We start from the raw sequence: 240,457 nt of genomic DNA, 5'->3' as shown, positions 1-240,457 counted from the left end.
CCCTTGATAGCAGAAGAACTGTTAGATTTGGCAGTTACTCCCTCTATCAAAAAAAGTTGGTGGTTCAGTTAAATCAGACAGACTTTTCAACAAATCAGTTTCTATATTGGACAATGAGCTTCGATCTTATGACAAATCGGAAAGCTTACCTCATGACACTAAAAGTGATGAGAGTGCCAAACTCAAGATAGTATACATAATCTGGAAATCGATTAAAGGAAACGCTATACTCTTGGCAAATGAGACTCACACTGGGCTTCGAAACTAGAGCAGTTTGTAGAATTGACAATATGTGGGTCTGTGGATGGTTTACAAAGTTTGAATGATGCCTCAGAACAGTACCCTCTTTTGACGTATATCAGGCTGAAATAACTCGACTCAAATACACATTGGGAGCATTATCAAACGAAAAAGTCAAAGCCTGGTGTCAAGAAAAGGCGAATTTTACACATGTTATCCACCATTTGCAATAATTGAAATCAATGAAGCTCTCAAAGCTTTCAACCACAGAGGAGCATCACCCAAAGGCAATCTGGAGCGTGCTCTGTATGCTGCTATGAGCGGCCGAATTCGAAGGATCACATCGATAATGCCAGCGAATACCAAAATGAAAGAAATAGCCTTGTTTTTCAATGATCGAATTGAAGACTACAAATTCTTCTTGAACACTATCGAAGACAAACAAGAGTTAATGATGGACATGTTGACTTACAATTCTTGCGTGTAAATAACGATGAATAAAATTGCCATGTTCATAGACAGGAATATATAATCTGTAATCAACTTTCTATATAAGCGCCAAAATAGAGCATCAGGGGATTCATTTCAAACGCAATAATGGCATAGTCTAGTGGCGAAGATACGCTGTTTATGCGTTTTGCCTCAGTGACTTTGAGCTGTATCTCTACGCCACCAGCTCATTTGCATGATCATTTTGCTCGTGTAAACTTTCTCAAGCATCACCCTTGTTTCATTCTACCAGCCTCACAATAACACTCCAAACATGAATAACATAACATCATTGAATGAAGAGCTTTTGAGTTTGATTTTCCACAATTTCAAATCCATAAAGCAGTTGTCTACATGTGGACTGGTATGCGAATCATGGAACGAGCCTGCAGCAAAAGAGATGCTTGGTCGAACAATTGTCATCAAGACGGAACTAAAAGCTATCGAGGTATACAATCATCTGATAATGGAATCCTCTAAAGCAAAGTATACCAAACACATGCACTTTGTATTTAATGGCGTGGAATTACCTGTCGTTGTTGAAAAGCTTTTACGCGTTGCCCTAACACCCAATATTGAAAGAATCTCTGGTTTTACAGAACCAGACGTGTTTTTCAAGACCATTCATGACATGATAAACTCAAGAAACTTCAATAGAAACAAGCTAAAGGAATTGCCAGCATATGCTGGTTCAAACACCAGCACAAGAATCAGGAGACTGTGGCTTCTAAGACAATCCATCGAATCAATGGCAATTACCTTGGGCGATAGCCGACATGATGACGCTTGGAAGTTTATTGAACAATTAGAGCAATGCAAAAGCTTGAATTATCTTCATATGAAAGGCTTTTTAAAAGGAATGAACGAGCTGGAAGTCATCTTGAATCATTGTCCGTATTTGCATGCATTGAAAATCCTAGATTTCGACTTGGAAGGCGATATTTACCATCACACAGTATCCAAAGAGAATGTGGATGCTCGGGCCATTGCTTATGTGAAACAACAAGATCAGCTCAAATCAATGTCGATAGATGCAACATGTCGACCTGAATTGTTGGAGTATCTGATCTACAAATACGTGAATATCAAGAGTTTAGCCATCCAAGGAAGCTTGTGGTTGGCAAGTGCCAAACAAAATTTGCAAAATGGAAACCTTGGCCGCATCTTGGATGCCATTTCAGAAATTGAATCTGTAAAACTAGCGTTGATATTGCCAGCAGAAACAAGATTGAAGGATGCAGCATTATTCACGAGAGGACGAGTTGAAGACATCCGGTTTGAGCTGGAAGAAATCAAGGGCGTTCAGGATATTGTTCTGAAGGCTGAATGGTAGCTGTTGTTGATAGATCCTATTGAAAACTTGCATAATATGAATAAAGTCCTAAACACTAATTTGTTCTTCTTGAGTTGACAATTCTCTAAGATCACATTGGAATTTTTTCCAGGATTTTCCGTCGACGAAAGTTTGTATGGGTTACAATCAGGCGGTCATCTAGCAATCTTATGCTTATACGGTATAGAAATACAGGGGCCCTTGTTGACTAATATTTCGTTATGCAGACTCTTTGCAAAGACAGAAAACAGGGTTATCCCTGAGCGCTCGTTTCGGTTTTAAACAAACCAGCCTCATTTCGTAGAGCAAACAAAGGGAAACAAAATTTAACTAATAATGGAGACGCCAGGCTCAATTGACAGTTGATAAAGAAATAGTGTCCAAACACTGTACTTTTTTATCATATTGGTTTCGGTCATCAGATAACCTATTAATACGCCTTATTTTCAGATCGATTTTTGTCCAAATCTACCATTTTCAAGCACGAATACCTCATGCCACAGAGTGTTTTGGGCGCTTGGAATAGCGCCAAACGATTCTTCTTGGCTACGCTTTACTGAATGATGCTTTATCTCAAATTTTTTTGGATCATCGCAAGTCCATCAAAATCCTCATTTTTTCATGAGTATTAGCAAGGGAAAATTTACGAAAATCAAACGATCGCGTTTTTCACCCCAAAAATGAAGACTTTTCCTATGGTACATATCAGATCAAACTGATCGTAAAGATGAGACGCAACAGTAGAGACTCTTTTTTTATAAGACTTGCATATGCTAAATTTTGACATATTCATAGAGAACCGGTTTTCGAATTTTCTCAAGCTGCTCATTATTTTCGGTCTGAAAGCTGAATGTAGCCAGCATCATTCGATGCGCCTTCATTGACTCTTTATAAATCCATTAGAAAGTAATATATAACAAGGACAATTTTCATAGTCAAATTTAGGAAAAACGTCTAAAGGATGTGAGATCAAGTCAAATTTGAACACGAAAACACCCACTGCACAATGTCAAATTAAAGTGCAGCAGTTGTGGCTGCCACGGCAGAAGACTGAGGCCAAATCTACTGAACGTGACGTCGATTAGGGCGCCCTCTCATTTTTCCACGCCTCCGTTTTTTACCCATTTTGCAAAACGCGTTTTAGTATCAAACCATGGTGGTTTTGGACACCGTTTGATTGATAATAACACTCTAGCTTCTGATAACACGGTTTTGTACTGTTAAAAGTGCTTGATACTGCACCTTTGAAGTGGAATATAGTAGGTACGATTCGATAACGAGCATTGGAAGACGAAGAAACAGCACTAATTGAGTTTGCTTATTATTAGGTTTCAATTTTTTTTTTGCCTGTTCGACGTGGGTGTTGCTGCCATTACTTCTCTGTCATCTCTGTTGTCTGCTTCTTTGGTTTATTATGCACGGTAACTGCCTCTTTGGTCTCTATCCTTGGCGACTGCTTTGTTAATCTTTGTCCGGTCTCTGGTGTCGCTCGTTCTTCGGTTTCTCTATGATGCTGTTGTTGCTGTTGTTGTTGCTGCTGCTGCTGTTGCTTCTGATGCTGCTTCTGGTATTACTTCTGGTGTTGCTGCTGCTAGTTTGGTCTTTTCTGGTCTACTATCTTTGGTGTATGCTCGTTCTCTGTTGTATCTCCGGTAATTGTGTATTCTCAGGTCTATTGGTAGCTGTGGTAAGTGGTAAGTATTTTTTTTCTTCTGGTCGCAATGACATAAATCTTCTCTGGACGTTTGTATCATTGCTTCCTTTCTCGTGATAATGCATTCATAATGTTTGCTTTGTTGCGTTTTCTTTCTCTTTCTTTCTCTTTCTTTCTCTTTCTTTTGTTGGCTGTGATATGATCGGCTCAACAGATGCTTGCAATGTTGTTGCTTTGTATGTACGAACAACAAGCATGATGTACTGCTATATATCTGTATTGCTGTTATAATACTACTTTGTTATATGGCCGTGGATTGTTGTTTGTGTTGCCTCTGTCGCTTCACATGAAACAACATTAGTCATTATGTTGTATTGCACACTTATAGTACTGTTATTGCTCCTGCAATTGTGCCTGTTTGTGTTGCTTTACATCCGACTATTACCATGCACGTTGCTAATGTATGCATTTTTGTTGTTGCAACAACAGCGAGCTATTCTGAACATCTTTGATGTTGTATTATTTGTTGTTATGCTTTTCTTTTGACTCACTTTTTTGTGTGAGTGTTCCTTTTTTTTTTTACCTACATACTACTATACTCCTAGAGTACTGTAGCATGTTCTTTCCTTCTTTCTTTTCTTCTTATTATGTTTCTTTGAAGCATACCTTTTTTTACGTTGTGGTGGATGTGCCTATCGCTGAAGCTCAACAAGACTCTATCCGAGGCTAGGAGGTAGATAGGCTGTCTCCACTTGGTTGTCGCTACTTACTTTAGTGATGATTGAGGGTCTCAATGCCTGAACTTAAAGCTAGGTGGTGTAAGTAAGGCATGCTCTAGCACCTGAGGGAAATTTGATGATAGCAGCGGCTATATTGCTATTATAGCGGCGCTTAAAATTTTGCCTCACATCAAAACAGGGGGAAACCCTCGCAAATTTTTTTTTTAGGTTAGCGGAGTTTTTAAGCGATTTGATTGGCTAGGGGGTTTAAAGAGAAAAGGTCTTCAACTAATTGATTTTTTTTTGATCTGTCATTTAATATAATTTTGTGTTTGTAATAAAAGAGTGATCAAACAATGAATACAATTTAAGTTTTTCTTTATTCAAAAGTAACGAAAGATGCAATTATTTGCTCTAGCATACATTCAACAGTTTCATGGGAGGTGTGGAACTCAGGGCATATTATGTTTGAAATCCACGACGGAAAAAATCATATGAATAAACAATAAATTCAACCAGATAAAAGCGTACTTTTTTATCAAACTGACAGGCGTAATGTAAACTGAAGAATCTCAACTGGCTAGTTACATCATGATTTTTATACACTTTAGCAATGGTGTGGAATACATCTGTGGAATACATCCACTATGATCTGCATTCCGACAGTTCATCCAGTTACCAGATTTAGATATAAACTGTATGTACGCTGGATTAGATGTACGATATCGATTTATACTATGAGAAGATATGGACTTCAGATACGCTAGTGCTATAAGATTCATACTATATAAGATATAGGCTATAGATGGCACCACGGACATGGATGGCACTATAGACTTATACTTGTATTCCGACATTGACTACGGATGTTTACCATATCTGGATAGGCACCAAGATTAACGCAATATGAGCTTGTTGCTTCAGATGTGCACTTCATGATCCACGCTATAAGACACATGCTTATATCCGTGATACTAGCTACAGATACTTTATGTACTACAGACTTGTACTATATATGAGACATGCTATAGACATGCATATGATATGCTATAGACATGCCATCATATATCCAGATACATGCTAAAGATGTATGCTTAGCGATATACACTCAGATATGTACTATTAATATAGACTAAGTAGACTGTACCTATCAGATATATGCTACTAGATCGATATTAATTATCCTTATAGAAAGGATAGATCAGGGTACTTCGGATGAGAGTCTAATTATTCATCCAGACAGAGCTAAATCATGACTAGCTTGCTGGAGTTGTCTTTTAGCATGATTAGACATTAGTTGATCTGAGTTGACTTATTTGTCAATCTAATTAATAGAACTTTTATCCATTGTTATAGTATATAAGAAGGATCATCTACCTGGCCAGTAGAGAGACTTCAGTTTACTTTACACCTGTCAGTTTGATAATAAAATATACCTTTATCAAGTTGACATTACTGTTTTTTTATTCTTTTTTTTCCGTGAATTTTAGTCTATCAAGCCTCAAATTCCACAAATGGATAAAGGTTCTGTTGTAAATCTGAAAAGTACGTGAGAATGGATGTAGGTTTATTTTCAATAAGAATCAGATGAAGAGGAAAGGGAAGAGTGAATGTTTACTGCTATATATATGTATGATTTATGGATTGCTTACGCACCCATCCAGAATGGTGTTCTAATGCTAATGTTGTGCCAGAAGGGCTACAACTGTTTAGGATATAGATCATCTCTGAGAGGCAAATGTATTAGGCGTTGTATATTACATAAGAGGATCTGAGAATGAGCTGAGATGCATAGTAGAAGTGAGAGGTCTTTATTCAAGCAGCACGAAGGAACATGAGTGGTGCCATCAAATGGCTAATCTATATCCTGGTTCCTAGAGAGTGGTAGCCTATGGCCTTTCGTCCCTGGAAGTGGGTTTCAATTCCGACAAATGTTCTTCCGTCAAAGCCATTAGGAAGAACATTCTATCCTGGATCATCTTTGTTGTTTATCCTTGACTGGTGGTTCATGAGTTCTGATGCAGCACATCCTCGTTACTGGTTCAAGGCTTATACAATTATCCCGCATTCAAGATCAAGGTCCTATTGCTGCGGCACTGTCAAATAACTATAAATACCTTTGGTATCTACACTAGTTTTGATCCCTATTCAATCTTGGAATAACATAATAAATATATTCAGTTCTAATTGTATTTACTCTGTCTATATTTCGTTATTCTAAACAACAACCGTCTATAAAGATTAAGGTATTCTTGATAGGTAGATATGTCTGTGTTGTGCAACAACATGGACATGCTATGATAATTGAAGTGCATCTCAGCTATCTAAATGCTGAGATTCACCAGATGTGATAAGTGTTGTACAAGATAAATTGCCACTTTGACATTCAGAACTTAGTATAAATAGAATAACTCTTGTCTTCATCAATAAATCTTTAGTTTTTGTGTCTGATCTTATTCAAATAAGTCTTTTCTTGTTTTTATAATATTGAACATTCGTTATAAGCTACAAATAATAATCCTTTTATTCTTTGTGCTTAACATATAGACTAGTAGATATACTGTACCTATTCAATACATTTTAATAGATCGACGTTAATAATCCTCATACAAAAGATAATAAATCAGAGTACTTGAGATAGGAATCTAAATATTTATCCAGAGGAAGCTAAGCCATGCTTAGGTTGCTAGATTTTTTTTAGCATGAATAGACAGTAGTTGATCTGAGTTGGCTTATATTTCCATTCTCATTAGTAGAACCTGTTGTATTCACACATATAACTGTTCCTGAATCACAATATCGTAGATTAAATTCAGTAATAAACTATGCACATATGGAGCATATGTAAATAAACTGTATCAACATATAAACGATAACCATGATATTCACATAAGCTAAATTTCAGTAAGCTATGTTTTATATGTCAAAAGATGGCAGATAAGGAATGTAAGTAATTAACGTTGTTGCCAAGAGCAACTAAAGATATTTAGACTGATCATCTATATCCGAAATGATTACTATTTAGCATAAGTGAGGATTGATACTAAAACTTAGCATTAGAACACCATTCTGGAGGGTGCGTAAGCAATCCATAAATCATACGTATATATAGCAATAAACATTCACTCTTCCCTTTCCTCTTCATCTAATTCTTATTGAAAATAAACCTACATCCATTCTCACGTACTTTTCAGATTTACAACAGAACCTTTATCCATTGCTAAAGTGTATAAAAATCATGATGTAACTAGCCAGTTGAGATTCTTCAGTTTACATTACGCCTGTCAGTTTGATAAAAAAGTACGCTTTTATCTGGTTGAATTTATTGTTTATTCATATGATTTTTTCCGTCGTGGATTTCAAACATAATATGCCCTGAGTTCCACACCTCCCATGAAACTGTTGAATGTATGCTAGAGCAAATAATTGCATCTTTCGTTACTTTTGAATAAAGAAAAACTTAAATTGTATTCATTGTTTGATCACTCTTTTATTACAAACACAAAATTATATTAAATGACAGATCAAAAAAAAATCAATTAGTTGAAGACCTTTTCTCTTTAAACCCCCTAGCCAATCAAATCGCTTAAAAACTCCGCTAACCTAAAAAAAAAATTTGCGAGGGTTTCCCCCTGTTTTGATGTGAGGCAAAATTTTAAGCGCCGCTATAATAGCAATATAGCCGCTGCTATCATCAAATTTCCCTCAGGTGCTAGAGCATGCCTTACTTACACCACCTAGCTTTAAGTTCAGGCATTGAGACCCTCAATCATCACTAAAGTAAGTAGCGACAACCAAGTGGAGACAGCCTATCTACCTCCTAGCCTCGGATAGAGTCTTGTTGAGCTTCAGCGATAGGCACATCCACCACAACGTAAAAAAAGGTATGCTTCAAAGAAACATAATAAGAAGAAAAGAAAGAAGGAAAGAACATGCTACAGTACTCTAGGAGTATAGTAGTATGTAGGTAAAAAAAAAAAGGAACACTCACACAAAAAAGTGAGTCAAAAGAAAAGCATAACAACAAATAATACAACATCAAAGATGTTCAGAATAGCTCGCTGTTGTTGCAACAACAAAAATGCATACATTAGCAACGTGCATGGTAATAGTCGGATGTAAAGCAACACAAACAGGCACAATTGCAGGAGCAATAACAGTACTATAAGTGTGCAATACAACATAATGACTAATGTTGTTTCATGTGAAGCGACAGAGGCAACACAAACAACAATCCACGGCCATATAACAAAGTAGTATTATAACAGCAATACAGATATATAGCAGTACATCATGCTTGTTGTTCGTACATACAAAGCAACAACATTGCAAGCATCTGTTGAGCCGATCATATCACAGCCAACAAAAGAAAGAGAAAGAAAGAGAAAGAAAGAGAAAGAAAACGCAACAAAGCAAACATTATGAATGCATTATCACGAGAAAGGAAGCAATGATACAAACGTCCAGAGAAGATTTATGTCATTGCGACCAGAAGAAAAAAAATACTTACCACTTACCACAGCTACCAATAGACCTGAGAATACACAATTACCGGAGATACAACAGAGAACGAGCATACACCAAAGATAGTAGACCAGAAAAGACCAAACTAGCAGCAGCAACACCAGAAGTAATACCAGAAGCAGCATCAGAAGCAACAGCAGCAGCAGCAACAACAACAGCAACAACAGCATCATAGAGAAACCGAAGAACGAGCGACACCAGAGACCGGACAAAGATTAACAAAGCAGTCGCCAAGGATAGAGACCAAAGAGGCAGTTACCGTGCATAATAAACCAAAGAAGCAGACAACAGAGATGACAGAGAAGTAATGGCAGCAACACCCACGTCGAACAGGCAAAAAAAAAATTGAAACCTAATAATAAGCAAACTCAATTAGTGCTGTTTCTTCGTCTTCCAATGCTCGTTATCGAATCGTACCTACTATATTCCACTTCAAAGGTGCAGTATCAAGCACTTTTAACAGTACAAAACCGTGTTATCAGAAGCTAGAGTGTTATTATCAATCAAACGGTGTCCAAAACCACCATGGTTTGATACTAAAACGCGTTTTGCAAAATGGGTAAAAAACGGAGGCGTGGAAAAATGAGAGGGCGCCCTAATCGACGTCACGTTCAGTAGATTTGGCCTCAGTCTTCTGCCGTGGCAGCCACAACTGCTGCACTTTAATTTGACATTGTGCAGTGGGTGTTTTCGTGTTCAAATTTGACTTGATCTCACATCCTTTAGACGTTTTTCCTAAATTTGACTATGAAAATTGTCCTTGTTATATATTACTTTCTAATGGATTTATAAAGAGTCAATGAAGGCGCATCGAATGATGCTGGCTACATTCAGCTTTCAGACCGAAAATAATGAGCAGCTTGAGAAAATTCGAAAACCGGTTCTCTATGAATATGTCAAAATTTAGCATATGCAAGTCTTATAAAAAAAGAGTCTCTACTGTTGCGTCTCATCTTTACGATCAGTTTGATCTGATATGTACCATAGGAAAAGTCTTCATTTTTGGGGTGAAAAACGCGATCGTTTGATTTTCGTAAATTTTCCCTTGCTAATACTCATGAAAAAATGAGGATTTTGATGGACTTGCGATGATCCAAAAAAATTTGAGATAAAGCATCATTCAGTAAAGCGTAGCCAAGAAGAACCGTTTGGCGCTATTCCAAGCGCCCAAAACACTCTGTGGCATGAGTTATTCGTGCTTGAAAATAGTAGATTTGGACAGAATCTGACCTATAAATTGCTGTAAAGGCGTACAATGTTAGAACACGTCTGATAACATACGTTAGAATGTATGTACGTTTCGTACAGTTACGAATCAGATGAGGAAGGATCATTGAAGTGTGAATGTTTTCTGCTATTTTATGTATAATCTAGAGATCGATTGCTTGTACACCCATCCTACTACTATACGGTATTCTCATGCTAAATTTTAGTGTCAGTCCTCATTTATGCGAAATGATAACTATTTTGGATGCAGAGGATCAACTTGAATATTTTTAGTTGCTCTTGGCAACACGAATTACTTATGATGTCCCTTATTTGCTACTTCTGACGTACGAAGAATAGCTTACTACCGGAACTTATTTTATTATGTGAATATTATGGTAATCATTTGCATTGTTGCACACAAGCATGCATCGTAGACTACATTCGCTTTCCCCTTAAGCCATTTTTACAATGTAGCACTATAATTGATGCTGGTTGTATCACATCGCATCTATGTCTACAGGTATAATCAGCTGTGTGTGCTCAGATGCCTCAGTAGCTACAATAAATTTGATCTTCCCATTGAGTAATGAGCATCAGATGCGAACCTGTAAATTTCGAGTCATTACAAATGGCAGTAGTAGATTGATGGATGAGGTGTTGTAAGGCGTTGTATTCAAAACCGTATAAATCATTCGGCAACAGCTTGCTTCTTCGTGGTGATGTTGTGGCAAAGATTTAAAGCTGTGCCACGCATTCTAGCCAACTTTGAGTACTGAGCGTTATGTAAGAACCTGTTAATTGAGAGTAATTATGCGTATTAGATTGATGGATCGGACATCGGAAAATGTTGCATTAAAAACCGGTGGACGACACCTTGCTTCGCTGTAGTGTGGCAAAGATTGAAAGCTGTGCTGCGCATTTTACAAAAATTAGAACAGCTATTACAAGCCCTGTGATGGTGCTGAAGTCTTTATTTTAGGGCCACCATTATACGCCCATTTTGAGGGGATGTTAAACATATGAGCCGACTTTCAGTCGCTACAGTGATTGTCAAATGATTAAGCGAGGAAAGTGTAACGAAACCAATATAAAAACGAACAGTATTTGAACACTATCTCCTGTTCAACTCCCAACTCAACCTGGCTTCTTTATTAATAAACTTTTGTTCCTCTGTGTCTATTTTACAAAATCAAATCTCATTTGGTCGTCTACAATGCTTCCTTTCAAAAACTGATTTTTCAATCTCCCAAAAATGGTAGTTTACAATGATAAAAATGCGTTTTTTCAACCACACCATAAACGCATCTATGTGGTGCTCAAGTATATAAGCAAGTTTCTGGAGTGTTATGGCTGATAGTATTGCACAAAAGGATTTTATATACGCCACTGTAGGAATAGTTAGCCTTGTGCGATCGTTTTTCGCCAATTTGGCAGAGCCTGACCAATTGGCCGCTTCAGATCCATGAAAACCGATGCTATACAGCTACCAGTAACAAGAACGATAGGTGCTTTTTGATCCTATACATCAATTGAACAATATTGTCGGTGAAGAGGTGCAGATTCATTATAAACTCTACTTTGAAAGCCTTAAGAAGATACGTATACTGTATAATATTATATATAAAACGGGTCGAATTAGAGACAGATTGCAAATAGACTATCAAGAGTAGTATCATTTGATGCGCATTCTGATTTTGTTCAAAAATTACTATGGATAGAAAAGAATGATTAGTATTGGGCTTTAGTGATGGAAAGATAAAGGCATGCATTCATTATATACATTACATTACAAAAGAGGTAAAATATAATAAACACAAAAGCATGCATGTAAAGATGCCAGCTTCATATTTCTTTTCTCATACTGTAGTGGTAATAGTAGTCAATGGATAAGAAATATTGATGTACGATGTACCAGCATGAAGTATGCTTCATTGTCGTTATCTTGGATATCAAAGGTATGATGATTTATCTGTCCGCACTAAATGCTATAATTTTACCTCTGACAAACCAACCACCATTCAGGGAACCCCTTTGTGTTTTGGTTTGAAATCATGGCATGCAAAGCGATAAACCTCTGCTGGCGCATCTACTTTTGGCAATGATCGATGATGACAAAAGTGCTACTATAACTTTGGTTGAAACATGTAACACTGGAGTCGTTTTATGATACAAATACCATCATGCAAAAGACGTTGATCATAATATACAACGTTGATATTACCATACATTTGGCCTGCTGCCCAGTGTACAGCAAGAACAATGTCGGGCGAATTCTGGAATCCATCAAAGACATTCCAACAAAAGACCTCACCTTTATTTTAACAAACAGCACCAACATGAAGAGCACCATTTAGTTTTTAACTTAAGAGAGTGTTTCATACGGTGTTGAAGAGAACGATGGCCAAGATAAATTGGTTATATAAACCACACAAGATGATCATCACTGCAAACCAATACTATTGCAATGTTATCAGTGAAATCGCTACCGAATAAACCGAGTCAGCATATTTAATGCTCTGCCGGCTAAATGTAGAATATTCATGAATCGCAAAGTCGATTGGATGTGATTTGAAATGTTTGGTGATAAAGGGGTATTTTCATGACTATTGTTTAGATTTGAGAAAACGCGCGCACGAAAATGCGCTCTTAAATTAAATAGACATTTACAGGTACTGCGCATTTAGATTCTTTGTTTCTTCCACTTGCAATATGATTTCTAAACCACAAGCACCATTGAGGTCATCTAATCGTCCAAAGAAACCAATTGTATCCATCCCATTTCACATAGACAGCAGTAGTGATGAAGAGGATATCTATCGACCAATTGTTAGAAAGCAAGTCCAACAAAAGCAATCCATAGTCCAAGAGAGCAGCAATGAAAGCGAGGAGGACGAAGAATTTCAGCCCATGATTAGAAGGCAGCCTTCAAAGGGTCACAGCAGTAATGAAGGAAGCCAATATGAGCAAGACAAGCGCTCGCCTGCCAAGACAATGAAGCCTGTGATTGCAAAGCAACCACACAAGGTTCGAGAAAGCAGTGATGAAAGTGATCCAGAGGAAGACCATGACGAATTCCACCCTGTCAAAAAGCCAGCAGCTAGAGCAAACGATAGAAAACGCACAATGGCATCTGTCAGTAGTGAGGAATCAGATTACAGTGATAGCGAAAGCGACGATGCTGAAGAGGAGGATCGCAAGCATGTAGTCAAGAAATCAAGGATAGCTTTGAAAAGCATCTCCAGCAACACAGTCAAATCATATATTGTTACAAAATTCTCTCCATTACCAAACAGCCGTATCAAAAAGAACCATGATGCTCGATCCATTCTGAGCAAAAAGTTCAAGGTGCCTACCATGGTGGCTCCCAACGGAAGCGCTGCGGCGACAACAACCAAAGACGGCAAGCCATTGAAAGTTAGTGGAAAAAAGGTATCCGCATTGCCTACTTTTATGCCACCTACCAGCAGCGAGTTTGGAGAGAAAAAGACATTGGGAATTCGACGCAGAACGGGGCACATGTTGAGAGCACTCTACGATCACACAGCTGAAGGTGCCATTGTGCTCTGGGATCCTGATAATCAACCTGTGCAAGAAGAGATCAAGATTACTACGGATAAACCAAAGAAGGGCAAATCGTTAGCAGAAATCTTGGGTTTGAAGCAGGAAAAGAGAAAGCTGGTGCATGTCGTCGTTGATCCAGCATTGACAAGAGTCTTGAGACCACATCAGATAGAAGGCGTCAAGTTTTTGTATCAATGTACTACGGGCAAAGTGTATCCTGAAGCGTATGGCTGCATCATGGCAGACGAAATGGGTCTTGGAAAAACATTACAGTGCATTGCTTTGGTGTGGACACTTCTCCAGCAGTCTGAAGAGGCCGGCAAGTCGACTATTCACAAAGCCATCATTACATGCCCTTCGAGTTTGGTCAAGAATTGGGCAAATGAATTTGGTAAGGATTAGATGTATATCATTGCATGGTGGAGTGATTAATGAGACATATTGCAGTAAAATGGCTGGGTGCAACTCGAGTTCAGCCTCTGACTGTGGACGTGGGCAACAGCAAGGAAAAGATCACAGCCGTCAAGCGATGGGGAGCCAACCAAGGCAAGAACTCAATCCTCATCATTTCTTACGAGAGTTTGCGAGCCTATACCAAGTACTTGAAAAAAACGTCGATTGGCGTCTTGTTGTGTGATGAAGGCCATCGTTTGAAGAACCGAGAGTCCAAATTGTTCCAAGAGTTGAATAGTCTGAATGTCACTCGACGAGTTATCCTCTCTGGCACACCCATTCAGAATGATCTGAGTGAATACTACGCATTGCTTGATTTTGCCAATCCTGGCCTTCTCGGTACACCCAATGAATTCAGAAGAAACTATGAAAATCCCATCTTGAGAGGTCGTGATGCCGATGCTACTGAAAAGGAGAGAGCCGTTAGTGATGAAAAGGTGGCTGAATTCTGGAATATTGTCTCCAAATTCACCATTCGAAGAACCAACGACATTTTGACGAAATACTGTAAGTTGTCTGATTGAGTGCTTTTTTTTTGTCCATTGACTAACACAGCCTGCAAATCCAGTGCCCGTCAAGTATGAGCATGTTGTGTTCTGTAAATTAGCGCCCTTGCAAGAATCGCTGTACAATGTATTCCTGGAATCACCTGAAATGAAATCACTGATGCGTGACGGAGGATGTCAAGCATTGAAGGTGAGTAGTGCTATTGAATCATCTTCTGGCGCCCACTCATCCCATATTCTCTGTAGAACATCACACTCTTGAAAAAGCTCTGTAATCATCCTAACCTCCTGAACCTGCCCGAAGACTTGCAAGGCTGTCAGTCTGTGTTGCCCGCCAACTACGTTACTCAAGGCAAGGTAGATGCTTCATTGTCTGGTAAATTCACCGTGTTGGCTCGCATGCTTGCAAGAATCAAGAAGGATACCAAAGACAAGATTGTGCTCATCAGCAACTACACGCAAACATTGGACCTGTTTGAAACCTTCTGCCAGCAAAATCAGTACGGCGTGCTTCGTCTGGACGGCACCATGACCATCAACAAGCGACAAAAGCTGGTAGATCAGTTCAACGATCCTGAGGGCGAAGAGTTTGTATTTTTATTGAGTAGTAAAGCAGGTGGATGTGGTTTGAACTTGATTGGTGCCAATCGCCTGGTGCTGTTTGACCCCGATTGGAACCCTGCTGCTGATCAGCAAGCGTTGGCTCGTGTGTGGAGAGATGGCCAAAAGAAGGATTGCTTCATCTATCGATTCATTGCTTCAGGCACGATTGAGGAAAAGATCTTTCAGCGTCAATCTCACAAGCAATCACTATCAAACTGTGTTGTGGATGAAGCGACAGATATGGAGCGACATTTCTCAGTGGCTGACATGCGTCGATTGTTTACACTGCACACCAAGAGCGAGAGCGAGACACATGATACCTTCAAGTGCAAGCGCTGTATTCTTGGTAAGCAGCATACGCCTGCCGAGAGCATGAATTATGGTGATTCTAGCACGTAAGTCTTGTTTGAACGAGTGCATTGATTTGAGCGCTAATTTTTTGTTTGATATAGGTGGAACCATTATGATAAAGAGCTGATCAAACTTCCAGACCCCATCTTGGTATCAGAGGCACAAAAGGGAATTGTTTCCTATGTATTCCAGTTCATTTCACATCTCAAGTAGAAAAAAAAAAAAAAGAAACACTTGATTTGCTATTTATTCACATGTAAACACACACACACACACACATATACACATACACATACACATTTCATCCAACTATTGCATTCTCAATTAATAAAACACTTTTTATTCTCTTGAAGGAATAGGCCAAGTGGCCTCAGGTTCATTCTGATAGCGATCAAAATGCTGCTTAAAGTAGGACCAACTAGATACGTTTTGAGCTTCAGGATTATACTCATCTGCAGCTGCGTATTCAGGTACAGTGTCTTTGATTTCCTTGGCCAACATGGCATCAAGATCATCCGCAGTAGCATGTTGAGGCAGCTTGTAGCCAGTACAATGATAGACCAAATAGCCTTCTTTGCCTCCCATCTTCATGAAGGGTGCAAACTTGGATACACGAGTCCAGTTGACTTCTACTTGGTCGATGGTGTCTGCTTGATCCAGCTGTTGGGCATCACACTTGAATGTAAAGAACTCGCCTGCTTGGTACATTTTGTTGCTATCAAAGGCATCAAACTTGTGATCTTCTACAGCGAGAGGGTTGGGATAAAATAAAGGAATCTCGGTGACAATCGCTGCCGATCCGCTGAATTTGTTGTGGCGAACATCCATAGGAATAAACGTGGGGAGAGCCATCTGCACAGGGTCATTGGCGATATGGACAACTGCATGAGGTAATGAGAGAGTGTGTAGCAAAGCATGATGGCCTGTATGTACCTGGCAGATTCTTTTCTTCAGTCCATGGATTGTCCCAACGATCCAATTTTGCACCAGTCGTGGGGTCAAGATAGTAAGTGAGTTCTTTTCCACTGACTTTGAGTTTGTTGTCCTCAATCTTGGCCTTGGAGACGTTCATACCGATACATTTGAATATCTTTTTAGGTGCTTGGCCTGGAATAAACGCGCTAGAGCAATTGGCATGAATACTACAGCAATTCTCATCTCATATTGGACGACCTACAAAATGGAACCTTCCCATTGAAAAAAGGTATCTTGAGATGAGTCGGTAGCGTATCTCACTTTGAGCAAGTCGCTTACGGTATATTCTATCGAACTACGTTAGTATTCATCTGGTGCCAGTACATCTTGACACACGCGTTACTCTTCAAAGACATGATGGTTATTGAAAGTGGCAAAAAGGAAGCAAGCGGCCCTTTCGTCTCAAACAGCCAGCTGCATGTAAAATTAAGAAAAAGCTTAAATAGTAACAGGGATGATGGCGCGCGCATGCGGCTAACTGCATTTATGCAAGGCGTAGTTGAATAGTCAGAAATGACACTTTTATTTACTTTTGACTGCTGGTCTTTGCAGTTTCCTTATCAACAGAATCAATGGGTTCTACAGAGAGATCCAAGCTGGAATCTAGAAAACGACAAGATGAGAGCATATTCTTGCAAGTAAACGCTCTCCATTTCTTTACCTTGCTTATCAAAAAGATCATCCAAATCATCATCGTCATTTGCTGTGTGAGTGTAACCAGGCTTAGTTGCTTTTTCAGATTCATTGCCTAACGCTGAAAAGGTAACTAGCATTTAAAAAATAAAAAATAAAAAAGGCTAAATACTCTGGTATTACGTATGCATAAATCGACTTGCTATTACATACCTTCTTCGTTATCAGAGCTAGCGCTTGATTTCGCATTTTGAGTTGATGTGGTAGTCGTGGGAGGCACATTAGCAGCAGTAGCAGCCGTGGTATTGGCATTGGCTGTTGTGGTTGCAGGAGGAGGAGGAGGAGTAGTAGTAGTAATAGCATCTAATACGATTTGGACTCATCAACGTGATCGTTCCATTCACACACATTTCCCAAAAACTTACTTGATGTAGCAACATGAGACGAAGCTTCAGCATCCTCTCTGGCCAATTGTCTAGCAAACTCTTCGTCAGAGAGCATTTGTTCTGCAGGTGTAGACGTAGCAGACTCTTTTCTTTGCGATAATAAGGGATTGCGCACAGGAGATTGTGGAGCCTTGTTACCGTCCCATTCGTATAGATCCACTGAACCAGATGTGGCTGTAGGTGGAGAGGGCCTGGCTTGCTGTTGTGGCAAAGGTGCTGTATATCGTTGTTGTTGTTGTTGTTGTTGTGGTGATGCTTGGTTATCTGACAGACTTAAATTACCTATACCAGATTCTAAGATACCTCCTTGCGACGATTGTCCTTGCTGTTGTTGAGCTTGGTCAGGAGCCATGAATTGGTTGTATAGACTCATAATCTTGTTCTTGGCAGCTTAAAGGTGGGATACTCGTTAGTCAATCAGGTCAAGCTTCAGGCATGGCATTTTGTGTACTCACCTGTACCAGCTTCAATCACCTTTTCCTTGATAATAGGCAATTCCTCTAATATACGTGACATTTGAGAAAAATTTCCTTATCTTCCTCAACCCGCCTCTCTCGCTTTAGAAAACTTACCTTGGAAATTAAACAACGGTTGCTCTGCTTGTTGTTGTTGCGTATTGTTCTGAGGGTAATGCGCATCACCTTCTCGTGCTAAACGTCTTGCATACTCCTCGTCTCGTCTCAACTGATCCATACCCTCTGATTGTCCAGGTTCAGGCTTGTAAGAAGGATCCGACATGCCAAGTAATACTTCAAACGCGGCATCCAAGTTGCCGCCTTGGCTTGCCAAGATGGTCTCAATGACATCGATATCCAAATCTGGGAATGCGTCTTTTAATGTCTTGATATCGCCACTTAATTCAGTCGTAGTGTCGTTGGTGGTGGTAGTGGTGGTGGTGGTTTGCTCTGTCTGGTTATCGTTGTTATCAGAGGAAGGTAAAGTGATGGGCACCTGCTCTTCTTGATTGACTTGCTCAGCTGTAGTAGGAGTGGCAGGCTTCATCAGCTCGTGGACAGATTTGCTTTGGGGTTCAGACATGATGTTTGGTGTTGATAAGATGAAAAGAAAAAGAAAAAAGAGAAAAAGGGAAAAAAAATGAAATATTTCCTTTTTATGGTGTGTGCTTTGATGGGGATCGCTTGGCCTTTTCTCTGGGCTCTGGGCTCCCAAAATACATCATTAATAATCCTGAGGTCTGCAATCAGCGGGGAAACTAACCCAATTAGAGAGTATGTTTTTCCATTTGATGGAATATCATGTCATCTTATTGTTGCACAAATGTGCATGAATATCATAATCAAGAAGCGTATAGAGGCTTGTCTGCCTGATACTAACACTGATACGATTCAATGTGCTCTAAGTCTTTGAGAGGAATATCAAATTTTAAATAACAGCAGACAATCAAAGGATCTTATCAAGCGGTTACGTTTGTCAGAGTAAGCAGGAACTTTTGCGGGCTCCAGATACACGCTTTAGATGGAGAGTCCTCGGGTAGTGATCAGTTTGGAGTTTTGTTTTCATCCTATTGATGTATGCTAAAATGTTACATTTTAGCTTTCCATTGTTATGTGAAAACCATTCATAAACGACCTGTAGGTGTGGATCCGATACCTCTACGATACCGCTGGCCTGTATATGCGGGAACAATCCATTTAGGGGCAGACAGTATATTTGCATTGCCTCTTATTACTCACATCTATGCAAATCATAGCAAATTTTGGGTGCATTTAAGCGGTTTCTCGCGTTAGAAGCCGTTTTGCGCTGCCAGAGTAGCACCAGACAATTGCTTTCATCCAGCACTTACGGTTTGACACATTTGCTCCACTTTTTTGGGACCTGAAAAACACATCATCAAAAATCGACTCAAAACCATGAGGGGTATCTCATGGTTTTCATCGAAAACTAAACGATCGCGTTTTTGGCCCAAAAAACGGAGAATTTTACTATGACATGTATTATATCAAAATGTTTCTCTCGACTCGAGACAACCCAAAAATCATTTTTTTGAGGTGTTCATATGTAAAATCTCGACATTTTTACCATAGTCCTTATTTCATATATTTATAAATAGCTCAGTAAGCTTGTTCAAAACAACCATTGTAATAAGCACCATTAGATGCGCCTTGAAAAGTACTGTAAGAACCCATTAGGAAGTATAGGGTGATTATCACAAATCACATAGTCGAATTGGGGAAAACAGATGAATCAAGTCGAAATTATTTATCTTTTATCCAATCTGGAGCAAAGGTCAGTCGGCAATTTAACCAATGTTAGCGGCGGCTGGCGGGCAAGAACAATGCTCTCTAATCATGAAAGCAGTCGATGTTTGTGAGGCTATTACAAGGAGAATGGTAACTTGAAAAGTGCTGTAACTTAGCCTGGCTAAGAGCACTTTGAATTTGACTATAATTTCTACTATCAAATTGGAGCACTCTTGATTTATGATCACCTTCCACTGATCCCTTTCTTTTGATCATATTGGATTCACGCAGATATCTTTTTCCAAGCTTCAATTTGCAAGCGGAAAGAGTAAGCAATTTTGATAGTTTAGATAGTCTCTTGAAAGCAACAATATACCACTTTGTCATTCAGTAAAAGAAGCGCCTGTGAAAGCTGCTTGCACGCTGAGATAAACATCCCACGTTTATTACCCAAGTGATACTCATTTTCGGTGTACTATACGAAAACGCCCTCGATAGCTGCTTTTGGAAACATATGTTTTCTGGCCGGCGCGACAATGGTTGATGGGGTCATCAATTTCTGGCTGGATATTGCTCTTCTTGCGTGGCGCTTTTTTGAAAATAGAGTGCATCACCCCCCAAATGAAAGCGGTAGGTCTTTTTGGATGGCAATGTTCTATCACAAGCTCGGCTGTAAGGGTTGGAATCATCGATATCTGGTATGAGGTCTTTTGGCTTTTGATGCTTTAGTCTATAATTCACTTTGTGAACATTAAATAGATGTCTGGTGTAAGAGTAATTCCTTGCGAAACCCTTTTTACACGCTCTGCAGTAAGGAGATCTGTGGCTTCCGATGCTGGCGATGTCTTCAGCCAGCAGAGTTGGATCAACAGGAGCAGGAGCAGTTACAGTTTGTGGTGCTTTGCGTGGAGGTGTTGATGGCAAGACCATATGGTGCACACCTTTCAAATGTCGCATGTATGCAAATTTACCCGCATGGCCTCTACCGGCATAGCTTCTTTCGCATGATTTGCAGTAGCCTCTGGGATCGTGTATATCTGGCTCCACGTCGATGTTTTTGACCCGTGCATGTGTTGTGCGCACGTCTTTGTGAATTGATGTCCGATGTTCCGGCACTGATCACAAATAGCTAGATGAATTCTGCCAGCCAGATCGAGATCAAACTAGACAGATACATGCAACACTTCCAAGCGATTCTGAGCTTCCTGATTGCTTGATGGCCTTGGTGGTACCACATGCCAAATAGAATACCCAAGTACCAGTACCACATTGCTTGTCGTTCTACTGGTATGTCAATGGAATTGATACAATAGCTACTGTGAGTATATAGACTATTTTTAGCACGACTAGAGCATATTGTGTATCTGAATGATATCGACCCACATTTCTATTCGATCCAACACCATCGACACCCAAGCCTCCCCTTGTGTCCCCTCTCTTTTGTCCTTCTCCCTCACACTACAGATTGTACATCAAGTGAAATACTCCCCCTTTTTATCCATTTACTCTTTCTCTCTCTCTCTCTCTCTCTCTCCCCTCCTTTTTTTTTCTACACTGACTTTTATCTCATTTTATTTAAAGCTTCTGTATTTCCCATTTTCGAAATCCTCTATTAAATAATCACTGGACACTTGTAGCATGAGACGAGGTAAAATGCACACACACACACACACACTGGATTGACTGCAAGCAGACAAACTCATTTGCTATTGTGTAGAGGAACAGGAGGCAGAACCAGATGAAGATTTCCGTCTGCTGGGCGAGCATCCCATGCCACCTCAGGCACCTTATATATTTTCAGACTATTCACTGTCTACCAACAATAGCCATGAGCCATTCAAATCAACCGAAATGTTGGATCGCAACGATAAAGACGAAAAGACAGACCAGACAGCAACTCAAGGCAAGAAAGCAGGACACAAGAGCAGCCTGTTCTCGTGGCTGCATCTAGCACAACGACGAAACAAGCAAAACGAAAATGAGCCTCGCATTATCCACATCAACCAACCTCAACTGAACCAGAGATTCATGCAAAACGGCGTTTCCACAGCCAAGTACAATCCCATTACATTTCTCCCCAAGTTTTTGTACGTTGAATTCAGCAAATCAGCAAACCTCTTCTTTTTGTTTATATCCGGTATTCAGGTATTTGATTTTCGTGTGTTGTATGCATGCTGTTGCACATACTCACATTAGACAAACACAGCAAATACCAAACATTTCACCCACATCTCGCTATACCACGCTGATACCGCTGATTATTGTGCTTTTGATCACTGCGATCAAAGAAATCATTGAAGACTATGTAGGGTAAAAAAAATCAACGCAAAACAAACAGGCAGCTTGTCATGGTGAGCATGTACTTACGGATTATGATACAACAGGGCGTACACAAGTCGGATCATCAGCTGAACGCTCGTCAGTGCAAGATTTACGATGGCAGCCAATTTGTCTCTAAGAAATGGAGAGATGTGAAAGTGGGCGATATCTGTCGTATTGAGAGCAAAGAGTTTTTTCCAGCAGATCTAATTCTATTGAGCTCATCCGAGCCAGAGGGTCTGTGCTACATTGAAACCAGTAATTTAGATGGGTAAATGACCTAACACTGTTGTTGGACTAGACTAACATGGTTTGTTGTACAGTGAAGTGAACCTAAAAATCAAGCAAGCCCTACCTGAAACAGCCTCCTATCTGTCTCCCTCTGATGTGAGCCGCCTGTCTGGCGTCTTGAAGTGTGAGCAGCCTAACAATCGGCTGTACAATTACGACGGAACATTGGGACTCACGATCGATGGTAAAACAAAGGATTTTCCGCTGGATCCATCAAAGCTGCTCCTGAGAGGGGCCCAGCTAAGAAACACGAGCTGGATCTATGGCTTTGTTGTGTTTACAGGCCACGAAACCAAGTTGATGCTGAATTCAAGGTATGTATAACAGTGGCGACTCTGGTATGGAGAGCTCACCTTCATACTGCTCACCAGCAAAAAACCAACAAAGGCATCCAACGTCACTCGTATCACCAACCGCAATATATTATACCTGTTTACCATGCTCGTGATTATGAGCATCCTGTGTTCCGTTGGAAATCTTGTTACGTCCACCAGAGCAGGAGATCAATGGAGCTACCTGCAGATACCAGCAACAGAGCGTGCAAGAGAATTTGGTTTCTGCATCCTGACATTTATGATTCTCTTCAACAGTTTTATTCCCATCAGTTTGATGGTCACCATGGAGATTGTCAAGTTTGTGCAGTCCATCATGATTGACAATGATCTCGACATCTACTATGCAAAAACCGATACACCCGCAGTGGCAAGAAGCAGCAGCTTGATTGAAGAGTTGGGACAAGTGGAATACGTGTTTTCAGACAAAACCGGTACCTTGACATGCAACGAGATGGAATTCAGAGAATGTTCTATTGCGGGTCTATCTTACGCTACCACAGCTGATCCAGAGAGACGACCTACATCAAATAACGATTCAAATGGGCAGTACTCGTTCACGCAGCTGGAGGAGCATTTACAAAACTCGCAGCATGCACACATTATACATGAATTCATGACCTCCTTGATGACTTGCCACACTGTGATTCCCGAAGTCGTCAAGGATTCCAATGAAATTGTCTATCAAGCATCGTCTCCTGATGAGGGTGCTCTGGTGCAAGGTGCAAGTGAGATATTCAAATATCACTTCTATGCAAGACGACCCCATTCGATTTACTGCAAGGTTCAGGATCAAGAGGTTGAGTTTACTATCTTGAATGTCTGCGAATTCAACTCGACACGAAAGAGAATGTCGCTTGTGTTGAAGGGTCCCGATGGTAGGATCAAGCTGTATTGCAAAGGCGCTGATTCCGTGATACTGGAGAGACTGACACCCAATGACCCATTTGAAGAGCAAACACTGCATCATTTGGAAGAATTTGCTTCTGAGGGCCTTCGTACACTCTGCTATGCCATGCGAGAGATTTCACAGCAGGAATACGAAAACTGGTCGACTATTTACGATGCTGCAGCAACGACACTGACCAATCGAGCCGAAGCACTGGACAAAGCAGCCGAGATGATTGAAAAGGACATGACCTTATTAGGCGCCACAGCCATCGAAGACAAGCTCCAAGACGGGGTTCCTGATACGATTCATACGCTTCAACAAGCCAATATCAAAGTGTGGGTCTTGACGGGCGATCGGCAAGAAACAGCCATCAACATTGGATACAGTTGCAAACTACTAACAGAGGAAATGGATCTCTTGATTTGCAACAAGGACAATTATGCATCGACAGAAGGCTTCTTGGCACAAAAATTGAATGAACTGGAGCATGATACCACCAAGAACTCTGATATGGCCGAAGTAAGTCCTTCAGTCTGCTTTTACTACGTGTACTCATTTCATTTGAACAGGTGCACGCACTGGTCATTGAAGGCAAAGCACTGACTTTTGCACTGGAAAAAGACATGGAACGTCTGTTTTACGATGTAGCCACGCGATGTAAAGCAGTTATTTGTTGTCGTGTGTCTCCGTTGCAGAAAGCGCTTGTGGTGAAACTGGTCAAAAAGTACTCCAACTCCATCTTGTTGGCTATCGGTGATGGCGCCAATGATGTGTCCATGATCCAAGCTGCTCATGTGGGCGTTGGTATCAGCGGTGTGGAAGGACTGCAAGCGGCCCGCAGTGCAGATTTTGCAATCTCTCAATTCAGATTTCTCAAAAAGCTGTTGCTGGTGCATGGCTCGTGGGCATATCAAAGACTGAGCAAAATGATATTCTACTATTTCTACAAGAATGTTGCCTTGTATCTAACGCAATTTTGGGTAAGCAATAGCTGTTCTGGACATGCTTCTCTGTACTAACGCTTTGGACTACATAGTATGCTATCTTCAATGGCTTCTCGGGCCAGACACTGTATGAATCATGGACCATGTCCTGCTTCAATGTCTTTTTCACCATCTTACCTCCCATGGCTATTGGAATCTATGATCAATTTGCCTCAGCTCGGCTGTTGGACAAGTACCCTCAAATTTACATTTTGGGACAAAAGAACGAATTCTTTAACCAGAAGCGGTTCTGGGGATGGATCATGAATGCCGTATATCACTCTGCTCTGCTGTTCTTTTTAGGCATGGCCGCTTTCAGACGAGACGAAGTGTTTGGGGGACTTGGTTGGTCTGGCGGGCAGTGGTGGGTGGGCACCACCATCTTTACTGCAACATTAGCAACGATCCTATGGAAGGCTGCGTTGATTACAGAGTTAGTGGCACTTTATATCATGTGAAGCGGCTTTTTGTAATAACAACTCTTTCCTTTTAGTATATGGACAAAATATACAGTGATAGCTATACCGGGATCCATGGTGATTTGGTTCATATTCATGCCTTTGGTATCGTACGTTGGACCACTCTTACCTTGGGGCATCTTTATGGAGTACATTGGCATAGTGCCTCGCTTGTTTGGCAATGTAAATTACTGGCTGTTCTTTATCTTGGTGCCATTAGCATGCAATTTGAGAGATTTCTTATGGAAATAGTAAGTCATTGACACTCGCCCATACTTTTCAAGGTACTTACACATGTACCTAGTTATAAACGCATGTATAGAACCAAAAGCTATCATTACATTCAAGAGATACAAAAGATGAATTTGCCTGACTACCGTCCTCGCATGGATCGCTTTAGGCAGGCTGTTAACAAGGTCAGAAAAATTCAACGGTTGAAGCAATCCCGAGGCTACGCCTTTTCACAGAATGATTCAGATCAAACCAAGATCATTCGCATGTACGATACTACACAACAAAAACCCTCAGGCTAATTTTATAATACTCTACATATACTATATTTTAAGCAATAAAAAAAAAAGATGTAAACGCAATATCCTGACAAAGTGGGCGCTCAAGATGTAGCCGTCTGGCTCGTGCAAACAACATGTCTTTCTTGCTGTCTTCCGTTCGACTTACCATGAAACTAAGACACTGGCAGAAGCGTGTTCGAAACATGATCAAGCAAAAAGGACAGCAAAGTTGACTTTCAGCGTAGCAACACGCTTTCTCCCATTTTCAATGACCCAGCTACTGATACCACTGTCAAGCAAGAGGACAAAGAATGGCAGCAGTCTGTTGCTGCAGCATGGTAAGGCACTTGAAAGTTGTATAATGAGCACAATCTGAATTACTGATCTACAGACGACTTCAAAAGAGTAAGGCTACTACTATGTACTACCTCTGCGATGTATGTAACCAGAGAATGGCAAATCTCAAAGCAGCACTGACGCATCGAAAATCAGTACACACTATAAAGCCTAAAACAATGACTAAAAAGATCGACATAGAGCCTGATATAAATGATCCCAATTTCTACTGCAAATCATGTACAGTAGCTTGTGAGGGCATCTCAAAACCGTTCATCACCTGACACTCAAGCGAATGCATCCTTTTAATACATATCAAAATGACATTTGACCCTAATCTTGATGACCCCACTCCATATTGCAAAGCACATAATCATACTTGCTCTTTCAAAAAAGGAGTACAGGGCGCATTATCGATTTGTACATGGAATACAATATTCCAATACTAGAAATCAAGAGGCTACGTAGCTATTGCGATGGACGTTTAGCAAGCAAGCGTTATTCTTGCAATCGTCTATCTACGCTACGCCATGATTTATGTTGTCAATGAGCCCGACAAAAGACAGCACACTCATGTTAGGCTGGCATCCTGAAATCAGGATGATGCTGTTGGAAGGACAGCATATTCGTCCAGCAGAGTCTTGTACAATCAAAATGCCACCATCTCCATGTCGTCATTGTATTCCAATTCCGCAATACAAACTGGGTAATCCTTCTTCTTCCCCCCTTTTGATATTCTTTTTCCTTCATTTCATTCTTTCTTTGATACAGATGTCAAAACCCTCGCCATTAGCTGCCAAAATAGCAGGATCTATACTTCCTGTCGTGGTGTACGGCTTGCTAGGCTATACTTGGTACATTTACATCTTCCGCATCTGTGGTAAGGAAAAGCAAAATGATCCAGGATCTCTTTATCACTCGCTGATACATTTTGTTTAGCACACCTGTTACTGAACAAACCTCCTGATAATACAGCACAAGCCAGTAAGGATGCTGTGCACATGTACATGTGGCAATGCACAACTCACCATGGATATAGTTATATTTATGATCATTGCCAGTTTCTTTTGGATCATGGCACTGATTAGTTATACCCGAGTTTTATTCACCTCGCCTGGAAAACCTCCCAATGTATGTATAGAACGAATTGCTTTGAAATGGCAATGCACATCGCTCATTCCTTTCCCTCTCGTAACTCCTGCAGGCTCGTACACCGCTTCTGAGTGAAGAATCAAATCAAGGTCAAGTAGCCCCTATCCATTTGCCTCGCTATTATTACTCGCCCAAGCTCTTCAACCAATCCACCATGACAATTCGATACATTGATGCACAGGATAAAATGGATGTCATGCCAGTGATCTCAGTGAGTCGCCAAGACGGTCAGCCTAAATTTTGCCACATGTGTGAGTGTTATAAGCCTGATAGGGCTCATCATTGCAAGGAGTGTAACGCATGTGTAATCAAAATGGATCAGTAAGTGTGTCTATTCTAGAGATAGTGTACAAAATTGACTTAGCTTTCTTGATATGCATAGTCATTGCCCTTGGGTGAACGGCTGTGTTGGATTTAGAAACTACAAGTTTTTCTTTTTGTTCGTGTTGTATACGGGCTGCTACGGACTCTGGGTGTTTGTCAGTTCGTTGCCGTTGGTGGTTACAGGTATCCGTGATATGGTATGTATAGGTTATTAGTTGCTGGGTGTGGAGAGTTGGCTGATGCATTGCAATACTGTAGAACGCTGATTTGGACCCTCAATGGATTGTCATCATCGTCATGTAAGTCTATGATTGAATCTCGAGAAAAAAAAAAGAGCTAAATGTTTAATCGCAACTCAACACAGTGCATTCATTTTTGGATTGACAGTATGTGGATTTGCAGGCGTTCATGCGTACTACATTATTCGAAATGAGACAACCATTGAGCATTTGGCGGATAGACCCAATGAGATCAGGGTTGACTTTGACATGTCAGGTCAGAATTTCGAGGTTGTCTCGGTGCCTGTGGATGATAACTTATGGGAGCGTAAAAAGATGGAAAACTGGGTGTTTGTTATGGGTAGAAATCCATGGGGGTGGTTCCGTAAGTAGAGCGTGTGTTCTGGGATCACTGACTGCAAGTCTAATCTACTTTTTTTTTTTTTTTTGAACGTAGTTCCTATTCAACGAGGGTTAGGCGATGGCACAGTATTTCAGTACAATGATTACATGTTCAACACGATTGTGAATAGAGCAGTTAAACAACGTCAGTCTATGGATGTGCCCAATTACGGAAACAACAACAACCTCCAGGAACCCCCACATGCGAATGTGGAATATGAGGCGGAGCGACTCTCCTCTATTGATAGCACAGCTCATATGACTTGAGCAAGCTGATGGCGATAATTGTAACAATACTAATACTTCATACCATTTAATTGTACATACACATAATAAAGACTCCCCCCCCCCCCCTGATTTCACTCGAGCCACACACATGTCAATCTGGTTTATGCATTTTTGAAACACAAGCCTCCACGGATGCTTAACTTGGAATGTAGGAAAAAGGGTCACTGGTTTACTTTTTTCGATATTTGGCAGATGGGCAAAAAAAAAAAGGCCAACCAAATTGCATCCTTCACTACAACACATCACTACACTATGGGATCCAAAGAGAAGAAGTCTACCATCAAGTTTCAAAAGAGCAAACTCAAGGGAGTTGTTAAGCGTAGAAAGGAAGTCAACAAATTCAAGAGACAAATTATCAAGCGTCAGCTTCGCCGTGGTGCTCCCATTGATCCCCATAAAGGTATGAAAAGGAACTCCCATAAAGCATCACTATTTGAATAGCACTATTGACACTTTCCATGACAACAGACGAGGAGGAGGGCTTAAAAACTGTAGAGACAGCAGTGGATGAGTATGTTGGATTCGATGATTGCTGTAAACAGGATCACTGATGGACATTTTTATAGCACACCTCAAGTCAACACCGAAGACTATTTCTGCAACTTTGTCATTGATGCTGAAGAAACACTCGATTTAGACGAAGACGAGGAGGAAGATTTGGATGCCTTGGATGCATTTGAAGCCATCTTGGATCCTGATCAAAACATTACAGCTCAAGGTCTAGACGAAGACGAGGACATGGACGAGGACGAGGAGGAGTCAGAGACTGAGGACGAATACGAATCTGAGCAAGACGAGGATGAGGAACAAGACATGGACGATAGCAGCGATGATTCAGAACTTGTGACACTGGCCATGACAAATGAATGGTCTGCAGCTGCTCTCAAGAAATCTCCTTTGGCATGGAAAAAGCTGCTTCTGGCTTTTAGATCCATTGTCAGATCAGATGAAGATGCACCCAAGCAATTCACCTACCGAGTGGAAAGCAGTAAAGGTGAGGGTTTTTGCTGTAATTGCTGGCGCAAATAACCAAAGCTAACATTGTCTGTATCTAGTCTATATCAAACTCGTGCGAAACACATTAAAGGCAGCTTATCCCATCTTGAGTCAACACATTTACTTTTTGAAAAAGGAGAGATATCCCGGCAAGACAAAGAACTGGCCCAAATTGGAAAAGGTCATTCAACTGTACCTCAACAACTGCGTTCGATTCCTCAAAGAGTTATCACAAGATGAAGTGATTCAATTTGTGTTGGAGCAATTGGCACCTTGCACATTATATATGGGCTGCTTCCCCAAGATCTCGAGAGAATACCTTCGTGTGCTGTTGGATCGTTGGTCAGATGTCGCACTCTCTGCTGAAACCCGTAGCGATTGTCACAAGGCCATCAAACACTTTGCAACCACAGCCATTGATGCCAACCGCAAAAACTACATGCCCAACGTATTGAAGGGTATCTACCTTGTTTTCGCTAATCGTGCCACCAAGATCAATCAAACAAGTTTACCCGTCATTCAGCAAATGCTGGAAGAAGCAGGCGATATCTATACCGTGGATTCTAAAGCGAGCTACGAGCATGCCAGTGTGTATGTGCGTCAACTTGCTGATCATTTAAAGAAGGCTAAAAAGAGTCAAACGGTGGAGAGCTTCAAACAAATCTACACATGGCAGTTTGTCAGTTGTCTTGATTTCTGGGCTAGTGTGGTTGCTGCTACCTGTGACCCTTCCGTGGGCGAGTCTTCTCCTATGCAAGCCATTGTCCATCCCTTGGTGGAAGTGTGTCTCCATACAATCCGCTTAAATCCCACAGCCCAATTCCTGCCTCTCCGTATCCACCTTGTACGCACGCTGACTGGTTTAATTGATTCTACTGGCTACTACATTCCATTAGCATCCTACTTGTTTGAAATCCTGAGCAGTGATATCTTCAAGGGCAATCCTGCACAAAGCGACTTGCCTGCGTTTGATTGGGATCTGCATCTCAAGACACCCAAAAGCTATTTGCAATCCAAAGGCTATCAAGATGCTGTGTTTAACGTGATGTATGATTGTCTAGTGGACTTTTATGCCTGTCTTGGTTTGTCTATTGCGTTCCCTGAGCTGGCTATTCCTGCTGTAGATAAGGTAAGACTGCGTGTATGTAGTGCTTTTGGGATGTGTGTTCTAACGACATGTTTGATGCAGCTCAAGGAATACCTGGTCAAAATGAAGGGCACTCGTTTTGTCAAGTCCATTCGTGTCTTGATTGAAAAGATGGAAACACATAAAAACTACATTGAGCAAAAGCGTGCACCCATCGAGTACACACCCAACAGATTAGAAGAAGCCAATGCATTCCTACGAACCACAGACTTCGAAACAACTCCTTTGGGTAACTTTTTGAAAAAGAGAAACCAACAAAAGCAACAATAAACAGATAGACACATTGCATGTAAATTACATTTTATTCTTTGATTCATCTACCCTTTGTCATGGCGACCACAGCCCTATGTCAAGCAAAAATTAGAACATGTTGGTTATTTGGCTTGGTGTGCATCTTACTTGTTTAAACGAATAATGATGTCTGTAGGGATGCTGTATTGTAATAAGCCAGTAAACATGAGAATTGCTTGGGCTGTTTTTACATGGTTGCTCGACTCCTAATCGCAACACAGTGAGTAAGGCCATCCAAAAGAGCTATGCATCATCTACTTACAGTCGGTCTGTTGAGGAGAGATACCCAGGTTTTGTACAAAATGTCCATCGTGTTGAGCAAGACTTCAGGCACGTTCTTTTTGATACTGTCATCCAGCGAATTAAAACGCTCTACCAACCGAAGAATATACTGGTGGTCGTATCGGAGAGGAATGATGTCTGTGCTTTCCAAATGCTGCATTGCCACGTTGAATTCCTTTTGGTCATAAAATGTACGGAACTGCAAGAGATGGATCAGGATGCGGATGGTATTTTGTCTCTCTGCGGTAACCGCCTTTGTGAATGGCTCAAATTTGGTATAGTAGTCCATGGCTTCCTTGGTGAATTGAATGATGGCTGTGTTGGGCTCATCAGAAAGCGTAAGATCAACGATTCTGTCGGCGTGAGATTGTTGCAGCGCGTCAGTGAGTTCCTTGACCAAGACATCCACCATTTTGTTGTAATCCTAGACACATTGTCAATAACCAAGATATCAAGGCTGTCATTGCATACGTACATGTGCCACGCTGTAGATATGAACGGCATCAGAGCAGCGTCCTCTTTGTATGCATTGCTCAGCAGTGGGATAAAGAATTGCTTCAATGAAGTGCTCTCTTGATCTGATATATAACAGGCTCTTTTGACGTTCGATCAATCCAGGCTGCAACAGCAATGTCAGCAAAATGTCATTCATTGTATACATCAACTTACATGTTGTTCATCATTCAAAGTTCCCAAGAGCGCCTTGGCGTCGTTGGAGTCGATCACGTACTTGCACACATACGATCTAGCAAGGTGAACCATGGATTGATCAGGATATCCGTTTTCTGAAGAATAGATGCTCAAAAGATACAGGTATTGCACTGCATTTTGGCGCGAGTCAGGAAAGAATACTTGGATATAATGATAGAGAAGGTGTTGAAAGTTCAAGTACAAGACTTGGTTCTCCTCATCCTCGGTAATCACTGCAAAGACAAGCTCCATTAGTTTATGATCCTCTCACAAATCCATAGTTTTACTCACACATGATCTTGGTGTCTTTTCGGCTTGCTGGCAGAATCCTGAGTAATCCATGGTAGGCTAGAGCTGCTGCAAAGTGCACTGTTTCCAGTCTGTACTTTTTATCCTTGTGTAAGAAGCCAATAGCCTTCTCAAATTGCAATGTCAAGATCAAGATACGAAAGTAGATCCATGGGTTGGTGTTGTCTGGGTCAAAATAGCTATTACCGTAAGATGCCACATGCTTCTGAACATCAGCCAGTCTATAGCGTTCTAATGCATTGGTCTCTTCATCCACAACCACCTCTCTCAACATGGTCAGCTACACACAAGTTGGTCCTTGTATCAGTACTTTTGTCAATGCTATGACATCTCCATAAGTTACCTGAAGCCAAATAAAATCTTCTACAGTGCGAATGATGTCAGGCTGGCTCTTTTTATGTAATTCGCATCGTCCCATGATTTTATACAGAATCAGCTTGTAAGGGTCCACCACATGTTCGCCATATTCAAATTTGTTGTAGTCGGCAAGAATCGCTTTTTGTGTAGATGGAGACACGGTGTGATACTCTGCATTGACATATTGCTCGAGATAGGATACAAACTTGCGTTCCGTTGCAAACATTTCACGATGCGTATCCACAAAGTCGGCAGCCATATCCAAGTGGCCACAGCGGATCAAGTAATATACATACGCCCAAATGGGTAAATTGTCCACAATCTCCAGTCTATCGTCTGACCATCCAGAACTTGTCTTGAAGGTGAGGTCCATGAAGGCACGCAAGCGATAGTTGAATAAGGGGTTGCCTCCAATTTTGATGATCTGTGCATGTCGATTCAAGGTTTCATTGATGAATTGATGAGATTGTTGCTCCAACCATGATGTTGAGGCAGATATCAGTGCACGACGGGTTTTGACAGCTGCAAAGCTTTGGTATGGCTCTGAGGCGTATGTTTTGATGAATCGGCCTTCTTTTCTGCCAGGGACGTCTGATTGATCCACTAAATGTTGCATAATGTGCCAGGTTTCCAAAGTGCAATCTTGAGCCTAGACAATGTGCTTTAGATGATTGTTCAGCATGGCCCATGTCACTGTGCTTGCTTACCTTTTTTAGTTCAGACATGTTGCGAATGTTGGATAGGCCCTTGATCAAATCGTAGTCCAAATCTTGAGAGCGATTGGTGTTCAAGTTGGTGATAACACCAGCGTATTCGTTGATTCTCTACAAACGCACATGTTTAGCTTCCACATTGCACATGGCCATCCAAGAGCTGCTTACATTGATGCCAGAAGTGCTGTCATATTTGGCGAATTCTTGAAAATCAACAACGTTTTCCGCTTCCTCTTTTCGTTCGGCTTCGATGCTGCGAAAGATATCTTCAAATTGTTGATTGTAGGATGATTGGAAGTCGTTGGTTGTCTATACAAAACGAGATCAGTGTGCATGTCATGATGAGCGGTTTATATTTGCATTTACTTCTTGTCGATTGGCTTCTATGATTCTAATCAATGTCTTCTCGTGTTCTTCATTCAGAAATTCCTGCAGCGCAAATGTTATATTGCTGCCCATGATGGTTCCTTGTCATGGCTGTTTACCTCGATATTTGTATCATCTTCAACCTCAATTCGAGTAAAGGTATTGCTTGTGTCGATAGGTGCTGTTACGTACTCAGTGTCAATACCATTGCTTGCCAGAAAATAATGTCTAAGCATGTGCGTATAGACTCATTAGCCTATACATTCATATCAAAAGCGAGTATTCATACATACGCCTTAGCATGGAGTTCTTGTGAATGTGGAATTCTTTCATCCATGGATTTCATCTCTCGTTCTAACTGGTCCCATGTTCTGTTGATGATGGGTACTTGATTTCGCTCACTTGATGCTAGCATCAAATCTGATTTAACTCGGATCTGTCGAAGTCGTTCACTGAGCGTGTTCATTGTTTTTGAGGGTACTGTATATTATCGAATTAAACAGGAGAAACAGGTAAATAAAAAAACACGAAAAAGCCTTTCAGAACTTTGACTGACATGAGCTTCCGACGAGTCACGATCGTTCATGCTGTTGTCAGTCGAACCAAAGGAACATCAAACATGATGGCCTTTCTTTTGGATGTGCCTTTTATCTTCTCAATTGAGATTGACCTGGAACTCTCCCTCTTGTAACAGTATGTCATGCGCCTTTTGCGTTGCTGTCTATCAACATTATGAAGGGAGAATTAGGCAGCTCTGAAAATGTTCATGTTACACTTCAAGAGAGAACATCTTGGTAAAATGGAATGACCAAACCTACATGACATTCAAAATGTTATATAGCGCCATATTAGGATATCAATTCTCAAGAAAAAAGCTTTATCTTGTGGTTTTGTTATCCCTGTAGCAAACGATAGTTTGCAAGGTACAAAATTTTAGATGAAGAGGCAAAATCAATTCAAACGTCTCACGTAAAACAAATATTTGCAAAAATGAAATGCCTGCTAACAGAATCGAACTGTTGACCTTCTGCTTACTAGGCAGACGCTCTGCCAACTGAGCCAAGAAGGCATCTCTTTCCGTTTTTCAACACTTTTTGCCACCGTTTTCGGAAAAAAGTTGTTCCAGACTAGAAAAAACGTATTTCCTCGATAACTACCAACTCCAACAACTCGAAATTACACAACTTTGCTTGCCTTTGGTAACAGTTTATTGTGTTATAGTTTCAAATTTGTCGAACATCTCCTTGATATTTTTTTAAAAATTTTCAAATTTATAAAAAAATATTCTCCGTCATGGCCACCAATCTACAGGGTATGGATATGAATCAGCTTCAAATGATTCTTAATCAGCTCCAAGAACAACTTACCTCGGTTACTGCTCGCGTCAACGAACATGATGGTCTTCTTGCTCGTTTAGATACTCTGGAAAAAGAGAATTCAGAGTTGAAAAAACTTTTACAGGACAAGGACCTTGCAATTCAAAAATTGCAGGGTGCAGTCTCCGGTCACGTGGTCCCCTCTGGTTCGAGTCGGCCCACGGCGGTAGAGGGGTCAACCCTCAAAACTACTACTGGCTCTATGAATACTAAGGCTACTAAATCACCTAGCTATGCAAATGTCGCAAAGGCTGCTGCTACTCTTCCTGATCCTGCTACTGAAGCTAAGCAAGCTAAGAAGCGTCTTGCTATTGGTCGCGCCTTTACAACTGCTGCTCGTAAAGGTCCTCAAGGTTACCAATATGTTTATATTGGTAGATCTAAGAAGATTGCACGCTCTGAAGTTCGCTCTCTCTTGCGCAAAGCCGGCGTTGATTTGGGTCGTGTGCTTGACATCTGTTTCCCAGCATCCGATGTTATTGGCATCCTGGTGCATGTGCAATATGTTCAGGATTTTACTGCACTTTTGGAGGCTTGTGAGGCTGAATTCTTCTTCGACTTTGACCCTTTGGACCCTGCTAACATAGCTGATCCTAAGTATGACTCTTTGACTCTGGATCAACGTACTGCTTTGATCATGGAATTTACTGCTGCTCGGTGTCTGCAAACCTTAGCTTTCCTACGTCCTCTGAATGTCAGTGGTGTTGGTAAGTACTTTGTTGAGCAAGGCTGGATTTGTGACGAAGACCTTTTTGTTTCTGTTGGTGATGCCATTCAACGCTTTGCAAAGAAGGAACCCAAGAGGGCTAACTTCTTGTTCCGTCGCAAGATTAATGCTGACTCTGCCAATGAAGATTCTGCTATGGAACAATAATGTGTTCCACCACTGAGTCCTCGATACTGTATACCCAAAATGATAACCCTGTCCACTCCTTATTTGTCTCTCTCTCTCTTTGGAATGCCAATGGTCTTCGTCAATCAGTGATTCACGATGTTCTCTCTCATGTCCTGGATACTCATGTCTTGCTGGTTACTGAAACCTGGCTAACTTCTGGCTCTTTTCCTACAGATTGGTCCCAATACCATCTTTACGGTTCGAAAGTACCTGGTGCCTTCAACCGTGGTTCTGGTGGTATTACTGCTTTTGTCTCTCCTTCCTGTCCTTACTCTGTCTATCAACTCCCATCCTATAATCCGCATACTTTGTCCCTTAAGGTTGGCTCCCTTACGGTCCATTGTGTATACTTACCTCCACCCTTATTATCTGATAAGGTGCTCTCGGCCCTTAGTTCATTACCTATGACTAGGGATACTATTCTATGTGGCGATTTCAATGCTCGGTTGGGTTCTCTCACTGGTGATGCTATCTCTAATGCTCGTGGTAATGCTCTCAAACCTTGGTTTGATGAACACTGCTTGTCTGTACTCAATGCGTCTTTGGCTTTTGGTGTTACGACGTACTCTTCTTTTCGGCAGCAACAAGAATTGAGTAGTATCATTGATTTGTTTTTGACAAATATTGGTGATGTTGCTTTGGTGAATCCTCAACTGGTGGTTGAGTCTGATCTGTCTCTTGGTTCTGACCATCGATTGATGTCACTTACTTTCGGGTATGTGCCACCTCTCGATGACACTGTGGCTCCTGGTGATTCTGTTCTGGCTCCTCGGCGTCAATGGAAGCTCTCGAAATTGACGAAAGAGAAGCCTTTGGGCTTACTCCGTGAATCCTTTCGATCTTCTGTTGCTCCTCTGGTTGGTACTCTTTCTGGTTTGGTGTCTGCTCCTCCTGGTGTTCGTCCAGATATTGATGCACTCAACGATTCTTTGAATCAATGTTTGTATGAATCTCTGGATAGTTCTATTGGTGTGAAATCTGGTCGTCCTGGCCATTGGAAGAAGTACTGGACGCAAGAAATTCAGGATGCTGCTACTGTACGTGATCACTCTTATAGTCAATGGAGGCATGCCTTTGGTATTGTCAAAGTTGAAAAATGGTCCTTATACAAAATTGCGCATCGCAAGTTTCGCTCCCTGGTGCAAGCTGCAAAGCGAAGGTCCTGGAAACAGTTCTGTGGTATTCTAGAAAAGGATTTCTCAAAAGCTACTGCTGCTATCAAGCGCATCAAGCGTAACAAAGAGTCTTCTGCTACCTACAGTCATCCCGACGGTCCTGCTGCTTCTGTCACTGCTATGGGTTCTCATCTCGCTTCGGTGTATGATGGCTCTCTGCTTGCCACTGCTACTCGTCCTGCTGCTCCCCCCACTTTTGACTCTGTTCTGCCTTTTTGTGTGCCTGTGGATTTGTCACTGTTCGATGTTGATACTCTTGTATCTCACATTCAGCGGCTCCCAACACATAAAGCTCCTGGTCCAGATCATATTAAAGCTGAGATGCTCAAGTCCTTGGTCTCTGAGATTGCTCCGGTGTTATCTCTGTTGTTCACTCTGTGTTACCAATGGTCGTATACTCCTGCTCTCTGGCGTCATGCCCAAGTCTTCCCCATCTTCAAGAAAGGTGATGCTTCTGATCCCGCCAACTATAGGCCTATTTCTCTGACTTCTGTTGTGCGCAAACTGTTTGAGTTCTCTCTCATGCCTGAGCTGGATGCCCATTCTCCTGCCCTTGACATTGCCCAAGGTGGTTTCCGCCCTCAACGTAGTCCTCTGGATCAAGCCCTCTGCTTGCATGACTTGATGCATGATTACTTTGTTGCGCACCGTCGTCGTCCTGTTGTCGCTTTCTTGGATATCAAGTCAGCATATGACACAGTCGATCGTCGTGTTATCTGGTCTGCTTTGGCTGGTTCTAGTCTTCCTCGTGCTGTTCTGGGTCTGTTGATCAACATGTTTGATGATGTGTCTGTCTCTGTCTTGATTGCTAATCACAACTCGACTGCCTTCTCTCCTGTCACTGGTGTTCTGCAAGGCTCAGTGCTCAGTCCTCACTTGTACTCGTTGTATATCAACTCTTTACCAAGTCTTTTGCGTTCTGGTGCTACTGGTGCTACTATGCTGCCTGTGCCTGGTGCTGATGCTCCTATTGCTATCAATAGTCTCCTGTTCGCTGATGATGTGGCTGTCTTTGGTTCAAAGTCTGAGGTTCAGCGTATGTTGGATCTTGCTGCTGGTCATTCTGTCTCTCTTGGATATAGGTGGAAGCCTTCCAAATGCGCTGTGCTTGGTACTGCTGCTGCTCTTGCTGGTTCTCCTCTTGTACTATACAATGAAGCCCTGCCTGTCGTTGACGAATTTACATACCTTGGTATGCCATTCCGATACAAAGGCCTGCATGCTCCTGGTATTCTGTCTCTGCGTTCTGCTGGTGCTGTCAAGACCATGGCTCTGTTAAACTCTGTTGGTGTCAACCGCAATGGTTTCTCTTTGCTGCTCTCCTCTCGCTTGTACAGGACATTTATTCGTCCTAAGCTTGAATACGGTCTAGCCATCTCGCATCTCTCTGCTCGTGATTTTACTGCTCTGGATACTCTGCAAAACCGACTTGTTGGCATGTTTGTGGGTAGTACTTGGGTCAATGTCACCAAGCACATTACCTGTCTTCCCAGTATCAAACATCGCTACAATGTCCTGGCTACCCGTTTTGCTCTGCGTGCTGATACTCTGCCTGACGATTGTCTGCTGGTTCTGCTTCGTGCCCATTTGCACTATACAAGGTTGGATCGTTTTATATGTGAAAACCCTCTGTATCAGTCGCTGCCTGACCCTGTTCCTTCTTCTGCTGGCTTGCGTACTACCTTTGCTGCTTATTGGCAAGATCAGGTTGATCTCCAACTCTCTGCTGCTACTGTCACTGGTCGTCATACTTTGCTTCGTGCTTGTCGTCCTGATACCACAAGGCCTGATCCCATACTCTATCTGCCTCTTGGTCGTATTGCCCGTAGTCGTTTGGTCCGCTGGCGTCTTGGCCGCTTTACTAACATGCGTGAGGAGTGTCCCTGTATGTCACCTGCAGGTGTCTACATCTCTCGTGATCACTTTATGTACTGTCGTGCTCTTGATCCTGCCTTGATCGATGCCTTGCCGCCTGCTCCACCTGGTGTGCACCGTATTGACCATGCTCTTAATTGCTTGCCCACTAATGCCTCTGCCGGTCCTCCTGATTTCTGGCCTGCTCTACTGAACCTCCTGTATGCTATCGATTGCCTTGTGCATCCTCTGGCTGTCATTGCTCCGGATCCAGATCCAGCGTCTCTTTGGTACTCCAGTACTGGTTGATCTGACAGGGATGAACATGTTCCATTGTTGTTTTCTACGTGCGGCTCCTCGGTGGTAAGTCATTATCAAAGTTCCCATCCGTTGGTTGTCCCTCGAGATCCTCAATGTGAGCACCACTAGTCTCCATGTCCTGTACTCTTGTCACTGCATTTTTTTCTCCTTTGAAAGTGCTCTGGAGGGGTTTTTTTAGTTACTTGCTCTATATTTGTTCTTGAAGTTAGGCTATGCTCACATCGAGTGCCCATTAAATTTCTTATAAATAAAAACAATCTTTAAACTGAGCCAAGAAGGCGTTTTTCATCACTTTTTGCCACCCTCTCCATAAAAAGTCTCCTTAGAATCACGAAAAACGCTATTTTCCCAACAATCAGCAACTCAATCAACTCCAAAACTATACCAGTATACTTGCCTTTAGTCTCTGTCTATTGTGTTATAGTTTCAAGTTTATTGAACATCTCCTTCATATTTTTTTGGATCTTCAACAATTTCTAAAAAAATAATCAGCAATATGCCCGAGTTTCAGCACCCAACTGATATGAATCAGGTTACTGTTATCATGCAACAGTTACAACAACAACTTGCCTCTCTCTCTGAACGTGTTAATCAACATGATGGTATTTTGGCCCGTCTCGATGCTTTGGAAAAGGAAAACCAAGCCTTGAAAAAAATTTTACACGACAAGGATCTGGTCATTGAAAAATTGCAAGCCACGTCACAGGATTCTGTTACAAGCACCCCCATCAAAGGGGCATCTGGATCCACCACCTCTGCTACTGCCACCACTGATTCTGGTACTATTAGCTATTCTGCTATAGCTAAGAAGGCTGCACATCGCCCTGATCCAACTAAAGCTGCTAAGAGAAAGTTGGCTGCTGGTCGTCTCTTCAAAACGTCTGCTGCTAAGGGTCCCCAAGGATATCAATATGTATATATTGGTAGATCTGGTAAGATCTTACGCTCTGAAATTCGACGCACTCTCAAGGCCATTGGGGTGGATACGTCTCGTATCCTCGACATCAACTTCCCTGCCTCTGAAGCTATTGGTATTCTCTTGCATACCCAATATGTTGCTGAATTCTTGGCTCTGCTCCGTGCAAGTGAATCGGAAATATTGGAGGATTTTGACCCGTTGAATCCTGCTAATATTGCCGACCCAAAGTACGATGCCTACTCTGAACACGATCGAATGGATCTTATTGCTGAGATGGTCAATGCTCGCAGTGTAGATGCTCTGTCCCATATCCGCCCACTTAATGTGAGTAGTGTTGGCCGTTGGTTCCTGGATCTTGGATGGATAGGTCAAGCCGAACTGGACGAGGCTGTTGCTGGTGCTATGGACCGACTAAAGGAAAAATACCCTAAAAAGGCTGCTTTCTTGTTCAAGCGTCGCCGTGATACTTCTACTGATTCTGAAATGGAGATCTAATGTCTCTTAACAATGAATCATGGTCTGGTAATTTGAATAATGTGTCTGTCCCCCCGGTTTTTGTCTCTCTCTCTCTTTGGAATGCGAATGGTCTTCGTCAAACAACAGTTCATGATGTTATTTCTCATATTGTTGATACTCATGTTCTGTTTGTCACTGAAACTTGGCTCACTTCTGGTTCCTATCCGATTGACTGGTCTCAATACCACTTGTATGGTTCAAAAGTACCTGGTGCTTTCAACCGTGGTTCTGGTGGTATCACTGCTTTTGTCTCTCCTTCTTGCCCCTTTACGGTCTTCCAACTCCCTTCATACAATCCGCACACTCTGTCTCTCAAGGTTGGCACCCTAACGGTTCATTGTGTTTACTTTCCTCCACCCTTATCCTCTGATAAGGTGCTCTCGGCCCTCAGCTCATTACCTATGACTAGGGATACTATTCTCTGCGGTGATTTCAATGCTCGGTTGGGTCCTCTGACTGGTGATGTTATCTCCAATGCTCGTGGTAATGCTCTCAAACCTTGGTTTGACGAACATTGCTTATCTGTGCTTAATGCGTCTTTGGCTTTTGGTGTTAAGACTTACTCTTCTTTTCGGCAGCAGCAAGAATTGAGTAGTATTATCGATCTGTTTCTGACAAATATTGGTGATGTTGCTTTGGTGAACCCTCAACTGGTGGTTGAGTCTGATCTGTCTCTTGGTTCTGACCATCGATTGATGTCACTTACTTTCGAGTATGTGCCACCTCTTGATGACACTGTGGCTCCTGGTGATTCTGTTCTGGCTCCTAGGCGGCAATGGAAGCTCTCGAAATTGACGAAAGAGAGGCCTTTGGGCCTACTCCGTGAATCCTTTCGATCTTCTGTTGCTCCTCTGGTTGTTACTCTCTCTGGTTTGGTGTCTGCTCCTCCTGGTACTCGTCCCGACATTGATGCACTCAACGGTTCTTTGAACCAATGTTTGTATGAATGTTTGGATAGCTCAATAGGTGTGAAGTCTGGCCGTCCTGGCCATTGGAAGAAATACTGGACGCAAGAAATCCAAGACGCGGCTACTGAACGGGATCGTCTCTACAGTCGATGGCGGTATGCCCTTGGGTATACTAAGATTGATTGTTGGGTCTTATACAAGCAAGCTCATCGCCGTTTTCGCTCTTTGGTACAGTCTGCTAAGCGCAAGTCCTGGCATAAGTTCTGTGGTGCTCTGGAAAGAGACTTCTCAAAAGCTACTGCTGCTATAAAACGCATCAAGCGCAATAAAGAGTCTTCACCTACGTACAGTCACCCAGATGGTCCTGCTGCTTCTGTTGCTACTATGGGCTCTCATTTGGCTACGGTCTACGAAGGTGCTCTGTTAAATACTGCTTCTCGTCCTGCTCATGTCACTCCTATGGTTTCTGACTTGCCTTTCTGTCTCCCTGCGGACATGTCTTTGTTTGATACTGATACCTTGGTACTGTGTATTAAACGTCTGCCGACTCACAAAGCTCCTGGTCCTGACCATATCAAGGCTGAGATGTTAAAAGCTCTGACCTCAGAAATTGCCCCAGTGCTCTCTCTGCTGTTTCACCTCTGCTATCAATGGTCTTATACTCCTGGTTTATGGCGCCAAGCTCAGGTGTTTCCGATTTTCAAGAAGGGTGATGCTTCCGATCCTGGTAATTATCGACCAATTTCGCTCACTTCGGTGGTGCGTAAGTTGTTTGAGTTCTGTCTCATGCCGGCTCTGGATGAACACTCCCCTGCTCTGGATATTGCTCAAGGTGGCTTCCGTCCTCAACGTAGTCCTCTGGATCAAGCCCTCTGCTTGCATGACTTGATGCATGACTACTTTCTGACTCACCGTCGCTATCCTGTGGTGGCTTTCTTGGATATCAAGTCAGCTTATGATACTGTCGATCGTAGGGTTATATGGCAAGCCCTGGCTGGTTCTACACTTCCTCGTCCTGTTCTGGGTCTTCTGATGAACATGTTTGACGATGTCTCAGTCTCAGTCTTGATTGCTAATCATACCTCTGCTGCTTTCTCTCCTGTTACTGGTGTACTTCAAGGCTCAGTACTCAGTCCTCATTTGTATTCGTTGTATATCAACTCCTTACCGAATCTTTTGCGTTCTGTTGATACTGGTGCTACGATGGTCAGTCCTCCTGGTGCTAGTCGTCCTATTGCCATCAATAGCTTGCTCTTTGCCGATGATGTTGCTATCTTTGGGTCTTTGTCTGGTGTCCAGTCTATGTTGGCTCTTGCTGCTGAACACTCTGTCTGTCTTGGTTATAGGTGGAAGCCATCTAAATGTGCTGTGCTCGGTTCTCCTGCTGCCCTCTCTGATGCTCGTCTTACTCTCTACAATGAGCCGCTGCCGGTGGTAGATGAGTTTGTGTACCTTGGTATGCCATTTCGATATAAAGGGCTACATGCTCCTAGTATCTTGTCTCTGCGGTCCGCTGGTGCTGTCAAGGTTATGGCTTTGCTGAACTCTGTTGGTGTCAACCGTAATGGTTTCTCTCTGCTGCTCTGTTCTCGTCTGTACAAGGCTTTCGTTAGACCCAAGATTGAGTATGGCCTCGCTATATCTCATCTTGACTATCGTACCTTTGAGGCTCTTGACAAGCTCCAAAACCGGCTGGTTGGTATGTTCGTGGGTGGTTCCTGGTTCAACGTTGCTAAGCACATTACCTGTCTCCCTTCAATGAAGCATCGGTGTAATGTCTTGGCAACTAGGTATGCTCTTCGTTCTGCTACTCTACCTGAGGATAGTCTTGTGGTGGTTCTTCGTGGTGCTCTGTCGTACACTCGACTGGATCGGTACATCTGTGAAAACAGTTTGTATAGATCTCTGCCTGACCCTGTCCCTTCATTTGCTGGTCTCAAGGCTCACTTCTCTGACTTCTGGCAAGATCAGGTTGACCAACAACTGGCTGCTGCTACTACTACTGGTAAACATGTTCTGCTTCGTGCGTGCCGTCCTTCTGTCTCTCGCCCTGATCCCATACTCTACTTACCTATTGGTCGATCTGCTCGTAGTCGTTTGGTTCGTTGGCGTCTTGGTCGTTTTGCAAACATGCGTGAGGAATGTCCCTGCATGGATGGATCTTTCATCTCTCGAAATCACTTCCCTCAATGTCGTGCTTTGGATCGTGATCTGTGGGATGCTCTGCCTGCTGCTCCTCCTGGTGTACATGCCATTGACAATGCCCTGAACATGCTGCCTATAAGTGGTTCTGCTGGTCCTCCAGTATACTGGTCTGCGTTACTATCTTTGCTTCATGCAATCGACTGTCTGGTCCACCCTTTGGCTACTATCGCCCCTGATCCTGATCCCGGATCATTGTGGTTCTATCCTCCCTCTCATGGCTAACTGAGATGAACGTTTGGCCGATTGTTTTCTTTGTGCGGTGCCTCGGTGGTAAGTCAAATCAAAGTTCCCATCCGTTGGTTCATCCCTCAAGATCAATCGTGCCACTACAAGTAGTCTTCTGCTCTTTTACTGCCATCTCAAACTTTTTTCCTCATCTTTTCCGTTGTCTCTGTTGAGGTTTTCTTTCTTTAGTCTATATAGTTACTAGTTTTATGGCATATGCTCATACCGAGTGCCCAATTATAAAACATTGTATATAAATAAAAACAATCTTTAAACTGAGCCAAGAAGGCATCTCTTTCCGTTTTTCAACACTTTTTGCCACCGTTTTCGGAAAAAAGTTGTTCCAGACTAGAAAAAACGTATTTCCTCGATAACTACCAACTCCAACAACTCGAAATTACACAACTTTGCTTGCCTTTGGTAACAGTTTATTGTGTTATAGTTTCAAATTTGTCGAACACCTCCTTGATATTTTTTTAAAAATTTTCAAATTTATAAAAAAATATTCTCCGTCATGGCCACCAATCTACAGGGTATGGATATGAATCAGCTTCAAATGATTCTTAATCAGCTCCAAGAACAACTTACCTCGGTTACTGCTCGCGTCAACGAACATGATGGTCTTCTTGCTCGTTTAGATACTCTGGAAAAAGAGAATTCAGAGTTGAAAAAACTTTTACAGGACAAGGACCTTGCAATTCAAAAATTGCAGGGTGCAGTCTCCGGTCACGTGGTCCCCTCTGGTTCGAGTCGGCCCACGGCGGTAGAGGGGTCAACCCTCAAAACTACTACTGGCTCTATGAATACTAAGGCTACTAAATCACCTAGCTATGCAAATGTCGCAAAGGCTGCTGCTACTCTTCCTGATCCTGCTACTGAAGCTAAGCAAGCTAAGAAGCGTCTTGCTATTGGTCGCGCCTTTACAACTGCTGCTCGTAAAGGTCCTCAAGGTTACCAATATGTTTATATTGGTAGATCTAAGAAGATTGCACGCTCTGAAGTTCGCTCTCTCTTGCGCAAAGCCGGCGTTGATTTGGGTCGTGTGCTTGACATCTGTTTCCCAGCATCCGATGTTATTGGCATCCTGGTGCATGTGCAATATGTTCAGGATTTTACTGCACTTTTGGAGGCTTGTGAGGCTGAATTCTTCTTCGACTTTGACCCTTTGGACCCTGCTAACATAGCTGATCCTAAGTATGACTCTTTGACTCTGGATCAACGTACTGCTTTGATCATGGAATTTACTGCTGCTCGGTGTCTGCAAACCTTAGCTTTCCTACGTCCTCTGAATGTCAGTGGTGTTGGTAAGTACTTTGTTGAGCAAGGCTGGATTTGTGACGAAGACCTTTCTGTTTCTGTTGGTGATGCCATTCAACGCTTTGCAAAGAAGGAACCCAAGAGGGCTAACTTCTTGTTCCGTCGCAAGATTAATGCTGACTCTGCCAATGAAGATTCTGCTATGGAACAATAATGTGTTCCACCACTGAGTCCTCGATACTGTATACCCAAAATGATAACCCTGTCCACTCCTTATTTGTCTCTCTCTCTCTTTGGAATGCCAATGGTCTTCGTCAATCAGTGATTCACGATGTTCTCTCTCATGTCCTGGATACTCATGTCTTGCTGGTTACTGAAACCTGGCTAACTTCTGGCTCTTTTCCTACAGATTGGTCCCAATACCATCTTTACGGTTCGAAAGTACCTGGTGCCTTCAACCGTGGTTCTGGTGGTATTACTGCTTTTGTCTCTCCTTCCTGTCCTTACTCTGTCTATCAACTCCCATCCTATAATCCGCATACTTTGTCCCTTAAGGTTGGCTCCCTTACGGTCCATTGTGTATACTTACCTCCACCCTTATCATCTGATAAGGTGCTCTCGGCCCTTAGTTCATTACCTATGACTAGGGATACTATTCTATGTGGCGATTTCAATGCTCGGTTGGGTTCTCTCACTGGTGATGCTATCTCTAATGCTCGTGGTAATGCTCTCAAACCTTGGTTTGATGAACACTGCTTGTCTGTACTCAATGCGTCTTTGGCTTTTGGTGTTACGACGTACTCTTCTTTTCGGCAGCAACAAGAATTGAGTAGTATCATTGATTTGTTTTTGACAAATATTGGTGATGTTGCTTTGGTGAATCCTCAACTGGTGGTTGAGTCTGATCTGTCTCTTGGTTCTGACCATCGATTGATGTCACTTACTTTCGGGTATGTGCCACCTCTCGATGACACTGTGGCTCCTGGTGATTCTGTTCTGGCTCCTCGGCGTCAATGGAAGCTCTCGAAATTGACGAAAGAGAAGCCTTTGGGCTTACTCCGTGAATCCTTTCGATCTTCTGTTGCTCCTCTGGTTGGTACTCTTTCTGGTTTGGTGTCTGCTCCTCCTGGTGTTCGTCCAGATATTGATGCACTCAACGATTCTTTGAATCAATGTTTGTATGAATCTCTGGATAGTTCTATTGGTGTGAAATCTGGTCGTCCTGGCCATTGGAAGAAGTACTGGACGCAAGAAATTCAGGATGCTGCTACTGTACGTGATCACTCTTATAGTCAATGGAGGCATGCCTTTGGTATTGTCAAAGTTGAAAAATGGTCCTTATACAAAATTGCGCATCGCAAGTTTCGCTCCCTGGTGCAAGCTGCAAAGCGAAGGTCCTGGAAACAGTTCTGTGGTATTCTAGAAAAGGATTTCTCAAAAGCTACTGCTGCTATCAAGCGCATCAAGCGTAACAAAGAGTCTTCTGCTACCTACAGTCATCCCGACGGTCCTGCTGCTTCTGTCACTGCTATGGGTTCTCATCTCGCTTCGGTGTATGATGGCTCTCTGCTTGCCACTGCTACTCGTCCTGCTGCTCCCCCCACTTTTGACTCTGTTCTGCCTTTTTGTGTGCCTGTGGATTTGTCACTGTTCGATGTTGATACTCTTGTATCTCACATTCAGCGGCTCCCAACACATAAAGCTCCTGGTCCAGATCATATTAAAGCTGAGATGCTCAAGTCCTTGGTCTCTGAGATTGCTCCGGTGTTGTCTCTGTTGTTCACTCTGTGTTACCAATGGTCGTATACTCCTGCTCTCTGGCGTCATGCCCAAGTCTTCCCCATCTTCAAGAAAGGTGATGCTTCTGATCCCGCCAACTATAGGCCTATTTCTCTGACTTCTGTTGTGCGCAAACTGTTTGAGTTCTCTCTCATGCCTGAGCTGGATGCCCATTCTCCTGCCCTTGACATTGCCCAAGGTGGTTTCCGCCCTCAACGTAGTCCTCTGGATCAAGCCCTCTGCTTGCATGACTTGATGCATGATTACTTTGTTGCGCACCGTCGTCGTCCTGTTGTCGCTTTCTTGGATATCAAGTCAGCATATGACACAGTCGATCGTCGTGTTATCTGGTCTGCTTTGGCTGGTTCTAGTCTTCCTCGTGCTGTTCTGGGTCTGTTGATCAACATGTTTGATGATGTGTCTGTCTCTGTCTTGATTGCTAATCACAACTCGACTGCCTTCTCTCCTGTCACTGGTGTTCTGCAAGGCTCAGTGCTCAGTCTTCACTTGTACTCGTTGTATATCAACTCTTTACCAAGTCTTTTGCGTTCTGGTGCTACTGGTGCTACTATGCTGCCTGTGCCTGGTGCTGATGCTCCTATTGCTATCAATAGTCTCCTGTTCGCTGATGATGTGGCTGTCTTTGGTTCAAAGTCTGAGGTTCAGCGTATGTTGGATCTTGCTGCTGGTCATTCTGTCTCTCTTGGATATAGGTGGAAGCCTTCCAAATGCGCTGTGCTTGGTACTGCTGCTGCTCTTGCTGGTTCTCCTCTTGTACTATACAATGAAGCCCTGCCTGTCGTTGACGAATTTACATACCTTGGTATGCCATTCCGATACAAAGGCCTGCATGCTCCTGGTATTCTGTCTCTGCGTTCTGCTGGTGCTGTCAAGACCATGGCTCTGTTAAACTCTGTTGGTGTCAACCGCAATGGTTTCTCTTTGCTGCTCTCCTCTCGCTTGTACAGGACATTTATTCGTCCTAAGCTTGAATACGGTCTAGCCATCTCGCATCTCTCTGCTCGTGATTTTACTGCTCTGGATACTCTGCAAAACCGACTTGTTGGCATGTTTGTGGGTAGTACTTGGGTCAATGTCGCCAAGCACATTACCTGTCTTCCCAGTATCAAACATCGCTACAATGTCCTGGCTACCCGTTTTGCTCTGCGTGCTGATACTCTGCCTGACGATTGTCTGCTGGTTCTGCTTCGTGCCCATTTGCACTATACAAGGTTGGATCGTTTTATATGTGAAAACCCTCTGTATCAGTCGCTGCCTGACCCTGTTCCTTCTTCTGCTGGCTTGCGTACTACCTTTGCTGCTTATTGGCAAGATCAGGTTGATCTCCAACTCTCTGCTGCTACTGTCACTAGTCGTCATACTTTGCTTCGTGCTTGTCGTCCTGATACCACAAGGCCTGATCCCATACTCTATCTGCCTCTTGGTCGTATTGCCCGTAGTCGTTTGGTCCGCTGGCGTCTTGGCCGCTTTACTAACATGCGTGAGGAGTGTCCCTGTATGTCACCTGCAGGTGTCTACATCTCTCGTGATCACTTTATGTACTGTCGTGCTCTTGATCCTGCCTTGATCGATGCCTTGCCGCCTGCTCCACCTGGTGTGCACCGTATTGACCATGCTCTTAATTGCTTGCCCACTAATGCCTCTGCCGGTCCTCCTGATTTCTGGCCTGCTCTACTGAACCTCCTGTATGCTATCGATTGCCTTGTGCATCCTCTGACTGTCATTGCTCCGGATCCAGATCCAGCGTCTCTTTGGTACTCCAGTACTGGTTGATCTGACAGGGATGAACATGTTCCATTGTTGTTTTCTACGTGCGGCTCCTCGGTGGTAAGTCATTATCAAAGTTCCCATCCGTTGGTTGTCCCTCGAGATCCTCAATGTGAGCACCACTAGTCTCCATGTCCTGTACTCTTGTCACTGCATTTTTTTCTCCTTTGAAAGTGCTCTGGAGGGGTTTTTTTAGTTACTTGCTCTATATTTGTTCTTGAAGTTAGGCTATGCTCACATCGAGTGCCCATTAAATTTCTTATAAATAAAAACAATCTTTAAACTGAGCCAAGAAGGCATGGATGCTTGAATGGCTCACTTGGTTAGAGCTTCACGCGGAAGCAGTGAGTATGCCGAGAGGTCGTGGGTTCGAATCCCACCTTCGCATCCATATTTTCCGCCTTTCTAACCTGGCATGTTACTCGGTATTTGTGCTTGCACGTTTAGGTGTGCTGCGGTGCGTCTGGCCGGTTTCTACCTTGAGTCCTGTTCGTCTCCCCCGTCTTGCGGCGTGGCCATTGCCATTCTTCCTTCTGTTTCTCCTCTTCTCTGGTGGGTTTTGATGCCGTTTTCATTACTGGTCCCCTCCCGTTAGCAGCTCCCCTCAACCTTTAATTTAAAACATGCTTTTTCCCGCCGAATCACTGTTAGTCTTGCAATTTTATGATCATACCGATTCCGCAGTTGACTACATTTGTAAATAAATAAAAACCAATATTAAACTGAGCCAAGAAGGCAATTTCTTGAAAAGTCGTGCCTAAATTTAGCTCTAAGCCAAATCTGAAGAAAGCGACTTAAAGGCGCCAGCACATACTCGAATGTTCTGAAAATTGATAGCAGACATTGATCTGATTATCAGTTGCTATATCAAGTACTATATCTACTCGAAAGTTCTATTGATTAAGTAATTATCTATCGTAGAAATAGTATAAATATAAGTTGTAAATGCATTCAATAAACAGCATCTTTGAACATAATCTCAAAACTATTAGTTACACTCTAAGTTATTTGTTAACTCCTACCATTGGATCTACCTACCAAGGCGACAGAAAATTGGACCAAATTAGCCAATATAATCCTTATTAAAAAATTTTGAAAAAAAAACACACGTCAACTTTTATATTTTTGCCTTATATTTGTTATAATATATATCAAATAGAGCAAGGTCTTAAACTAAAGGTTTTAGGCTATTCTTAGGTCCTTCGGTTAAATCATGCTAATCATGATTTACAAATCAATTGTTGGGTAGATAGTAAACCTATTTGTATTATAGTTTATCATCATGCTATAAACCCTAGCATAATGAAAAAGTATATAAATGCATCCTTCGGATGCATTCTCAATAAAAGTATAATTGTTTGGCAGATTCAATTTTACATTGTATTTTGACATAACAATATTATCCCAGGAGTAAAGTACGAGTATTCTATTTGCATGTGTTTAACAGGTTATTCAAGTACTCTGTAGATCAAGAAACAAATAATTTTGGAATTTGAAAGTTGAAGTATGTTTTAAATGATGTATAGATGCATTTACATCCATTTTCAATCAGATTGAAGCAGCAACTAGCTAAATAACTTCCTCACATATTATACCCAACAGGGTAGAACGTAAACTTTGTCCCTACTCTTATCCTACTATTACCCTACAAAAAGTTACAAAGAAACTGAACCTCTAATGCAATAATAGGCTAGTTTGCTCGTGGCCACAGTACTAAACAATGTACCTTGCAAGTCTAACTGAAATTATACATACTTTCTTAATTTCTGCAAAAAAAAAATTTCTCTTTTATTATAATTGTTATAAAGCCTACTCGAAATAAAACTTGTAAAGAATTATCATTAAAAAAAATACTGTAAGAATTTTCCGTACCTCTTCAAAACCCGTCAAAAGTTCTCAGGTTCTAGAGGAGATTCCAGATGTTGCAAACATTTTTTTTATTCTAACAAAAACTAGAACGAATCTGGTATTACATACATTCCACATTCATACAGTAATTTAAAAAGTTTTATTAGCAGCATCGATTCAAAATGAACTATTTTCTAAAATCTACCTTTTCTCAACAATCATGCTACCTACGCAAATTTCAATTGCACCATCGTTTAGAGGGGGTGTAGGATAAAAAGGGTGGATAAAAAGTAAGGGTGGATCCGGATAATAGATAGACCGTGGGGGGATACGGGGCGTAGGTAGGGGTAGGGTGGATATGGTGTAGGGGGTACAAAATACGTGAAATGAGTGTCAAATTTTAGCTTTTATTCATGCGGATCTTTTTTCTGATCTGGCAAATACGATAACATGCATACACCGTGTTAGAGATATCTTTCAGAAGACGCTCTGCCACGTCTATATCTGAGGTGAGCATCTTCATTTGCTGCTGTTTCCAATTGTCAATATCTACGAGGTATACAATTCCACCAATTGTCTTATAGCATCTTGTATAAAAATGCCTACCATCATAGCAAGTCGAGTAGACTCTACCGTGCAATTTGTATTTTGAAGTCTGTGATATGTGGATATACGTAGACAGGTAAACATTGTTTCCTGCTGTTCGTCCAGAGACAAAGTTTGCACCATCTTGTATGAATAGGAACTCGGGAAACTGATCATCTTGAGGTAGTACTTTGAGTGATGTCGAAACTCCATCACACCCTGGAAAGTTACACTTTCCTTTCTGATGTTCTTCGAGCACCTTCTCTCTGAACAAGTCATTGAATTTCACGTCCAGCGCCGCTTCATTGATAAATCCACGACAGTCTCTCAATTCCTCGACGATAGTGGTTGGAATCATGTAGATAAACTCAAAAAAGGCATCTCTAGCATACGCATGCGCTTTTTCTACAGATCAAGACACTTCTCTTTCACACTGCAACGACGAAAATGTACAAATCTTGCTTGTAAAGGCACCCGACAAACGCTGTAGTATCTTGCTCGCCAAATCGTGGGTATCACCTTCATGGCCTTTTGGGAATGTCTTGACCATTCGGGGAGCACCAGAGACAATCTTGTATTCTGTCATATTCCAAACAAACTGTCTTACTGTAAGGGTAGCTGCACGAATACCAAAACGAGGCTGCTGGGAATAAGACTCATAAGCATTGACAAGAAGACTATCATAGACATTGCTTTGATCAGCGAAAGACATATTCACAAACGGAAGAACGGCATTGAGCAGGAGCTCAAAAGATGCATCGATAAAACAAGAACTACTTTGGTTGGGGAAAATGTACGTAGGAACAGGTAAAGTCGAGTATTTGCCTGTATCGTTATTTTCGTAATCCTTTACGAGCCATTGATATTTTTGAAGTAGAGATGCCCTTTTTTGTGGTACCAAGAAGCCGGCAGTGACAGGTAAATCATTTTTAAGTGGAGCCTCACTTTTCATCCTGGTCGCATCGCTTGTATCGGGTTCGATTGTCACTAATGTCGAAGTCTCATGGGGCATTGGGGGAGAGCAAAGATCAATTACTGTATCAGATATGGATTTTTGAATGCCTTGAATCGTAAGATCAATACGTGTGCCATCACTTGCAGGAAAGGGTGAGTTCGAAGAAGGCGAAGGCAACGAAAAATCAGAATTGGATAGTGCTCACATCTTGGATGAGGTAGGCTCAGACTTGTGTTGTAAAACTGATGTGGGCTTGCATTTGGTCTTCATTAATGATGATGAAGAAGAGGAAGAAGAAGAGGAAGAAGAAGAAGAAGAGGGAGATGATACAAGATCAATAACGGACGATTTCGATTCTTCATCTGAGCCGACAACATCTTCAACAGGAATTCCAAGGTCTAAAATATCAATGATACGTTACAGCCACAGCAATTAGAAACTATTGCAAGTATCCTTACCATCAAACATATTCTTAATGCCTTCATCTAGGTCCTCAGTTCTATCAAATACATTTTCTGCTTTATCGCTTTTGTATTCGTCGTCTGAGAGTAGTTCAAGGAACAGTTTCTCATCACTGATATCATCATCTGGGAAATCATCCATCTTGGGACAGTTCCTCTCCATTTCATCAGTTTCATCCAGATGCTCAATTATGGCAGCATCCAAACTGACATCGCGGGTTTTCGCTTTCTTGGCCTTGCGTTTGCCATCCTCCTCAGCATCGCTAATGAGCACCACTTCTTGTTTTTTCTTCTTGGTGCCAAAGAGTGCAGTGTTGTTATCTGGCGCACGGCCGTCATTAATTTCATACAGAAGAGTTGCATACTTTTTTGTTGACTTCTTAGGTTTGTTTCCGTAATGTGGTCGGATATTATTGTCATAAAAATCCATCAACATCATTCCATCACGCTTGGCGACCTACAACGAAAGTCTTAAGCTTCTTGTCGAAACGGGTTGTCTTTTTTCTGGCATCAACTTGTATAAGGCACTATGGAACGCCTCAATTGCATTGGATGTGCGGCTCTTGTGTTGCCTCAAGTCGTCCTTCATCAAAGACTTGCATCTAAATACTATACTTGAGACACCAGGTTGGAGCCACCACTGTAACCACTTTTTACAGTTGGGAAAGAAGGTCAAAAGCTCCTTACCAGTTCGAAAGAATTCGATACTGTTTCTTGTGGTACGGAACCGATGGACTAGCTTCAAGAAGATATCAATCTCATCTGGCTTGACAACTTGGTGGTTGTTGGACATGCGCTTGACTGATTGCATCCAATGCATATAGCACCCTTTTAAAAAAGGTAATGCATTGTGCTGCTTGACACCAAAGTTATCCCTGAGGGCTAGTATGAAACCTTCGCGTTGGGCAGCTGAAAAGTCCATAATGACTCCCAAAAAGTTCTCCAGTTTGACATCAAATTTCCTAAACGAAGTAACAAAGTATTCTTTGAAAACATGTGTAGTGTTGCTTTTGATTATCGCTTGATAAAAGACGACATGCTTCCGGAGTTGCTCGATATAGATGACACTTGAGCATAGATAATAGCCCTTTGGGACAGCCTTGAAAGTGACATCTGTTATGATCGATTGATCTGCGAAAGGGAGATTACGCTGAAGCATTTCAGGTGAACAGAAGCTCACAAAAAACTTGCTAGGGACAATCTGTGCTGAATCCATGAAGCCTGGATACTTCTCATCAAGATCTTCAAAGGCAGCTACCACATCTTCCTTGATAGAGTATAGACCTTGTTGGATCTTCGACTTCCGGATCTCATACTTGGTGCGTCCATGATTTGCCATTACACTGTTGATTTCTCTGACGCTTTTCGTGATGGCGCCAGTAGATGGATTGATGCCAGCAATGGCAGCTGCAGCAGTGATGTTTGGTCTATCTTTCACCATATTATTTAACTCTTTTTTTTCGTATCTATCAAGATGAAGCGAGTTGTAGATAGAGTGTGTGTGTTTTTTTTTCTCGGTTATCTCTTGATACATTGTAACTGTACTGCCTCTGTCTTCTCTGCGAATATCAGCTACACGGAAGGTGAAAGTTGCACCAACACTACAGTCGATCCGCTTCAATGGCGCCTCACAGTATGGGCATTGAAACTTTTTGAGGCAGCCAAGCTCGTCTTTCCAGTCAACAGGAGGTCTTTGATCCTTGACCCATTCAGGTCTTTTGCATTGCAGACTGAGGCATCGCAAAGCACCAGCGCACTTTTTATGAATTTTTCTGTCGTAAAGGCTCTCATCTTCAGCGAGTTTTTCAACTGGTTTGTACTTGTTGTAAGCTTTGCTGTGGCTTTTTTTCAAGGCCAATCCAATATTTAATCTTCTTTTGACTCTGAATGTATTGGTGGTGCGGTCAAATACAGCGGGAAGGACTTCTTCAACGGTTTCGTCAGGAAATTGATTGAAGAAATCATATTCCATTTCATAACTTGAGTTGTCCATGTTGCTTAAAGTATTGAAGAAATATAATAAGGTAGATGAACAAAATGAAGTGCCTGATCCTACATGTCAAAAACTTTTACTGCTCTGCCCTGTCGGGGATGTACATATAATGCAATGTAATCTATCCACCCATTGCTAGCTACACCATATCCACCCTACCCCTACCTACGCCCCGTACCCCACGGTCTATCTATTATCCGGATCCACCCTTACTTTTTATCCACCCTTTTTATCCTACACCGTTTAGAGGGCAAGAGCGGAGTCTCAAAACGACAAAGGACTCCGAACTCGGAGTCCGAAAATATTTCAGCCAATCAAATTGTTATACGGATTTATATACTTTCTGGAGTCTGACAAGGAGGAACATTCAAATTTTTCGCTAGTGGCAACGATACGCATACTATGAAAAGAATATCAGTATCATGACCTGCAGGTTCTCTTCGCTGGAGCAGTTAGAATTGGATGTTAAACGTTTAAACCAGTAAGTATCTATTGCGAGTTATAAGCGTGTGTTTGAACGTAAATGATATTTTTAATAACTGATGAACAAATCAACATTTGTCGAAAAGCCACTTGTATATAATGCTTGCAGGTTGAAACCGATGTGATATGGACACTTTTCAGATACAAGTCGAAAAAAAACGTACATATGCAAACGTTATTCTTTGCAGAATGTAAACTTGAACAGAAAATACGCTTGAAATTGACTGGGTTAAGCCAACCTATTAGAGATCTTGAAAGCGCATGGAGAGCAAAAAATTGTTTCCTTTTTACCTCCTACTACAAAAAACAAAATCAGCTTACAGCGATAGCCTTAATGAGGACAATAAATAGCGATATTGCGATGTCGAGCAGTAAGTGTTGTTCGTATCTGTTTCAGAAACGTAAGCATTACAAAAGCACTGGGTTCAAGGTTACTCGAGTGACCTTGGCCCGCTTGTATAAGCTGCCACCTTAGCGTTATAACAGCCTCAGTACGTTAAAGGATGATGTTTGCTAGTTATCGGCTTGATACGTACATCCAACATATTCTGCAATTAAGACATTGTGGATAGTTTCATATTTACATCATGCACTACAAGGACACCTCTTAATAGTATCATTCAATAGATAGTCATGAATAGTTCAGGAACTACTTATGATATTCAAAACGCATGGAGTGATAAAAGCTTCAATTACATTAAGTTAGCTGAAGATATATATTCCAGTACGAACTTGCTACAAACGAAGAGAGTACCGTTAATACAGTTACCTAGTTTGGAAGTAGTTATTCTCATCCTTTAGATATATACAACCGATTTCAAATCGCTTGACATAGTTTTGTATACATAACATGCTCTGCTCCAAATCCAAAATGATAACATGTAGTTGTTGAAAAGGTGTCTAAGCTGAAGTATTGCTGCCAGCAAGCAGACTCCAATCCCAAAGTTACTTGCGTTTTTTGAGTGGAGTGAAACTTTTCATCACAAATAAATGGTTACGAAATCACACAAGTAAAGAAAGAGTCAAATGTGAGTAGGGTATAATTTCTTAATCCCCGAGTTTAGCAACATTAACAAGCAGTGTCATTAATAGTTCACAAGCATTTTATCAAACATTTTATCAAATTAAGAAACAGAATATCATCTACAACTTGATTTAGCCACATGATAGAGCTCCCATACGAAAAAAAAAGAGAAAGCATAAAATAGAGTCGAGAAATTAGGTTTATTAGGCTTTAAAAAGTAGTGTGATATTAAGAGTGAGATGTGTTTAATGCGTATGATAGGGCTTGCTTAACAAGAAGGATATGTACAGGTAAGCTCATTATCTTACAGAATGCCGTGTTGATGATGAGAAATTTAGAAGAAACCTTGTTTGTAAGCAAGACCACCGATAGCCAAACCAAGAGCGTAGAAAATAGTAGAGTAGAGAACACGCATATAACGGTTGTCAATGACGAGTTCAGCGACAAACCAAAAGACAGCAAAAGCGACAAAAAACCAAGCAAGGATCATGACAGCACGGGTGGAACCACGGGCAAAAGAGTTCATTGAAAGCAAGCACAAGAGAGAGAAGAGAGAGTCCTTTACAACTTGATAGCCCTTTTCTAAGCGAGGAGCAAAACTACCACTGACAGCAAAATTTGGAGAAGGCATATGGAGTTTCTTTGCCAAACCATTTTCAGAAGCAGAGTGTGCTTCGGGTTCAGTGACATTGGATGTATCTTGACCTACAAAGTATGAGCGGACAACCCACAAGAGACCCCAGATAACCCACAGGGTCATGAAAGCAATCCAGGTAACACGGACATGCCAATCCTCAACGAAATCAGTTTCAGAAGCGTAGATAGCACTGTGAACAGAGGTCAGGTTTTCAGTAATAGATGACATTTTTTTTTAAAAGAAAGTATGAGTATTTGTGATTTGTATAATCGAATGATGATAGCTGATTACAACGACAATTGACCTTCTTATATATAATTTCTGGCATTTGCCCTGAGTTTTTCCAAATCGAAAATGACAACGGTTTATTATTCCATTTCTACAAACATTCAGGCATGTATGGGTGATTGACATGCCGAGAATCTGCATATCTTTCATCCGAAATCTCATACACCACCAATCATTTTGATTTGTACATAAACCCTTCGTGGATTGCGCCTCGAGTGTATTGGGCTGAACACTTTATTTCTAGCTTTTTGATAGTGGACATGTGTTGAAGTATCAGGGATATAACGTTGCCGTTAATGCTACTTGTATTATGATTGGGATGATCAATCGTCAATGGCGCAGAACGACAGTTGATATTATCCCGGTCCTTGAAGAGCATTTTTGCGAGAAATGTTTGGAACCTGGATGTATCAGCAAACCCTGATCAAAATCAAGCATGATATCATCCTGTTTACTCAACGACTATAAACATGGAAATTGGTTTACAGAGCAAGTCAAGTCAGGAAAGATATCCGAAAATTGCTTTGTTTCAATCATTACCTAAACGAGAATAATTTCTCCAAAACTGTAAAACAATGACTTGCTGTCATTCTTAAGTAGCATGAATTAGTTTAACCGCCGGGCAATAATATAAGCAATTCTTTAACAAGATGATGCTTTATGCAAGATAAGTAGGCCTCATGACTACATTGTCTTGATATGATAGCTTTACATGTAGCCAGATTGCTATACTCAATCTCGAATCTGATCATTATTAGTTGTTTCATTTTGAAGCACCGAATCTCTCCTTTTGATATTGAACTCTGATGGGGGATGATAAACACCTTTTTTAAGGGCTTCCATAATGTTCCTTTACAAATAAGCATATGGATATGGAACATTCCTTGGGCTAGACTACCACACAATGCACAAGACTATATATCATACTTTGTTTTGTATTGCAACTTGTATACAAGTAATAAAGAAACTGCTATACGCTCAATACACTCCTTTTCCTTGCATATACATTCAAGAATCCAAATTGAAGTTGTGAATAGTTAGCAAATGACGCTTGAAATAACGCTTTTGAGCATACTTATGCTTGCATTGGGAACAGTAGAAATCAGGATTATCGACGTCAATAGTAGCTCCAGGATCCGGGATGCTGGTAGATCCCATTACCATGAGATGAGAGTACTTGCAATGATGACGATATTTGGGCAAAGTTTTGAAGGTTCTAACGCACACACTGCAGTGAAAGTTGGGGTCATGAGGGTCTGGCAAAGAGGTAACATATTGTTGGCCAGAAGGTGTCAGGATAATCCTATGCTTCAATTTGAGATGAGTTTGATATTTGGTTTTTGATGTAAACGTGTGTTGACAGGTGCGGCAGTGATTGGTGCTGTCATGAGCATCTGGTTCGGCATCTATGCTGTTGTGGGCAGATGTATCTATGGAGTGTGATGATAGTAGATGAAGCATGAATTTTCTCTTGGATGTCATTGTTTTATCACAAATGCGGCAGTAGAAGTTGGGGTCATTGATGTCTGGTTTGAAGGTTCGATAATCCACCTTGTGTTTCATCAATACATGGTATTTGAAACTGGATTTGACGCAAAACGTTCTTTCACATACATTGCAATAGCTGTTGGGATCAAAGGGATCAGGCACTTTATCTGAATTGGCAGATGCTGCGGGTTTCTTCTCATGGGCCACTCGATAATGTGTTTTGTATCCAGCTGCCGTTTTGTAGGTAATTTGACACAGCTTGCAGTGTTTGTTCGTATTTTTGCTTTCAGCCTCTTCCACTTTCACTGGTCCCTTGAGTGGTGGTGTCATATTGTGAACGGTTTGGCAATGAAGGCTGTAACCTTCTTTTGATTTGTAAGTGCAATTACAGGATCTACAGTACCAGTCTGGATCACTCCAGTCAGGTGTAATGTTAGGGTTCATCTTTTTCTTTCGTAACGGTGTTGACTTCAAGTTGTGGCAGACCTTCATATGCTTTACAAACGTGGCTTTTTTTTTGTACGCAAACTGACAGGCAGAACAATAGAAACTCGAATCATTAGGGTCAGGAGCAGCGCCATCACGGACTACCTTTGCACGCAGTCGATCTAGAAGCATGTAGTGGTCTCTTCTGAGATGCTCACGGTATTCCGTGCGTGAAGCATGCTTTATGCCGCAAGGTTTGCAGTAGTAGCGAGGATCATGAATGTCTGGTTCTAGATCAATGTGAATGGGAAGTTCCTTGTGTCGCGCCTTGTTGTGCTCTTTGAACTGATGATCCAACACTGACTTCAGGTTGGCCAGCTTACGTTCGCAGACTGCACACTGATAAACGTTAGGCTGTCCAGTTGCTATATCAACTATTTTAAATAGTCTGCATTTTTATCAATGGTCAATCTGGATAGGAGTTACCTTCTTGCGATATATTGTCGTGGTTTTCGGCCTCTGCTTTCTGCTTCATGTCAACGTCTGCGGTTTCCATAGGTGTAGCAGTATTGTCGGATTCGCAGCTTGTTGTTCCGGGTGAGTTGTGTTTGGAATCATGCAAGCTAGATGCTAGAGATACGTCTGTTTCTTGCTTGATTTCAGGGTCATTCGTTGTTGATGGTTCGTTTCGACAGTCTGTGCGAGATAGTGCAAGAGCAACGTCTGTTGTCGATACCTCTCGTTTGATTGCAATCATAACACTTCTGTGTCTACTTTTTGCTTTCATATCGAATGCAGCTGCTAAATGAAAAGGAAAAGAGAGTTGGCGCGTATGAACACCTGAGACGCCCATCTCTACACGCTTTAAGCCACCTTGACTCCTGATAGAACGTGTAACAAACAATATGACTCTTCGCTTGGAGGTTAATTCAATGGATTGATTGCACTGTTATTCCATTTAACCAAGGAGAGACACTTGTTTCAATAAACATCAAATGCTTAAAGAGTGTTACTTTTACAGTAGCTATTACTTGAATCGAGATGTCTTGCGTTACCAACTTACAGACGCATGAATTTGTATACAACGGCAATTGGGTTCCACTACAAAGTTTTTCTGGGTTCTATTTGCAAGCCTGGTGAGTTGCTTGATCCTAACAGTGAAATCAATGTCATTGCTAATACAGTGTCGTGTAAGAAGCAATCATGGCTATTTTCAATCATTAATAATATGCAGCTGCATCTATGTACATGTACATGGACACGTGCTGGATTTCTACCCATCAAATGCTCATATAGAGCAAATCTCGGCAGCGTCAAATCTAGGAAAGAGACCTTTTGCAACTACGCACAAAGGAGCTTTAGACAGGTTTGATGATAATTTGGACTACGTGGTATAATCGCAGTCGATCAATGGCGAAGCAGTTCAGCCCAACAACAACCTCGGCGTAAGGTTTTCTAAATTATCCGATCAAAAGAGATCCTATGTTGACATTTAGATGGGTGTAACGTCGAGGCTTGTATCTTATCTCTACAATTTGCTTGTTCAAGCATTAGCCAAATCAGAAAAAAAAAAAAAAAAAACTCGAATGATTTTTGCAAATGTCAAATGGTTCTTGCCCCATTTGAATAAGCTCTCGAAACGATACAACAACACACGTCGTTGGATCAAAAAGTCTTTTGATTCATGCAAACTTTATTTTTGAATGAAACCTGGCCCATAGATCAAGTTACAAGATCCATGAATAAATACATGAAAAAAAAAAAATGCCAAACACACGATGGTAAAAAGTGCACTGATTCTTGCTTTTTTTTTTGCATGATGACAAATTATGTCCTATGTTGTGGCTACACAACAGATTGCATCAACCTCGATCAGTCTACAGACAAAAAGGCAAAATCGGATAGATCCGAGGGCAAATTGCCACTTTTTCTTGTTGTTTGTCTTACTGACAAAAAATCTGAATCAACAAACAAGCTCGACACTAGGCGAGTAAACGATTCATTGCACCTGTTTAACAAGGGGTTGACAAACAGAAACTGCTGTATAAAAAGAAGCTTATTTGAGAATCTCAAACCTCTCTTTTTCTTTTACAACTTTTTTGTTTTTTCTCTAAAAAATCAACATGGTATCTATCAAAGTCGGTAATTATCTCATTAAGCGCCTCAAGGAAATCGGTATTGATACCATCTTTGGTGTTCCCGGTGATTACAACATGGTAAGTGTGTGGTCGACTGCTGCATATGTAGATCTCTCTTGTTGACATGTTGCATACTGCGCTTTAGCCCTTGTTGGATATGATTGAAGACGACAAGGACATTCTCTGGGGTAACAATGCCAATGAATTAAACGCATCTTATGCTGCTGATGGCTATGCCCGTATCAGAGGTACTGGTGCTCTTGTTACTACATTTGGTGTCGGTGAACTTTCTGCCGCTGCTGGTGTCGCTGGTTCTTACTCTGAAATGTTGCCAGTCATTCACATTGTGGGTACTCCCAACACCAAGTCTCAAGCTGAAGGCGCTATTCTTCATCACTCTCTTGGTAATGGTAACTTCCAGGTCTTTGTTGACATGTTTGCCAAGATTAGTGGTGCCTCTACTCACTTGACCCGTGAAACTTCCATCAAGGAAATCGATCGTGTCATTGAAGAAGCTCTCCTCAAGAAGCGTCCTGGCTACATTGGTATCCCTATTGATCTGATCAACTATGAAGTCAGCCTTCCCGAGATCAGACCTCTCAACTTAACTATCCCCAAGAACCCTGCCAAGACGCAAGAAGTAGCTCTCAGAGTTGTATTGGAAGCCATTCACAAGGCTCAACATCCTATTATCATTGTCGATGCTTGCATTCAACGTCATAACCTTCAAAAGGAAGCTGCTGCTTTCATCAAACGCTCAGGTTTCCCTACTTATGTTGCTCCTATGGGTAAAGGTATCGTCCCCGAAGAGTATGCAAACTATCGCGGTTGTTATGCTGGTAGTATTACCATTGAGGGCATTGCAAAGGAAGTCGAAAAGGCTGATTTAATCATCGAACTTGGTTCTATCAAGTCTGATTTCAACACTGGTGGTTTCACTTATGGCTTGGATCGTGGAAAGACCATCTCTCTTCACTCTTTTGTCACAAACGTCTTTTACGCTGATTACGACAAGGTCAGCATGGTTGAATTCCTTCCTCTCTTGACTGAAGCTCTCCCAACAACCCCTCGCCATTTTGAACTCGGTCCTCGTTCTCATCCTGCTCCCATTGAAGCTGGTACTGAGATCACTCACAACTACCTTTGGAACAAGGTCCCAGAATACATGGTTGATAATGCCGTCATTGTTGCTGAAACTGGTACCTCTGAATTTGCTTCCTTCAACTTGAAGGCCCCCAGGAATGCATTCTTCATTGCTCAAGTCCTTTGGGGTTCCATTGGTTTCTCTGTTGGTGCTGCTGTTGGTGCTGCAATTGCTGATCGCAGCAGACAAGTATATCTCTTCTGTGGTAAGTTGTGCATTGTTGAGTAATGCGTGTACACCTGACACTCTATCTATATTAGGTGATGGTTCTTTCCAATTGACTGCTCAAGAAGTTTCAGTTTTCCTTCATCAAGGCCTCACACCCATCATCTTCATCTTGAATAACGATGGATATCTCATTGAGAAGCTTATCCATGGTCCTCACCGTGCTTACAACAACTTCCAAATGTGGCAATATGCAAAGACTCTTGACTACTTTGGTGCTCATCTTCAACGCAACTTGGAAGACGTCTCTCCTGCTCCCGTTGGTGTTGAGGCCAAGGTTACTACCCGTTCTGAGTTTGAGGCTGCCATGAAGCTTGTCACTGAACAACCCAAGAGGATTCACTTCCTCGAAGTTGTCATGCCTCGCTTCGATGCTCCTCGTGAATTGATCCTCCAAGTTGAGACCTCTGAGAACCGTTAATTTATAGTCATTGTACATAAATGTATTTATCATCATCATTATCATCATTTTATCTTTCTTTTTGCTCTGTGTAATCAATAAAAACAACGATTTGTATATAATTTATATAGTAAAACATTCAAAAAAAAAAGTAGACAAGCTAATCTTATCCTTTCAAAAATTTGAAGAATTGAGTACCGTACAATGTGAATAAACCACCGGCGGAAGCCAGCATTGGGAGGGGGTTTGGATGAGGTGTTATTAAGTCCGTACACCAAGACCATAACGCATCTAATTCAACATTTGGTAGCATTGACGTATGAGGCGGTTTTACCGTAGCGAAGCAAAGGCGAAAAAACCATGACCACTAAGCATCTAACCCAATACTTGGTAATATTAATCTTAATGAGGGTTTTACCGTAGCGAAGCGAAGTTGCAAGACCATAGTGTTCAAACAGCAAATTCGGATTTCATCTCCATTATTAATAAGCTTACCAACAACATAATGCAACAAAATTTGCATGAATTAGCTTTACCAAAATCGGTATGTCTCATATTCGAATTAAAATTGCACAGGCCACAGAACTGCCCTTCCAGAAGATTTCAGCTACCAACACTGTGACTAAAAAAGATTCAAATTTATCTGAATATATTAGAATTTGACCAATTTTTTCTGAAATATCCTAAAAATGTCTTAATCACTCTGAATTTGTCCAAATCCCTTTGGAAATATTCAGATAAATTCATGCAGATGAAAATTAATAAATTAAGCTTAGAGAAATTTGGAGAAATTTAGAAAAATTTAGATATTATTCAGCGATTTTTTTTACCACGAAACGATCTTCATCAGAAAAGCGAGTAGTCATCGCTACGCCATTTTTATTTCTTATTTGTCAACTGCTTCAGATTCTTTCTTGTAAGGGAGTCGTGCTCCATTTTTTATTTAGAGGTCTCTGAATGTCATAATAGGATAGGAAGAAGAAAGAAAGAAGATATATTATTACAGAGCAACAATAGAAAGGAAACAATATTAACTAGTTATTATTATTAGGAATGAATTTTCAGCTTTGCATGCGACCGGGCAAAAGAATGAGCATTAAGATATAGAACAGTGGGATGGCTAGTAATTTGGAAGGATGTACAAACATCAGTTTGAGAGAAAGGTGACCATGATGTTGGCGTATATTTATTTTATGCAAAGTCAAATATAGAATCATCATTGTATACTTTCAAACCAATTCTTTTCATATCAGGCCAAACAAAGAAGAGCTTCCCAGATATGGCAGACTTCAGAATTGCAACTGAAGACAAAATATCATCGACAGCTATTATATCCAGATCCCATGCACCATTGGAAGTATCCGAGTTGGCATTGTCAAGGAAACATTCAGGGATGCCGGACGTTGATACCGTTACGTTCTGATAGACTTGGCAAACGGCTAGAGCATGTGTTGCACCAGAGAAGTTGTGCTCAAAGATGAGCAACACCTTTACCAGCAATGGTAGCGAACTGCGGCGAGCACAATTGACCAGGGCATGGTCTGACAGCTTCTTCTTTCTACTTGGTGGATCGAAAGTAGAGTCGATCGTGATGTTGTTGCCAAGTCGTAGTGAGGTAGCGCACTTGATCTGCGGATTGACACGAGCAGTGTTGTAATGTTTGCACAACATAGAAGCAATAGACGGTGACAGCTTGATGTCGCCCATATTCAATGATTTCGAGAAGGTGATGGCAGTATCCGTCGAATTGTCAAATGCAATTGTCCTTCTTTTTTCATAGCTGTTACATGCAATATCCAGCATGATATTTTCCGCTTGTTTTGCAACTTGACTACAGCCATGGATCCTCTTCTTGATCATTTGGATCCTTCTCTCCAAAACACGGCAACTGTACTGAGGCATGGGGCCTATCTTTCGAATCACCATCGTGATATGCTCCAAATAATGTTCGCTGGTTGGAAAGAATTTTGCTGAGATGTGAAGACGAAGAAATTGGTGCCACTTGGTTATTAGTTCCTCCAATTTTTGTATCTCGCTCTCAGATATATCCTGCTGCAAGCATACTGAGCAAATCAGAGATATTGTACGTAGGGCTTCCTTGGCAGCTTCAGAGACAGTAGGATCCAAATGGCATAAATCAACGTGGTCGATAAGAACTGTGGGCACAAAGTACTTCAGGAACACCAACCAATCTACTCCTCGAGCTGTCCCTCCCTTGCTGAAGACATCCATGAAATTGCCTTCGAAGATCAAAGGTGATGTGCTTGCAAGTTGGTTCAAGCAAATGCTAATCTTCTCTATTTGTCGCGGCTTCAAGCGAAGAATCGATTCCTTGTCCGTAAACATTTTCTTGATTCTTGGTCCCATGTTTTGTCCAAACAAATGAAATTCATCCAAGCCCACAAACGTTGGATCAATGAATGATGGCAGGTTTCGAAACAAAGAAGGCCTCTCGATACCAAGTTCTGGTGCACTGGATTTGTATTCTTCAATTGTTAGCAATCGTAGTGGTCGATCTTCATCATTAGCTGCTAGTTGAAAAGAAATAACACCATTTTTGCTGATGCCAATGATCGTACAAAAACGGCAGCCTTGAAGCGACGTATGGGATGCGAGGAAATTGAGTTCGCTGACGCTGGGGATATCACCAAAGGATCCCATGAGGTGGACTTTGAGCGAGATATTTGTTGAGTTGTTTCTCTGCACTTGTAGTCCATCACGAGCCAATTTTTCCAATTCGCTGACAAGGTATTGAAGGTAACTGTCTAATCTCTTGGTGTTTGGGATAATGGCGAAATCAATCAGGAACTCCATTTTGTATCTATAGGCAGAAGGAAGGTTCAAGATTTGTAGCATGACCAAGTTCAACTTTGCACCGCCTTTTTTGTGTGATTGGAATCCATCTACGTACAGGGACAGGCCAATGTCGTATCTATTGTTGAATAGATGCTTGTTGTTCACTAAATTTTGCATTATATCGCCCTTGAACCTTGCTCTGATGGATGAATTCTCGTCATCAAGCACTCTGATAAAGTTTGGATTTTCGAACAACGTGGCAAGTTGTGGACCGATTGGCAGCATCTTGATGGTTCTTCTGGGGCTACCATCAATATCGAATCTCTTTTCAAAGCACACTGGACATTCGTCCCCATCCTCTGGTTGAAAGGCATAGCAATACCTGATGCACACATCGACTGTATAAGGTGCAAAAGAAGTTGCCCTTTTCCTAGCAGAGCTGGCCTTGAATGTTGAGACTATAGGCGTTGCAACTTATCATAGTAGATGTTAGCGCTTTGAAACAACCAACTTTGTTATGGTTACTTACAAGGATACGTTTGGTTGTGCCATTGAACAAGTCTTCGGATGCTTGAGTTTGTCAAGTTTTCTTCCCTGAAGATCTTGTGGATCTCAGTATTTTTAGCATCCAGTGGTGGTAATGCCTCGCAACTGTCAGACATCTGATTGTCACTATAGTTAGCGCCGAGTCCATCAGAGTCTCCAAAGTCATATCCGCCATCGCTACCAGGTTCACCATCGCTACCAGGTTCACCATCGCTGTTTTCTTGCTGACTATTTCTTTCAGTGTAAGGTCCAGCCTGAGTATCATGTTCAGTTCTTGCTTTCTTTCTTTGATACTGATTAGTCTCCAGGTTGTGCAAGTCTACAGTTGTTGTGTCATTTGAAGAGTGCCAAAGTTTATGCTGTTTTTCATGTCTATTGCGAATTCTTCGGCAACACTGGGCACAAAAAAATGGCATCGTAAATAATATTAGAAATAAAGGTTAAACACAAATCTGTCTGGATTGTCTTTTATGCTCCTTATATTGCATGCGTTTCAATCATACAGATTGAAACGCATGCAATATTGAACATAGAATACACTTTGATTGGTATTGAATAGCCATGTGAATATCTATAGTGAAATCTAATAGTTCACATTGCATGCGTTTCAATCTGCATGATTGAAACATCAATGTCTGTGATAGCGGGTGCTATTAATTATTGGAAACATTACTAGACCAGTTTTTCTCTGTCTTTCATAGATTGTTACGCATTTATCGCAATTGATACAACCATCTCAAAGCACTGCTCTATTTTACACTTTACACTAATCACTTATTCAAAAATGGATCAAGCACAACAACTATTCTTACAAAGATTGGAGAACATTGAACAGGAGTTGTCTAATCTTAGCAAACAGGTCAAGGAATGTAATGACAACCAGACCGAAGTAAAAGATATGCTGCAGCATATTGTTCAACAATCTACCTCTTCGAGCACGGCCAATGTTGCGAGACTAGATGGAGTGATATGCCGTCCAAGCAAAGCAGATAGCAAACATCTGGAGGAGCTTTCTGTTGAGCTATGCATCAACGTCCTTGAGGAGCATCGATTAGGTGGGGAAAACCTTGATGGCAAGAAGGTCTGGGAGCTTGTCAAAGATGCAGCATACAACCAGGCAAAGAAAGCTGATAGACAGTTCCCAAATATCACTTTTAGCAAGCTGGACAACAGGTTTCAAGCCTTGTTAATCAAGACCGTCATAGACGATGTAGCCAAAAAGGGCGTTGACATCTCTGGGTTCTTCAAAGATTGGTTGCCGCAGTTTGCTGTCTCCAAATCATTGTCTGGCATAATCGATTACAAATACAATGCCAGGCCAAGCAATGACACCGCAACTTACCAAACCCAATTCGATGAAGATGATCTGGTATTTTCTGAGGGATCCCAAGCGCAATCCGAAGAAGATTCTGTCGACGATGACGAAAATTCGATTGTAGACAAGATCAATTTTCATGTTTCTCGAAATACTGGATCACAAAAGTAAATGCTGCATAGAGAAAAGTACTCTTTGATACTAATCGTAATATTATAGAAGAATCAGCACGCAACATATGCCTCTAGTAGAACAAGTAATTAAGTTTTCATAGATATAGCGCAGTAACTCACATTTCTTTTCCATTTTATAATGTGCACTATCATTATTATAGCCAATGCAGCCATCTCCAGTATCAAAAAATGTATCTGCATCAAACAAATCAAAGGCAAAGGAATATGAAAAGCACAGAAGATATTCATCACCAGAAACGCAAGATTTGCAAAGACAGTAAGTTTCTCATCATCACCTGGAGTTAGCCATTTTATGCTGATATTCTCTCTATCTCTTAAATTGTAGAAACATAAAGGTAATCGTAAGGCATTGATATCATAGATGGAGCTACTTATCTTTGTGTATTAGGGACCCAACAATAAGAGAGTGCGCAAGTCGTAAGGAATTCTGATCTCTATGCTTATTCTGATTAGGCTACGCTTTGTTGTTACTGCCCGTAATGTAATATCATCATGTTTCTCTGTAGTAGTAGCGCAATTATTATATGTCAAGAAATAAACAATAGTTTCTATTATAATAGCACTAAATGCTATTATATTTCTGATTTATTTTTTTATGAATATTTTGCAAACCACCCTAAACTACATGAATTTTTCTGAATTTTCCAGAATGAATTTCTCTGAATTTTTCTGAATTAAGTGAGCACTTTTCCGAATTTCTAAGAATGCCATTCAGAAAAATTTCGACAAATTTTTCGTAAAGTGGCAGTTTTCCGAAAAATGGATTCAGAAATATTCAGCAATATTCAGATCTTTTTTAGTCACAGTGCAAAGATGTGATTCATGCCGCGTAAATAAAAGCTATAAAAAAAGCAAAACATAACCAAATTTGACAGCTTTCAAGCCTTCATACACTGTGACTAAAAAAGATTCAAATTTATCTGAATATATTAGAATTTGACCAATTTTTTCTGAAATATCCTAAAAATGTCTTAATCACTATGAATTTGTCCAAATCCCTTTGGAAATATTCAGATAAATTCATGCAGATGAAAATTAATAAATTAAGCTTAGAGAAATTTGGAGAAATTTAGAAAAATTTAGATATTATTCAGCGATTTTTTTTACCACGAAACGATCTTCATCAGAAAAGCGAGTAGTCATCGCTACGCCATTTTTATTTCTTATTTGTCAACTGCTTCAGATTCTTTCTTGTAAGGGAGTCGTGCTCCATTTTTTATTTAGAGGTCTCTGAATGTCATAATAGGATAGGAAGAAGAAAGAAAGAAGATATATTATTACAGAGCAACAATAGAAAGGAAACAATATTAACTAGTTATTATTATTAGGAATGAATTTTCAGCTTTGCATGCGACCGGGCAAAAGAACGAGCATTAAGATATAGAACAGTGGGATGGCTAGTAATTTGGAAGGATGTACAAACATCAGTTTGAGAGAAAGGTGACCATGATGTTGGCGTATATTTATTTTATGCAAAGTCAAATATAGAATCATCATTGTATACTTTCAAACCAATTCTTTTCATATCAGGCCAAACAAAGAAGAGCTTCCCAGATATGGCAGACTTCAGAATTGCAACTGAAGACAAAATATCATCGACAGCTATTATATCCAGATCCCATGCACCATTGGAAGTATCCGAGTTGGCATTGTCAAGGAAACATTCAGGGATGCCGGACGTTGATACCGTTACGTTCTGATAGACTTGGCAAACGGCTAGAGCATGTGTTGCACCAGAGAAGTTGTGCTCAAAGATGAGCAACACCTTTACCAGCAATGGTAGCGAACTGCGGCGAGCACAATTGACCAGGGCATGGTCTGACAGCTTCTTCTTTCTACTTGGTGGATCGAAAGTAGAGTCGATCGTGATGTTGTTGCCAAGTCGTAGTGAGGTAGCGCACTTGATCTGCGGATTGACACGAGCAGTGTTGTAATGTTTGCACAACATAGAAGCAATAGACGGTGACAGCTTGATGTCGCCCATATTCAATGATTTCGAGAAGGTGATGGCAGTATCCGTCGAATTGTCAAATGCAATTGTCCTTCTTTTTTCATAGCTGTTACATGCAATATCCAGCATGATATTTTCCGCTTGTTTTGCAACTTGACTACAGCCATGGATCCTCTTCTTGATCATTTGGATCCTTCTCTCCAAAACACGGCAACTGTACTGAGGCATGGGGCCTATCTTTCGAATCACCATCGTGATATGCTCCAAATAATGTTCACTGATTGGAAAGAATTTTGCTGAGATGTGAAGACGAAGAAATTGGTGCCACTTGGTTATTAGTTCCTCCAACTTTTGTATCTCGCTCTCAGATATATCCTGCTGCAAGCATACTGAGCAAATCAGAGATATTGTACGTAGGGCTTCCTTGGCAGCTTCAGAGACAGTAGGATCCAAATGGCATAAATCAACGTGGTCGATAAGAACTGTGGGCACAAAGTACTTCAGGAACACCAACCAATCTACTCCTCGAGCTGTCCCTCCCTTGCTGAAGACATCCATGAAATTGCCTTCGAAGATCAAAGGTGATGTGCTTGCAAGTTGGTTCAAGCAAATGCTAATCTTCTCTATTTGTCGCGGCTTCAAGCGAAGAATCGATTCCTTGTCCGTAAACATTTTCTTGATTCTTGGTCCCATGTTTTGTCCAAACAAATGAAATTCATCCAAGCCCACAAACGTTGGATCAATGAATGATGGCAGGTTTCGAAACAAAGAAGGCCTCTCGATACCAAGTTCTGGTGCACTGGATTTGTATTCTTCAATTGTTAGCAATCGTAGTGGTCGATCTTCATCATTAGCTGCTAGTTGAAAAGAAATAACACCATTTTTGCTGATGCCAATGATCGTACAAAAACGGCAGCCTTGAAGCGACGTATGGGATGCGAGGAAATTGAGTTCGCTGACGCTGGGGATATCACCAAAGGATCCCATGAGGTGGACTTTGAGCGAGATATTTGTTGAGTTGTTTCTCTGCACTTGTAGTCCATCACGAGCCAATTTTTCCAATTCGCTGACAAGGTATTGAAGGTAACTGTCTAATCTCTTGGTGTTTGGGATAATGGCGAAATCAATCAGGAACTCCATTTTGTATCTATAGGCAGAAGGAAGGTTCAAGATTTGTAGCATGACCAAGTTCAACTTTGCACCGCCTTTTTTGTGTGATTGGAATCCATCTACGTACAGGGACAGGCCAATGTCGTATCTATTGTTGAATAGATGCTTGTTGTTCACTAAATTTTGCATTATATCGCCCTTGAACCTTGCTCTGATGGATGAATTCTCGTCATCAAGCACTCTGATAAAGTTTGGATTTTCGAACAACGTGGCAAGTTGTGGACCGATTGGCAGCATCTTGATGGTTCTTCTGGGGCTACCATCAATATCGAATCTCTTTTCAAAGCACACTGGACATTCGTCCCCATCCTCTGGTTGAAAGGCATAGCAATACCTGATGCACACATCGACTGTATAAGGTGCAAAAGAAGTTGCCCTTTTCCTAGCAGAGCTGGCCTTGAATGTTGAGACTATAGGCGTTGCAACTTATCATAGTAGATGTTAGCGCTTTGAAACAACCAACTTTGTTATGGTTACTTACAAGGATACGTTTGGTTGTGCCATTGAACAAGTCTTCGGATGCTTGAGTTTGTCAAGTTTTCTTCCCTGAAGATCTTGTGGATCTCAGTATTTTTAGCATCCAGTGGTGGTAATGCCTCGCAACTGTCAGACATCTGATTGTCACTATAGTTAGCGCCGAGTCCATCAGAGTCTCCAAAGTCATATCCGCCATCGCTACCAGGTTCACCATCGCTACCAGGTTCACCATCGCTGTTTTCTTGCTGACTATTTCTTTCAGTGTAAGGTCCAGCCTGAGTATCATGTTCAGTTCTTGCTTTCTTTCTTTGATACTGATTAGTCTCCAGGTTGTGCAAGTCTACAGTTGTTGTGTCATTTGAAGAGTGCCAAAGTTTATGCTGTTTTTCATGTCTATTGCGAATTCTTCGGCAACACTGGGCACAAAAAAATGGCATCGTAAATAATATTAGAAATAAAGGTTAAACACAAATCTGTCTGGATTGTCTTTTATGCTCCTTATATTGCATGCGTTTCAATCATACAGATTGAAACGCATGCAATATTGAACATAGAATACACTTTGATTGGTATTGAATAGCCATGTGAATATCTATAGTGAAATCTAATAGTTCACATTGCATGCGTTTCAATCTGCATGATTGAAACATCAATGTCTGTGATAGCGGGTGCTATTAATTATTGGAAACATTACTAGACCAGTTTTTCTCTGTCTTTCATAGATTGTTACGCATTTATCGCAATTGATACAACCATCTCAAAGCACTGCTCTATTTTACACTTTACACTAATCACTTATTCAAAAATGGATCAAGCACAACAACTATTCTTACAAAGATTGGAGAACATTGAACAGGAGTTGTCCAATCTTAGCAAACAGGTCAAGGAATGTAATGACAACCAGACCGAAGTAAAAGCTATGCTGCAGCATATTGTTCAACAATCTACCTCTTCGAGCACGGCCAATGTTGCGAGACTAGATGGAGTGATATGCCGTCCAAGCAAAGCAGATAGCAAACATCTGGAGGAGCTTTCTGTTGAGCTATGCATCAACGTCCTTGAAGAGCATCGATTAGGTGGGGAAAACCTTGATGGCAAGAAGGTCTGGGAGCTTGTCAAAGATGCAGCATACAACCAGGCAAAGAAAGCTGATAGACAGTTCCCAAATATCACTTTTAGCAAGCTGGACAACAGATTTCAAGCCTTGTTAATCAAGACCGTCATAGACGATGTAGCCAAAAAGGGCGTTGACATCTCTGGGTTCTTCAAAGATTGGTTGCCGCAGTTTGCTGTCTCCAAATCATTGTCTGGCATAATCGATTACAAATACAATGCCAGGCCAAGCAATGACACCGCAACTTACCAAACCCAATTCGATGAAGATGATCTGGTATTTTCTGAGGGATCCCAAGCGCAATCCGAAGAAGATTCTGTCGACGATGACGAAAATTCGATTGTAGACAAGATCAATTTTCATGTTTCTCGAAATACTGGATCACAAAAGTAAATGCTGCATAGAGAAAAGTACTCTTTGATACTAATCGTAATATTATAGAAGAATCAGCACGCAACATATGCCTCTAGTAGAACAAGTAATTAAGTTTTCATAGATATAGCGCAGTAACTCACATTTCTTTTCCATTTTATAATGTGCACTATCACTATAGCCAATGCAGCCATCTCCAGTATCAAAAAATGTATCTGCATCAAACAAATCAAAGGCAAAGGAATATGAAAAGCACAGAAGATATTCATCACCAGAAACGCAAGATTTGCAAAGACAGTAAGTTTCTCATCATCACCTGGAGTTAGCCATTTTATGCTGATATTCTCTCTATCTCTTAAATTGTAGAAACATAAAGGTAATCGTAAGGCATTGATATCATAGATGGAGCTACTTATCTTTGTGTATTAGGGACCCAACAATAAGAGAGTGCGCAAGTCGTAAGGAATTCTGATCTCTATGCTTATTCTGATTAGGCTACGCTTTGTTGTTACTGCCCGTAATGTAATATCATCATGTTTCTCTGTAGTAGTAGCGCAATTATTATATGTCAAGAAATAAACAATGGTTTCTATTATAATAGCACTAAATGCTATTATATTTCTGATTTATTTTTTTATGAATATTTTGCAAACCACCCTAAACTACATGAATTTTTCTGAATTTTCCAGAATGAATTTCTCTGAATTTTTCTGAATTAAGTGAGCACTTTTCCGAATTTCTAAGAATGCCATTCAGAAAAATTTCGACAAATTTTTCGTAAAGTGGCAGTTTTCCGAAAAATGGATTCAGAAATATTCAGCAATATTCAGATCTTTTTTAGTCACAGTGATATCTTGACATGTAGACCTTTTTGAGCCACTGGAATGACGCCAAACAATTGTACTTGAGTAGTAGTAACTTCTTGACACATTTACTCAACTTTTTGGGGACAAAAAAAACATTGCTAAAAATCGATCAAAAAGCATGAGGTGCCCCTCATGCTTTTCATCGAAAATCAAACGATCGCGTTTTTCACCTTGAAAATGAAGACTTTTACTATGGTATATATTAAATCAAAATGCTTCTCTCAATTCAAAGCAACTTCTGAAACCACTTTTATGAAGTCTTACTATGCAAAATTTTGACATTTTGGCCAAAACCCTTATTTCATATTTTCTAAAATTGCTCAAGAATTTCAATCAAAACATCTATCTTACTTGGCACCATTGGAAGCGCTTTGAAAAGTACTCCAAGAATGTATTAGGAAGCATCAGATGATAATCACAGTACATATAGTCGAATATAGCAAAACAGATTAAAGAAGTCGACAAAAGACGAAATTTGTCCAATCTTGAACAAAAAGGATAAGCTGAGTTTGAATGAATTTTGGCGGCGGCGGCAGACGACGCTGCTGCTGGCTGGAGCAAATGTCTTTCTGATGCTGACAATGATGATGATGATGATAATGTTAAATCCTGAAGAAACAAGCAAGCGCATTAAGATCGGGATTTTCAGTGGCGTCAAAATAGGTTAGTTGCACATCAAGAACAAGTAAACACAAAGCAAGCATATTCACATCCAATCTACTGTAGCTATGTTTGCCTTGGATGCCACTCTCGAAGCTCAAATTTGGCGTCGCATATGGCTTGAAGGACTGAGCTGGGAATATGATGTTTTTCATTCCATTACCATCACTATTTCACCTCTAAACCATACATCTACTGTTCAAATCAGTTTCTCCCATCTGAGTGACCTCTAAATGTATGAACTTTCTGGTTCTAGGCTGGTAGAAGTCAAGAGATTCGTCAATACCCACAAAAGACTCCACTTGAAAGCATCATCCCTAGATTGAATCCATTTAGATGGTATACAAAAATTGAGTAGCTTTATTTTTTTGATGTGAATCAAATACACTCTCATTCCACTAGGCAATGAAGGGGAACATGGAGGTTCTGTTGCGAGGATAGTCCTTGAACTCCTTCTTGTAGTTCTTGTGCTTCTTGACAGCCCAAATGTACATTTGGCCGGTGGCAACAATGTTGAAAAGAAAAGCTACATTGCGTATTAGTATCATTCCTTTATTAGACTCAATCCACTTACCACTCCAGCTAGTTGTGAGGAAGCATACAACAGTCCAGGCAAGGAATTCAAAAAAGTAGTTGGGACAAGAGACGAGATCAAAACCATAGCCATAAGGAATGGCACGAACACGGGTTCCAGGAGGACGCAAATTACGAAGAGTAATATGAGTAATCAAATTGGAGAGTTCAGCCCACTATATCATTTATCCATTAGCATCCATGCTCTCATAAAACACACACACACACAGCTACTTACAGCCCACACAGCGATAGAACCATAAATCCACACATCGTTACGAACAGCAGCAGCTCTACCTTGAGCAAACCAAGGACCGTAGACCCAGAAGGCCAAATTAGCACCAGACAACAACCAGTAATGAGCAGAGTTCTTGAATACGTTACGGAAAGGCATGGTACCATGAGAGAAACGGTGCACAAAGACAGTTTCCAACTCACGCTTAAAGAAATGAGCCATGACCATGTAATAGGTAACAGTTTGCATTGGTGAATGCGTGAAAGAGGAGCCATAGATGAGCTTTGACAAGTAGTAAAAGATGGGATGAATAAGGATAGGACCAGCATATTCAATCATAAACACAGTACGCCATCCAATTTGGGCACCGAGGTCCTTGAAATAAACGCTGGTTTGCTCATTGATACCTTGCTCTTCCAAAGTCTTGTCGAGGTCCAACACCTTTTTATCCTCGGTTGTTAAACGTTGACGATCAGGATAGTATTTGGGAAATTTGGCAGCCAAAGCCTTGTTGACATCGGATGTTTTGATTGTGTTGGCTGTACCTGCAAGCTCCAAAGTTACTGGAAACTTGGTAGACTTTGGGTTGCGTGAAACAACGGTGAGTTTCATGATGCTTCTGATATAAAGTAACAAGATGCGAAACGCCAAACTTTGGTTTTATAGTAAATTTTTTTGGGCGGCTTTTTGTAATATTGGGGCAAGTGTATCAGCCAATGGGCTTCCAATATGGTGGTCTTTCATGTTGAGATACAAGACAGGATCATATAAGAGCAGAGTAAATGGCAGTGCCAAACATCTCCAATGAATTCAGCAGAGATGCGCTAATCCAGCCGCTGCTTTTTGGTTGAGGTTTCATGCAAGAGCATTAGCTCATCTATCGCCCTTGTTTCAATTGATATCATCTATTTTCGTTTGCAAATCATGTGAAAGTAGTTGAGCTTCTCAACAAGTGTTCAAACCCCGTGTACCTGAATAACAAGATCTAAGTTTGCGATCCAATGTTGGTTACACTCTACCATCGCAATAGCTTTAGCGATTGATTTATACAAGTTCTTGTGCTGATTTTATACAGCCTTGGTATTTCAAGGAACTTTATTTTAATCCTCAGAGATCCTTCAAATGTTACATGAATGCAAGCCATCTCCAAAGATACATACTAGTAGCAATCATATAAATCTATGGTCCATAGACACTTTCAAAGCCTCGAAAAGGAAAGTTGATCTTACAAGTATTTTGTGGGACTGGTGTGATTAAATATAAGATTTCAAAGAAAAATAGCAAAGCTAAAGGTAGTACTATGTAATTCGCCACCTATTTTCCATTGGCTTCGAAAGTATTACCTTCATGGTTGGAAGGGCATTGGGTTTGCTAGCTGGCCCCACCCGGCAAAACTAGTCTAAACCTAGATTGTTAATCTGCTCCAGATTGGTCAAAACTCACAAACTTTCGACTTGATCGAACTATTTTGCCAGATTCGACTGTATAAAATATGATAATCATCCTCTGCTTCTTTAAGCTGTCTTGGAGTACTTTTCAAGGCGCATCCAATGGTACAATGTAAGTTATACGTTTTGAATAAACTTATTGAGCTATTTAGGAAAATATGAAAAGAGGTTTCTGGCCAAAAAATCGAGATTTTTCATATCAAGGTCACCCAAAGATGATTTCAGGGTTTACACTAGATCGATAGAAACATTTTGAATTAATATATGCCATAGTAAAAGTCTTCAATTTTGAGGTGAAAAACGCGATCATTTGATTTTCGATGAAAAGCATGAGGGGTACCTCATGCTGTTTGGTCGATTTTTGTCCATTTTTTTTTAGTCCCCAAAAAGTTGAGCAAAGGTGTTAGAAAGTAGCTGCCCGATGAGAGCAACTGTTTGATGCTATTCTGACGATCTAAAACGGCCTTGAACGCGAGAAAATACAGCCCAAAGGCAACCATGTTTTGCTGTATTAGGCACATTGTTGACTAAAAAGAGATAATATCTGTATACTATTTGCCGGTATATGAAGACTCTACGAGTATACAAATGTGGAACATCACATAAGAATCAGATTCACTGATAATATGAAGGGGTTTCATGTGTGAGTGGTGGGTCAAAACGAAAGTAGCAGTATTTTGAAAAGATACGCAAGGGCAATCGGTAGTGCGAGCAGCCGCTGTGCAGGCTGGCTCTCACCGAAGCAAAGGAAAGATAGAGAGCCATTCAAAATACAAACTTACTCGCATTACTTCCTAATGGTTTCACTGAAGAAATTCTTGATCTACCTAAACTATAGCATTCAGGTATTGAATGAGTGCTGCTACTCTAGACATTGGGTCGATTCTATTGTGGTACCGTAATGCCGTGTATCTGTTTGTACACACCAGGCGAATTCACGGTCATTACATATCCTGCGCTTTTCTAGAGCACTTTTACAGGGCTCAAAGCGAAAAGAAACCGAGTCAGCTTACTCAAACAGTGAAAGCAACTCAAATTTAAACATAGCCGCTGTCATTTGCCAAGACACTAGAGTATAATAGGGTTTAACCATTGTGGTGGAGATTACCTTAAAGTTTAAGACCATGATATGAATTTCTTAGGTCCCAAACATTATTATCAAGATTTACATCAAGGCTCGGCGTTCTCCTATCCTATCATGGTCATGCAAGAAGAAAAGTGGTGCGCTATCGAATCAAGGGAACAAGCAACATCTAAGGTTAGGACAATGGCAAAGCCTGGCAATTAAACAACATACAGATTGAAAAAGATGTAATCATTTGTCTTGTTAGGTTGTACCATGATATCAGCGATTTCATTAAAAAACCTGAGAACAGTGAAATGACAGCATTCGTCGTCGTTGTACATAGGGCTATGATGTCGTTTGTTACACAGATTCTGAATACGATCTTTTCATTTGTATAAAAGTGATTCGCAATTATGGGTCTTTTATGCTGTTTTGGTAATTAAACTGATAATCAATTTTTATGTACTCATGAGCTTATTTCCTGTCGCCTTGTGTTTGTGTATAATTATGATCATGGCCAGCATCATGATTGAATGTTGGATATAAACAGACATTGCACAATGAATCATTTCATGGGAGCTTGAATCAGCCAACAATTCCTTGTTGATTTCCAACAATTCTTGCTTTAAATACATGTGACATTGAGCACTGACAGAGTCCACAACTACTAGAATGCGGTTCCTTGTTCATCTCATCGCCTGCATGCCTTTTCCCATCACAGATTCCCATTCAATGGAATATTTCCATAATTACATCATGATGATGACGGGATTTCATTATTTTAAGGCTATTTTACTCGTTATGGGAGATCAGGAAATGTAAAAAAAAAAAAAAAAAAAGACTATAAATTCCCTGATGAGTTTGGTTAGTGCTCATCTTTTTTCTCTTTTCATATTTGAACCTTCATACTTATATCTGAAATCCCCCCCCCCCCTTTTTTTTAACACATATAAACAATTGAAATGTTTGCCAATTTGATTGGTAAATTCCGTCGATCCGATAGGCATGAGAAACAAGACGAAGAAAACAATCTCAACCAAAGCAGCAGTGCCTCACCACCAATTGCATCCGATAGAAATGCCCCGCTTACTGTGCCTGGAGACAGAGCAGCTGGCCGTCAAAATAATCAACTCACACCGCAAAATTCAACAGATGCTTCTGCTGTATCAGCACCCACCACATCAGAGCCGATCAAGGAAGAAGACCTTCGATTCTATCAGGGCGGTGTGCGTCAAAAACACAAGCGATTTGTAAAGTGGATTGGAAGAATTGGTTTCATTGCAAAAGGCATTGTTTACGGTTGTATTGGTGTATTGACCATTACCAATGTCAGCGGTGCCTGGACTCCCAACGGTAGCGAAGGCAACGAATCGCCTCAAGGTGCCTTTTTGCTGCTGGGTGGTATTCCGTCCGTTGGCCGATCCATCCTCATTGTGATGGCTGTCGGCTTGGTGTTGTACATTACCTGGCGCATGTGGGAAGCCATCACTGGTCAAGGAAGTGATGCCAGCTTTGGAAAAAAGAAGAACTTTTTCAGATATCGATTATCGCCATTTGTCAGTGGTCTTGTTTATACAGCTTATGCTTATTATGTCATTCAGATGATCTTTCAAACCTCAGAAGAGCAGCAACATGCTGCATCTAGTTCTACATTTCCTGCTTCTTGGACAAAATCAACACTGGGCAAAGCGGGTATTGGTATTCTAGGTGTCGCCTTCTTGATTGCATTTGCAACACAAATTATCAATGCTGTTACAGGCAATTTCATCAAAGATCTCAAGACAAGCGAGCCAGGCACCAACAAGTATCTGGCTTTCAGTTTGCATATGTTGGGCCGTATAGGCTTTGGTGGAAGAGCAGCTCTCTTTGGCACCATGTCTGGCTTCTTTTGGGACTCTCTGGCCCAAGCAAATGAATCTGGAGACAAGAACATGGTGGCTGCTGCTATAGGCAAGCTCGCCAACTCGGGTGGTGGCCGCTTCTTCATGGTGATTCTGGGTGTTAGTCTGGTGATCTATGCCTTGTTTGCTGTCCTAAATGCTTATTTCAAGTACTTCCCTACGCCGCCTCCCACTCGTCATGAATATTACACGCATGATGTGGTGGACCCAGACGAAAGCACTGCTTCTTCGTCCTCTGTCTCATCCAACTCGGATGCTGCGCAAGCCATTAGCTCTGAGATCGTTGCACACAAGGACGAGAATGCACTCTCCACGGCTACTGAGGTGAAGGACGCCTACGAAACAAAATCGCCCTGGTACGCTAGATTCATGAGAAGTCATTCAAAAACGACAAGAGAGGTTGATCCCGAAAAGCAATAATTCACCTGTATACTCTATCTATATAACTAATTGTAATCTAATACCTTCTACCATGTATAATATACCCTTTATGTGTAATAAACCCTTTCTGTTGGCACCTCTCCATATTGCAATCTAGACTTGGTGCTGCTGCTGCAGTGAGAGTGTATAAATAGTCTAATTGATTGGTGAAACAGTGATATTACAAGAAGTCTCGGCTGGTGAGGAGCGGGGCAATTCACTTGATATGGCCCCCGCACATTAGCTTCCTCCTTCTTTCTCTTCTTTTCAAATTCAAGTTACTATGGAACACAATGAACAGTTGGTCCATGACCATGCCGTCTTTATCAACTCGACAGTCAACTCAGTGTATGAGCTTATTGTTGCTATTCCTGGCTCTCATCTAGCCATCAACTATCTGAAAAACGCCTATCAAAATGATCCCTTCCGTATCGCTTTAGAACTCTTTCTCGTCTTTTTCGCTCTCAAGTATATGCTTTCCAAGAAATACAAGCCCAATGATAACAATGTTCAGCTCACAGTCAAGGTATGATAGAGTGAAAGTGCTATCAAACATGATATGAACATCTTTTGATAGGAAGTGGATGACCTTGTTGAAGAATGGCAACCCGAACCTTTAGCTCCCAAGCTCTCCTCTTACGATCGTTTCAATCTTGAAAAAGTACCTTTGATTGTAGGTGCTCAATCTGCCAAGACCAAGGTGGTTGGCCACACCAAGCCCTTGATGAACTTGGCTACTACCAATTACTTGAATTTAGTTGCTTCGGAACAGATCCGCCAAAAGGCAGTAGAGACATTGAGAAACTACGGTGTTGGTTCTTGTGGTCCTCCCGGTTTCTACGGCACTATTGACGTGCACATGGAGTTGGAGCGTGATATCTCTCGCTTTATTGGTACCGATGATGCCATCATCTATGCTCAAGGCTTCTCTACTATCTCTTCTGTGATTCCTGCTTTTGCCAAGCGTGGTGATTATTTGGTCGTTGATGAAGGTGTCAGTTTTGCTGTTCAAAAGGGCGTTCAAATCTCTCGATCCATTGTCAAGACCTTCAAGCACAATGATATGGAGGATTTGGAACGAGTATTGAACGATATCAACACGGAGCACACTGTGGTAAGTGTACCGCAACTTGATTGCACATAGTCTGATTCACTCACACATTGCTATAGCATAGAAAACGCTTGACTCGTCGCTTTATTGTCACTGAAGGTCTCTTTGCTAATCACGGTGACATTGCTCCCTTGGATAAATTGGTAATCCATAATGACATTGTTACACTTAATAGGGAAAAACTAAATGTCTAGTGGTTGATTAGGTTGAATTGAAGAAGAAGTTCAAGTACCGTCTTATTCTGGATGAATCTCAATCCATTGGTGTTCTAGGCCGTAAAGGTGCTGGCTTGACAGACTTGTTCAATATTGATGTAAGTGTGCTTGTGCACTGTAGAGGGAAGAGACCGCGATTGTTAAATACCACTTGAATAGGCCAAAGAAATCGACATGATCACTGGTCAATTGTCCAATGCCATCTGCGGCTCTGGAGGGTTCTGTGCTGGTAGCATTGAAGTCATTGACCATCAACGTCTATCTGGTCTTGCCTACTGTTTTTCTGCTTCTATGCCTGCCATGCTTGCTGTTTCTGCATCCGAGGCATTCCGTATTCTTGAGCAACAACCCACCTTGTTGAAAGAGTTGGCTGAGCGTATTTTGTCTTTCCGTCAAGTATTGAGCCACAAATCATTGGAACCTTTCGTCTACCTTGAATCCTCCAACTTGAACTCTCCCTCTCCCTTCTTCCATATCAGAGCTCAAAAAGCATACCTTGATGCTCACACCCAAGACAGTGAAGACAAAGTTTCTCGTGAGGCTGAGGAACGCTTATTGCAAGACGTAGTTGATGAGTGTGCTTATCAAGGCGTCTTGGTTACACGTGCCAAGTATGTGTACGATCAAGAGTTGCGTTGCCCTGCTCCAAGCATTAGAATCAGTGTCACCATTGGTCTTACCAAGAAGGAGAATGACAAGGCTGCCAATATTGTCAAGTCTGCTATTGTCAAGGTATTTAGCAAATGGAGAAAGTGATTCTCTTTGCATTTTTCTTTTTAACTATTTAATACTACTACCATTACTACCATCTAATATCTTTCTTTTAAAACAATAAACACTAATTCTAATCACAAAGCCTGGTGCTTGATCAATGATGAAAAGCACTGTTGCTGTTGTTTCAGTAAGAATACAGCATGTGAATAATCTCTTCTTGAAGCTCTATGTAAGACACATCTAATTGACATCAAACATCTACAACAAGCATATCTTGTAGGGATACATCATAAAAGCTGTGCAAACTTCGTTTATAAATGCTTTTATCAATTAGACATCCTCAAAAAGAGTATCAAAAGGTAATTATTAGACCCAATTTGGTGATTTCTTTTGAGATGGCATCCCGCAAGAATAGAACATGTCATTACAAAATCCTTCAAATATGAAATCTGCATGCTCCATCAGAAAATCTAGCTGTCGACTACTACCATCGCTTGAACAGGTTGAGCAATCTTCCAGCCTGTTGGTAATCAGCCTGTGTGTAATACAACATTTAGATCTACTGAGGTACGTCACATTGGAGGAGCACCGTGCTGCAATAGAAAATGATCAAGTCCCTTATTTTAACCTTTTTACTTTTCTTCACCACCTGAATAATTTAGCTTACGTATATAGTCACCTTTGTATAAAATGTCCATGAAAAAGTTGCAAGGTAAGCAGGAAAGAGCCTAAAAGACTACCTACCAAACAAGCTATGGTCTAACATGTCCCTGTAGTCGAGATAGACAGACTGTTGAAGAAAGTGAGCGAGGGCGTAGAAACCTTTGAGAACATCTTTGACAAGATCAATTATACCAACAACGCCAACCAAAAGGAAAAATACGAGCAAGATTTGAAGAAGGAAATCAAAAAGCTGCAGCGACTTCGAGACCAAATCAAAACATGGCTATCATCCAACGACATTAAAGACAAACGTGCTCTTCTAGACAACAGAAAACTGATCGAAGCTCAAATGGAGCGATTCAAGCAGATTGAAAAGGAGATGAAGACAAAGGCCTACTCCAAGGAAGGTTTGTTGCAGAAGGAACGTTTGGATCCCAAGGACAAGGAGAAAGCAGATGCTTGCGAGTTTGTCACTAATGCTGTGGACGAGCTGTCAAGACAGATTGAGCATGAGGAATTCGAAATCGAACAACTGGAGGGCTCGAAGCGTGGCAATAAGAAATCAGACCACCAGCGTGTGGAGCGTGTGCTTGAAATGGAGCACTTGAACGAAAGAAGAAAATTTCACATCAACAGACTGGAGCTCATTTTGAGATTATTAGAGAATGATCACCTGGAGCCTGAGCGTGTCAATGATTTCAAGGATGCGATTCAGTATTATGTCGAGTGCAACCAGGAGCCGGATTTCGAGGAAGATGAAGGGTTGTATGACGAGTTGGATCTGGAAAAGGAGGAGGAATTGTACGCAATCCGAACAGACGAATTTCATAGTGAGTAGCGCAAGTGAAAGATGGTAGCAGGACAACCGTAGCTGATGTATGATGCAGATAAATCTGACTCTGAAGCAGAGGATGAAGGGGGTGATGGAAATGATCATGTAAGTGAGCACACGAACATAGGCTGCGGAACAGTCAACTGATTCAAGCCGATTTCAGGATCATTTTTCCTCGCTATCCACGCCGGTGCATAGCCCTAAAAAGTCTTCTAAATCAAGCCCTAAATCATGTAAGCTTCTGCCCTCTGTTATTGGATCAGTGATTGATGTTTGCTCATAGTACAAGGTGAGGTGGAGTCAAGTACCGCGAAAACAACAAGCAGAGATGCATCTTCTACGACATTCTCCTCTAACAACGCTCAAAGCATGTCACCCTCCACCAAATCATCGGACAAAGGTAACGTAGCAACCCATCTTGTCTCATCAAAGGCCATTGAACGAACTCGACTGCTTAGTGTCTGCTTGGAACGAACCACCCAAGATTGCTGATCAATCGAAATCGCCGTCATCCTCCATTACGTCTGACAAACGAGCTCTTATATCCAGCCCATATTCCGCAACAACATCCAGTACGAGCGAAAAGGACCTCAAATTGCCCGCATCACTCACTGATTTAGCACCATCGTTTGAGCTGATTAGAAACAAGAGCAAAGCTGATCTCCACTACACAAATCAGATGCTGGATGCTAGTTTTCAGCATGTGCCTGATTTGATTGACTCGGAACGACCAAAAGTATACCAACCTCGCAATCCATTCAGCAACCCCAGCTATTACCCACAACAACCGCTCATTATATTCGATAACCCAGCTCTTTACGAGAAGTTTGACATGAATACACTTTTTTACATTTTTTACTATCAACAAGGCACATATCAACAGTAAGTAATGGTGGCAGAGGGAGTAGAAGCTAGAAAAAGAGATGCTAAACAATTCTCTCGCTTGTTAGATATCTGGCAGCGAAAGAATTAAAGAAACAATCTTGGAGATTCCACAAAAAATATTTGACATGGTTCCAGCGACATGAAGAGCCAAAAATCATCACCGAGGATTATGAACAAGGAACCTACATCTATTTTGATTACGAAGGTGCTTGGTGTCAGCGAAAGAAAACAGAGTTTAGGTAATTGGAGTGATTTTGATCTAAAAAGAGAGAGAGTGTGTGTGTGCTAATATAAAGCATGTTGCAGATTTGAATATCGTTACCTGGAAGAAGCTTGAGGATATTAAGGATGAATAAAGCTTTTATAACTGGTGGTCGACAAAAAGTACCGTATGCACACCTTGATGACAGATACTATGAGTTGTATTGTAAGCCATTTTGAGGGGGGGATGGGGTGGAGGAGAAACGCATGATTTTCGCAAAGTTTTCTTTGGTCCTCGAACAAAAGCGCTAGCAAGTAACTACTAGTCAAGGGCAACTGCTTGATGCTTTTTCGATAGCCCAAATAGACCTAATCACTAAGAACCACGACTCAGATGCGCTATATTTTGCCTGATTTTGAACACAGAGAGGAATTGCAACCATAATGTCTACATGTATATAACTCTCTCTCTCTCTCTCTTGGTAATGCAGACATGGAGCATTGCAGTAGAACCTTATCATCAATAGCAATAGGAGAACCTTTTATGCGGAATGCTGTAAAAGTGTTTCCAGTTTCTGAAAGGCGTGTTATTGATTACGGTCGTTGCGATTAGTTATTTGCGTTTTTGGGCATTTAAGTACTAATAATAATAACGAGTAAAAGTAGATATGCTATATAAGTACGTGACTAAAAATTGAGACGAAGCACGCTCTAGTTGCGTCTAAGAAATACTTCAAGTGCGAGTGCTTGATAAGGAGTACTTTTGCTGGATCGATTTGTAAAAACGCGTAAAGGTTGTACATCTTGGCTTCATTCAAAGGAACTCTAATGGTGTGTCCAAGTATTGCTCTCTCCACAGAGTCGCTCCAAGTTCCACATACCAGTCTACACTCTACTAAATCGGCGAGCTTGTCGAAATTGTTGAATATTATAACTTAATAAATTTATAGTCCCTAGACACTTTCAAAGCCTCACAAAGGAAAGAAGTTGATCTAACAAGTATGTTGATAGACTGCCATTATTAAATAGCAAGGCTAGCGATAGGGTTATGTAATGTGCCACCTACTTTCCATACGCTTCAAAAAAAAGCATCTATTACTGTATTGCCTTCATGGCTAGAGGGGCATTGAATTTGCCAGCTGGCCCCACTAGCCGCCAAAATTAATTTCGATTCCGACTTTAGTATACTCTGGATTGGCCAAATTTTGATACTTTTCGACTCAATTGAACTATTTTGCCAGATTCGATTATATAAAATATGATGATCATCCTCTGCTTCTTTAAGCTGCCTTGGAGTACTTTTCAAGGCGCATCCAATGGTACAAAGTAAGGCATATGTTTTGAATAATCTTTTTGAGCAATTTATAAAAATATGAAAAGAGGTTTCTGGCCAAAAAATCGAGATTTTCCATATCAAGGTCACCCAAAGATGATTTCAGGGTTTACGTTAGATCGATAGAAACATTTTGAATTAATATATGCCATAGTAAAAGTCTTCAGTTTTGAGGTGAAAAACGCGATCATTTGATTTTCGCTGAAAAGCATGAGGGGTACCTCATGCTTTTTGGTCGATTTTTGGCCACGATTTTCTGGTCCCCAAAAAGTTGAACAAAGGTGACAGAAAGTAAATGCTAGATGAGAGGAACTGTTTGGCGTTGTTCCAGCAGTCTAAAACGATTTTTAACGCGAGAAAACACAGCTTAAATGCATCCAAATTGTGCTGCGTTTAGCACGCTTTTGGAGATTAGGAAGTAATGCAAGTATGCTGCCTGCATGTATATGACATATTTCCATGTATACAGACGCGAAGCGTCGCAGAAAGCCAGACGCACAATTACAGGTCATCTATAGAGGCCATAACATGCGTGTTCGATGTTAAAAAATGGAATGTTAGTCTATAGTAATGTTTGTTATGTTTAGAAACCCAAATTGGAACAATGTAATAGATTGAAGTTTAGCTTTCATTCTTCATCCAGATAACGGGATATGTCAAAATTCCCGCAAATGGCAATAAACAGAAACTCGCAAAACATTTCGAATACTACATCATTTGGGGTATGCGGCATTTGTTCTCATACCAATGAGGTGGCATTCACAAGTATGGTATCGAAACGAATGATCGTTCATAATCCAATGAGGGAGGTTTTCTTTCATATTAGCTTTTGAAATAGAAACACATGAAGCTTCTTATATGTATATTAGCTGTGCTGTTGGTACAAGAAACGGTAGCATGGGGTTATCGAGGAGGGAAGCAGGATACCACTCCAGCCAGGCACCATAAGCACCCCAAGCACCATCGGCATCATCATCATCGTCCGCAAACATGCAGTCCAATAACAAAGCCGTCAGCAACGACACCAATCTATGAAAGCGAGCCCGAGACTTTAGAGATAGTTGCTAATGATCCACTTTTTCCAAACAACATTGGAGGAAAGCTCACTGATCCAGGCGCTACCTGCAGTAACCTTTTATCAACTCAAGTGGTAAATTCTACCGCATTTAAAAGCGGCATCACCTTGACTCATACTATTGTTCACAATTTGCTAGATTCAATGCAGTCTTTTTTGGCAACTTTATCACCTCTGAAGCGCAAGATATCTTTGGCCTACTTGCTGTCGGAGGCGATTTCAATGCACATGCTTGCACTGTCAATACGCAGCATGGCGCAGACTGCTCGGATGTAGTCAATCGTTTCGATGGCTATGGCTTAATTGTGGGTAGAGAAGACCCTAACTTCAAGTACAGCGACGTACATGTACATGGCGCTGTCTTTTTACCAGACGCCAGCGAGCGGATGGATGTGGAGGAACTGGATAATGCGTGCTCTGTATACAATGACAGAGGCACTGGCCTTATGAACTTTACTCAGGTCCAACTGAGTTCTGTTGCTATCTCTCAACAGTTCTCTTTGCTGCCGCCTACGCTGCATCTCAGCGCCGATGGTACCTTGACAAGAGTTGGCACAAACACATATGATTATGATGTTATCACGTTTGGCTCATGTGGCAGTTGCAGTTATGGCGAAACTTTCTCGTCTCCAGACGCCATTCACTACGGTATAGGAGACTGGAATGGCCCTATGGGCATGTCCTGGCCTTCTCGCCTGATAATCAATGTAAGATGGTTAAGTCGTGTGCAAAGACACTTATCTAACCATTCTTTGTGGTTCTCATAGATAGCCGTCCTTGGAGGCACGACAATAGCCGTGCAAGGAAACCAGCCAAGTTTAGGAATGAACGTCTGCAACACTGTCCTAAACTTCTACCCTTCGGATAACGTGGGATCCTATGCGTCAGGAACATTTCAACTGGACAGAGCCACGGGTGGACAACTGGGAGGTTTTATACTTTTGCCAGAAGGTAATTCGCTTTTATGAGAGCCTCAACATATTACAATGCCTGTTGTTTACATACTATATTATCAGGTGGTATTATTGATGAAAACCATGGTGAATTCGCTGGACAGATTGTAGCAAACAATTATCGCTGGATTTGCAATGGCATTGATATACATGATTACCAAGCAATTGGGGGCAACTGTCGCACGACAGATGTGTGCTTACCTGTCTTTATAGACGACACTGTTGATAATAGGCCCATCAAGATAGACCCTCCCTCCCTTGCCCACAATAGCGACTACAATCCTAATGTATTGTGTAGCAATACCAATAATGGAAATGTCCATAGCTCTGAATCCAGTTCAGAGAGTAACAGCAGTTCAGAGAGTAGCAACAATAGTTCAGAAAGCAGCAGCGAGAGTAGTAGCACCGCAAACCCCCTATTAAGCAGCAATGATCAAACCCCTACATCTACATACTGCCCAACAGAAACCAGTAAGCTATGTCACCTGCGTATATTTATACCTGTAAGACTAACGCCTATTTTCAGGTACTGAATGCCATGTGCATCAACATCATGTAACAAGAACGCAATACCAATGCGAGCAAGGGTTTTATCATGATGAAGAGGTGCTCGTATGCGAAGATGACGGTCATCATCACCACCGAAAAGATGACTACGTTGGCGATGATGATGATAACTTTGAAGATGATCCAGAATTCGGATTATATAACCTTTATGAATTCGATGAAGAATGCGATGTTGATCACGGTGTTGTTAATGATGACGATCAAGGCGACTACAGATATTACCAATACATGAGCAAAACACACTATTCTGATGATGAAGAAGACGAAGATGATGATGACGAAGAAGAAGACGAAGATGAAGATGATAATGAAGAAAACGAAGATGATGATGAAGAAGACGAAGATGATGATGAAGAAGACGAAGACGAAGATGAAGACGAATACGAATACGAATACGAAGAAGACGAGGAAGACGATAAAGACGATGATACCTACTAAATACCATTAGACAGAACAAATGGTAATATATCAAATAAAACTATTTTTTTTTCATCATGAGAACTCTCTGTATACAAATCAATTTTACTGCTGCAAACTACATAATTTATTCAAAGTCTTCATCAAAAACAGGAACTCCCCATGCAGGCTTCACGAAACGCTTGGTGGTGGTTTTGGAAATGTCATTGATGGCCTTGATCTCCTCCTCGGTCAAGTCGACAGTTTCAATATTGGCAGCAATACGCTATATTAGCAGACAGATTAGTTGATGCCTTTTTTAATTAATTTATATCATGCGTAACCTACCTCAGGGTTCACACTCTTGGGCAATACGCTAGTCCTAGTGATACCCCAAGAAATCAAAATTTGAGGAATGGATTTTCCATGAGCCTCAGCAATCTTGGCAAGTGTTTGATCTTGAAGCAGAGTGGATTGACTTGAGCCCAAAGGAGAGTAAGCAGAGCAATGGATGCCCTTGGAAGCGCAGAACTCAACCAGCTTGGTTTGAGGCAAGTAAGCTTTTGTATGGATACACAAGGATTAGCACATGCATTTAGCCCCATCATTGCAATCAACAAAAGCTGTACTTACGATGAAGTTCGACTTGATTCACAGCAGGAACGACCTTGGCTGTCTTCAAGAGACGCTCAAGGTTGGGGATAGCAAAGTTGGCGACACCAATGTTCTTGACTTTGCCAGTGTCCAATAACTTTTCCATAGCACCCCAAGTGAGCTCGAATTTACCATCCAATTCCTCATCAATATCACGGCTACCATCAGGCTTGAGTGGTACCAATTGACCGGTAGCAGGGTTCATGGCAACAGGCCAGTGCATCATGTAAAGATCAATGTACTCGATATCCAACTTGGCAAGAGAATCCTCAAAGGCCTTGGGGACGTGAGAGGGACGAGCATGAATAGTAGCCAGCTTGGTGGTAACAAAGATGTCGCTACGCTTCAATCCACTTTCCTTGAGCCCATCACGAATACCTCTACCCACTTCAGCTTCATTACCATACTAGATACATAGATGTAGGTCAGCATGATGTGTATCTAAACGCGCGCAATGCATTTCATCCTATTACCATCATGGCAGTGTCAATGTGACGGTAGCCATCAGCAATAGCAGCCTTGACAGCTCTATAAACAGTGTCGTTTTCTTCGCCTGATTGCCTAACGCAACAGGTTAGCTACGCATGTATATGGCTGCTAGTTACAAGGCTTCACTTACCATGTTCCCAAACCAACAGCGGGAATCTTGTTACCATTGTTTCTATCAAACGAGATTAATCAACTGCATTCATGCATATATCAGATGTAGCTATCAACGTACAATGTAAACGTCTTTTGGCAGACCATGTTATAGTAGATAGATAGATGTCTTAATGAATAAGTACAAGGAGGAGAAGAAAAGAAAAAAGGTATCATCTCGAGAGTTGCATTTTTATAGCCCCAAGGCAAGATTTATGCGATTAAACTCAATTCCAGTAAGACTTCAAGCACGGAAGGTTTATATTCTCCGTGTTGGTTTGTAATTCTACATTAATCCGAAAGGGTTCAGCGCTCTCCTGGTGCTAGCTTTCGCGTTGTACTATGACTTTTGTTTTAAAATGTGTGCTAAAGAATCAGGTGAATCCAGCTTTGGAGCCTCGAATCAGATTACCTAATGATGGCATTTTGGTGGCGATACACATCCCGGTGCGAAATGAGGAGTAATCTTTTTCCCCTTTGTTCCTTTATCAAATAGCAGCCATCAGCTAGTCGTGTAATGTGGGAAAACAGACACGTACGCTTGGACAAGACTACACCATGATCTCGTCAACAAGGTATACCCATGAATGCTTCCTCTCGACTGACTTCTACCGAGGCTTTCAGACCATTCATCCCATTCTCCATGCAATCTGAACCGTCACAGTGAGAAACGGAAAGACGAGTGCAATTTTTTCATGGATAGTATCCATCTTTTTCCTCTCGCTTCTATCCACTCATTTTGAAACTATGGTGCGATTCAAGAATCGCTGGGTTCTATTCCAAATTGTGCAGGATCCCGTCATTGAAAATGGACAGGTTATACACCCAAGAACAGCATTTGAAGCAACAGATTCCATGATTGCCAAAGCCATCTTTCAATCTGTCGAACTCAATTATGGACATTTCGGTAAAGGGCAGGGCAGTGTAGCAGGTATTTACAGCGCTGGATAGCTTGCACAAGGGCGTATGCTGACTGACTGATGGACAGTTAAATGGTACAATGCCACCACACGCATTGGCATCTTGCGAATTCCACGAGATTTCACCGACATGTATTTATCCTCCATGTTCTTTATCAAGCAAATTGCAACCATGCCGTGCAATTTCAGTATTCTGCATGTATCTGGCACAGTCATCTTTATACAACAAGCAGCGATTGATTGGGACCGACGATTCTATCTAAAGGAGCAGGAGGAGGCCGATAAAAAAGGTTTGTTGGGGGGGGGGGGGAGGACGTGTTGGTGGCTGCTTGACTGCAATGCTGACCTGTTGATCTGTTAGGCGAGATCTACAACTCTATGGAAAAGATTGAGAAATCCAAAAAGACACTTGCAGCATTACAATAGTAGAGAAACAGGACAGCACACTAGATACCAAATGTAAATAAAATCGAGTAAATCACTGACATGCAGTATTGTTCATTGCCGCCATGTTGCAACTCTGTACAGCCATCTGGAAGAATCTGTCTTGTCCATTTGACAGGTAGTGGGTCATGAGTACCACTGTATATTTCGTTTGGATGTTTCGTCTATGATTTGAGCCAAAAGTGAAATGGAATATTGGGAACAAACAAAGTGCCAATGTGAATGGACTTGAAAAATGTCATTTATGATGCTTTGATGAAAATACAAGATACGCACGCGGTTAGACATGTCGCTGGATCATGAAAGTAGTGTTGGATATTGGCGTTAGATTGCCTATTTTTAGGGTTTTTTTTTTTTTTTTTTTTTTTTTTTTTTTTTGGCTATATGTATGTGTGAATAACAATGTTGCTGTCCAGCATGCTCTGAAAGATCTGAATCGTCTAAACTATTTTTCATCACATCATGGTTACTATCCATCTTTTGTCAGCTGCATTGCTTAACAGTGCATTGACAAGTGATTGTACATTTTCATGTGCCAACAGCAGATGGACATGTGCCTGGTTCAACAAGGTAAATGATCTCCAGTTTCATTCATGCATCCTATCATTTACGCAACCGTCCCTCCAGTGTGACTGAATGATCCTGTGCGCTCTTGAACCACCACCACCACCACCACCATTTGTTGTCCTGTACCATGTACATTGAACAAAATGGGTGATTTTCCTGCTGGTTGGTTCTATATCGAATGCCCAAACCGCCAAGGCCAAGTCTTGACAGTGTCAGACATGTCGATGCAGGTTGTTATTTCTTGTGGATATAATGTGAGATACTGACACACGCACACGCACATACAACAGCCCTCCGTTAGAGTTGAATTACGCCCAAAAAAGATAGGAGGTCATCCTCATCAACTGTGGTGTTACCATCAAGGATTTCTAGTAAATAAACACTCAGGCTGTGGTACTAACAGAACACATTTACAAGACATGCCTCGTATTGATTGTTTCTCCATACAGTGCTAGGTGTTGAAAAGGACAAGACCAAGGATCAGTGTGTATTTCAATCCAAACGCCTTGATCAAGGCGAAAAGAAGCAAACATGGCATTATGACAATTCCAAATTAGTGTTGAGACATGGGGACGCTGGCTATGCTCTTGTAAGTGTATGTACATGATCTAATCATAGTGTGTTGCTCATTGTTGAATATGCTGTAGAATGATTTGCAAGTACCCAAAATGACTACAGAGGATGAAGGATGTGTCTATTTGCTAAACACTCCGTATTAAGTTATTCACCAGGTCTACATAAATTGGTTGTAAAAGAAAACGTTTGCATTTATCTCTCATTTTCACGTTTGTTGTTGCTGAAATATCTGGTGATTTGTGTATGTGTGTGTGTATCTTGTTTGCTAATGATATGTTTGTAAAAGCTGTGTGATTTATAAACCCCTTTCCTAAGCTTTTTTTTTTTTCTTTCTTTTCTTTTTTTTTTTTTTTTTTTTTTTTTTTTTTTTTTTTTCTTTTTCTTTTTCTTTTTTTCTCTTCTCTCTGTCTCTCTTTCTTTCTGTTGCATACCAAAGCATGAAAATAATGTACTATAAAAGCCTGTTTTCGTTTTTCCTATTCTTATTTGCAATTCATTCGTGTCAAGCAACCATCACCATTCTTGTAAGTAAATGTATCCATGGAACCCAGCGGAATCATGACTCACAGCTGCAACACTCATGCATTAGGAATCAAATGACACTCTTGTGGATCGTATAGCAGCATTTGGACCTAGAATTGATGGCGAGATAGGTATTACAGGCCATCTATTGCCACCGCTTGCTGCCAATGATTCCTATGGCTGCATAACTATCCCAAATCCAAACATTAAAAACTGGATCGCACTGGTAGAAAGAGGCCAATGCTCATTCCTACAAAAGGTCAAGAACATGCAAGACAGTGGCGCTATTGCTGTCATTGTAGGTGATAGACATTTCAATGGCTGGGTGACAATGTATGCTCCAGGTAGGTTTCTTTTAGCTGTGATTTTGAAAAATAAGGGGAGGGGGGGGGGGGGGGAGAGCGGTTTCTCTAATCTACTGTATATTGAAACCAGGTGATACTTCTGATGTACATATTCCAAGTGTTTTCGTAGCACAACATCAATATAAGACACTGCTGCAATTATTCAATAGTAAAGATACAAGCGCACCAGTTGCTGTGCGATTGTCAGGAGATGATTTATTGACATGGTAAAATTCAATGTTAAATACAACACACACGGAACCGACTAAACCGTACATTCTCTTTTTAGGCCACTTTTAGATATGCTGCTAGTGGTTGTATTATCACCTGCTGTAATGATGTTATTTATTTATCTTACATGGCAGCTAAGACAAAGACAACGCAGAAAGAATGACATTGCTCCTACCAACTTTGTTGCTAAATTACCCACCTATGTCTTTCGTCGTGAAAAAATTGTAGATATTGAACACACCGAGTGTGCCATCTGTCTGGAAGATTATGTAGATGGTGATCAATTAAGGACGCTGCCCTGCAAACATGAATTTCATGCTAAATGTGTGGATGCGTGGTTGACGTCGCACAAGAAATTTGTAAGTAATGGATGCTTGTCTCTAGATCAAAAAAGCTTAATACTCTTTCTCTCTCTCTCTCCTTTTTTTTTTACCAGTGTCCTATTTGTAAATTTGATATTTGCCAAAAGACAGAGTCATCAAAATCAAACAATTCATCAATACCCCCAAGTGAACGTACCCCGCTTTTGAACGCATAAACCACTTTTATTTCTTTTTATCAGCAAATACATTTCATTTTTTTTTCTACATGTCCTCAAATCCAATGCTTTGTTGCTTCTTTGTATGTGTGTGTGTGTGTGTGGTAGATGAATGGAAAGACCGTTTTATATGTCGAGAAAAAGGAAAGGCATGCTTGACTGTGCTTATTTACCGGGAAAGCAATTTTGTGCTATTATTATTGTTTAATGTTGTCGTTGCTGCTGTAGCTGCTACCACTGTCGCCGGAACAGATGCTGATGAGAGAAAAGACTTCTGAGCAGACATCAGAATCAAAGGTCTCGATGACATGTGCATTGTATTACCTTCATGTACAAGTATTCATTCTCCAATTCCTCCTCTTCTAATGACGATATGGTATGTATATTCGGAAGTGCACTTGGTCGTACTAAAAAAAAAAAAAAAAACATCATTTAAGCTTTTTTTTTCCTACTCCTACACACACACACATGGAGGGAGCTTACCCGATTTTCTCTTGGATGATGGCTCTGCTGTTTTTGCATTGGCTGATTCAGCAGCATTTCTCTTTCTGAGATTGCGTTTCGCTCTTGTCTGGCTACTGGAAGATTCTTCTTCGTTATTCTCTTCGCGGTCATCTCGCATTTGCTTTCGTTTGTCCTCAATCGAAGAAATTAGCGTTTCCTGTAGTTGCTTGCGTTCATTCTGCATTCTGTACGTGAGCAAACAAAGACATGTCACTAAACCCGCTACTACACAACAAACCTCATATTCGTCCTCCAATGCGTTCAAATCCTGGTCGTAGAATGCATCTATGAAAGCAATTTGGTACTTCATGAACGATTCAGCGTCATGGATGGATTTCTCTCTTTTTGTTTCATAGTCAGAAATGATTTCCCTGAATGCCGAATGAGTGCCTACATGGTGCGATAAAAATTTTACATGAGACCCTATACTCTCCTTGCAGTTCTCCGTCAAAATGACCGATACACATGTACACACCTTTTTGGATTTGTATTAACTCTTGCTTTAATTGCGATATCTTGTCTTGGTAGATTCTATCAAATTTGTGTACATGTAAGCTACAGCAATGCAGTGGACGCACGTGCCATATGATACGACTTACTCGTCTGCTTGCTCCCAAAATTCATTGTCCATCCAAGTCATCAGATCATTGTATTCCTTTCTAGCGCCTACTTTGCTGGCATTGGCTTTATCTAGAAAACGTCCATGAGCGGGCTGCTTTTAAAGAAAGGATGACCAAAATACTATACCTTGCCATGTTGTGATGGAATGGCTGACGGGTTGCACATTGCGATCGTCATCTACAGCCGGACGTTCATAAAAAGGAGAAGCAGCACGTTGAGGCGGCGAATTAGGCTTGATGTGATATAGCGAATGGCTGCCATGATGATGTTGTAGTTGCTGATGAGTGGTCAGAGAAGAAGAAGAAGAAGAAGAAGGAGGAGGAGGAGGGGGTGGTGGTAACGACTGAGGTGCCTGATGTGGATGATGGTGGTGATAATGATGCGTAGAGGCTGGAATATTGCCTGAATGAGGAACAACATTCGCAGTAGCAGCAGTAGCAGATGGTAGTGGTGCTGGTGGCAGAGGCGAATACCATGATGTCTCTTTCTTCTTCTCCAGAGTGGGTAAAGCATTGGGCTGCTGGAATCCTGCTTTAGGTATAATGTCTTTGCTTGCCATATGAACAGTAGCAGAGGCAGCATTAGAGTATAGAAACGATGGAGGAGGTAGAAGGGGAATATTGCTTGAGCTAGGCGATGGAGAGGGTTGTCGCGAATAGTAAGGAGGCGTGTTATAATTACCATTTGAAGGATTCGAACTATAATAGTTATCACTTGATGATGGTGTGGAGGTGGATGACGGTAAGGTGCCGCTGCTTCCACTGCTAAAACCAAATGGCTTGTTGTTTAACAAAGGAGCTAATGCTGGAATGCTACCATTGCCCTGCTGTTTTGGTGGTTGTTGCTGCTGCTGTTGATGTGATTGTGATGGCTGTTGCGGCTGTTGTGTCACAGCAGATCCTGAAGATGTTTGTGATACTGTTGCCGAGGATGGAGGCGGTGGGGATCTTGGCAATGAATAGTAGTCTGCGCCTGCTTGGGCAACAATGTATCCAAACTGAGGTAGCATATGTAAAAAGAGAGGTATATCTTGGACAAGAACAGCAAGCAAAAAGAAAGGGGGGGGGTGTTAAATCCAGCCAACCGGAGTTATGTGGGATCAAACAAGAAAGGTAAAAAGGGAAAGAGAGAAGGAAAAAGAAAAAAAAAGGCAGCAAGGATCAACATTTATTCAAGCATCTGGGCGGTCACATTCACTTTACTATCCACTCTTTCATCTGTTTAAATTGCTTGAATGTCGCCAACTGAGGGGCCTTGTGGTGCCCAGTGCGGCAGATGCATTGTAATCTGGCGTGGTAAGGTAGACTACACTGGCACGGCTATTGAGCTGCTGTTGCTGTTGCTCGACTAATTGAGAGGTAGACGTCGTATCCTCCTGCTGCATCATTTGATACTTTTTGAAAAACTCATCATTGTCGCCAAAGAATTTGGCCGCCTTTTCATGCTCTTTTCTGGATTGATATCGATGCAATATCCATAGAAATCCCAGTATAACAATCACAAATACGAGCACTGAAACACCCAATACGGCCCATAGCCAGCCGGCAATGCTGTGAAAGACATCAGGGCCATTGATGCATATGCCGTCATCTGTGCAATAGCCAGTGATACATTCTCGGTCTTGCCAGCAGTTGGCTCCTAAAGCATGCGATGATGTACAAATGTGATTGTCACACCAAGTGCCTTCGGTGCAGTTATCTCGAATGATTGTTTGCTGAACTGCTAGTCCTTTGGCATCATAAGATACATAGTCTGTCCTAAATATCAACATGTCACTATGTCTGTTGTTTGAACTTGCGCTTGTATTCCCTATTCGTTTACCTATCTGAGCCACAATTACCACCTAAAGGTGCTCCTTTGATGAAGCATGTAGAGTTCAAGCAGATGGATTCTTTTCCTGCACATTCATCGTCTCTTTGCTGTCTGATGGTGAACATCCGATCGAGCTATTTATATAAAGAAGCTTACCAGTTCGCAATGCCCACCCACTGGCACAAGTGGAGTGCACTGTGATCCGCTGTCAGGGCAATACATTTGATTGCTGCATCGAGCGGGAAACTTGAAGGCTATTTCATTCCATCTGGAAGCAAAAGTGAGTGGTGCAATCAAGAGCTGATAGCAATGTCTGCTTTACCCTTGAATATAATCCGTATTGGAGCAGCCTTTGTAGTTGCAAGTGTTGTTGCGAGATGCGTCGCAGAACAAGTAAACATTGGCACATGAATCGTCGTATTGCCATGTTGCCCTGTATACATGTTGATTATGATCAGTGATGGGATTGCTTCCATGACACATCCAGGCAAATGATACTTACGAATAGATGGGGCTTGAATCACAAATTTCTCCATACTGAAGACCAGATGTTGCTGAAATAGCTATAGACAAAGCAACCAGCGAAATACACTTCACCATCATCTACACTAGCGTTTTGAAAACGAAAAATGTTGAAAAAAAAAGGAAGAAAAAAAAAAAGGAAAAAGAGAGATCGATAAATAGGAGACAGGGACACAGTTTCTTTTTATACGATGGTTGATTGAAGCGAGAAGATTCACTTTGCTTGCTTTCTTGCTTGTTATCTATCTTTCCATGCACATGTACATGCCATTTAACTTTGTAGTGCACTGAGGTATGGATAGATGCTCACAGTACAAAGACTCGGGCAAGAAAAAAAAAAAAAACCAGAGCAAGACGTTCATATGTAGGTATCTTATATTCATTTGTTGAATATTCACAAGAGATACACATAACAACAATGTGTTGAAACAAAGACCTGGGCCTTATTTAGCATGTGTAATAAGGCAATCAATTTCATTGGCCTACAGTAGACATGGAAAAGGGAGAGCTCTCCAACGTTTGTTTATTTATATAATACTGTTGTTGATCCTGCATGATAAGTGGATTGAAGCAGATCTATTTCTGTATAATTTGCTGTGTACAGTGACAGCTACGTACCACCTTTTTGTTATATAATTTTGCAATATGAGTAACGCTACCCTACCTGATATGTGTGTGTGTGTGTGTCAGTGTAACCTACGAATGATGAAGGTGCTGGGTGATCCCATTGATCCAAGTACGCAAACTTATGACTATATATTGCAGGAAGAAGCTTCCCTTTTTAACCTCTTTTTGACCTGATCTTGTTCCTGAAATTTTGAATGGCCTTCATTAAAGTAGATGATGCAAAATGATTTCATATAGCGAAGCTTTCACATGCTCCAAGACATAAGACGATTCAACCTATCAGCTTATACGCATAATACAAATGTGGCTTGACATCATGCAACGGTAGTTGATATATGTTTCGGTTCTGCCACTATCTGAAGCACCATAGCAAGTCCCTCAGTATAATCCGTACATGCCCTCAACATACCACCATAGATGAACGGGGTATCCAAATTTAGCTGGTGTCAACATTGAAAGAACTGATCTTGCAGACAATGAAGCACTGCGAAGAGACCTGTCAGTTTTGTGCTGAGACGACTTTACTATAAAAGCTATGGAATAAAAGCCAGGATAATTATATGGTTTATTGAATACAAATTAGATAGGTTTATTAAAAGAGTCTTTTTTTTTATCAAAAGAGAAGAAATGAAAAAATATATAAAAAGAGAGGGGAAGGAAACTACTATGGATGATCGATAATGAAGATTTGATTTAAACCGGCTGAATAAATAACAAATTGCTGCAAACTTAACGCAGACAACCTAAGATCAGGAACGAAAGCTTCGTTTGGGCCAATGGCTATGTATCTACCATTATGGAGTCGGAAGCCTCTTGCGTTCGTACCTGTATTGACTTGAATTGTTTGGGGAGGGGGGCGTATATTGGTTATATCCAATTCAAAGCTTTGCAAGTTCCAGGCACCGGCGTTGAGACTACCGCCGCCACGCATGCCACAATTATGCAAACGCAATCGAGTAACTCTTGAAAAGATGCGGTGTACATGTTGTAAATACAGGTTGACATGTAGGTTATCTTCAAAGGTGAGGCTGGCGAGACTTGTGTTGAGAACAGTACATTCGGTGAGCAGATTCTGATCCGGATTGATTCGATGCTTGGCGAGTGCTCGTTCATGGTCGCGTACAATTCGCCCTGTTTCTCTTGCAAATTGGTGAAGTGTTGAGGAACCATGGATGGTGATGGATTGCAGCTGTCTTAGTTCCAGTTGGATAGAGTCCATTAAAGTTGCAGTCAAGTCGCGGATGTGGATTCGCAGGACTTGAAGTGGGAAGCCTCTTAGATCGGGACGAAGCAAGGCAGCGTTGAAAAAAGCTCTTCGTCGGTTGTCTCTTGTCATATTGTGCAAATCCAGCCTTTGTAGATGAGGCAAGGCGTCCATTACTCGATACAAACTGAGTCGTCTTCCCATACTGAAGTGCAGAGTAAGTTGTGTAATATGCTGAAAATCTGCTCGCAATAAACGTGGCAAATCGCCAAAAAAAAAATACACCACGCCCTTATAAATCGCATCCGTTAATCCTCGAATATCAAGCTCTTGCAAAGTGTCGTTGTAGTAGCAACAAAGCCTCATGAAATGGATTTTCGATGCAGCATCAGTGTTCCGGGTGTCCATGGTAAAACTGATAGGGTTACCGACTCTTCCAAGTACATTGTCGAAGATATCCTGAGGAAACAGTTGAAGTAGATCGACTCGTGAAAAGTGGACTCTAAGTGCTGGTAGTCGTCGCAGGAGTTGAAAGAAGATTGGGGTAATGAGTTCTGGGCGTGCAGGTCTAACAGAATGCAATTCCACGGGTCTTTGGCTAATATCGCAAAATTAATATAGCTAAAATGTTAGAAGAAGAACCCTGATTGTTGATTGATATATAATCATTAATCAAATGAGTGTTTATGTTTCAGATGGTTCTCTACTTTCGCTTCGCTTTGGTGAGAGCCAACCTGCACAACGACAGCTCGCGCTACCGATTTCCCTTGCGTATCTTATCAACATACTGCTACTTTCATTTTGATCCTCCATTTACACATGAAAACTCTTCGTATTATCTGTGGATCTGATTCTTATGCGATGCTCTACATCCATATACACGTAGTTACTTCATATACGGGCAAGCAGCGTGCTGATATTGCCCCTTTTTAGTCAAGAGTGTGCCTAATACAACAAAAACTGAGTGCATTTGAGCCGCGTTTTCTCGCGTTCCAGGCCGTTTTAGATTGTCAGAATAGCTCCAGATGGTTGCTCTCATCTGGCAGTTACTTTCTGACACTTTTGCTCGACTTTTTGGGGAGCAAAAAAACATGGTCAAAAATCGACCAAAAAGCATGAGGTACCCCTCATGGTTTTCATCGAAAATCAAACGATCGCATTTTTCACCTTGATAATGAAGACTTTTAATATGGTATATCTTGAATCAAAATGTTTCTCTCGATCCAACGTAGCCTCTGAAATCATCTTTGTAGAACTTTGATATGGAAAATCTCGACTTTTTGGCCAGAAACCTCTTTTCATATTTTTGTAAATTACTCAATAAGTTTATTCAAGACATCTATCTTACATGGTACCATTGGAAGCGCCTTGAAAAGCACTCCAAGAAAGCTTAAAGAAGCATTTTTTTTTTTTTTTTTTGTAGGGGAGTCGAGCTCCAGGTTTTATTTAAAGTCCTTTAAATGTCATGCTGAGGGATAGAAAAGACTGTTGGTGGACCCAATGTCTGCAATGAAGGGGAATAAGATATTTTTTGAACTAAGTTGGGAAAGAAATCTACTACTAATAAGGTGCGACACCTAGAGCCAATACAGTCTTGCGGAAATCGTCAAATATAGATAATGGATAGAGTACAAAAACACCAAACGAGGACATCAGTACTACGTCAAAAAAATCAAAACAACTTGCGTTCACCAGGATTTGAACCGGGATCCTCCCGTTGGCATACGGGAGTTCTACCACTTCGCCCTACCACCAGGGACTAGCTTAAAGAAGCAGAGGATGATCATCATATTTTATACAGTCGAATCTGCTAAAATAGTTCAATCGAGTCGAAAACCATCAAGATTTGGCCAATCTGGAACAGACTATGAGTCTGGGTTTGAATTAGTTTTGGCTGGTGGCACATGTAGCCCCTGTGTTGCTTGGTTGTTGATATGGTGATTCAAGAACGTCAGGCATGGTTCTATAGAGCTTGAATAATAACAAGCTGGTAAGTTGTTGAGCTATCTACCGCCTATCTAAGTATAGTGGTGGAAGAAATACCAATTCATCTTGTAAATCATCACAACTCGACGATTATAACAATATTTCGCACTTGATGAGGAGGACTATTTGGCCTCAATGGCGCCACTTCAATCAAGTTTAAATTGATGTGTAAGCACTGGATATACTCTTCCGCATAGACTACATATACATAGACACCACGATCTATCCAGTATGATATAATGCGTCGGAAGCAGATATATGGCCATGCATTTTCTCGAAATAGCTCGACTTGAAAATCAAGCTTACAGTCGACTTTCTTAATGAGGCAGTGCTATTTAGCAAGCCCAATGTTCGCAACTGTTTCAATTGTATACTTCAGTGAGCGTTTCAAATGCTAACTTTTGTTATGATGTTTTAATAGCACTGAGGTGTTTGTGTAGTTACAAGCAAGGAAGTCATTTGGCCAAAAGCTCAGGCGAAAATGCATCAAATCAAAGGCTTGATCTCATGAGGAATAGGACAAGCAAACTGCCTATCGTTGCTCACATACAACACCCCAACCATACGACTATTTGGAGCCATATCGTCAAGCCTATACGATTGCATTTGTTTGCTTTTTCTGCGCTTCAGACATTTGCGAAAGAGTGCTCTTCGCATAGTTTTCGCTACGATCATGGCAGCAGTGATTGGGCAGTAAGCTGGCCTCAGTGACCGTTGGGTGGAAGCAGGACCATCACTGAAACTCAAAATTTTTCATGAATATACTTTTGACATTTTTTTTTTTTTTTTTTTTTTTTTAGAGTCGAAAAATCTTTTCTCTTTTATAAATCACACAACATACCAAACACAAGCCATGGATACAAACACCAAGAAGAGATCAAGAGCTGATGATATGAGTGAATCTCAAGCAACAAAGAAACAAATTTTGGAGAAAGTGAGCTCATCATCCAGCGGCTCATCCTTGTTACCCACCAATGCTTTACTCGATATCGAGGAAGATTTCCGTATCGTCGTTGGTACCTATGAACGCCTTTTGTTTGGCATTAATGCACTCTGGAACGAAGAGGTAATAAACATGTGGATACATTGGCGAGAGAGAGAGAGAGAGAGAGAGAGAGAGAGTAGGTACTGATCCATACAACAGAAAACTCAAGTCAAATTGGAACCTGTATTTATTATTCCTGCTCACACTGGTTGCATCCGTACTGTAGCCATTGGTGGTCATTTCTTGGCTTCTGGAAGCACCGACGAGATTATTCGTTTATATGATGTCAAGAAACGCAAGGAATACGGTTCTTTGGGTGGCCATCATTCTGGCGATATCACTGATATTCAATTCCATGGCAAGTACATGTTGTCTGCTTCGGACGATCATTCAATCAATCTGTGGAGAACCAAGGATTGGGAATTCCTCAAGACACTCAAAGCACACAAGTAAGTTGGGAGATCAGCAAAGATAGATTTCATACTTACGGGACGCTGTAGGGGAAAGGTAAATTCAATTGCCATTCATCCTACCGGTAAAATTGCATTGTCTGTTGGTATCGACAGAGCTGCTATTGTTTGGAATCTGATGACAGGCCGCAAAGCTAGTGTAAATAAGCTGGGCAAAGGTATGAGGGATGAGAATGATAAGTGATATGCAGTGTACTAAAGTGTATCTGTAGAGGAGCCCATGTTGGTTTTATGGAATCCAGCCGGTGACCAATATGCTATCATGTTTGATAGAACTATCAACATTTATAATGTCTCGGTAAGTATAAAGGGGGGGGGGCTGATGAACTAGTAGTTGAGATGCTTACATCACGTACATAGGATGCCAAAATTGCCACCACCATCACTCAGTCATCTCGATTCCACAGCATGAAATATTTCCACTCCAAAAAGCACGACAAGGACTACATTGTCACTGGCAGCGAAGACAAAACTATTCGTATCTACGATGTCACATCCGGCGAGTGCGTGAAAGAGATCAAAGGACACAAACTGCGTGTCAAATCAGTGACCGTAGTTGAATCTGATGACAGAATCGTTCTTGTATCAGTATCATCTGATGGCATTGTCAAGTGTTGGGATTTAGAGGAAGCATTGGACGGCGATGTGGAGCCTTTGGGAGAATACAACACCAAATGCCGTGCAACTTGCATCACATCTCATGTTGGCTTCCACAAGACAGAAGCAATGGCCGCTGAAGAGGCTGCTGCTGATGCAGAGGCTGCCAAAGAAGCTAAAGCTGCAAAAGTGGAGAAGAAGAAGAAGCAGCAGCAGCAGGAGTCGGTGCCAGCAAAAAAGACAGCTCCCACCACAAAAACAGCAACACCATCCACAGCAAAGGCTCAACCAGCAGCAAAAAAGAATCACAACAAAAAGAAGGCAGCCTCTAAAAAGTAAAAATGTATCAATATAATAAAAAGAGAGATAGAGCTAATTCACATTGAATGTGTGTGCGTTGCACAAAGATATTTGTATTTGTGTGTGTGTGTGTGTGTGTGTGTGTGTGTGTGTGCGAGTGCGTGCGTGCGTGCGTGCGTGCGTGCAAGTGTGCGTGCAAGTGTTTGTGCTTTTGAGAATGGTTTATTTACTTTTTCTTTCTCTCTCTCTCTCTCTCTCTTTCGCCATTAATTCTGACTAAACAGAACACGGCATGCTCTTATGGATTCCAACTTGAAAAACAAATCAACCGCAAAGAAGAAAGCAAACGACAATAACACCATCAAGAAGAAATCATCTCGAGCATGTGCACCTTGCCGGAAAAGAAAGGTTTTTTTTTTAAAAAAAAAAAATAGCTGAAAAGAAAAAAGCAGTAAGATCTAAAACTAACACATTTCCAAGGTGAAATGCAATGGGCAATTACCATGCGATCGGTGTTCTCGAACGAATTCAACATGTGTATACGACAAACCACAGCAAAAGAAGGATACACCAAAGCCTGCAATAGAAAATCACGAACCAAGATTAAGGGCCCTGGAAAAATTTCTAAGGCAAATATCAAATCTACTTGAAGTCTCGGATCCTGATCCCCCTCTTTATTCCAATCCTAATCAAATCAGTATACCGCCATCGGGTAAGAGCGCACTGCGACTAAGGGCAACTTTGTATACAGGCACTTACTGATATGATAGAGCCACATACATTATCCATCCATACATCAGGTCGAGGGTGCTATGTGCCTGATAATCCACTTCGAACTGATTCCGCCATCAAACAATCGATCCCAGCACACTTGCCTGCCGATTCATCCTATCCTCAGCAACAGCAGCAGTCCACAACAACTACAGTCAAAGAGAATCTACTATCCATCTATTTCCAGTTTGTAGATCCACTCATACCCATCTTACACAGGCCGTCATTTCTGCAGCAGCTTCGAAACAAAACCATCAGCAATCTGTTGTTGAATGCGATTTATTGCGTGTCGTCGAGATGGGATTTAGCAATGCCTTCAGTGGGGGAGGAGCCTCGAGGATGGGTTTATTATCAGAAGGCGATATATTTGCTGGATCAACAGGGCGAGCCCAAATTATCCACCATTCAGGCTATATTTTTAATGCTGAAATACAACGAGCATGTGCGTCGACCTGGATTTGCATGGAGAACTCGGTACTACTTCCAAATGATTGTTCGGATGGCAAAGGATTTGGGGTTGTCTCGCAATATCACAGTGGCAGCAGAGGAACTCGTACCCATGGAGAGGAGAAAAAGGACGTTTTGGGCTGTCTATTGCTACGATGTCATGATGAGGTTTGTAGTTGGGTTTTACATTGTAGTGAGAGCTTCTATTGTTAAGTGTTTCTATCCATAGTGTGGAGAATGGCACTATGCCTCATTTCAGCAATACCGATTGTTCAGTTGATATTCCACACGTGTTGCAAGACGAAGCCCAAGAAGGCGACAAAATCATCCACTTCATACTACTCACCAAGATTATGCGCAACCAGTCTGATATCGTACAATTCCTACATACAAAATACCACCAAAAAATGGCATTTGACTGGGATCAGGACAAGCAATTCAACAAGGTATCAAATGATCTAGGCACGACGATCTCGCTCATCACATCCACAACCAAATTTCCTCAAAAAGAAACCATGTGCTACACCATTTGCTTTCTATATTTAGCGTCTTGCTTTGCCACTATCCTACTGTATCGACACTCAAACGGCCACAAGAAGCAGTGTTTGGAGGCAGCACTGAATATCAAGCTGATTACAGAGCTGGTGCTAGAGTGCGATGCGTTTGAGGACATGTATTGCTCCATGCGAGGTATACAGCAGATTGTACATTTCCTGTCAGCGGCAATCACCGTCTTTAGAGATCAAGAAGCGACAATACCGTACAAGAGCACTCTGCAACTAGCACAGAAGTTGGCATCCATTTCACCAGCAACCGAAGTTATTGGCCATAATAATAATAATAAATTAAAGCGTAAAAGTCTTCATCTACCCAATGAAACCATCGTGCAAGATCTTTGCATCCCACTGCAGCAGCAACAGCAACAGCAGCAACCACCGCCACACTATTCACCCAATGCTAATATATCACTACAATACCAGCCGTATCAACAGCCTTATGTCAATCAGCAATACCAGCCTATGCAACCACCCGTTATGAATATACCTAATCAACAACAACAGCAGCAGCAGCAGCAGCAATCCTTACTAGGCTTACTGTATAATGAAGATGATTTATAACTGTTTATTAAAGGCTTGCATATAGGCATGAATCAGGTCTCTTTGAATTTCAATAGGTGTGTTGATCTTGCTCATTTTGACTCTGTATTTTGCACGTTTCCGTTTATCTTGATGTTGATTTGATTCTTGATGCTGCCTCTTTCTTTTCGATCTCTGATCTTGATGGACAATGTCATCTAATTGGGATGTTTGTTTGTTTATGGGGTGGCGGTGATGATATAGTTGCCGTAGCTGATTAGATCGATGTATTATTTGATCGTATGCTTGACGTTTATCTTGTGGCTGCTGATTGATTTGAAGGATATCATCGGTAATGTGGTTAGTGTTGCTTGAATCGCTCACGGATGGCTCCACGAACGATATTACAGAAGAAGAGTCTTTATAGAAGAAGAGGGATGACAATGGTATCTAATCATGACTAGAGATGAGCCATATATCCAATCATGTAGAGTAGGATGACATACTTGTTTGCTTGAGGAGGCAGTCTTGGCAGAACTGCGTTTATTTGGTCTAGTCGAGTCTTGCTTTTTTGTTTGCCATTGCGTCAATTCTGACCTTGTCCAACCTAAAGTTGAGAGAATTTCATTTATTTTATCATTTGCTGATTCAACTTTTTTGGATATCAGGACGAGTTGATTGTGCCGAGTGTCCATTTAGTGATTAGAGGGAGCTTACGTTGAGCGAAAAGGAAAGAGGAGCAAGAAAAAGAGTGTGTCTGGAAAAGCCGTGTTTTGAATTCTTCTTACATCATTGGTGGATAACCCGCTTCGATATAGGAACAAACGTAGATTTACACCACGCACAGTAAGATGCATAGCTTTGGGACATGACTGTAGAGTTTCAAAGTACTATTGATATATTGCTTTAACCAACAATAAATGCATCTGCCTCCAGTATTCGTTGGTATCCGCAGCTGTTCGCATACATGCTGATTTTTTTTCGAAATTAAAGTTGTAGAACACAAGGCAGTTTCAAGGTGTATCCAATGCCAATGTGCTACAATCATCACAGGCATATCCTATTGGGAGACTTTGATCGCCGTATGCCATTCGCTCGATTGCTATCTGAATGGCACTCAACGATCTCTTAGAAATCTAAATGGCATTGAAAAATCTAGAGCACATTCAATATGAGATGTATCATACATTGCACATCATTTAGAGTTGCGTCCCTTTTGATGAAATACACCTTGATCAATGAGCGACTGTATATATATATATATATATATATATATCAAACTGTCGTCATCGCCATAAACAGATTGTAAATCAAAGAGTATAATGAACGTTGATGTTATCGTCATTTTTCCCTCTCTACAGACTGCAATTCCATTTTTATGCAATTGTGTTCATTCGATGTAATGGTCCCAAAAATAGCCATCGATACCCTTTTCACATTTGGAAGGAGAGTTGCCTGGAAAGGGTTTAGTTAAATTGTGCATGTTGTCATTGGCCTAACAAAAGGAAGCAAAACACACAACACAAAGCGCACAAAATAGAGTTTCAACAGCCGAAGTGCGACAAATAAGGTCAAGCTGAACTTTGCTGTCTGTTTGTCTCGTCATCTATACATCACATCATTGACCCATTGCAAAGAGATATCCGCAAGGTATATAAAGGCAATGTATTTTGTCTTGGCTCAGGTTTTTCTTCACTACTCTACCCATAATCTAAAAAATACACACAAAATGAAGTTCATTCTCACCCAAATCTCTGCTGCTGTCTTGGCCGCCTCTGCTGCTTCTGCTGCCTACCTTACCTCTCGACAAGAAGCTACCCCTGATAATGGTAACCAACAACAAAACCAAACCATTCAACAATATGGTGGCAACTTTGATGCTGGTGTTCTCAATGGCACTTGTAAGTAGTGGCAAAAGTAAAATTGCATAAAAAATGGTGATAAATGCTGACATTTTATCAATGAAATAGGGTATTTGACCGGTGTGACTCAAAACATCTGGAGCATGTATGAACTTTTGTCTCAAAAGATGAACTTGGACGTCAACTGCTTGCAATTGAATGTCACTAGCAGCTCCAACACGACCTTGGATGTGTTTGCCTCTGCTTTCTTGAGCAAGAACGGCACTGAGGCCGGTGTCAATGCCACTGCTGCTGGCGCCTTCATCTTGCAAAATCCTGACAACAAGACCAACGTCTCTAACCACGAGTTCTACTGGGATGCTTATGTTTCTCAAATCTTTGTCAACAAGGCTCAATGGGAGAACTTTACTTCTAATGGTCAAAGCAATGCCAATGCTTCTGATAGTGGTAGCGCTGTCATTCCCGGCTCTAAGCCCGCTCAAGCTAACATCTACACTCAACTCATTGATTCCAATGCTCAACCTGGCTCCAATGATTCCACCAACTACGATACCGTCTTTATCTGGGGTTCTCAAATGAAGACTTTTGATAATTATCAAAAGAGAGCCGATGACCTCTACGGTATTGTTCTCTCCAAGACCTCCAATGTCGCTGATGACACCTTCAACAAGACCATTGCTCTCTTGCCTCAAGCTGTTGCTGCTAACAATGTCTCTGTTGTCAAGTTGAACGATACTTGCACTCTCCACAACAACAGCCAACAACAACAATAAGCCGTTTAATCTCTTATTTTCTTTAATCAATCCTGTTAAATAACAATCTCATAGCTTGAGATGGATCTCATCTTTATGCTACACCTTATATATGCTTTACAATATCTAATAAATATACACTTTCATTCAGTCATCATCATTGCTACATTACCAAATCCATGTATCTTAGCCCAGATAACCTTAAATTCTATACCAATTGCATGAAAGGCTAAAAATACATGGTTCCAGAGGGCCTAGCACTTTCTCTTAAGATCATGATGAAAGGGGATATTTATTTCCAAAAAAGAACACAACGGCTGCAATCACTAGACCAACCTTGTATTAAGAGCAATTGCATCGACCAGCCGTAGAATAGATCGCCGATGATACAAACCCAGGGTTTTATCAATCAAAACAAGGACATGTATCGTTTCACACAACATTAGGCTTTACCGAAAGGGCCATTACGGATGCTGATGAAATTTCATGTCATTGTAAAAGTGTACATTTTGTATCAAAAGTAAATGTCGTTTAAGAGCTTAATACAACAAGAAATAGTCTTAGGAGAAAAAGAACATTATAGAATATCAGAAGATGATGTATTATTTACTCAACTACACAAACGCACAGAATGGTTACATCCCGAGAATTCAAGGCTTGATGTATGTCGGCAATCGACCCCTTCCCATACATGGAAATCCTTGACACCCAAACGTGCGTAGTACAAACCAGCCGTTTAGCCAAGGTCGATTGGATCAGCTACGCACCTAGAACTCTAAATCCGAGATACAACATCATCGCATGCTAGAGTCAATAAAACGTCCATGATGCAAGATATAGTAGCATGCATTCAAAACCTCGGGGCCATTTAATTTCAATGTGCGGTATGGCAGTTGCCGTACAGTTTGGGAAGCGACGAAGAAATCCCAGCTATCACCTTGTTGCTATAATACCTGACCTCTGTGTGTGCTATGGTGTAGGTAAACGCATACTATTTGAACGATATAAAATCGTTTCAACTGCTTTGAAAGCTGCTCTTCCTAGCAAAAGGGTGTTGCAATTCCATATATTTGGTGGTGAGCCAGATTGACTGGCGTTGTCAGATATATATAAAAAAAAAAAAAAGCACAAAAAAAGGCAAAAGGTATTCACACCGAGCCATGGTCCTTTCAAATTCATATTTCCCATTTAATCAATATCCCAATCATCATTGTTATTATCATCAACAGGTAGAAAAACATTTTGGTCGGCCAGCAGCACTGCTGCTGCTAAAATACGTTCAAACCCAGGTTGTTTTTTTTTCTGTTCAAGATTGGCCAACTTTTGTCTATTTTCGACTTCTTTAGACTATTCTAAAAGATTCGACTATATAAGTTGTAATGATCAGCCCGTACTTCTTAATGCATCCTTGGAGTACTTTTCAAGGCGCTTCCAATGGTACCAAGTAAAATAGATATTTTGACTGAGCTCACTGAGCAATTTGATAAAATATGAAATGAGGTTTTTTTGCGAAAATAGACATATTTTGCATATGAAAACTTCATAAAAGTGGTTTTAGAGGTTGCTTTGGATCGAGAGAAACATTTTGATTCAAGATATACCATAGTAAAAGCCTTCATTTTCAAGGTGAAAAATGCGATCGTTTGATTTTCGATGAAAACCATGAGGGGTACCTCATGCTTTTTGGTCGATCTTTGTCTATATTTTTTGGTCCCCAAAAAGTTGAGCAAAGGTGTCAGCAAGTAACTGCCAGATGAGAGCAATCGTTTGGTACTATTCTGAGCACCTAAAACAATCTTTAACGCAAGAAAACGCGGCTTAAATGCACTCAGGGTTTGCTGTATTAGGCACACTCTTGACTAAAAAGGGGCAATATCAGCACGCTGCTTGCCCGTATATGAAGTAACTACGTGTATATGGATGTAGAGCATCGCATAAGAATCAGATCCACAGATAATACGAAGAGTTTTCATGTGTAAATGGAGGATCAAAATGAAAGTAGCAGTATGTTGATAAGATACGCAAGGGAAATCGGTAGCGCGAGCTGTCGTTGTGCAGGTTGGTTCTCACCAAAGCGAAGCGAAGGTAGAGAGCCATCCGAAGCATAAACACCCTTATAAATTAATAAAAGACAATGTTTATAAATTTTGACAGTTTAAAATACCACTTATAAACCTAACTCTAAATCAGACTCCTGTTCAGTTCCTCGTATTTCACAGATTTGTCTAATAACCGCTAGGATGACCAAATGAAATTGACTTACATTGCCTTCACAATCTATGGCATTATCTCCCTGCTAGTCGGCAGCCTTTCCTTGTCTATCTTCTTTGTAAAGCAACTGATGTTCAATGACAAATCAAGCACAAATGCTATGACAGCCCCTCCCAGCCTAATTTGCTAAGACAAAAGCGACACCACCTCTTCTTTGAGTCGCAAACGTTCAGCAGGTTTAGTAGTTGCATTGGATTCGGGGAAAACATGTGTTTGGCCACCGGTAAAGCGAGGAGTGACATGCAATGTGGCTAGATCAACCATATCATCCAAAACAAACATATCGGCACACACCTAAATTTTTGTAGATTTGGCAGCAAACTTCTTGTAAGATGGAACAGATCGTGATTTTGAAAGTAATAGCATACTGTATGTTTGTATGGGATAGATTACTTGAGGCAATCATGGGGAATCAGGGCGAATGGGGGAACTCGAAATATAAATGTCAGATGCTTGTGAAACACGCGATGAAAGCTTAACTTCAGCGTTTTCAACCAAATAATGTTCTAGTTTTGGCAAACCATCAACATGGCCATCACGGTAGGCTGCTTCATTTTTGGCATGAGATGCTTCGATTTCATTAAGAGAGGATTTAGCACCGTCAAGTAACATCTATTTAAAGGCATTATCATTAGTTGCTATTGAACAAATACTTCTTACTTCTGGAGTCTTTACGAACCTTCAATTTCCAAAAAAGATTGGTTACATGCATGAACTGGTTCTGAAAATCTTCAGAGTGCGATACGGGGAGAACAGCGCTGTCTACTCGATTCAGCACATATAGCTCTTTGTCAAGGAGGCAGAATGTCCAGAGCCTGATGCGGTCTTGCGCAGCGTGTAGGAAACAGATCTTCAGCTTTTGGAACGTTTGAATGTCAGCGTGAACGAATTGATGGGCGATAGTATGCAGCATTGATAACAGACCATATGCAGCTTTGACTTGATCCGTGGTTTCTCGAGAGACATTGATTAAACCGAATGGGCCAGATGTTTCAAGCAAGCATAACTCCAATCCACTATCACTGTCCGAAATAATACCATCAGCATTATAGTAGCTCTTTGTAGACATATTTTGACGTTCAAGCTCTTTATAAATAGCCTGTAGACGAGTTTCTCCCGGAATGAATACACAAGAGGGAATAGCAGACACAACAGCGTCAAGAAATCGAAAGATTGCACGATAGTTGTAGACGGTCTCTTGCTTCGTCAGGACACCCGGTTTCTTGAGAATTTGCGTGATGCTACAAAGTACAAAAAAAAAACTAAATGACTAAGGAACAACCATAGAATTGTATAAACTTACAAGATCATAAAAAAGTCGAAGGTAAACTGCAAATTAGGATCAGCAGTAATCTTGACTTTTAAGCTATTCTTCAACAACAAAGTATGACATTCATCAAGTGATACAATCTATTTAGAAGGATTTGAGTCACTTGATCTTTGAATGAAGTTGTAAGGCAACCTACCAGAGATTCGAAAAAAGGAGGGTAGAATGAAACAAACTTTTGAAAGACATCGACAGCAGGCACTTGTAGGATCTTGTTTGTTTTTGACACAAGCTTTTTAGGATACAGTTGTCTACTTTGCTTGTTTCCGATGTGCTCTCCCATAATTATAATTCCCAGGTACTCCAAACTATCAAGACAACATTAGTCTCTTTTGAAGGATGTGAGGTTAATCTTGTCATACCTGTATCGATTTATGTCTGTGTCATTGTGGTCATCAGTTAACATTTCATATAGAATACTGCTCCAAATGCTCCAGATATTTTCCAGTGAAGATTCTGTTTCTACTGATGAAGCAGGCGAAAGTGATCTAGTTTCAGCAATAACACGCTGAACACTCTGGCAGAAATAGAGAGGTTATAATAAAGTGATTTCGTGAAATGTTCGCATGCATACTTACCAGTAGTGTCTGGTTTATCATACTAGAAGAGACTCCATGATATAGTTGCAATTGTTCATGAGAACTGGTCAAAAGAGCGGCCATACTTTTCTTTTCCTTCCAGTACAAATCAGCATCAGGATTAGATAAGCATTTCAAGCCATCGACTAACAAACACGAAACAAAGTTTTTGACTTCATCTTTTACATTCTTGATATTGAAAATAGCATTCATTTGGTTTTCTGCTTCCTTTTTGGCTGTTTCGGGTGTATCACAGTTCAACAAACGAAGCAAGTCTTTGCTGTTAAAAGTTTGGTACGTATAATGGGTTTTGAAATAGTGCAAGATTGATGAAGATGAAGCCATTTGAGTTCGCTTGCTGCTAGATGACTCTGGATCATCCGAATGCCGTTTGTTGTTCATTTTTAGCCTATGAATTAAAGGAGATCACGTACAAAGAGCATTTTATAAATGAATGTCATTTCCAAAAGGAAAAAAAAAATGCTGATGTCACGCAGTTTACTTCAATCACCCCACTTTAATAGTGAGTGATGTGAATACATTTATTGCTTTTTTTCATCGCTTTTTGTCTGTGGTTTAGGATACCTACCTTGTTCTGCTTATCAAGTAGTACTTTTCTCTGTAAAAGTGGACTGATGCAGCTCATCGAGCTAGACTAGCAAGGTGATTCTTGTTTAGCGATTCAGCGGTCGGGTTCGCTTTCATGGACCAAGGGAATATATGTTTTCTTGGCCCTAAGATTGCGCATTGGTACCCTAAAGTTAAAGACTAGCCTATTCCTATTCATTAAAGATAAAGGTCAATACGTGTAGAAATAGACAGTTCTGCGTTACTGCAAAGATATATTAATTATCACTCTCTCTCTCTTCGCGTTTTATAGAAAACTCTTTTTGTTCACCGTCTGCGGCTTGGGATACCTACCTTGTTCTGCTTATCAAGTAGTACTTTTCTCTGTAAAAGTGGACTGATGCAGCTCATCGAGCTAGACTAGCAAGGTGATTCTTGTTTAGCGATTCAGCGGTCGGGTTCGCTTTCATGGACCAAGGGAATATATGTTTTCTTGGCCCTAAGATTGCGCATTGGTGTCCTAAAGTTAAAGACTAGCCTATTCCTATTCATTAAAGATAAAGGTCAATACGTGTAGAAATAGACAGTTTTGCGTTACTGCAAATATATATTAATTATCACTCTCTCTCTCTCTCCGCGTTTTATAGAAAACTCTTTTTGTTCACCGTCTGCGGCTTGGGATACCTACCTTGTTCTGCTTATCAAGTAGTACTTTTCTCTGTAAAAGTGGACTGATGCAGCTCATCGAGCTAGACTAGCAAGGTGATTCTTGTTTAGCGATTCAGCGGTCGGGTTCGCTTTCATGGACCAAGGGAATATATGTTTTCTTGGCCCTAAGATTGCGCATTGGTATCCTGCGTTGAGTCCTTAGGACTTTATGTCAGCTGCATTCGGATCATGATGTCAAGTATGAGCAAGATGTTTGGGAACTTTCGATAAATTTGGAATAATGACTGTATGTTTGGGACAACATCAGTACTAATTCGACGTGTTCCTGAAAATGTAAGATTTGTTGATAGGTGTAGCTCATATCATGATTTAGTATAAATACGATTTCTATTTACGATTAAATATTACTCTTCGTACTATCAATTAATGCTTTCTATTACCTATCTAGCCATTTTTCAGAATCATTGTGCAACTAAGCGCTGCCTCATAACAAATTATTCCATCAGTTTGAGCTACAAAACGCCAATAAAACACTTTTACATGCCAATGATATATTTTGAATTTAGTTTGCTTAGAATAAGCCAAGTTGCCTCAAGGTTTGGTTCTCAATCTTAGATATCTATAAGCAATGCTTCTTGTAGTGATCAATGTATTGACCCACTACTCCTTCTTATTCGCAATTGGCATATGGCGCTTTGAAAGGGTCCTTCCTTGTACCTTTTACTGTAATAGTTGAGAAAGCTCGACAGCTATCAGGGAATGAATGCAATCTTGGCCCATGTTTCTAGCCAGAAAAGGCCACCTGTTGTTAATGCTAGTATTAATGGCGGTCCTTGACACCATATAGCATCCGTATAGAGCCATCCATTGGAAACATCAAACAGCGTGGCATTGTAATATACATAAAACTATCTGTCTAGCTTCGCTGATTCTCAGCAAGAACCTTACTATAGACCTTTATAACAGTGAAGAAATAGCGTTTAATGCGACTTTGAATGAGGCTTTAAATGGGACATCAGACATCAGGCGTCGCCTTTGATTGGCAATTTTACAACGATTAAATACCAACATTTGAAAATTGTATCAGAATCAAAATCAAGTAGATAGGCTAAGCTACAGTATTTCCCAACTCGCAGTTCCCTTCTTATTAGCTTCAAAAGCATTGATTGTTTTCATGAGAAAAGTATCTGGCCAGCCAAAAATACTTGAGTCGTCGACTATTTTTCTTGGACATAGATTGGCCAAATTGTAATGATTATCCTGTGCTTTTCAAGGCGCATCCAATGGTGCCAAGTAATATAGATGTTTTGATTAAACTTATTGAGTAATTTATGAAAATATAAAAAGAGGTTTCTGGCCAAAAAATCAAAATTTTGCGTATGAAAACCTCATTTAAGTGGTTCCAGAAGTTGCTTTGAATCAAGGGAAACATTTTGACTCAAAATACATCATAGTAAAAGTCTTCATTTTCAAGGTGAACAATGCGATCGTTTGATTTTCGATGAAAACCATGAGGGGTACCTCATGCTCATGGCTCTTTCCGCTAAAAAACAGAAAACAGGTTCAACGACCGAAAGTAGCACCTCCAAGGCTACAAATACCGTTGTTGACGCATCATGGGCAAAGGTAACGAAGGGCATCAAGCATACAACGATGACCTTCAATCCAACGATCGTAAAGACACCCATCACACCTTCCACCGCCACCAGTGAATCGAATCAGTCTCTGATGACCGAGGACGCCACCGTCAGCAAAAGTGTGGAAATGGTTCGACCCTTCCTCAAGGGCATTGAAGACAACTCGGTGCTCATCGACATTACTGGTTTGCCTAATCAACAGCTCTTACGAGAGGCTCTACAAGCATTCAACAAAGATGCTCATCTCAGAAAAGGCTACAACGATTATATCGGCAAAGTATCTCGCACTCGCAAGTATATGAATCGAGAGATCATGGAAACATGTTGGATCCACGACAGTCCTGGCCACATCGCAATCCTGCAGGGCTTCAATCTGACGGATGGGACCTTTGTCAAGGGTTTCCCCTCTCTTCCAGCTAATGATACTATAGTTAATGTTCGTTTAGACAGACTACCCATGGAGCCAGTTCCTGTCCTGAAATCTTTGATAAAGGATAGACTGTCACATTTTGGAGAAGTCTTGGACTATGGCATCTCCTTCACTCAGGGCGACTACGTCGGACAAGGCTATGCCACTCTGAACATCACCCCCAAGCCAGACGAACCGGCGTATGAAATCTTGGATCGAATTATCTACTTCAGATTGGATAATGGCACCAACCGTCAGGTCCTTCTCAAATGGCAAGATATGCCAGATTTTTGTCGTCTCTGTCAAAAACCGGATCATTGCAAAGCCGATTGTCCTGATGCCAAGAGGTACACGCAATGCTACAACTGCAATCAACATGGACATGTCAGTCGCAACTGCCCTAGACAGGATAACACTGACACCCCCAACAAGAAGCCCACTACGATCCCCAGGAAAGATCGCAAGGTACCTACTCCGATCATTCCCCGAGAGCCCAACCCTCCCATTGGCCCTAGAGTGGTAGTAGCCAAGACCCAGGAAACCACAGACACTGAGTCAGCCAAGAAGCAACAGCAACAGAACAAGCCTGAACCCACCAAGGAGGAGGAAGAGGGTACTGATGAGGACAACATGAATATTGATTCTCCCACTCCTCAACCCAAAAGTAACAATTATGACGTTACACCAAATGCAGATGCTGCGAGCGCACAGACATCTGCCAACAACACGCAAACATTGACATCATTCAATGCAGCTGAATCAACTCTGAATGGACAAGAGCTGATCAAGCAATTTATGCCTGATGACAGTATGAAGGAGCCTCTCATTCAGGAACGACCAGATCTGGAAGATGGCAGAGATGGCAAAAAGCTCAGAACGGAGCAGGAACAGCGCGCCAATCTCACCAGGCGCTTCACCAGAGGCAGTGCAGCCAGCAAATTCAACACTGACACCGACAAGGGTGGCAAAGGAGCTTCAGACGACTCCCAAGGGCAGGAAACATCAGAAACTGCTCAGTCCAACCCTCAACACTTAGAATAATATGATGATTAGAGCACCTAACCATCGATTGCGGATTGCGACTCTCAACTGTCGTGGTCTGACACACAAAAACATAAAAAACGCAGAAAAAAAATTCATAAAATACCTCAAAACATCAGACATTGATATTCTTGCCATCCAGGAATCTCATGCTGACAAAAAAGATACTCAAGACACTTTAGATATGCAGTTTTCCAGCAAGTCCAGCACCTACACCAAACATTGCGGAATCATATCACTTAACAACAGATACATTATTACACCCATTGACACTGGCATCGATGGTAGATTTATACTAGCACACGTACATTATGCGACGGAAGAGGAACCAAACTCCTCCAACTCCATAGCCACAATACTCAACATATACGGAAAAGCAGCATCAAGAAAAGACAACGTGGAATTCTACACGGAATTGATGCAACACAGATTTTTGATACACAAGATTACAACTATTCAGAACAACATGATTATTTTGGGAGATTTCAACTACAAATATGAGTCTCGCCGATCTAATGGAACAGTCGAAGCAACTACAGTCGAATGGATAGCCTTATTGGAGGAACATTTCATCGATTGTTTCTGGGAAAACAAGAGCGCCACTTTTCATGGATCCAACAATCTCCATTACATCTTAGACTACATCTTCTGCAACAACACTTCCTATGGAACAGTTACAGAGTGTACCCAGGAGTTTATGAACTCGACATGGACAGATCATGAAATGCTGGTCATTACTTTACAACTGCAAAAGGATGCTACACAGGGGCCTGGCGCCTACAAATGCAATCCCTTTTTGGCCAACAACCACAAGTTTCGTCGTGAACTGGTGATCTTCTTGCAAGGTCTACAGCCGCAAGTTGAGCTCAAGACAGCCACCCAATCTCCTCAAGAGATCTGGGACTGGATCAAAGACGAGTTTAAGGAGCATGTCCGACAATTCCAACTGGAAGAAGTCAACTGGCGTAGAAAGGCACTGAAGACGTTACAAGCAAAACGGAATCGGTGTATGCGAGCAAAGAAGAACCGGGGACTGATATTTCAAGGGCTAGACACCATCAACCAACAAATTGGTGCGTTACAAGACTCTATCGCCGAAATTGAAGTCCTCAAATTAGGGAAGTATTGGAGAGAAAATGGAGAGAAAAATGCTGGGTTCTTGAAGAAACTCAACGTATCTAGACAGAACCAACGTCAATTGAAACAACTGAGGCATCCAGTTACTCAAGAATTGCATTCTGATCAAGGTACTATGAGCGAGATCGCTGGCAGCTTTTACACGAATTTGTACACACCAACTCCACCCGATGCCAGATCAATGCGGCTATTGTTGGATCAAATCACACCTGACATGCAACTTGACGGTGAACAGCAATCACTCCTCGAACTACCAGTAGAGCTAGATGATTTGTTGTTTGAATGTAAAAGATCGCCTAAATTTGCGTCTCCCGGCAGCGATGGCATCCCTTACCAACTCCTCCGGCTGATTCTCAAGTTCCCACCCCTCCACTCTCTCATCACCACGGTCTACAATGATGCCCTCACCAAAGGCATATTTCCTGCGTCTTGGAACGTCTCCCTCATGACAATCCTCTACAAGAAAAATGACCCCAATGACATGGCAAATTATAGACCTATCTCCCTCTGCAACACTGACTACAAACTCTTGACATGTTTGCTTAATCATCGAATGATGGAAGTCGCTAAGCAACTGATCAACGAGAACCAAGCGGGCTTCGTACCTGGGCGGTTCATTGCCCAAAACGCTCTGCGGTGTCAGGTCATAATGGAAGATGCTGAACGAACCATGAACTTGGCCAAGAAGAACAATGTGATACACCAAATGCCCAAAGCAATTGGCCTTAGTCTTGATCAGGAAAAAGCGTACGATCGAGTTAACCTCTCGTACCTTCAAACTGCACTCATTACTTATGGCTTCCCTGCTAATCTTGTCCGCTGCATCATCAACATGATGGGCCAAAATCTCTTGCGCATCAATGTGAATGGTTACTTTACCGAAGATGTTCCCAAGCTGCGAGGCTTAAAGCAAGGTGACCCCATTTCCTCTATTTTGTACAATTTGGCTATTGAACCCTTTCTGCGGTCTATTCTCAATGATCCATTATACCACGGCTATCAAATGCAGTATGCAACTGACTATCCCAACTATAATGCTAATGACCCTTTAGTTCATGTGTCAAAAATCCTATGTTACGCTGACGATGCTTTTGTATTTGTTCAAGACCTTCCTGATCTGGCAAGACTCGAGTACCACTTAGATGTCTATTGCAATGCAACCAATGCCAAGATTAACTACAACAAGGTCGAAGCTATCTCGCTCTCTGGTCAAAACACATGGTCATATTGGCAAGCACGACTCTCAGAAATGAATATCACAAAATTCACATCCAACAAGGATTCCAATCCAGTGATCTATCTCGGGTTTCCTCTGCTGCAATCGGTTCAACAACGTGAAGTATTTATCGGTGGTCTTGTCGACAATCTCCGGACAGCTACCAAAATCCACAGTGTAAGAAGTCTCTCCGTCGTTGGCAAAGCTACAGTGCTCAACAGTTTGATTTTGTCCAAATGCTGGTATGTACTACGAGTAACTCCGTTTGCTCAAAGTAATGTTCAAGCTATCCAGTCCATTTGCACCAAGTTTCTACGAAAAGGCATCTTTCCTGTTATCCCCTGGGCCACATGGACCAAGCCGAAGCCATTAGGTGGATTAGGTGTTCTGGATGTTGCTCTGCAACAATCAGCCCTATACTTTCGTTGGGTTCAACCGCTCCTCCATCCCTCTGACTCGCCCCACATCCTAGATCTCATGCTGGTCATGCTAGTGAATAAGCAAAATCAGAGTGCGCATGTGCAGGTTCCGTTGCTCTTTCCCCTCACACGAGCCACTGGTCTCACTAAACAACGCACCAACACGGTAACAATGATCTACAAATCAGTTGACCGCCTCAAACGCATCAATGAACCAGTTCACCTCAATATTGCTACCGTCTCAATCCTACCTGTCAAAGCCATTCTGCAGCCGTCTGCCACTGTCTCCAAAATGCCGATTAGGGCCACTCAGTTGCAAGTAAAGGATCTCTATCAACCCAATCCTGACCAACCTCTGCAACTAGAAGCACGAAAAGCACCAACCATCCCAGCTGACATTCGACGCGCTTGCAAGAAAATCCTGAAGCAAATCAACGAGAACAAAGTACATATCCAACCGTACTTTCACCTCATGCTACAACCCCCTCAGGATGGCACCAATCGCACAACTGACATCTCCTTTAAGCCGTTCATTGACTCCTATGACTTCAACAGCCAGCAAGGACTCACACGACAGATTTCAACCAGAACATTCCGCACAGCATGCATCGAGGCTCACACCTTCAGCATCGCCAGGTCCAACTGGAATTTCTTCTGGTCTCTGTCCCTGAACCTTGTCCACCGTAATGTCATCTATCGCTTCCTCACCCACACCATCCCGACCAAACGCCTGCTACACTACTTTGAGATAGCTGAGTCACCTCTCTGCCCGATCTGTGGTAACGAAGAAAATGTTGTACACTTGCTTTTCCTCTGTTCCAGTAAGGTATCCATCTGGAAAGCTATCATCTTTGAATTCCTGTGGCCAACCGTTTCGATTGGTGATGTTATCCAAGCCTGTTCCTCTCTTGACTTTGTAAACATCAAATATGTCTCCAAATCGTACACCACTGCTCACATGGTCGTGCTGGTAACACTTGGCAACATTTGGCGAGCTCAAGTTCGTATGATCTTTCATTCGACTCCATTTATATGGATCGATGTGGTCCAGCAGATCAAGAACGAGCTCCTTCAACTACATGCCCAAACTGAAATTCACAAGCAATTGTAAGTCTCTAATCACAATTGTCATCTATCATCTGTTCCTGTCATCTATCGCTTTATCATAAATACAATTGAATATCATATCAATTGCGCCCGCCTCTTGGTAGTGCCCTAGGGACCTACTTACACGGAGCAATCAATAAAAACAATTTAAAAAAAAATAAAAAAAAAAAAGTACCTCATGCTTTTTGGTCGATCTTTGTCTATATTTTTTGGTCCCCAAAAAGTTGAGCAAAGGTGTCAGCAAGTAACTGCCAGATGAGAGCAATCGTTTGGTACTATTCTGAGCACCTAAAACAATCTTTAACGCAAGAAAACGCGGCTTAAATGCACTCAGGGTTTGCTGTATCAGGGACACTAAGGAATAAAAAGGGGAAATACCAGTATGCTGCTTGTCCGTATACGAAGTAGCTATGTGTATATGGATGTAGAACATCACATAAGAATCAGATCCGCAAATAATATGAAGTGTTTTCATGTGTAAGTAGAAGGTCAACATGAAAGTAGTAGTATTTTGATAAGATACGTAAGGGCAATCGGTAGCGCGAGCTGCCGCTGCGCAGGTTGGCTCTCACCAAATCGTAAACATTCGTATCTAATAAAAAAAACAAGCGTTTGAGCACTAGTATTGGTACAATTGCCAATTCAATCAGGTTCCTTTTCTATTAAAACTAGATTTTGCACCCATGTGTTTGCTCCACAAAGTAAAATATCAAACAATAGATGATTCTTGATTAGTGCAATTACAAGCCTGATTAGCAACGCACTCAATTCTTGTTTGAACAGCAAGGCTATAGGATACACTTATTGTTTGAGATAGCATCAGTGAAAGCATTGCTATTTTCGTACATTATCACGAATAATTGGGCTGGCTTTGCTCCCGCTAATGATAAAAGAGATATACATAGGAGATGATCCAGAATTTAGGGCCAGTAAGCAGCCTCATTTTGTTTGGAAACACCAATCTATTCTGCTTGCATGATGAAACCTCTGGATATTAGATTTGATAGGCGCATTATCGTCCAATCTCTTCTCTAGTCATGCGTCTGCATGTCAGAGAGCAATAAGAAATGATAAAATTCGCATTAAATTGGCATACATTATGGAACAACACGAGAAAACAGTGCCTATTTGAATGCAATTACAGCGCAGCATGATGCAAAAGCAGGTTCAATGGTAAGCATCAAGCGCAACACCTGGAATACGGATGGTTTCAATCATTTCCACATCAGGATGTTTGTGTTCTAGCAACTCCGATGTGCCACAGTCGATGCAAGTCTATTGTTTTCTGCTCTTGCAAAGAGTTTTTTTTTTCGCTATTCTTTTGCATCCAATATCAGATATGAGCCCTATTGGTGTAAGTGATTCATCCATCCGTCCATCCATCCAAGCATCCTCGCTGTCCTTTCACGCATCCATATTAACTGCCTGTTTATAGACTATTAAGACTTATCCTAGCAATCCTCGTGTTGCCAAGGCCCAAATCGCTGCTGCCTACAATGGTTTAGAATTCAACGTTGAGACTTTTGACCTCCAAAAGGACAGAACTCCTGAATTCTTGGCCAAGTTCCCTATGGGTAAGGTCCCCGTCTTTGAATCCGATAAAGTCAACCTCGCTGAATCTTCTGCTATCGGCTACTATGCTGCCGCTCTCAAGGAGGATTCTCCTCTTTTGGGCAAGAACGCTGTTGATCAAGCTTTGATCTTCCAATGGGTTCTTTTCTCCGAGACCGAGATTGCTGCCAACACCTCTGCATGGTTGTCCCCTCTCCGTGGTTTCTCTCCCTACTTGAAGCCCAATGTTGATGCCGCTGCCAACAACCTCAAGCGTGCTTTGGGCGCCTTGAACAAGGTCTTGCTGACCAAGACTTACCTCGTTGGACACCAAATTACATATGCTGATATTGCCGTTGTCACTTCTCTCATTCCTTCTTTCACTCTTGTTCTCGATAAGGCTGCTCGTGCTGAATTCAAGAACGTTACTCGTTATGTCACAACCGTTGCTGCTCAACCCAACTTCAAAAAGTTCCTTGGTGATGTTCAACTCTGCGAGACTCCTCTCAAGTACACTCCTCCCAAGAAGGAGAAGAAGCCTGCTGCTCCTGCCAAGGAAGCCCCCAAGAAGAAGGAAGCTGCTCCCAAGGCTGCTGAAGCTGATGCCGAAGAGCCCGCTAAGCCTGCTCCCAAGCCCAAGTCCAAATTGGATTTGTTGCCCCCCTCCAAGTTCATCATGGATGCCTGGAAGCGTGAATACTCCAACAACGACACCAAGGATGCTATCAAGTGGTTCTGGGATAACTTTGATCCTGAGGGTTATTCTATCTGGAAGGTTGATTACAAGTACAATGATGAGTTGACCTTGACTTTCATGTCCAACAACTTGATTGGTGGTTTCTATGCTCGTCTTGAGCGTGCTCACAAGTATGCTTTCGGTTCCATGATTGTTCGTGGCGAGAACAACAACAACACTATCTCTGGTTACTTTGTCATCCGTGGCCAAGAAGTTCCTTTCGAGATCTACGATGCTGCTGATTATGGATCTTACGATTTCCAAAAGATTGAGCCTGCTCAATACGAGGAGAAGAAGGAAGAGTTCTACAAGTACCTCGCTTGGGAATTCGATGATTGTGTCGATGGTAAGGTCTTCAAATAAATATTGTGCCTTGCCATATCATCTACCAAACCAGTGTTGTAACGAATCAATAAAACACATTTATACTATTATCTGTGTCCTTTTTTTTTTTTTTTTTTTTTTTTTTTTTTTTTTTTGCATGTGAATATTGGGTATCCCGGCCAAGGATGATTGCTCATAGTTGCAATTGTCTTGCCTGCCGAGAGGTAAAAACGAAATGTTTGGAACCTAGATTAAAACAACAAAGATCTCATATAGACTCGATGTTTTTTAGTGAATAGCATTCGAGACAGATACGTGATCTACATGTGTCCTATTTAAAGCCAGTGAGCTGGATTCTATGTACAATTCATGTTTCCCTTTTTTTTTTTCTCTTCTTTCATCCTACCCTTGTATTTTTTTTACTTGAAATAAACCATGGACAACAACAATGCCAATCTTCAGTTTTTACCATTGTTGGCGCCCGACCAGAATCAAGGTCGCATCATCCATGTCACCCATCAGATTCCCTACCAAGTGACCCATGACATCAAAGAGGACGAAAGACTGCATTGGACTTTTACGTCTCGGCAGGGGCATGCTGCCATGTATGCTGGTATGCAATCGCTGATTGACGAATGGGAGACAGTGTGCATTGGATGGACTGGAAATATGTATGAAAGGTCAATGAGCTCATCCAAAGACGTCAATCGGCTCGAAATCGATGAATCTACACTATCCGAAAAAGAGAAGCTTGCCATGACCACTCAGTTGCAGCAGGAACACAATTGTATCCCCTTGTTTTTAGACAGCGAGAGTATCGCTGGACACTACCACGGTTATTGCAAAACATGTATGTGTGTTGGATTCTGCTTGATATGTCATATACTGACTCCCCCAATGCGACTAGTATTGTGGCCCTTGTTCAACTATATTATTTGGAATGACGCTACGGATGGTCGCATCGAGAAAACGCAATGGAATTTCTACGAAGCAGTGAATCAGAAATACGCAGATCTGATTGTGGAACAATATCAGACGGGCGACACTATCTGGATCCACGATTACCATTTACTGCTGGTGCCAGATATGGTGCGCACCAAATTACCAAAAGCACGGATTGGATTGTTTGTGCATTCGCCATTTCCTAGTTCAGAAATCTTTCGATGTTTACCGAGTAAAGTAATACAAACATTGGCAGGGCCTCGCAATGTGTATACTGACTGGATCCACACATAGAGCGACAGGAGATCCTCAAAGGCATGTTGGGTGCCAACCTAGTTGGATTTCAAACGTATGCGAATGCAAGACATTTCATCTCAACCTCCACCCGAGTTTTAGGATACGAGAGTTCCCCTGACGGTGTGGAGAATGACGGCCATTTCTGTCATGTGGGCACATTTCCCATCGGAATTGATGTGGATGCTGTGGACTCGATACGTAAAAGCTCAGATGTGGTACCCAAGATCAAGGCCATTACTGAAATGTACTCGGATAAGAAGATCCTTGTCGGAAGAGACAAGATTGATCTGGTACAAGGTGTATTACAGAAACTGGCTGCATTTGAAAAGTTTCTCTTGGATTATCCAGAGTGGCAGAACAAGGTGGTGTTGATCCAAGTGACTGATGCCAACTCAACAGACAGCCTCAAGAATGAGAACAAGGTGTCAGAGATGGTAGCTCATATCAATGGCAACATTGGCAGTTTGGAATGGAGTCCAGTGTATCACTATCACCATCAAATCCAGACAGATGAATACTATGCGTTACTGTCAACGGCAGATGCAGCACTGATCACAGCAGTAAGAGATGGCATGAACACAACCTGTTCAGAGTATGTCATGTGTCAGCAAGAAAAGCACGGATCATTGATAGTGTCCGAATTGACGGGTACTGCAGGCTCCATGGGCTCTGCATTACTGGTCAATCCATGGGATTACGCGGGTGTTGCCAAAGCAATCAATGATGCATTGCTCATGTCCGAAGAAGAGAAGTTGGCGAGACACATGGTGAGTGAATTTCTGCAGTGTGGTCAATGTTTGCTAATCCGCGATGGAATAGCAATTGCTGGCTCATGTCAAGTCAAACACAACCTCTTTCTGGGCACACTCATTTGTCAGAATGCTACTCCACACATGTCTCCTATCAGAACAAAGCAAAAATACGCCCAAATTGAAGCTAGAATACCTTCGTGATCAGTATCGCCACTCGAAAAAGAGGCTGATTTGCTTTGACTACGATGCAAGTATATCAGTCATGCGTAAATACAATACACACGCACACTAACCCATCGTTTCATTAGGGCACATTGACTCCCATCAAAAAGACACCCATGGCTGCAGTTCCTCCTAAAGATATGCTCCAATACCTGGCTGCCTTGTGTCAAGACCCACGCAACGAAGTGTGGATTATCTCTGGCAGAGATGAAAATGCACTCAACACCTGGCTGGGCCACATTAGCCATCTCGGCATGAGTGCAGAACATGGCTCCTTCATGCGCTATCCCAACAGTAAAAAATGGGTCAACTTGACGGAGCACTTGGATATGAGTTGGAAGAATGATGTGCTGGAGATCTTTACCTATTATACCGAGCGCACCACTGGCAGTTTTATAGAGCATAAACGATGCGCACTCACATGGCATTATCGACTGGCCGATCCAGAATACGGTGCTTTCCAAGCCAAAGAGTGTCAAAACCATTTAGAACAAGCCATTTTAAGTAAATTGCCTGTGGAAGTTTTGGTTGGCAAGAAGAATCTCGAAGTGCGACCTACGTCTGTTAACAAGGGTGAAATTTTGAAAAAATTGCTTGCATCTTCCAATACCCCCTTCGACTTTGTCATGTGCTGTGGAGATGATCGTACAGACGAAGACATGTTCAAAACCCTCAAAAAAACTGATCTGTACGAGCATCAAAAGTTTGCCGTATTGGTGGGCAATGAGGATCAAAAGACGCAAGCAAATTGGCTGCTGCCCAATGTACAACAGGTCATTGAGAGCATCCGCATCATGGCTGAGAGCACATAGATTGTTGTAGCAATAAAAAAAAAAAATTCCAGTTACGAGAAACCTGTTTATGTTGGTGTTACTATATTACTCCTTGAATTCCATAGATCAAATAGTATAGAGTATGTGTATCGTTTTAGCATGAGTTAATTACGGTTTCTTCACTTGCTTCAACTTCCAGAATAGCCCGTTTGACGAAATTTCTTGACACTGTACATATCAATAAGTAATAACTGCTGCATTTATTCATTTCTATACTTCAAGGATGCACTTGACATCATACACCATCTTGCTGATTCTTTCTACGTGGTTGCTCGTGTTGCGCTGCGTGGAATCAAGCTTATTTTCCTACTCTGAAACATCCATTACGCAAGGCAAGCAGCTCTTCATAGCGCACGATACAATTGACTAACCATGCCTTCAACAGATATTATCTGGGTGTACTCCAATTCATCCACGTTAGCTCACACAGACAATAATTTCACTCCTGTATTCTACAATACCAACATCGTATCAGCCTCTAATCTGACACAGCCGAACGAGGTGGGCCTCAAGGGCGTTTTATACAACCAAGATAATACCAATTGCGGCAGTGAACCACTGCAAGACCCTTCGTTACCAAGTGCGCTACCTCGAATCGCACTCGTCAATCAAAGAAACGACAATCATTGCAATGCCACTCTCATTGACAGCATTATAAAGGCGCAAGCACAAGGCGCTATTGGAGCAGTGGTATATGGGCCTGACGTTTTTCAAAATAATACAAACCAACCTCCCATGGTAAAGTGTTTTCATACCTTATATAGTCTCTCCTGAAAGCAGCGTTATATACAAGAGACTACTTGATTGTTCATGGAACCTCAGGAGAGGCTTACAAAAGGGGGAAAGACGCCATTATAATACAGAATTTAACCTTGATCTGCATGCTTTTTTTTTAGGTGCCTTCTGGAACCAATATAACCATTACGGTCTACTTTGTTGGAGAACATGTGGGAGATGAGCTATTTCATAAGATTGTGCTATACAAAAACGTCCCCCCTTCTTCTCTGGGAACAGTGCTTAGCGTTAAACCTTATGTGCGCTTGTTGTTGTTACCACCCAGTGCAGGTGGGATCAACGCCTGGGAGATCACTCTACTCATTGTGTCGATATTGCTAGTAACAAGCTTCTTGGCGTCAGGTAAGATACACACAATTGCAGAATGCCCAATAGCCTTACTTGGTATCATAGTTATCATGCATTGGCACATTTGGCGAAAGAGAAAGCGACAGCAATATCTGATAGAGCAAGGCTTGATACCTATTCCCGTTGAAATGCTACCCATGGGCAAGCACATCTTTGAGGAAGCTCAATTAGAGGCAACCTTTCCCAAGCAAACAATGACGGACAATGATAGCAGCAATCGAGCATCCAGTGAAGACCAGCCTGTATGTGTCATTTGCTTGGATAACATTCAAATAGGCGCTCTGATTCGACGTCTTCCCTGTGAGCATGAATACCATTGCAAGTGCATAGGTTTGTAGATTTCACACATGTCATTTCAAGCGCACCTTATTGATGAATGCATTGTAGATCCATGGCTAACCACCAAATGCGCTGAATGCCCTCTTTGCAAATACGACTGCAGCCAGATACCCAAACAAAGCACAACAAATGATCAGGCACCACAAGAGTCTACTTCTACATCAACTGCTGCTCCTGAACAAACGAGAGGATGGAGACGATTCCTATTTTTTATTAAATGATTACATGCTTAATACCTAGTGTATTTTCGAAAGATGCTGAAATTTTATCCTTGTTTAAATTCTTTCCAATCAACACAATTTTGCTGGTTGTATCGTCTTGGTTGATATCGTCGCCTGCAAATCCCTCTTGAATGTCATATAAATCCTGAACGCCTTGAATCACCATTCTCTTTCTCTGACTCGTTCCGTCTACTAGCTTATCCTTGGGAGGGTATAAGATGCCTTTTAGTCTGAGAACAGTAACTGGATCTTGATCTTGATCTTCAGTAGTGCCTGAGATCTTCTTTTCCCATAATAACTCTTGGATCCAATTTTCCAGGTGTTCAATGGTATCGAGTTGTTGGCCAAATTGAATACACACTGTTTGAATGTCCTGTTTGGGTAAGAGTTAGTCTTTGTAATTGCGCTTAATTTGAAAGAGCCTTCTTACATGGCTGATTTGATGAGCATGATGGCTGCCGTGTTCTTGGATCTTTTCTGTTTGGTGAACAAGAGCATCCGCATTGTTGACATCGTATGCGTTGATGTCGAGGACATAGTCCAAAGGAATTCTACAACTTCAATCAGTAAAATGCTGGCTGGTAGATGCTGATTACATACTGGGATCTCTCGGTCACAATCATATCAGCTACGGTGTTGATGTCTAACAAATCTTCTTTCAAAGACTCCAGTTCCCCTTCCTTTAGTAAATCCTTCTTGTTGATGACAATTCGATCAGCAATGGCCACTTGCCTAGCACACATCATGAGTATGAGACCGCTTCCCAACTCGCCGTGAAAACTTACTTGAGAGCCTCATTAATCATGACATCCTCCTTCTTTTCATTCATATAGTCTCTAATATTCTTTGCGTCTACCAAGGTAACAATACCGTCCAAGTAAATTTCACTTCCTAGACCATCATCTAGCCAAAACATGGATGCAATGGGTCCAGGATCAGCTAAACCACTGGTTTCCAGCAAAATGTAGTCAAACTTTCCCTTTTTTTCCATCAGATTTTCAATTGCCTTGACACCAACATCCCTGGGAAAAAAAAAAAGTACTCGTTTAGCATTGATTCGATCAAAACATGTCATGTAGTGTACTTTGTGGAACAACATAAGCAGCCATTACGAAGCTCCAACCACTCTTCGTACAGATTGCCGTCTTGGTTTACGGACAGACTCTTTTCAATATCACTGCCTAATGTCATAAATGAGTACACTCTTCTCGCTATAGGTGCTGCCATGCTGCTCACTCTCTCCAAACTCGTTCAAAATCACTGCAATCTTCTTGTCGTGTTTCTCTGTCAAGATGTAGTTAAGCAGTGTGGTTTTTCCACTGCCCAAGAAGCCTGTATCATTGAAATGAGTCGCTTAATATGTGCATTCCATACGTTGGATTTTTACCTGTAACAATAGTAACAGGGATTTTTTTGTGGGGCTCCTCTTCACCTGTGGAAGTGGATTGTTCACTGTGGGCATTGGTTCATTAGACGTGCATATCTTGTCAAGAATCCAATACGTTACGTTGGAGTAGCTGCTGGTACAAGCTCTGGAATCTCGTCAAAATCGTCAGACATAGTGTAATTGCAAGAGAGAAAGAAGTGCACTAGGAAATGCACTGCCATGCTAAACTATTTAAATGCTAGTAGCTTGTCAGTCTCCGGACCGGATGAGCTATCCCTTGTTACACTCTACATTTACTGTTGGCTGCGCTACACGGTTCACATGATAGCATTGATTTGTATATGCAAATCTGACTGGTTTAATGGGTGTTCATATAAATCATCATCATTATAATATCATTTAGTTGTCTTTTCTCTTCTGTTTTTATTTCTTTACACATTATGATCAAACTTCTCATATTGCCACTGTTGCTTTTCATTCATGTAGTGGTAGCCTACAAAACCATCATCGATGTGTTATCAGAAGACGAAAAGTTCTCAACACTCTTGAATCATATTCAGCACTTTGAATTGGTCAAATTTGTCAACAGCCTTGAATCCGGAACTCTGTTTGCTCCAGACAACGAAGCATTTAGCAAATGTCAGTTTGAACTCGATCGCTCAGCTTTGTTATATCATTTGTTAAAGAGGGGTTTACTGATGGACGATACCTATCATGGACAACTAAAAGAGACGCTGTACATCAGACCAGGTTATCTGGGACCAGACAGCAAAGCAGGTCAGCGCATCAAGATAACAAAAGATGGCAAAAAGACTTTTGTAAACCAAGCCAAGATCATTGAAAAGGATGTTCAAGTCAACAACCAAACCTATATCCAAGTCATTGATCGAGTCTTGGAGCCACCTATGTCCTTGGGTATGTTGGCAGGAAAAAAAAAAAAAGCTCCTTTATGTAATCATACCTTGGTTTAACACATGAACGAAAATATAGGGGATGCCATCATCGACAGAAACAAGGCCGTTTTCGACCTCATGAACTCCACCGACATGATTGATTTGCTAAAGGAAAACAAGCCATTTACAGTCATCTTGTCGAAGCGAGAGGATCCCTTGGAAAAGTTCAATGGCATTGAAAGCTCATATCTGAGATCAACTTATGGAAAGGAGGATTTATCTCTGTATTTCAAGTATGCCATCATTGACAAGCCAATTTATATCGACGAATTCAATTCAGGAAAGACCACATGTAAGCTATTATTGTCAAGCAATGACACACAGCGGCTGATGTGCCCATTATCATAGACAAATCGTTATCGGGAGATTCCTTGGTCATTGCAGCTGACAAGGACAAGAAATCCATCACGGTCAACGATATTCCTCTTGCACAAACCGACGTCATTGCTGCGAACGGAGTGATCCATGAGATGGACGACACATTCAAGTTTGATGGCATTGATTTCACTACCAGAAAGTACATGTACGGCGCAAATGGCACGCACATGGCGGAATTGTTTGATAAATACGACGTGGGCCACTATATTGACCAAAAGGAACGCAGCTACACCTTCTTGATCCCTCCTCCTGACAAATTGAATCAATCGCTTGTATCAAAATCTTGGCTTAGTTACCACGTAGTTCAGGGTTCTTGGCCCCAAGAAAATTTGCTGAATAATATGCTGCTCCAGTCTGAATTCAAGTCAAATGACCTCGCCAACAACTACCAGCGATTACCTGTCTATGTCGAAACAGAAAACGTAGTATCTACTAGCAGTCAGTCTGTTCAGTTTGACAAAGCCAGAGTGATAGGAGAGAACAGTGAGTATTGAGACCCATGAGTGTAATAAACTACTCACCGTGTCTTGTCCTTCCCTACAGTCCATATCCATGACGATGTGATCTATCAGATATCCGAGCCCCTTATTCTACCAGGAGACATTCTTGGAAAGCTTGTCGCTGATCTTGACTTATCGACGTTTATCGCAACACTCTACGTCTCTGAAGTAGTCGATGAAATCAAGAATACCCAAGGACTGACGTTGTTTGTGCCCACGAATGAGGCATTTCAGAATCTTGGTCTCGTTGCAAAATACCTCGTTCACTCATCTGCGAAATCGGAATTGCAGGCTGTTTTGAGATATCACGCTGCCAAATCATTATTGTATTACGACGATATGACATCTAAAGTGCATGAAGTAGCCACATTGGCTAACTCCACCCTACGCATCAGTCAGGACGAATCGGGCTCTGTGATGATCGGCAGACCTGAAGGCTCAAGTGGAAACACCGCTACTATCACACACGCCAATATGTTGGTCTCCAATGGTGTGGTTCATAAAATCTCCCAGGTGCAAATACCAAATCAAGTAAAGATCTCTAACCAGCACTTGCTGGTAGGCATTGAGGCAAGCATTATGATTCAAATATTGAAAAAGGCAAATCTATTGGACAAGATCAACCAAGATAACATGGTCGTATTGGCACCTTCTGACAAGGCATTTGCTCACATCGATTTGGACGCTCTGTTCGCTGATCAGTGTCAGTTGGAGAGACTCGCCAAGTTACACGTTGTGCCTACCGCTTGGCAGGAGAGATGGATCACGACGTTGGATAGCAACAAAAACCGACACGATAAGAGCGAATACCCAACATTGCTGTCAGATGATGATAAAGTAGCCATCAGAGAAAACGAAAAGGGAGAGTTGTCTGTCGAGGTCAAGAACGGCGGTGAGAGTGACAGGGCTCATGTCATTGGTCTGGGGCGTGTCTCTGCTGGTGGAGGTGTCATTGCCATTGACACGGTGCTGCTGCCCATCCGAAGAGGCCTCTTTGGCCTTCCTATTGTGTGGTCTATTGTTGTCACATTGACCATCATTATTATTACAGGTGGCATTCTTAGCATCATTGGTTTCTTTGGCTACAAGGTCTACAACCGAAGAAGATTGGGCTACAGACCCATCTTTGATTAAATGTACATACTGCACACATATATCCCTTATTATTATAGTCATTTTTATTCAAATAAAGCCTTTCTTTCTATCCCTCATCATCAGATGTAATGAAGCCGCCTGTTTAATCCTCATCCTCATCATCATCTTTGTCGTCTTTGTCGTCTTTGTCGTCTTTGTCGTCTTTATCGTCTTTGTCGTCTTTGTCGTCTTTGTCGTCTTTGTCGTCTTTATCGTCTTTGTCATCTTTGTCATCTTTGTCATCTTTGTCATCTTTGTCATCTTTGTCGTCTTTGTCGTCTTTGTCATCATCATCATCCTTGTCATCTTTGTCATCCTTATCATCCTTATCATCGTCATCATCCTTGTCATCTTCAGCATTGGCTCTATCAGTCAGCATCTTCACTGCATCTTGGTTGTAGATGCGAGAAACCATAAAGACTTCATTGGTAGAATCACTACTGACAAACAAGCGACCGTACTTGTCAACAGTCAAGCCAAAGGGAGAGATACAGTCCTCCTCATCACAAGGTTCAGCTTCTTCCAAGATCACCTCAGGTTCTTTATCCCAGCGAGGCTTATGTCCAAGATCATCAAAATGAAGACGCACCACATTGTGTCCAGCAGAGTTCCCAGTAGTACCATGATTGGCCAAGATTGGAGTATCAGTCCAATTACATGGAAGACCGACAGAAGAGCCTTGAGTGGTCAAATCACCCACAGAGCAGAACTCGCCCATGTAAAAGTGAACGGAGGTAGCAATGGAGTTAGGTGTAAGGGGCACAGACGGACGGATATTGTAGGACTCGACTTGACAGTAGTCATCCAAAGAAACAGAGTCGTTCATAAAGGCAGGATGAGCCCATTGAGCACCCAATCCTTTGGAAGAAGCGGAAACATCCTTGAGATCAAACTCTGTCATACAGTAAGGAAAGCCATAGTTGGCTCCAGGATTTTCATACAGGTTGAGTTCTTCAGCGAGTCCAGTGGCGGCAAGATCTGATCACAATGCATGAATACTACGATACTGCGCAACACACTGAGTACTTACCATGATCAGCACTGATATCAGAACGTCTGATCTCAGAGTGGGGAGCACTGTTGATGCCCCAAAGACGGGCTTGAGCATCGAAACCCATGGAACCATGCGTATTTGTACCGTAAGCCTGCACCTCGCCATGCGTATTGTAATCAAAACCGCTCTCGGGAATAAGTTTAAAGTTGAATTTTTTGATAATGGCTTGTGAGGGATCCACGTTATCGTTGATATCAGCGACGGAGCGAGGCACAAAGGCATAACCAAAGGGGTCGATAACCACATCAGGCATGGCGTCGTCGTTATCAGGATTGATGTTGGTTAAGATCTTAACACCGTTCCCGGTTGGAGAATGCTGGCCATCACTGTATGGGAATTTATACACGGAATTGGCGGTAGAGACAAACAAGTGGTGGTCAAAAAGAGCAATACCCTGAGCTGCGGGTTGATCCATTTGAGCGTTACTGACAATTAACTGCACGTTGGAGTTGCCACACTTGTCCATACGGATGGAATAGACACCGTTTTCAGGAGACACAACAAGCACATGGTTAGCTGGATCAATCATCATCTTGCGAGGATTGGTGATGGCATTTGTCAATACAAGCACTTCATAGCCTTCCATAACCTTGATAGAACGAGAGGGTTTGATTTCGACGTCTGGTTTACATAAGGGTTGATCTTCTGGATTAGAGATGATCAAGGGATGCTCTGCTGAAGCATCAGGCAAAAGTACATTGTCTGCACCAACACGTAATGCTCCTATCTTGAGTGCGTTGTTTGCAATTTTTTCTTCTTCAGTGGCTGCAATGTTCTCTTCTGATAAGACGCTTTCAGCATTCTTGGGCTTTTTAGCAAATGCCAATGATATACATAGTGTGGCTATCACCAGCAAGTACAAAAAGAGCCGACTCATTGTTTTATAATTTTCTGTGTGGTACAAGAAGGAATGAAAGAAACAAGCATGGTAGACATCAACAGTTTGCTTTATATATGAGTTGAAAGTGTAATTTCCGAATAACTCTTCGGAAATAATGTGACATATGTAGAAATTAAGCTTTTGTAGCTATTGCTTGAAGTTGTATGTGCTGGCTTGAGTGATCTCGATTTTTGCTGTAGTGGAGTATTAGGATATTCCCGGATTGCATTATTCGTTTGATCTGAGAGATAATTGACAGTGTCCAAATTAAAAGATGCAGTGGTGGCTCTTTTGCTGCCTATTGTATTCATTTCTGCGGGCATGGAGACCATTACAGCGACAAAGAATGCTAAGCGGCAAGTTTCTTTAAAAGACAAGTATCAGTGTCTATGATGACAAATTCAAGCGCTTTTTCTTACTTTATCTTCATACCTCTGTCAAATGTATATACAATGTTGTGCATGATAACTAACATGGTAGATTTGCCGATAAAAGTACCAAATCAACTATAATCAAGCTTCGAAGCTTGGTAATACGAAAAAGCGCTAAAGCGAACATGTTACTGCAGCTGCTGGCTCAAGAATTTGAGGGAATATTAGCTCCATTCTTAATTGAAAGGTAATATTGATATCCTCCTCTAAGCGCTTTCAGGTGCAAAAATGTGCATGGCACCAAAGCTTAATGCATGCTCTCTCTTTAAAGTATTCTAAAAATGATTAAAAATGACTATGATTACAAAAAAAACAACGCTTGGTTGTAGTCTATAGTATGAGCTCTATTTTGGTACTATTCACTATGCAATTCGCTTCTATTATCTTTCAATTTATTGATTCGCTTCATGGATTGAAGCATGAAATTTCTCAGAGCTACTTCTAAAAATGGTTTCAAGTGCCGACATTTTGTTTTCGGGTATAAACGATGAATCTGCCATCAATTTGCCAAAAAAAATCTTTCTATCAAGGATTGCATTCCAAATGCTATACAAAAGTGAAGTAGCACATTAATAGGTTTAAGTACTTCTTCTAATGCTCTATCGAATAGTACTAAGAGCTTCTATATCTCTCAGCAAAAAAAGGTTCTTAATCGGAAAAAACCAAAAATGCTTTTTTAGTCGAAAAGTCGAAATTGGTACTAAAGAATACCCAAATAAGCAATATTATATGCTCGATTGGACTTTTAGCTTTCGTTTTTACTAATACATGCCATGATAAAAATCTCGTTTTTGGGGTGAAAATCGCGATTGTTTGATGTTCAAGAAAATCCATGAGGTATCACTCATGAAAATGAAGAGGTTTTTGACCACTCAAAAAAAATTAAGATAAAGTATCAGGAAGTAAGCAGAAGTCGAGAGCAGCCATTTGGTACCACTCTGACAATCTAAAACGGTCTATGAATGGAAATATAGGCATCTCAATTTCATCAAGCTTTGCTCTGTTTTGGTCTATTTGCGGCTCTAGGGTGATGAATTTGACGTGATCCATAGATTAAGTATGCTGCATTCATTGGTCCAGATGGTTATGCGTTGTGTAATGCTGATTATGTGATCTATGGTTTGGTTTTGAGGTGCAGTATTAGGCTAAATAGCACTAAATGTCGCTGATAGAGCAGTATACCATCGCTCATGAAAGTAATTCTGGCTGCTCTGTGTCTGGTTTCAGAAAACCTATGATCATACATCTCTCAAATTGCCAAGTGTTATGATTTACATACAACAGGCCATTGAAACATGAGATGGAGGTTTATATAAAGTGTTCCTCCTGCTTCTCTTCAACAACCATAACTACCACTAAAACGTGCAAAGACCCATTTGGCAATCGGTTACTGTATTTGCACCGCATCAAGGGCTTGAATGTTACTGTAAGGGTCTAATCCATTTATTCAGATATCTAATAAATGGTCAGCAGTTATATGAAGCCTTTGCAAAGCTACAGTCTAACGACATGCACCAAAGAGAGGTCTATCAGATGGAATAAAGCACCAAAGTACAAGCATGACAGCGGACATGACAATACAAGCAGCAGGCATGATGAGAATGCCAAATTTGCCTGCAACTTGGCCAGTCAAGAAAGGGAATAGAGCAGCACCGCCAGCACCCAAACTGAATGTCATTTGTTAGCTTGTTATATTACAAAATTTCAAAACAGTCAACTTACGCAGCGACGAAGCCGATGGATGTTGCATGATAGCTTCTAGGAAGTGCTTTGGAGGCTAATGAAATGGTAGTAGGAAACATGGGACCCAATAATAAGCCCATGGCGATAAATGCTAATACATGTGTGTCAATGCATGAGGTACACACAAACTGATCGCGACAGTCTTACCGGTAGAATCAAGAACAACATTGGTGGATACCATCATGATCACCAAGCCAGCAATAATCATCATAGTGAATAATGCAATCATCAGCTTTTCACCAAATCTACTAGACAAGTAACCCAGCAAAATACGACCACTGGCCAAACCAGCCCAATAGCCAGAAACGACATTGGCCATGGCAATGCTATCACCATGTCTGCCTTCCTTCAACCAGGTATAACCCCAGCCACCTAGAGTGACCTCCACACCAACATACACTAAAATATAGGCTGCACTGACCATGGTCACCTTGTTGAAAATAGCCATTTTGGTCAATTCCTTGTGGTTCACCTTGACATTATCTTGCTGTTGGTCCTCGTCTGATTCATCGTGCACCTCTTCGAAATCCACTTTCCAGAAGCCAAAAGAGATCATGGCGATGTTGAGGGCAGCCACAGAGGTCAAGAAGATATACATGCCCTTCCAACTGATGTCATGCTTCAACAGGAAGGAGGCAACTAGCGGGGAAATCATTGCACCTACACCATACAAGGCTAGATGAAGCACTATCAGCAACTGCAGATTTTAGATGAAGATCCTCATATCTTACCATGCAATACATTCAACATTAAGGTTGCAAGGGGTACATTTGCAGTATAGACATTCATACCAGCATCCAGCACAGCCATACCAGCGCCTACAAATGGCATCGTGCAGGCCATGACTGGGAAGGGGAATCCCATCGACAAGACTATGAAGGAGACCAACATGAGCGACGAGCCAAAGAAGAGCGTGTTCAATTGACCAATCTTGTGCACAATGTAACCATTCAAACCAGCACTGATAAAGAAGCCCAATGCAGAGCACAGGAACAAGAGTGAGATGGTTTCGTTGGAGATGTCATAGTAGTCCTTGAGTCGAGGAATGATTGTGCCAATGCTGCCATCATTCAATCCTGCCACAATACTGATGAAAAACGCAGCTGCCAGTGGTTTCACATGCGGCTTTAAATCGTTTAAACTCTCTTGCTTTGTTGTTTGTTTATTTTGCAATAAAGGTTGATGTTCTTCATTTGAGAATGCTGGATTGGACGACGATGAATCTGCCATTTCCTTTGCTTGCTAGAAAGTGAATGAAAGCGTGAGCAAGACTGCAGACTTTTTATAAGCTATTTATACCTTTTAGACTGGACGAAGAAGAAGAGGAGTTAAAGAAACGAAGAAAAAGAGCGAACAAATGAAAAGTGAACAGATGCTTCATCCACAACCATCAAAAGGCCGCACATTTCATGGCAGCCACATATGCAAAGGGATAAAGTGGGTAAATATGAGGTGCAATCTACAGCCGAAGACGCGGATTTCTCATACCTTGATATCTTGAGACCCGATCATTTGTCCAGCACTACAAGATCTAAAAAATCTTAATGCTGTTTGTGGCCATCACAAGGTCTTTTATCCATATCGCACTGCATACATCAATGTTACATTTAGATTTGGGCATAATCAAGATATCAATAGTGTCTTTATACGTCATGTTGATACTCTGTAGCTGCTAAAAAATACACTAATTTGAACTCGATGTGGCAGTGTTCATAGGCGAGTCTTCTCTTGCTATGACCTTTTTCAAACAAAACTAGGCTTACATAAACCAAATAGGTCAAGTAACACAATCCAAGGGCAAACAAACCACTGCAAATTGCCCTTTTGTCCAAAAACTGGACTACAAATAGAAATATACCCCTGAACTGAGTTGATCTGTCAAGTGATGCTCATTACCATCTCTTTATCAACAAATACAGATGTGTAACAGTCATCAAAGCCAAGTAAAAGGGTTCTTCAGGGTGGTTGTCTAGACGATATCAGATAGCTTCGTTCTAAAACGACTCTTCATTCCATATAATCACACTCGTCTCATTCTCTTTATCCTTTACAATGATTTTTTTTTATTTAATTACAAACTTGGCCTATACATCAAAGAACTACAGAAAACAAGCAAGCACCTTAATACACGCTCTACGCAAACGACATTGCAACTTACCTCTGTGGTGTCCGCAGCAGCCTTCTTTTCCTTTGCTCTAGCAACTCTATCGGCCATAACAGGATCATCCATGAAATCATTTCTAGTAAGAGTTCTATTACAACCGGGAATGGGGCATGTAATCATATGAGACATTGACGGAAATAGTGAAAAGATGGCCGTTTTCGAGTATGTGTGTTTACATTTGGTGCTGGGTAGATAACATAAGCAACTGTCTACAAGCACCATATCATCCACTCACCTTGTAACGGGCTTATCAAGCCATGTCATTGAGACGGGACATTTGAGAGAGATCTTGGTAGGACCCATCACAACATCATCGTCGTCGTTACCCACTCCCAGACTAGGCATCTCTTCATCAGGATGGTTGATATTCTAGTGCCAAGGTGTCAATCACTAGAGCTGACCATAACATCCAATCCAGTGTCTTACCCAGAGATGTTGCTTGAACGACTGATATCTTGGATTTGCATTGATTCGAGTGGCATCATCTGGACTTTCTGCGTTTAAGGTTTGAGTCAAATTGTCATAGTAAGCGATGGGATCAGTCTAAACGTGTATCACTGAGTAGTCAGCAACAATGCTCATAACAGACGCAACAACCAAAGCTTACAATCTTCTCGCCTGCATTGATACGTTGTTTCAGGGTTTCAAATGCCTTCTTTTGCATGTTCAATTTATGCTCCAGAGTAACAAACTCTTTGAATGTCTCATCTAATGCGTCTACCTAGAGCAGGTAGAATGCGTCAGTTGTATATTTGTCGGATTGAAGTCTATCTACGCTTACCTTCTCCTTATTGTTGCTTTCTTCGTGGCCTTGAGCTGCCAAAGTAAGAGAATTTTGTGCGTTTTGAATGAGATAATAGATGTCGGTGATGTCGTTTGCTAAGGATGGCTTAAAGTTGTTTCTTCCGGTTAAAGCAAAGCCATCTCTAATTTCTTGTAGTGTTTGTCCTGCTTGCATTTTTTATATGTTTGATATCAAAGGTGTAAAAGCAGTTGATCAAATTGCTCTCTTTCTCGTTTCTCATCCACATGATCGCGCTTTGTTTTCAACGCCAAAACATCTGACTGTTTATACTTGCCGAATCAAGGCATGCTCAACAAAAATGGCAGTGATTTATGGATAAATCTCAAGATTCAAGACATATAACAGTAGCTTTCAAATGTGCAGCAAGCAAGAGAAATAGAATTTGCATCAAGCGTAAGAGCATTGAGTCAGAATTTGCCACAGAAATGTATGAGAAGCCTTTGCTTTTGCCTCAACATTGCTTGATTTACTCGATGATTGAGCCTGTGAATGGTATGCTGTAATTCCTTTCTTTTAAAGCGATAGGAATGCCATTCAAATGCAATTGATTCCGTTTAGCATGGTCTAGGGAGCCACTCTAATTTTAGCTACATGTAGAGGCCTTAATAGCACATCAAAGTTCTGTGCGTTTTATGGCTTCGCCTTCGTCAATGCTTGCATATTTAACCAATCATTCGAACATGGGCGAGTTCGTCCTTAAGCAGACGACATTATTAAAGTAGATGCTAGACATTGGCATACGCTGAATAGATACATATTACCTCTGTGTCCATCAAAGAAGCACGGGTACACAAATTAAATTCGCGGCGTGAGAGAGAAGAGAGATCTGATGGCATCACATTGAGCCTTTCATATCTAAAAGTCTTGTGTGCTTTGAAAAATTGTGCTGGCCATCATTAATGACTCGTGTAAGACTAAGAGCCTAATGACAGCAATGTGGCGGATACTTTATGAGCTTGCATCGAGCTTTGTTATGCTAGGCATTTGGCATAAATGAAATACAGCATTTGGCCTACATATGAGACTCATACACGAGCTCCGATAATGCTAAAACATGGCCCATCGTCTGATACACAAGCGGTTCCCGTGCTCTATTCGATGAGGCAAAAGGAGATTTTGTAAGGTAGAAATGTAAAAAATAAAAGGAGCACATGTAGCATCAAATGAACAGAAAGTGTTCAGCATATCATTGATGTATCCAAAGTGTATGAATACCTTGTTCTTCTTATTGTTAACGGTTGTTTTACTCAAGCTTAAAGTGCACTGGGCCGAAATTATTTAAAGTCCCAACTTTTGTGCCATTCTCCTCTCTCTCTCACTCACTCTCTCTCTCTCTTCTTCCCCATATTCCATCTGTTCTTTCTTTACTTATTTTCCTCTTTCTCTCTCTCTTTCATTCTGCTTTAACGGCCTTCCTAGATAGAGACATTAGATAAACATGCCCTTACGGCTAATATCCAACTTTGTAACTTCATTTTTGAAGAGAAACAATCAGAATAACGACAATGAAGCACCCAAGGAAGTCTTAGCAACATCTGGCTCACAGAAATCCAGCAGTTTAACGTCCATTTCATTCAGTCCAACGATTACAATTCAAGGTCTGTGGAGCAAGAAAGATGATCAAAGCGATGTTACAACAATCAAATCTACAGCAGAGACAGAGAAATGGATTGCACACCAGGAACAACTTGAATTTTGGAAACAGCAGCCTTCTATATTTGACCCTTATCCCTCATTTGGTATCCAAGACTACGAATTAATAGAGACGCTTGGTAGGTACACACACATGAAATTGAATTTGGAGCACATCTAAAAAAAGAAATTTACAGGTACAGGCACCTTTGGCAGAGTGTGGTTGACAAAGCAGAAAAAGACCAAGAAGTACTATGCCATCAAAGTACTGAAGAAAGCAGACATTGTCAAATTAAAGCAGGTGGAGCACATCAATTCTGAACGACTGGTGTTATCAGAAATCAACTTTCCATTCATTGTTCAATTGTAAGGTCTTTCGGATTGGCATGTGATTATGAACAAACTGACCAATTCTGCATCCAGGTATTGTACATTTCAAGATTGCGAGAATCTGTTCATGTTGCAGGAATACGTTATTGGAGGAGAGCTGTTTAGGCATTTGCGGAAGTCTGGCCGATTCTCCAACGACACAGCTCGATTCTATGCTGCTGAAATTGTACTTGCATTAGAGTACTTGCACTCAAAAGACATCATTTACCGTGATTTGAAGCCTGAAAATATATTGCTGGATCATAGAGGATACATAAAGATCACAGATTTTGGATTTGCGAAAAAGGTGGTTGATAGAACATGGACACTGTGTGGTACCCCTGAATACCTGGCTCCCGAGATCATTCAGAGCAAAGGACACAGTAAATCAGTGGATTGGTGGTCTCTGGGTATTCTGATATTTGAAATGATGGCAGGCTATCCGCCGTTTTACGACGACAACCATTTTGGCATCTACGAGCATATTTTAGGCGGAAAAGTGCAATATCCCAGCTATTTCGAGAATGCGGCCAAAGACTTGCTGAAAAGGCTCCTCGTCATTGATCGTACAAAAAGACTGGGAAATCTAAAGGGTGGTGCAGAAGATGTAAAGAAACACAAATGGTTTCGTGGTACAGATTGGCATGGACTATTGACCAAGACAGTGCGAGTAAGTGATTCTCATAACGGGCCATTCTGTGTGACTAAAAACAACCATCTTTCCACGCAGGCGCCTTTAATACCAGCTCATGCCAATGATTATGATACCAGCAATTTTGAAAAATATCCAGATGAGATCTATCGCGAACAACCCAAAGATGACCCTTTTCGTGAACTGTTCTCTGACTTTTGAATGTGTATTGTGGCACCAACATCTTTTAGGCTTTATAATTCCCTTGCACCACCTAGAAATAATTTTCCTTCTTTCCTTCTTCTATTTCTCTTGTATATATTCTTCACGCAATTTATCTTTATATACGTCTCTATATAATCATAATACATAATCACAATGCCTCCTCATTTTCCGGTGGAGGATACATCGTATGAAACAAAACAATGGGCTTCTGCAACAATTGATTCGCTGTTTTCAGATAATGTGCCTGTATCATTTGAGCCATGTCGACCTTCTCTCAGTCTAATTCAGCCAGATATCCCCGCCACTGTAAGAAAGAAGAGCATTAAGGGGCTTCAATCGAAGAACCCTGCGCGTAGATCAGTTTCTGTGCTCGAGTCAAGCTTGTTTCATCGAAATGATAGAGTGAGAGTGCTGCAATCAGACAGTGCATCATTGTGCTATTCAGACTCTGCGCCATCACTCTTAATTACACCTCAGCAGCAGCAGCAGCAGCAGCAGCAGCAGCAGCAGTCTAGGTCATTGTCTTTTCGATTCAAGCGACCTTCAACACCGCCCGGAAAGAAGCAAATGCTATCTTTGAAAGAAAGAGAAGGGATCGATATATGGAGAAATACCCTGCATCTGTACCTATCTGATTCGAAAATGGTTAGTACAAAATGTAATGAAGAAAATATTACGATATATTCACACTGGAAAAAAAAACACTGCAATACTCTAGTCTCCTCATGGTCAATCGCCTCATTTACTCCACTTTATACTGAACGAACTGATAACTACCGAGACGACGTATTTAGAGCATTTGTCTATTATAAAGCAGGTTTGTAGTATAGATTTAATAACTTTTCCCTGATTTAACTGGTAAGTTTTTATCTCAGATGTTTATGGATCCCTTGGTGCTGGCTGCTACAACATATCCTCGTCCATTAGTCAATATCAGGGACATTTCAACCATTTTCGCCTTCATCCCCGAACTGATCCAACTATCTTCTATATTGGTCAATCGTTTAAACGAAGCCATTTGTACTACCGAAAATGGAGAAACACAAGGTTGTTTAGGCAAGGTCTTTTGCGACCTAGAGGATCAGTTTGACGTCTACATTAGTTACGCTGCTAATTTCTCGAGACAGCAGCGATGCATTGTCAAGGCTGATCGAAGCATTGTTTATAGACAGTTGGTTCAGGTATGTTGAATTAAAAATTTTTACAACGTTTTCCTTTGTCCAACGTACTGCATTAGGACTCGTTGCGCAAAAAGGAAACACATCGGATGGGATTGTCAGACTATATGATTGCTCCCATTCAAAGAATCACTCGGTATGGTCTTTTGCTCAAAGGTGAGTTTGAGAGCGTTGCATCGATCAGCCCGGGTACTTACGTTTTTTTATACATATAGATCTCACAAAGCATTCGGATCCAAACAGCCCAGATTTCCCATTCCTACAGAGATCCCTCAAATGTCATTTAGCATTAGCTTATGCAATGAACGAAATTCAATAACTTGTATTATAGTCATCATTCATACCCTCCACTATTTCACTTTTCCTCTTTACCTCATTCAATATCGTAATTTAGCATTTCCAAGCAGTAATCAGATCATATCAATCTGAGTTACTACATCTCCAACAACCATTAAACTCTTTGTCTCTCTTTCCCCTAGTCACATGAAATGTTCTTGGTTTTTTTTTGTGGTCAACAAGGGTTCTCAACCACTTTTCTTTTCTTGCATAGCACTCTACAACAATGAGTATAATTCGAGCCATCAGTTGCTCATCAAAACGGTTATTGTCAACATGTACTAGGCCAATCAAAGTACTCGGCATTGAAACTTCGTGCGATGATACATCAGCTGCGATTGTTACTTCAGATAGAAAGATTCTAGCAGAAGTCGTTCGAGGACAGCAAGAATTGCATGAACCAATGGGTGGTATTGTACCTACTTTAGCGAGCAAGGGACATTCTCGCAATTTACCAGGAGTCATTTGCGAAACATTGGACCGTGCTGGATTATCGGTGCAAGATTTGGATGCAATTGCAGTTACCAGAGGTCCTGGATTACCACCTTGTTTGCCCGTAGGACTAAATGCTGCAAAGACATTAGCTGCCGTATCCAGAAAGCCTTTGATCGGTGTCCATCACATGGTATGAAACATACTTGGAAATGTCTCAATTCATGCTAACATGACATGCATTGATAGGAGGCACATGCATTGACAGCAAGATTGACTACCGATAATGACCTGAATCAGCCTGCACCAGCATTTCCATTCATGACGTTACTTATATCAGGTGGTCATACACTGTTATTGACTTGCAACAACATTGGCAATTATAATCAATTAGGAACGACATTGGATAACGCGGTAGGAGAGGCAATTGACAAGACAGCAAGGTTGCTTGATCTGGAATGGATCAAGGGCAGAAGAGGAGGACCCGGTGCTGCACTTGAAAGAGCTGCCTTACAGGGTGATCCAGAACGATTCTTATCTCGCTTACCGACACCAATGCTTCAGAGGAACAAATCAGTGATTGGGTTCAGTTTTTCTGGTTTAAAGACGGCAGTAGCTAGATTGATTGAAATGGATAAATTGGTCGATTTGAAGAAACCTCAAGATGTCTCAGACATGGCCGCTGCTTTTCAGATAGCTTGTATACGCCATTTGGAGCAAAAGATCACTCTTGCTTTGGAGCGAGAAGTGGTTGAATTAAAGAAGCCTCTGACAGCACTAGTAGTAAGCGGAGGTGTGGCAAGTAATACCCTTTTTAGAAGCAGGTAAGCCTTCCAAGAAAGGTCATTTAACCTTTTGGTAACACATTGAATACAGATTAGAAGCTTTAGCACATGCTTACGACTTGCCATTAATATGTCCTCCTCCGCAACTGTGTACTGACAATGGTGTCATGATTGCTTGGGCAGGACTCGAGAGATTGCAAGCTGGCCTTATCGATGATTATACCATTACAACATTACCGAAGTGGCCATTAGAAGAACTCAAGATCCGAAATGAATAAATTTTGTTATTTATCTAATCAAACGAAATTCGTTACACCATGAGACAATAATATACTCCAATAAAACGTTCATGTTTAGATGACATGCATAAATTGTCTAGGAAACATTTACAAGCTAATTCTAGAAAAGCCAGGAGAAAGACGTGCCATATACAACCGAAATCGTAGAATGTCATGATTTTGTCTTGATTTGCAGAATAATAAACATTTCTCCAACATAAATGTAACAAGCATCGAAATATGCTTATTTCCTAAAATGTACTACCTCCAAGGCTTGGGCTTTTCGATGTCTTGATACTATATTGTTGTCAGAGGTAAATGCAATCTCCCGATGATTCGCTTTGGTGTAACAAAATATCATCTGTAGCACAAGAAAAGTCTATTTAATTTACTTACTGATTACCTGCATGACACTAGGCATTTATGTCTTCAGATCATCTCTGATCGCCATATTTGCGGTAGTAGTTATTCTAGAGCAATGAGTTTGTTGCCGATAAGAATTGAGCCACTCGAACAATAGCGTTCAATAGATTCCATGCATAATAATAGGCCTTTGCTCAAAACTGTCCTATTTCGAAAATCATCCATTTCTAAACAGTAACCCACCATACAATCTAAAGTTCGGTTACACTATCGTTTTCTTCACAAGATTTTGCTACAGGATTATGCTGTTTTCAGAGCCACTCTAGCGTCAATCTTTCAAAGCTTGATTTTGCATCATGATCCAGACCTTGAAATGGGAAATACTTTTATCCAAATCTGATACGCGGTAAAAAATAGCAATTCATGAAATTAAAACGTACATGTGGAATACATCCACTATGATCTGCATTCCGACAGTTCATCCAGTTACCAGATTTAGATATAAACTGTATGTACACTGGATTAGATGTACGATATCGATTTATACTATGATCATGAGAAGATATGGACTTCAGATACGCTAGTACTATAAGATTCATACTATATAAGATATAGGCTATAGATGGCACCACGGACATGGATGGCACTATAGACTTATACTTGTATTCCGACATTGACTACGGATGTTTACCATATCTGGATAGGCACCAAGATTAATGCAATATGAGCTTGTTGCTTCAGATGTGCACTTCATGATCCACGCTATAAGACACATGCTTATATCCGTGATACTAGCTACAGATACTTTATGTACTACAGACTTGTACTATATATGAGACATGCTATAGACATGCATACGATATGCTATAGACATGCCATATATCCAGATACATGCTAAAGATGTATGCTTAGCGATATACACTCAGATATGTACTATTAATATAGACTAAGAAGACTGTACCTATCGGATACATGCTACTAAATCGATATTAATTATCCTTATGGAAAGGATAGATCAGGGTACTTCGGATGAGAGTCTAATTATTCATCCAGACAGAGCTAAATCATGATTAGCTTGCTGGAGTTGTCTTTTAGCATGATTAGACATTAGTTGATCTGAGTTGACTTATTTGTCAATCTAATTAATAGAACTTTTATCCATTGTTATAGTATATAAGAAGGATCATCTACCTGGCCAGTAGAGAGACTTCAGTTTACTTTACACCTGTCAGTTTGATAATAAAATATACCTTTATCAAGTTGACTTTACTGTTTTTTTATTCTTTTTTTTCCGTGAATTTTAGTCTATCAAGCCTCAAATTCCACAGTACATGTTGCGAATCAATCATTATAAACGAGGCATGCTTGGCGAGGCATATTGCATTGGGAGTGCGGTAAAAAGGGGGGTTAAAAAAGCAGGTAGAATACTGTTAAAATCCTTCTTTATTCGAAATTAGGATAATGTGCAATAAAATGTGTATTCTACGTCTCTATTTATATTATTTGGTTTATATCTCTTATCTGGCAGCAGTTTAGTAGTTGCCAGTGATTCCATTACTTTATATATTTTTGTTGGATCAAGAACGGTATTTCAATATATGGTTTTTGAATCATGCGTAAAGAATAGCTCTATTGTTGAGCCTGTATCCTTTTTAGGTATATTTATGTTACAACACATTACAATACCCTTGACATTTACTTTAGTATCTGTCATCTCTTATTTTAGAGCATTTAACGCTTGCTATCATCATGCTAATACTATTATTATGCATGCCTATCTGCTGATAGTAGCATGGTTTGATTGAGATGACATTTATTTTGGGCTTTGTTTATGATGGGAATCTAGTCTAGTTCACTTCAGGGAGGACCTGGTACCTAACGTACTGCTATACCTATATGACTATTATCCTAACGTAATAGTGAATCTATCAAAGAATATTCATCATAGTAAACTGTGTAATAGATGTCAGATCAAGTAATTGCATTTAATCTTATTTTTATAAATAAAGAAGGCCTTAAACTTTATCCGTTTGGATACCCTTTCATTACAAATACAAAATAATAATAAATGACAGATCAATAACAGATCAACAACTAGTTGTAAGCCTCGATGTTTCAATCTCTGGACCAATCATATCGCTTGAAAACTCCGCTGACCTAAAAAAAATTTGCGAGGGTTTCCCCCTGTTTTGATGTGAGGCAAAATTTTAAGCTCCGCTATATATAGCAATATAGCCGTTACTATCATCAAACTTCCCTCAGGTGCTAGAGCATGCCTTACTTACATCACCTAGCTTTAGATTCTGGCGTTGAGACTCTCAATCATCACTAAAGTAAGTAGCGATAACCAAGTGGAGGCAGCCTATCTACCTCCTAGCCTCGGATAAAGTCTTGTTGAGCTTCAGGGATAGGCACATCCACACAACGTAAAAAAGGTATGCTTCAAAAGAAACATAATAATAATAAAAGAATGAAGAATTGAAAAGAACATACTACTATTAGAGTACAGTAATATGTAAACAAATAAAAAAAGAGACATTCACACGAAGCGAGTCAAAGAAAAGCATAACAAACACAACGTCAAAGATGTTAAAAAAAAAGCTCGTTGCTGTTGCAAGAAAAATGCATACATGAGCAACGAGCATGGTAGTAATAGTCGGTTGTAAAGCAACATGACACAAATACGCACAACTGCAAAAGCAACAGTGGTATTATAAGTTTGCAAGACAGCATAATGACTAACGTTGTTTCATGTGAAGCCACAGAGGAAACACCACCAACAAAAGAAAAAGAAGAAAGCGCAACAAGGCAAACATCATGAATGCATTATCACGAGAAAGGAAGTAATAATATAAGCGTCCAAAGAAGTTTTATATCTTTGCGACCAAAAGAAAGAAGATACTTACTACTCACCACAGCTGCAAATAGACCAGAAGATAATACGCAATCACCGGAGACAGACCACAGAACGAGCATGCACCAAAGACAGTAGACCAGAAAAGACCAAACTAGCAGCAGCAATACCAGAAGCAATACCAGAAGCAATACCAGAAACAACAACAGAAGCAGCACCAGAAGCAACAACAGAAGCAGCAGCAGCAGCAGCGTAGAAAACTCGAAGAACGAGTAACACCAGAGACCAGACAAAGACTAACGTAGCAACTGCCAGAGATGGAGACCAAAGAAGCAGCTACCAGACATAATAAACCATCGAAGCAAACAGCAGAGATAGCAAAGAAGTAATGGCAGCGGCACCCACGTCAAACAGACAAAGAAAAATTATCGAAACCTAATAAACAAATTCGGTTAGTGCTTGTTCTACGTCTTTCTGTGCTCGTTATCGAATGGTACTTACTATATTTCACTTCAAAAAAGCAACACCAAGTCCTTCTAACAGTACAAGACAGTGCTATCAGAAGATAGAGCGTTATTTTCATTCAAACGGTTTCCAAAACTACCATTGTTTGATACTAAACGCGTTTTGCAAAAAGGATAAAAAACGAGGGTATGGAAAAATGAGATGGCGCCTTACCCGACGTCACGATCAGTAAATTTAGCCTCAGTCTTCTGCCTTGGCAGACTCAGTAACTACTGCACTTTAATTTGAAATTGTGCAGTAAGAATTTTCGCCTTCAAACTTGACTTGATTTGACATCCTTTGAACGTTTTTGCCAAATTTAACTATGAAAACTGTCGTTGTCATAACCAACTTCCTAATACATTCTTGGAAACCTGAAAAAGCCACATCAAATGGTGCTAATTCTATTTAGTTTTTAGACCGAATATAATGAGAAAATTTCAAAAATATGAAAACAGATTTTCTGTGAATATGTCAAAATCTAGCATATACAAGTCTCTTGGAAACAGTTTCTAGTGTTGCGTTGCATCTTTACGATCTATTTGATTCGATATGTGTCATAAAAAAAGTCGTCATTTTTGGGATGAAAAACGCGATTGTTTGATTTTCAAGAATTTTCCCTTGCTAATACTCATGAGAAAATGATGATCTTCATGGATTTGCAATGGATTAAAAAAAATTGAGATAAGGCATCAGTAAGTAAGGCATATTAAGAGAGAGCCATTTGGTGCTTTTCCAGGCGCTCAAAACGTTTTGTGGCAAGAGTTATTCGTGTTTAGAATAACGAAATATAGACAGAGTAAATACAATTAGAACTGAATATATTCATTATGTTATTCCAAAATTGAATCGGGATCAAAACTAGTGTAGATATCAAAGGTATTTATAGTTATTTGACAGTGCCGCAGCAATAGGACCTTGATCTTGAATGCGGGATAATTGTATAAGCCTTGAACCAGTAACGAGGATGTGTTGCATCAGAACTCATGAACCACCAGTCAAGGATAAACAACAAAGATGATCCAGGATAGAATGTTCTTCCTAATAGCTTTGACGGAAGAACATTTGTCGGAATTGAAACCCACTTCCAGGGACGAAAGGCCATAGGCTACCACTCTCTAGGAACCAGGATATAAATTAGCCATTTGATGGCACTACTCATGTTCCTTTGTGCTGCTTGAATAAAGACCTCTCACTTCTACTACGCATCTCTGCTCATTCTCAGATCCACTTATGCAATATACAGCGCCTAATACATTTGCCTCTCAGAGATGATCTATATCCTAAACAATTCGTACTTCAAAATGGCTAAGTTTGAACAGAATTTGGCCTGAAAAAAACAAGGTGTTGCAGTAAAACTAGGTATAGGGGATTCCACAGAGTAAATAATGCAATAGAAAAGACAACAGAAATTAACTGTGCTTTATTTGTGTGTAAAATTAACTGAAGATTATTCTGGAATAATTGAGTAAAAAATGAAGAGTATTTATACATCTGCAACTAGTAGCTTGTGGAATTAGTAGTGTTGATAGAGAGCAATAGGTCCTACCATTGCGATATCTGGCAAATGTCGTTGATGTTTGATTTGAAGTGGTAATCAATGCAAGAGCACTGGCCATAAGGGTCGATTTGAGTAACCTTGATGGGCCCGGATGACCTATCGTTATTAGCATGGTTTCATGTAATCTTGACAGTTTAAGGTGTGATGTTTGTTATTGAAGTTTAGAACCCTTTATCTGGAACAATATTGTACAAATATGACAACAGGGCATGATGTGTGCACTGGATTAGATGTACGATACGGATTTAAACTATAAGAAGATGTGAACTTCAGGTTCGCCAGTACTATAAGATTCATGCTGTTTAAGATATAGTGATATATTCCACACCATAATCCATCATATTACACCTGATCCAGCACATCAACATCTCATCGGTTTCTACATACACTGCAAAGCACACATCAAACCATAGTCTACACGCACAACAGGACACATCAAATAGTCAACTAGTAGGATGACTATTACTGAAACAACACCACTCACTGCAATGACAAGAACGGACTACAACTACACCTATCTCTAGATTGTCTACACATATCATTTACGACAATCTACTGGATCATCACGCTTGACTTGACTTTACACCTCAGGATCTGACATTATTCATAAAGATATAAAAAGGACCATGCATTTCATTTAATAAAGGGTCATCTTGATTTTGCACACAGTGAAAAGCTGATACTTTATTGTAGATTTCATTTGTGTGATTTTAGCTATTCAACACCTTGTTGAATACATCATATAGGCTATAAATGCCACCGAGGGCATGAATGGCGTTATAGCCTTATACTTGTATTCCGAAACTGACTATGGATGTGTATCATATTTGAAAAAGCACCAAGGTCGATGCAATATGAACTTGCTGCTTCAGGTGTGCACTTCATGATTGATACTATAAGACACATGTGTTGTGCCAGAAGGGCTACAACTGTCTATAAAGATTAGGGTATTCTTGTTGATGGGTAGATATGTCTGTGTTGTGCAACTACATGGGCAAGCTATGATAATTGAAGTGCATCTCAGCTATCTAAATACTGAGGTTCACCAGATGTGATAAGCGCTGTACAAGATAAATTGCTACTTTGGCATTCAGAACTTAGTATAAATAGAATAACTCTTGTCTTCATCAATAAATCTTTAGTTTTTTATATCTGATCTTATTATTCAAATAAGTCTTTTCTTGTTTTTATAATATCGAACATTTTTTATAAGCTACAAATAATAATCCTGTTATTCTTTGTGCTTAACACTATTGATAACTTGAAACCAGCAAGTTAATATGGTCCTTTTTGTACGCTCCAATTTTTAAAATGCTCAGTCAAATTCATACTCATGTGGTGTACAAATGCGAAAGGCCAACGGAGGTTCAATTTCTATTGTTCTGAATAATGATCCATGGGATTATTCCGAAATCTATCGACCTTAAAGTTACGCGTTTCTTGATAGTAACCATTCCTTCAAACTTATACAAAACTTGAAGAGAACCCAAAGGAGAATACATTGGTATCCATATCAAGTCTCTGGTGTACATTGTTCACCTGATATTGAATGAGATAAATTTTGCAATTTTTTGACTGTTTTCAAAAGATTAATCAGTATCTGTCATCAAAACATTATGTTAAGCATTACTAAGCATTGTAGACTAAAGAATTTCCTATCGAATGAGCCTTTGCTTGAAGTTCTGGAATAAATCTATCATGCAATATTAACAATATTGTGCTGACCAAAAAAGCCAACTAGTTTTTTTCTTGCTATCACAGGCAGATTTTGCATGATACCCTTTTTTGGCCATATTTCGACAAATACTTACTGGACTCACACAAGACAAAAACAATTTGATAGCTTTACATTAGATCTAACATTTTATGAGAGCTTTAGGTATCAGATATATGTCCCTTATGAATGCAGAGCTATGATGTTTCATGATGATTTATAATGTAGCAGCACATATCGTGGAACCAACTACAACTCATTTTTGTTTATTGTAAAAAGGATAATCGGTGTAGCCATTAGCTTCATTAGTATAAAAAGTGTCTCTATCATAAGGGTTCAAGTCCCAACCATTGCGGAGACGTTCAGGTAAATCAGGATTAGCGATAAAGGCACGACCGTAAGCAATTAAATCACCAGTCTTTTCGGCAATCTCCTCAGCAAATTTTTGAGCATTAGATAAACCACCTGCTGTAATGAAAGGCCCTTTAAAGAGTTTACGATAGGGTTCAAGAGTGTCTGTTAAATCTGCCTGATTGTCAGCAAAAATATTGGAGCGAGATTCAGTCATGTGCAAGTAAGCCAAAGTAGGATACTTCTTTTGTAACTCTGAGGTCAAGTAACCCCAAGTTTTTTCAACATTATCGTCACTCATTCCATTAAACTCGCCTCCAGGAGAAAGACGAATAGCAGTGCGTTCTGCCCCAATTGCCTGGGCAACGGCATCCACAACTTCCTATGGCATCACGTTAGTCTATAATATTCAACAGGAATACTGCCCATATGTCACTTACCAAAGCAAATCGAGCTCTGTTCTCAGACGATCCACCATAAACATCGGTGCGTTGGTTGCTTGATGAACTGAGAAACTGATCAATCAGGTAGCCATTTGCACCATGGAGCTCTACTCCATCAAAACCAGCTTCAATAGCGTTTCTGGCAGCTTGAGTGTAATCATTGATAACAGCCTTGATTTCATCCAAGGTGAGAGCACGGGGTACTTCAGACTCATTACCTGCAAAGTCTTTCCCAGAAAAAGGAATGGCAGAAGGGCCTACTACTTGTTCTTGATTAGGATTGCGATTCTTTGATCCAAGTCTACCAATGTGCCACAACTGTGTGAAGATGACACCGCCTTTAGCATGAACAGCAGATGTCACCTTCTTCCATGCCTCAATTTGTTGCTGATTGTAAATGCCTGGAACTCGAGGATATGCGCCTGCAAGACGGGAGATGGCAGTGCCTTCAGTGATCAAGAGACCGCCATCAGAAGCACGCTGTTCGTAGTATTCAACCAAAAGATCAGTAGGGATGTGGTCAAGAGTGGCGCGGAAACGAGTCAATGGAGCGAGAACAACACGGTGCTTGAGTGTGTTGGTACCGACTTTGATAGGGGAGAATAATGCTTGAGAAGTCATTTAGGAATGAAGAGTTTGATTGATATCGTATTTGATGGAGCTTGAGAGTAAGCAGCTAGTATTTATACGATTTTGATCTTGCCAAAACGTGATCAGGCAGAATCTTATGAAACTGGCTTAATTTGAATGTTTATTAATCAAGTTGAATAACGTATGATCTGCGCCGAAAGAGGCTTCACTGAAAATCCCACCAAGCATGACAACCATTAGACAGAAGCGGCATATAGACGTATCAAGTGTATACTCTAGAACGAGCATACGCCCATCATCATTGATTTACAATCTACTGTGTTTTGCAACTACCAACGTTGGTAAACAACATTTGGTATCTACATAATAGCCAATGATCAGGGACGGATCAGTTTTCCAGAATTTTTCCGTTTGCATAAGCTGCTCGTATCACAATCTGCAGTAGGACTTGCCTTTGCTTACCAATTCAACTTGTAAGCACAGTCATTGTATACAGAACCACATACACAGCAAACTGCTACGTATTGGCTGCTGACAAACGCACGCCATATTGTTTGAAGTAGACATACAGCCTATGTCACTTGACCAACCTGAGCAGAATAGATAAGCTCTCAGATCAGCGGCTGATTATACGAAATGCCGAATTATTATTACTGGTAAATCTACCGTTTTAATGGACCTCTCACTTTGGAAATAAGATATAAAAAAAAGTATATGGAATTCATAATGAGCGATATCCGAGGCGCACTCATGATATTCACAAGAGTATTAACAATATTTGCGATTGTTACACACCACACTTCCAACAGATACTCAAGGTATTCTACCCTAGATCAAATCATTCACCAAGAACAGCACATTCTGCCCACGAAATGCCCTTTTATGAAAATTAAATTATTGCTCAATTAGACAGGCATGAGACGTATAAATTACTTGATGTGCAAGGTAATGTCTCAACGTGCGTTGTTCATGCCAAATCCCTATTAATATACACTAATGTTCACAATCCAACATCTCGCTCTTATGAGAACCCTTCATAAGCAGATTTTAGCTGTGGGTCTAGCTTTTCCTATGATGCTTTACATCGAAACAATTCATATATAGGTAGAAAGCATATATGTATCATCTCTTACTACCCAACAAAATGCAAAACACAGTGAGATCTGGGTGAATTGGAGCCGTGTTTTCTCGTGCTAGAGGCCGTTTCAGACATCCAAAATAGCACCAAGTAGTTTCTTTCATTGAGCAGTTACTTATGAACACGTTTGCTCGACTTTTTTTTAGATCGCCAAAAATCGCCTCCAAACCACGATGTACCCTTCATGGATTTCATCAAAAAGCAAACGATCGCGTTTTTGACCTTGATAATGAAGACTTTTACCATGGTATATATTAAATCAAAATAATTTTATCGATCTAACGTAACCCCTAAAATCATCTTTGTGGAACCTTGGTATGGAAAAGTTCGACTTTTTGGCAAGAAACCTCTTTTCATATTTTCATAGATTGCTCAATAAGTTTTTTCAAAACATTAATCGAATCTAACAAAATAGATGAATCAAGTCGAAATAAATCTAATTTTGACCAATCTGGAGTATTTATAGAACGGAAATTCAATCGATTTTGGCGGCTGTGGTTGGTGGCAAGATCAATGTCTCTCTTATTTAGAAGGTAATCAATGCTGTTGAATGCTCGTAAGAAAGGGGTTACGAATTGAAAAATGCCATAGATAAATCTGCTTTATTTTCCTTGGCGCATATTCATACATGAATATCCAATTGTTGCAAATTGCTCATTGAAATGCGAATTCAAAAGCGAGATGTCAAAATATCACCTTTTAAAGTGCGATGGCCATTGCTATTTACCAAACTCCTTAGCAATGAATGAAATACAGGGTGGAGCAATTTTGCTCACTGACCAGTAGTGAAGTTAGACAGGTAGCACTCTTATGCTAATACATTGTTGATTCAGAGCACTGGCCTCACTTTTACAGGTAAACGATTGCGCTAGCAGATCACATTCTTCTCTGAATGTAGCTCTTTTCCGCTGTATTACAGGGAAAAGTACTTGTGAATCAAACAACCAAAGATCTAGTCAGATGCAGGAACAGGTAGAGATTGTACCGCGTAAATGCTAGAAGCAAACTGCATGTAATTGACGCTACATTGCTCTGACGCCATTTTAAACGGTGATTAATGCTAATTTTGTGCAACGCTTATCAGGTTACTCCAAAAAGATTGCATTTTCTTATCGTCAATTTGGTTTGAACAAGTAGAGGTTTTTCTCCAAGATAGAAGGCTCTTTCAGCTGGCAGGTGCACGCAAATTCTAGCGATGATAAAATCATATTTATGTAAATGCGCCCATGTTTGGGTTGAGAGGGAAATGTCTTTTGATCGTATCGTACATGTCAATCAGGAGCACCCAAGCCGCAGCAGACCCAATGTGCTGAACAATTTACATGTTTTTTAAAAAAAAAAAGTGGCACTACATTGCAAATGCTGCAATACAGATGGATCATGCAATACCAGTGTATATCATCCCACATCATCTTCCAATGCCTGAAGGTCTCACTCATCTGTTCTTTTTTTTGCGTAGCGTGTTATCAAAGAGACGACTACAAACGGACACAGATCACATGGACGATAGAACTGATGACTTTTTTCCTGAGCGCGAGCCATCCCCTCCTTTGTATTACTGAAAGTAGAACAAAAAGGCTGGAGTTGGAGCATAGTACCATAACCAAGAAGATGACGTCGGGAACAGGCATTGGATGGTATGTATCTTTGTTGGTTGGTTCAAGCAAAAAGGGGATGTATCACACTCAGCGGTTATCGAATTGGAAATATTTGGATGGAAAATGCGCTTGCTGCTCATGATACTTGTGATGATAATTCATCCCCGGGTTCGTCCTTTGTGATTTCGCCATAAAACCATCTTTTTTTGGCCTTTTCTCTTTTTTTCTTTTTCTTTTTTATACTCGGAACATATATATGAATAGGCCTTTACATAATACCGAGCAAAGGGGAAACAAAGTACCCAACTATGCTCAAGCTGCCGCAAAATCACAGCAACCACAACAGCAACAACCAGCACCACAGCAACAGCAACCAACGCGAGGCCATCAACCGCAGCAGCAATCGGCACAGCATGAGATGGAGCAACCGCCTTTTGCTAAGAACGCTGGATCTACATACAAGAAATCCACAGGTGGTCATTCACAGTCGTCCTATCATGGACACAAAAACTCGTAAGTGAATAACAATGCAAAAAAAAAACAAAAACAAAAAAAACAGCCATATCAAACATGCTTGCTGAGGTGTTGTTATATAGGTACAATAACAACAACAGCAACAACAGAAAGGACAATACATACGTCAATAGAAAGGCTTCTGTACAATTGCCAATGCCACCACCTACAGATACTGGTAAGTTATTTCGGGTTGTGTGTCTCATGTTCATGAGCTAATGGATACTGTGATGATGTTGTTTATCAGCTCCTATTCAATTTGGATCTATTAACCAACCTTCGTCGTCGTCGCCAAATCCATCATTACCACCCACAGCAACGGCATCGGCACAGCAACAGATACCTGTGGTAAGAGCACCATCAGACGCTCAATTTGGTGGCTCACCAGCTGCAAATGATGTGCATGTAAGTAGAGGGGCTTGATTGTAGTAAGAGAGCGAGAGAGTGTGAGCATGTGAGTCTCATTCAGTGTGATATTTCATAGCATCGTCCTCCCCCTCCCACATCGAATCAGATAAGGCAATCACCTCAACAACAACAACAACAACAACAACAATTAAAAGAGATACCCAGATCACCTCGTACCACCAATGATGGACGATTATTCACTCAACCTTACGCGCCTCGTCGAGATTTCAATCAAGGGGATCACTACAACAGTAATAATCGCTATAATAATAACAATAACAACTATAATAACAACAGCTACAGAAATAATGGTTATGCCAGACCTCCACCACCTCAGCATTCCCCAAACCAGCCCTACCACCATCATCCTCACCCAGTACAGTACTCTCCCCAACAGATGCCACACCAACAAAACCTGCCTCCTTCGCCCATGAGTCACCGAGCTTCACCGAATATGAACACTTACACCAACACAAAGAAAAACAACACAAATATATCTCCTCATATTCCTCATTCATCCCCTCAGCAAAATATCCAAATGACTGCCGCAAGTTGGTCTCCTGCTGGTCAATATGTAAGGTTGCTTTTTTTTGGCAGTGTTTCTAGGGTTACTGATTATATTACCACTAGTTTTATCCCCAATATCCCGTCTCTGTTCCCTCCTACAACGTACCTACGACAGCCACCCGCCCGCCCATCGTCCCACCTCCTACGACTCGCAAAAGAATCGCCATCATTGATCCCAACACGGGCGTAGCCCTTAACACGAGCCCCATGAGCCTGACTTCATCGTCTACATCACTCTCCCATCATCATCCTTCACCCCACAAGGAGGAAAAGCATTTGGATTTCGTGAAACCACCTCATACATCGAAAGCTGTCTCTATCGTAGATCCAGCTATTCGTGATCGTGAATTGCGCGAAAAACGAGAACGTGAGGAAGCTGAACAGGAGGCGCTGAAAAAGGCAGAGGAGGAGAAGAAGGAAGCCGAACGAAAAGCAGCTGAGGAAAAGGAACGTCTGGAAAAGGAGCGTTTGGAAGCAGAGCGGTTAGAGGCTGAGCGGTTAGAGGCTGAGCGGTTAGAGGCTGAGCGAATCAAAGAAGAAGAGCGAAAGAAGGAAGCGGATCGTTTGGAGGCAGAACGCTTAGAAGAAGAGCGACAAAAGGAGGCAGAACGAGTTCGTTTGGCAGAAGAAGCATCCGCCATCGCAGCTGCTGCACTGGAAAAGAAGAAACAAGAGGAGGAATCACGTCGTAAAGCTGAAGAGGAAAAGGAATCCAAGCGAGTGATCAGCGAGTTGGAAGCGGAAAAGAAGAGACAGGGAGAAGCGCCTGCTCAAAAGGCAGGCCGTGTGCCATCCAAGCTGGAGATGCCTGCCAATCCCTTGACACAATCTCCTACAGCTTCCCCCATCCACAGCGATCCTAAAAAGCAACAGCAGTCTATCAAGATGATTGATGATTTCAGTGCTGTTCATTATCCTGCTGGCATCAAGCCTCCTGGAGCGCAAGACAGCAAAAAGCATGTGTACAGCATTGATTTCTTGCTTCAGTTCCAGCAATTATGCCTCGACACCAATGAAGATTTATCCGCCATCAACTTTAAGGAAATGGACACTCATTCTCGCTCTGGATCCATGCGCCAGCCTTCAGATCGTGGTGGCGGAGGAAGAGGAGTCCCCCGTACACCAGGCGCATCTAATCTGACAGGCGACAACATGTTTAGAATGAATTCCCGTGATGGCCGTATGGAAATGGGCAAGTTCAACATGGGCCGACCATTGACCGGTCGCAACAACAGCTCGCACATGGAGCGACAAGGATCCCATGGTGGCAGCCGTGGCGGTGGATCTATGCGTGGTGGCAGAGGAGGCAGCAGCGGTATGAAGGTGATTCGTAACCCAGCCATCTTGAATCAGCAGCAAGGAGCGCCTACTATCCCCATGGAACAAGTTGCACCACTGGAAAAGACTGAAAACAGATGGGTTCCTACTGTCGGTTCACAATTAGCACAGCCTCCAGCTGAAGGCGAGCTGATGTCACAGGAATACATTACACGTAAGGTCAATGCTCTGCTCAACAAGCTCACTGTGGAAAAGTTCGACTCCATCTCTACACAAATCTTTGAATACGCTCGTCAATCAGCAAAGGAAAACGACGGCAGATCGCTTCGTACTGTGATGAAGCTGACGTTTGAAAAGGCTTGTGATGAACCTGCATTTGCCAGTATGTGGGCCCGCTTGTGTCGATCCATGTATGACGCCATGACAGACGATATCAAGGACACCAGCATCTTGGATGAGAACAACAAGCCATCTTCCGGCATCCTGTTGTTTAGAAAGTACCTGTTCAACCGCTGTCAAGTCGAATTTGAAAAGGGTTGGAAAGTCAATATGCCTGAAATGGACGAAGTCGATGGTATGATGACTGAAGAGTACTATGCTGCAGCCAAGGCCAAGCGTCAAGGTTTGGGCTTGATTCAGTTTATTGGTGAATTGTTTAAATTGGAAATGCTTTCAGAGCGTATCATGTATGGATGTATGATCAAACTCTGCAACGATCCTACCAACGCAGGCGACGAAGAAGCTGAATCACTCTGCAAACTGATTACTACCATTGGTAAAGCACTGGACAGCAAGCCTAAAACAGCCAAATGGGTGGATATTGTCATTCAGCGCATGAAGAACGAAATGGTGCTCAGTCCCAAATTGACATCTCGTGTCAAATTCATGATCCAGGATTTGGTTGATTTGCGCAAGGATAAATGGGTACCTCGTATTGGAGGTAATCAAGTTGGACCTACTACCATCGCCAAGATCCATGAAATGGCAGAAAAGGCAAAGGAGGAAAAGGAAGCAGCCGCTGCTGCCATGAAGCGTAACAACAGCTCTCGCGGACAATTTATACCCAACAATAACCAATACAATAACAACAGCATGGCTCGTGGTAATTCTTATCGTGGTAGCAATAGTGGAAAGGACTATTTCAACAGCAATAACAACAACAACAGTGGCGGTGGTGGTGGCGGTGATGGTTGGAATACGGTGGCCACTGGTGCCAACAACAAGAGTCGCCCCGCAGAGCTCTCCAACTTTGGCAAAACTGACAGAAGCAGATCACGAACCAACATTCTGGGCCCTTCCAACAGTCCTTTCCCTAGCTTAAGTCGTGGTAAATCAGCTACCAACATGGATACAAAGAACATGGACGGTAGATCCAGTCCTGCTACCAACATGTTTAGTGCTTTACTAAACGGTAGTAGCGAAAAGCCTGAAGAACGCAAGAAGCTCAATTTGGCACCAAGATCCTCATCTACCACAGCAGAGGCATCTTCTTTTGAAAAAGCACCCAAGTTATCCGATGAAGCCATCAAACGTAAATGCAAGAATATCATTGAGGAATATTTGGGTATCCGTGATAAGAAGGTAAAAGTGGATAGAGTAGAAGCAAAGAAAGGGGGCTGCCAAACTGACAAATGCATGCTTGCTTACATAGGAACTTGTTGAATGCGTCAAAGAACTCGACGATCCCGATTATCTTGTAGTGTTTATTGGTGAAATGCTGACGGTAGTAGAAAAGAAGGCACAAGATGTGGACGACATGTGCAAAACCATTGATTATCTCAACAGCGAAAAGCTACTGCAAAAAGATTTATATATCAAAGCATTCAAGCAATTTATGGAAGGATACGATGATTTAACCATCGATGTCCCTCAAGCACCCAAATACGTGGCTCAACTCATGGCTGCTTCCTCTGTTTCACCAGATGAAGTGGGTGGAGATGAGTACGCTTCTTTACAAAAGGCTTACAAGACTTTGGTGGAGTGAAACTAGGCTTTTTTTTCCCTTATGACATTGTAAAAATAATGGTGATCCATTTCTGTATAGAGAGTTTTCTTTTCTTTTTTTATATAATTACGCACACAAAAAAAAAAAGCATAAAATAAATATCACAAATGTAATATTATGAAGAAACACATAAAATTTATTAGCATCATTTTATCAAGCAGATTTCTTTGCAAGCTATTCCAGAAAATCAGTAAACATGAGCAGATTGCATGAATGATCATTACTTACACGAGCACGGAGAGCTGCCATACGATCCTTGACACTGCCAGTAGGCTTGGGCTTTGGCTTTTCACGCTCAACTTCAGCCTCCTTGGCCTTTTCATGAGCTTCCAGTAGTTTACGGACCTAATTTCAGCTTGGGTCAGCCTCTCCATAGCATTGCATATATATTCTGCCATGCTACTTACACCTGTGGGTAACGGTGCCTTCTTTAGCCATTCCTCTTTATCAATCACCAAGTTCAATCGAGGCAAAGTCATTTCGGGAATAGTGGCATCAGGCTATAAAATTGTGTATCAGCATCGAATACGACATCCAAGCTACTGTATACACCTCTTTACCTCTGGATGGTCCTTGAAATACTGTGTGATAGCACTCTTCAGAATATCAGCTCTCTTTTGCAAATCTTTACCCGCCAAAGGCATACTCCAGTCTTTGGTAAATTGGATCAAAAATGCTTCTGTCACTTTACCACCGTAATTTCTCAGCTCTTTAGCTTCCAAAGTGTATAATTGAGGTGTAATGTACATGATTTGACAGATGTGTGAGAGTGAAATGGTGCGTCCCGTTGACATTCTCAAGGTAGATTCAATTTGATGGTATAATGTGGGTCGGTTGCGTGCAGCACGGTCGGTTATAACGATATCAAGCGATTTTCGAAGCTTTTCGAGTGTCGATGTCTCATATTCAATTCTTTGCTTATCGGTTTCTGTGAGATATTCTTTATGTGGTGCAGTGTAGGCTTGTTGCGATGGTCGAGGTGGTGTCATGGGCTCGATGCATGAAGAAGGAGGTGAAAGTGTGTCTTGCGCGGATAAAGCATCCTCTTCTGGGATATGTAGGGTGGGTGTATTTTTAGTGGTTAATGTAAAATCATCTTCTACAGAGAACTGCTCTCGTGGGTCCTCATTGCCATGTTCAATGTCTTTATCTAATAAAGGGGCTTCCTCTGTTGTTTCATTCACCTCAACATCTTTTGCACTGATAACAGCAAATGCTTCCTCTGTTGTCGTTGTGATGGTCTCTGTCTTTTCGGCTGTATCCTCCTCCTTTGCAATCTCTGCTTCTTTGGATACAGTTACTGTTTTCTCAACGACATCGTTTGGAACGTTGGTGGTATCAACAGTCGTGTTTTCTGTATATACTTGTTTGTCCTCCTCGTCATGATGTTGCTTTTGTTTCTTGATGGTGGGTTGGCTGACGACGGTCTGTGATTTGCGCTTGGTATGGTGTTCATTCGTAGTAGTTGTTGGTTTTTCAATGCACTTCAGGTTCAATACAGTCTGTTTCAAGTCTTTGGAGGCGAGACGAGAGGATTTTCTAACAACAGCAACAGGTTTCTATAAAGATGAACGTTGAGTGTAACTAAACAAGCGAGTTTCTAGCAAGCGAATCCAAATTACCTCCACTTTCTGTGGTTTAGAGACAACCTACAAGTACATTAGCATTTCCAATTGCTTTTTTTTTTGTGTGTAGCTATCCTAGTAAATTACATGTTCAACTGGCCTGAAAGCCTTGGTCAATTGCTTGTGGACGATATTTTTGGTTTTAAGAGTTTCAGCATGATTAATTCTACTTTTCTAAAGATACCAACGAGGATTAGATGTGTTTGTAAAGTACTTGAGTTCAAATAACATACTCTAGCATGAAACTCAATACGAGATTGTCCTTTCATGATGCTTATTCAACGCGCGTGCAAATGCAATATGAAAAAAGATGAAAGAGAGGGGCAATCAATGACATGAAAAATTATCCACTTAACGTGACTCTATCAGGGAGGGTGGGCAACACTGCACATCACTGGATGGATCATTTGGATAAGCGATCGAAATTGTTATAATGCATCAAAATGTTCAAGTGTTTATTAGAGTCAGGGTGTGATATGCAATGCTAAAATATATAAAAGAGCAGCTATCGTGATTTTGCTTTTCTTTTGGCCATCTTGGTCTCAGTGATCCTGGCCTTCATAGTATCCATGTAGGCTTCGTATTCTATAGGGTGCTCAAATGCCCAGTCCTCTCTCATCTTTTTGGCTCGTAGAGTGTAGGTTTCTTTGATATTGGGGTCTAAATTCTTCCAACGTATACCGATGATCGACGAAGCACTTCCCATTGCATTCTCGCCTTTGAGATTGTACTCTTTTTGGACGAGAGGAAACTGCTCTTTCTTGTATAATACATAGCCGTTGCCAGATGGTGGTGATGTTCGTTTGGGGCCCAGCGACCTGTTAGCATAACTAGCCTTTTGTTGCTAGTTCATCATGAAAAACAAGGTGATGTAAATCAACGTGCTTTCAATTGCATATAATGCTTATATATATATATAAAAAAAAAAGTACCTTGCTTAGCTTATTCCACAAACCTGATACGAGTCGACTAAGATCCTTTGATGATAGATCCTTGTTTTCCTTTGCCAATTTACCACGCATCTCTTTATTGAAGTAGATGAATGAATGAACACGGTTGGATTTGGATGCTGTGGTTGGAGATGTGAGCGATGAGGATGCCGCTGATTGACGTGCTACTGCTGAGGATGTGGATCTGGTAGGTCCTGTTTCGGCTTTGGCTTTGGTTTTGGTTTTGTTGACCTCTGCTACTTTTCTTGCTAGACCAGACTCTTCTTCTTCTTCTTCTTCTTCTTCTTCAATTGCCTTTGTCTCCTTCGGTGTATATTTCAGTTTTGTCAGCCATGATTCATCCTCGCTATCTGATTGATCATAGTCAGAGCCTGAGTCGCTAGAAAAGGATGAATTGTAACGCTTCTTGACATCTAATGTATGGTTCATAGTATCCCAATCCTCATCTGATTCGTATAAATTTTCCATCTTTCGTTTCTTGCTTCCTTCTTGTTTCTTCTTCTTCTTGCTTGGTGTTGGTGCAATCCATTCATCGTCACTGCTATCAGACAGTATCACTTGTTTGCGCTTTGATCTCGCTTTTGGTTTGGTTTTGCCTCTTTGCTCCTGCTTGAATTGGCTCAGTATGTCTTCTAAACTAAGGTCATTTTCAACTGCTTTGCTGCTGCGCTTGGCTTTGGACGGTTTTGATATAATAAGTGATTCATCATCGCTTATAGTGATATCGTCAAAGAGGCCTGGTGCTGCCTTTTCTTTGGTTGGTTTGGAGCTGTTACTTTTCAGATCCACATTGACTAAAAATGCGCCACACCAGGGGCATTCTCTAATGGCTATATATGAGCAACTTGCTGTCTACGCTGCATTGATCTATCCATCTCACCCTGCATCAAGAGAATCCACATCTCTAATCAATTCTTGACATTCAGGGCACTGAATCTCTGCTTCGAATGACATTTAAATTGGTTTAAAAAAAAAATAAAAGAGGAAAAGAAAGCGAGGTTTACACTCAAAGCTTTTTTTTTTTTGTGGGTTTTATTTGTAAGGCAGCAGCAAACTGACTGTAATTTTATTGTCTCTTTCTCTCTTCTTCTCTTTGAGTCAATACTCGTTTGATATTCTTTGCAAACCACTCTCGACTTGTTGGCTCCTCAATGGTCAAAACACGCGTAGGCGCTTTTCTCAGTTCTAGATAGACACCATTGTCTCCAGACTCCACATTGCGAATTGTGTCTAAAGAGATGGCATAATCTAGCTTCAAGTTGTCTGATTGAACAACCAGGATACGAGTGTATGTCAGAATAGCCACCACCTCATCATTGTCAACCACGCTGTGAGCAATGTAGACTTCATTAAAGAATTTGCCGCTCTCCATCTCTTTCAACCACATTTGACCCAATGCCTCTCTTTGAGAATAAGTCTACATGTCGATTTAAAAATGAGTTTTCTAAGAGTTTTGCATAAAAAAAGAGCCATTACTTACAGTGACAATGCCATCTTTGCCAGTGCATCTGGGAAGTCTTTCTCGATTGATATCGCCTCCCTCAAAGACAGTGGTTGTTTCGCGAATGCCTGCGGTAATGTTACTAGCCATGTCCAAGAAACCCACCATGGGCTTTGTGAATGCGCTATAAGAGAGATGAGTACTGCTATTCCCTTTATCCACTGCCCGCAATCAACATACCCAACAAGGCCTTTGCCTACGCCGCCAACAAAGCCTACAACACCACCTGATTCAGCACCTTCAATAGGCCGTTTAACAAGGCCAGCAAACCCACTTGCCACACTGGTTCCAAAGTAGCCCACACCTTGCGTAACACCGTAGATGGCATGTGTAGGTTTGTTGCGTGTCATGTTCATACGTCTTCTATCTTGAAATTTTTTATCCATGGTAGCAGCAGAAACACCTTTACCCAAACTGCCCGAAAACCGGCTCAGACTATCGCTGATGCCGAATACGCCCTTCTTCATGAATCCACCCACACCTTTGGCAATACCAATACCCAAATCTTGAGGTCGATCACTCATGATGAAACCTTGATAAGGCTCATAAAAGAGCTCACCAAAGCCAGAACTGAGTGTGTTGAATAAACCCACTGGATTACCGAGGATATCAATACTACCCAAAACGCGATGAATCTGATAAATGACTTGTTCACGGTAATGGAGTATGATACGAGCTGTTAAATCTTCGGAACTGGCACGCAGGTTGTCTACAATCAAGGCGTTCAGTTTGACAGGTGCGTCATTGATGTTGCCTAATGTCATGGTGAACACATTAAAGACATAGCCCATGGCAGAGCTTTTTGCAGAGGAGCTATGAGAATTGAAAGTAAGTTACCATCTGTGGTATACCCCCAAGTCTTTGGCTTTACCTTGCATCACTGTCATCCAGTTTCTCGGTTCTTACAAACGAGAGATTCAATCGCATAGGCTGAATACAGAACTCTTCAAAGTAGTATAATGCCTCTGCCTTTTCGACTACAGGCTCCTCTATCGTCATGATATACAAATCAGGCCTGAAAAAAAAGTTATTTCAATCAGTTCGTGCTGTCTGTTGTTAACATGCTTGAGACAATACTTACTCGTCATCTGCCTTTTTGGATCCACTATCGAACTGAGCAAAATCTAGCATAGCATATAAAAAGTCCTCGTCAATCTCAAACGTCATTTCTTGCAGGAGCACAGAAAAGAGTTTAAAGTAGAGCACACCATGTCCTAAAGCAAAGAAGGTTAGGCTACCATCATCAGGATGTATGCACCGCCTGTACTTACTGTCATCTTTAACTTTATCCAGGGCAATGTGAAGTGTAGGATGTGTTGATAACTCACCCGACACTTTAGGGAGCGTGGTAGGATAGCAAAGAATAGGATATGTTGAGTTGTACAACTGATTATCGATCTGTTCAATGCAAAGATTAATATACAATCGACATACTCGACGAGAGACACACTTGCCTGAAGCCACTGCAAAGCCAATCTTACAGACTGATACATGTTGGAATCCGTATACTTGAAATCCACACCCTTGATACTAGCAAAAGCCATTTCCTACACACGAGTATGTTAGCATCTCTCTTCCTTTTTTACCACTATGAACGGCTTACCTGAGCATGCCTATTGATTAACGAAATACCAAAACCAGCCAAATTCAATTCCAAGACGTAATTCACAACATGCTGAATGGTCACTGTTTCAAACGCATCTCGTACACTTCCTTCTCTTGACGTGGAAGCCAACGTCGATGTGCCTGACGATTTAGGACGGTACAAACTCTTGGAGAGATCAAAATCAGTCAATTTCAGCACCAAAGCCGAGTCATCTGCAATCACATCTATAGAGAGCGTGTTGTTTTCAAGACCTCCATCGCGATGCTTCATGTAACGGAAAGGCACCTGAGCACCAATGGCTTGAAAGTTGATACTGCGATGACGGTTGCCTACCAGCAACTCCAGTCGCTTCTCTTTGGCAATAGGGATATCCCAGGAGTATCTAAATGTACTGTCGGGTTGCAAGGTGAATGTACGTGGCTCCTGGAACGCCTTCTTTTGTCTGTCTTTCAGGCCGTATTCCTCAAAATCAATGGGTTCTTGTCTGAAGCGTACTGGCATTCTGGATCGATTGACAATATAATAGGGCCACTTATGGTCTTGATTGAAGGTGATAAAGATGGTGGAGTCCTTGATGTGGACAGAGACGCGTACGAGGTAAGGAATGGTATTATCGCCCTTGTCAACCTTGACGTATGTTTTACCAATTTCTTGAATGTCAAATGGAGAGGACCATTTGCCGTCCAGTTCCTGCAATTGAAGACACATCCATCGTACGCTTGATTTGGTGGTTTGATACAAGGGCATCTTTTGACCTGGACCAATACGGGTTTCTTCGTCATCGCCAAATTCGCAATACTTGAGGGCAATGTCCATGTTGTTCTTGATGATGTAGCGAGGTGTGATTGTTACCAGTTTGGTCAGTCTGAGGATGCCTGTGCCTTCTTCTACCTTGATACCAGCGTGTCTTGCATAAGCATCTTGTTTAGATAACAAGGTGACATCTTGACTATTACCCACGGCTTCAAAACTGATGGGCTCACTCCACTTGGAGTCGTTGATGGAGATCTGGGCACGGTTCTTGTGGTCAATGTCTGGGTACGAGAAAATGATGGGCTCCAAGATGTCGCCTTGCCTGTAAGCGGGAATCTCTTCGGTGGGTAAACGCCCTTGACGATAGCCTTGACGCTGTCTCAAGCAGATGGGTAGTTCGGTCTTGTTCAAGATGAGATATGGTGCATAAATACTGACATGCAGGGCATCAGTGGTACTGGATGATCTCAAAATGTTCATCTTGACATTAGTCGGTACATTATTATGATCGACAATCGTGATCTTTTCCCCAATGGAGTTGTAGTTGGGCGTGGTATTGATGGCAGATGTATTACTGCACTTGTATCGGTCGGATTTCAGGTCGAGTTGAATGATCAGTTTGGTGTTGGGCTTCATATTGTACAGGTTGGCTGTCTTGCCCTTTTCTACAAAAGCGTGCATCTTGTCACCCGTCATTTCGTTGGTCAAGGTGATATCAAAGTCGAATGGCAGCAGGTTTTCCACTTGAATAGGAGGACAGAATTGCACCTTGAGGAAGGGATACTGCTTGACCAGTGGGTTCTTTTTGTCACACTCCACATTAATTTGGTATTCATAGGGCATGAGTTGTTCTGTGCTGCTATTGTTCTCCAGAGGCAAACATTCGACAGATTTGGGCGCTTTGGGCAGCATCACATCAGACCACATGAGCATTTGCGTGCTCCAGTGGTACTTATCAGAGGGTCGAATCACAACCCATTTATCGTACGACAACTCGATAGGCACATTGAATATCTCGTAGGGCTTGAGATGCACGACATCCGACAGCATACGTCGCTTTTTGTTGACCATGACCATCTGCATCTCTTCCGTAGAGTTGTTTTGCAAGACAAGGCCACTTCTAAATGTCACAGTCTTGATGTGGTTTTCCAAGTGAATGTCCACAATCAAACGGTGATCAATTTCCTTAACAGCAGGTCGCAGTCGATAGGCACGTTCGCTCTCTGTATCCACAGGCACATGTACAATAGACTCCCAATTGAAGGCATCTATCTGAACACCAAACAGATTCTTTCCAAGATTGACTCTCTGCTGAAGCGCATTAGTGCGTATGCTTTCCGTTCATTCCACTCTTGCTTACCTCTCTGCGCTTCTTCCAGTCCCTGAAGGTCCATGGCAATGTCTCGCCTTGCTTCAACTTGAACACGCGATTATCACTCTTTTCTACATCATCAGACATGTTCCAGAAGCGAAGATCATGGCCAGTAAAGTTTCGAATGAGATAGGGTCTGACCTGTGTTTGAGCCGTTTGAGCCAGGGGCTATTTCAAGAGCGTGTTAATAAAGCGTCCAACGCCACTACTACCGCAACACTTGCCTTGGTTTGAGAAAGTGTCTCGGACACAGACATGAGACTCTCCAAAAAGGTATGCGTGATGTTGAGGTACAGTAAATTCTCTGACTGAAGTGCTACATTGGTAGATTTGTCTGTGGCATCTTGAGACACCTTGATACAAAAGTTCCAAGGCTCAATGATGGGCTCCCAATGTGAATTTTTAAAATTAAAGTTGTTTGCCTTGAGCAAAAAGTCAACATCTGCTTTTAGTGCGCGAGTCCAGTCTGAAGCGACAATGGCGAACGGGTTGATTTGAACATCTACAAAGGGAAGGTCGTGCAAATCTTCAATCAGAATGATTTGAATGCCATCAAACGAAGCCGACAACTGGTGTACATGTTAGCATGTCGTCGTGTTCTTCATCAAGCTGGATACTAACCGATTCCTTTGACATGACAATAAAAGGCTCGATACCCTTTGGCTCTTCTACATAGTTCTGCGTAGCACTGGGTTCAGGCGCATGCAAATACTGTTCATTTTGGTCTCCCAGCAACAAGGCATCCGATGTTATAGACTCAATATCAGACGTGGAGTCGGGCGAGGCAGGTTTGGGCGCTGTGCTTTGATCTGGTGATCCCATCAATGCAATTACCTTGTTGGCAATGTTTGAAATCAACATGGCATCTTGGTAAGACAAGCGCAAGATAATAGGTTCTACTTTGAGTTTGATGGTAGTGAGATGATGCACTGTGCTTGTAGCTGCTGTTTCCATGCTCAACAAGACATTGAACTCCTCCACAAAATGCATGGTAGATTCAACGATATTGTCCATGCGACACAACACCATGCCAATGCCATCCAAATGTACTTCCAAGTTGGCTTGTTGAATGACACTAAGCTGGTTAAAAGACAAGATGACAGCTTCAGAGGCAGCGTTCTCGGGATTCGCAAGACACAGTACACGGAGGTCAATAACGTTGATATTGTATTTCATCACGGTAGGTGGTGCCTGGCTCTGTGATTGCAACTGCTTGATATCGGCGCTCCTTTTGTCTTTGTCCTGGCCATACGACTGAGCATACTTTTGCGCTTCTGTGGGTTCAATGACAATAAAGGGCCCCATGAAAAAGTCTTTGAGGAGGAACAAGTAATCCACCGACAAGACAATCTTGGGGCTGTCCACCGTGATTTTCATGTCCATGACAGGTGTTGCATCCTGATCCTTGTAAGACCACAACTTGAACTGGAATTGAGGTCCATCCAGCGTGTTGGCAGGCAAAATCTCTCTAAATTTAGATTTACTCTGTGATCGTGTGTCGGCAAAACTGACGGACTGAATGCCGACTTCCATGAGCATGGACTCGTTGGACATGTTTTGTAATTTCATGCAGATGCCATCAAACGCCAGTCGAGACAACATGTGCTTTTCCTTGTCTTCCATCTCTGAATCTTGGCCACTAAGCAGTTCCAGATAGACTGTGTTCAGTTTGATGACCAGGTCCAGGTTAATCTTGTTGGCCACTTGTTTGATGCTAGGCACATCGGCTTGAGGTGATGCAATGGACAGTTGAGAGGAGGCATTGGAAAGAGCAGCATAGTTGTCCGCAAGTGTTTCTTCTGTGGTATTGTTTGCGGAATTGGGTGGTGCAGCAGCCAGGAACTCTTTCTGAATAAACTCCCATGTCTCCAGCAACGACTTGTACTGTCTTTCAGTCAATGCCATGCGAACATCGGATATGTTGCCCAGGATTTGGGACCCAGGACCCACAGCTTCGTTGGGATCTTCAGGATTCTCGATATCAAACACAATGTTCAAGTTATCAATGATGGGAAGCACATGGCTCTTTGCATTGCCAGCTGGATCATAGGTCACAGCAGTCGAATACAGACTGATATCGTACAGACCACAGTTGATGTGTGTTACAGGCACCATGACAGATTGCGGCACATTCTGCAGGTCCCTTCTGTGCACTTCAATAAACGAATTATTGGCTCTGATTTCACCCAGATTGGCAATCAAGGTATCTGTCTTTTTGTTGTCTCCCACAGGAAACACCAGCACAGGACTCTTGATCTTGATATCAAAGTGGAAGCGATTGGTGCCGCTGCCTTCTTGGATTTGCTGAGCAGTCTCCACTGCTGCATTTCTGGCTGCATCATAGACGTTTTTCATCTCTAAAAACTCTTGCAAAAAGTTCAATGTGGGTTTGACGGATTCAGTGACCAACAGATGAATGGCGCCCATCTTGAGGTCAAACTTTTGATTGTAACCGGGATAGTCTGCAGCCTTGGGATTGTAGGTCTTGTAGGTAAAGTCAGCCAGTTCGTCGCCCACAATGCTGATAATATAGGTCTCGGAGACAGAGGCTGAGCTGAATGTCTGGACAGAGTCGTTGTTGCCTGTGTTGACCATGCTGCTATCATCAGACAAGGTAAAGTTGCCAAACTTTCCATCCACTTCAATGGTGTTGGGCTCGAGCATGATGATGATATCGCCAAAACTGAGTTCACCGGTGCCCAGTCGCTTACCTTCCTTGTTTAAGATCAGGTTGACACTGTCCATGTGAATAGCTACCTTCATCCGGTTACTATTGCTGTTGCTGTTGTTGTCTGAAGCGTCGGCTGCTGTAGGCTTGATGGGCATTCTTGGCAGGTGCAAAGAGTCAGATAGTATGGAATAGTGGTCCAGACTAGAGGCATCGTCATAAAAGACATCGCCTTCAAAGACTTGTTTGCCCGCCTTATCATCCACAGTAGCTGTAGGTGGTGCGGTGAATGTGTTCATGATCCAATTGTAAATCCTAAGCAGCGACTTTCTTGTGACAACCACAGTCAGGGTAGACAGCACCACATCTACAGTTTGATCATAGCCTTGATACACATCTTGGAAACGAGGATGATCTCTGGACGCCTTTCGGTACTTGACATTGACCAAGTTCTTATCATTTGTTCTTCCAAAAGCGTTCTTTCGATCAATGATGTCGGATGTCACCAAGTAATGGAAATCGCCTCCATGCTCCATCTCGTCAGCGACACTCAACGCCTTGAGCGATACATCTACCAGCAAATCATCAGGACGCGTCAAGACAACCAGTTCAAAGCTCTCTAACAAAATCTCGCAGAGCAAGGTCTCTTTGGTAGCATCCACAGCAGACGTTTCATGAATAGACGCAGATACTTTGTCCACTTGGAACGTCAATTTGAACTGCTCTACTTCACTGGATGCAATGCTTGCTGTGGTTGCTGTAGTGGGTGTATCAGATCGACTGCCAATGGACGTCATCTCGCTGCCACTGTCATCCAACAAGAGTGCATGGTCATCGCGCGAACCCCAATACCGCTCAGTAATAATGTTGCCCGTGCTTGTACGCGTGTTGTCTTGCAATGGATAAGGCCGTTTCTGTGCCTGAGATGTTGTATTGGTGGTGTCGTCGTCAGATTTGGGCACAATAAAATCAACAATACGCATCAAGATCTTGTACTTGCTGTCTGACAGGTTAATGGACAACAATGGCAATTGGCCAGACACCTTGATTTTGGTGAATTCCGTCTTTCCCGGAAGAATACACAGTTCAATCAAAAAGTTCATGTCAATACGCTCAATGAAACGAGCATCCACACCGTGTCGAGGAGGATGGTCTTGCAGCTGCCATAAGCATTCTTTGGTGTTACTGCCAATGAGCACCTTGGTTTGGCTCAATTGCAAGTTAAACTTGTCGTACATGAGATCTTCCAGTGTTTGAGCATCTTGCTTGCTGTACTTTTGAATGTCCTTGTTCTTGATGTCGTTGACCACTGATTTATCAGCTAATTGGCTGTCCACATTGATATGGCCGGCATCGATGATCATGACGGGAGAATCTTGGCTGGTCAGACTAGATGCAACATGTCACCACGTGCTGCTATAGCTTGCGTGTAGAAACTTACCTTTCAGGAATGATAATGATGGGCGCATCCATATCTACATTCAAATCCAGAGTTGTGTGTGTCTCCAATGCAAACTCCAAGCCTGCTCTCGTCTGTGTCTTGAATCCTTCAAAAGTGTCTCCAGCCACAGCAATCAGCGCATTGACACTCTCCATCTTGGAGCTGGGCGGCTTGAAGAATTTCATAACACCAGCAATGACGACGGGACTGTAGATGATTTCCAGATGCCTCATTTTAAGAGAGAACGCATTGTCTGCCTTGTTGCTGAGAGGTTTCTTTTCAAAGACGATGGAAAAGAAGGGATCGGCTTCTTTGGCATTGGCCATCTGCAATAATGAACTTGATTTTCTGCGTTCTCTTTCCGTCAAGTTGTTTTCAATGTTCAAGAGAGAGGAACTATAATACCGTTGATGAGTATCTCCTTGGAAAGTGTGAGACGACAAAAAAATAAAATAAACTTACTCTCTGTTGTTCTTCTTCTTGACACCTATCAACTGATGGTAAATGGTATCCTTAGTGGAACCATCAAACAACTGCAAATCGCCAAGAGCAGCTGCTACTTTCATGGACTCCAGGTATTGAGTGACATCGATACTAACAGCGTCGAATACAATGGACAGTAAATCCAGTTCAGTGGGTTTCTTGACATCCTGCTTTAGAGTGAACGAACCGCGATTCAGCTTGGTTTTGATGATAAACTTGATTGTCTAAACAAATAGAGAGTATTAGCCGTGCCCTATGCAATCTGCTATTCTACATACATCTTTGGGTACATCCACAGCGGATGCAATCGTGGCCTTGTCTTCATCATATTCAATCACATCATACAACTCCTTCTTTTGCTCCTCTGTGATATGAATCGATCCCGCATCATCCTCTGTAGCCTCCTCTGTCTTGTTAGCGGCTGGAGTCGCTCCACTGAGCCATCCCCACCATCCGACTTTGGCATTCTCTGCTTTCTTCTTTTCGTTTTCCTTGTTGATTCTGATCTTTTCACGACGAAGTTTGGACTTGGCAATGCTTCTGTAGAACCTAATGTCTTCAAATGAGAGATCGTATTCCAGCTGCTGGAGGGCGCTTAATTGGTCGGGTGTAGCCTTCTTCATCTTGTCTGCAATGTAGCATTCAATGTATTGCAGTCGTTGATCGCGTCGTTTTTTAAAGTGATCCCATGTCCATTTGTAGTTCTTTTCATGAATCTCGGATAAAATGGCCCTTCCTGCAAACTGAAAGAACTCGCGCGGATGTGATTTTGCTGTTTTCCCTTTTTGCGGGTGGAATTTGAGGTACTGTAGCAGTAATGTGAGTTCTCATTTTGTTGGCAAGCGTGTTAATAATCTCACCTTTTGTTTTTTCAAGTTGGCATGAAACAAGTCGATCATCAGGATGCCATCTCTGTATTGATGATCGTCCAGGCCGAATGCCAGCTCATCAAACAGCATGGTAACGTCTGTCTTTGGTATATCTCCACCATAATTCTTGTTCAATTTCACCTAGTGGCCCCCCCCCATCAACATGTAAGTTGTTGTGAATCACAGTAAAACATTGTATTCCACCCTTACCTTTCCAGTACCAGATACAGGCTTAAGAATGTACTGATGTTCTCGGGGCGAGTTGGATGCATGTGGAATCTATGGCATCCGCCTATCAGTAAATAATCCTCTCATAGTATCTTTTTAAAACCTACAAGATCAGTGTATACTTGTGCAGCCTCTTCATGATGCATGCCTGTAAGTGATTTGGAATCCGTATTCCAATAAACAGACAATGATTCCAGAGTGGCGAGCTAAATGGCCATGTAAGCAACCAACAGAAACGCCAGTTAAGCTGTTCAATTTACCTTATTGATCGTATTGGTAGGCTCGCTGATGAATTTCGGGACCCACTCTTCATCTGTTGATAAAGCACTCAATTCCTTGAGCGTAATGCCTGCAGCAAAAGGATGTCCTGGATCAGAAACCTTATCCTCGTATCTGATATGGATATTCTTCATGGTGAATTGCAAGTTGTCCACAATTTTGTTTGTAAGTTGAGTAATGAACCCATCGCTTCCCTTGCTACTGTCCTTTTTCTGATCTGTTTGTTGTGCCTCTGGTGATTCCAGCATTTCAGCAGTAGATAAACGGCGGCGCTTCAACTCTTGAGCGCGCTCCTCTTCCTCTTCCACAGTAACCTGTCAATTGACATTGGATGAGAGAGACATCTCTACACACAGTGTTGGATCGCTTACAGTCGATTCGTTCTTGGGCTCTGCCAATAGGTAAACATGATCGATGATGACTTTGACGGGTTCGTTTCGTAAGTTGGACCATGGAATGATCAACGTGAGTTCGCCCAAGTAACCTGCGCAAGATAACATGTTGTTGAGTTGAACGCTGATATACATTTTTCTTAGATGCTATACGAGTACCTTCTGATACATTGATAGGAAGATCGAGCTTATCCAAAGCGTCTCGCCTTAGTTTGAGGTTACGCAGATTGACCTCACCTGAATACATCATTTGCATTATATAGTGTAAGTTTTCGTTCATCATCCAAGCGTCATATCATCCACTTACCGTTCCATATACCAATCTTCAACTGGTCATAATTCAGATTGGAAACATAATTCTTTAGAAAACGATTCAGTATACTAGCCACAAGTGACTCCAACATGGCGTATATCCTGAAACGTTTGGGTAGAGAAAAGTGAAAGAGAAAGAAAGGAAACCCAAATCCAAGTAGAGTCGCATTAAGACCGGTTTTGATATTCAAGTTCAGAGGATGTTCATTCATTGATCGAGTTCAATGCAATGTGGCATGATAGCATCTGCAATGGGTTTTGACATGACGTAAACTGTGTGTGAGGCACACAGTATGATGGGGCATTTGTACTTTTATGATCTCAAAACTATGTGTTCTGTCTAACAGGGACATTTCTTTAGTGCACATTGTTTCAATTCATGCTTTGTCTCCCTCTGCCCCAAGAGAGATTCATGCCTTTAACAGACGGAATCAACGAATTGAGTTTTCTTTATATGAGTGATTTATGATTTTGTTTGTATATTTTTAAAAATGTCTTGTGTGCGTGTGTGTGTGTGTGTGTGTGTGTGTGTAAACAGAGGGGAGGAGATGTAAGCAAATAATTATAAAGAAGAGAGGGGGGGGGATTAATTTACAGTGGTTTCTTCATCTATCAGGGAAACAATATCAGATAATTCACGTAAAATCTCTGGGTCCGTTGTTGGCTTCAACATGGACAACATGAGCTTTTCACGAACAACAGGCATATCTAGCATACGACTAGCCACCTCAGAGATGGACGGTTGGTCCCCTTCCTCGCTCTTATCATCCTTCTTCACGTTGTATTGAGAAAGTGCTTCCAGTGGTCTCTGCTGTTGCTGGCGATTACTGCGCCTTCGGATACCATCACCACCACACACCAACGAGCGAATCAGTTCCATGCCACGCTTGGTGACGAGTCCAAACTGTGGGTTGCCTGACTCTGCCAACGTAATACATAGTCGAATAATCATCATGCCAATGCTCTTGTTTTTCTGGACCAATTGCTGCTTTAAGCTTTCCACTTGCACGATAGCAATAACGTTGTATAATCCGATGATGGTCAGTTCAAGTGTGGCTAATTGATTGGATGTCATGGCATGCATGACACGGCCATCTGCCGAGAAGAAATCCCTGCGAATGACAGCTGTCAACTCGAGCCAGATCTCTTGGATCAAGTCAAAGATGTGTGGTTTGGATACCAGTGAATGCAATAACTGACGGTTATCATAGTTGACGGTGAGCTTGGTCCATGTTTCAATCGCCAAGAGTGAGTAGTATGTATTAGGGCCATTGACCAGGAAATCGTGTGTCAATTCAACAAATACGGCAGCCGTCTTTTCTTGACGCAATACGAGGTATATCGAGATGTTGGAAAAAATCAACAGGATGCTTTTGCGGAAATCCAAGGTGTCCATGCGACGAATGCCTACAAACCAGGCTTCTTTTCCAGTTGTATCACGGCCATCCAACACGCTGACATGACGAGCACTGTCTGCAATGCTGGCAAGCAAGTTGACGCATCGAGGATGTCGAGCAAGGTACTCCATATTCTCGCCTATAAACGACAGATTGCGCAAAATGTTGAAAATACACAAACAGCGTTCACGCAGTGAGATCCATACATCCGATGTCGAGTTTTCTAGTTGTGGGATCAGGCTTTTCATTTCATCCAATGACATATCAAACAGGTCTGTGTAGGTCAAGTCGCTCAAGACTTGGCTTTCTGTCTTTTGCTCCTCTTTGCTGACTGCACCGTCGTGATGCAACGTAGGAAATCGACTGCTGGTCCCCAAAATGTCCTCCTCCAAATAATCCAACAAAACGTCTAATAAATCATCGCATTGGCTCAAGGGTAAATGAGGCGGTTGCTGCTGTTGTTGTGCATGAATTTGAGGCTGAACAGTGAGCACCGTCAAGACGTTCAGTGCGTTGGTGAGTTCCATCTTCATGCCTGATTTCAACGACATGATGAGTGCCTGTATATCGACCACACCCAACTCGTTCAAATGAGGCACTGGAGGTTTGATCTCAAACTTGTCAAAGTACTTCAAATCAACGCCACCATACGTTTCCACATTGCGCGTCTTTGGTATATAAGTAATTTGCTGTTTAGGTTGTTGTGGAGATGTATCTTTCTGATCTGTAGTGGTGGTGATTGAAACAGCAGGTGCTGTTGTAGCTGCTGCTGGTGAAGCCGTTTCAGAAGGTGCATTGTATGGTTTGGGAGAAGGTGATGTTGTACTGGCTATAGCACCTGTGGGTGTGGATTTAGCAGTGGGTGTTTGGGCAGCAGCATGAGCAGCAGCAATAGCAGGACTCATATGAGGTGTGCTCGACTCTAATTGTTGATGCTGTTGGCGAGGCGTCGAATGCGAGCTGCCAGGCGTAGCTGATTGACGAGGAATAGGTGATGCGTGCTGTTGCATAGGTGATTGCTGAACAAAGTTCATGTTGGCATTGCTGTAGTTTTTAGATGGATCCTCCATCAGATCTTGTGGTAGCTGCTGCTGTTGCTGTTGTGGAGGAAAGGGGGCTTGTGGTTGAGGATGATGTTGAGGTGAGCCATAAGATGGGATGACTGGATTTTGTAGTGAGGGAGAAGCGCTATTCATTGTATGTTGTTGCTGTTGCTGTTGCTGCTGTTGTAGCATAGCCTGTTGCTGTACATTCATGTGCTGCATGTAACGGTTGTTTGCTTGTGATGGAATGACACGCGCCATCTGTGGTGAAGGCGAGATACCGTTGCCTTGAAAGTTTTGCACAGGGGAGCCTACATTGGGATTCATGGGGGAAGCTTCATTTCTGGTTAATGACAGATACACACACACAATGTCCAACAAACTACGTTACCAGCATAATCAGATCCCATCCTTGAACCTGCTAAATGAGGGCTGCTTCCAATCACAGGCGAACCCATTGCATTTCCAGCGAAATGGGCATTGTTCAAAGCAGGCGACTGACTTGGAGACTGTTTGGCTGTCATACACACAACATACACTTTAGTGATCCCACGCATGATAGACATTCAAATACGCTACCTCTATTCATGGCCATGGCTGCTTGTTGCTGCTGCTGTTGTTGCTGGAACATCAGTGCTTGAGGTGTGTTTGGCATCATAGTGCCATTGCCTTGAAACATGTTTCTGTTTTGAAATTGTGCCTGCAATGCAGCTGTGGATAGTTTGAATTAGATAAAATAATGATCAATCTATAGCAATCCTCTTACCTGGGCTATTGGTCCCTTGCAAATTCATCAGATTCTGAGGCGAATAGACGGATGCAGGATGAGACGTCTGTCTTGGATTGGGAGGTTGCTGAAGAGCGGCAGCGACGTTCATACCACTCATGAGGGATGGGTTGGCTTGGATGAATGGATTCATGTTACTCAAATCAGTCTGATCGAGTGCTCCAAAATCATTTTGACCAAAATTCATACCACCACCACCTCCTCCTCCTCCTCCACCACCACCAGCACCACCGAGATTGGCAGGGTGAAAAGGTACATTGCCTAAACCTGTGCCAGCCAGTGGGTTAAAGTTGTTGATATCATTGGGTTGCTGTTGATTCTGCTGTTGCTGTTGTTGTTGCTGTTGAAAGTTCATCATGAGATTAGGGTTGTTTTGCTGGTTCATGTTCAAGCCCTGTTGAGCAGCTGCTGCAAATAGTTTGGGATCCATCTGAGCCCTTTATCAAAGTCGCGTAGGGTAAAGACTCTGTGAATGAATAGAGTGGAAAGGTTGTCGCGTGTATATATCAATAAAAACTAGAATGTGTAGGTGGATCTAGTTGCTATTAATAAATGACAAGAAAGAAATCAAAAAGGCACTCACATAAAATCTTTACTCTCTCTAATTGCTTGCCTGACTGACTGACTGACTGATTGACTGGAGATATTGGGAAAAAGTTAATATCGATCAGTGCCCCCCACAGCAGCAAGGCAAAGGCTCCAGTGACGTGGATGGCAAGAGTCACGACGTTTTTGTCCATGATATGGCTCTCTGGCTCTCCTCTCTCTTACTCAATCATGTAGGACAAATGAAATGTTGGCATTAAATAGGCGCTTCTTGTTCTTTTTGTCAATTTTCTCGGTCAAAACATGTCCAAGGAAAGCGTATTAGCCACTGAGGATGATCCTGATACTTATCTGATCGAGTCCAGTGTACCAGATGTGCGAGCATTTGAGCAAAAGACACGGTACGTAGGCTCCTGGCTTGCTTGAAAGTGTCCTAAATGTTGATTGTACTTTGGCCATAGACATGCCATCGAAATTCAGAAGGAAGAGTTGCGTGCCATGGTTGGGTAACTATATGAATGTCGTTTGCAAAGACAACATGTAGTATTGACACATACGCATCTGTAGAGAGCAATATCAAGATCTGATATCAGCAGCTGATGCCATCATCACCATGAGCAAGAACGCACAGGCCATTCAATCCAACTTTGAGCGCATGCAACAGGCCTGTGATGTGGATAGAATCAAGCAATCCTCCAGAAAGACACTGCAGCTGCGTGATGAAAAGAACAACCAAAGTAAGAAGAAGGCATAAACAGCACAGACGCTCGATTACTTAGCTGCCAATTCCTAGTACACATCGACACCAAACGAAAATACATCTATGTCATTGCTGCTCTGGTCAAATCACTAGCCGATGTGCCTGAGCAGATATGGCATGCGCTGGAGAACCATCGCTACTTGCATGCCAGTCGATTGTATATACTGGCCAAGCAAGTGCACGCTTATTTGGAGCAGGAAAAGGGGAGCTCCACCATCGACATTGAGGTCGCATTTCCAGTGATTCAACGACAGTGGGATGCAGTGAGCGCATTTGGGCCGCAAATCATACAGAGAGCAACACATTACCTAAGAGTATCAGAGCAAGCGACAGAGGTACGGATGTTTTACAGTGTGTATGCAGACACAGCTATTCATCAAGTGTATGTGCGTGTGTAGCATATTGCAGAGGTCATTGTCGCGCTCATGCTTTTGGATGATCAAACATACGCAGAATCCATCAACAAGCTGCTCGAAATGAGATCCAATGTCATTCGAGACATCTTGCAACAGTATACCAAAACAACAGACAGTGCCAACCATCGCATTACACATCAATTGAGAGAGGTGTCCTTGATCATCAAACGCACACTCGTCCAAGTGTTTGACATATTCGTATCCAAAGAAGGCGGCCATCAGCAAACCCTGATCGAGTCTTATATAGAGTCATTTCTGAAGACATTTCTGATCCCCTCCAAATCAAGCCATGGCAATGAGACACCCAGCCAACCTGCCATCACACGCCTATTCTCACCTAGCTCCAACGTACATCTGATTGTACGCTACCTGCCTGAATCCATACAAAACTACACGCCTTCTTTCGACCCCTCACCACACGTCTTACCATCAGATGTTCAGCAGCACATCGCGGCTTGGATGGAAGAGGTCAAAGCAATCCTCAACGACCAGCTGCCCCACACACTGGCGCCCATCCACAATCAAGCTGAATTGACCCAAGTCAGATCCAAGCTATGGGAGTTGCTGGACGAGGATGAGAATACAAGAGATAAAACCAACAAATGGCAAATAACAGCAAAGCATTTGCTATCCGCTCGCTATTCTCTGTGGACATCTCTGTATCGAAACGTGTTTAACGATTGCTCCAAGAAGCTCATTGATACGGCTTTGGCTGATTTGGCCAAACAACCTGCTCAGGTGGTATGGCCTTTGATCATGGATCCCAAGAAACAACGACCAAGAAGGGACTTCTCCTTGACCATGAAGATTTGGCCCAGCACAGCCAAACATCAAGCAGCATTTGCATTGCCTAATCTCTCATCTTCGCAAGAAATTGAGGGTTTCAAAGCCTCTCTCAAGGAAACAGCGAATGATAGAACAGATAAGCTTGGAAAGTTACAGGCCTGTTTTGACACTGCCTTGCATACTATCAGAAAGGACGTGCAGCAGCACTTTATTCATACAGATCAGGAGCATTTTCATGCCAAAGAGTAAGTGAAAACGGAGCCATCTTTAGGGTTGTAATGCTGACAATTGCAATAGTGATATGGGCATGATTAAAAGCTACTTTCAAGATCAATGTTACCAAGCCGTACTGAAGTATGCAACAGAGTTAGCATCCTTAGCCAAACAGATGAAGGATTGGACAGATCAAAGAATGGTGAATGAAGTTTCCATCTTCTTGGGCCGTCTTGCTCGCAACATTGGACTATTATCAAAGGAGCTACCAAAAGCTATTTCACTATCAATAGATGACAACAAGCCTGTATTCGAACTACGCAGCAGCATTAACAAAGATGCCAAGTACATTAGCATACAAAACACCTTGCTAGATACATACCATGAAATGCACACATCCTGGATTCAATGGCTGGAGAAGGAATTTGGTCAAAAGTTAAAGTCAAGCTTGGTCACATCCAAGTGGAACGATCATTGTGCAGCGATTGCTGTATGGGAGACGGTGGAGGAAGACATGAAACTGCCAACACAGGCATCCAACATGGCAGTGAGGACACTGTTTTATGTCTGTGAAGAGATTCAGCGCATCAATAGCTCCGTCGTGGATCAAAGCATCATGACAAGACTAAGACAGCACCTATCCAACACATTCAACCAGGTCATTCAATCCTCGCTGCCTACATTGGAACTGACAGAGAATGGCACACTGCAACTCATGTTTGATTACCTGTTTTTGTGCACCGTGTTGCAACAAGACGTCAAGTACAAGAGCGACATGATGGACATCATGAAGCAACAGGTGAGTCGTGACCATTGCGATGCGTGTGTTTTATATATATATATGTATATGCTAACACCCAAGGATGCGGGGGGAGGACAGATTGATCCCATCAATTGGGAGAGCTATCAACCTCACATGAAGCCATGTGTTGACCGATTCTACATCAAGCAATCACTCCTATTCGGCGTGCTTACCAGTGCAAGCAATGAAACATATGAAAGGTAAATACAGAATACTGCATTGACATTCTTTGTGTTTTTAGTTTGTTTACATATCGGCATGAAATGTAGGGCACGAAAAACAATGTCGACCCAACAACAAGGGCAGTACAATGTACTGCCATTAGCACCTCAGGCAACTCGATTTACATTACTTCCCATTGGTCATGCAAGTTTCTCATCACTGAAAGCTCGATAATGATAGTTGGTATTGTAATAAAAACAAGCGTTCATGTATAAAAAGAATGCGTTTGTCTGTGTTTATGAACATTTATCTCTCTCTCTCTCTCTCTCTACTATTTTATCCTCATGAAGCTGTATATTCCCATTATCATTGCATTGTTATTCATCACATCGAATTTAGCAGCATTTGTACCTGCACGATCATTACACGCATGTAAGTATTCACATCTATTTGTAAGGAATCCCATCATTTATTGATTCCAATCGCAGTATGTAGCCAAAACTTGGTATGTTCGGATGGCTTGTATTGTCGTAAAGAGGCCGATGCAGTTTATGGTTCCTGTGAAGATCCTACACATGTTTAGAGTTATTTTGTAGCCGTTGTGTGTTCTGACATATCTGTTTAGATTAAATAAAAATCCCAAAGCGTCAACATTGTGTGTGTGCACACCTGATTCAATGTTTGAATAAATGGCTGTAATTGCTGGCAAATGAGATTGCAGGAGGACCTTGGTTTGCTATTGTGAGTAGACATAACAGGCGCGTATGTATCACTATATTATACAACGAGTGTGTCTCCACCTCGGATGGCTCTGTAGTAGTACATTCGCTTCGCTTCAGCGATAGCCAACCTGCGCAACGGCAGCTCGCGCTACCAATTGTCCTTGCTCATTATACCATGTAATTTGCCACCTCCTTCTATTGGCTTCAAAAGCATCTATTATTACTGCATTCACGGTTAAAAGCGCATTGAGTTTGCCAGCCTGCCCCACCAGCTAAAATTAATTCCAACTCAGACGTACAGTCTGATTTAGATTGGCCAAATCTTGGCGATCTTCGACTCGATTGAACTATTTTACCAGATTCGACTATATAAATCGAGATGATCTTACGATGCTTCCTAATACATTCTTGGAATACTTTTCAAGGCGCATCCAATGGTACCAAGTAACGTAGATGTTTTAAATAAACTTATCGAGCAATTTACAAAAATATGAAAAGATGTTTCTGGCCAAAAAGTCGAAATTTTACATATCAAAGTACCACAAAGATGATTTCAAGAGTTACGTGAGATCGATAGAAACATTTTGATTCAAGATATACCATAATAAAAGTCTTCATTATCAAGGTCAAAAACGCGGTTGTTTGATTTTCGATGAAAACCATGAGGTATCCCTCATGCTTTTTGGTCGATTTCTGACCATGATTTTTTGGTCCCCAAAAAGTTGCGCAAAGGTGTCAGCAAGCTGCCGCTAGGCAAGAGCAACTGTTTGGTGCTATTCTGACCATCTAAAACGATGTTTAACGTGAGAAAACAGCTCAAATGCACCCAGATCTTGCTGTATTAGGCACATTTTTGACTAGAAAGGGGTGGTGCCAGTATGCTGCTTGCCTGTATATGAAGTAGCTACGTGTATATGGATGTAGAGCATCACACAAGAATGAGGTCTACAGATAATATGAAGAGGTTTCATGTGTAAGTAGAGGATCAAAATGAAAGTAGCAGTACCTTGGTCCTTTAAGTCTTGTATTTAATAGCGCCAGTCCACCGAAATAATTGTAAGATCAACTTCTCCCCTTTCGAGGTTTTGAAAGTGTGTAGGGACAATAAATTTATTATATTATGATGAGTAATATCAAGATCATGTATGTATGGTGTACGTCTGCTTACTCTCTTGGATGTTGTAATGTCAATATATCTTTGCAAAACTCGTAGATGATACTTTGAATATCAACTTTTGTTTTAGATTCTGGCTCTTCCTTTACGCTGGATGCTGGTCTTCAGTCGATAGGATACTTTCTGCTCTACACTATTGATCAATGCTACAAGCAAGGTTTTGGTCTCCTTTTTGTTGGTAAAAGTGAGGTCTGCATCAAATGGATCATGAAGTTGTCGTACCTGTCCAATGGATGGTTGTTCAATGCAAGGTTATACATTAGGTGGAATCGCCAAATTCTGCTGTCAATTCGGTCTTCTTTGGGGTGAGAAAGTTTTTCAAAACACCACAGGCAGGCTTAAGAGCTGTTGTACTCTTTGGTCTTTGATAATAGGCAATATGTCTGACATGGCATTTCTCTTTCCAGTGCCCCGTCAAACCTCACAGTCTTCGATGCTGGATTCACTGAAAAAAAAAAAACATTACATACAGCTTGGTTCATTCGCATTTGACATTGTTATTTACAAATGTATTTTATTGCAGTGATACAATGATATTAGTAACGGATATGATAAGTTAAATAGTCTAGAAAAAGTAAGCAGCAGTTACAATGGCAACCAAGAAGGAAGATGCCTTCAAGGAAGTGGCACCAGATTGTGTAGGTTCAGAGTTGGCAGCAAGGTTGACATTGGTAGTCTCAGCAGAACCAGATGATGAGGCAGCAGATGTAGGAGCGGCAGAAGTAGTAGCAGCAACAACGACACTAGAAGACAAAGGAATGGCAGAGGATGTGGTAGTAGTGTTGGCAGCGGTGGTGTTGCTGATGGCAGGATTAGCCTCTGTGGGATACTGCCAGTTTTGCTCCCAGTAGGGGCTGGAGATGTTCATACATTGCTGGATGGTAACGACATTGAAAGTCTCTTGAAGCTTAGGTAACCAATGCTCGGTCATGTTGACCGTAGAGTTGTTCAATTCATGTTCAAGAATAATATGGCCGTGCTCTTTGTCTTTACCGCTCTTGTAGTTTTCTACCCATTTCGAGAAGTAGCCGTCGACAGTTGAAGGCGAGAGATTTCCTCCTCCCTCTCCAGGCATGTCCCAATCGTTGGTATCCTCATCCCACAAAATAGTTTGGAGACCCATTTGATGGGCAATACCACGAACACGATCATCGACATCACCAAAAGGTGGTCTCCAGCACTTGGTAGTTATACCGGTAGCTTGCTTGATAGCACGAAGAGTCCAGTAAAGCTCAGCAACAACCTTTTCATTGGATTGAGTGGTCATTTGAGGGTGAGACCAAGTGTGAACGCAAAGAACATGGCCATTGTTGAGAGCTCTCTTGGCAGCTTCAGGGTAACTTTATATAATAGGTAGTGTTAGTATCACTTGATAGTAATTGGCATTAAAGACTTACGTTGCAACATTGGAGCCAATGTAAAAGAGAGTGGCCTTTTGATCGTTGGTCTTGGCCAAAAAGTTGTAGAGCTCAGGTTCAGCCCACTTGTCAAGATTCTTTTCACCAGCAAGGTTGTAAGGTCCATCATCGTAATTGAGACCCCAATCACCACTAGAATACGCATTAGTTAGCTCATTGTCACATAATCCATCAATCGAATAGACTTACACATTGGGACAGTAAGAGATATCTTCGGGTAAAAAGCTTGCTTTTGGCTTTACGCAATTTGTGCTGGACCACCAACAGTATTCATCCTTAGAATCATCATAGCCAGACATGTCAATGTCACCAGCAGCAGTAGTTTTACGAACAGGCGCCTTGGGAACCTTGCTCCAGTCAATAGCAGCAATGACAGCCTTGATCTCGGGATGAGTAGTGCTAGGTGAAGTCCAGGGCTCAGGGTACTCTGACAGATTCAATGTTTCTTGAGATAAGGTGCTGCTAGTGTTCAATTGGCCAGTGGGATAACCTGAATTGACTCCTTGAGGAGTGGGGAAATTAGGCAACCAAGTAGGTGATTCAACAGCCAAAACGCTAGCTGTGGTGGAGGTGGCCTTCTTGGTGGAAGATGATGTGGTAGTGGCAGCAGATACAAATGTACCTGTTGCAAGGAGCAATGCACCAAATCCTGTAATATACATATTGAAGATTAAGAATATGAAAGGAAAGGATACTGTAGCTTTTAGAGAGCTTTTTTTATATACAAATTGACTCAAGATCGGGAAACACGGACCCTTAAACTAGATGTCTATTTTAAAGCGCATGTCTATTGGCCTTGTTTAGTCAAATGTAATACCTGGTTTTCAGAAATCATGTATAAATTTGTTGGATACTCCGTTTTATATAGACATGGTGACTCAAGCGGACTGAAAGACCTTACAATGTGAGATTCTGCATCTTGGTAATGTGAATTCTGCCTTGTACACAACCAATTTGTATGATATGAACACCAAGTGTCCTTTAAAGAATAATTTGTATGATAATGGGTAACAAAACCATCTATTTTAAGAAATACATCGCGAGGTCTTGGAGCGTATTATTGGCTGAATTTCACTTTTATTTAACAGTTACCAGGACAAACAAAGGACGTGTATCATCAGAACTGTGTACTACAAAAGCTAATAAAAGAACCTTCTTTATACGTAATATAGTTGAGCCGTGGGTTTGTTGCTCATGTTGAAATGATTTGAATCGACGATTTGAGCTAAAAGCAATAGTCATCACCACGTTATTCAGTAGTACACAGAATGGTAGAAGTATTTCACCGCCAATAGCTACTAGACGATTCGCGATGACTATGATAAAGGATTGTCGAGATCAAACTAAGGAGGAGGTAGATTGGTTTCAAGCATTTTTAATGAACAGCCGAATCCATTCAATGGGTGGTTTTTTAAAGGCTTCAAACATAATCATGACAGAATATCTATTTTTAAAACTGGCTACCCAAGCAAATTTACTTTTGGGTGATGAGCCCATCTCGTAAATGCTCGGGCAATAAACGACGATAGGAAAAACGAATGCCCATCATCTGCAAACATGGCAATGTTATGTCGTCTTTACATCGCATGGCATAAGCTGCTTGGAATGAACATTCATAGCGCATTCAATTTGCAGTCTATTGAAAAATCAGGGCTTATCCTACCGAAACTTGATTCACATGCTAATGCCCTCCGCAGCTTGCAATGAGCGAGTCTAAAGCAATAGACACATGCTATTTTTTGCAAACCCGGGCATTGCAAACGCCCACGTCATGCGTATCGTATGTAAAGCCAAGAACAGCACAGCAGGTACTAATGAATTCAGAGTATCAATTTCACTCAAGCTAATACACAGGATGAAACAAAGACGAGACAACTTGGTCTCTAACAGAAAAACAATGCTACAATCAGTTTGAAAAGGAATGGGCTCTCTTTTCCTTGTGTTTTTTCTCTAATTAAACTTGAGAGAAGCCGAGGCGAGTTTGATCTGGGCTTGTTGGGAACGATGTCTATTTTGATGTCAACCTGGTTGATTGCCTTGTTTGTCAACATAGATTATGAAAGCATTTGCAGCTTACATTTGATTTGCATGTCAATGCGAACTTACCGTTCAACATGTTCGACAAACAACAGCAATGGCTGAGATAACACTATGTTATCTTGGCAATTTTGAGAGCATAATTGTCTCCTCACGCAGAGATCGGCGCGCTCTTCCAAGCTGTCGATGATGATATTTCCTGGTAATGAGACCATTTCCCTCACCAGACGATTTCGAGCCTTAAGGTTCACATTGTCAAGAGCTGCTGAGGCGTCTGATCAAGAGATGCGCGCCGAGCAAGTGGCTCATCTATTGATGGCATCCTAAAGCAGCTCGGCATCAATGTCGACTTGCTGATCTTGGAGGCCCCTGAGCCAATGCACAAAATCGATTGTGTGCATCTCATGAAGGACCGTCTGAAATCGGTAAAAGCGATTGAAGAAGAGTGTATCACTAATGAAACTGGTTTTTTCAAAGACAAACATTCTCATTTGGCTCTGGAGACATTGTGCTGCGCAAAAGAGCTAAATTTGTTAAAATTGTACAAATTCTAGTTGAATATTGCTAAATAAAGAATGGAATTCAGTGGTTACACTGCGTGAGACTAACGCAATTGCTGGTGATACCATATTATACAATGTGATTCATACAGTCCGACTGGTAAATTTTGTCGGTCAAGTTTAAATAAAACTTAATCATAGGAAACGATGCAGCAAAGTAGGTGTAATTCATAGTGCTTAACCATGTTTCAATTAATAGAATCAAAAAATATCTAATAAGCGGCTTTAAAAATTCCAGTTAGCGGATTTCTGAAATCCAAGCAGCAGACTTCAATTGCCAAAAAGCGTTTCTATCAACCTTTCATAATATATCAAACATAAGCAATACACACACACTCTTGAGTCACCAAATTGCAGGCTTCAGTGACACGACTGGATGGGTTTTCTTCTTCCATGAGGTTAATTCGGCACACTTCGCTCTTCACAATAGCCCAAATTGCTCTAATGAATTTAGTTTCAGGGAATAGAGCGGCAGGTATAAAGGACAAACGTTGGCAGCATAATACACATCTTCCAAGTTCAATGCATCTGATTTCAGCTGCTACCTTTTCTATTTAACGGCAGCAAAAAGTTTTTTTTTTTTTTTTTGTATTAAAGTGTATCTTTATTAGCTTTAAAATTTAAGGTCTATAGAGTAATTACAGGCAAGGCCAAGGTGCCAGCTTGAACACTTGCCTAGGAAAGAGAAGAAAAGAGTGTACCATGGTCTTGACAGATCATATTGATAGCAGCAGAAGCTATCCAAGGCTCCTCGTCTATGGCGCATCGCCAATGCCACAAACAAAACACTCCTGATGATACAGAACCAAATGAACAAGTATCTCACAAAAAAGCGCCCGAAAAGCAAAACGCACCTGCTGAAGCAAACACAAATAAACACTCACCCCAAAGCCCGGACGTTTTTGCGTCTAATCACTATCTCTCGGGTAGATAAAGACACATGTTGAAAATATGAATTATTCATCACTGTTAATATATCAATGGCAAGCAATTAGATTAATTTGCTTGTTTGTTTAATATGGTAAATACCTGGTAATCTCACAATGTCTATCACTATATTCTTGGCAATACTTTTATACACATCGCGATCCGCGGCTGAGCGATCTCCAATTACCTTAATTCTTATTAGGTTGAGGGATTCTGAATATACTTACAGAGGTGCTATTCGTCTATTTGACCTCATGATTTGGTAATAAGCAGCAAATAGTTTTAGGCGAGGCAGCTTTTTCTTTATTTACCAGGTATTCTTGTGATTACATCAATCAGAAATGATAAAAGCTTTTGCGTTAAGGCTGTGATGTTCAGTAACGTGATATTTAGTTTGTAGTCATCAAATAGTTATCAATTGGGTTTTACACAGGGAAGCTTATTCTCACAACCCCTCCTGTTACTATAGCAATAGGTCACTGCTTCACTTCCTAATATTGCGTGAGGGCCGTAATCGACTTGCAACTATGGATCTGACTCTTCTACGATGCTTTACGTCTGAATACGGAAGCAGCTGACCATATACAGAAGCACAGTATACTAGTATCACCTGGAATTCCTCGAGAACATGCAAAACACAGTGAAGTCTGGATGAATTGGAGTCGTGTTTTCTCGTGCTAGAGACCGTTTCAGACCGCCAAAATAGCACCAAACAGTTTCTCTCATCCAGCAGTTATTTATCTACACCTTTGCTCAACTTTTTTGAGATCACCAAAAATCGCCTTCAGACCATGAGGTATCCCTCATGGTTTTCATCGAAAATCAAACGATCGCGTTTTTGGCCTCAAAATTGAAGACTTTCACTATGACATGTATCAAATCAAAATTTTTCTCTCTCTTCAGGGCAGCCCCTGAAATCATTTTTATCAAATCTTCATATGCAAAATCTCGATATTTTTACCATAATTCCTATTTCATACTTTTATACAGTGCTCAGTAAGCTTATTCAAAACACTTTTTGTAATTAGCACCATTAGATGCGCCTTGAAAAGTATTACTAGAAAGCTTAAGGGAGTTTGGGAAGGCAGTTACGACTTATATAGTCTAATATTGCGAAACAGTTTTTAAAAAAAAACAAAATCAAGTCGAATTTAGCATATTCTCGAAAATTTTCCGTTCAGCAGCCAGCCAATGAAGTTCGGTCAAATTTTCTTTTTTGGAAGGTGCAGCTTCAGGTACAATTTTGAAGGCAAAATTCATGCCTATTACGCCATTTGTATTGGATATGATTGAAAGACCAAATGATCACTGAAGCCTGGATATTGCACCCATGAATGTGAGTATTTTTGATGCTCGTTGTCCAGATGTTGATATTGAAACCGTCGCTTTTAATCTTTCAATGGCCAACAATTACTGATAGGCTTCATTCAACAATTATACGCTGCAAACGATAATCTTAGTGGTAAAGAATGCGGGCCATGATGCATTATGTTCCTGCTTGATTAGTAAGAAAAGAGCTGTCTTGCTTACAAATTGAACAATGGATGTCTAGCACTAATCCGTGGTTTTTTGCTCTTATGATCAGCTGACCAAATGCGCAATACCATGGTATATATTCGAATTGTTGAGGATACATGATTCAATATACTTGTTAAACTCAAAATGAGCACTTCTCAAGCACTATTCTCACCTATTAAAGTTGGTGCCAACACCCTCAAACATCGTGTCGTTCTTGCGCCATTAACACGTCTCCGAGCCACCACAGAGGCTGTACCCACTGATCTACAAGCCGAATATTACAAACAGCGTGCATCTGAAGGGGGCCTTTTAATCGCTGAGGGCACGGCCATCTCGTCTGTTGCGCGTGCTTGGCTTCAAGCCCCAGGAATATACAACAAGGAGCAGGTGGAGGGCTGGAAGAAGGTGACATCCAGTGTTCATGCCAAGGGTGCTGTCATTTTCTTGCAGTTATTCCACAGTGGCAGAGTTGGATCAAAGCATCTCAATCCCCATCAGGAACAAGTTGTAGGCCCTTCTGCAATCCCTTCTCCTGGTAAAAACTTGCATGGTATCGATTATGAAGTTCCTCATGCACTCACCGTAGACGAGATCAAGGCCATCAAGATTGATTTTGTTCAAGCGGCTAAAAACGCTATTGAAGCTGGTTTTGATGGAGTAGAAATTCATTGTGCAAATGGCTATCTTCTTGATCAGTTCATCAACTCTTCAAGCAATCAACGCACAGACATTTATGGCGGATCCTTTGAAAACAGAGCTCGCTTTCCATTGGTGAGTTAGATACATCTCTAGCTTGATGACACGCAAATTCAAATTGCTCTGCAGGAAGTAGTAGATGCTGTCGTTGAAGCTGTTGCTGTGGAACGCACTGCTGTGCGTTTCTCTCCTGGTAGTGATTTCCAGGGTATGGTCGATGACAACGTCGAAAGAACTTGGGGCTACTTGACCTCAGAGTTACAAAAGAACCATCCTAATCTGGCATACCTGCACATGATTGAATGTCGATCCAGCATCTTTACCGATATTCAAGTAGGTTTAGCCGATACTCTCGAGCCTTATCGTAAACTTTTCAAAGGCCCTTTTATTACTGCTGGTGGCCTTTCTTCTTCTAAAAAATTTGCCGAGGAAATTGCTGAAAAGACTGGTGATTTGATTGCTTATGGTCGTGCCTTTATTGCTAATCCTGATCTCCCTGAACGTCTCCGTAATGGTTGGGAGTTGAACCCTTATGATAGAGATACTTTCTACACCAATGAAGCTGATGGCTATACCGACTATCCCTTTTACAATGAAAAGAAATGAATTGGATCTCAACCCAAGACATGTGCTACACCAAAACACATTGTGAGGTATCCGAATGCATCTCCAATACTACAGTGACTCAGTTCTTGGAGATTTTAATCAGATATGGTTTACAAATTTGGAAAAATAAAGCTTTTATTGCCATTGTTCAGGATATATCTTGATTGATGCAAAGTTGCAGAGACAAAGACTGGTAGAGCCTTGCTATCCATAACACCCAATTGATAAACAATCTCAAAAGACGTTGAAAAAAATAGCCTTTGATATTACAGCACTAGTTGGTTGCAGAAATACTCGCAGAAAATGTAATGAGACATGTAACTGCCTATGTTTCAATGTCAAGCGGCTCCTCTCAAATCATTGGAACTCATACTTTCAATATCGTTTGGTATAAATGCCCCTTGAGCATATATCAAAAACTTCAAATATTATACAATGTCTTAACTAGCTAACATAAAAGCCAGATGTTGTGTACAAATATGTATTATTAAGCATTTGGAATGGAACTAGAGTCTGGATTCTGCTTTGAAATGAATGTCAGATGTAGCTGTGGTACAAAATGTTGGCGGATCAAGTATACATGGCATAAAGACCTTTGCATTGTATTTTAATCAATACATGATTTTTGTATTTCTCATTCAATTCACACCATTGTAAACACTGGCATAGGTCTCGTATAGGTCCAAAATGTGGCTTTTTTATGGCGTCACTGGCAAAGAAAAGAACGTCTTGCCCGTTACTTGTTTTTTTTTGGCTGTTCAAAAAGTATAAATAGAGGTCCAAAGTTCGTCCCAACTCGAATCTTTTTCTTTTTTTTTTCTTTATCCGCTCGAGTTTACCTATTAGAGGATATAAGTAAATGCTCTCACTGGAAGTGTGTATCCACCACCGATTAAGTTCGGGGGATAGGCAATCCACCTTCTGGAAGCACTCGAATTTACTCGAGGCCTCTTGCCTGATGCCCTCGGGTGTTGGGTCTAGTGGGGTTCCGCTTGCGGATGGGTTTCAATTCCCTGCCTTCGGGCCAAAAGATGCAATATAAATGAAAAACTCGATTCAATCAAACAAAGAGGCATAGAAGGCTGGTATTTTATATGCACACAGTTGCTTCACGTCACAGTCGTTCATTAAATTCTTATTTACACAGAGATAAATTTTAGGTATCATAGCACACATGAATGGAGGTAAAGCTCTAACGAGTTTAGTAACAATCATCATGGGAGGCTTCTTGATGACCACTCAGATCTTGAAAACAATCAGATTCGCATCCACAGGGTAGTGGATTTGAATGAAGGATTCACTTACATTTTCACAGAGGTCTCTTTCATAGTTAGGTGTGTTTAAATGCAATTGGGATTTACAGTCGGGAAGCACTGCTTACTTTGTTTGAGATTGACATTCTGTTTGGACTGTACAGCAATCATCTATCAATTGCTGAGCATTATTCAAGAAGGACATTTATTGAACAGCTTGACCAATTTATGCGTATCATGCCAGGAATGCTTTCAAAGGTTGTAGTGCCGTGGAGAGAGTAGCTGATTTCTGAATTGTCTGATTTTGAGCTGATACAGCTACAGCAATGCTGATATGGCGACTGAAACTAAATACACACACTGGAATCAGACATGTACCAGTGATGCACTATGCAAGTACCATTGTTCTCTCGAGAGAATCAGCACCATCCAGATCCAACAGATTGATCCAACAGCTCTTTGAGACAACTGATCCAAGGTGATGCCATGGGTAGTTTTGCGTGCGGCTGTTACTGAAGTTTAATTTGACACATCAATATGCATCCTGCGCCTTAGGTCTCCAAACAGTGCATGTGTTTTTTTTACAGAGATGTGGTATGTCCGGATATAGCGTGCTGCTACCACTAGCTTGATCAAGCACATAGAGATCCACATAAGTGATCATCATACGAGACCAAATGAGATGGCATTGGTTATAAATAGTAAATGGATGGCGGCCATCACCACAGATGTGATCCTCATGTGCCTCCTAAATGAAGCCCCAAAAGTGGGAAATGCTCCAATTTAACAAGTGTGATGATGGGATCCAAACAATAAACACAATAAGCTGACTTGATAATGATGATATGTCAAACCAAGCAATGTTTCACAATAATGCGACGATGTTTTTACATGTCCGTCGTGATCTCAGGAACACAATACAGACAATGTATGATAGGATACAAGAGCCGAATGTATTGTGTTTGTGTGAGAGCGTGTCCACCAGTGTCGCGCCACTTTTTCGACATTTCCCATTCAATGTAGGTTTTGGATTTGAGTGGGGGAGGGCCTTTTTATTAGCGTTTGGCGTACTCGAATGATACCATGCTTCTTGGGTTCTTATTGTATTCGCATCTTATCAGCTTGAAAACGGACATTCATACAGAAATTCAGGTTTTTGTTTAACAGGGCATTGTCGAGACATATCGCTACAATATCCCCTTTTTCGTGGATAGCTCTTCTTTTTCCCGAGTTTTGCTGCAACAAGCTTGGAACGGGGGGTCTTTCTATGGTCCCTGGTTGCATGACTATCTGCCATTATTTTTTATTGTAGCAATATCCAGTCTCTATTGTTGTATGGAAAGATCAATGGAAAATGAGTAAATCCAAAGCCAGATCTGATTCAAAAAGGTGATTCCCTTTTAAACTCTATTTCAATTGATCAGGCTGAGCTATATAAATGGCTTCATTATCAACAGTTTCTCTTTCGTTTCAACTATTTTTCAACAAAAAGGATCCAATTTATCTTGCTTCAACGCTATAAATCCACAGACTCGTATCAGAATGAACATGCATCACATCTTGGCATCACCGGAATCAAGCGCCATTGAGTTGGCTCCTATCAATGAAATGACATATTCTTGTAAGTTGACTGTCATGCTGCACTAGTCATAACTGCACATATTAAACGCCAATGTATAGCCAACAAGCCAGCAAGTCCCAATCATCCTCCTGCGTTTCTTGAACCTGCTCCAATCATTGAAAATTACCGCTGTAATGGCACATCTGTACCTCGCATCTTTTCTGCATTCAGTGCGAATCTGAAAGATGTTCCTTCGCTGGTGCCTTCCTCAGCATCTTCCATCTCTTCTGATGCATCGAATCCTCCCTCCCCTCTTTCCAATGTAAATAGCTTCCAACAACATACTTACAATGATAACACTCCCCAAATACCCTGTCGTCATGCCTCTTTATTACAAACCATTCAACCAAAGCCTAATTGCCCTAGCATATGCCCTGTCGCTCATTCATCTTCTCCGGCCTCCAACTGGTCAAGAAACAGCAATCATGCCATGGTAGATGCCTCGGGGTTACCTTTATCTCCCACTATGATGGCTGCTTCTGCTGCCGCCAATGCTGCTTCTGCTCAAAACCATACTGGCTCTATTGTAGAGAGCACATTCCTCAACTCTCTTAGTTTATCTTCTGATGATGACAATGCGGGAAAGAGACAGCGCCTCAACGATGAAGATAGCAATGTCATGGGTCAAGCTCGTGCCACTGCCACTGCTGCTGCTGCTGCTCCTTCATCAGTCCCTGCCAACCCTACTTCAAGTGAGTCATCATTTGCTCGCGTGTCATTCATGGTACACGGCGTCAAACGCACATGCCCCATGGGTGCTGATCAGCGAATGTTCCTGACCAAGAACGCTCATATCAAGCGTCCTCGTAACGCATGGATCCACGTAAGTTTATAAGCACATGTTATTGCACTGATCCTATACTCACAAGATATGATTAGTTTCGTTGTCATTACGGTCAAGCCTTGAAATCGCAAGACCCAACACTTCGCGCAGAAGAAATTTCCAAGTAGGTTTTGATGACCTGATTTTCCTGTTTTACCTTTTTACCAATCAATTCTATCCTCATTAGACGTGCCTCTCGTCGTTGGGCTCGCTTGTCTGAAAATGAAAAAAAGCCATGGCACGATTTAGCCGAGCAAGATAAACAAGCCCATAAAGCAGCCTTCCCTGAATACAGATACTGTCCAAGAAGATCCAATACTGCTGCTATGATTGCTAGTCAGAATGCTGTAAAGAATCAACAGTAACAACAACAGTAACAATAGCAAGACCAAGTCGCATACAAATTCATTTCTTGGCTATTTAAGCTCTAGCTGGGCTTCTGCATCTTCCGTTTCTCGCACCCGACCCTCCTCTCTTTATCCCCCTCCCTTTTCCACCCCCATTGTTATCATCATGGTGTCATAATTCTGACCATCATTTAGCTCCAAAACTTGTTTTGATACGGCATCTACGTATTTGTATACCAGAATCATTTGAATAAATGTATATCGCATGTTCGTCAAATCCACTACTTTTCTGTGAAACGTGCCTGCCATTGTGCGTTGTTTAATAAAGTTCTGAAAAGAACGATAAGAGAGTCGAATGATCTTCAGTACGAACTCCATCAATGGCCCTCTTATTTCTTCATTACAAATTTGGGAATTTCGAATTAATTTGAAGGTCGGTGATGACAATAAAGGGACGGTAGAGGAAACATGAGAGGAAAACAAGGTTAGTCGATTGATTCAAGTGATTATCCTTGTAATTTGAGCAGCTTATCCTTCAGTGTGCAAAAGCGGAGGAATCATTCAATAGGTCAAGCACAGCGATAACTCTGCTAGTTATGTTATGGCGAGTTTTATATCAACCGGCCTTGCTGTGTCTTTGGAAGGGATTTGTTAAACAACAATAAAATGTAGGGCTTTCTGATGCAACTTGCGAGGGAAATGATCTATTGCTGAGAAAAAAAAAGTACTCTGTTGTTTGTTTAGGGGCTTCCAGACTAGCTTGGGTTGCCGGCACCAACAGAGACTAGAGAAGGGTCTTGTATGCTTGGTTTTCTTGTAAGCTTCAGTTGCAGAGTAGGTTGTGTAGTATGATTATGGTGGAAAAAGTTTCGTAGCGGGAGAAAAAGTGCTAAGGCTCCTAAATGCGTTTTGGGCATGCTGACAGACAAAAAATGCGAGAATCTCTTCAATCGACCAATTAACCGGATACTTCATTTGCTATGTTATACAAAGGTTGTAGGAACTCCATTCTATACTAGTTCCTGATTGCTGAAGGAAGGTTGACTTGTTGAACGATGTATAATTCGTAATAAAGGATCTCGTATTGTCTTTCAATAAGATTCTTAGTTTTAGTGTCTAGCCATTTCTATACGTCCCTTTTCAAATGTCTGTAGAAATCTTTATTACTATGCGTGTTTATGCTTCAGATGGCTCTCTACCTTTTGCTTCGTTTGGGTGAGAACCAACCTGTGCAGCCGATTGCCCTTGCATAGCTTATCAAAATACTGCTACTTTTACTTTGATCCTCCAATTACACATGAAAACCTTTCATAATATCTGTGGATCTGATTCTTATGTGATGCTCTACATCCATATATACGTAGCTACTTCATCTACGGGCAAGCAGCATACTGATATTTCCCCTCTTTAGTCCTTAGTGTCCCTAATACAGCAAAAACTGAGTGCGTTTGAGGTGCGTTTTCTTGCGTTCAAGGCCGTTTTAGATTGTCAGAATAACACCAAACACCTGCTCTCATCTGGCAGTTACTTGCTGATACCTTTGCTCAATTTCTTGGGGACCAAAAAGCAAGAGGTACCCCTCATGGCTTTCATCGAAAATCAAAGGATCGCGTTTTTCACCTTGATAACGAAGACTTTTACTATGGTATATCTTGAATCAAAATGCTTCTCTCGATCCAAAGCAACCCCTGAAATCATCTTTGTGGAACCTTGATATGGAAAATCTCGACATTTTTTCGTAGGGGAGGCGAGCTCCAGGTTTATTTAAAGCCCTTTAAATGTCATACTGAGGGAAAGAAAAGACTGTTGGTGGACCCAATGTCTGCAATGACAGGGAATAAGATATATAATGAACCAAGTTGGGAAAGAAACCTACTACTAATCAGGTGCGACACCTAGAGCAAATACAATTATGCGAATCATCAAAATATTGATAGTTGGATAAGAGCACAAAACACCAAACGAGGACATCAGTACTACGTCAAAAATTCAAACAACTTGCGTTCGCCAGGATTCGAACCGGAATCCTCCAGTTGGCATGCTGGAGTTCTACCACTTCGTCCTACCACCAGGGGCAGGTATTAGGGAGCATCGTATGATCATCATGTTTTACATAATCGAATCTAGCAAAATAGATGAATCGAGTCGAAAAACTATCAAAATTTGTCCAATCTTGAACAGACTGAGAGTTTGAGTTGAAATTAATTTTGGCTTGTTGGGCAGGCTGGCAAACTCACTGCCCTTTTAACCGTGAATGCAATAATAATAGACGCTTTTGAAGCCAATGGAAAGTAGGTAGCAGATCACATAGCACTATTGCTAGCCATGCTATTCTTCTTGCATTCCATGTTTGATAACGTCAGTCTATCAAAATACTTGTTAGATCAACTTCTTTCTTTCTTGAGGCTTTGAAAGTGTCTAGGGACTATACATTTATTATATTATGCTATTTATACCTTTCTAAGCTTGGATACAACGAAACTGAACTCTTGCCGTTCGTTTGAGCCAAAAAACAGCATATAAAAAAGTAGCGTTTTGGGGGGGGGAGGTTTAGATTCGGTAAAAGGCTTATTTCACCCGTCATTATGAATATAGCAAGAATTACAAAATGGATGCTATACATCTCTGTATGATAGTAACGTTAGTCGTTTTTGCATTCAGAATAGTCCAGCCAGAGTAGTCAGTATGCAAAAAAAAAAATTACACTGACAGGAAATGCTTGACATGGCAAAACGACCTTTAGCTTTATGTTTCCAATGTTGCAAGTATGTATACATGCATCACTTTTAAAGACGTTTTATTTGAAATAAAAACATGCTGGTGTAGAGCCATTTCTTACACAGAACAAGCTTAGTATTGAACCTGATCTTCATCGTATAAAAAGACTGTTAAAAGAGCAAAAGCAGGTGGGTATTTGATTTCCCCTTGTTTGTAGAGACACACAAAAAGCAGGCTGAATATACACAATGCTATAGAGGCAACTGAGCCGTTCAGCTGTGTGGCTGAACAGAAATAGAGATTCAACGACCAAAAATAAGCCTTTTCTCCATTTTGGTATATTTACTGTTGATTTATCGTCTAAAAAAAGATATTTTGAACTAGTGACACAATGTGCTATGATATCTTGTCTACTGCATACACACACTGCGGTATCGTTGAGTGTGTAACGATACGTCTTATCAATCATCATTTTGTATATAAAAAGAGATGTGATTTTGTGTTTTCCTGCTTCTTCATCTGCTCTATACAACTCAAAATGGTCAATTCTCTATCTGTTCAATCTACAGTGGCATTAGTGATGGCTGTTGCCTCCATCTCTGCCAATGCTCAAAATACCACTTCAACATCCACTTCTACTTCAAGCGGTGTTCCTGCTCAAGTTTCACCTGCATGGCTCTCTGATATCACACCTATCGCTGGTAATGTCAAGGCATATCCTTCAGGCACAAATGCTTCCATTCCTACTGGTCCTTTATCTACTGTCAACTTCTCCACTACGGCCTATCCCGAAGGCTGGAAGTCCCCGTCAACGACATCTGCTGAAGTGCAAGCCGTCATCAAAGCTCTTGACTGGTCAAAGGTAAGGCATCAGTCTTTCTGCTTGAAAGATGCATGTGTCTAACATTTCTATTAGGTTCCTTCAAGCGCTGTTCGCAAGGCTGATTCCAAAGGCGATCTCACCATGACTGGCTACGATGCTTCGACTGACCCTGATTGCTGGTGGAGTGCAACTGGTTGTGTCAAATCAAAGAATCCCTCTGTTCCTGCTGATGCTGCAGCATGTCCTCAAGTTGGAGACTGGGGTTTGGTAATTAGCTTCAGCTGATAGTATCCATTCAATTAAGTTAACTTTTTTAATAGACCTACGATGACGGGCCTCTTACTGCTGAAGCTGGTGAATGGGCAGAACCCAATCTCTATGATTTCCTGGCCAAGGAAAACCAAAAGGCTGGTTTGTTCTGTATGTATTACTGAAGGAGACACTCTATAATACCAATTGACTAATGCATTTCTCTCAGATATTGGCTCCAACGTCATTGCTGCTCCTGCTGCTGCTCAAAGAGCGTTAGCTGATGGCCATACTCTCTGTGTTCACACATGGTCTCATCCTGCCATGACATCTCAGTCCAATGAAGCTGTAGTTGCAGAGCTGTACTGGACCATGAGAGCCATTAAAGAGGTTACTGGTGTCACTACTAAATGCTGGAGACCCCCCTATGGTGATGTCGATGATCGAGTGCGTGCCATCGCATGGCAAATGGGTCTGACCACTGTGTTGTGGGATCTCGACACAAATGACTGGAACATGCCAGGTGATGGTGGAGGAAACCTCTCCCCTTCGACTGTTGATGGTTACTTCGAATCCTGGATTGCTGCACGCAAGAACGGCACTGACAAGACCGGACACATTGTTCTTCAACACGAATTAAACAATGCTACTGTGTCTATGGCCGAGAAATGGCTCCCTCAAGTCAAGGAAGCTTTCAATGTTGTCCCTTGGAATCAATGCTTCAACGTTTCACACCCTTACTGGGAAACATCTTTCACATGTAAGTTTTCTTTAGCTTCTAATGATTTAAATGGACCAGCACTCATGATCCCATCTTTCTCATAGATCCTACAGCCGAAAATCCCAACCCTACTGCCAACACAACAACGACTGCATCATCCTCTGCTGCCGTCACTGCTCCTTCTACTAGCACAGTAGCCTCCTCAAAGCCATCCCCTTCAAGCAGCGGATCCTCAGCCGCTGCAATTGCTGCTGCAGCCAGCGCAGGAACTCGTAACACTGTTACTATTACATCAGTTCTTGGCATGGTTGTCATTGCTGCTGCTGCTGCTTACACTTTCTAATTTACACATCATTATTTATATTTTTTTTTATATACTTTTATAATAAAATCATCATTGTATACTATCCAAGACACACACAAAAAAAATGGGGTCAATCATGTAACCTTCCACACAATATTAGAAAACGGGGTTCAGGGCATAAACGATTAGATGTAAAACACGATGAGTTTTAAGCCAATGCTGATCAGATCATTCATTTCAAGAGGAACTCGGCCAATTCTCCCTCATTATTTGTTGTTGTAAAAATAAACAAAATGTGCCTACTTGTTGTATGTCAAATGTCTTGTTTACATGGAGGGAATCAGGGGAACATTTGCCCCAATTCAAGAGTACTCACGCGAATACAGTTTGCATGTCGTGCAACTGCGACTGTACCACACTACCTTAAAATACAGAAAATAGATAATTTTAGCTGCAAATGGGCATTAAATCCATCATACAATAAGAGAGCTTCATGCCAATTGTGATTTGATACCTGGCCAATATCCCCAGAGTGTCTACAAATATCCTGAATCTATTTAAAGGAGAGCGGCCGCTTCCAAGATATAGTTGCAATGAGGTCCATCATTTTCCGCTCAACATCTCTACTATGAATACAGCATATTGCCCCATTTTTAGATATATTATACTAAAGAAAAACGTATCACAAGTGCTTATTGATGTGCAACGAGCATACGCGTTCGCAACAAATCCTGTTTCAAAGATTTTGCCCTATTCAGTCAAATACTGCTTGTTCATATCAAATGTACTGATGAGGCGCATCAAATGAAACCTTTTGTGCAACTGCCAAGATTTGAGGCACTTGAGTTTAAAGACCAACATGCTCTAAAGCTTATGTTCGCTGTAGTGTGTCGATCACTACACAGCTAAACTGACAACCTATGGATGTTTCAAACGGTTATCATGGAGTTGTCATGGTACGCAAGAGTAAGTAAATCAAACACAACGTCATTGATCAAAAGTTATTTATATCAGTGGTCGCCTATGGACTCATGTTGTTGTTGTTGTTTGCTTCCAAGTGTCGTGGAAAGCGGAAATAATCGTAACGCACCAGAGAAATTGCAACTCCAAATAGACAATAAATGCCTCATCCATCAGACAGCATCAACCTGATAACGTGTGTATGTAAAAAGTAAAGCAGTTTATTAACAAGTAGAGTGTATATGATAAAATTCGAGTTACTGACGGATAATCTCGACAGAAAAGAGATTAGGGCATTTCAATGGACGTCTTTCTTCATCCAGATCAAACTTTTTAGAGTTCACCTTTTTGTCTAAACTATCAATGACAGACATAACAGCAGGTGCGTCTACGAGGGGTGAGTACTTTTCAGGCAGAGTGATACGCAGATGCATTGCTGGATAATCAGTAGCATCTTCATTCTCAATTTCATCATCACTATTTCCGTATTCTGAATCAGAGTCATCACTGCTACTGTCACTGCTATCACTGCTGCTGGAGGAATCATCGTTGCTATTTTCACGGCTCTTGGAATGAACAATGGTTGTAAACGATAGCCCACTCTCTATGAGACCCACGCCAGGATGTAAAGGAGATACTGCGAATACCAACTCCATCAATCTTCCAACATATTTACATACAGTGACACCCCTTCGTCCAACCATGGCCTGAATAGCATAGAAAATGGGATCAGGCACTGCACCACCTTGTCGGTAGGCCAACAAGATAGCAATGATGGCACGCTCGCGATGACTGAGACCAGGCACATTGGCTAAAGGACCACCGGCGAGAGGCATATGGAAAGCTACGAATGCTCGAGTTTCCTTGGGATAATGTGAAGTAAGGTTTGATAGATGAATAGCAGCAGGCAGTAAGCGATGAAGCTGCAGTGGATGGAGTGGATCAAGATATAATTTGGGTAATGCATTAGCCAAAATAGCATAAATAGCGTCGAATTCCTTTGGTGATAATGTGAATTCGGATTGTGCAGTGTAAGCCTTGACGCCTTCGATAAGAGGGTCCTTTTGTTTTTCTTCAGCAGACAGCAGCTGCCAACAATATCCTAAACGAACGCCTCCCTCACTGAAATAAACTCGTCTAATTTTGAATACCTCCAAGATGGCGCTGACCAAGAAGCAAGATGCTGGAATCATGCCTGCACGTCTTTTTGATACGCGGAACACTTTGAGTTTCTTCATCAATTCATGCGGATTTTTATGACGGTAATGCTTTGCCAACTCCTTGAGCTCTTTTCCAGTGACAGAATAGCCGTTGATGATTGGGATAGGATACATGTGTTTGCGGTTTGTGCTTCTCTTGGGGAACAGCGTTTCCTGAGCATTGACAGCCATTGACAGGTACCCTAATGCTCTGAATCCACCGCCACTCATGTATACCTTGTAACCGTCTTTATGGGCAAGTACATCTGGAAGTTGTGCCTGATCGTAGGCCTTTTTAAGCTCAGTGACCACTTCATGGTACAGAGCTTGTACGTCCTTTTCTGATTCACATTTTGCCAATCTTCTCTTCAAAGCCGCGGCACCGTAAGGCATTGAAACAGGATGTGGCGAAACACGGATACCATCGTCTGTTGTTGTGTCGTTTTTCAAATTGTCGTCTGGAATCGATGCGGTCATGACGTAGCTGACTTCCACAGAACCACCTCCTAGGTCCATGGTCAATCCATTGACGTGATTGAATGAGCCTGTCAAGATTGATGTGTCAGTCCCGTGCTCCTGTAGCCAACAAACATCCCTACTCAGACTTACCTACAATACCGGAGGCTGAAATCAGTGCTTCTTGTTGTTTAGATAACAAAGATACCGTCCATCCTGTAGCTTGATAAATTCTGTCGAGAAACTCTTTTGAATTTGCTGCAATACGGGTGGCTTCTGTTGCAATAACGCGAACATTTTGTATCTCGACCTGAGCGTCTTGACACAGCTTTTTGAAGCGCAGGAAACTGGTAATAACCTCGTCAATCGTGTCTGAGGGTATCACTCTGTCATCGCCTTGTGCATCAAATAAAGCAATAGGGGCTCTTTCTTCGTAGGCTACTGGTAAATGACGTGCAAGTGCGCTTACAATACCAAAACGGATGCCATTTGATCCCATATCAACTACACCAAAAGGTGCCTTGATGGACATTGGGTCTGCCATGTGTGAGTGCTTAGTAAAAAAAAAATATATATGAAATGAAAGAAAAAAAAAAAAAAGGAAAGAGACAAAACATTTCATCATCATCATCACTATATTTGTACAAACAGAGAGATGTTTGCGGCCACCTTCCGTCCACTTTTCTTTTTTTAGCTCGCGTCCACCTCCCGCCCGCTTTATATTGTTGCTTGTGCGTCCACCTCACTTCCATCCGTGTTCTACCAAAACACTTTTTGTTTAATTAGCCATTCATTTCCTTCGTGATGTAGAACGGTTGAGAGCAAAAGTGTGATGATCTTTTATTAGTAGTGAATAAAACGAAGAAGCAAATTCGTTGCGTGAGGAAATCAGGCTCTTGGCAAGAGACGCAAACAGATTCGATCAACGAACGCTGTGGACTTTTTCTGGCATATCCGAGCACCTCAAAGTCATTCATCTTTAACCCTTCTATGAACCTTTCAAATCGGCCTTGGTAGTTGCCAATATTTGAGCTAAAAATACTATAAACATAACGTCAACACAAAGTATTAGGCTATTTTCTTTTCCTCAATCAGTCTATGTTTACAGCAATATATACGTCGCTCAACTCGACGGCCTGAGTCCATGCGCTTCCTTGATATCTGAGCCTTTAGAAAATGTGCACCGTTTTTTGTTGCGAAATATGTAAAAGCTGCAGGTTTCTTTTTTTTTTTCATATAAAGTCGTATATTGCGTTGTTATGTTAAAAATGCCCTCTGAAGATACTTCCTTTCGTTCATAAACCGCTTCCTTATGAGGATCAGTAGGGCTTTACAAAAAATTGTGAATCAGGAGGACGAGAAGCCAAACCAGGATGATTGCGAAGAGCCTTGAAGCCCTGCACTGGACATACTTCCATATCGGACGCATGAGGATGGATCGTACAGGGCTTGATGATGCGTCGTTTGCGACGAGTCTCCTTAAGAGCCACGGCTTGTAAAGTAAGACAGCCAGTATCCGTGATAAAACAGGAGTTATACGGGGTTCGAGCCAAGTCAGAAGGTCGGAGGAAAGCCACCATAACAAGCAGAAAGACTAACTTTTGTTGCAATAACTTGATAGAAGTAGCAGTTCAGGAAGCAATGGAACGGGCATAGGTCAGCGTGGGGGAGATGTCGATTGTGGGTCGGTGCAAAGGGACGGGAGGTGCTGGTTTTATCATGGACTCTATGTAAGAGTTAATCAGATCACTTTCACATGTACCTCCTGGTTCGTCATGAAGGTGAGCTACGGCAGTCCGTACAGTTTTCAGTGTAGAGACCTGTAAGTGGTAGCGGCTGCGTATATCCGATAGAAAGCTGACAAGCTTTACGGGTGTGAAGGGGGTGAAAGAAACACCATTCTTGATAGCCCATTCCAGAAAACGAAGCTGGCGCTTGCAATGGCTTCGATTAGTCCGAACAAGCACTGGAAGCACAGACTGAGCAGTTTTCCTCTGCAGCTAGTCGCATAACATAATTACTTTCAAGCCTGAGCAACTAAATGTCTTTTCTACAGGTACGTGTACTATCAATCAAACCAAGCCAAAGCCAACATAACGTTTAATATTATGAATAAAGCGTAAAATGTTTATTAAGTTGAATAAGATGCAATGCAGCAAATTTATGTATGTACATGATGATATGCGAAGGAGGATAATTTACAATTGTGGGGTATACTTAAGCGGAACTGCTTGAAGTAAGCCGGAAAGAATCCTCATTTTCATCATGTTGTTGACGAGCGGCAATAGCCTCACGCACAACTTCTAACAGAGTATCGACACCTTGACGGTCGATTTGATGGTGCAACACCAGACGAGCCTTGGTACCCATACCACCCATCTTGATGTTGCGTTCAGCCAAAGCAGGAATAAGATCACGTTCAACTTGAATACCAACGCGCTTGGTGTCAATAAAGACCATGCTGGTGTGGGTAGGAATTTGAAGATCGATACCCATTGCAACCAACTCGTTTGCCAAGTATTTAGCGAGCTTGTGCGTCTCCTTCATGGTAGGAACAATGTGATCAATACCGTATTGAGCGGCAACAGCCATAAAACCAGCTTGTCTCCATCCACCACCAAAGAGCTTACGATTGAAGCGAACTCGGTCAATGAACTTGGCAGAACCAACGACCATAGAGCCAATAGGAGCACCTACACCCTTGGACAAACAGAGAGACATGGAGTCGAACAATTTACCGTATTCTTTGAGAGAGATACCAGTTTCTTGAGAAGCATTCCAGAGACGGGCACCATCTAAATGCATAGCAAGACCACGGTTGCGAGCCAAAGTGGAGATTTTAGCCATCTCTTCGTAAGGGAAAATCATACCATTGAGGGTATTTTCAAGAGACACCACACGAGTAGGAGCAGAGTAGATATCCTCGCCCAAAAGGTTGTTTTCAATCTCTTCAGCAGTGATGTGAATACCATTGGCACCGATCACAGGAGAGACAGAGGCACGAGAGTGAACAGCGATACCACCAGCTTCCCACAAAAAGACATGGGCACGATGATCACAAACGACAGAGTGAGGAGGGGTCACCAAATGAGTACGAAGAGCCAACTGGTTTGTCATTGTACCACTGGCACAGAAGAGAGCAGCCTCATGACCAGTGATTTCAGCCATGTAGTCCTGGAGATCATTGACAGACTTGTCTTCCTAATGTTTATTTTACATTAGTATCCAAATGTTTACATGTATACACACAACATTTAACTTACCTGGAATACATCATCATTACGGGAGGCATTCTTCATGAGATCAAACATCTCATCCGTGGGAGCAGTAACCGTATCGCTTCTAAAGTCATAGAGCTTAGCCTTGGGATCAATGAGTTTGTGCTTGTCAGACAGCAATGAGGAGGTATAGTAAGCTTGAGGGGCAACTGTAGTTGAAATCAAGCGACGAGACACTGGAGATGAGCAGTAGGGGGCAGCAACGGCAAGCAAGTTTCTAGCAAAGGACATGATATTACTATAAGAGGTTCCACTCTGTAAAAAAAAAGTGTTTATATGGTTCCACTCTGTAAAAAAAAGTTTTTATTTAGTAATTTTTTTTTTGCCAGGTATTTATATGATTTCAAAAGTTTTTTTTTTTTTTTTACAGATGTCTTTGATAGTGACGGGTTCAGTCTGTGAGTGGTTCCTGATGTTGAATATCGAGTGAAAGCAGTCAGTTACAATGACTCAGATTCGCAATAGATAAAAGGTCTGGAAAAATTTAGCAGGCTTCCAATCATAATGACAAGGTTTCTCTGTCATTTATATATTTAGCGCATTTGATTTCTAATCGAAAGGTTGCACAGCATGTAGAGCAGTCAAGCACACGCTCTTATAAAAGATACATTGCATTCCCGAAGGGAGCAGCTGGGTACAATTCTCGCTTAGGCTTGTGAATGAGGGCTTTTGCAATCCAATGCCGTTGTATGGAAGGTTTCTGTATTGCAGGTGGTATGCATCTGCTCTATGGCTTTGACATCAGTTGCCAAATATCCGATGCTGGAGGACAGGCAATGCCACCAAAGTGCTTTTATTCAAATGGCATGTCAGTGGCGTGCTCTGCATTTTATTTGGTAGCTTTGATTGCAATAGTTGTTGGGACTCAATCAACATTTTACCAACCGAATGTGTAAGCATGTTGGATGATTCAGCAATTCGTTGTCTAGTACTCGCAATAATCATCAGGAAATCTATGGAATCTTGATTGATGTAGATTGTGCTGAATGGTTCTATTCAATGATAGATTTTTCAGTCTGATGAGCTTCCCAGGGCTCACTAATGTCAATATTGGATTATGAGCTCTTTCTGGAAACAGAGCTTATTAGTTTTTTTGTCTGTATGTTCTACCTGCTAGCATTTGTTTTCATTTCTGTCGCATCGTCGGCATATTTTTTCGATTGAATATCATTATTAGAGGGAAATTCATTTCAATAACGGTACACGTTGTGACCAAGTAAAACCCTTATTTGACCAATATAACGTAGCCATCTCATTTCGGCCCAAGAGCAACGTTTATATGGACGATCTTTAAAAATAAGGGCATCTAAAGCATCAAATGTTAATGTTTGCAGCTGGTGCATTGGTAATTCCATAAATTCTAACGTATTCCCAGTATGTTTGAAGGAAATAAAGTATTGTATTGCAAGTAACCACCATCTGCATATATCCACTTGAACTAAACAAATTATATGTATTGCCTAGCTTGCTTATCAGGTCATCAAATCAACTAACAAATGGCTAGAGACTTGAGAACATCGTAAAAGCACCAAGCAAATGAACTGTTGCAGCTGCTGGATGAGGGATCTCCAGAGAATAGTATTGCCATTCATAATTAAAAGGTAGCACGTATATTAACAGTCTCTATACACCTTCAGGTGCAAGAAATCTAGAAAATGTGTATGGCACCAAAGTTTACGTGACTTACGCCTTCCTTCTCTTGAAAGTGTTCTAAAACAATTTAAAATGATCATTATTACAAAAAAAAGGCCAGGTTGTAGCCTATAGTATGAGCTCTGTTTTGGTACTATTCACTATGCAATTCGCTTCTATTAGCGTTCAATTTATTGATTCTCTTCATGGATTGAAACATGAGATTTCTCAGAGCTACTGCTACTAAAAATGGTTTCAAGTACCGACATTTTGTTTTCGGGTATAAACGATGAATCTGCCATCAATTTGCCAAAAAAAATCTTTCTATCAAGGGATTGCATTCCAAATGCTATACAAAAGTGAAGTAGCACATTAATAGGTTTAAGTACTTTTTCTAATGCTCTATCGAATGGTACTAAGTGCTTCTATATCTCTCAGCAAAAAAAGGTTCTTAATCGGAAAAAACCAAAAATGCTTTTTTTAGTCGAAAAGTCGAAATTGGTACTAAAGAATACCCAAATAAGCAATATTATATGCTCGATTGGACTTTTAGCTTTCGTTTTTACTAATACATGCCATGATAAAAATCTCGTTTTTGGGGTGTAAACCGCGACCGTTTGATTTTCAAGAAAATTTATGAGGTATCACTCATGAATTGAAGAGGTTTTTGACCACTCAAAAAAAAATTAAGATAAAGCATCAGCAAGTAAGCAGAAGTCGAGAGCAGCCATTTGGTACCACTCTGACAATCTAAAACGGTCTATGAATGGAAATATAAGCATTTCAATTTCATCAAGCTTTGCTCTGTTTTGGTCTATTTGCGGCTCTAGGGTGATGAATTTGACGTGGTCCGTAGATTAAGTATGCTGCATTCATTGGTCCAGATGGTTATGTCTTGTGTAAAGCTGATTGTGTGATCTATGGTTTGGTTTTGAGATGCAACATTAGGCTAAATAGCGCTAAATGCCGCTGGTAGAGCAGTATACCATCGCTCATGAAAGTAATTCTGGCTGCTCTGTGTCTGGTTTTAGAGAATTTACGTGCTACTCATCTTTCAAACTGCCAGATAGTATGTTTTGCATACGGCATGCCGTTGAAGCATGCAATGGAGGTTTGTACAGTATATAAGATGGCAACATAAAGCTGGTCATAAGTAAATACAGGACTTGTGTAAGATCTACAGCGACTTTTTTGAGATGTTGTCATTGCAAAAGGCTCGCTTGTAACTAAAGCGCCCAAAAAAAGTATTTGGGTTAAGCAATTACCCTTTCAATTCCATGATCCCCATTTAATCAGCATCGCAATCATCATTATCATCAACAGAAAGGGCATTTAGGTCAGCCAGTAGCAATGCCGCCGCCAAAATTAATTCAACCTCAGCTTATTTTTTTTCTGCTCAAGATTGGACAGATCTCGCCTTTTTTCGACTTCTTTAATCTATCTTTTGGCATTCGACTATATGAACTGTGATGATCACCCTACGCTTCCTAATACATTCTTGAAGTACTTTTCAAGGCGCTTCCGACGGTGTTAACTGTAATAAGTGTTTTGATTGAAACTATTGAGCAATTCAATAAAATTTGAAATGAGGTTTTTAGCGAAAATAGCCATATTTTGTATATGAAAGCCTCATAACAGTGGTTTCAGAGGTTGCTCTGGATCGAGAGAAACATGTTAATTTGATATATGCCATAGTAAAAGTCTTTATTTTCAAGGCGAAAAATGCGATCCTTTGATTTTCGTAAAAAAACCATGAGGGGTACCTCATGCTTTTTGGTCGATTTTTGGCCATATTTTTTTAGGTCTTCAAAAAGTTGAGCAAAGGTGTCAGAAAGTTACTACTACTCAAGTGCAATTGTTTGGCGTTATTCCGGTGGCTCAGAAAGGTCTACATGGCAAGATATGAAGGCTTGAAAACTGTCCAATTTGGTTATGTTTTGCTTTATGGCTTTTATTTACCCGACACGAACCACATCTTTAGTAGCTAAAGTCGTCTGGAAGGGCAGTTCTGCAACCTGTGCAGCTTGTAATTTCAACAGGAGACATATTGATTTTGTAAGACTAATTCATGCGAATTTTGATGCCCTATGTTGCTGGTAAGCTTATTATTAACAATGCAAATGAGAACCCGAATTTGCTGCTTGAACACTATGGTTATACACCTTTGCTTGGCTACGGTAAAATTGATTAGGACTAATATTACCAAATGTTGAATTAGATGCAATATCACTACACTTGATGGCGGTGTCACCCTGCAGGCTGTCGCCGTAGACAATTCAAATCAGTAATAATAAAAATCAGTTATATAGATAGATTTTAAACAATTAATTATTAATTTAAGGGATTAGAAATCGAATTTGCTGCTTAGATACTATGGTTTTGCATATTCGCTTGGCAACAATTAAGCTCTCGAATAGATCAATGCTATCAAATGCTGGATTAGACGCCTGATTACCTTGGCTTGTCTATTTTTTAAAAACATAGTTTTCCAGCATATATAGTGACGATATAGTGAAGATTGAAATAATTTGGTTTTGGTACATCAGATGGCATAACTATTGTCAGTAAAACTGAATACCAACCGTAAATATTTTCTCATACAAACAATCTTTGCCATTACAGCAATACATGCAAAGAAAAAGAGAGGAAAACACGAGCAAAATATCATGAACATTGTAAAGTTGTTCATTTCATAGAGTTGAGCCATTCATCCATACCCAAATCAGACTCAAAAATCGGCATCAATGACCCGGAATTACACTGAACACAATACAAACATTCTTTTGTTACCAAAAATAGGTTCCGTCGTCATTTGAGACAGGCTGTTGCTATTTGAATGTACCCAAATTTGCATCATGACAGCAATAGGCATACAAATTAAGCCCAAATTATAGTAGCAATAAGAGTATAGTCTGGACCTCAGTAGGCGGATGACTTTAAACAGTGCTAATCATTGCAATGCCAATGATTAGTTGGCGTCAAAATAATTTTAAAAGATGATCCCAAGCGCACAATGGTATGCATACAAAGATCCATCCTCGTAAATGCAAATAGACATACATCAATTAAAGTGGAATTCCACTTTTACCGAGTCAGTTTGTGATACATACATGCTCGTATCACATACATTTGCGGTATATATCTAAGAAATAGTTCAGTATGGTGCAATTTTTTATCTGCTGGTCGATCAATTTGCATTATATTAACAGTGTAGGACATGTACTACATGTCTAAAATGTAAGCAGGATGAGCAGTAGCACAATTTACAGGATGTACTGTATGTCAGTGACTAATAGCAATGTCCACCAAAACAGCATTTGGCCTTGCAAACAAGTTGCGTTTGAATGTCAAGGACGATAATTATTCGAAATTGTGCTGTTGTACATTTCACAAACACAAACCTTAAAACAACATGGAAACACAGACAGTTAGTTTACATCAACCGTTGTTTCTATCATGAAACGGGTAATATCTTCTCTATTTACAGCAACGGCAGTCAATCAACAGACTGAATGGTAAATGATGAAATGTTTACACTTGTATTTTCTATCTTTCTGTTATGTAATCTTGTGTGTTTCGATGATCTTTCATGTCAAAGTTACACGATGGAGTTTATATATTACCAAGATGTGTATAATGAAGACGAGCCAGAGAGAAGAAGCACATGAATGATTAGCAACATTTCTTGGAAGCAAAGATTCCTGGGTACGGCTGATACATCTACAAGAGTCCAGAATGCTTTAAACAATCAATACATGTACAAACATAGCCAATGTCCCTTTGAACCCTGTTCAAGCGATCAAGATATACTCCTGAAAGGTGCTGAAAAAGGAAATTTTCGTAGAACGGTCTTGATTGGATTTATTTGAGCAAGGTATTCCACTGCTGAACAATGTCTTTTCACATTGTTGGTCCTACTCTAGGTTTAAGAAGAGTTCTGTTTTTCTTCATTCTTCTCTTTCGTCTTTTGCTCTTATTACATATATCTTACATGGAGTGTATCCCGCACGAAAATGCAGCGCCTCATATTCAATGGATATATGCAAGTAGTTGATGAACGTCAGCACAATGCCTCTATGCTAATCTATAGAATATAGACTCTCTTCAGATCTTGTGTGTACGGCTATGCTGATGCAATGAGTATCTTGTTTGGTTATGCATCCATCTTTTGCTGGTTGAATGCGCAAGTTCCGTAAGTTGCTCCGGATCAATGTGATGTATCCACATGGGTCTCATTTCTTTACAGCCAAATGTTAGAAAACTACAAACTGAAATCGGCAGATGGCCTAAGTCTGTATCTGTTGTACTTTTGGCTTGCTGGTAAAGCCTTACATCTTTAGCATGACCTGGATCGGATTTAACCAGTGATTTTCATGTAGGCGATCTTGGAAACATGTTCAGTTGCGTCTTGAATCATCAATTGCCTTTTCAAACCTATCTGGCCACCTATTTCGTCTGCACAGATCTTATATTGCTCTATCAATATTTTCGTTACTCAAGCAACAAGGTCGAGTTGTGCACCGATAAATTCAGCACACCACATGACCCATCAGTTGAGCATGCCGACGAGGAATTTGTATTTCCCGAGGAATACGCATGCTTGGAACTGACAAAAACGGCGGAAGATGTTAATTACGGAACCATGAATAGCAATTCAAGCAGAAAAACTTTATTTATGGGTTTATTGCTTTTCGGATGCAGATTTGGCTTTGGATCGACAACAGCACTGTTATCAACCACAGCTAATTCAAGGGGTTCTACAGCTATAACAACAGCAGCAGCAGCAGCAGCAGAAGAGGTGTTACTACAAACGCCCCTTACATTGGGTTGGATGCTGGCTTGGGTGTGTACCACATTTTATATTGTGTCTCGTGTACCACAAATCCACAAGAATCACAAAAGACATTCTACACAGGGCCTTTCACTAGCATTGTTTAGCTTTGCTGTGGGTGGTAATGTTACGTATGCATTGAGTATTATTTTACACCCAGGCCGGACAAGAGAGAGCTTTATGGAATCATTGCCTTATCTGTCAGGAAGTCTAGGCACCTTGTTTCTGGATGCTGTAATTTTCGGCCAATTCCTTTCATATAGAAAGAACACCGCTGTCGACAATACAAACGCTCATATGGCTGTAACAAGAACATCATCGCTATCAAGGCCGCTTACCTTCAATTCCCAATAATCTCCATCATATACCACACACACATACACACACACACACACACACACATACACACACACACACACACACACATACACGCTTGTAAATAGATCACTCACTCTCCTTTCAAATCATATAAACGATTTGGTACTCCTTGAATCCGTTTGTCCCCCCCCGTCTTTCTCCTATAATATAAGTCTATTTTTATGTAAATTAATTGATAAAAGACAGAGCTGCAATTTACCGAGCAGGATCTGGAGAGCGATCAAATTTATGCTGAAATGTTGCTAAATTCTGTTTGTTTCTTTCTTTTCTTTTGCTTCTTTTATCGTCATTAAACAACATTTGGCTATATAAATAACCCCTCTTATCCCCTTTTTCATGTGTTTTTTCTATATAGCACATTGATTTCGAGCATTTCCTTTCACTTTACTCTCTTTCCTATACTTTGTCATGACCGTATCCAATCTCTCAACAAAACTAGAAACGTCCATCATCCAAATCATTAGCTGTCTTGGGAGCTATGCGCCCAGAAAACTCACCAGATTGCTCTGGACATTGATGGTGACCATTGGGTTGCTGTTCACTACACACTTTCTGTACGCTTATCAGTTTAGCCACACTGCAGTCTCTTCCACGGCCAACATTCTGATATCTCAGAGCCAAAAGCAGCAACAGCAACATCCATTCTATAATGTGGATTCATTAATTAGAGGTACATATAAATCAATTTCCAATGCCCGAGAAACATGTAATAACCTGTTCCATGAATGAGCAGAGACCATGCCGTACGCCAAATCAGCAGCAAAGAGCACGTTTACAGGCCACAATGCGTCCTTTATCGATAGCCTGCTACGGCGCAACAATGAAATCATGCTGCACAATCAGGATCTAGTGGCAGATATCACTGTCATTTTGCATTATTCAGACAAAGAAATGTCCAGCATTCAAACTCAAATTCAATCCATTCTGGCTCAATCCGTGCAACCCAAACAAATCTGGATTCTATGCCGTTCCAACAAACCCAAGAAATCACTAGAAACCAAGTTTGGTATTCGCTCAACCACATCTGCTGATAAGATCAAGGTTAAGATTATACCCTATGACAGTGAGCAAGAGCAACAACCCAACAGTGAGGTCATGCTGGTGAAAGACGCTCCATGGCTGTTATTGCAACAGACCATCCCTACTGCCTACGTCTGGATACTGGAGCCCAACGCCATCCCCAAACCAGAGTACCTCTACTACACCTACGGCCTGATGAATACGGAAGAGTACAAACACAGTGTCATAGGCTATGACACCTCCCTGTTCTCAACAAAGAACACATCCCCTCCTCCTCATGTCACACAATGCTTGAGATCTAGTCAAATTGGAAAAAGTCGATCCGTGGACATGATACATAGTTCTTGGCTATTACGTACGCAATGGCTTGGTAGTTTGAGAGCAGATTCCAACACCAACGCCTTGCAATTACCATTGGGATATTTTGTCAGCAGCACTTTGCTCTACAGAGCTGGTATCACCTCTGTTGTGATACCTTCCTCCACTAAATTACTCCTTAGCTTCTCATGTCAAAAATGGCTTCAAGCCGGCGGTCCTTCTCATATTCTCAATTCGGTTTATCCCAACGTGGCAGAACAGGAAATGCTATATCAACAAACGCCAGCGAACCGCGTATCTATTCTGCTTGCTGGGTCCGATCACGCAATTGCCTTGCTTCCATTGATATGCAGATTGCTCAACGGCAATAAACAATATAACGTGCATATCATCTTGACCAATGGGTTAACGCACCACGCTTTTCAAGATACATTAGTTCATAACCATTGCACGAATAGCCATCATGCTACGATCCATGATCTTACCTTGGCGTACAACAATGGTGTATACTATGACGACAGTGGTAGCACTGCAGAAGAGGAAACAAATTACATTACGCCCACTGCCAATCTATTGCACTTTATCCAACCTAACGTCTTGATCCATATCAAAGAACCCAGCACTTTTATTTATCGCTCCATCAAATCACTGGCTGAACTGCATGGCATCACTTCTATTGGCTTACCAGCACAAGACGTTCCTCATGCTCTCTGGATAGCTGATCTCTCGGTCAAGGCACTTACCTGTAAGTTTCACCAGAAAAACAAACAAACAAACAACATCACTCATGGCCCTATTTTCTGTTGATTAGATTGGAATGATGTAAAGATTGATCTGGTGGTCATTACAGATAGAAGACCTGTTTCGTTATCTCGCTTGTTGAATTCTACCAACAATGCCTACTACTTTGGCGACGAGAACGTAGAACTGGCTATTCACATGGAGCAATCTGCAGATCCTGAAACACGAGCACTGGTGCAAGGCTTCGGATTTAAGCATGGCGATAAGAAAGTGCGTCATCGAGTGCGTAAAGGAGGTCTTTTACCTGCTATTGTCGAGTCTTGGTATCCCAGTAACGATGATAACTATGGTGTATTGTTGGAAGACGACATTGAGCTCTCTCCTTTCTTTTACTCATGGTCCAAGTACAACATCCTCAAATATCGTTACGAATCTGAAGAGGCTCATAATCGCATCTATGGTGTTAGCTTGTACTCTCCTCGCAATCTAGAGCTGCGACCTGAAGGCCGTCGGCCTTTCAATCCTGAGCCCGTGCTTGAACTAGGTGGTTACCCGAGACGCACCCCTTATGCAACACAGATTCCTTGCAGCTGGGGCGCTGTCTACTTCCCTGAGCACTGGCGCGAATTTCATACATACATCACCGAGCGTGTAGCAAAGGAAGAAAAGTACACCAAAGGATACTACAACATCACTGTCCCGGGAAGTCGATCTGAAAGATGGAGCAAGTCGTGGAAGAAATATTTCATCGAGATGGTCTACCTGCGTGCTTATGTTATGGTGTATCCCAACTTTGAGAACTTTGAGTCCTTCTCTACCAACCATCTGGAATATGGAACCCATGTGCAGCAAAAGAACAATGGACGAGCAAAGTCTAAAGTGGACCAATTTCTGGTACCTTTGATGCAGCAAGACACCATTCTCACTCAATTGCCAGATCAACATTTGCCAGACTTTGACCGTTTGCCAATGATGGATCTATGGGGTCATATTCGCACACTGTCAGAGCTGGATCGTGTGGGTTCGCAGTGGCATACCAAAGTTTCCAATTGCGAACGAAGCCCAATTGGCTTGTTTGACGCCAAAGACACCTTATGTCCCTTCCCTGAAAACGTAGCTAGAAGCAAGAAGAAGGAAATTAGAAAGTAAACCTTGTACAATGCTTATAAATTTATCTGTATATACATTTATCTCATATCATTCATACTCTATCTTACCAATCTTTGTATTTCTCTGCAACTTATAAATAAAAGATTAGACATGTAGATGAATGCTGTTGACTATAACTCTTCATTCGCATCTCGGTAAATGACATTCTTTAATTCCATGTGATATCAAAAGGCATGACTGAGGAGGCATGATAATTTAGCAATGCTTGTTGTGTTGAGAAAAAAAAACCTGGATCTACGGCCAAGTAAGCTTGATTCAGCATTGCTACAATGATTGTACTGGCAATCACCGGATTTCTTTCATTGGTTTGTAAAAGGACGAATCATTTCGTATCAAAGTGTACCTTTGTGTAGTGTATTTTCCTTGTCAAATACATTTAATGTAATTACCAAGATTTATGCTTGGCATTTAAATAAATGACACCTAGTTATTACCCACTTAAGAGATCTCAGAATGCACAAAATAAGCAAAAATAAGTAGTTCAATACAGCTATAGTACCTTTTCATTCGCAATCCTCTTTTCATTAGCTACAGAAGCACATTTACGGAAGACAGGCACTACCAGCAGCAGCCGGCAAGATTTGTTCAATCTCAGCTAAATGAAAATCTGTCCCGATTTGTTACTTTTTGATCAACGTACGACTTTGTTGACCTATTTTGCAAGATTCGACTATGCAAATAGTAATATTCATACCAAAGCCCCTTAAGCTTCCCAGTAGTACTTTTGAAGGTGCATCTGATGGTCTAATTCTTAAAGGTATTTACAACAAACCTATAGCGCAATTTTTGAAAATACGAAATAACATCTTGGGCGAAAATGTCAAGATTCTGCATATGACGGACTCACAAATGGAGTTTCAGGGGTTGCCTTGGATCGAGATTAATATTTTGATTCAATATATGCCTTAGTAAAAGTCTTCATTTTCGAGGCGAAAAACGCGATCGTTTGATTTTCGTAAAAAACCATGAGGGGTACCCCATGCTTTTTGGTCAATTTTTGACGATCCTAAAACAGTTGAGCAAAGGTGTCAAGATGTTGGTGCTAGTCGAGAGCAACTGGCTGGTGCTACTCTGGTGGTCTAATTCAGCTTTCAACGTGAGAAATTATTGCTTGAATCCATCCAAATGGCATGATTCCCGAGTAGTAAGAGGTGTTCGAAGTATGTTCCGTGTCTTTATGTAAATTTCTCTGAACGCTACAAACGTGGAGTACTGTACAAGAGCCAGACCTACAGTTACATGTCGTTTATGGCGAGTTTTTTAAGTGATACAGAAAGTTAAAAGGTGAACTTCGAATACATGTCGCTGGATGGACGGAAACTACTTGTTAAACTGATTTTTTGTCTTGTCTACCTTGCCTCTACATCTGGATTATGTAGGCTCGTTATCCGTTGCCTGATTTGTCTTCATTTGTTGGATTATAATAGTCGTATTCATCCAATTTCTCTTATTCTGTTGATGTACAGACGCATGAACTAGGTTTCTTGCGCTGCAAGCAGGTAGTGCTAATACTGTGCGACATTATTAAATGGACCTTCAATAGAGATAGACTGGTCATGCATATGATCATTTGACGAGAGAGAATGTTTAATTGCACGTTCAATTATCAAAGTGATATCAATAATGTTTGGAACTCATTTATTTGATATGCAATGCATGTAAATTGAATATATGACGGTGGCGCCATGTCTCACAGAGTAATATCACTAGATCTTGATTGATTTTAGAGCCTTCCGAAGCCTTGATTTGATAGTTGCTTGTTTCTTTATCGGCACAGCAGCACTTTGTTTTTCCACAATTTGCATGCTATCCATAAGCTCCTCCAGCGTGATTTTCAATGCGCTTACTGGTACTAAATCTCGAACATCCAGGTAATGGCTATGGTAAGTTGGTTTTGATAGTTGTGTGTCAACGATAGGATCTGTTTGCGTGCCCATATCAACACCTACAGAGACCGATGTTGCCATCAATGCACATTGCCGCAGTGGCAGTCTCGTTGCTGGAGTAGAGGTTAAAGGAGGTGGAGAAGGAAGTGAAGGCAGAATATGCGCAGAGGATTGCTTCTTCAGCTTCTTTGTCGAGGATTTCTTGTCAGCCGTTGATTTAACAACATGTTTATGAGGATCTGTTTTCTCTTGTTTTTTTACGTTATTAATTGCAGTTTTTGGAACATTGGATGTGGTGGAATTGCTTGTTTGTTTTGACTTTTTTCTAGCATTTTTGGTCGGTAATGGTGCCAATGAAGATTTGTGCTTTAATTCTGCGGACGAATTCACTTTCTTCAATGAAGCCTTCTTACTAATGCTGATTACATCGGATGAGCGAGTCTTCTTTTTTTGTACCTTTTCAACTTCTGCCTCTTTAGGCTGATGTTTAACTTTCTTGGAAGGCACTGGTTTCGTTGATGTTGGAGCTTCAATCTTTTTGCATGGTTTCTCTGGAATTTGGTCAATTTGCTTTGCCTTTGATGACTTTTTGCGAAGCTCTGATTTAGAAGTTTTGGTGGGTATTGTCATGATGGTAAAAATGAGAAAAAAGAAAGAGAAAAGAATAGTCATGAACATCATTCCCAATCCTGCTTTATATGTATATTCAGGCACAATATATGCTTACCACAAACCTACGTGCTTGTTTGTTTATAAACATTTGAATTACTAAACTCTAGTCATAAAACAGCTTGTGTATTGTCAAAGGAGCATGTATACCGATATCAGGAAAGGATGAAAAAGCTACAAACGTTCTCCAGCATCACAAAATGGTAGCACTTGCAATTTAAATGATATATTGCCGTGTTACACTCGTTAGTAAAGTAAACAAGCATTTGCTGAACTTCAAATGTCATTTGCCCACAATGCCTCTAGGAAGCTTGATGATCTTGTAGCATATCTCCTTTTACGTGTACCGTTTCTGATGTTCTATTGATGCTATCAATGTTCTCTGGGCCCATACAGCCATATCACGGCTAGAATTAGCGAATGTAGATGCCAACCTGGATTGACTCTTTCTATAATCACTGATCTCACTCGATGTACACTAGCAATTTCATTACACATAGTTCGCCTGGCCCCATTTTTATTATTACTGATTTGAAATGTCTACGGCGACAGCCCGCAGAGCGGCACCATCGTCGAGCGTAGCGAAATTGCATCTAATTCAGCATTTGGCACTATTAGTCTTAATGAGTTTTACCGTAGTCAAGCAAAGGTGTATAACCATAGTGTTCAAGCAGCAGATTCGGGTTTTCATTTCCACTGTTAATAAGCTTACCAGCAACATATCACATCAAAATTTGCATGAATCAGCTTTACCGAAATCAATACGCCTCCTGTTCGAATTAGAAGTTTCACAGGCTGCAGAACTGCACTTCCAGACGACTTTAGCTACTAAAGATGTGGTTCATGTCGGGTAAATAAAAGCCATAAAGCAAAACATAACCAAATTGGACAGTTTTCAAGCCTTCATATCTTGCCATGTAGACCTTTCTGAGCCACCGGAATAACGCCAAACAATTGCACTTGAGTAGTAGTAACTTTCTGACACCTTTGCTCAACTTTTTGAAGACCTAAAAAAATATGGCCAAAAATCGACCAAAAAGCATGAGGTACCCCTCATGGTTTTTTTACGAAAATCAAAGGATCGCATTTTTCGCCTTGAAAATAAAGACTTTTACTATGGCATATATCAAATTAACATGTTTCTCTCGATCCAGAGCAACCTCTGAAACCACTGTTATGAGGCTTTCATATACAAAATATGGCTATTTTCGCTAAAAACCTCATTTCAAATTTTATTGAATTGCTCAATAGTTTCAATCAAAGCACTTATTACAGTTAACACCGTCGGAAGCGCCTTGAAAAACACTTCAAGAATGTAATAGGAAGCGTAGGGTGATCATCACAGTTCATATAATCGAATACCAAAAGATAGATTAAAGAAGTCGAAAAAAGGCGAGATCTGTCCAATCTTGAGCAGAAAAAAAATAAGCTGAGGTTGAATTAATTTTGGCGGCGGCATTGCTGCTGGCTGACCTAAATGCCCTTTCTGTTGATGATAATGATGATTGCGATGCTGATTAAATGGGGATCATGGAATTGGAAGGGTAACTGCTTAACCCAAATACTTTTTTTGGGTGCTTTAGTTACAAGCGAGCCTTTTGCAATGACAACATCTCAAAAAAGTCGCTGTAGATCTTACACAAGTCCTGTATTTACTTATGACCAGCTTTATGTTGCCATCTTATTAAGAGCATCAGCAGCAGTGAATGATATGACAATTCTATTATCAAAAAATGGCGATTGTGATGTACAAATACTGCATAAAATTTGAATTTCTTTCGCATTGTCCCAATAATAGGTTTTGTTTAATACCAGCGTAAGCAAAAAGGATACTAAGGGAGATACCTCCTCTCCTCCTCCTGGCTCTGATATAACCTTTCTGTTACTAACTAATAACTGGTTGTTTAAAATCTACTTGATATACCAAAGTGTTATAATATCTGATTTAAAATGGCTTCGGTGAGAACCCGCAGGTCGACATCGACATCGAATGTAGCGAGATAGATCGGCTAGTACAGCGTATAACTAATTACTGCCATTTTTGTCGCACATAGACCCTACAAAGAAGAAACCCGCTTATCCTGACAGGCGAAGCTGCGAAAATTCGGCCATTGCTGGTCAATAGAAGCAGAAGATATATGTAATACGGCTTAAAAACTGGAGATAGCGCCAGTGATTGATAATAAACTTACAGGTTTTACATTTTGAATAGTTGGGGTACAGCGAATCCAATCCCCTCTAATACGAATATACAGTATAAAAATCACAAGAGAAAAATTTACCATTTGTTTGTCTCTTCAGCAAACTGCATTGCTATAATGCTTAGACTCTTTTCAAGCCGTTTGCTTGCAAAGGCAAATAGTGCATCTTTAGCTAATGTAAGATTAGACATCGCGTTCTTTAACCTATTAATACCCAATCTGACATGCCAACCCTTAGCGCACTTTATCGACCTCAGCTCCCCGATTTAAACAAGCTTCAGCATCATCAGATGCCATCAAGATTACTCTGCCTGATGCCTCCTTCAAGATGTATAATGCCAGAGCACCCTCTCTTGAAATGGAGACAAACAAGGAGGAATTAATCGAAATGTACACTTAAATGGCCATTATCCGTCGTATCGCCTCTACAAGAGCAAGAAAATCCGAGGCTTCTGCCATTTGTCTACTGGCGAGGTTTGTCAATCATTTACTTGTAATTCTTATTCAGCAACTCACATATCATATGTATATATATATATATAGGAAGCTGTTGCTGTCGGCATGGAGCATGCAATCACTCCCAATGATCATATCATCACTTCTTATCGATGCCATGGTTACACTTGGTTAAGAGGAGCCTCAATCAAATCCATTTTGGCAGAATTGATGGGCCGTGCGGATGGTGTCTCCAAGGGTAAAGGTGGTTCCATGCATATGTTTGCTCATAATTTCTATGGCGGTAATGGCATTGTAGGCGCACAGGTGCCCTTGGGTGCAGGAATCGCCTTTTCGCAAAAGTACTTGGGCAACCCTTCTACTACACTGGCTCTTTACGGTGACGGTGCTGCAAATCAGGGCCAAGTCTTTGAAGCCTTCAATATGGCTAAGCTGTGGGACCTCCCCGTCATTTTCGTGTGTGAAAACAACAAGTATGGCATGGGCACTTCTGCGGAACGTTCTTCGGCTTCAACCGAGTACTACAAGCGTAGTGATTATATTCCTGGCATCCATATCAACGGTATGGACATCTTTGCAGTCAAGCAAGCTGTGGCATGGGCCAAAGATTGGACAGTTTCCGGAAAGGGACCTCTTGTGATGGAAGTGGCTACTTATCGCTATGGTGGCCACTCCATGTCAGATCCTGGTACCACCTACCGTACGCGTGAGGAAATTCAAAATGTCAGATCCACGTCAGATCCTATCTTTCATCTCAAGAAGGTCATTGTTGATCTCGGTGTTGCTACAGAAGCGGATTTGAAGGAGACTGATAAAAGAAGCCAAGAAGACAGTGGATGATGCGCAAAAGGAAGCTGAGCAATCACCCGAGCCCAACTTGGATGAGTTCTGGACAGACATCTATTTGCCAGGAACAGAGCCCAAATCCGTCCGAGGCCGAGGGCCTAATGTTGTACATCGTTATCATTAAAAAGAGAGGGTATATATCGCATGTCTTTATTTCAAATACTATTTTATAAGCCTGCCTTTTTACAAACAATCTTGAACTCGTTGGGGTCAATAAGCCCATCATGGTTCAAATCGGCCTCATTCATCATTTCCATTATTTGCTGTTTCGTCCATGATTCATCCTGCGTTTCACATACTTTCAATAAACTTTGCAGTGTAATGCCGTTCACTGCAGGATCTGCTAGCATTTGGAATGCAATATCAGCTGTTGGCTCCTCTTCTTCCTCATCGTCTTCCTCTTCTTCCTCAAAATCGTTTGCTACATCGCTGTCTGTGTCTCCCTATATCCGCTGTCAACAAGCTAAAAAAGAGATTTGACCGCCTTGGTACTTGTTACCTTTAACTCGAGCACAATGTCTATGAAATCATCCAATTCAACTGAAGCTTCTTTTTCTCGGCCCACTGATTCAAACAGATCGTCCATATCGGATAGTTCAACAGGTAGTTTCAGTGATACCAGAGCTTTGTAAAGACATTTTGCATTTAAAGCACCCGTATCGTCCATATCATGCGCTTTAAAAGCTACGCAAACCGATAAACATGGCTGATAAGCTCGAGTAGGTATTACTTACTAGACTTAATTTGTCTTTTGGTGATCGTCTTCTTCATGATGTTGTATAGTCGAAATGGAGTAGCAAGCTGTAAAAGAAAAAAGAAAGAATTTATAAAACAGCAAACAGGCATTTTAAAATACAAAAGGCAGCATCAAGCATTTGTACAACCCGATGCATGACTGGATAGAATAATGTGTTCTACTGCGGTCAACATCTCTACATTTTGTCATGAAATATTAGGCAAAGACAGCTGATAACACCAAAGCGCAAGTACAAGATACATAAACCTTGCATACATACCGCATCTAGCTCTTGAAGCGCTGTCTACGCACCCTGTTTTGCCATCATAGATCATGGATCTTTCAGATCACTCATTTAGCATGATAAAACCGTCACCGATTCCATCATCATTAGCAAGCTTAACCTTCCTATTTTTTCAAACAGGCTCCTCTTTTCCCTCTCGACACAAACAAATATTAGACTCTTTTGATAACAAACATGTCTTCTTCACCAAGCCAGAACAGTCTGTTCAGACAACAGCAGCATTTATATCGGTCTGCGCATTATTTGGCGAAATCTAAAATACCAACATCGTATACTCCTCCATCACAAGATGGTGCTGCGAAAGGTTTGTTGGATCCTGTTGCTTATCATGACAACTCATCTTAGTAACCGCTTTCAACAGGTCGCAAAAGACGTGCTTCTTATGATGATGAAGAAATGGCAAATAGCGATTCCATTGATTTCAAACCGCCAGTACAGTTTCATCAGCCTCCACCACCTCCAGCACAACACCATTTGCATCCTCAGCTACAATCCGTGCGGGAAGATGAAATCTTGCATACCACCAAGCGTAACAGAATCAGCCTCAAAAAGGAATTTCCCATCAGTAAATTATTGGGTAGGCGTCAGCATGAGCACGATTGAACTGGATATTGATTGACTATGTTATTAGCTACGTTGGAGAAAGATAAGCTTATCGAGCTTATCAACGACCTGGTTGATTCGAACCCACATTTGAAATCTGAAGTCGATGCTTTTATACCACCTCCAACCACACAATCAATATCTCTCGTCATTGCAAATTTAGAAAAGAAGCTTGCAGAGAGTTTTCCGTTTAGTAAAGCTTCAGCCAGAGATGATTACAGCTATAATCGAGTTAAATCTGCATTGGTGGACATTGTGAATGCGCTTGTGGAATATGCTGATCATTTCACTAATCCTTCGCTTGATGAACACCCCACAACGATATTCTCATATCTTCATTATGCTACGTGTGTTGCTAACCGGTTGCCTGTGTGGGATAATGATGGTGAGAAGGGATCCATATGACTCTGATTGTCGTATTAACCTCTCAAATTATAGCACACAACCAAATCAAGAGAGATCTGTACTCTGAGTTAATAAATTATTGGAAAAAAGCAATTGACATAGCAGCATCCAAGCTAGATCAAGGCAAGATATATGGTCAGCAAGCTGTTACAGAATGGGCTAAAGAGTAAGAACCACACTTTAGTACACTTGGAGAAACACTAACGAACACTGTTTATGTAGACTTGTTCAACATGACGCAGAAACTCATGGTCAATTTTCTCAAGTGTTACAACAGTTTACAGAAAGATTGGGTTGGATCATTGGCATCGATAATCCGGCGTCTTTATCAGCCTTGACGTCGTCAGCTTCTGCTTCCTCAAATAGAATCAACTGGTAATTCTGCAAAGTAACGCTCATTTCTGTGTAAATATTAGTCCTAGTAAACATGTTCTTTTCGCCCCTCCGTTGCTATGATGATTTGTTGTTGTTGCCATGGCAACCTTATATCCTTTTCACACGTACATTCTTCTTGGCCTGACATTTCTCATGATTTGATTGTTTACCGGCTTCATCGGCTAGTTTAAAGAATGATGAAACGATGAGCCTCACAAGATCTATAGTTGTTTGAAAAAAGGAAAAAAGTAGATCGATCATTATTGTTGTTTTTAGCTCTGGAACGATTCAATCCAAAAAAATAGTGGTACAGTGATGTTACCCAAAAGCTTAAATAACGTTTGAATGCTAATAAATCATACCACTCTGACTGGAAGAGAATAGCTGTATATTGTCAAAATATCAGTGTGCATGTCAACACACTGGTACCAACGGGTAAACAAATTCGATATGGCCCATCTCCACCTGAAAATCTGGGATCAATGATCTGGGCAATTGTTCAAACAGGAAAATTTGGCGCAAAAAAGAAATACATTTGTAACTGTTTACAGATTGTATTGCAAATATTTCTGTTATTCTTGAATGCATGATAAGCTTTTTGCTTGATTAGCGTGTGTACTGAAATTACAAAAGTGATTGAGAATGACGAAATACCAGACTGCATTTTCGGGGGGGGGGGGGAGAGGTATCTTCTTCAAATTTCATCTTTCTTGCTTGAAAATGTAGTGCACAGTCGTTTTTTTTTTGATAAGAACATAACATGCATAAAATAGAGCAGCATAAAACAAATGATGACTATGAAAAGATCTATCAGGTAGCGCCAGCTTACGGCGTAGGAAAAGAAATGTAAAACGCTTTAAAACACTGTACATGTCCTACCTTGATTGAATGTAAAGCTGTCTTTTTTTTTTGAGTCTGTGTAAACATGCCATGAAATATCTTTCCATAGCCTTCCACTATGTCTTTTGAATATCTCGGTTTTTCACCATGTTTGTGAGTCCAATTGAAATGTTTTTTTTTAGATGTTCTGCGTCACTTCGTTTCCCTAATCACCCTTTTCTTTTAAACAAAATTTCGTTTGCGCTTCTTTTCTTCTTCTCTTTTTCTTTATTTCTCTTTTGATTTCTAGACTTGTTTTAGATTCATATACAGTGCATAAAGATTAGACATACATCAATTGCACCCTTTATTATATAATAAAAGCATATCAGATCAAACCACATAAAAGTCCAAAATCGTCAATGTCAGTAGCTTCTTGTTACTGGGCTTTGCTTTCCCTCGAAAAGTTTGAATTCATATACTTACCTAGTCTTGTAACTGATATTCAAATGGATTACGGGGTCAAAGCGGGCGACATGCTCAAGTCGAGATCATTATTGGATTTCATTCATCCGGATGAATTGTCTCTGGCAATAACTGATTTACTCAATTTCGTTCGAATCAAGACCTTGGCAGGTGCAGTTACCAGGTACGGGCAAGCTCATATCATTATAGGAACCTTGGCTAAGAAAAAAATTCTGCTGCTAGATGTCGTCTGCGTAATATACAGTCGTTAATCCATCAAGAACATACTAGAAACAATTTCAAGGTACAGTAGTTGAAGATTGCCCCACAAAAGCACACGTGTTGAATATATGAATTTAGGTGGACAACTTACAGAATTGGATCATCACAGATGTTGTCATGTATACAGCTACCAACAATTCAATCTTGACCTTTTTCCATTCACTACAATTAGGTGAGTTTTCAGTAATGTCAAATGTAGCAGATGCAGCCATTTTTTTGACAGTTTTTATATATATAGAAATAGATAATACCGCTGCCAACTGCAACAGCTTGTCAAGACATACCAACCTACTTGATACACCTATACCTGCAACTCCAACTGCAACTACATCTACACCTACTATCACAACTAATAATTCTATTCTCTCTACAACAACTAATGCGAACTGCTGCGGAACAGGACAACTGAACCCTGATGTAAAGTACACCTTCTCAGAATGATACCAGACATGGCTAATGCATTATTCATCTAATATTAGGAATCCAATAAAATTTCCAGTATTCTACAAAAACACTCACTAATGAAGGACGAACCACTCAGATTATTTCAAATATATGATACGCAATGTCAACAATTATTAATATCATGGCCGAATACAACTGCTATGGAAACTGTAATGGATCTAACCCGTTCGATTACTCTGAAGGAGATGGATCGAAGGTTGCAATATCCTCAATTGAAATCAAGCGCAGCAGCGTGTACGCATCACTCGCATTCAAGGTCAAACATGCTATTGGAATCAAACAAAATGTGCCAAGTCGAACGGATTATCATTACATATGGTAACTTGACATTCACCTGCTTCCAGATCACTGCACTCAAGGCTGAGGATCGACTATACTACAGTAGTGATCATAGGAGTGGTACCAGTGCTGACAATAACAGTAATAGTAACAGCATACCCAATCATGGGTAATGTTTTCATCAGCTATTTTCTGATTTATGGTCAAGGTTACTAATCATTCGTTTAGTGTTCGCAAATCAAATTTAAGCAAAATATTGAACAGCATCACTACAAATGCAACAACATCTCCATCTGGTAAAGCAGCTCCGTTAGTGTCATCACCAAATCAGCAAATACATCCCTATTCGCATGATATACAGACGAACAAAAAGAGCAATAGTGTTGATCAATCATCATTAGTGTCAGCATCGCCATTTATGGAGGCAATGGCTACATCCGAGTCTTCTGACAACACAAGATCCCCATTGCCCAGGGCTTGGAGAGGTAGATTTGGCGTCTTTGAAAAGAAATGTGAAAATTGTCAGACCAACACAAGTCCAGAATGGCGCAAAGGACCTGGTGGTCATAAAACGTAAGTTGATCAAGCCATCAGATTTCAAGTCTTTCTCACAAGCTCGACATTTCCTTTAGATTATGTAATGCTTGTGGACTTAGATATGCTAGACTGGTTGCTAAACATGAAAAAAGACAGTATCTGCAACCCAAAGATGAAGAGCAAACAATGTTAGTTGGGGCGAGCACCAGTACCACCAAGTTCAAAAGTTACAAATCAAAGAAATAAACACTCTAGTCTCTCTTCTCTTGTCTTTATTCTGATCGTTGTTATTTATATACAAAGTGGGTTGATGTCTATTGTAAATTTCATTATTTCTTCTTGTTGGAGGCACGCTTGCCTTGACCTAATTCAAACATCAATAAAACATTCACATTTTCGCACTCTTTATAGCAAATTTTTACCCTTCTTTGGTGCGCCCTTTCCTCTTCTCTTTCTTCTAGCAATTTCATCAAGACGTTCCTTTTCTTCCAAATTAACTAGGCCAAGCTGAGGATACAATGCTTGGATATCACGGAAATGAACCAATTTCTTGGGGTTGTAGCTAGTCAATGTTGATCCAATCAATCTTTGTCGAATAATCTTGTTGCCTGTGCGAGCGCATGTTGGATTGTAAACGTTGGAGAAGACTTTACATGACAACTGTGTGAGTTGTGCAAGTCTAGTTGTTGCTTGACTCATTCGAAAAATATATGAAATGTGGAAAAAAAAAAAAAAATGTCAAGAGGGGGGGGAAGGGGGTCCTTTCAAAGCAATTGATTTTGACCCCCGGACAAACTCAAGCTGGTAGGTGACTCGTTATCTTGCACATCATTGGAGGGTTCGAGTGTGCTTTGACGTTGGGTCTCCAGTATCAAAGTGATCCGGCGCAGGTTATAAGTAATTGAAGGTAGACCAACATACTGAATATCTAACATGATAGCTGGATGTTGAATAAGTGTTGAATTTTGACATTCTATGTGCTTTTCTTGGCCAGTGTTGCTTTATGATTTGCCCGTTCACTGACATCTGCCCACTCTAATTATGTCACTAGCGCCAATTCTGCAGCATGACATATGTTCTTTACACCATAAAGCATCCGTAGCCATAGCTAATAGAGCCATTCAATGAACGGGTACTGCATCTTATTGCTCTATTGTGGAGCATTTGTAGAAGATACTGTCCTATCAAGATGGCTTACTAATCTTTTGGTAGGCAAACAAATCTCATCAGTAAACATGTAGTATCTTTCTAATACCATATGAGAACCACCTGTACTTTATCTGTAGGTAAGAATCTGACCATTTGCGAAGCTCCACGTCTTGATATTGGTAGTAGCAATCCATGCGCGGGTAGACAGCATACGTGCAATACCCATTAGTACTCAAAAATATGCGAATCACAGTGCCATTTGGATGGATTCAAGCAGTACTTTCTCACGTTGAAAGCTGAATTAGACCGCCTGAGTAGCACCAGCCAGTTGCTCTCGACTAGCACCAACATCTTGACACCTTTGCTCAACTTTTTTGGGGTCGTCAAAAATTGACCAAAAAGCATGAGGTACCCCTCATGGTTTTTTACGAAAATCAAACGATCGCGTTTTTCGCCTTGAAAATGAAGACTTTTACTAAGGCATATATTGAATCAAAATATTAATCTCGATCCAAGGCAACCCCTGAAACTCCATTTGTGAGTCCGTCATATGCAGAATCTTGACATTTTCGCCCAAAATGTTATTTCATATTTTCAAAAATTGCGCAGTACGTTTGTTGTAAATATCTTTAAGAATTAGACCATCAGATGCGCCTTCAAAAGTACTACTGGGAAGCTTAAGGGGCTTTGGTATGAATATTACTATTCACATAGTCGAATATCACAAAGTAAGCCAAATGAGTCGATTCTGTTTGAGATCTGTCCAATCTGAGAAGAGCTGAAAACGTCGGATATTCAACTAGGGTTAGCTGGGCTTGGTAGCCTTTCTCATGAAGACATCGATGCTTTTGGTCCTGTAACAAGGGAATTGTGTATTGGAAAGCGCTATAGCTTAGATTCGCCACTTTTATTTTAATTTGTTAAGACTCTTTATATATATGATATATATATAGTCATTGCAGTATGCTCATCTAAATAGCAATCATATAGCAGAATTTCAAAATTGTCACGCTACTTTTATTGCACAGGGTGGTACTCGAGCCATAAAATACTGGTGGAGGAAAGTTTCAATATACTAGCTGCTCCTCACAGTTGTTGAGGGTTTTGAGAATATATTCCTAAAGTCTACTCTCGACAGCTTGGGGAAATCGTATAAATAAATACATGTACAATGGAGTACGATTGAATACTAATTGAATGCTTTATTCATAAATAAATGTAAATCCTCGACTATTAAGTACGGTCTTGATCCTTAAACTTGGTCTTCAAGCTAGCAACTTCTCTGTCAAGGAATCTCTTTTGAGCTTGAGCACGTCTAGTGATTTCCTCAACGCGAATCAAGTTGCTTTCGGTCAACTTGGATTTGTCAATTTGAGCACTGACATCGTTCAACAAGTCCAAGACAGCACCAAGTTGATTAGGCAACCAAGTTACAATGGGAGAGCCACCAGTGGCAACAGGATGAGCCGTGTGCTTGATGATGTACTCTTTGGTGAAGTTCCAATGTCTGTGACGGAAGGCACGGATTTGATCAATATTGGACAAGTATACAGCAGCTGAATTGGCGTCTTGCAAAGCAAATTCCTTGACACCGACCTTCTTGGCCTTATCTTGAACATATTCCAAGAATTCGCGATGGTTGGTAGGACGGTATGATCTGAAATCACGCAGGACAGTCGTCAAAGGGTTCTCAGGCATGAGTTCAGTGATTTGAAGAAGGTTATCACCCAAAGGCACCATGGAGTCATTAGCGCCAGACTCACCACGATGAACGATAGGCTTATCACTGATACCTTCGTAGATTACACCATCAGGGAACATGGGCTGTTATAGTTGGAGTAAGTAGCTATTGTAGCCTCGCTTGATTTTTAACTTACTTGGTTTTTGGTACCCATAATGAAGGTTCTAAACTTGATGTAATCCTCAGGCATACTACGTGACCACATCATCTCCATTTCCTTGTTTACAGACTCGTAAGTCTCATTCAAACCTGCCATTTGCATATCGAATTTAGCTCTGTCGTTGTTCTCGACAGCCTCAAGAGCACCAACTGAGTAACGAACAAGTCTGGGAGAGTAAGACACCATGGTAACATGATTCAAAACAAATCCTTTCCTACAAGTTGACATCAGGCTCAGTATGTGTATAGGCAATGTATGTTTCATCAACTTACTCTGATTCGCTACCAGCAAAAGAACGGATAAGAGCCAAGTTGTCGTAGGTAAGTCCTCCCAAAGGGTTGATTTTTTTGTAGTTGTACAATCTATATCAAATTATTAGCAAGCTGTAGTATGAGGTGTAGCTTTAAGCCCAAGTGTACTCACGCATAACTCAAAGCACTAATGAACAGAGTAGCGTTAGTTTATTGCACATGGTAAATGACCCAGTGTAGACTTACTATTCCATGAAAGGTTGGCTTTGGATCTTCTTTGATACCTTGTACAAAGGAACAGCAATGTTCATGGGCAATACCTTTCTTCCTAAGCCGTAATCGCTCTTGGCACGATAGAGAATATCGCAGGGCTCGAGCAAGTAGGCAGAAGCAGCAAACGTATAATCACGGAAAAGAGCTTTGCTTTATTAGATAAGGCTCATTACAAGTTGTGGATGTACATATATATACCTGACAAGAGTCTTTGATCAGTGATACCATCAATCTCATACAAGGGGAGCTCATCTCTCACAGCATCACCAAACTGGCCACTCGCCAAAAGCCCAGGAGTACCATCCAAGAGTTGCATTGGCATACGTTGCAAGAGGGATTCCAATCTGCTAAACTCCTCAGGAAGTTCAACAAGAGGATCTTGACGAGGAAGAAAGCCATTTTCAGTACCAACAGAGAACATTTGCATGGAAGAGTCGTTGGCTTGAGTTTCAGTGAGCATGGAGAAGTTTCTTTGGCGAGCCATCAAATAGGAGGAGGAGGCCTTCAAGCAGGCGGCATTGGGTATAGGGTTGATGGATTTCAAGAGAGAAGAAGGCTTGACTTTCCGCAGAGCAAACATAGCTTGATTTGAATAGTTGTGTGGTTGATGAGTTTTTCAGAAATCCATTCAATTTCTCGTTTGCTTATATGTATCTCTTCATACAGAATACCGCCATACAGAATACCGCCAAAGTGTATCAAATCCACGTAATAATACCGCCTTAGATATCACTAATGCTATCGTATGAACACACTATTGATTTTCTCACGTAAGCCCTCATCTAAAGGAGCTTCATGGGAAATTTTATACAAGACCATGCATTCCTCATCACTTGCCTCTTGCTTCCATAGCAATGCAAATATGCTCCAATCTTTAATTTTCCACGGTGCTCCCAAATGTCAGGGCCAAAGCCAGGGTTTAGTTAGATTTTTGTCTGCTCGAGTTAATGGCTGATAATAGCCGAGGAGCTTGTCGTGGGAATCCTTGCTAGATGTGAGTTGCTATTGATGTTGTTGTTCAACACCAAAAATTTTTCTTCTAGTCACATTGCATTGATCCATTATGCCTTCTTGTTTGATTTAATGTTGACAATTTTAGTAATCTTTAAGGGGAACTTTCTCACGAATGACTTTGTTAGTAGCCAGGTTCTATACATGTAAATCAATACATCTGTCACTCTATTTCTTTGCTTGGCTAGAATGGAATTCAACAAATCAACGCATTGTTTGTTTCAGGCCTGTTATCATCATCAGATTTGTCCAGAGTTAAAGTCTATTTATGCAACATTTCATAGTTCACATATTTGGTCATTTGATGAGCATATATGCATTTGGGCTGTGAGAAATTTGTAGTTGATTCCAGAAGCTGCTTTTATTCATTTTAATGCTGTGCTGGCCAAGACGTAGATTGGCTGCTTGAATTTCTGCGAGATGGTAGAACCATATACTATTCTTTTGCTTTGTTGTATGGGATTGCTATGCGACACCTTAAACGCATCGGAGTGCTTATCATATCGATAGCAAATCTTAGATCTTAAATCAGCGGGGACATGTAAATTCGAGCACGTATCTCTGTGATAGTGGTGATAGTGGTGTTTTTCTCTTTCCGTGTGTCATACCAGAATCTTTCTCCATCAACTAAATGCCACGACTTGCACCGAACGAAGCTTGCCTCGGTCAATTTGATTTTGTTATCATTGGCGGTAATAACAAGCATCATTTACTATCCTCTCCGTCTACTAATTTTCATAACACTGCAGGAGGCACTGCTGGCTGTGTTTTGGCAAATCGTCTCTCAGCAAATGGGAAGCACACAGTGCTAGTTCTCGAATCAGGTGCCAATACCCAAGAAGAATTGCTCAATATCAGAGTACCCCTTTTCAACAGCAAGCTCAAGAACACCACTGTCGACTGGCAATTGAAATCCACCGCACAACAGCATGTAGATGGACGCATTATTGGCGTGCCGCAAGGAAAGGTGCTGGGAGGTTCCAGTGCCATCAATGCTTGTTTGTCGCATCGATGCTCACCTTCTGATTACGATGCATGGAATATGCCCGGTTGGGAATACGAGCAATTGAAGCATTACTTTTGTAAAGCAGAAACATTCCAGGACAATGCAGCACCCACTGCGAATAAGTTACACGGTCAATCAGGTCCACTAAATGTCATGCAGCAAAGCGACGATTCCTTGTTGGGAAAGCATTTTACAAGAGCTTGTCAAAACCAGGGCATTCCTCAATATCACGATATGACAGACGTGCCATGTCAAATAGGCGTAACTGGTATTCAATCTTCTGTACATCAAGGCGAGCGAACATCTACTGGATCTGCTTATTTACCTCCCGATATACAGCAGAATAGATCTAATTTGTCCATTGCTTTGAATTGCACTGTCAAGCGTATTGTTATCGATAAAGACACCAACAACGTAACGCATGTTGAATACACAGGCAACACAGATGGCAAGCGCTATCTAGTTAGTGTAGGTAAAGAGGCAATTCTGTCCGCAGGTGCTATCTTATCGCCTTTGCTGCTGCTATCCAGTGGTATTGGTCCCCAGGCAGAATTAGAAGCATTGGGTATCGCAACAATCGCGGATTTGCCAGGTGTAGGCAAGAACCTTCAGAATCATTGGCGCGTACCACTTGTCCACGAAACAACTCGACCTGAAATGTCGCTTCATCAGAGCATATTCGAAAAGGAAAATGAATCATTGCAGCGTATCACTGACTCCAAGGAACCAAGTGCCTTGTCAAGAGCATGGCCTGATGCTGTCGCCTATATAAAAGTGCCTGTGAGTATTGAAGCAGCAGCAGTTATATGTGGTAGTAACAATTTCATAGAATGCTCCTGACAACAGCAGTAGTCTTATCAATACCCCACAAATCGAATTGTTCACTGGTGGTTTGGCTTTATGCAGAGAGCTTTCCAAGCTCAAAGATGTTGCTTGTGCAAGTTTATTAATGGTGTACATTGCCCCCTTTTCCAAAGGATCTGTTACGTTGAATTCAGACAAAACCCCACGCATTGATCTTGCTTTGTTGCAGGATGACAGAGATTTGGAGTGCATTGAAAAAGGTTTGGAACTGTCCATCAAGATTGCGGACGATAAAGAGTACAAGGAGAATTGCATCAAACACTGGATTTTGCATCCATATCAAGCTGAGAAAAAGCAGGATATCAGGCAGTATATCAAGGATCATGTTGATACGTTGCATCATTATGCTGGTACTTGCAAGGTAAGTTCAGTTTAGGTATTTGTTTGCTTGCAGTGGGTAAAATGCTGTATTACAGATGGGAACTGCTACTGATAGAGACGCTGTCGTTGATGGAAACCTCAAAGTACATGGCATTCGGGGCCTTCGTGTTGTAGATGCCTCCATTTTTCCAATCGTGCCAGCCGGCCAAATTTGTTTTCCTGTCATAGCTTGTGCTGAGAGAGCATCTGATTTGATCTTGAGTGATTTTGCATAAAAAATAGTGTATCGGCCTCAGGCTTCTCTTGACACTGTTATTGTGTGTCGCATGAACCTCAATCATTGGCACGTTTAATTATTTGGCCCTTTACATTGGAGAACATTTTTGCAATTGTTAACTGTGCTGAAGTAGTATCGATTGTACCGTATAGCTTCTCCCACATTAAACTGTTAAATGGATGCTAGATTGAATAATTGTACCTTATCTTACTTTTGAATAAAGAGTTTACTGAAGATCCATTCATGTGTTCAGCAACCCCCAAAATTGGGTATATAATGGTCCTGATATAAAGGTTGTAGCATCATCAATATAGATTATGGAGTTGTTGTTCTTCTTTTTCGTAAAATGCGCAACACAGCTTTAAACATTTGCCAAACTACAACGAATATGTTGTAATGTGAATAATTACGATAGTAAATGGAACCAATATCATTTACATGAGACTATTCAACGAATGCTAAATCAAATCATTGCACCTTATCATACGGTGCGCGAAAAAAACGTTCCAGTGTTTTGTCGATTCGTAGTTTTACACTTACAGCTCTGTCAATTTTGCTCCAATTTTAAAACTAAAGTAAGGCTATTAGACCTTGGGTTGACAGCCACAAAATGAGTTACTAAAATAATGGATATAATAATTATTGAGCGATTGCGACTGACGTAAAGAAAAAAAAAAATTCGATTTTGTAAAATTTGAAATATCGTTGGATGACCTTATTGTTCGTATACATTCCACAAAAATGATCCAAGAGTCGTAATTTTTTACATCAGTCATGTTTAATATGTTGATTATACGAGGAATGCTTAAAAAAAAGTATAAACGAGCCTAAGATTTTGATCTTCCACCTCATAATATTTTACCATCTTGACTTGAACACTTTCCTTCACATGACGCGTCCCATTCCTCAGGAGGCTCTAGAATCTGTCAAGGCTCTTTTCAACCAGAGTTGCTCCCTTCATGGCATTCAAAGGATCTTCCTGGATTTGTCCCTCAGTGTACTTTCTCGCTATAGGAAGAAGTTTCTCGCTCATCAAGACATACCAAACCGGGAAAACGAAACAAAATCACTATGCTGAATATGAACTACATCCAGAGGAATCTTCGCAATAATAATTTAAGCGGGCCCAGGGGTGTGCGGTGCTACCTTGCTTATATGAGAGTTCAGATGACTTCGAGAAACATACAGTATATACTCAAGCGCAATGGGTTCAAGTCTAAAAGGAAGGTAAAGGCCAATTTCGTGCGTGCGGAGAACCGGAAAAATCGTCTTGCGTAAACCAAGAGACATCGCCATTTGACTACGGACGACTGGCGTAAATGGGGATTTCCCGATGAAACCAGGGTCAACATGGGGGATCTGACGGCAAATCTTTTTACTGGACTAACAGCCTCATTGAGTTGATGCCTCATCAAACTGAGGCTCAAGTCCAGGGAGATGGTGGTGGTGTTGTTTTCTGCGGCATGATAGCAGCGGAGGGACCCAATTATGGTTCTACCTTTACCGATGGAACTGTAAACTCAGAAGTTTATGCTGAAATTCTGGAGTCATCTTTGCTAGACACTATGGAGTATTATGGGGTTGACAAGAAAAGTTTAGATTTCAGCAAGATAACGCAAGACAACATACTTTTGGTCCCACTAAGAAATGGTTCAGACATCACGGACTCTCTGTGCAAACAGTTTTTGATTAGCCCGCCCAAAGCCCTGATTTTAACCCCATTGAACATGTCTGGTATGAGCTAAAACTTCGTCTGAACAAGTACCCTACTAAAGCCACCAGCCATTCTGAACTAAAGGAGACAATTAAACAGCAATGGTATACATCCACGGAAGAAGTCTGTCTTAAATATATAGACAGCATGCCATGTCGAATTAAAGCGATCATTAAGAGTAAAGGTGGTCCAACTAAATATTGTGCTTTTTTATAAAATTAAATAAGTTCCACTTTTCACTTTCATGAGGCTACCATTCTTTTTCTAATCTAGTGAATAAAGCGCATAATATATCATCTATCAGCCAACTACTTAGGCTATTGATGAACACTGAGCGTACACCAATAGCTTTGATATTTACAGAGAACATTGGTAATAAGTGCAATTTGGCAAAACACTGGAACGTTTTTTTTGCGCACTGTACTTCTGAATTTAAATTTTAATTACTTGGATACCCTTTTATTACAAACACTATATCATGATAAACGTCAAATCAATAGGAAATCATCTAGTTGTAGACCATTTCTCGTTCAACCCCTGAGCCAATCAAATCGCTTGAAAACTCCGCTGACCTAAAAAAATTTTTGCGAGGGTTTCCCCCTGTTTTGATGTGAGGCAAAATTTTAAGCTCCGCTATATATAGCAATATAGCTGTTACTATCATCAAATTTCCCTCAGGTGCTAGAGCATGCCTTACTTACACCACCTAGCTTTAGATTCTGGCGTTAAGACTCTCAATCATCACTAAAGTAAGTAGTGATAACCAAGTGGAGGCAGCCTATCCATCTCCTAGTCTCGGATAAAGTCTTGTTGAGCTTCAGTGATAGGCACATCCACACAACGTAAAGAAAGGTATGCTTCAAAGAAACATAATAATATAAAAAGAATGGAGAAAAGAACATGCTACAATACTATAGGAGTATAGTAATATATGTAGGCAAAGAAAAAAGAAGGATACTCACACGCAATGAGTCAAAGAAAAGCATAACAAATACAAAATCAAAGATGTTGACAACAGCTCATTGTTGTTGCAACAAAAATGCATACATGAGCAACATGCATGGCAATAGTCGGATGTAAAGCAACACAAACACGCACAACTGCAAAAGCAACATTAAGTATTATAAGTTTGCAAAGAACATAATGACTAATGTTGATTCATGTGAAGCCATAGGGGCAACACAACCAACAAAAGAAAAAAAAAGACGCAACAAAGCAAACATCATGAATGCATTATCGTGAGGAAGGAAGTAATAATACAAACGTTCAAAGAAGTTTTATATCATCGCGACCAGAAGAAAGAAGATACTTACCGCTTACCACTACCATAGATAGACCAGAGATAGACCAGAGATACACCAGAGATAGATCACAAATAGACCACAGATAAACTAGAGATACACCAGAGAATAAGCAACCATAACAGAAAGATGAGATAGACCAGAAATAGACCAGAGAAGAGGCAATCACCGAAAATAGAACAGAAAACAAGCATGCAACAAAGACAGCTGGCCAAGAATGACCAGACTAGCAGCAGCAACACCATCGATAACACCAATAGCAACACCAGTAACAACACCAGTAGCAACACCAGTAACAACACCAGTAACAACACCAGTAGCAACACCAGTAGCAACACCAGTAGCAACACCAGTAGCAACACCAGTAGCAACACCAGTAGCAACGCCAGCAGCAACACCAGCAACAACAACAGCAACAACAACAGCAGCATAGAAAAACGAAGAATGAGCAACACCAGAGTCCAGACAAAGATTAAAGAAGCAACCGCTAGAGATAGAGGTCAAAGAAGCAACCACCAGACGTGATGATCCAAAGAAGCAGACAGCAGAGATAGCAGAGAAGTAATGGCAGCGGCACCCACGACAAACAGACAAAAAGAACCATCAAAACCTAATAAAAAAATTCAATTAGTGTTAATTCTACGTCTTCCAGTGCTCGTTATCGAATGGTACCTACTATATTTCACTTCATAGAAGCAGTATCAAATACTTTCAAGAGTACAAGGCCTTGTTATCAGAAGCTAAAGGGTTATTTTCAATCAAAAGGGTTCCAAAGCCTATATGATATGATACTAAATGCGTTCTGCAAAAAGGATAAAAAAAAAGGGTATGGAAAAAGGAGAGGGCGCTCTAACCGACGTCACGGCCAGTAGATTTGGCCTCAGTCTTTTGCCGTGGCAGCCGTAACTGCTGTACTTTAATTTGCAATTGTGCAGTGAGTATTTTCGTGTTCAAATTTGACTTGACATTACATTTTTTGAACGCTTTTGTCAAATTCGACTATAGAAATTGTCATTGTTATACTTTACTCTGTAATGCATTTCCAAGGAGTCAATGAAGGCGCATTGAATGATTCTGGTTACATTCAACTTTCAGACCAGAAATAATGAACTATTTGCGAAAGTATGAAAACAGGTTTTCTGCGAATATTTCAGAATTTAACACATAAATATGTCAAAAAAGTAGGATCTGCAACTGCGTGGAAACATGGCGGTTTATTTGATCCGATATGTATCATAGAAAAAAGTATCGTTTTTCGGGTCAAAAATGCGATCGTTTGATTTTCGAGAATTTCCCCTTGCTAGTATTTATGTAAAAGACCTGTTGCGTACCACACTGTACTCAAAAAGAGTTACATGTTA

The 240,457-nt window shown here is 41.2% G+C and overlaps 79 protein-coding genes and 1 non-coding gene across 80 annotated transcripts; 44 read left to right on the top strand and 36 right to left on the bottom strand.

Annotated features, from left to right (window-relative positions):
• Positions 1–1,003: 1,003 nt before the first annotated feature.
• On the top strand, positions 1,004–2,062 carry ATC70_008777 (AMP_N domain-containing protein; the record flags this gene model as incomplete). The annotated part of the gene is made up of 1 exon (XM_064828022.1): positions 1,004–2,062. One exon carries the CDS (start codon positions 1,004–1,006, stop codon positions 2,060–2,062), a length of 1,059 nt encoding a protein of 352 aa, XP_064685224.1.
• A 10,815-nt stretch (positions 2,063–12,877) lies between these two features.
• On the top strand, positions 12,878–15,855 carry ATC70_008776 (uncharacterized protein; the record flags this gene model as incomplete). Its single annotated transcript, XM_064828021.1, has 5 exons — positions 12,878–14,120; positions 14,177–14,689; positions 14,751–14,878; positions 14,935–15,686; positions 15,744–15,855. The coding sequence occupies 5 exons, from the start codon at positions 12,878–12,880 to the stop codon at positions 15,853–15,855; spliced, it is 2,748 nt and encodes a 915-aa protein (XP_064685223.1).
• A 126-nt stretch (positions 15,856–15,981) lies between these two features.
• On the bottom strand, positions 15,982–16,973 carry SSN6_1 (glucose repression mediator protein; the record flags this gene model as incomplete). Its single annotated transcript, XM_064828020.1, has 4 exons — positions 15,982–16,523; positions 16,576–16,763; positions 16,820–16,904; positions 16,961–16,973. The coding sequence occupies 4 exons, from the start codon at positions 16,971–16,973 to the stop codon at positions 15,982–15,984; spliced, it is 828 nt and encodes a 275-aa protein (XP_064685222.1).
• A 170-nt stretch (positions 16,974–17,143) lies between these two features.
• Positions 17,144–18,734, bottom strand: ATC70_008774 (uncharacterized protein; the record flags this gene model as incomplete). The annotated part of the gene is made up of 6 exons (XM_064828019.1): positions 17,144–17,220; positions 17,279–17,383; positions 17,464–17,613; positions 17,676–18,086; positions 18,152–18,196; positions 18,269–18,734. 6 exons carry the CDS (start codon positions 18,732–18,734, stop codon positions 17,144–17,146), a joined length of 1,254 nt encoding a protein of 417 aa, XP_064685221.1.
• Positions 18,735–20,449: 1,715 nt separating this feature from the next.
• Positions 20,450–20,854, bottom strand: RPL9B_2 (60S ribosomal protein L9B; the record flags this gene model as incomplete). The annotated part of the gene is made up of 1 exon (XM_064828018.1): positions 20,450–20,854. One exon carries the CDS (start codon positions 20,852–20,854, stop codon positions 20,450–20,452), a length of 405 nt encoding a protein of 134 aa, XP_064685220.1.
• A 681-nt stretch (positions 20,855–21,535) lies between these two features.
• Positions 21,536–25,705, top strand: ATC70_008772 (uncharacterized protein; the record flags this gene model as incomplete). Its single annotated transcript, XM_064828017.1, has 10 exons — positions 21,536–21,545; positions 21,615–22,042; positions 22,104–22,202; positions 22,282–22,487; positions 22,540–22,821; positions 22,879–24,250; positions 24,301–24,711; positions 24,768–25,147; positions 25,208–25,423; positions 25,477–25,705. The coding sequence occupies 10 exons, from the start codon at positions 21,536–21,538 to the stop codon at positions 25,703–25,705; spliced, it is 3,633 nt and encodes a 1,210-aa protein (XP_064685219.1).
• Positions 25,706–26,791: 1,086 nt separating this feature from the next.
• On the top strand, positions 26,792–28,383 carry ATC70_008771 (uncharacterized protein; the record flags this gene model as incomplete). The annotated part of the gene is made up of 8 exons (XM_064828016.1): positions 26,792–26,900; positions 26,960–27,004; positions 27,060–27,151; positions 27,225–27,493; positions 27,555–27,693; positions 27,755–27,795; positions 27,861–28,099; positions 28,172–28,383. 8 exons carry the CDS (start codon positions 26,792–26,794, stop codon positions 28,381–28,383), a joined length of 1,146 nt encoding a protein of 381 aa, XP_064685218.1.
• Positions 28,384–28,656: 273 nt separating this feature from the next.
• On the top strand, positions 28,657–30,817 carry ATC70_008770 (uncharacterized protein; the record flags this gene model as incomplete). The annotated part of the gene is made up of 5 exons (XM_064828015.1): positions 28,657–28,804; positions 28,873–28,915; positions 28,971–29,398; positions 29,460–30,529; positions 30,590–30,817. 5 exons carry the CDS (start codon positions 28,657–28,659, stop codon positions 30,815–30,817), a joined length of 1,917 nt encoding a protein of 638 aa, XP_064685217.1.
• A 43-nt stretch (positions 30,818–30,860) lies between these two features.
• On the bottom strand, positions 30,861–34,021 carry ATC70_008769 (uncharacterized protein; the record flags this gene model as incomplete). Its single annotated transcript, XM_064828014.1, has 12 exons — positions 30,861–30,891; positions 30,947–31,044; positions 31,101–31,544; positions 31,596–31,739; positions 31,790–32,043; positions 32,102–32,399; positions 32,463–33,125; positions 33,184–33,300; positions 33,358–33,498; positions 33,556–33,618; positions 33,675–33,783; positions 33,849–34,021. The coding sequence occupies 12 exons, from the start codon at positions 34,019–34,021 to the stop codon at positions 30,861–30,863; spliced, it is 2,535 nt and encodes an 844-aa protein (XP_064685216.1).
• Positions 34,022–34,551: 530 nt separating this feature from the next.
• ATC70_008768 lies at positions 34,552–34,624 on the bottom strand. The gene has a single exon. It is a non-coding gene; the product is annotated as a tRNA-Thr (tRNA).
• A 224-nt stretch (positions 34,625–34,848) lies between these two features.
• Positions 34,849–35,805, top strand: ATC70_008767 (uncharacterized protein; the record flags this gene model as incomplete). The annotated part of the gene is made up of 1 exon (XM_064828013.1): positions 34,849–35,805. The coding sequence occupies one exon, from the start codon at positions 34,849–34,851 to the stop codon at positions 35,803–35,805; it is 957 nt and encodes a 318-aa protein (XP_064685215.1).
• Positions 35,806–36,230: 425 nt separating this feature from the next.
• On the top strand, positions 36,231–39,164 carry ATC70_008766 (uncharacterized protein; the record flags this gene model as incomplete). The annotated part of the gene is made up of 1 exon (XM_064828012.1): positions 36,231–39,164. One exon carries the CDS (start codon positions 36,231–36,233, stop codon positions 39,162–39,164), a length of 2,934 nt encoding a protein of 977 aa, XP_064685214.1.
• Positions 39,165–39,672: 508 nt separating this feature from the next.
• On the top strand, positions 39,673–40,590 carry ATC70_008765 (uncharacterized protein; the record flags this gene model as incomplete). The annotated part of the gene is made up of 1 exon (XM_064828011.1): positions 39,673–40,590. One exon carries the CDS (start codon positions 39,673–39,675, stop codon positions 40,588–40,590), a length of 918 nt encoding a protein of 305 aa, XP_064685213.1.
• Positions 40,591–41,012: 422 nt separating this feature from the next.
• ATC70_008764 (uncharacterized protein) lies at positions 41,013–43,946 on the top strand (the record flags this gene model as incomplete). Its single annotated transcript, XM_064828010.1, has 1 exon — positions 41,013–43,946. One exon carries the CDS (start codon positions 41,013–41,015, stop codon positions 43,944–43,946), a length of 2,934 nt encoding a protein of 977 aa, XP_064685212.1.
• Positions 43,947–44,463: 517 nt separating this feature from the next.
• Positions 44,464–45,420, top strand: ATC70_008763 (uncharacterized protein; the record flags this gene model as incomplete). Its single annotated transcript, XM_064828009.1, has 1 exon — positions 44,464–45,420. The coding sequence occupies one exon, from the start codon at positions 44,464–44,466 to the stop codon at positions 45,418–45,420; it is 957 nt and encodes a 318-aa protein (XP_064685211.1).
• Positions 45,421–45,845: 425 nt separating this feature from the next.
• On the top strand, positions 45,846–48,779 carry ATC70_008762 (uncharacterized protein; the record flags this gene model as incomplete). Its single annotated transcript, XM_064828008.1, has 1 exon — positions 45,846–48,779. One exon carries the CDS (start codon positions 45,846–45,848, stop codon positions 48,777–48,779), a length of 2,934 nt encoding a protein of 977 aa, XP_064685210.1.
• Positions 48,780–51,021: 2,242 nt separating this feature from the next.
• Positions 51,022–51,564, bottom strand: lsm7 (U6 snRNP-associated protein Lsm7; the record flags this gene model as incomplete). Its single annotated transcript, XM_064828007.1, has 2 exons — positions 51,022–51,170; positions 51,228–51,564. The coding sequence occupies 2 exons, from the start codon at positions 51,562–51,564 to the stop codon at positions 51,022–51,024; spliced, it is 486 nt and encodes a 161-aa protein (XP_064685209.1).
• A 54-nt stretch (positions 51,565–51,618) lies between these two features.
• Positions 51,619–52,218, bottom strand: SEC4_3 (GTP-binding protein; the record flags this gene model as incomplete). The annotated part of the gene is made up of 1 exon (XM_064828006.1): positions 51,619–52,218. One exon carries the CDS (start codon positions 52,216–52,218, stop codon positions 51,619–51,621), a length of 600 nt encoding a protein of 199 aa, XP_064685208.1.
• A 144-nt stretch (positions 52,219–52,362) lies between these two features.
• SEC4_2 (GTP-binding protein) lies at positions 52,363–53,061 on the bottom strand (the record flags this gene model as incomplete). Its single annotated transcript, XM_064828005.1, has 2 exons — positions 52,363–52,559; positions 52,620–53,061. The coding sequence occupies 2 exons, from the start codon at positions 53,059–53,061 to the stop codon at positions 52,363–52,365; spliced, it is 639 nt and encodes a 212-aa protein (XP_064685207.1).
• An 18-nt stretch (positions 53,062–53,079) lies between these two features.
• Positions 53,080–54,615, bottom strand: ATC70_008758 (uncharacterized protein; the record flags this gene model as incomplete). Its single annotated transcript, XM_064828004.1, has 1 exon — positions 53,080–54,615. The coding sequence occupies one exon, from the start codon at positions 54,613–54,615 to the stop codon at positions 53,080–53,082; it is 1,536 nt and encodes a 511-aa protein (XP_064685206.1).
• A 1,841-nt stretch (positions 54,616–56,456) lies between these two features.
• ATC70_008757 (uncharacterized protein) lies at positions 56,457–56,987 on the bottom strand (the record flags this gene model as incomplete). The annotated part of the gene is made up of 1 exon (XM_064828003.1): positions 56,457–56,987. One exon carries the CDS (start codon positions 56,985–56,987, stop codon positions 56,457–56,459), a length of 531 nt encoding a protein of 176 aa, XP_064685205.1.
• A 1,068-nt stretch (positions 56,988–58,055) lies between these two features.
• ATC70_008756 (uncharacterized protein) lies at positions 58,056–59,748 on the bottom strand (the record flags this gene model as incomplete). Its single annotated transcript, XM_064828002.1, has 2 exons — positions 58,056–59,386; positions 59,448–59,748. The coding sequence occupies 2 exons, from the start codon at positions 59,746–59,748 to the stop codon at positions 58,056–58,058; spliced, it is 1,632 nt and encodes a 543-aa protein (XP_064685204.1).
• A 1,336-nt stretch (positions 59,749–61,084) lies between these two features.
• On the top strand, positions 61,085–62,889 carry MMT2_3 (mitochondrial metal transporter; the record flags this gene model as incomplete). The annotated part of the gene is made up of 3 exons (XM_064828001.1): positions 61,085–61,177; positions 61,245–62,448; positions 62,504–62,889. The coding sequence occupies 3 exons, from the start codon at positions 61,085–61,087 to the stop codon at positions 62,887–62,889; spliced, it is 1,683 nt and encodes a 560-aa protein (XP_064685203.1).
• A 1,170-nt stretch (positions 62,890–64,059) lies between these two features.
• On the bottom strand, positions 64,060–66,626 carry MMT2_2 (mitochondrial metal transporter; the record flags this gene model as incomplete). The annotated part of the gene is made up of 2 exons (XM_064828000.1): positions 64,060–66,137; positions 66,194–66,626. The coding sequence occupies 2 exons, from the start codon at positions 66,624–66,626 to the stop codon at positions 64,060–64,062; spliced, it is 2,511 nt and encodes an 836-aa protein (XP_064685202.1).
• Positions 66,627–66,994: 368 nt separating this feature from the next.
• Positions 66,995–67,696, top strand: ATC70_008753 (uncharacterized protein; the record flags this gene model as incomplete). Its single annotated transcript, XM_064827999.1, has 1 exon — positions 66,995–67,696. The coding sequence occupies one exon, from the start codon at positions 66,995–66,997 to the stop codon at positions 67,694–67,696; it is 702 nt and encodes a 233-aa protein (XP_064685201.1).
• A 1,491-nt stretch (positions 67,697–69,187) lies between these two features.
• DAP1_2 (Dihydrodipicolinate synthase) lies at positions 69,188–71,754 on the bottom strand (the record flags this gene model as incomplete). The annotated part of the gene is made up of 2 exons (XM_064827998.1): positions 69,188–71,265; positions 71,322–71,754. The coding sequence occupies 2 exons, from the start codon at positions 71,752–71,754 to the stop codon at positions 69,188–69,190; spliced, it is 2,511 nt and encodes an 836-aa protein (XP_064685200.1).
• Positions 71,755–72,122: 368 nt separating this feature from the next.
• On the top strand, positions 72,123–72,824 carry ATC70_008751 (uncharacterized protein; the record flags this gene model as incomplete). The annotated part of the gene is made up of 1 exon (XM_064827997.1): positions 72,123–72,824. One exon carries the CDS (start codon positions 72,123–72,125, stop codon positions 72,822–72,824), a length of 702 nt encoding a protein of 233 aa, XP_064685199.1.
• Positions 72,825–74,727: 1,903 nt separating this feature from the next.
• On the bottom strand, positions 74,728–75,749 carry ATC70_008750 (uncharacterized protein; the record flags this gene model as incomplete). The annotated part of the gene is made up of 3 exons (XM_064827996.1): positions 74,728–74,855; positions 74,904–75,078; positions 75,141–75,749. 3 exons carry the CDS (start codon positions 75,747–75,749, stop codon positions 74,728–74,730), a joined length of 912 nt encoding a protein of 303 aa, XP_064685198.1.
• Positions 75,750–78,613: 2,864 nt separating this feature from the next.
• Positions 78,614–79,972, top strand: ATC70_008749 (uncharacterized protein; the record flags this gene model as incomplete). Its single annotated transcript, XM_064827995.1, has 1 exon — positions 78,614–79,972. One exon carries the CDS (start codon positions 78,614–78,616, stop codon positions 79,970–79,972), a length of 1,359 nt encoding a protein of 452 aa, XP_064685197.1.
• A 283-nt stretch (positions 79,973–80,255) lies between these two features.
• ATC70_008748 (uncharacterized protein) lies at positions 80,256–82,054 on the top strand (the record flags this gene model as incomplete). Its single annotated transcript, XM_064827994.1, has 5 exons — positions 80,256–80,498; positions 80,550–81,086; positions 81,143–81,226; positions 81,289–81,396; positions 81,458–82,054. 5 exons carry the CDS (start codon positions 80,256–80,258, stop codon positions 82,052–82,054), a joined length of 1,569 nt encoding a protein of 522 aa, XP_064685196.1.
• Positions 82,055–82,702: 648 nt separating this feature from the next.
• ATC70_008747 (uncharacterized protein) lies at positions 82,703–84,729 on the top strand (the record flags this gene model as incomplete). Its single annotated transcript, XM_064827993.1, has 8 exons — positions 82,703–82,724; positions 82,789–83,505; positions 83,563–83,612; positions 83,671–83,740; positions 83,791–83,907; positions 83,966–84,389; positions 84,458–84,631; positions 84,699–84,729. The coding sequence occupies 8 exons, from the start codon at positions 82,703–82,705 to the stop codon at positions 84,727–84,729; spliced, it is 1,605 nt and encodes a 534-aa protein (XP_064685195.1).
• Positions 84,730–86,993: 2,264 nt separating this feature from the next.
• Positions 86,994–88,959, top strand: ATC70_008746 (uncharacterized protein; the record flags this gene model as incomplete). Its single annotated transcript, XM_064827992.1, has 5 exons — positions 86,994–87,073; positions 87,141–87,708; positions 87,769–87,952; positions 88,018–88,425; positions 88,481–88,959. 5 exons carry the CDS (start codon positions 86,994–86,996, stop codon positions 88,957–88,959), a joined length of 1,719 nt encoding a protein of 572 aa, XP_064685194.1.
• A 106-nt stretch (positions 88,960–89,065) lies between these two features.
• Positions 89,066–90,318, bottom strand: ATC70_008745 (uncharacterized protein; the record flags this gene model as incomplete). Its single annotated transcript, XM_064827991.1, has 6 exons — positions 89,066–89,203; positions 89,266–89,477; positions 89,551–89,977; positions 90,045–90,132; positions 90,191–90,232; positions 90,293–90,318. The coding sequence occupies 6 exons, from the start codon at positions 90,316–90,318 to the stop codon at positions 89,066–89,068; spliced, it is 933 nt and encodes a 310-aa protein (XP_064685193.1).
• A 639-nt stretch (positions 90,319–90,957) lies between these two features.
• Positions 90,958–91,556, top strand: MUS81 (Crossover junction endonuclease mus81; the record flags this gene model as incomplete). The annotated part of the gene is made up of 3 exons (XM_064827990.1): positions 90,958–91,141; positions 91,199–91,420; positions 91,492–91,556. 3 exons carry the CDS (start codon positions 90,958–90,960, stop codon positions 91,554–91,556), a joined length of 471 nt encoding a protein of 156 aa, XP_064685192.1.
• Positions 91,557–92,284: 728 nt separating this feature from the next.
• On the top strand, positions 92,285–92,860 carry ATC70_008743 (uncharacterized protein; the record flags this gene model as incomplete). Its single annotated transcript, XM_064827989.1, has 4 exons — positions 92,285–92,371; positions 92,432–92,534; positions 92,591–92,730; positions 92,789–92,860. 4 exons carry the CDS (start codon positions 92,285–92,287, stop codon positions 92,858–92,860), a joined length of 402 nt encoding a protein of 133 aa, XP_064685191.1.
• Positions 92,861–93,163: 303 nt separating this feature from the next.
• ATC70_008742 (uncharacterized protein) lies at positions 93,164–94,352 on the top strand (the record flags this gene model as incomplete). Its single annotated transcript, XM_064827988.1, has 5 exons — positions 93,164–93,241; positions 93,307–93,583; positions 93,675–93,810; positions 93,873–94,173; positions 94,251–94,352. 5 exons carry the CDS (start codon positions 93,164–93,166, stop codon positions 94,350–94,352), a joined length of 894 nt encoding a protein of 297 aa, XP_064685190.1.
• Positions 94,353–94,521: 169 nt separating this feature from the next.
• On the bottom strand, positions 94,522–96,486 carry ATC70_008741 (Aldo_ket_red domain-containing protein; the record flags this gene model as incomplete). Its single annotated transcript, XM_064827987.1, has 7 exons — positions 94,522–94,626; positions 94,677–94,759; positions 94,836–95,034; positions 95,095–95,246; positions 95,332–95,387; positions 95,456–95,546; positions 95,604–96,486. 7 exons carry the CDS (start codon positions 96,484–96,486, stop codon positions 94,522–94,524), a joined length of 1,569 nt encoding a protein of 522 aa, XP_064685189.1.
• Positions 96,487–96,690: 204 nt separating this feature from the next.
• On the bottom strand, positions 96,691–97,892 carry VPS24 (Vacuolar protein-sorting-associated protein 24; the record flags this gene model as incomplete). The annotated part of the gene is made up of 5 exons (XM_064827986.1): positions 96,691–97,234; positions 97,299–97,396; positions 97,446–97,557; positions 97,612–97,722; positions 97,792–97,892. The coding sequence occupies 5 exons, from the start codon at positions 97,890–97,892 to the stop codon at positions 96,691–96,693; spliced, it is 966 nt and encodes a 321-aa protein (XP_064685188.1).
• A 1,210-nt stretch (positions 97,893–99,102) lies between these two features.
• On the bottom strand, positions 99,103–99,846 carry ATC70_008739 (uncharacterized protein; the record flags this gene model as incomplete). The annotated part of the gene is made up of 1 exon (XM_064827985.1): positions 99,103–99,846. The coding sequence occupies one exon, from the start codon at positions 99,844–99,846 to the stop codon at positions 99,103–99,105; it is 744 nt and encodes a 247-aa protein (XP_064685187.1).
• A 2,635-nt stretch (positions 99,847–102,481) lies between these two features.
• Positions 102,482–104,019, top strand: ATC70_008738 (uncharacterized protein; the record flags this gene model as incomplete). The annotated part of the gene is made up of 5 exons (XM_064827984.1): positions 102,482–102,694; positions 102,773–103,062; positions 103,114–103,241; positions 103,296–103,381; positions 103,444–104,019. 5 exons carry the CDS (start codon positions 102,482–102,484, stop codon positions 104,017–104,019), a joined length of 1,293 nt encoding a protein of 430 aa, XP_064685186.1.
• Positions 104,020–104,280: 261 nt separating this feature from the next.
• On the top strand, positions 104,281–106,316 carry ATC70_008737 (uncharacterized protein; the record flags this gene model as incomplete). Its single annotated transcript, XM_064827983.1, has 4 exons — positions 104,281–104,388; positions 104,461–104,692; positions 104,751–105,366; positions 105,428–106,316. 4 exons carry the CDS (start codon positions 104,281–104,283, stop codon positions 106,314–106,316), a joined length of 1,845 nt encoding a protein of 614 aa, XP_064685185.1.
• A 1,687-nt stretch (positions 106,317–108,003) lies between these two features.
• On the top strand, positions 108,004–108,909 carry ATC70_008736 (uncharacterized protein; the record flags this gene model as incomplete). The annotated part of the gene is made up of 2 exons (XM_064827982.1): positions 108,004–108,175; positions 108,245–108,909. The coding sequence occupies 2 exons, from the start codon at positions 108,004–108,006 to the stop codon at positions 108,907–108,909; spliced, it is 837 nt and encodes a 278-aa protein (XP_064685184.1).
• A 2,652-nt stretch (positions 108,910–111,561) lies between these two features.
• ATC70_008735 (uncharacterized protein) lies at positions 111,562–113,466 on the bottom strand (the record flags this gene model as incomplete). The annotated part of the gene is made up of 6 exons (XM_064827981.1): positions 111,562–111,771; positions 111,839–112,400; positions 112,463–112,569; positions 112,626–112,794; positions 112,849–113,003; positions 113,065–113,466. 6 exons carry the CDS (start codon positions 113,464–113,466, stop codon positions 111,562–111,564), a joined length of 1,605 nt encoding a protein of 534 aa, XP_064685183.1.
• A 2,358-nt stretch (positions 113,467–115,824) lies between these two features.
• On the top strand, positions 115,825–117,387 carry ATC70_008734 (uncharacterized protein; the record flags this gene model as incomplete). The annotated part of the gene is made up of 1 exon (XM_064827980.1): positions 115,825–117,387. One exon carries the CDS (start codon positions 115,825–115,827, stop codon positions 117,385–117,387), a length of 1,563 nt encoding a protein of 520 aa, XP_064685182.1.
• Positions 117,388–117,571: 184 nt separating this feature from the next.
• Positions 117,572–121,270, top strand: ATC70_008733 (uncharacterized protein; the record flags this gene model as incomplete). The annotated part of the gene is made up of 1 exon (XM_064827979.1): positions 117,572–121,270. One exon carries the CDS (start codon positions 117,572–117,574, stop codon positions 121,268–121,270), a length of 3,699 nt encoding a protein of 1,232 aa, XP_064685181.1.
• A 1,335-nt stretch (positions 121,271–122,605) lies between these two features.
• On the top strand, positions 122,606–123,916 carry ATC70_008732 (Ribonucleoside-diphosphate reductase; the record flags this gene model as incomplete). The annotated part of the gene is made up of 2 exons (XM_064827978.1): positions 122,606–122,620; positions 122,702–123,916. 2 exons carry the CDS (start codon positions 122,606–122,608, stop codon positions 123,914–123,916), a joined length of 1,230 nt encoding a protein of 409 aa, XP_064685180.1.
• A 396-nt stretch (positions 123,917–124,312) lies between these two features.
• On the top strand, positions 124,313–126,902 carry ATC70_008731 (uncharacterized protein; the record flags this gene model as incomplete). The annotated part of the gene is made up of 5 exons (XM_064827977.1): positions 124,313–124,727; positions 124,785–125,051; positions 125,114–125,883; positions 125,936–126,115; positions 126,177–126,902. The coding sequence occupies 5 exons, from the start codon at positions 124,313–124,315 to the stop codon at positions 126,900–126,902; spliced, it is 2,358 nt and encodes a 785-aa protein (XP_064685179.1).
• Positions 126,903–127,146: 244 nt separating this feature from the next.
• ATC70_008730 (uncharacterized protein) lies at positions 127,147–128,404 on the top strand (the record flags this gene model as incomplete). Its single annotated transcript, XM_064827976.1, has 4 exons — positions 127,147–127,255; positions 127,309–127,661; positions 127,820–128,060; positions 128,112–128,404. 4 exons carry the CDS (start codon positions 127,147–127,149, stop codon positions 128,402–128,404), a joined length of 996 nt encoding a protein of 331 aa, XP_064685178.1.
• Positions 128,405–128,618: 214 nt separating this feature from the next.
• ATC70_008729 (uncharacterized protein) lies at positions 128,619–130,186 on the bottom strand (the record flags this gene model as incomplete). Its single annotated transcript, XM_064827975.1, has 8 exons — positions 128,619–128,999; positions 129,057–129,177; positions 129,227–129,358; positions 129,412–129,648; positions 129,711–129,807; positions 129,863–129,958; positions 130,014–130,078; positions 130,134–130,186. The coding sequence occupies 8 exons, from the start codon at positions 130,184–130,186 to the stop codon at positions 128,619–128,621; spliced, it is 1,182 nt and encodes a 393-aa protein (XP_064685177.1).
• A 267-nt stretch (positions 130,187–130,453) lies between these two features.
• On the top strand, positions 130,454–132,978 carry ATC70_008728 (uncharacterized protein; the record flags this gene model as incomplete). Its single annotated transcript, XM_064827974.1, has 4 exons — positions 130,454–130,928; positions 131,004–131,258; positions 131,315–131,827; positions 131,888–132,978. 4 exons carry the CDS (start codon positions 130,454–130,456, stop codon positions 132,976–132,978), a joined length of 2,334 nt encoding a protein of 777 aa, XP_064685176.1.
• Positions 132,979–133,081: 103 nt separating this feature from the next.
• CHA1 (catabolic L-serine/threonine dehydratase) lies at positions 133,082–134,909 on the bottom strand (the record flags this gene model as incomplete). Its single annotated transcript, XM_064827973.1, has 2 exons — positions 133,082–133,956; positions 134,009–134,909. 2 exons carry the CDS (start codon positions 134,907–134,909, stop codon positions 133,082–133,084), a joined length of 1,776 nt encoding a protein of 591 aa, XP_064685175.1.
• Positions 134,910–136,844: 1,935 nt separating this feature from the next.
• Positions 136,845–138,316, bottom strand: ATC70_008726 (uncharacterized protein; the record flags this gene model as incomplete). The annotated part of the gene is made up of 4 exons (XM_064827972.1): positions 136,845–137,010; positions 137,066–137,177; positions 137,234–137,761; positions 137,818–138,316. The coding sequence occupies 4 exons, from the start codon at positions 138,314–138,316 to the stop codon at positions 136,845–136,847; spliced, it is 1,305 nt and encodes a 434-aa protein (XP_064685174.1).
• An 854-nt stretch (positions 138,317–139,170) lies between these two features.
• ATC70_008725 (uncharacterized protein) lies at positions 139,171–140,208 on the bottom strand (the record flags this gene model as incomplete). The annotated part of the gene is made up of 6 exons (XM_064827971.1): positions 139,171–139,185; positions 139,245–139,434; positions 139,486–139,619; positions 139,677–139,793; positions 139,858–139,971; positions 140,032–140,208. 6 exons carry the CDS (start codon positions 140,206–140,208, stop codon positions 139,171–139,173), a joined length of 747 nt encoding a protein of 248 aa, XP_064685173.1.
• Positions 140,209–141,493: 1,285 nt separating this feature from the next.
• ATC70_008724 (uncharacterized protein) lies at positions 141,494–142,909 on the top strand (the record flags this gene model as incomplete). The annotated part of the gene is made up of 4 exons (XM_064827970.1): positions 141,494–141,827; positions 141,885–142,053; positions 142,111–142,726; positions 142,787–142,909. The coding sequence occupies 4 exons, from the start codon at positions 141,494–141,496 to the stop codon at positions 142,907–142,909; spliced, it is 1,242 nt and encodes a 413-aa protein (XP_064685172.1).
• A 156-nt stretch (positions 142,910–143,065) lies between these two features.
• ATC70_008723 (ER membrane protein SH3) lies at positions 143,066–144,409 on the top strand (the record flags this gene model as incomplete). Its single annotated transcript, XM_064827969.1, has 5 exons — positions 143,066–143,557; positions 143,631–143,729; positions 143,788–144,093; positions 144,150–144,246; positions 144,306–144,409. The coding sequence occupies 5 exons, from the start codon at positions 143,066–143,068 to the stop codon at positions 144,407–144,409; spliced, it is 1,098 nt and encodes a 365-aa protein (XP_064685171.1).
• A 243-nt stretch (positions 144,410–144,652) lies between these two features.
• Positions 144,653–145,921, top strand: ATC70_008722 (uncharacterized protein; the record flags this gene model as incomplete). Its single annotated transcript, XM_064827968.1, has 3 exons — positions 144,653–145,051; positions 145,108–145,682; positions 145,735–145,921. The coding sequence occupies 3 exons, from the start codon at positions 144,653–144,655 to the stop codon at positions 145,919–145,921; spliced, it is 1,161 nt and encodes a 386-aa protein (XP_064685170.1).
• Positions 145,922–153,173: 7,252 nt separating this feature from the next.
• On the bottom strand, positions 153,174–154,332 carry ATC70_008721 (uncharacterized protein; the record flags this gene model as incomplete). Its single annotated transcript, XM_064827967.1, has 2 exons — positions 153,174–153,650; positions 153,709–154,332. The coding sequence occupies 2 exons, from the start codon at positions 154,330–154,332 to the stop codon at positions 153,174–153,176; spliced, it is 1,101 nt and encodes a 366-aa protein (XP_064685169.1).
• Positions 154,333–157,294: 2,962 nt separating this feature from the next.
• On the top strand, positions 157,295–161,788 carry ATC70_008720 (uncharacterized protein; the record flags this gene model as incomplete). Its single annotated transcript, XM_064827966.1, has 6 exons — positions 157,295–157,551; positions 157,635–157,729; positions 157,799–157,956; positions 158,036–158,533; positions 158,590–161,385; positions 161,456–161,788. 6 exons carry the CDS (start codon positions 157,295–157,297, stop codon positions 161,786–161,788), a joined length of 4,137 nt encoding a protein of 1,378 aa, XP_064685168.1.
• A 174-nt stretch (positions 161,789–161,962) lies between these two features.
• On the bottom strand, positions 161,963–163,703 carry GTR1_1 (GTP-binding protein gtr1; the record flags this gene model as incomplete). Its single annotated transcript, XM_064827965.1, has 7 exons — positions 161,963–161,983; positions 162,038–162,154; positions 162,217–162,309; positions 162,370–163,368; positions 163,432–163,458; positions 163,522–163,608; positions 163,668–163,703. 7 exons carry the CDS (start codon positions 163,701–163,703, stop codon positions 161,963–161,965), a joined length of 1,380 nt encoding a protein of 459 aa, XP_064685167.1.
• A 236-nt stretch (positions 163,704–163,939) lies between these two features.
• Positions 163,940–165,338, bottom strand: ATC70_008718 (uncharacterized protein; the record flags this gene model as incomplete). Its single annotated transcript, XM_064827964.1, has 3 exons — positions 163,940–164,278; positions 164,367–165,207; positions 165,265–165,338. The coding sequence occupies 3 exons, from the start codon at positions 165,336–165,338 to the stop codon at positions 163,940–163,942; spliced, it is 1,254 nt and encodes a 417-aa protein (XP_064685166.1).
• Positions 165,339–165,450: 112 nt separating this feature from the next.
• ATC70_008717 (uncharacterized protein) lies at positions 165,451–176,380 on the bottom strand (the record flags this gene model as incomplete). The annotated part of the gene is made up of 21 exons (XM_064827963.1): positions 165,451–165,801; positions 165,865–166,009; positions 166,066–166,698; positions 166,757–166,900; positions 166,967–167,099; positions 167,157–167,283; positions 167,340–167,432; positions 167,489–169,552; positions 169,605–169,784; positions 169,841–170,185; positions 170,238–173,673; positions 173,726–174,121; positions 174,188–174,432; positions 174,487–175,014; positions 175,069–175,218; positions 175,288–175,356; positions 175,413–175,511; positions 175,566–175,898; positions 175,956–176,068; positions 176,136–176,213; positions 176,284–176,380. The coding sequence occupies 21 exons, from the start codon at positions 176,378–176,380 to the stop codon at positions 165,451–165,453; spliced, it is 9,759 nt and encodes a 3,252-aa protein (XP_064685165.1).
• A 494-nt stretch (positions 176,381–176,874) lies between these two features.
• On the bottom strand, positions 176,875–179,945 carry ATC70_008716 (uncharacterized protein; the record flags this gene model as incomplete). Its single annotated transcript, XM_064827962.1, has 4 exons — positions 176,875–179,063; positions 179,120–179,245; positions 179,308–179,439; positions 179,495–179,945. The coding sequence occupies 4 exons, from the start codon at positions 179,943–179,945 to the stop codon at positions 176,875–176,877; spliced, it is 2,898 nt and encodes a 965-aa protein (XP_064685164.1).
• A 729-nt stretch (positions 179,946–180,674) lies between these two features.
• On the top strand, positions 180,675–183,434 carry GLE2_2 (RNA export factor gle2; the record flags this gene model as incomplete). The annotated part of the gene is made up of 6 exons (XM_064827961.1): positions 180,675–180,798; positions 180,855–181,156; positions 181,220–182,268; positions 182,321–183,035; positions 183,117–183,238; positions 183,308–183,434. 6 exons carry the CDS (start codon positions 180,675–180,677, stop codon positions 183,432–183,434), a joined length of 2,439 nt encoding a protein of 812 aa, XP_064685163.1.
• Positions 183,435–185,661: 2,227 nt separating this feature from the next.
• ATC70_008714 (uncharacterized protein) lies at positions 185,662–187,176 on the bottom strand (the record flags this gene model as incomplete). The annotated part of the gene is made up of 3 exons (XM_064827960.1): positions 185,662–186,436; positions 186,494–186,646; positions 186,704–187,176. 3 exons carry the CDS (start codon positions 187,174–187,176, stop codon positions 185,662–185,664), a joined length of 1,401 nt encoding a protein of 466 aa, XP_064685162.1.
• A 4,524-nt stretch (positions 187,177–191,700) lies between these two features.
• On the top strand, positions 191,701–192,858 carry ATC70_008713 (uncharacterized protein; the record flags this gene model as incomplete). The annotated part of the gene is made up of 2 exons (XM_064827959.1): positions 191,701–192,327; positions 192,382–192,858. The coding sequence occupies 2 exons, from the start codon at positions 191,701–191,703 to the stop codon at positions 192,856–192,858; spliced, it is 1,104 nt and encodes a 367-aa protein (XP_064685161.1).
• Positions 192,859–195,653: 2,795 nt separating this feature from the next.
• On the top strand, positions 195,654–196,920 carry ATC70_008712 (uncharacterized protein; the record flags this gene model as incomplete). Its single annotated transcript, XM_064827958.1, has 4 exons — positions 195,654–195,732; positions 195,792–196,555; positions 196,612–196,679; positions 196,743–196,920. 4 exons carry the CDS (start codon positions 195,654–195,656, stop codon positions 196,918–196,920), a joined length of 1,089 nt encoding a protein of 362 aa, XP_064685160.1.
• A 3,238-nt stretch (positions 196,921–200,158) lies between these two features.
• On the top strand, positions 200,159–201,756 carry ATC70_008711 (uncharacterized protein; the record flags this gene model as incomplete). The annotated part of the gene is made up of 5 exons (XM_064827957.1): positions 200,159–200,482; positions 200,537–200,710; positions 200,764–200,863; positions 200,922–201,452; positions 201,518–201,756. The coding sequence occupies 5 exons, from the start codon at positions 200,159–200,161 to the stop codon at positions 201,754–201,756; spliced, it is 1,368 nt and encodes a 455-aa protein (XP_064685159.1).
• A 1,178-nt stretch (positions 201,757–202,934) lies between these two features.
• ATC70_008710 (uncharacterized protein) lies at positions 202,935–204,876 on the bottom strand (the record flags this gene model as incomplete). Its single annotated transcript, XM_064827956.1, has 2 exons — positions 202,935–204,421; positions 204,486–204,876. The coding sequence occupies 2 exons, from the start codon at positions 204,874–204,876 to the stop codon at positions 202,935–202,937; spliced, it is 1,878 nt and encodes a 625-aa protein (XP_064685158.1).
• Positions 204,877–205,651: 775 nt separating this feature from the next.
• Positions 205,652–205,912, bottom strand: ATC70_008709 (uncharacterized protein; the record flags this gene model as incomplete). Its single annotated transcript, XM_064827955.1, has 1 exon — positions 205,652–205,912. The coding sequence occupies one exon, from the start codon at positions 205,910–205,912 to the stop codon at positions 205,652–205,654; it is 261 nt and encodes an 86-aa protein (XP_064685157.1).
• A 637-nt stretch (positions 205,913–206,549) lies between these two features.
• Positions 206,550–207,841, bottom strand: MNR2_3 (CorA metal ion transporter; the record flags this gene model as incomplete). Its single annotated transcript, XM_064827954.1, has 2 exons — positions 206,550–207,533; positions 207,596–207,841. The coding sequence occupies 2 exons, from the start codon at positions 207,839–207,841 to the stop codon at positions 206,550–206,552; spliced, it is 1,230 nt and encodes a 409-aa protein (XP_064685156.1).
• Positions 207,842–213,233: 5,392 nt separating this feature from the next.
• PDI1_2 (protein disulfide-isomerase precursor) lies at positions 213,234–214,427 on the top strand (the record flags this gene model as incomplete). The annotated part of the gene is made up of 4 exons (XM_064827953.1): positions 213,234–213,284; positions 213,340–213,434; positions 213,489–213,562; positions 213,622–214,427. 4 exons carry the CDS (start codon positions 213,234–213,236, stop codon positions 214,425–214,427), a joined length of 1,026 nt encoding a protein of 341 aa, XP_064685155.1.
• A 432-nt stretch (positions 214,428–214,859) lies between these two features.
• On the top strand, positions 214,860–217,679 carry ATC70_008706 (uncharacterized protein; the record flags this gene model as incomplete). The annotated part of the gene is made up of 3 exons (XM_064827952.1): positions 214,860–215,121; positions 215,185–216,534; positions 216,601–217,679. The coding sequence occupies 3 exons, from the start codon at positions 214,860–214,862 to the stop codon at positions 217,677–217,679; spliced, it is 2,691 nt and encodes an 896-aa protein (XP_064685154.1).
• A 1,727-nt stretch (positions 217,680–219,406) lies between these two features.
• ATC70_008705 (uncharacterized protein) lies at positions 219,407–220,216 on the bottom strand (the record flags this gene model as incomplete). Its single annotated transcript, XM_064827951.1, has 1 exon — positions 219,407–220,216. The coding sequence occupies one exon, from the start codon at positions 220,214–220,216 to the stop codon at positions 219,407–219,409; it is 810 nt and encodes a 269-aa protein (XP_064685153.1).
• Positions 220,217–223,017: 2,801 nt separating this feature from the next.
• On the top strand, positions 223,018–223,752 carry MUQ1_2 (choline phosphate cytidylyltransferase; the record flags this gene model as incomplete). The annotated part of the gene is made up of 1 exon (XM_064827950.1): positions 223,018–223,752. One exon carries the CDS (start codon positions 223,018–223,020, stop codon positions 223,750–223,752), a length of 735 nt encoding a protein of 244 aa, XP_064685152.1.
• Positions 223,753–223,925: 173 nt separating this feature from the next.
• On the bottom strand, positions 223,926–224,529 carry ATC70_008703 (uncharacterized protein; the record flags this gene model as incomplete). Its single annotated transcript, XM_064827949.1, has 3 exons — positions 223,926–224,201; positions 224,258–224,442; positions 224,493–224,529. 3 exons carry the CDS (start codon positions 224,527–224,529, stop codon positions 223,926–223,928), a joined length of 498 nt encoding a protein of 165 aa, XP_064685151.1.
• Positions 224,530–224,972: 443 nt separating this feature from the next.
• ATC70_008702 (uncharacterized protein) lies at positions 224,973–226,185 on the top strand (the record flags this gene model as incomplete). Its single annotated transcript, XM_064827948.1, has 5 exons — positions 224,973–225,102; positions 225,160–225,375; positions 225,430–225,786; positions 225,840–225,972; positions 226,029–226,185. 5 exons carry the CDS (start codon positions 224,973–224,975, stop codon positions 226,183–226,185), a joined length of 993 nt encoding a protein of 330 aa, XP_064685150.1.
• Positions 226,186–227,509: 1,324 nt separating this feature from the next.
• ATC70_008701 (uncharacterized protein) lies at positions 227,510–229,274 on the top strand (the record flags this gene model as incomplete). The annotated part of the gene is made up of 7 exons (XM_064827947.1): positions 227,510–227,649; positions 227,709–227,769; positions 227,826–227,919; positions 227,986–228,164; positions 228,227–228,660; positions 228,720–229,064; positions 229,124–229,274. The coding sequence occupies 7 exons, from the start codon at positions 227,510–227,512 to the stop codon at positions 229,272–229,274; spliced, it is 1,404 nt and encodes a 467-aa protein (XP_064685149.1).
• Positions 229,275–229,357: 83 nt separating this feature from the next.
• On the bottom strand, positions 229,358–229,727 carry ATC70_008700 (uncharacterized protein; the record flags this gene model as incomplete). The annotated part of the gene is made up of 2 exons (XM_064827946.1): positions 229,358–229,392; positions 229,451–229,727. The coding sequence occupies 2 exons, from the start codon at positions 229,725–229,727 to the stop codon at positions 229,358–229,360; spliced, it is 312 nt and encodes a 103-aa protein (XP_064685148.1).
• A 1,683-nt stretch (positions 229,728–231,410) lies between these two features.
• LGD1 (L-galactonate dehydratase) lies at positions 231,411–233,182 on the bottom strand (the record flags this gene model as incomplete). Its single annotated transcript, XM_064827945.1, has 6 exons — positions 231,411–232,001; positions 232,055–232,292; positions 232,351–232,440; positions 232,502–232,516; positions 232,576–232,747; positions 232,801–233,182. The coding sequence occupies 6 exons, from the start codon at positions 233,180–233,182 to the stop codon at positions 231,411–231,413; spliced, it is 1,488 nt and encodes a 495-aa protein (XP_064685147.1).
• Positions 233,183–234,244: 1,062 nt separating this feature from the next.
• ATC70_008698 (uncharacterized protein) lies at positions 234,245–236,079 on the top strand (the record flags this gene model as incomplete). Its single annotated transcript, XM_064827944.1, has 4 exons — positions 234,245–234,305; positions 234,363–235,399; positions 235,449–235,844; positions 235,900–236,079. The coding sequence occupies 4 exons, from the start codon at positions 234,245–234,247 to the stop codon at positions 236,077–236,079; spliced, it is 1,674 nt and encodes a 557-aa protein (XP_064685146.1).
• Between the last annotated feature and the right edge of the window lie 4,378 nt (positions 236,080–240,457).

The sequence above is a fragment of the Mucor velutinosus genome (genome assembly GCF_035048745.1).
Source record: "Mucor velutinosus strain NIH1002 chromosome Unknown tig00001563, whole genome shotgun sequence".
NCBI classification, from domain to species: Eukaryota; Fungi; Mucoromycota; class Mucoromycetes; order Mucorales; family Mucoraceae; genus Mucor; species Mucor velutinosus.
Note: the sequence above shows the minus strand (reverse complement) of the source record. Positions and strands in the feature narration are given on the sequence as shown.